The 288,358-nt window shown below is 42.0% G+C and overlaps 4 protein-coding genes and 1 long non-coding RNA gene across 11 annotated transcripts; 1 reads left to right on the top strand and 4 right to left on the bottom strand.

Annotated features, from left to right (window-relative positions):
* Window positions 1-14,047: 14,047 nt before the first annotated feature.
* LOC114547811 (uncharacterized) lies at window positions 14,048-49,384 on the bottom strand. Of its 2 annotated transcripts, none has more exons than XR_003691275.1 (3): window positions 49,223-49,384; window positions 41,080-41,190; window positions 14,048-14,579 (listed from the first exon to the last, which is right to left on the bottom strand). It is a non-coding gene; the product is annotated as an uncharacterized LOC114547811 (long non-coding RNA). The 2 variants fall into 2 exon arrangements; XR_003691274.1 differs by lacking the exon at window positions 14,048-14,579 and adding an exon at window positions 15,023-15,308.
* Window positions 49,385-61,051: 11,667 nt separating this feature from the next.
* On the bottom strand, window positions 61,052-212,297 carry sh3pxd2aa (SH3 and PX domains 2Aa). Of its 3 annotated transcripts, XM_028592484.1 has the most exons (15): window positions 211,736-212,297; window positions 191,992-192,072; window positions 171,585-171,660; window positions 168,551-168,627; window positions 164,708-164,799; window positions 138,302-138,327; window positions 118,758-118,802; window positions 114,935-115,063; window positions 86,698-86,811; window positions 81,235-81,318; window positions 72,601-72,718; window positions 69,236-69,639; window positions 68,625-68,674; window positions 68,027-68,146; window positions 61,052-67,068 (listed from the first exon to the last, which is right to left on the bottom strand). In XM_028592484.1, the coding sequence occupies exons 1-15, from the start codon at window positions 211,916-211,918 to the stop codon at window positions 64,924-64,926; spliced, it is 3,744 nt and encodes a 1,247-aa protein (XP_028448285.1). In that variant the 5' UTR covers window positions 211,919-212,297; the 3' UTR covers window positions 61,052-64,923. The 3 variants fall into 3 exon arrangements, with proteins under 3 accessions (XP_028448285.1, XP_028448295.1, XP_028448306.1); XM_028592494.1 differs by lacking the exon at window positions 118,758-118,802; XM_028592505.1 differs by lacking the exons at window positions 114,935-115,063; window positions 118,758-118,802; window positions 138,302-138,327; ... (3 more) ...; window positions 191,992-192,072; window positions 211,736-212,297 and adding an exon at window positions 113,357-113,612.
* Window positions 212,298-214,538: 2,241 nt separating this feature from the next.
* Window positions 214,539-226,864, bottom strand: stn1 (STN1 subunit of CST complex). 4 transcript variants are annotated; one of them, XM_028595538.1, is made up of 10 exons: window positions 226,773-226,864; window positions 226,095-226,221; window positions 224,757-224,852; window positions 224,338-224,415; window positions 222,955-223,128; window positions 219,899-220,010; window positions 217,846-217,996; window positions 216,385-216,507; window positions 216,204-216,276; window positions 214,539-214,811 (listed from the first exon to the last, which is right to left on the bottom strand). In XM_028595538.1, the coding sequence occupies exons 2-10, from the start codon at window positions 226,210-226,212 to the stop codon at window positions 214,654-214,656; spliced, it is 1,083 nt and encodes a 360-aa protein (XP_028451339.1). In that variant the 5' UTR covers window positions 226,213-226,221; window positions 226,773-226,864; the 3' UTR covers window positions 214,539-214,653. The 4 variants fall into 4 exon arrangements, with proteins under 4 accessions (XP_028451339.1, XP_028451320.1, XP_028451330.1 ...); XM_028595519.1 differs by lacking the exon at window positions 226,773-226,864 and adding an exon at window positions 226,416-226,576; XM_028595529.1 differs by lacking the exon at window positions 226,773-226,864 and adding an exon at window positions 226,322-226,345.
* slkb (STE20-like kinase b) lies at window positions 226,553-261,315 on the top strand. The gene is made up of 18 exons (XM_028595497.1): window positions 226,553-227,669; window positions 230,102-230,266; window positions 234,758-234,806; window positions 235,063-235,212; window positions 237,041-237,113; window positions 237,293-237,487; window positions 238,402-238,483; window positions 239,706-239,840; window positions 241,393-242,208; window positions 242,317-242,447; window positions 242,729-242,852; window positions 245,096-245,275; window positions 248,749-248,878; window positions 254,631-254,755; window positions 255,139-255,330; window positions 255,483-255,608; window positions 256,798-256,911; window positions 259,121-261,315. The coding sequence occupies exons 1-18, from the start codon at window positions 227,520-227,522 to the stop codon at window positions 259,265-259,267; spliced, it is 3,084 nt and encodes a 1,027-aa protein (XP_028451298.1). The 5' UTR covers window positions 226,553-227,519; the 3' UTR covers window positions 259,268-261,315.
* Window positions 261,316-262,138: 823 nt separating this feature from the next.
* Window positions 262,139-266,055, bottom strand: LOC114562908 (collagen alpha-1(XVII) chain). The gene is made up of 6 exons (XM_028589596.1): window positions 266,040-266,055; window positions 265,765-265,914; window positions 265,506-265,655; window positions 265,326-265,406; window positions 264,114-264,158; window positions 262,139-262,199 (listed from the first exon to the last, which is right to left on the bottom strand). The coding sequence occupies exons 1-6, from the start codon at window positions 266,053-266,055 to the stop codon at window positions 262,147-262,149; spliced, it is 495 nt and encodes a 164-aa protein (XP_028445397.1). The 3' UTR covers window positions 262,139-262,146.
* Between the last annotated feature and the right edge of the window lie 22,303 nt (window positions 266,056-288,358).

Below are 288,358 nucleotides of genomic sequence, written 5' to 3'. Positions count from 1 at the left end.
GTTACAGCACCTAAAACTACAACTTGTCATTTTTACATTTCGGGATATAATGTGTTTGTGAGCTTTAAAGGTGTAGGTGTATATTTGACATTTGGAGTGAGCCAGGCTAGCTGTTAACCCCCATCTTTTAGTTTTACTAATATAACTGACTCCTGGCTACTAGAGTGCGGATCGGGCCACATTTTTCTGTCCGAGATTGGCCTGCGTCCAACAGAGCAGTAACCGAACCCGACCCGAGCCTGACAGACCTTTAGATATTTATGTCCGAGCCCGACACAGTTAAAAACTTGTCTTTTTCTTCATACTAATGACACATACGTTTGTTTGTGTGGAAAGCCCGCTTTTATTAAGCAACTGTAGGAAGGCATTCGGAAATGTCAACAGATCAGCGCACACGGGGCAACAAGCGCACGCTAACACAGGCGCGCACCTACATAATAAGCTTTTTTAAATAAAAAATGTTCAATGCCTTATCGCGCTGATGTGACCGAGCCCCACCCGAACCCGAACATCATTTCTAAATATCTGTCCAAACCGGCCCGGCCCGTCGGGTCCTGACGGGCTCGGTTCGGGTATCCATCCTCTAATGGCTATAGCTTTATACCTAACATCTTCTCATCCAACTCTCGGTAAGAAAGCATATTTCTCAAAATATCAACCCTTGGCTTTAAAGAGTAAGAACAGTTCCCCCTCTCAGGGCCAAAACCTCAAGCTGCTTTTCTTATAGAAAACCTTACACAAACACAGCCCTACAGACATGTACAGTTAGAAGTGTGCAAGGCTATCAGCATGGGAGATGTGCAACTAAGACAGTTAATTAAAACACCACAGCCACTTCTCTTAATCTATTGTCTGTCTGCCAGGGCCAGATAAAGGGCTCTGTAATGGATTTCACTAAATGTCATGTTTAAATCTTTAAGCAAAGATTTTGTAACTTACACCATGCCATTTGTCATGCTTTCCATCAGTGTTTCTGTCCTGTTACAACACTAGAGACGCAAGTATTTGATTAATACAATAGAAAGTCCAGAAAGGATAATGTTTCAGCGCCGAGAGAAGATTAGTCAAAAGAGAGACGGCAAGCAGTTGCAGGGGAAAAAATCATTCCCTAATCAATCACTGTGTCCTTTTATTTCCTCAGGCTTCTCCATACCTCTTCTCTCTTCCCAGCAAGAATGGAAAAGCAGTGGGCTCCATCTTTCGCACACCATCTGCAATCAGTCTCACACTGCTCACGCCATCTCAACCTCTGTTTTTCACCCTCTTTCTCTCTCTTCTACAGTCAATCAATCTATATCTTCTCCTCAGTCTGACAGCAGCCATCCATTGTGTGAGCCTCTGCTTTGTTTGCATTATTGAGTGGGAGTGGAGTACCCAAACACACAGGCTGGAGTAAATAGCCATCCAGGTCCTAGTTTTAGTACATCGCGACTGCTTTTTATCAGGCTTACCTTCTAATAAAGCCACTCTTAATAACATTTCTTTAGCCAAATCAGTACTCGTTGGTTTAATTAAATGCTTATTAAATGCTAATTAGGCAAAAGAGAAGTCGTCTGTGAATTGCATTTTAACAGTGGAGTTGTCGATGGGTTTTTCCACGGAGGAATAACTCTTTCTACTTTCTAACAGCGCAGCCAGATTGTCACCTCGGATTGATTGTCCCCCTATTGCTTCAGCATTCACAAGCTGCTCCTCACTTACAACCTGCAACCAGCATTAAAGCCAACAAGTTTTATGCACTAACCATAACTAAAGGAAAACTTAAATAGACATTCTGTTTTATTGAATTGACATGTAAAAACTCTCAAGGTGTCTTTTCCATCTTCATGACCAGAAGTGAATGTATTTGGCTAAAACTTTATTTTCTGGACTGAAATGAAGTGCATAGAAAAGGTATGGCAACTCAAACTAACAGGGGTAGATTATAAAAGAGGTGAAAGGCTGATGGATGAAGTGAATAAGAGGCAATCATTTATTTACAGCTCCAAATGCTCCATTCTTGTTTCCCCTTGCATTTTTGTTTCAGTGTCTGAAAAGCTTAAGTCTGCGAGGCTGTACTTTGCTAATTGCTAACGTCAGCACAGAAATGTTCACCATGTTCACCATCTTAGTTACAACATCTGCTAGTAGTTAGTACAATTCATCTGAGGAGAACATGCATGTCTGGACCAAATGTCATGCCAATCCATCTAATCGATGATGAGACATATTCAAAACTACAAATGTGAATCTCATGGTGGTGCTACAGGAGGAGTAACGGGATCACCACAGTCAGTAGGATTCATCAACTGGGAACCACAAATGTCTGCACAAAATTACCATCCATCTCATAATCGTTGAGATATTTAAGTTTGGACCAAAGTGGTGGAATGACCGACTGACCAACAGACCGTCATTGCATCGAAAGAGCCATGCTGCTAACATGGCTAAAGAAATTTGAGATTCCATGTATGGTAGTTCAAATATCTTTCCCAAGGACAAATTTGTCTTTGGACAAAAGCTGTGTATAAAGTATACAGTATTTATCTTTGTCAAAAGCCAGGAGCTTTTTCACGGGATGATCGTGGCTCTATATTTCATCCGAGTATTTCATTTATGAATGTCTTTCTCATGCTCCGATGTCTGGTTAAGCTGCTTCCATCCAGCAGCCGTACACCCTGAGGGTCAGTAGTTCATTCCCTGCTTCTGCTTTCTGGTCTGCTCTATCCATCCATCTCATCCCCTCCGTCACCATTCCTCTCTGTCTGTATAATCAATAAATGATGCAGGAAATGAAAAGTGACTTGGATTTCTTTGAACAAAGCAAACAGGGTGTCTATTGAAGATGATGCAGGTTTGATGGGAGAATCTTCTCTTAACTTTTTTTAAATGCACACTTGATTTTGAGGGAGAAGAGAAGGGAAAAAGAATGTGCTTTTTTTACCATAATCTTTTTCAATTGGCTGTCAGCTCAGCTCTACATGCTGCATTAAACACACACACATAAAGTCAGATTTTACTTGATATTAAATTTTGATTTTTTTTTAAAGAACACGTCATTTGCAAATTAATCGTGACACATTGGTATAATTACCACACGCAAATGAGACTACCCACCCAAATCATTAGCCTCCAAATTATGTGTTCATTAAAATTTCATTTTACCGAAGGGTTTCTGCAAATTAAACCTGATGCTTCCTGTAAATAAGGATACAGTCAGTACACTCTGAGAGCCTCAACTCCATTAGTACTAGATAAACATCAGCCGTCTTTCACTTTTATTATTTTCGAGTTTAAATTCTGTTGGTACACAATGTAATATGCACAGTGAAGGTTCACTGACCCACAACATTGATTGGTCCGCCTCTGGGTTAGGGTTAGGCGTCTCACACGTTTAATGTAGTTTAAATTATGCATTTGAGCAAAATAACTGGGAGATTACTGCTTAACGTAATCAGGACAGTATTCAACTCAAGGGATCCCACACAGGCAAGGGAGGAAAATATGTTGTATTTAATCTACATTTAATCCATAAAATAAACTACAAGGAGTGTTTGACTGGTTAACAAATTTAATACTGATGCCTCCATATGACCTACGAGACCATCAGCGAGAAGACTAGCTATTTCTATATAGTCATTCTTAATGCATTTCCCCAGCTCTGATTCAGACAAAACAATTTACTGCATGCACACAGGAAGAGTCTACGTTTACATTTTCCTAGGCAAAGTTCCGCAATGAGTCGTATACTAGCCAATTAAAAGGAAGCAGGAAGAGATTTTTCTTAAGAGAATTTTATTTTTGAGGTCATATTTTGTAATTATTATTATGATACTGGGGCAGGATCAGCAAAGAGAAAAAGAAAAGAATTGACTGAAGATCAAAATACCAAAAGAGACAGGGATAAAGCACTGGCGAAAACACGAGTCAACCTTGGTTGGCCATTCAACAGATGGAAAGGGTTGCAGGATTCAAAACCAATCCTAAATTGGCCCTCTTCCTCCTAGACAGTTAATACATCCATTTTATTTCTGAAATACATTGCAAGACACCAATGTATGAATTTACATTGTTGGCTAAAACAAAGCTAACTAACTGGCTTATAATGTAACACCTTCTGTTGGCCTTGCTACTGAGCTATAGATTGCTTTTTGCTTATTATTATGAATACAACATTACAAGGGAATGTTGATAACTTTAATAACGTGGCTTGACAGCACAGGCGTCAACACACAGTTATTTGAACCAACATTGTAGCGAATAAATATGAGGCCAAACACAACAATGATCTACTACATAATTAAAGATACATGAAGACCTGACTCACCTTTTAAGTAACAAGATGTAACCCTGTCTTTTAACCTAACTCAACCTTCATAGCTAGCTAGCTGCTAACTTAACTGATAAAACTTGCGTAGTATGCCTGTTTCTTTACAAACTAGGGTCGCAGAAATGCGGTCCTACGACTATGTCGTGTCTGGTTGGTAACCCTAGATTTGCAAAAACTCGCTGAGAATCTTGCAAGACTTGCTGCCCGATGACCTATCCTAACCTCAGCAATTTAAAGCAACACTAGAGAACTTTTCCTGCTTCGGCCCCCCAAGGTTGGAAGCGGAATTGCCCATTACGTTACATTGTCCAGTTCATTTGAACTACAGATCTGCTACCCGATCTGGCAAACAATTAGCACAATTCCGCTTCCAACCTGTAGGGGGACCGAAGCAGGAAAAGTTGTCTAATGTTGCTTTAAGGTCAATGCAGACGCGTAACTATTGGTAAGCAGGGTAAGCGGTGCTTACGGGCCCGGACCAATCAGGGGCCCGCATCACTGGAAGATATTGATTGACAGCCGGAGCCCCCTATAGCATTTCATTTACTCGCGACAATCCCAGAAGTCCCACGTGCAGCCACTGACCAAGCGTGAGTTAGAACGGGTCAAATTAATTTCCTTGTTTCTGTTATGAAGACAAGATGTGTGTGATTCGAACATCTCTAATTTACCAACAAAACGTACAGCGAAAGACCGTGCAAAACATTTCACACCGTCCTGCCAACCTGTAGACATTTTAACATCAATGTACGCTGTAACGATTTTTCACTATAAAGTCACTGAAGCAGCTGCTGTTTCAATACTGTCTGCTCTCTGCAGCTCCATTTCCCGCGCGCACACACACACACACACACACACACACACACACACACACACACACACACACACACACACACACACACACACACACACACACACACACACACACACACACACACACACACACAATGCAGAAACAAAACGCAGATGAGATGACACGATGACCTAAATTGAGGACAGCTACGCTCGTTATTGTAAGTGCAATGATGAGTTAAAGTCCAATAAGTACTTTATCAAGCTGTATGAATGTGTGTGTGTGTGGCCAGGACAGGAAATTAACTAACAATGTAAAGATCAACAAGCCACTGACAGTGACATATATGTTCATATTTGATTCATTCAATAAATTATTTTTTGTCTTAAATCCACCAGCCATTTTCATATTATATCAACATTTGCAGCATCCTGAGCCTTTTTGGTAAGGTTCCTAGGAAATCTCAGCCCAGAGTAATTAATTACTCTGGGCATAATAAAAAAATTGCAACTTTCTTTTCAACATTCACTGTCTTCTGCAACAAACATACAAAAGACATTGCAACTTTTATCGCAATTTTTTACAAAAGCTCCCTTGAAATCAGGCATTTTGGGCCGCAAAAATCTCAAAAAAAGGCTGCGAAATCCTGGAAGGTCTGCCCTTGTGTATTTTTTCATGTGTTTCATGTCTTATTACTGCATGAAAAATGCTGTAATCAGATGAATCATGAATATTATGCAGAGGATAGAATGAATAACAATCGCCTAATTCCAGTTGCCCTTTCCACTTAACTGCTGCAGCATGCAGAGCCAAGTCCACTGAGGGAGCAGGAGTGACAAAGTTAGAGACGGGACAGAGTCATTACAGCCTGAAATGTCACGTTATTTCCCCATGAAGCTTACAGGGGAGAGAAACTGCCATGTGAGCACAATTTTCCGCGTTATGATTTCCCTATTAGCATATCCTAGCCTCGTATGAGCACATCAGGAAAGATAGTCGCATGTATATTCACAAAAACCTCAGCAAGTAAAGGGGCTGGACACAAACACTAAGGCAATGAGGGACATAAAGGTGTCCTCACAGTGGAATTAAAGCTCCCCTGTGAGATCCACATCATTGGTAACTTTACGATGTGATTTGGTGATCATATTTGTGGTTGCTTTTTATTTATACCTCTCATTTCTTTTATATGGTTGAAAAATTGATAGTAAAGCTTATTTCACAGGGGAGCTTTGATTCCACAGCGTAGACAACTTCCATGTTATATTAAAAACATATCTCCAGTTCTAGTTTCTTGTTATCTCAGTGTCAAACATTGTGTTCAATCAGATACAACAACTCGTAAATACCATAACAATCTAATAATTTACGGCTTGTTAGCTCTGTTTACTACAAAATGGTAGAAATTATACATCTAAGGTGTATGATATAGATCTCTCTCTGCTTTGTTTACTCCTTTTGAAGTGCTCAGACAGATAACGGGGTATTTCAGAATAACCCGTTGCTGTCTGTAAATCTTTATAGTGATGTTACGGTGTTCCTTTTTCAGAGATGAACTTGAGTTGACAAAGGCTAAGCTTGATGCATGGGGAGAAAGCTAAATAATCATATAGAGTGCAATTGATACCCACATCCTATCTATCTCTTTTGATTAACAACGCTTTGCAATATAATCCCTCTCTGCGTTATAGGCCTCGGAGTATTTGCAATAAAGCAGTGAGTCATTAAGTGAAGCAATCTGCATTTATTAGCCTGTTAATCTCCCTAATTAATTTGACTCTTGGGCAAACAGCTGTATATAGACAGTCTCTTGAGGAAAAATCTTAGAGTGGCTACACACACTCACACAGGCAGTGCCCACACTTACACTCAATTGGCTGCACATCTGCAAGCGCTCACACTTACTTGCACACAAACACTTGCAGAGACACAAACTCCTCCACATTAATACCATCCATCCATCCATCCATCTTCATCCACTTATCCGGTGTCGGGTCGCGGGGGGAGCAGCTCCAGCAGGGGACCCCAAACTTCCCTTTCCCGAGCAACATTAACCAGCACCAACTGGGGGATCCCGAGGCGTTCCCAGGCCAGGTTGGAGATATAATCCCTCCACCTAGTCCTGGGTCTTCCCCCAGGCCTCCTCCCAGCTGGACGTGCCTGGAACACTTCCCTAGGGAGGCGCCCAGGGGGCATCCTTACCAGATGCCCGAACCACCTCAAGTGGCTCCTTTTGACGCGAAGGAGCAGCGGCTCTACTCCGAGCTCCTCACGGATGACTGAGCTTCTCACCCTCTCTCTAAGGGAGACGCCAGCCACCCTCCTGAGGAAACCCATTTCGGCCGCTTGTACCCTGGATCTCGTTCTTTCGGTCATGACCCATCCTTCATGAGTTTAGATCAGGGAGGCCGTTCCTCCCAATCACGCCTCTCCATGTGTCTCCATCATTGCCCACGTGCGCGTTGAAGTCCCCGAGCAGAACAATGGAGTCCCCCACTGGAGCCCCATGCAGGATTCCAGTCAAGGTCTCCAATAAGGCCGAATACTCCGAACTCTTGTTTGGTGCATATGCACAAACAACAGTCAGAGTTTTCCCCCCCACAACCCGCAGGTGTAGGGAGGCGACCCTCTCGTCCACCGGGGTAAACTCCAACGCAGCGGCGCTCAGCCGGGGGCTTGTGAGTATCCCCACACCCGCCCGGCGCCTCACACCCTGGGCAACTCCGGAGTCCAACCCCTATCCAGGAGTATGGTTCCAGAACCGAGACTGTGCGTAGAGGTAAGCCCCACCAGATCTAACTGGTAGCGCTCCACCTCCCGCACCAGTTCCGGCTCCTTCCCCCACAGAGAGGTGACATTCCACGTCCCCAGAGCCAGCGTCTGCTGCCCGGGTCTGGTCCGTCGAGTCCCCTGACCTTCACTGCCCCCCGTGTAGCAGCGCACCCGACCCCAGCGGTTCCTCCCACAGGTGGTGGGCCCACGGGATGGAGAGGGAGTTGCCACGTTGCTTCTTCGGGCTGTGCCCGACCGGGCTCCGTGGCAAACCCGGCCACCAGGCGCTCGCCGACGAGCTCGCCATCTGGGCCTGGCTCCAGACGGGGGCCCCGGGCTTCCTCCGGGCAGGGTAACTTCACCTCTTCTACGTTGTTTCATAGGGTTTTTTAACCAGTCTTTGTCTGGCCCCTCCCCTGAGACCACTTTGCCTTGGGAGACCCTACCAGGAGCACACAGCTCCAGACAACACAGCCCTCAGGTTCATAGGGAATCTGGCAAAGCTTCAGTGAGCATGTATGCTCGGACTTAAAGTGAAGAGATGCAGATGACTCATGGTGTGTGAAAAAAAAAAATTGATTCTTAGATGCATTCTCTCTCTCTGGAACGATTCAATGCTCGATTTTTTTTTTAAATGAGTTTATTTTTATTTAAAATTTACTGTCTCCAGACAAGTACAAATCAAAAAACAGAGTGACTGAAAGAGGATGTGATAATGGACAACAACTTAGAGTTTAGGCAAGAGTGCAGAAAAAAAAACACACAGAAATGGCCAAAAGGATTTTTTATTTTTATTTTGTATATATACACACATGATCTAATAAGACATACATAAAATAATTAGGCAAAACACATATAGGCTGTTCATCTACTTTATCACATTAAATCTGACCACCTCATGTTTCATGTTCTAAGAAGCCAATTATCCACCTTAAAACATAACTGAGCCTCTGACATGGAAAATTACTGTGAGAGAAGGTGGCTTTCACAAGCATGTTTAAGGCTTAAGCACGGAATGACTACAAAACAAAAACCTCAGTAGACAAAACATTTCATTAAAACTTGTGTGTGACAAATATACTGTATGTCAAAAATCTAAGCTTTGTCTAGCTGCTTTGTCTAGGAAGTGATTAGCAAACTGAGTAGCAAACTCAGATTTATATGTAAAATCACGCATGGAAATGTACATAAAACAATTGTTGCATCGAGATGCATCGATAATCGGTTTAGAATCGAATTGTTGGCCTCTGAATCGGAATCGAATCAAATCATGAGGTGCCAAGAGATTCCCACCCCGCTAGTGATGCCTAGGTTTCTTTTACTATGAATACATCCCACAGATCCTCAACTCAAGTGTGGTTCTCACTCACTAACAACTCAGAGCAACAAGAGCAGAAAGTGGTCTGCCACACATGTTAGCATGCTGATGTTTTTTTATTTTTTAAATAAACATCTGTAACATGCCACAATAATATAACCACAAGCAAAATAGCTGTCACCCTGACGCAGAAGTTTGGCTCAGTGTGGGTTTGTACTGTGTGTGAGCAACTTGTTCGGGCTCAGTGGGTGTCGTGTGCTTTGTGCTAATGGGTTAGCTCGCTGGACAAGAGTCTGCCGCTCAGCAGTGGCTAGTGGGTGTGTGCTCATGACTCGTTCCTCGACTCAAACGTCTGGAGCAGTGGCTCTTATAAGTTAACCTGGCTCTTATGCACAACTGCACATGAAGCAGGATTTTGGATTCACTCCCGCTAGCGAAACAAGTTAACTTGTTCTTCTTTAAGAGTCGCTCAAAATTGTTCGTAATTCTCATAAATCACTAGTCAAGGACAGGCTTTCAGAATATCAAGCACTCAGACTGACAGCATGTACAAACAGTGGATTTGTCAGTATAACAGCAAATTGAGGAGAACAGGTATGCTATCATGGATTAAACTTGGTTGGAAACATGAAATAAAACATGTCAAAATATAAAATCCGACCCGCGGCCCTTTGCTGCAGGTAATTCCCCCTCTCGCTCCCCATTACAGTAATAAAGGCCTAAAATGCCCAAAAATATTGTCAAACTGTAAGGAAGCAGACATTTTTCTTCTTGTGGGATGGTTCTTTTGTTGTTCCTTTTTCAATAATTTGGACTTGCACTGGCAGGTTTTATTGCCACTTTAAGGATTCTCTGCCAATGGAAGAGTCCGACAAAGTTTGTTTTTGATAAGTGGTTGAAATTAATGATAGGTCTCTTTTGAAACTTTAACACAAGGACTAATAATTTCCCAAGGGGAAGTTTTGTGAAGTCTGGGCTTATTTTTTTATGTTTATAAAGAAAAGAACACACCCACTGTCCAGGGCCCCGTTTCAGGAAGGAAGTTTAACAAACTCTGAGTCTAACCCTGATGTCTGAGTTGATTTACCCTGAGATGGGTAAGAAGTTTTTGGTTCCAGAACAGCTGATATGAGTTGGTTCAAGCAACTCAGAGTAGGTTCATGCGCGTGCACCACCACAATAAAAAGGCAGCATGAATGGAGCCATGATACTACGATTCACCATGGTAACAACCACAAACAAACATGTCGGCGGAAATACTCACGCGCACATACAGCAAGTTAAAAAACAGAGCAGCTGCTGCAAAAGAGAGAGAATTTGCGTGGGAGAAAATTGCTGCTAGAGTAAATGCGTATATTCCAATATAGTGTATATCATATTTAATTATAAGTATAGCCTAATATTACTGGTGAAATGGTATTGAACCTATAATCTATTTCATTTAGGTGCAACACTGCGGACAAAAAAGTACTACGCCTACTAATCCCATTCTGAGGCTGTAGCACCATCATTAACAGAATTATAATCCATAATTGTTTATTTCAAAGGGTTGTAGGATTTTATTCGAAGATGTGACCGATGACCAGTCTGGCCCTAAAAAGGCCAGACTTAATCTGACTCCAATTCTATGGTCACTGAATAGTGTTCGTTTACTGGTAGATCAGAGAAATAGACTCAAGATTCAAAATAAGACTCAGATTCGTCCAGTTAAAGTTAATAACAAGCTTTAGTGTATGATATTGCAAAATACAATAAACTTGTGCACAAGGATCAGATTACTTCAAGACAAAATAACCTATCGCTACAACCTAGCAAATAGACAGAGATTCCCCCAGCATCTGATGCCGGCTAACCCAGAACTTTCACTTTTTATTCACTTTCTGCTTCATCCGTGGTGCTGTTATCAGTTGGACATAGTCCAGATCTTCTGGCTCCAGCCGGCTAACGATATGTAACACACTGTATGAAAACATGACCTCAACTTCTCAGCTCAAAAAGACAAGCCACTATTGTTGGATTAGAACACCTGTGTGTTTTTAATCTCCTGCAAATTTAAGGAGTTTTCATGAGAGCCAGGTCATCTTCATACTCTGTGTCACAAACCACACGCTTGCAAAACACTGACCATTGTTCTCTCACCCTGTTCATCTGGGAAAGGAATCCTTTTGGTTCAAGTTATTAATTATCTTTTTCAAGCAACTGCTGTATCTTCATTGTCGTTTGAAGCTGAGCGCTGACTTTCAATCGTTCCTCTTTTGCTCCAAAAACAACCACCTCCGTTTTTTCTTCATTTAATTTAAGAAAGTTCTGGCACATCCAATCATTAATCTGTTCAATGCACATATTTAATTGTTGTATTGGGCTATAGTTCCCTGGCAATAAGGTTATGTAAATTTGTGTGTCATCCGCATAACTATGGTAATTTATTTTGTTGTTTTCCATAATCTGAGAGAGTGGAAGCATGTAGATGTTGAACAGAAGAGGTCAGGTCTTAACTGTTTTAAGACATGGGGCGTTTCCCAAATATGTGTTCTTCTATTGACTTGTGTTATTGTGTCCCTGTGAAACGTCATCTCGTGTTGCCAAAGTACTGTCCCAATACACAAGTTCCCATTTCGCCAAGAACAGTTAAAATTCCCGGATGTATTCTTGACACGCCCATTTACCGAGGATACATCGGTTGGTAACAAGGGGGTAAGCTTCGCTTCAGAACTCGAGCAATCATGGCGCCATTTTGTTGCTAACTGGCCATCACCTCCTGTTAGCATTCCGCTGACCGCCATTTTTTTTTTACGTCACTTGACTGCGAATAACTTTACATCTGAAGCGTTTAAAGACTCTATTTGTCCGTTGTTTAGTTCCAAAGAAACACGACAATGTATAAAAGGCTCCATTACCTTGTACCTCACGTTATGGCTCCGTAGCAGACGTTTTTGTAAAAATAAGCTAACGATTGTGTCATAACCAAGTGACTTACTGTCGCATAGTAGAGGAATTTGTGCAGGAGAAGCTTGCAGGCAGTTTCGACTTACATGAGATGTTTAGGTTTAATTACTAATGTTAACTAGCATGTTAGTGATGAATAATTAGCCCGTGCCCATGTTATCTCCTTACATACACCTACAGTCTCCGTATCTGTAAGATTGGGAATGATTGAGATTTCTCTTGGCACAGCTACCAGAAGACTTACAACTTTCAGACACGTTGCTCACGTCACATTCTCTCAGTTGGAGGCTGCGCAGTAAAGCTGGCCATCACCGGAAAAGTGCTTCTAATAGCCTTCACTGGTCTTCGTCCAGAGCAACGGGGTCTATTGGTCCATTATATACTGTCTATGGTTGGTAACTTGTATGAACTTCGCAGCACCTGTATCCCAACATTCATTTCGGCATTCAATGATGGTTGGATTTCCAGTACATAGACAGCCCAAAAACCATAGACAGTATATAAAAAAAAAACCCGGGACAATTTTAACAATTTCCGCCATCTTATTCATCACTAAATTCACTTCTGAGAACATTTTAGGCGAGAAATGAAAGGTTTAGATTTCAAATATAGGCAGTCTTGTGAAAATCTTTGCCAAATTGACAATTTGCTCCAAAGTTTTCAGAGCTCCATAAATTGACAAGGCCGCCAGCTTGCGCCTGCCGGGGCCGCTAGCTCGGCGCTCGGACAGTCACACTCGGAGACCCCGCTGTAGGACACCGGAGGTCTTTTAGACCGGTTCCGTAAATAAGAGGCTTTTATTTCGCCGTTGACGGATCGTTTGTTTAAATATCACAACACATATCCATCATAAGATTAACGGGAACTTGTGTTAACTTTTTTTTTTTGGAGTTAAACCCAACACACACACACACACACACACACACACACACACACACACACACACACACACACACACACACACACACACACACACACACACACACACACACACACACACACACACACACACACACACACACACACACACACACACACACACACACACACACACAGGCAGAGGAGAGATATACCATAGACTGTTTATTATTAGTCTATGAGATATACTTGTTTCTTTTCGGGAGACTTTTTTAAATTATGTCATAGGTTTTAAGCCTACATTATATTTTATATTTAGTTGATATTTTTGGTGTATTTGTTTTCTGATTTATTAGAAGTTGAGTTTCAGTTTGTATGATAAATGAACAGTTGTACATAAAGTGGTAACATGCTATGACATGTTATGTAGACTAAAGGTGAGACACCAACCTTTATAATTTGAATTTCTAATTTCCATATCCCTGGGCATATAGACTACAGTGCACTACAATAATATAGAAATGATAATTCCACATTACACTAATAGGAAAACAAAGGACACACCAGTGCATATGCCTATTTATTTTTTTAATTGAAACTGACTTAAACTTATACACAAATAATATGGATCGCGTTCCACTCTTTTGAATAAGTCAAGGGTGTTTAAGCTAAACCATAAACAATAAAACTAAAGCTCAATTTGTTTTATTTTTCAATATTATTGCAATAGTTGTAGCATTATGAGGGTTTCTTGTCCAGAGATTGTTTAATTACAAATTGGTTATATTGTTGTGGTTTTTATATCTAGCTGGTATTTTGGAGCCTTGTTGAGCAATAACAGGAAGAATTCATCGTCTCAAACTGTTAACAGCGTTTTCTGTGCTTGTGAACTTGCGAGTTTATTCTTCCAAGAACAACCAGCAAGAACCTTCTCCCCAAGAACACAAGTCCGTACTTTGCATTCTTGGTATTGAGAAACGTCCAAAGATTCACCATCATCATTGAGTTGACAGATTTGAATGCACAGTGTTCGTATATTTTGATCCACAGGTGTTAGTGATGATCCTATCAACAAATAGTTATTGGAAATAGAATGTGATGCAGAGAAAGACAAAGATGAAAAATCTACTCATAAACCCCTGGCTCTTATGGTTTGTGATGACATGAGAAAATGTTTCATTTGTGATTTTCTTTTCACACTGCCAGGGTACAATGCACCTGGAGAAAGGCAGCCAGGAATAAGGCTGAAAACCCGTGAGTGCGATATTAAAATGTGTATGAAATTGTGCCTGTGGAGCTGGTATGCACACATTAGTGAATTAGAGCTGGAGCATACAATGAGTCACAAAGTCTTCCTTACTTTACCCTCTCCCTCGCTTTACTGCTCTCTGAGGATTAGACAAGATAAGCCTGCATATGTACGTGCCTGCGACGGCGATCCTGCCTAGTGCAGCCTTTTGATGGAAACGATAGAAAGATCCTGCGCCTGGTGAGCCACAGGTGGTTCCACATGGGGCTGGATCTGCATGGTTTTCAGTACAACGCGGTGTATAATCCTGCAGTGCGAGATGCCTTCACTGCCCCTGAGGAAAAAGACGAGGGATAATGGAATAGTAATGGAATCTGGCTGTTTGTCTGGGCCTGTTAGTAGTTGATTCATCTCATGTACAGCCCACACTTCGGTGATGAATGCAGAGACAGCTCACACATGGGAGTAAACTTGTGTAAAATTACAGGAGTGATGACTGTATTGGAAGCAGTTTTCTTTGAGACACGCAAAATATAGCATTTCCTCCATGAATTCATGGTGCTTAGTAATAATAATAATAATAATAATAATAATACATTTTATTAGTAGAGCACTTTTCATTGAAAAATTAATCCCAAAGTGCTACTGGATTTTAAGAACAGGGTAAAAAGAGAAGGAAAACCAGAGAAATAAAGATGAACAAATAAAGAAAAAATTAAGGATTTTTGCAAAAGCTTGCTTAAAAAGATTTTAAGTTTTTAAGCCCTTCTTGAATGAGTCAGTGGTTTGTGGAGCCCTCAGGTGGACTGGGAGGGAATTCCACAGGCGAGGAGCAGCTGAGCAGAAAAAACAGTCCGCCATGGTGCGGAGCTTGGTCCTGGGGGGTAGAAGAAGGACTTTGTTCCCAGAGCGGAGGTTACTTGAGGAGGTTTGCCAATTAGAATAGCTTCGGTTTTGGAGTTATTGAGCTGTAGAACGTTTTCCTTCATCCATGCCTTTATCTCCTCAAGGCAGGAGCTCAGTGCTGATAGCAATGACAATGGTGGTGATGACAACAGTGAGGCTGCAGATGAGATGGAGTTGGTTTTTATATATAGCTGAGTGTCATTGGCGTAGCAAATGAAAATATTCCATGCTGGCTGATGATTTAATTTAATCAGGTAAATCGATTGTGACATGTCACATTCACACAGTTACACATTCATACCTGGAAGCTGCCCAGCACAACCACAGTCTGATCTGCTGGCCACTGAGCAGCTCCACTGGAGCAGTTGGGGTTAAGGGCCTTGCTCAAGGTGGCAAGCGCTGCTCTTTCACTTTCCCCACCCAGATTTTATCCTGTCAGTCTGGGGATTGAACAGACGACCTCCCGGTGGTCACAAGCTCGCTTCTTTAACCTTTAGGCCACCACTGCCCTTATGATGCGGCCAAGGGAAAGAGTGTAGCGGGTGGTCAGTTCTTGGCCAGTTGGGCCAAGAACTGACCCTTGAGGGACACCACAGGTGACTGTGTGTCTGAGACCTTGCACCTCCCAAGGAGACATATTCATATTCAACTTAGCTACATTAGATGGAAGTATAAATCTCCAAGGATATAATATATAAACTACGAGCCTAAATATCGAATGAGCGCACATATAAGATATATAAGATAACCAGAGGGAACCTATGATATGTCCATTAGAAGATCTTCGCTGACACAGAGCCAAGGGGAATTATTTCTATCTGGTGTTTCCTCTGTTAAAATAATGTTTTCTCCATCTGCAGCGGTGTGCTCAAAGGTATATAGCCTGCCAAATTTAATAATTAAATTGAAAAGCTTCTGCAGGAAACACAAGGGAGCTGTGACAGTGGAAGTGTTACGGTTGATAGAGAACAGGAAAGGGAAAGGAGTTTGGTAGTGAGAAGGAAAGCCAGATAAAGAGAGGAAAATAGCATGAAAATACTAACAGTGGAAATCTTTATGGTAGATAAAAGTTTTCGATAGATAAAAGACGCAAAATGGGCTTTAAAAGTAAAGAAGGAAAGATAAAGTTCTATCTTACTGTTGCCTCAAGGCTATTTGTTCAAATTGTTTAATCTCTAACCTTGAGTCTTAGAGAGATCCAACTGCTTCAGCTTTTTAACTTCAAAGATGATCAATGACATGTGATGTGACATTGACAGCAATTCAAACTAGAAAACAAAGAGTAAAGTGTGACCCAGATTATTTTTTCACCATAAAGTTAGTGTATATGCCGACTGACAAGCTATGTACATCTTTTCATGTAGTGTATGGTTTGAAATGTTTTTCATCCAGATTCTTCGGCTTACTGGACAAATTCAAGAGGGAGAACAGGAAGGAAAACATTCTTCAAACTTTAAAAAATATATAAAAATAAATTAAAAAAAATAAATGTGACCACAGACCAGCCAGTCGAAAAATTGGTCTCAGTCTGCAAATACTGTGAAATGAATGATTGAGCTGAGACCAAAGTGAACCTTTATGTGTTTGTGTTCTTATTTGTATAAAGGAAGTCTCTCATGCTTTCTGTGTATGTAGAGATAGTCATAAATGACCAGGGCTGCTCTCGTCTCTCAGTTTCTTTTCCCTAAAAGAGACATTTAACGGTCCCTTGGTTTCTTGCTTTTGCTTGTTTTAGTGCTACGGTAAGGGTTGACACACGGAAGGCTTCGACTGCAGGCCCAGAGAGGATCGCTCCTCTATTCACACTTGGGGAATGACAGTTTCCCTGGTAACAGAAAACGAATCAGGCTGAGGCTTGGAAAAAGGAAACAATCTGGCATCCAAATGCAATTAATGGCTCTGACACACCAACCCGACGGCCGACCTTCGGCAGAAAAGGCAGTCGGACTGGCTGCCTCCCCAAGTGCCTTGGAACACACCGAAGCGACGGGAACTTGAGCGTACGTTCTGTGCGTGCGTGAGACGTAATATGTCTCCAGAACAGCAGGCGGCGCTAATCTGTATTGTCCATCCATCCATCTTCGTCCACTTATCCGGCTCCAGCAGGGGACCCCAAACTTCCCTTTCCCGAGCAACATTAACCAGCTCCGACTGGGCGATCCCGAGGCGTTCCCCATTTCGGCCGCTTGTACCCTGGATCTCGTTCTTTTGGTCATGACCCAGCATTCATGACCATAGGTGAGGGTAGGAATGAAAACTGACCGGTAGATCGAGAGCTTTGCCTTCTGGCTCAGCTCTCTTTTCGTCACAACGGTGCGATAAATTGAATGTAATACCGCACCCGCTGCGCCGATTCTCCGACCAATCTCCCGCTCCATTGTCCCCTCACTCGCGAACAAAACCCCAAGGTATTTGAACTCCTTCACTTGGGGTAAGGACTCATTCCCTACCTGGAGTAGGCCCTCCATCGGTTTCCTGCTGAGAACCATGGCCTCAGATTTAGAGGTGCTGATCCTCATCCCAACCGCTTCACACTCTGGTGCGAACTGATCCAGTGAGTGCTGAAGGTCGCAGGCCAATGATGCCATCAGGACCACATCATCTGCAGAGAGCAGCGATGAGATCCCGAGCCCACCGAACCGCAACCCCTCCCCAACCCGACTACGCCTCGATATCCTGTCCATAAATGCTACAAACAGGATTGGTGACAAAGCGCAGCCCTGGCGGAGGCCAACCCTCACCCGAAACGAGTCCGACTTACTGCCGAGAACCCGGACACAGCTCTCACTTTGGTCGTACAGAGATTGGATGGCCCTGAGTAGAGACCCCCTCACCCCATACTCCCGCAGCACCTCCCACAGTATCTCCCGGGGAACCCGGTCATACGCCTTTTCCAGATCCACAAAACACATGTAGACCGGTTGGGCATACTCCCAGGCTCCCTCCAGGATCCTTGCGAGAGTGAAGAGCTGGTCCGTTGTTCCACGACCAGGACGGAATCCGCATTGTTCCTCTTCAATCGGAGGTTCGACTATCGGCCGAACCCTCCTTTCCAGCACCTTGGAGTAGACTTTACCAGGGAGGCTGAGAAGTGTGATACCCCTGTAATTGGCACACACCCTCTGGTAACATAGAGGGTGTATTAGTTGGATTCAGGAGTTCCTCAAAGTGCTCCTTCCACCGCCCTATTACCTCCTCAGTTGAGGTCAACAGTGTCCCATCCTTACTGTACACAGCTTGGATGGTTCCCCGCTTCCCCCTCCTGAGGTGGCAAACAGTTTTCCAGAAGCACCTTGGTGCCGACCGAAAGTCCTTCTCCATGTCTTCTCCAAACTTCTCCCACACCCGCTGCTTTGCCTCTTTCACGGCAGAGGCTGCAGCCCTTCGGTACCCTGCAACAGCCTCCGGAGTCCTCTGGGATAACATATGGGACTAAGACTCCTTCTTCAGTCGGACGGCTTCCCTGACCACCGGTGTCCACCACGGTGTTCGTGGGTTACCGCCCCTTGAGGCACCTAAGACCTTAAGACCACAGCTCCTCGCTGCAGCTTCAGCAATGGAAACTTTGAACATTGTCCACTCGGGTTCAATGCCCCCAGCCTCCACAGGGATGCACGAAAAGCTCCGCCGGAGGTGTGAGTTGAAAGTCTGTCGGACAGGGGCCTCCTCCAGACGTTCCCAATTTACCCGCACTACCCGTTTGGGCTTACCAGGTCTGTCCAGAGTCTTCCCCCACCCCCTGACCCAACTCACCACCAGATGGTGATCAGTTGACAGCTCCGCCCCTATCTTCACCCGAGTGTCCAAAACATACGGCCTCAGATCAGATGAAACGATTATAAAATCGATCATTGACCTTTGGCCTAGGGTGCTCTGGTACCAAGTACACTTATGAGCATCCCTATGTTCGAACATGGTGTTTGTTATAGACAATCCATGACTAGCACAGAAGTCCAACAACAAACAACCACTCTGGTTTAGATCAGGGAGGCTGTTCCTCCCAATCACGCCTCTCCATGTGTCTCCATCATTGCCCACGTCCCCCAGCAGAACAATGGAGTCCCCCACTGGAGCCCCATGCAGGATTCCAGTCAAGGTCTCCAATAAGGCCGAATACTCCGAACTCTTGTTTGGTGCATATGCACAAACAACAGTCCGAGTTTTCCCCCCCACAACCCGCAGGCGTAGGGAGGCGACCCTCTCGTCCACCGGGGAAAACTCCAACGCAGCGGCGCTCAGCCCGGGGCTTGTGAGTATCCCCACACCCGCCCAGCGCCTCACACCCTGGGCAACTCCGGAGAAGAAAAAGAGTCCAACCCCTATCCAGGAGTATGGTTCCAGAACCGAGACTGTGCGTAGAGGTAAGCCCCACCAGATCTAACCGGTAGCGCTCCACCTCCAGCACCAGTTCCGGCTCCTTCCCCCACAGAGAGGTGACATTCCACGTCCCCAGAGCCAGCGTCTGCTGTCCAGGTCTGGTCCGTCGAGGCCCCTGACCTTCACTGCCACCAGTGTAGCAGCGCACCCGACCCCAATGGTTCCTCCCACAGGTGGTGGGCCCACAATCTGTATTGTCACTTAAAAAATTAAAACCGGCAGCTGATTGGACGAACGCGCCACGTAGGTCTGGCTTCTCCGGAATTTCAAAGCCAGACCATCATGGCGGCTCGTTCGGAATACGATCTCATATTTTATGAAAATAGTTCACCGAAACGTGTTTCTGAAAACATTTAAGCGAGAAATAAGCCATGCAGTTGCTGAATCTGTTGTCATTTCAGATCGAAAACTTCAGTTTAAAAGATTTTCGTCAGATTATGAGAGACTCTAGTCACACTCGTCCCGCTCGTCATTTCTGGGTTAGCACTCCACCAATCAGATGGGTCATCGAGTACGACTGCATGCCTTCCAATTCAACAAGATAAATCGGCCCAAATGAAGGCCGACGGCTCCTCTGACTGACGACGGCACGGAATACACCAAACAGAATCGAGTCACTGACCTCGTCAGACTGTCCGACGGCCGATAATCGGGTTGGTGTGTCAGGGCCTTAAGAAAACACATATCCAAGTTGAAAATGTATTGAAACAGTCAAACACAATACATCATAACCATATACTGTACCTGTACCATTGCCTATTTTAACAATATAAGTGCATAATTTCTGTTCTTTAAAAAATGATTCAATATTTTTGTAAAATTAAAAGATTTTAATAAAATGTCAGTTTTCCAAACTTGACTTGACTATTATTTGTATTCACAATTATGTCATTGGTCTGTTAATATGTATTATATGTATATAAAAAAACTAATCAAAAGTTGAAAAATGTACTTTACTAGATTGAATGACTGGCCTGAATGCTCATCTGAACACGCGTTGAGATTTTCATGAGCAATATTTCACTAGAGATAAATAGAGGAGATGTGACGTTACCTGCCATGTATGGAGCCCATTAGGCTTAAGGTGAGTTATAGAATACAGTATTATAGTAATTTGTGCATCAAGCATTCTCTTTCTGTTCTGTTCAGTAGGTCTTTGACTCTCTCACCGCTCTGTCTCAGTGACTCTGGCTGGCTACCCTTTCTCTCCTGCATCTCTGCAAGGTCAGTTCAGCCAATTACTTTCCTTGTTCAGGAGAAGTAGAGTGTCCTTCTCCCCTCTTCAGCTGTACAAGTGATGAGATCAATAGCACTCCTGGTCCATAGTTAGAATGTCTCTTTTATTAGCTCTGAGCCATTCTCCTGACAACAACCACACTCTTTCAACTTAGGTTTCACTGTCACACCGGGGAGCAAAGTGAAGTGCTTTGTCCTAAAAGGAGATATCCTCCAGATAAAAAGAGAAATTACACCCATGGCTGGAATTGACTCCTGAAATCAAAGTGAAGCAAGCACCTAGTGTTACAATCCTGGTGAATTGCAGGTAACACAATTATATCAAAGTTGATATATAGTATTTTGGAATGAAACCCACACCATACTTTTATCTGAATATCGTTGTGCTCCATTAAACAATATCCGCCAGTACAGTAGAAGCAAAAAGATGCAGAATTTAATAAGTTTGTTCACTGAGGTGCTTTTAAGGTAAGGTTAAGGTACTTTATTGTCACATACACATACATGTAGCGAAATTCATTCTCCGCATATAACCCATCCCTCAAGGGAGCGGTGGGCAGCCATTTACAGCACCCAGGGAAAATAATGCTTTGTATTATGTTTTATAGAATTGTATGAGAGACTACAGCAGAGAATATTACTAATTTAGGGTTAGAGTAAATAAATATTTTTGTAAAATATGAAATCCACATCAACCTAACTAGTGTACTTCCTTTTTTAATTAATACCATAAATGTATTTTGCGGTTACCATAACAAATCAATAATAATAATAATAATAATAATAATAATAATAATAATAATAATAATAATATATACTTATAGATCAGCTTGAGAGACTGGATAAATTGCATTCAGCACTAGCACTGCCAGGCATTTTAGGTGTAACCGCCTAGTCCGACGCCAGCATCTGTATCCTTCTGTTATCGCTGACCTATAGCGCTGCGTTAATCTCTATAGCAACAAGGACACACGCAGCCCCCACACACTATTCACAACCAGATAGCTTATCTAACAGCTTGATCCCACACAAAACTGGTGTACTCTTAGTAGTGTACAGTAAAATGTGCTATTTAAAAAAATATATTTTCACGCTGCCACCCAATTCGCTAATAGTCCAGCCATTTGCGCTGTACGTCGTTCCAAGACAACAAAAAATCTCAGAGCAACGCCTGCAAGTAAATAGTTTTTAACCAAAAAACACATTTTTATTTTGATACTATCTGATGCTGTTTTGAGATATTGTGTTACCTGCAGCCTGAAAGCTAAAAGACATGAAACAAATGCTAAAACATCTATCTATAAATTGCAGGAACGTCTGTCTGTCTGTCTGTCAAGCGCATATCTCTTGAACCGTTAGTCCGATGGATTTCAAACTTGACAGGTGTCTTGCTACGGGCACGAGTAAGTGTAGTGCCAAGGTTGACGTTGTTTGGATATAAAATGCAAAAGATATAAAAAGATATCGTCGGTAAAAGAAGCACACATTGGGTTTTGCTGCTCTAGCCGCTGGTCCCTCCCCCTCTCACACTGAGTGAGCAGGACCAGAGACCGATAAAGAGCAGCAGAGCTTTGGCAGCTAAAATGTGACATACACCTCAGACCCACAAACATGTGCAAAGTCGCACTACGTTAAAGTGATGGTTCGGGGTAATTTCACCCTAGGCAAGGCAAGGCCAGGCAAGATCAATACAGCATAGTATCGCAATATTTTCTGTGACAATACTGTATTGATTCACAGACGCCAAGTATGGATCTTTTATTATATATGTGTTGGTCAGTTTGTCTGCTTGACTATCTGATTTTTGCAGCAGTACAATTGAAGTGAGATGAACAAACAGAGAAATGTATCTTTAGATAAAGCAGATGTTGACAAAGTTTCTTTTTGGGGACATAATTTGAAATTGGGTAAAAGTTAATGAATTGCAATATATCGCAGAATATTGCAATATGTTTAAAATCGCAATATTATCGTATTGTGATGATATCGTATCGTAAGGCCTCTGGTGATTCCCACCCCTAATAGTTATACAACATACTACATTACAAAGCAATTACATAACACAATGTAATACTTAACAGTTTTGTACAATATAATGACTGTACAATCCTAAACCAATGTGTAATGTTGGGATCTTATAGTAGTGAGTCCCTCAGGTTGTGTAACCTGAGAGACTCACTCACTGTACATTTTCAACGGGCACCACACTAGTTGTAATCAATTCCAGCAGCGGAGCAGAGTATACGTTAATCTGCGCCGCTCCCGGCCAATAAAGAGGGGTGTTTTGTGAATACAAAAAACCTTTATTTGATTTTCTGAACTTTATTCTATCATTATGACGAGTAATTTCCATTTTTGAATCTCAACGTTCGATGGCAGTTCTAGTGTAAGAAAAAAAGAAAAAAAAACCCTGTGTTTCTAAAAACATTTTAAGCGAGAAATAGGCCATGCAGTTGCTGAATCGGTCTTCATTTCAGATCGAAAAAGGTCAGTTTAAAAGATTTGTCAGATTTTGAGAGATTCTACTCACGCTCATTCTGCTCCCCGTTTCCGGGTTAGCACTCTACCAATCAGATGGGTCATTTCAGTACGACTGCCGGCAGTGCCCGATTATACATGTCAAATCGGCCAAATTGATCCCTCGGATGGACGACTGCACGGAACACAGCGAACAGACTTGAGTCACTGATCTCGCCAGACTGTCCAACGGCTGATTATCAGCTTGGTGTGTCTCTGGCTTTACTACACCATAGTGTGCATTGCTTTAAATCCTGTTGAGAAACTTCTACCCTGTTTTGACCATATTTCGGTTGTTCATGCTTCCCCTTAAAAAAAAGTGGCCATTTAATTAACAGGAACAGTTCACAAAAACAAAGCCATTAGTTCCATTAGGTCTGTATCACTCTGCTTCACTGCAGGCTGGTTTGGCTTACACCAAGCCCAATTAAACTACAGGCCTGTCATTCAGTTCCGTCTGTCCGTTTTATATGGTTTATATCTCCAATTCATGAATTTGTTGTCATAAAATACTTATGAATTAACATCAATAAATGCATGCAAAGACTAAGACACGTGCCTGGAAGCTCCCATGCAAACACACACAAACAACGGGCCTATTTTTATGAATAGATATGACGAATCTTCATTCAAATACCAAACCTGTGTAGAGCATATCTGAGCATGTTTTAGTGGGTGTGTGCATGTTTTTGGCAAAGTGGAGTATGTGTGTGTTCATGTACAGGAAATTAAAAACCTTTGATTAAAAAGCTCTGAAGCACATCCTTGTAATCTTGACTAATAACAAAACAATTAACCTGCTTTGCATTGAAAGCTCCAAGTGTTCCTGACACGTGCGCACGTGCGCACACACACACACACACACACACACACACACACACACACACACACACACACAATAGTCCTTATAAAACAACCGGAGTGTAAAATTCCAACACAAAGAAAGCAGAATTTCTGGTGGCACTGGAGCTATCCTGAAAGTGGAACATCGTGGATATAGACTACATTGTTTCATACATACGAATGCCTAAAACTGGGTGCCGGATGAATGAACAAAGAGAGAGTTTTTCCACGGAAAACTGCCGTCTTCCGCAGCTGGAAATGAAGGTAATTAGAGCTGTGAGACTGACCCAAAGCAGTAAAGTTGTGAGCCATAAAATCAAAACAAATGAGCTGAAAGATGCTTAAACGCTATGTAGAGCTGAGGGGAACTGCAGAGTTGGGTGGTAATTCTCTATGGCTTCCTCATTATGGGCAACCCATTGACCTATTGATATAGAAATATTGCTTAATGTAGATTTAAGGAGTAGAAAGTCCAAACATGTGTTTGGATTTATTACTTGGTATTGGTGTACGCTGTCGCTGTTCATAAGTGATCCTGGAATTGTCTCCAATTTTGTCTCCAAAGTTAAAGAGGAAGGGACGACTGAGGAGCAGATGCTCTCAATGACTGAATTCCCACCACTGGCATACAAACATATTATAAATCACTTTGGATCTTCCTTCCCCAGTCTCTTCATGACATGACCACAGATATTACTATAGAAATGTACATCACTGAATTAGGGATGAAACGGTTATCAGTTTAATGATAAACCATGGTTAAATTCCTGACGATTAGTATTACCGTTTAAAATTATAACTAACAAATAAAACTATGTTGATTACCGCGCTTTAAAAAACTAACGTTAAATACTGTCCACCATCAACCACATTTAGCAAGTCTTCCAAACACAGGCGCAGCACGCAATGTGGGTTTGGCAGAAGGGAGTGACAAGGCTCCAAAGATTTTTCAGCCTTCTAGAGGAAATCTGAAAACATAGTGCATGTGTTGAAAATATTATATTCATACATTTCACTTCAAAACTTGGTGAAATGATTAAAGTGTGTGTGTCAGTACTTTTTGAACATTTTAGACCGTGATAAACCCTGATATCTTGCCAGTAGCCTCAGTGAAACAGAATCCTTCGGTTACCTACATACTATTTGTATCTGCATAGGTTTACTGTTGGTCCCAATAAAACTAAATGTAAGGAATCTTTAATTGCCAGTTATCCATAGAAATGGCTCATTCTGAAGGATCTTATTTCCACAAAGGATAATGACCATGATGCATAATGTATAGTGTAATTAAGAAAAGCCAAGGGAGCTGAAGAAAACACACCAGCATTAAAATTCACGGCAGACACGAGTGTATAAGGAAAATAAAGTGAACCCGGGGCGATACACTGCGCTGCACAGCAGGCCGCTGACCTTCAAAACAACACAACCGTCACCACCTTGTCAACACAGTAGTGTGAACGTATACTACTTTGTGTTGTGTTTTGTTGTGTCGGTGTGTGCAATGTCACCCTTTAACTTAGTCATTGAGCTGTCAAGCATTGTCTTTGGTGCTGCAGGGAGGCTAAAACACCATGCAATATCCAGACCTTTTAAGAGCATCAGATGTGATCAGTCTACATGCAAAGAGTCTTAGAGGACCCATCTACAGTAAGAACATACAGGACAATGCATGCTGATTAAATAATATTCAATGGTACACTCATTAAGGTGATAAGGTGGAAGTGTTGCTTTCGTCAATGAAAATTATGACTAAATATCGTCAACGAACTTTTATCACGTGTCGAACACGAGACGAGACGCAACGTAAATGCTGGTCATGTGACAATGACTAATTAAATGTATAATGCAATATTGTTGATGAATAAAAACAAGACTAAACGTGGTTTACAAAATAAAAACTATGCTAAAATGTCTTCATTTTCGTTGACCAAAACAAAACGAAATGTTATAACGTTATTTTGTCTCGTTTAGTTGCGTTATTATTATTATTTTGCAGTATTTCTGTTCCCTGTGTCTCACTTCAGGGGCTGCATTAGGTCGCACTCTGGTCACACTGCACAGACGCAGGCGACGTTGCTTCCTCAAGCCCTGTCGCGCCATTTTTTTTATTTAGAAGATGCAGCGGTGAGTTAAAGAGTGAGACGAGCGTAAACGACAACAAACAAAGTTAAGTCTGACACAGAGAAAGGGACCAATGGCCAACCAGCCAGAGCCAGAGTCTTTGGGAGAAAAAGAATAAACAACATTTGGAAAATTTTCATTACATAGAAGTGGAAAAGAAAACGGAATGTGTTGTGGAAAAAGATGGGTAGAAATGCAGCCACAAAATCACAGGAAAAAACTCCACGAACCTTAAGAGACATCTCAAGGCATTCCATAATGAAATTGAGGTAAGTCAAGAAATTAACGCAACGTTACTTTCTATTTTAGAAAGCTCATGCCTACTGGCTGTAGTTAATGTGTCTCATTTTAACATTAGCTTTAGATGTTAGCTTTAGACATCAGCCACTGGAGCTGAAAACGACTGAGACAAATGCGTGTGACTAGTGCGTGCGTGCGTGAGAGAGAGAGAGTGTGTGGGTTCTTAGTTCCTACCTGACTGACATTAGTGTGTACTAAGCATCCCTTGTTGGCCAACATTTTGGTTTTGTCTATACTACTAGGTACTGGATTAAATAGAATTGCATTACTAAAAAAAAAAAAAAAAAAAAAAAAAAAAAAAAACAAAAAATACAATTTGCATTCACTAAAACTAGGACTGAAATAGTCATGGATAATTTTGACTAAAATAATATTAAAATGCAGACTTTCAGTCGACTGAAAAGAGACTAAAAAGAGTATGAACGGGACTAAAACTAATAAAAACTAAAATGACAGCTTGACACAAAGACTAGACTAAAACTAAAATTGAAACAGGGTGCCAAAAACAACACTAGCTGAAGGTTAAGTCTATAGCACCCTTATCAGATACAGCTGACATCCTGTGGATGTGGCTGACATCCTGGAAAGCTCACAGCAGGACAGAAAGTCACCAACAACCTGAAAAACATTACATTCACCAACCATCATTCACCGGGCCATCTTTTCAAATTAAAGGTCCACCAAGAAACAACACACAGGTCAGTACGTGATTTAGACATCGAAGCAATCCACAGCACTCACAAGCTGTCAGTGAGGGACACTATCATATGAGCCAGCATTGGTGGAGACACAGATATCTAAAGAAACCCCTCACAGTACTTTAGCGGATTATCATGCAAATGTACATTATTATGCAAATGTGCAACAATAGGTCTAGAAGATCAAAAATAATGAAAACACAAAAAGGCTTTTCCTATATGCATGTTCTAATGTACAAGTACACAGGGAATGACAAATGATATGCATGGAGATCCCTAAAGAACAATGTTCTGCTTGGAGTAATGCTTCCTATGAGATTCCCTGCTTCTGCTGTTAGGAAACAAAACATAAGATGATACCAACAAGACATCAGAACTAAACAAAGACAATTTGGTTGTTTGTCAGTGCCTTCCAAGGGAGTATTTTTTGTTATCCGACACCCCTATTGGCTTGACCACATCATTTATTATCGTCTTCCATAACCTTTACTTATGACTGTGACAAAAAAAAAACAATTCATGTGTCTGTTTTCTGATTTCCCACTACTGTGGCTAAGGTTTGGTTTGATTTAGTTTACTTGATAAGGGTTAGGGAAAGATAATTGTTGCAATTCACCCTAACTATACCTAAACCGTAATTTCTTTGCCATAACCACACAATCTTTATCTAACCTTAATACAATAGTTCCCATACAAAGATATGTTAGAAAGCATTTGTAAAAACATTGGCATTGAACGTAATAGGGGTTTTGCAGAATCTGAGGTCCTTGTCTGGCAACAGGGTTTAATTTCCATGCGTGGAAATGTACCTGACAACCGCATCCAGAGCAAACACACAGGACGATGATGCTGATACAGTTGCAGCTGCAACTGTTGCCAGAAGGGTAGTCTATATCCAGACGGATGTCCATTACCTTCCGCTTTCTTTGTGTTGGCATTCTAACCTCCGGTGGATTTCTGAGGACTATGGTTAACTGCTCCTCAGATCTCTGCAGGGTAAATCCAGACAGCTAGCTAGACTATCTGTCCAATCTGAGTTTTCTGTTGCACGACTAAAACAACCTTTGAACGTACACATGTTCCACCAAAACAAGTTCCTTCCCGAGGCTATTTTGCAGCTGCACTGGGGCTCCGTCTGGCGCTTAGCACCGTCAAGATGATTGTGAGTGGTTTAAAGAAATGCCAATAAACCAGAGCACGTTTTTCTCCCATCCCGGAATGCTGTGTGTTCTCTTAATACATCCATGGTGTGGACTAGCCAGACCCTCCTCCGCAGCGCTGTGGAGGAACATCTGGCAATGCAAAATTGTGACTGTAGTCTGTGAGTAGGCTCACACACATTCTTGAAATTAAACCTTGTGTGTGCATGGAGTGCTTTAACACACTCTGAGTGTCACATACTCCCTGAGGTGAGATAAGGAAAAGGAGGGTTGACGGAGCTCTGCCAACCCACATTGCCCTCTTCACTTCACTCCCTCCCACCCTCTCTCTCTCTCTCTGTCTACCTCTGCTTGGCATCACTTCCTTGCTCTCTCTGCCTCTTTAATCTAATCATTCACCAGTGAACTCAGGAAACCTGCACGCTTATTGGGTTGCAAGGACAAAGGACGTGCATTTGCCCACTCACACTTACACATAGGCGAGCAGGGCAAGCAAGAGGACATGCAATCTCTGTGTGGCCGACACCTGTTGCTGGTGCTGGATAGGAGAATGATCAAATTTCCCCTTGATTTACTTTCAGCCAACGTACTTAACCCCTCCGCTATAAACAAAATGAGGGAAACACTGAGTGACGCAGGTTATGCAGTTTCCCTTCACTCCTCTTCATCTTATCTCAATTGGCTCTGTGTTCCCTGCTGGGTTATTAGAGACTATAACATTATAGCTGATTCACTGTTTGTTTGCCCCCCCCCCTTCTTCACTTCAAGGAGGCATTAACAGTGATCAAGGTGTCCACGCTTAGCCTCAGATATTCATTTGGCAGGCCTCAGCAGGCACTTTGCAAAATTAGCTTCTCGTCTATCTGGAATATTCTGAACTTTAAGCTATGATAAAAAATTGGTCTCATGACTCTCAACCTTTTGTCTATAACAGAGAAAAGACATGACAAAACACAGCACAAGTCTAAAGGATAAGACTGGTGATATTACATTTTTTTTTCATTGTCTTACAGTCTGATTCTCTGTACTTTGACTTGGCAGCCTGTGTTACTCAGTTCATTACTTCTATGTAAATATTTAAAAAATTCTTTGAAATGTCGCAAAAAAAAGAAATGTAAATTAGGCGTGTTTCCATCAACTTTTTTGGAGCAAATAAACTATGCTACAGTGTAGTGTCATCAGAAGTTGGTGCTATTGGCTACGCATGGCTATGATCCGCCAGTAAACAGAGTAGAAGAAGTAAAGGTTGTTAACCAGACACAAAACAAAATTGCCTTAGCCATACGGAGACTTGTTGGAGATACTTTTAACCTTGGATTTGGTGGTTTAGTGAGTATCATGGCATGGAGAACAGGCTTGTGCAAAATTCTGAATTTCAGAATTGGCCTCCATTCAATTCATGAATTGGAATTTGAATTGAATTGACTCCACCCCACAGGAAGTTGAATTTGAACTGGAATGACAGGAAGTGGAATTAAATGAATTGCAATTTAATTCAAAATTCCACAAAGTCACACATCAGAAAGAATGTGTTGAATCTCACATGCATTCAGTGCTAGGAAGGTTACTTTAGAAATTGCTTACCTTTATAAGTTACCCATTATTATTATTTGGATACTTTATCAATGCAAAGCAAATTACTTTTAATTTGATAAGTAACTAATTGAATTACACATTTTACCTCAGTAATACAACTAAATACAATTACATTAATTTTGTAATTTAATAACAATTTAATTACACGTAACTAGTCACTCCTCAACCCTGCATACATTTTGTATATTAAATATTTCTATTAATTCCATAATTGAAAAGAATTGTTTTCTTGATTTACAATAAGTAATAAGTAAAGGGTGCTTGCATGCTTTTAAAACACATATCCAGTGTTGGGAGTTACCCCTTTACGAAGTAATGCCATAATATAATCACATTTGGCTGTAACTGAGTAATGTAACACATTAATGTTACAGTTACTGTTGTGTTGTGAGTTGAAGGTGTGTTTAAGCCCTTTATGAGCTATATGCCAGGCTCTTGCTGTGTTGCACTACAGTAATGTAATTAGTAGAGTAATGAGTTACTATCCATAGAGAATAACAAGTAAAGTAATGCCTTATGGGGTTAGGGTAAAAATGAATAATGTGTATTACACATTCTTGAGTAGTGACCCCAACACTGATGATATCAAATATCAGTAGCATAATACCATCAAGAGATGGTTTTCAAAATAAAAGACCATCTGTCTGTTAACTTCCTTGTAGATGCCTTTTGAAATTTAAAGTAGCCTTGATGGAGCCACAGACTGGAGCACGGCAGTGCTTGCATATGGCTCTGTGGTTTCCAGGTGTTCTTGTTGGAATTGGTTCTTCAAAATGAACTAGTACAGATGACCTTTTAAGCCTTCCATTATTTTTCCGTTATTACAGGTGTCAAATCTATAAATATTTATAATCTGAAGTTGTAAGGGACTTCTGAAACTCAAAACGTCCAGTGTTGACCGTCAAAATGTGTAGAAAAAAAGCTTTCAAACAAATGTCCACCTCAAATTGTTTGGCAACCATTTTAAATACTTGGTTAAATTAAATCATTCTGCGAAATGGAGTTGTGTACCATCATATTCCACAAAATTACAATAATTAAAACTGAATTATTTGTTCTGTGACTAGAGCTTTTAACATTCACTGCTGGGGGAAAACATTTGAATTGAATTGAAAAGAATTGGAATTGGAATTTAGGATTCATTCTCAATTCCATTCTGAATTGTGCACAAGCCTGATGGAGAATGGCAGCAGGGATCGTTTTTACATAAGGCCACGTTATTTCTCCTAGATGCACCCTGAGTTACTGAGCCAATAGACCTCAAGTCACTATTTATGGCAAGAATTAATTTTAGCAAATTGAACAGAGTAGTCCAAATTAACATTTCTAGTGGCACTGTGGGGATGGAAGCTACATTTCAAATCCGTCAAAACAGCCAAGAGATAATTACTATCTAAAAACATCCCTGCAAACTCGGGCATGAATACTGCATTTACACACTTGTTTGTTACAGACTACACTGCAGTAGAAGTGCTGTGCTGTTTTAAACACCAGTTAGTTACACATTGTGGAGCAGGTCACACCTGTCTCTTTATATAAAAAGTAACTCTCTAGCAGAGAACATGAGCTGAATCTATATGTGTGTGCTTATATGGAGGTTTCCATTTGGCCACAGGAAAAAAGGAGCACGATGAATACTGACCTCTCCATGCTTGGAATCACATTCATATTTGTAACCCTGCCATCATCAGTCTATAGGTTCATCCCCCAAGATGACAGGAAAAGTCTGAACTGTACAAGGAAGTGCACTCATGCATTCCTAGTAGAGACTTCAACATAAATGTGAGTTAAAAAAAAAAAAAACGAGAGAAATGCGCTATTCTATTCACTGGTTGTAAAATAGTCCACAGTAAGCCTAACCTCTATCTTCACACTCCTAAAAAACAGATCTTAACTAAAAGAAGCAGCTTCTTCTAGGTCTGAACCATTGGGAATAGAAGTTCTACACTCTGCCAATACATCAGTCTGCATGTTGGACCAAAACAGAGAATTATGAGCTTAACAAGACATACTTGCCTCACAGCAGATTCCCTTAAAATGTGCACATTGATTTGTTTTGTCAGAACTATTTGCAATTCAAATCAAGACTTAATCACATTTTAGGATGAATGCAAACACCCTGTAGCCTTACAAAACAAAACAAACCGAGTCAGCTGGACTAAAGAAAACACAAAAAAACTCTCAAATACATCGCGTCCTGTCGCTGCAACACAAACATGAAGACCCTGGCTTCAAAGGAACCTTTTCCTGTAAATACACACCAGAATCAATTGTAATCAGTTTCAAATGTCAAGGCTGATTGAGCTCAAAATGGAAAATATAAAGGATCCCTCAATTTTGTCAGCATGTTCTGACAAGGTTCCTTCATTGTCATCAAAACAAAGAGTAGATGTCAGTGTAAAGAAAAGAAAAAAAACAAGAGTATAATAATAATAATAATAATAATAATAATAATAATAATAATAATAATAATAATAATAATAGCAAAAGTATAACTAAAAATAAAATAAAAACTTAGAACAAAATGATTTGGAGAGGTTAAGACGTTTAGTGAATATTGCCCACCGTCAATGAAATACTAAGCTATAAAGTTTTCCACTGATCTGGCATGTGGGCATAACACAGCATTTGGAGGGTGAAAAAAATGGCAGGGAGTTTGTGCAACCTGAGATTTATTGTGCCATGACAAGGTCAGAGTGACGAGCTGGTACCTAACAGACTTGCTGTACTCTGTAGCACTCCGTAACATTGCACTATGAATGTGAAGCAGCAACATGAAAATAAAACCAGTTGTGCCCATACGTTACAGCAGCAAAGGCATCCAGTAAGAGGCTAACTGCAATTTAACAGTGCTGGAGCGAGGGAGTAAAATGTGATGCTGCAGTGAGTATGTGGTATTCTGACATCCATGCACATATGTAAGCAAGCAATAATGTCAGAATGAGTGTTCAAGCTCGAGGGAGAAATATTAAAATCGCCAAACTGTAACATTTAATGCTCTTATTGATCCATGGAACCACAGCGTTATCAGTTTGTGTTTGCATGGTTGGAGTCTAGCTTGTTTGCCAGCCTTGTTACCTATTTGAACGGGAAGTATCACAATCTTATGCTCAGGATGTAACTGTGTAGCTTTTCACCCTTTTTTGATTTAAAAAAGTGTTAGATTTGATTGAGTACCTTTTTACGCCTGTAAAAGCTTATAATTCAATAAAACATGAGAAAAGTTGTCATCTAAAGGAGGACAACATTTTTGTTCTGGGTTCGTCCCTATTACTCCTGATCGTAAAATCATCTCAAAGTGGTCCCAAAGTTAAAGATAAATTTAACTTGTGCCAGCGCACAAAATTGATTTATTATTACCCCCTATGTTAGAAATGTGTGCATATATTTCAATTTTGGAATGCAGTGGTCTGTAGTATTATTCGTGAATTTTTCAGGCTGATGTTTTCATGAATATTCAGGACTGGAGAGCTGAAGTAAGGTTGCTGCTGTTAAGAGCTTCTGGTCATGAAGTCATAAGTCAAAGCAAAACAACTTTTGCCTATTTTTAAGCACATAGGGACCATTAGTAATGTGCATTGTTTGTTTAATTAAATATGGACATTTTTATTAGCTTGACATCACCGGCCCAAATCGCAAATGCAAGTTAGTGTGAAAGCTCTCAGTTTATTTTTTATATCCAAAGGGCGTCATCAACAGCCGCTGACCAAAATGACCTTTGGACGCAATAGGATAGACCAACAACCAATCGGAACAACGAAACATGTGATGCAACGCTGTGGAACAGACAAATGTAAATAGACTGCAGTGTGCAGAGATGAGCTGGGATGGAATAGCATCACTGTCTGAACGAGTCCTGCCGTTTTTGCAATCAGAATTTGAAAAAAGTACTTCAACAGAAAGTTAAACATCAGCTGCAGCAAACTTGGTTGTTTGAAAATGCAAAAAAAACACTCCTCTTTACTTAGCTAGGTGCGCAAGCCAAAAATGACATCATTGCATAATTTGCTTAAAGCGCGAAGGCTCCGCAAGTTGTCAGTCATCGTCTGAAACCTGCCCCACATGAGATAAACGGATGTGATTGGCCTTGCCAGGGCCTGGCTGTCTGGACGGAGGGTGGCCAGACGTATCTGCCAGAGCATATAAAACATGAGCTCGCAGATTTGTCTGCATTCCAGGCTACATTTTTATGCCATAAAATAGGAACAAAAACATTCATTTCATCTTTTTCAGAGTTTTGAAAAAACTGTGCTGTGACAGGCCACATGTGAATGTAGACCACATTGTTGCATATGGTTAAATTAGGCCTTTGACATTTAAACTGCAGTGTTGTTGCAGTGCAACATGTGAATAATTGAGTGCATTTTTTAAAAAGGCACAATCTGTGCCCTGTACTGTATACTGCATGGGCTTTAACTGGACTAAACTCCAGCCTGATGTGCTCCGACTTCCTCCAGTCCATTGCTCCATACTTTTGTTCCCAGTGAACACAGCAGCGTACCTGATGTTAGGTGCCACCAAGGCCATTATCATTACTACATGGACAATTTTCTATAATCAGACAGAAAATGATAAGTAATACTTTGGAGCACAAAAATTGTACCCTGAGGCTCAACATTGGGCAAAATAATACAAATATGTGAAATGTGATGCTTCTGGAGAACAACTATCTCTACAGACTTGCAATTAATTTACATCTGGATAACCACATTCCTCCGAGTCTTTCACAGGTCCAACCATGCAGCAAAAAAGAAATACAAGGACATCACTCAAGCTGGTTCCCACTAATGAAAGGTTCCTCTTGTTAGGAGGAAGAATGGCACCAACCTACTAGGCAGCTGAGAAAAGGCTGAGCAGTGACAGCTTAGACTATACTTAAATGCCCAACACACACACACAGACTTTGTTATGGCCCATTACCCGGCCTTCGGTACTGTGAGGGGAGGAGACTGGCAGGTACTGATCCCTAACAGCAAGTCCAGGCAGATATACACAGAGAGAGCATACACCTCATTGTGTCACTTTCTCATCTTATCGCAGGCAGGCAGGCAGGCAGGCACACACACACACACACACACACACACACACACACACACACACACACACACACACACACACACACACACACACACACACACACACACACACACACACACACACACACACACACACTTCATTAAAAGCATCATTACACTACTTCTTAAAATACGTATTCCCCAATTAGCTCTACTGTTTTCAAAAGTCAATTTGACATTTGTGCGTGTCTATAGAAGCCCATTAACTTGTACTCTATACAGATGGGAAAGTTAATCATCTGCATTTGACTCATTTAAGTAGCAGTGGGCAGCGACAAGGCAGCAGTAAGTGGGAACGATCTCCACTTCTGAAGCCAGAGCCTTGGTCAGTGATACTGCGTCCTAAAATGTCTTAAATGGAGTGTGACAAACATCCATTATCTGTAGTTGCTGTAATTATGTAAAAACGCCCACCAATCACAAAATAAATTTAAAAAATAAATTACTCAAAGCGCTTATGTATGGATTAAACAAACGTGATATAACATCTTGTTTCCTGAGCATTAGGCAGATTTTCATTATAATATTTGGACAGTCAGGATTGCGGGTTTCCCCTGTGCCCATTCTAAGCTAAGCTACATAGTACAAAACAAATATGAGAGTTGTACTGATCTATCCAACTCTTTGCAAGAAAGCAAACGAGGGTATTTTTGAAAAAGATGAATACAATGTTAACCTATTCCTTTAAGGCACAGTCACATTGACCTTGTGTCTATTCTATGTCAAGTCTTTTTATTTATTATATACATGCTACCCCCATGCATAAATATATTGCTACGTGAATGGTATTGATTGCATGTCCACATGAAGCCTAATAACCAATGTATCCCTTATGTCCTGCCTCACTGAAATTATACATTGTCCAAAAACGTCCTGCAGTTAAATGACCACAATTTAAACAATTATAATATATTATTAATAATTATAAGTGCACTCAGTAGAAATCTATCACAAATCTATCACGAGTGTCTCCCTTTCCTCTTCCAAGAAAGGTTGAATCTAACTCAATTGTCCCTCTCGGCTCGCCCCAATTTGGCCTGCATTAGACGAGGTAAGGCTTTTTTTTTATTTTTTAGCCTAACCGATTAATGGAAATGCCTTTGGCTACTGAAGCAGTTGATTACTTGCGGCCTTGAACCGCTCAGTTAAGAGGAGTCAGCAGTCAACGACGGTATAAAACTGAGCAGTCAATAAAATAGGTTTATTAACAATTGTGACTCACTGCAAGCTTTTACCTTGACTACTGCAACGCACTTTACTCTGGTATCAGCTGGCTAAACAGCCACAGCTGCTGATACTACGCTGCTGCTTTTAACGTGTACGAAGAGAAACAAATCCTTGCTACCCTTAACTGGTTATCTGCGAGTCTTTCTAAAGCCTTGAAGGTCAGGCGCCTGCCTATGTGTGCGATCTGCTAACTCCCTATAAGCCTAATCGCTGCTACAGATCCTCTGTCAGGGCCCAAAAGGTAACCCGAGGCCTGTACTACAAATCAAGAGTTGGCTTTAACGAGGTAACTTCAGGTTCAACCCAGGGTTTTCTGTATCACAAAGGTGGATCAGTTGTTACCGGGTTAAATCGCCGTGGTAACTCATGCTGAACGCCTAACCTGGTCGGGAGCAGGTTAAGTTGGAGATCCGAGATCAACCGGTGTAAAAGCACCGCCTAATGACCAATCAATACTCGATTGATAACGGCATCACTGTTCTTATAAGACCAGGCAGAGCTCGGTGCAGAGAGATAGAGAGAGAGAGAGAGAGGGGGAGAGAGAGAGGTGCGCTCATAAAAGTTAAAGCATTTAGAGACCAAGAACCCCGTTAACATTCCCTGATGAGTATTTTTATGAAATACAGTATATATAGTTTAATGGGAGGAAATATAGGCTGTGTTGCCAATGCGCACATCAGTTTGAATTATGTTTTTATATCTTTTATTTGCTCTCACGATCGCTTCAACTGCCAGGGTTGCAACTGAAATAATAGGCTAAAGCAACAGCAGTTTATGAAAAGCACAAGTGTAATTATGGTCAGATCTTGTGCCTGACTAATGGGGAAATGATATTGATAAGCGTTGTGATTTACGCATCTACACGTCAGCTATTTTTCTTCCTTCCTGTTTTAGGAAGGAGCGACTGTATTGCGTTTTGCCTGAAAAACCGTGTCTATTCTTCATATTTATGTAGAATTATAATTTGCTCTTCTTATTTAAAATATGCGGCTCTGGTAGATGTTTGTGATTGGTCATGCTGTGCAAACACCCCCTCTTTTATGTGAATGCGTGCGCCGCTGGATTGGGAAGCCCTGGGGTGATTGAACTAGTTAACCACCGTCGTGACACAGCTTATGCGGGACAGCGGTTGTTAGGGTTAGTGAAGCCGGGTAACTGAAAGAAATCCAGGCCATGTTGATCTGGATTCGTAGTACAGGCCTCAGGCCTTTGATGTTGAACTGTGTGACTTAATGCATAGTGTATGCGAGCTTCCATGGCTTCAATAACAGGAGTGTATGTGTTAATGATAATCATACTGATGGTGGCCAGAATGAGATGAAAAGTCCTTCATCCACTCAAAAAGCACTGGAACTTGAACAGTAATGCATCATCTCCTCCCTAGGGTTTTTAAACCAGCTTTTTTGGTGCTTTGATCTTGGACGGATAAAAGAGGTCTGGGTCAGACAGTCGCACTGCAGCTAAGTAAGCACTGTACTTTTTCCTCTAACACAGCTCCTGCTAGTTTTGCCATTTTATCCTCATCTACAATTTTGTCAATGCTCTCCACCTTACACCCTTTCCCATCATGTCCTGTGCCTTTACTTCTTCCTTTCCCTCTCCTCTGTTTGCATCATCTACTTCTTCTACAATCCCCTTATCCATTTGTAGCTCTTTTCTTGCCCGTTTCAAGTGATTTTTATACTCGCAAGATCGATGGAATGGCACATCAGAGGGTGATCACCAACTGACTTTCCTTTGAGTATTTTTCCTTTTAAAAAAAGACTTCTCAAACTCTCAAACAAGCAACCTGAGCTGTTAATATGTCATGGTTCACTTAATTTAGATCCCAGTAAAAAGCGCTTGGTTTCATAAGCTTCTGTCAGCTGCTTTCTGCTAGAAAAGTTCATTATTTCCCCATCTGGTGCTTTAAATGTTTCACAGAGGGAAGCACAGGCAGAGAATCAGCCATTGGAACTCATAAATTACACTAAATCATGAGTCAAAGCTTGTAATTGAGTTTCAGAAAGTGACAGTCACGCAATCTGCCAAGCCCTGGAAAGCATAATCATAAAGATTTTTACAGGAATACACTAATCACCCATGTACCGTGCTAAGGGAAGACGTAAAGTGGGACTAGATGAAGACGCCTGGATGAGCACAAGTATCAATCTCTCAGCCACTCTCTAACTCTCAATCAAAAGGGGCGTTTCTCATAAATCAAGCACACTGCCCACACATCCAAGTCTGAAAGTCCCTTCAACTCATCACAACAGGGAGAATGCATTATAAAGAGCTGTGGGGCTCTGTCATAAAAGATCCAAAGATAATAATATAATATATGCTTTTAAGATGAATATTTACACAAACTTATCTGCCGGCTTAGATGAGTTTGTTCAGCGATTGCTCTATTAACACTCCTATTGCATTTTTTCAATCACCATCTCACACTCTCTCTTGCCGCTTGTTCAACCACAACACATCATGCAGCAAATGACTAAAGCAAGGCCAAAATACCAAGGTTATGGCTATGTCCATGTGTGATGAAACCACGGCAACAGGCACATGTCAATACACTGTCTAGCAAACACTGAGTAGGATTTGATTCTTCCAGCAAAAGAAAAAATTACAATGTTGTCGTTTGTAATGCAAGTATAAGCTCTCTCCTTTTTATTTCACTGTGACTCTTCCACACATACCTTGTACTGGTTTGTCCCATTGGGCAGCAGGATAGAATACATGAATCATTCAACACTAGTGGTCTTGCTACAGGAGTCTGCATGCGTGTGTGTGTGTGCGTGCGTGCGTGTGTGTGTGTGTGTGTGTGTGTGTCACAGAGAGAGAGAAATCACATGCAGGAGAGAAGTGCACCTGTATGAATCAAAGATCAAAACTCGAGGTTGTTGGAATTTGAAGGTTAGTAGTAGGCAGAGAGCAGCTTGTTGACAAGGACAGAGTTCTACTTATTGACCTGTGTCAGCTCCAGTCATTACTACCTGCTAATATACACACTGGACAACTACTGCTTCAGCACTGGGGGTGAAACTGTGAACTCATCAGTTTATTATACCATGATTAGGCTGTACAGCAAATATTGGAGGGTAAATAGGTTGTAGGGTTTTCTTCACACCTGTAATTATTTTTATTTTAGATTAACTGCTACTATGACTCATGCCCAGATTATCCATAAGGGCACTTGGGCCAGTGCCCAGGGGCACCAACCATTCACAACCAGTGGGGGGCACCACATGACACAAGCATTAACAATATTTTCCGTAAATTGTTATATTATTCACTTGAAATTGTTGAAAGACCACACATTACTCATTTACGAACACTAATTTCACAATAAAAATAATAAATTATAAATAAATATTACATGACTACTATCACTCCCTTCAATCTGTCAGAGTTGAGTTGGTCCAAAAGTACACCCAAATGTATCAATAATGTTAACAATAATCAAAAGTGGCCAGTTTAACCCCCCAAAAAATGTCATAATGATGAATGTAAAATATTAGCTGTTACAAAAAAAATGATAAGTGGTTGGCTTTCTTGATTCAATGAAATTGGCAAAGCAAAGAAAAACATTTCTTTCTCCTTTAAGGTATAGTGCCTAGAAGCACCACATTGTCTTAATACGGGCCTGTTATGACCCCTCACAGACACACAAACTACAAAAACTTTTTTACCACCGAAGGCCTTGGGGTCTGTGTTTCCAAACAAACAAAAACTAATTTTAAAAAAAAAGCATCTTGGTTCGGCGGTGAACAACAAAATGCCTTTAGTGAGCTGTCATGTCGGATGACAGCCAGTCTAGACATGATTTGACGGTTTGAGTGTGTTTGTTTGAGAAGAAGTTAACAAAAGAAGAAAAAGAGTTTGTGTGCAATGCAGGATACAACAATGCAGGATACAGCTGCTACAATACATAATGTACAATATGTTGGGGACATGCAGTCTATGTTAATTTATTAAAAATGTACACCAATCTTTAAGAAAATTAAGAAATGTATAGTTGGGGGGAATATCAAGATGTGAATCTTGCAGAGGAACGATAACTTGATGGATATCGCTAAATTCTGACCAAATAAAGATGATTTCCTGACATGCATGTCTGTGTGCTCGTTTCATGTCTCTTTTAGTCTATCGTCCTGTGTGGTGTATTGAAATGAGAATGTCAGTGATAATCCCCTTCAGAGCCATGCTGGAGGGACAGCAGCATCCTTGCTGACTTCATTTATCAGCCTAGCCCCGGTGACAGTAAAGCCCTAGCAACCTAATTAACCGCGATAGCTGTCGGTTGTTTAATCTCCACGGCCTCGCAAAACAAGCCTTGTGTTCCAACAGAGACCTACAGGAAGTCAAGGGAAAGTGCCGACACACAACGGGGAAAACTCGGCGCGACAAAGACACAGCCAGCCTGCTGCTCCTCTGTGGAAACTGTGTGTCGTGCTCATCTTTGAGGATAATACATTTTATTCAGAAGCGCCTTTCAAAACACCCAAGGTCACCTTGCATTAGATAAAAAAACATAATAAAACAGCAAGACAGGCAATGACAAAGACAAGAAACGACATAACATGAGGAAAATGTGACACTAGTTAAAAAAAGGAAAGGGAATCAATGCATTTCATGAATAAAAGATACAAGGTTGTTACCCACCCTGTAATTCGTTAGTGTGCGTGTTGTTTGAGTTTTGTCTTTGGATGCATTTGGAAGCATTTGTATTTTTCCGACTTCCCACAGACCAAACCGTAAGACTCGGACAACCGAGTAAATAAATTTAAAGGACTCACCTCATCGCCACGACTTCGCACCAGGTGGCAGCATGCAGCTTACAGGGTGAACTCCAGTGTCAAGACTGCTAGCAATTAAGAAGTGTTGCTGTGGCCCAGTTTCTCCCTTACCTAAAACAGACAGAAAAAAGTAAGTGTTAAATTACTATTTTACTCTCTATTTCTCTACTTCTGTTAAATGGTAAAGTATTTTTTTTAAACTATTATGGCATGTTCTAGGGCGCTCAGTCTGTTGTGTGTTTTGCCGCTTGCCATTTTCCTTAAAAAAGGTATATTATGTTTGGTCTATGTATAGACTAAAACAAAAGTAATCCCTCTCAATCATCACTTATGACTCACTAGAAGTGTGTGGTGGTGTGAATGAGAGACGTTTATGGGCGTCAGCACAGAGCATTTGGGCCCCACGTGGGTGTGTAACCCTGTTGAGGGTAGATGCGGTGAGTAGCCTTGCGCAGGTATTAACACTCAGGGTGAGGCAAAGGTGATGTTACAAAATTATGGGTTTTATTATCAATGACCCAATTCAGGCCCATTAGCAAAAATGACAATAGAAAAGTAAGTTAAGTAGACCTTAAATCAGGTTTAACGTGGCAATCATCCAGCAGACTTACGTCCTACTACCTTCACGTATACTCCAGCTCTGTTCCCCTGTAGTGTTGACGAACTGACCAAAGAGTCGGTTAATTAACCCGACTCGTGTCGCTGAGCCGGGAGAATAGAGTGCCATACGTCAATGAACCGACTCACTCCTGTTTTCTTCTTTTACTTCATTCGTGCCGTTGTCATATATATATATATATATATATATATATATATATATATATATATATATTAGCTGGTATCCTTCTGCTACTGTGTGTGTTGTAATCTAGCTCATTAGCGCCTCCACTGGACTGGAGTGGTGGTGCTAGAATCAATCAGGAAATGAGCTACTAATGCCTAGACCCGAACGAGACCGAATGTAACCGTGCAACCGGCCGGCCGCTCGAGTCTAATGTAATCAAGCGGTGTCTTGGTTCTCGGCAAGTTTGAGTTATTAACCGAGCCTTGTTTCTGGTGCATCTTAGAGGATTGTGTTCACGGCAATTCACACATTATCGATGGGGAAGTACAGTACATCACATACAAATACACAAATGTTATTTTGGTAGTTATGTTAAGTTAAATGTTAGAGAAGTGAATGTTGCTACGTGGTAGCTAGGCTAGGCTGTCACAAGGAGACCGCGCACCAGGCTACTGAACGAGACCGTAAGGACCGTAACCGAGGGTAGGCTACTGCACGAGTCTATATTCAAACGGGTGTCTAGGTTCTCGGCAAGTTTGACTTATCAACCGATAGCAGAAGCCTTTATTTCTCGTGCATCTTAGATGATTGTGTACATACAAATTAATAGATTACATTATAGATGGATATCACATACAAATGCACGTCATGTTATCTTAGTAGTTATGTTAAGTTAAATGTTTGTTACGTGATAGGTAGGCTGTCACCAGGAGACTGTGCACCAGACTACTGAACAAGACCGTAACCGTGCCTAATGCATGAGTCATGTAATCAAAACGGGTGTCTAGGTTCTCGGCAAGTTTGAGTTATCAACCGATAGCAGAAGCCTTTATGTCTCGTGCATTTTATAATTGTGTTCATGGAAATTCATATGCTATACTACCAAGGGGAAAGTATTAGGCCTATATCACATACAAATACATGTAATGTTATCTTGATAGATATGTAAAGTTAAACGCGATCACCCCCCCCCGCCGCCGCTGCCGCCGAGGGCACGCGAACCGGTGACCGAATCTATTAACTCGGTAGGCCAACCAACAACCGTCCGGTTGAACCGACTCTCATAAAAGAGTCGGTTGTCCCATCACTATTCCCCTAAGCAAACACATGGCCACCCTATATAGCCTGACGCCAACCCCTCAAATTGGAACATACCAACATGTAAAACTCAGGGGTGGCTCAGGTGAGTAGTCCGTAATGGCTTTATACAGCAAACTAAATATACAACAATCTAAATAGATACAACATATAATTTATAGAATTGGTATTACCATTAACCACAGCCACAAGGTATCTTGTTGGCTGTAAAATATAATACACCACAAGTCATGTTTGTGACAATCTATAACTTTTAAACAATAAACAATGATAGAGGCATTTAGCTAGGCGTATCAAATAGTAAATCACCGCAGCAATAGATGTTAAAAATTTGTGCACAAAACTACGGGATTAATATCGGGAATTCGATAAATGACAGACAATATAAAACCAGTATAAATAACCGGACATATAGACAGTCAAACAAACATGTACAAGCAACATTCTTCACTCAGTCTTTGAGATTAAAACAGGTAGCGCATCGCTACCGTGACGGCAGCTATGCGCCCCGTCACAAACCCCCCAGCGAGCAGGGTGTGCAGCCGTTCTCATTCCCAACGGCCGCTCTGCCCCAGCATCTCATACTGACACACAACTTTACCTTACACACAATCATAAACAATCATAACTGCATTGAACCATTCAGAAAATAGTGTTTTATTCAGATCTCTCTCTCTGTTATATCAGTTATAATAACATTGTACTCCCAAAACTGTAATTGCTAAGATCTGAGGCAATATTGCTAAAAATATTATGATCAGTGCGACAATCGCACAGGTTTTAAACAAGTTTAGCCAAGTTACTAATGTATTTGGAGGTAAAAATGAATGATTGTCCAGTGATCATAACCATGGCCAGTACAGTAGGTTAAAGTGCATACTACAATACATATTGGCTCCATCTCTGCACATATTGCACAATGAGATTGATATCCATATTCTCATCTCATGTTGAACTATTCCTTTAAGTTTCATGTTCAACTACCAGTCACACAGGAACCAGCTTTCACCAACTTAAAAACTTTGGCAAAGCTCACTGGAGTGGAAGCCTATATTATCAGCCCTTTGTTAAACAGGAGATGCTTCACAGTGACAGAATGTAGGAGGCTCTCCCACAGTACTGACTAAATCACTCTAGACGGTCTAAATGAAAGTCACTGTGAACACAGTTGGAATGAGTAACACTGTGATAAAGATTTTAAAGGCCAGTAGAAGCTGGCAGAGTGCCGGGTGGAGAGGAAATCTCTGGTGATCAAGCAACACACCCTGAGGATATCAAGTCTGCTAGTTCAAGACAGGAGAAGCTGGTGGTGTAATAAAACATAAAGGACTACAAAGTGCCTTTGTGAATGTGCAATGCATGCACAACTTCAAAGAAAGAGATGTGCTCATTTAACAAGATACCTGTAACGTTATTTAATATGTGGGGGAAAACCACAAAGGAAAACATACTGTAATACAACCTCTATAAGCTTCTGTTTCGAAACAAAAAAAATGAAGCAGTGAATTGAACACGCCATAATGAGTTGTGTGAATGCAACATTTTAATTCAATGTCCCAGACTTCACTGAACGGTAAATTCAATACTTTTTCAGACATGTTCTCATTTCTTTGATGTCTATGGTCTAAGTGTTATCTCATTCTGAGTGAACTAAACTGCACTCTTTCTGAGTAGTTTATCAAAAAAAGCTTGTGGTCCAAAAGAGGGAGCAATACCCCAATAAGCTCAGCTCGTTCCGTTATTAATGCTTGCTAAGTGGTGGATAAAAACGGGAACCACAACTTGGACCAATCTGGCGATTTAGGGGATACCTGTTGTTTGGTGTAATCCCAGTATGTCAGTGCAGTTAATTCGTCCAAAAGAAAAGACAAGGCAGGTTGACAAGAAAATCTCCTGAGCATCTAAGAAGTTCACAAATCTCACCGTTTATCCAGGTCTGGGATGCAGTATCTAAGTACAACAGGTAAGCAGATTAGCTAAGACTTCCTTTCTCCTGAGTCCTCTAGCTCCTCCTGTAGGAAGACATTCCCAGCCTCGATGGGATAGGCTATCCCCTCTGGGTATGCCCTGAGTTCTCCTCCCATCTGGTGGGTACAGACAAACCTCAAAAAGGGAAGCGTCCAGAAAGCATCCTTCTCAGATGCTCAAACCACCTCAATTAGCTCATCTCAATACAAAGGAGCAGCGGTTCAACTCCAATGTCCCTCTGAAGGTCGGAGCTCTTGTGGGAATTGTTGGGTCTTTGTAAATTATAGAGTGTGCTCTAGACCTACTCTATCTTTAAAGTGTCCTGAGATAACTTCTGATATGATTTGACTCTATAAATACAATTTAATTGAATTCAGCTCCTCTTCCTAGCCCTTACAGTGAGCTCAGCCACGCTTTGAAGGAAATTCATTCTAACCAATTATGAGGTCATAAGGAGCAAGGTTACCTCCCCTTTCTCTGCTTTGCCCGCCCAGAGAATTTGGCCCACCCATGAGAGAGAGAGAGACATCATGGCTTTCAAACTAGCAAAGTGGCAGCTGGTCAAGGCCACACCCCCACCCTCCACCTTGCCCCCCCCTCAATAGCTACAGACACAGAAATGGCACATACTAAGGAAAGCTCATTGTGGGACTGGCTCTAGTGGCTGTAATTCTGCACAAAGGCTGAATTTCAGGAAAGAGACTTCAATAGGGCCTTCGCCGCTGTCGGCACTCGGGCCCTAATTACATTTTAACACTTCACACAAAAGCATTCAAATTAAATCTTTTCCTTTCATCAAACCCTTCTCTATGGATAACAAAACTCATCTAGACACACACCAACACTGCACATCTCCTTCTCTCTTTATATGTACAGTATCAAACATCACCATACACCAGAGGACAGAAGTCTTCTAATAAGCATTGTAACTGTAATAAAACAAAATCCCAACTGTAAATTAATCTCTTAAGCGTCTGAGGGAAGTCATAAAATATCAATTACAAAGTTGTTTGGTATCTGAGTCTGTAAATTGAATATTGACTCAAAACTCACTGTTCATCTGCACACCGCTATCTCTCAGCTACACACTCCAAAAAATCCAGACTGTGGATATCAGCTTGTCCATTAATTTAAGTGTGACCACCCTTATTAACTTTGTAGTTAAACTTCTAAGTCCAGCAGGGAGACTTTGAGAAATAGCCTGTCTGCTGACTCAGTCTGGGGCAGTCAGTCTAATGCTGTACCATTTGACATTTGGCCCGTTTCTAAGTCATGGTAAAATGACTGAAATATCCCAGCCTTTTATCAATCGCAGCCCTGAGGGAAAGGAAATGTTGGTAAGAAATGTTGAGAAATGACATTTCCTTCTGTCTGCAACTGTTGCAAAAAGACATAGGCACACACTAGGGCTGCCAGATGTTTGTAAGAATTGCAATCACAATTCTCAGGGAAAGCGTAACCAAAACTAATTATTGCTATCCGCACTATTGCATTTTTGTAAAAGTGCATTTCAAAGAAACAAAGCAAGCATATGGACTTATATTAAACAACATTAATTAAAATACCAACACGGTCAACATACCTCCACATACAAAAATTACAATAACAAATTGCAATATCCCATCCATCCATCCATCCTAGAAGTTGTCTCCCACAACGGCTTCAGTTTGTACAAACTGCAGTAGAGTTGAGACGATGGTTTGTTTTGTGCTAAAAAGTAAGTCGGATAACACTTGCTATCATGTTAGGACAGTTTTAATTAATTTGCATCAGGATGAAATATCAAAAAGGATCTTGCAACAGGCAATTGACACCAAACGTAAGGGAGCTGTACATATGCATTCATGTTACAACTTTTGCTAATAAAATTATTCAATGAATGGTTCATTCACTACACAATAAGCAATCAGTTTTTACATTAAGAACAACACACACAGACATACATGCGTTGCTATTACCGTCAGCATACCCAGCCGGAATGATATGTTCGCTAATATGTTAGTGATGGTCGGTTAGTGGCTAGTCTACATTATATCCATGACGTTCCACTTCCGGGATTGCTCCGGCATTGCCGTTAAGTCCGCCGGATGTCACTCTTTTCACCCGGATGTCCCTTACCTTCTATGAACTATGGTTAACTGCTCCTAACTCTGCAGGGTAAATCTAGACAGCTAGTTAGACTATCTGTCCAATCTGAGTTTTCTGTTGCAGGACTAAAACAACTTTTGAACGTACACATGTTCCACCAAAAGAAGTTCCCTCCCGAAGCTAATTTGCAGCGGCACTGTGGCTCCGTCCAGCGTTTAGCACTGCCTAAGACGATTGTGATTGGTTTAAAGAAATGGCAATAAACCAGAGCACGTTTTTCTCACATTCCTGGAATTCTGTGTGGACTAGCCAGAGACCTTCCTCCGCAGCGCTGCGGAGGAAGGTCTGGAAAAGTGTTACTAGTTAGTGGCTAATTTGAGTGTTTCCGAAGTGGTTGGTTCGGGAAGAGTCGGTCAGACCAGAAGTGCATTTGTGAGTGCCGCAGCAAGGGAAAATTATTAGCACTCATTCTTAAAATGAAGCAAATATGGCAGAATCGTTGTGCTTCAGAAATGAGATTGCATACATGCCTGAATCGAGGTTGCATTCTTATCACAATAAATTGTGCAGCCCTAGTACACACTAACATACACAAGTGTTCTCTCAGTGCTCCTCACAAAAACGCACACATACACACATCTGTGAAGTGGTACATTGTGATCGTTATTGCCTTGCCTCACCAAGACAGATTGGACGTTATTGAGGATGCAGTATGAGGACACTGCATACAAAACATTATTCACACTTGTGAGGACAGAATTGTGTATTACATGTTCCATTAATAATGTAAGACATTGTTCTTAGAGGAAAGGATTGCTGGTGTTGAAGAGAAGAGAATAGGGCTGGGAAAAAAGGGTTCAGTATGCTTTAAATGAACTAGTTTAGAAAAAATGTGGTCTGAACAAAAAGGGTTTGTTCGGTTCCAAATGACAATGTTCTGTCTGAGGAACTATGGTATTATGAAATGGTTGTCCGGTCAGGATTACTGATACCTTAAAGGTCATGTTATGCTCGAACACAATAAGCCCGTACAACATGTTGTCTGGCCAGCTCTAAAATAAAAAAAAGATTTATTAGTCGTTTCAAATGGCCAATCTGGAAGGCAGAATGAAAAGCCAGCCATTAACGACAGGGGAAGGTGTAATATTGTTTAAATACGGCGATAACTGGAAGGCGGTGCACTCTGTGTGCAAATCGTTGTGTTAAGAGTGAAAAAAAAGGGCCAAGAGAGGCTCCCTTCTCACATCCTTACTGCTGACCAATCACGGTGTGGGGTGTGCGTGCATGTTGGATCACTGGTTTTGGAGAATTACATTAATGGTGGAATACGGACCCCCTAACCTGATGTTAGAAAGGTCGGGGGGTGACGAAGCATACTGGGAGTTTCACCAAGAACCCAATCTGCAGCAAGGCAGGTGGTTAGAGGCTATGTGTGTGTTCTGGTTTCACTCGATGAGAGGAAAAAAAAGAAAGGAGAAGAAGAAACAGGAAAATACATTTACAAATCAGAAATGTAGACAGCAAAACACTGACCTTGGATCTGAGTAAAATAACACTATTAGAGCTCTGCTCAGTGTAGGGCCATTATCAATCAATAAACCAAAAATAGATCACACTATTCTTTTTTGGTTTGGTATACGCAGCTATAAATGCCAGTCTAAATAATCTCCCTTTTGTTCTTGTCCTTGAAAGCTGAAAATCAGTTCCTGTGCTGCTGGATTGCTGTTTATATTCACAACAGTAAAAAGACATCTGCATGCCAGCCCACTGTGCGTCCAGGACACCTTGGGGACTTAAGTGCCTTGCTTAAGAGCACCAAACAAGTTTACTAAAACAGGTCATTTCTCTCAGGTCAGGCGAGGACGCTCAACTTGTCGATTGGTGGAACTGGCCACTTCCCTAGTAGGTGGTGTATACCTATGGTGGAATGCACCTGATTTGGAATGCTCCCCGTTTCAAACAGAAAACAAAATGGTGACCTGCTCGTAAACTTTCTGTTAATTCCATCTAAACAATCCACCAAAATCTATTTCTGAAAACATTTTAGGCAAGACATTGGCATGCCACTACTGACTCTTAGTTCAACAGTCATGTCCAAGTTTCCTGAGATAGCCACTCATTTGCATGAAGTTGAGGTCTAGTCAACTTTATGCAAATACAGACTAAAGAAAGTGCTGTAACCTTCCTCCAAACTTGCAAACTTACTGCGCGACCTCTTCTCTTCTCGAGACGCCCTCCGTCGATGGCTCTGGCGGAAATGCCCCGTTACAGATGGCCAAATTGGTCCAATGACTCAGACCAGTGACATTTTGGCCAACAATGACAGCTTGAATCAGGGCTTGACTGTGGCTCACTGTCTGCACACCTGTTCCCAATCACCTCATCAGCCCCAGCTGCTCCTCACTGGCTCATTAGTCTTTCTGTATATAGTCAGCACTGTCCTGTTGCTACAGGTCAGAGTCTATGAATTGAATATGGCTGTGACACATGCCTTTGGTGTGGGAGATCTGGGTTTAATTCCCACCAATGTGTCCCTGAGCAAGACACTTAATCCATAGTTGCTCCAGAGGTGTGTGGCCTCTGATGTGTATATATAGCAATTGTAAGTCGCTTTGGATAAAAGCGCCAGCTAAATGACATATAATGGAAGCTTTCTAGCTGTTCTTGTTTGCCTCGCCTTTTTGTGTGTGTCTGCAGAAGCTGATTGTCCAATTCTTTGTTCAAATTCTTGTTATATGTGTCACATTTCAGTTGTCAGTAAGCAGAAAGGTGTCTATCTTTAGCCTGCGCCGTTCGCCTGCCATCCCACGGTTGAAAAGTACCCATTAGATGGCTAGGATGAAATTCAGCTGTACTGTGGAACTGGGAACCACCGACTTAAATCACATAACTAATTACGAGGCTAATGGGCTTTGTGCCATTTGTAGTGGAATCCTTTTAACCTCACACATCATTCATGAAGTGGAGAAGCTGAACAAGAGATTGGGCATAATGAAAAAGGAGTAAGACAAATGACTATGACTCTGTGTCACAGACAACCACACAGGTGACAAAATATGTGTGATATCAGAGTCTCAACCAAATAAATGTCAGTCAAATCCAGCAACTTACATTTCTAGAACTAGCATGTTTCATACTAAATCTGATACAACAACTGAATTCAGTGCTCCATTACACCACTGCTCAATTAAAGAGATCGGTGCTCGAGCCATTAGCCTTCCCAAACATCTAGCAAGGTAGGGGGAAGGACTGTGGAGAGTAAAAACTTTCAGGAGCAGGAAAGCATACATGTTGCCAGGACAACCACTGAAAAGAATTGAGGTGGGTTATGTGACTATATATATACTATATTATATGACTGTGATAATGTGACTCTAGTGCCATCTTGTGGTTGGAATTCACATTAAACATATAGCTGCTGATAAAACTGAAATGTACTTTTTTTAAATAAGAATCGCAACAAACCAGAATAACACATTCATTAGTGCAATCATCAACCAGCACAGAAAGCAGATCGGGGCACAGAAGTTTAGTAACTTTAAAGGGGTATATGTTTGGACACATGATCACACCAGAAGAGGTAACTGTGTAGCACAGCATAGGTCCACTGAATATGGCCACTCCGCTTTCTCCATTAGAGCTATACAAACTTTTAGAACAGCACCATCCCACTATCACTATCAGACAATGCTCTACTTTCTCTAGTGTTTAATCACAACTGAAATCCTGGCTGAAACATTAACCATCGCGTGGCCATTAACCAATCATGTTTTGTGTGATGTAACGTTTTAAATGGAAAGTAATTTGGTGCCACTTGCCATGTTTGTTTTGTGTGTGTTTACTTCCTGTTTGATTTTGGTTTCAGGTCACTTGTCTTCCTGTCTTTGTCTGCCTTCCCACCTGTGTGATTACACGCCCCCCCCCCACCTTCCATAATGTGTGCCACCTGTGTCATTGTCTCCACCCACCTCAGTGTATATACACTCACCTAAAGGATTATTAGGAACACCCTACTAATATAGTGTTTGACCCCCTTTTACCTTCAGAACTGCCTTCATTCTTCGTGGCATTGATTCAACAAGGTGCTAGAAGCATTCTTTAGAAATGTTGGCCCATATTGATAGGATAGCATCTTGCAGTTGATGGACATTTGTGGGATGCACATCCAGGCCACGAAGCTCCCGTTCCACCACATCCCAAAGAGGTTCTATTGGGGTGAGATCTGGTGACTGTGGGGGCCATTTTAGGACAGTGAACTCATTGTCATGTTCAAGAAACCAATTTGAAATGATCCGAGCTTTGTGACATGGTGCATTATCCTGCTGGAAGTCATCAGAGGATGGGTACATGATGGTCATAAAGGGATGGACATGGTCAGAAACAATGCTCAGGTAGGCTGTGGCATTTAAACAATGCCCAATTGGTACTAAGGGGCCTAAAATGTGCCAAGAAAACATCCATCACACCATTACAACACCACCACCACCAGCCTGCCCAGAGGTAACAAGGCATAACAGATCCATGTTCTCATTCTGTTTACGCCAAATTCTGACTTTACCATCTGAATGTCTCAACAGAAATCGAGACTCCTCAGACCAGGCAACATTTTTTCTTCAACTGTCTGATTTTGGTGAGCTTGTGCACATTGTAGCCTCATTTTCCTATTTTTAGTGGAGAATAGTGGTACCTGGTGGGGTCTTCTGCTGGTGTAGCCCATCCACCTCAAGGTTGTTTGTGTTGTGGCTTCACAAATGCTTTGCTGCATACCTCGGTTGTAACAAGTGGTTATTTGAGTCAAAAGTTGATCTATCAGCTGGAATCAGTCGGGCCATTCTCCTCTGACCTCTAGCATCAACAAGGCATTTTTGCCCCCCAGCATACTGGATGTTTTTCCTTTTTCAGACCATTCTTTGTAAACCCTAGAAATGGTTGGGTGTGAAAATCCCAGTAACTGAGCAGATTGTGAAATACTCAAACCAGTCCGTATGGCACCAACAACCATGCCACGCTCAAAGTTGCTTAGATCACCTTTCTTTCCCATTCTGATGTTCAATTTGGAATTCACGAGATTTTGCAATGCATTTAGACCCCTAAATGCATTGAAGCAGCTGCCATGTGATTGGTTGATTAGATAATTGCATTAACGAGAAATCTTACAGGTGTTCCTAATAATCCTTTAGTACCATCGCCTGCATTGTACCTTTGTACAATAAACTCCATTACCTGTTACATCTGCCTTGAGTCTTTACAGTCATCTATACCAGAAACTCTAATAAATATGTTTCTATGTCAGAATCATGTGTATTGAGCTCCAAGGGTCAGAATAAGGTGATCCCTGTACTCACTAATTCATTGACAGCATATTAAAGGGCCCAAACATGCCCCAGTCCCTGCAAACTATGAGTATGGAGACAGATCTTCTCATATGTGTGTGTAGGTTGGTCAGGAGGTCAGAAGGACTCCACACACACACACAACACACACACACACTCAGAAAGTGTAGCGGAAGAAGAGCGGGGCTTTGAGGAATGTTGCGTGACAAGACCGAAGAAAACAGAGTGCAGCCTGGTGACTTACTAACACTAACACACACACGTTGGAGAATCATGTGCACTGAGCACCAAACTGCTGTTTGTGACGTTAAAACCATTGTTCCATCACTGACACAGCCTTACCATCACTTCTTACCAGAAGCTCTTATAAAGATGCTACTATGTCAGAATCATGTGTTTTGGGCTTCAAACTGCTTTTTGTGGTGTGAAAACCATATTTCCATCACTAATACAGCCTTGCCATGATTTCTTACCAGAAGCTTTAAAGGTCCCATATGGTGACACTTAAACTTATATTTGTACCGTTTATATGTGTCTATTAAACATTAATTTAATAGTGTTACCCCAAAAAAAGAGTTGGGTTGATTTTCCCAAACTTTTCTGAGAGCCCTTTTTCTCCCCTCTCACGCACGCTTGGATTCCCTGCTGGATGGAATGTTCAGCCTACAACTAAAGAGCAGAACGCTCTGATTGGCTAAGCACAGATAAACATAGAACGCTCTGATTGGCTAAGCACAGATAAACATAGAATGGAATCAGAATCCTACTATGAACATGGATCTGCAAGACATTACCAGTTAGAGCCTGAATACTCAAGTTCAGAGGATTCAGGCGAAGAGGACCAATTCATTTCTTTTAGAAGAGGTCAGCAGGACGTTTTAGAGTGGTAAGTTGATTGTGTTTTTATTTTAGTATGTAAGGCTTTAGACAAAGTCAGCTAACGTTAGACAAGTGTGTCTTGAGTGATGTGGCTATTCGGGGCTAAGGCTAACGTTATATGGTGGCTGTGTATTTTGGCCTCTTTTGGGTTTTAAACCTTTGAAAGTCACAGAAACCACTTAGAGTGAATGATGTGTTTTCATGTTATTATCATACTGTCGCTGTTACCTGACACACGCCCACCTACTCTTATCCCCGGCTCTCTGTGCACCGCCGGCAGCGGTGTCAGCAGCATGAAGGTCCCCTGGGACCGCCGGTAAACTATATAGTATGACCTTATTTGTAGTTTCATAAAATGTACCAGAATTTACGAATATGAAAGAAATTACTACAGATATTAATGTTCTTACCTCGGTCTTCGCAATGTTGTTCATATGTAATGTTCAAACATAATGTTCATATACATTCTCCAGTCAGTACTAAATATTTGAAAACACCCAGATCAAGTATTAAAGTGATTTTTTGTTTAAAAATGCATTCAAATTGTTTTCATTGAATTAAACCAATTGACATACTTTTCCTGTTTCATGCTTCAGTTGATGTTTAATGTTACTACAGGTGCACATGTGGACATTGTGAGTGGATGCTGCCCGAGGTTGAATTCCTGTTTTACAACACCAAGACGTGTGAGGGCCACAGCAGAGAAGCAATTGGCAACAGAAGCATATAAATGTTCAATTCAATTTTATTTAAAGAGACCCAACAATTACCCCAAGTTGCGGAATTTATTTATCCCACACATAATTTGTTGGCCTACCTTGATGACACAAAATGGTCATTATGCTATATGATTACAAAACTTTGATGTACTGAGAGAGTTTGATAACATTCAGATGTTGCTGTTTCAGATTCCTAATATGGGACATTAAACACAACTATAATCAGTTGACTTGTGGCACAGGTTGAAATAGACTGTTTTGCTGAGGTAGGCCTACACATTCTTCGTAAGAGATGGCCCACAATAACAATGATAAATGATCACGTTTGCGCATGACTGACGTGTTTCATTTTTACCCCCATAATTGAATAAAGTGTTAAGTGGGGTCATGCCTGTTTGTTGTGTCAGTTAGGTTTCGGTATGTGAGGCAAAGATGAACCTACTTTACTGTTTGGAGGCTTGCATTTGCCCATGTTAAATTGTGATATAACCAGTTAACATGGGTGTATATTTCTCTCCTATGTTAACCTGTGTTAATTTAGACTAAAAGTCCAATATATAGATAGAAATCACAGCATCATTTCAGTGGTGTGTATAGATGATGTAGAAGTCAGTTGGTCAATTTCTTTGTCCATGACATCGAAGGTTCGAATCCCGGCTAGATCTCTAGTGTGTGTTTTTTTTCCTTTTATTTTTTTTTCGTTCATACAGTATGTGTCATATTTGTGTGGATAATGCTTAAATGGACATTTATTACACATCAACTGGTGATGTTTTCAGTGATATCCATTATTTGGTCTCACTTGCAAACACTTTGTGAAAATGTGAACCTCTGGCACTCGAGGGGCGGAGGCAGAGCAGAACGCAGGGCAGGGCCTTGTTGAATATTCACTGATTTCATGCAAATATCACCAGTTAACAGGATCACCAGCTAAACTGGCACACCGGCACGGTGCCGGAATACTTTAAGCCCTGCCCATGACATGCTGCTTTTTGGATGCTTTTATATAGGCCTTGTGGTCCCTACTGTATCTGAAGTCTCTTTCCCAAAATTCAGCCTTGGTGCAGAATTACAGCCACTAGAGCCAGTCCCACAATGAGTTTTCCTTAGGTGGTTTATGCCTTGATGTCGGAGGTCCAGGGTTTCGACTCTGACCTATGATGATTTCCTGCATGTCTTCCCCCTCTCTCTCCCTTTTCTCACCTGTCCTGTCCATTAAAGGCGGAAAAGCCCAAAAAAAATATATATCTTAAAAAAAAAAAGACAAAAAAAAATATTTCCATTTTTAACACAGCCTTGCCATGATTTCTTACCAGAAGCTTTAAAGAAGATCTTTCTATGTCAGAATCATGTGCACTGAGCTCCAAAGAGCTCCTTGTGATGTGTTAACTCTGTTCCTATCAGTAAAATAGCTTTACAGTCATTTAAACTCTAATAAATATGTTTCTATGTCAGAATCATGTGTATTGAGCTCCAAACTTGTGGCTCAAAAACAGACTTGTGGCACTAAAACAGCTTTGCCGTAATTGCTTACCAGAAGCTCTTTTGAAATTATTTTATCAGGATCATGTGACTTGAGCTTCAAACGGCCTCCTGTGGCGTGAAAACCTTGTTTAACTGACTAAAACAGATTTGCAGTCATTGCTTACCAGAAACTCTAATGAAGATGTGCTAGGTGTCAGAATCATGTGCATTGATGTCCTAACTGCTTTTTGTGGCGTTAACAGCATTGTTCCATCCATAGATATAGAACAATGGTTCCATCACTGTCGCAGCCTTATCATCATTTCTTACCAGAAGCTTTAATGAAGATGTTTCTATGTCAGAATCATGTGCACGGAGCTCCTTGTGGTATGTAAACCTTGTTCCCATCATCCCCTCCTGGGGGAATTACTGGAATTGTTGGGTCTTTGTAAATTATAGTGTGGTCTAGACCTACTCTATCTGTAAACTGTCTTGAGATAACTCTTGTTATGATTTGATACTATACGTGAATTGAGCTCCAAACTTCTTTTTCAGTCAGGAACACTCTGGTCACAGATTTAACCATGTATTGCAACAAACGGAAATACAGTTATACTTGGCGATGAAGGCCCTGTTCTGATGATGCTCCCTGGATCAGCCAAGCAGCATGCTAAGATGACACAGGGAGCACGTTGCTCTGTACACAAGAGTAGACCCAATCCAAGATATCCAAACAATTTCAGACATATTTATGATGACATCCAAAACCGGGAAGGTGGAGGCTGTGGTGGTGGAGGCAAGCTTTGCCAGCAGCAGCAGCAGCGGTGTGAGGCAGCATTGGAGTAGCAGGAAGCAGAGAGGAATAGGGAGACATTTAAATGGACCGCCTGATGGCTGTGACCGGCTGAAATGATAATTCAATTAGTGGGCCTTTGACTTCCGTGTCCTGCATGAACAAACCAATACTTAATTTATAAGTAGGGTAGCTCATTATAACAGGTAGGAAATATCTATCAGAATGGACTACTTCATCTATAAATGTGGTCCATTCTGATAGATATTTCCTACCTGACAAAATGAGCTACCCTACTTTTCTTTTAATTATTTTTGGGGCTTTTCCAGCTTTAATTGAGGGGAGAAGACATGCAGGAAATTGTCACAGGTCGGACTCAAACCCTGGACCTCTGCGTCGAGACATAAGCTTCGAAGTATATGCACACCTGCTGTGAGCTACCCTACTTTTAACTACGCATATGGATGGAGTAGGGCATTCTGATAGATATTTCCCACCTGATAGAATGAGCTACTCTACTTTTAACCACATTTATAGAGGAAGTAGTCCATTCTGATAGATATGTCCCACCTGATAGAATGAGCTACACTATTTTTAACTACATTTATACATATACATACAGGAGAGCAAAACATTCTTGTCTCTCCTCTTTAGTGGAAAACTGGGGCTCTGAGAGCTCGTTCGTCTTCATTCATCGCTATCAACCTGGTCACACTTTTCCCTCATTGCTCATCCCTCGCTATATACATATAACCAGCTGCATTGTTCTGCTCCTCCACATCTAAACTCACATAATCTGGCTGGCACAATAAGGCAAATAAATATAAATGTCTCAATCTGTTATATTACTGTCACATACTATCTAGCTATGTCTCGAGCAGGAAGGGGGTTTGCTGCTCTTTGTGTGCAGTAGCATGTGTGGCTGGGAGTGAGAGACAAATGAAAATGAAGCCAGTCTAAAACAACAAAGATAATACATTTAATATTGTTTCTCTTTTGGGCAATGCGAGATACAATGTAAACATGTACAAGATACAAAAAAAAAGGAACAAGACTTGTCAAAATGAAACGATAGATAAGAAAATGCCCCGTTTTCAAAAGGAATGCGCAGAATGTCTCCAATCAGAAAGGAATTTGGACAGTACTTTTACTGTATTGTGTCCTATAGTCCTATTATACACAATAGAATGATGGTGTAAGGAGATTAGCGTGTGGCCCTGTCACCATATGTGATTTGGTGGGCGGATGACTCCTCATTGGAGGATTCTTTGACATTTACAGCGGCATAAAGCCTCCTTAGTCTCCTCATGGCATATCTTTTGAAAACAAGAAGCCTGCAAAAGTCAAACACCATTTGCATAACGCATAACATAAGAGAAAATAAAAAAAGAATAGCACCTCCTTTGGTCCAACTCGAGGCCTGTAGCTGTTGTCGTGTTTGTTCGTGTGGTTGACGTGCTGGTAACGGTTTGTTATTGTCAGAATTTACAGATCGAGAACTTACGGCATTGGGCTTCCAAGTCTTTTGTTTTTGGCACAGGTTCCACCTTCTCATAAATCTACGTCGGCTGTAACTCAACATCAATCACTTTTTGACAGCTCGCCTCCTACGCAAAAAAAGTATGGCTAAGCGCCCCGCCGCAGAATGCAGGCAGCCGCCGTGCTCTTGATTAGGACGCTGTTGGCGCTGCAGGATCGTCCAACTGGCAAAGGTTAATTAAGACACACGGTCGTGCTGATTACAAACAGGGACTCGAACAGAGACAAAGAAAAGTGCCACAAAGACACAGCTGGGCCCCTCGTTCCTCGACACAGTTTTTTTTTTTTTTTTTTTTTTTGCAGCTGGGAGACGGCTCCCGCTGACGCCCGCTGGCGATTCAAACGACTGCGATCGTGCGAGGAAGTTTTCAGGATGACATGAACAAAAAGCATTCCCCGCTTCGCAGGCTCGGGATTGTTCTAGCCCAAGCTCTGCGGCTTCGCTTGTTCTTTTTCCTTTCTTCTCTCACACCATTAAAAAAAAACCCTACAAAATCAACTCCCAAAATACCTCAAACCTGCTCACGCACACTTACTCCAACTTTCTTATCAAACCTACCCTTCCTTCTACCAAACAACCGCCTTCATAAACTCAGAAATCACCCCATTCCAGAGCTAGGTGCTGTTGACTTTTGAAGCCATTTATTTATTTGTTTTATTCGTTCCATTATGAATTAATGCTTTATTCATTAGATGGGAACAAACGCTTCGAATCCTGTCACTTTTTTTTTTCAACCAAAAAGACACAGGGAATCCACTATTCTTTTTGTGTTATTCCAAAAAAAACCTTTTCAGCACCGAGCCTGACTGACACTGACAGTAAAAGAAGCTACAATCAGAAGTAAGGAATCCGTTTTGTTTATTTTTTAAAGTTATTCTTTGGACGGAGACTGAGAGTAGCTCCTGGAGTGTGAACTGGATCATCATTTGTCTCCCACTGACTTGCAGTTTCTTGCAAAGCAGTTTCGAAAAAAAAAAAAAAAAACATGAAATCCTGCAATTAAAACATAGTTTGGAGCAATGAGAGCACAGCTCGGGTTCGGCAGTGGACAGCTCATTAGGTGTGGGGGGATTTGTTGAAAGTGGAGTCGGATAAAACGGGCTCCCTGTTGGAAGGAATTATTTTTAGAGTAGAAACCGTTCCCGCTAGTCTTTCATCTCGCTCCTACCAAAGCTCTCGCTCCTCTCACCCTGTCTCCTAGAATCCACTATCTGATCCATCTTGTGTCTCCTCTGCATCCTGCCCTCACCAATCCTCATCCTTGACCTCCGAATCCTCCTTCCCCTGAGTGCACCTGCAAACAATCCATCTCATCATGCAAAAATATGTGCACAACACACATGTGCACAACACACACACACACACACACACACATCCAAACCTTTCTGGATATCTCAATCATTTCACCGGGAATAAACTGCTCAGCTGTGTCGAGGAAGGAGAGCTGGAAACGTGGTGAGAGAAAAAAAGAAAGAAAGAGAAGTGGGAAGCAGAAAGGAAGTGTAGCCACAAGGACTAGCCTACGCTATGGCGGCAGCTAGTGTTTGGGATTACAGAGTTTAAGGTGCTTCACGCCTGAGAGGTGCCTTTCGGCGCTGTCTCGGCCGGCTGACCTGTGGGAATATGTGGAGAAACCCATATGTCTCCTCTGGCGTGAAGGACTCCTCATCGCTGAGTGTGTGTTGGCATGTGCACACAAGAGGAATGCAAAAAAACAAATCCCAAATCCATTTCCATTCTGGCATTTTTAATGTGCTGTTTTAGTGCTCTTGATGAAATAGGCTGAACTGCTATGATTGAAAAAGAAGCCTGTCATTTAAAGGAACAGTTAAGACATGTTTGGGAAGTACATGTATTCACTTTCTTGCAGAGTTTGATGAGAAGATTGATGCCACTCTCGTGTCTTTACACTAAATACAAAGCTAAAGCCAGGAGATAGTTAGCAACAAAGCTCAGCAAAAAGACTGGAAACAGGTCAGTGGCTTCCTAGCATCTTCTTTGTCAGACAAGTGTAAAACTACAACGTTGTCACTTTAACAAGTGTTAAGTAGTAAGTACTGCACTTTTTCTAACCTAAAATAAGCCAACTGTCTCATGTCTTTTGCTTCTTATTTAAAGATTCCCTACAGACATCGTTTAAGACAAAAATACTCTGCTTTGAATTATAATGTGTCTGATATGGTTTTTTTTCCAACAAAACTGTTAAATGACCTTGTTCAAAATCCTTACAATTATATCTTTTTTCTGCCTTATTAAAATTCCAGAATCTATGCATATGCAAATATTTCCTCACATCAACGGTTTAACTGCTGAGCTGTCTCCTACTTCACTGGATTCTCATTCAATTCTCAGTGCAGTTCACTGAAGGCTTCAAGTTACCACTTCCCTTATCTGATAGCTCCTCGGTCATCGGCTGAACCGGAAGTTGTTCTGGCCCTCCATCGTAAATGGCCGTCTGAAAGCTCTTATTCCTGCCTCGAGGATCAAGGAGCTAGGATGGAGGATGGATCTCCGAGGAGCTATGAGCGAGGGTACACGAGAGCAGCCTACCCAGAAGCCGTGCAGCTGAAAGCCGTTGCTAACTCCGCCCACACAGCTGACGAATTCACGTGACGCGTCAGAGGAAAGGACGTCTCACCCCACTAAAAACAGATTTCTTCGTTTCCTCTCTCCTCCCATTCCTTGTGTCTCTCCCAGGAGGCGCCGAGGATGCAGTTTAAGGAAAGTTAGAAGGACCCATAGACTGTAAAATAATGTACAAAGCTTCCGGGCCTATAAAATGAAATACCAATGGTTAAGTGCCTTAAACCTGCATTCTAGCTAATTTCCAGCAAGGAGCAACTCCACTGGCTCCAAAAAGAAGACTGTTTCAATAGAAATCTGTGAGAAAAGGACCTTCTTCCTCCTTGATTTATTACCTCAGTAAACAACCAGTTCCGCACGCTCTCTCCAAAAAAAAAACTTCACCTATTGGTTTCAAAAAACCAAGATCGAAATCGCCAAACTCGAGGCTTCAAAACGGCAGTCCACAAACCAATGCGTGATGTCAGGGCTGCTACATCCACTAGCTTTACAGCTTATGGCCGCACAATGGACCACAATTGGCTTCCACTTGTGATGTCACAGAATCATGCTGGTATGTTTTGAGTGGAGGGTGACTTTAACGACATGAGCGTGGCAGGAATCTTCTCATCGAACTCTCGGCAAGAAGACAAATCAGGGTATTGTAACCACTAAGGTGGAGCCCAACAAAAGGATTTATGGACATAACCCCCTCAGCTATAGAGGGAACTCTATGTATTAGCCTGTACACTCAGGAAGTCTTTAGCACAATGACATATTCACCTGTAGCACATGGATAAGGCCTGCCTGGGGTTAAGCAAAGAAAAAAAAAAAAAAAAAAAAAAAAAAAAAAGTTCTTCTATTTTTGGCGCCGCCGACGGTTCCAAATGTCACCTTTTGCCGCGGTGATTTGTGAGGAGAAGTCTGACTTGGTTTGACAATGGAGGGGGTAAATATCAATAGAGGCCTCGGCGTAGGTGCAGAGAGGACACATTCCAGAAAAACAAAACAGAATAAGAGGATAACAACAACAACAACAACAACAACACAGAAACAAGAAACTATCAAAATTCCATTCAGGCACAAACGTGACAGCTCAGAGCAGGGCCACTGAGGCCCCTGATGACGGGCCCATGACTCTCCATCTGTGAAGACCCCAGACAGATGGCTGTAATGTCAGTACAGAATGGGCCAGTGGGTTTCTGCCATGCCGTTCACAGATCCCTGTCCACAGCAGGAGGAGCAGAGATTCTCATGCTCGTTGGTATAAAAGTCCATCACGTCAGGAGATAATGAGATGTCACATACGACTGCTTTGGTCCAGTGAGTTCTCCAATGCTTTTATTAGAGCATTTCACATCTGCTCTTTAAGATCGACTTAAAATGATACACTTGAAAGGATGGCAAAAAAGCTCATGACTGGCAGTTTGACTGGGAATATCTACTCCCAACAGATGTAGTGGCATGGTTCACGGTTTTTTTTCCTAGACCTGTGATATTTTTCCTCTCGTTGAAGCCTGACGTTTTCTTATCTATTGCACATTTCCTCGCGGGTACATTTCAGAATTTGACAAAAAGAGGAAATAAGAAAAAGAAAGAAGGTAAAAGCATGAATAAAGATAGATGCTACACAGCTAAAAGTATGCTTGATACAGAACGATTCCCTTGCTATTTCAGCCAAGTAAATTCAGCCCAAATCAAAACAAGCAATATGCAATTATAATATGTGCTGGAGCGAAATGTACAAAGTGATTAAACACATTTACATAATGCCTTCGTCTCGATGGGAAGGGGCCTTGTTGCCGGACAGCAAGTATCAAAATCGTATTATTTGTAGGTACTTATATGGTTAGCTTTTTAATTTTCATATACCATAATGAATGGAAATTCCTCACATATTTAACTAAATTATGAAATTTTAGATTTTTTTTTTGTTGACTGCTGGGTGAGCATTTGTGAGTGAAGTCCAATTTGTGTGACAAGGATAATCTGTACAATGCCTTACATTAATATTTTGAGTGGGGGAATAAGGTGATTGTCAAACCGTAATAAGAAATACAACTATTTATAATAAATACACATAAAATCAGGCATTATGTAACGCACAATAAAGATGAAGGAAGTGCCCATGATTTGCTAAAGTTGCAGCACACAGCATAGAGGGGGAAAAAGGAAACTTTTAAATTTTTCAAAAAAATAAATTATGGTCCAATACAAGACATGTGCTACAAAAAGATTTTAGCTGCACTGAGCTTTCAAAGAAAAAAAAGAAAAATGCTGTACAGTTTTTTTAGTGAGAGTCACTGACCAGCAGTGCATTTCTTATTGCACTGAGGTAGGATGGCTGGTAAGCCTTGTGGATGGGATAAAAATCATGTTGCAGTACCTTTGACCTCCCACAAGAGTTCTCTATTTCTCCAATTCTAGTCCAACTTTGGCATGGCCACTGTTATATAGAGAACTCATTACAGAGTTCCACCTCTCATTTGAGGTGAGGGGGGGGAGAAAAAAAAGAGCAAAATTAAATAATTACCAAAACGTATTCAATAAATAATATGCTGAGTATTTACTGCATCTTTACATTAATGCACCGTAAAAAAACAAGTTTAAAGGGCACTAATTCACAAAACAGAACCACTTCGTTCCTCGTTATTGCCGCTGTGTGATCACAGAGTAACAAATTGACAAACAAAAAACAAATATGGTTTTCGCTAAAATAGATAACTGCGATCTAGCAGGTACTGTACTTTGTTTAATACTGTGATACTGTCCAGCAGAAACATAATAAAGACTTAGTGTTCAGCCTCATATAGAGAGCTCACACCGCTCATTAGAAAATGTATTTCAGCAGTCTTGAACATCAGCCATTTGAATTTTGAAAGTTGGATTTTAGCTCAGAAATTCTCATATTTTATTCCTGCATTTGGGGAGAATTATTCCTGACTTGGTATTTTTAAGTGATTGGTAGGTCTTATTTTCATGATCTTATAATATATTATATAAAACTGTAATTTGGAAGATGTGAAAAAAATCTCTAAACTTTGAAACAAATTGATACACAACGTCTTCTATTTAATGTCAAAACCCATACTGCACCGCAATATCTTAGGGCTTACTTACTTGTTTGTTTCTAGTTTCATAGATTTATATTTTGAGAAAATGTGTGCTTCCAGGTACAGTTTTTTTTCTCGTTTTAGGCATTTTGTTGAATAAACTGTATTACTTGTACCATAAATAAATAGTAAAATCACAAAAAATAGCCAATGAAATGACATTTCTCTTTGGTTTGATCACATTTTGGGATAAATGCTATGCAAATATGTCCCTGGGATTCAATTATTTCACCGCATTTCCAGTACGTATTCAATACATCTCCACAACAGCGGCAATATTATATGTATACAAAACAAAATATATACAAATCAAATATTCCTGGAACTACTCACTACAGTAAACCTAAACCTTTGTAAACTAATTGTCTTCCTATTTTGAGGTTGTTAACTACCAAGATATGAGGTGGTTTTGTTACAAGTTACAAGTTGTTCCTTTGATTTTCTAGAAAACTAAAACATGTAACTGTTATTTTCAAGTTTCACAGGTTTTCTTTTATAACATTTGATATCCCAGATAGTTACATCTGGGATTAAAAGCATGAATATTAACATATTGTTCTGGGGCTTGATGATCTATGACAAAACTAAGCCAATTTATGAAACCTGAGCACCCGAATCCTGTATATTTTACCAGTGTCAGCTGGTACATGACATGAGGCAGGAGTTTTAACTTTTCCAATTCGAGGCTGTCGGTGGATAAACAGATGTCACAAGAAAGCAGAAATAATTCTCTAAGGAAGACTTGCACCAAGACAAGGCATTATAACATGAACAATGAAAAAACAAAACAAAAACGAGATTAAAAAGTTGTTTTAGTTTGCGGCTTGAAATAAATCAATTCTCTGGTGACTGAGTCACTTAAATCTCTGTCCAATCGCGTTGGACCAATTAAAGAACTCTAGATCGAAACTTTGCACTTTGTTTGCACTCTATAGTGGAGCTCTTAACTGGGTATGGAATTACTCTTGGTGGTGTTCATAGGCCTATGGCACTCTTAAAAGATTTGGTTGAGTTCATGTTTTGCCATCCACCATTTAGGACCTTCATTCAGGTGATCAAATACAAAAGGCACTTATCGACCATCGGACTCAGCGAAGGGCAGGAATAAGCATAACCATTACCCTGCTCAACGTCTGTATTACATGACGCAAACCTCTTTAAGAGGTTATCACTCCCATTCATACCATGTTATCTCAAAGACAATGTCCGCTTTAAATGTCCTCCACCCAAGAATGACCAATCCCACATTTCGGTCTCTCAAATATTTAAAATCTTTACACTCCTCTTTGTATACATTTTAGTAAACCAGCACTAAAAGTGTCCTTCCTCATCAGATTAAACATCTTTCTTTTAACACGCAGTCATAAATGTAAATTTTTTAAGGACATATTGCTTACGGGAGATTGCAGGTAACATTCTTAAAGAGTGATGCCACCGACGTCCTTGGAGACATCAAAACGGGGAGGTGTGGGGGAAGGGTAGGGGAAGAATGTGGGGTTGGTTTTATTTTTTCCGCTCTAGGTAGTTGGAGGGGACCCAGCCCTTGCGGGGAAGCAGGCTGTCCTGCACCTGGCAGTACCACCAACCATTGGGGTTTCTTTCCAACACTTCCAGACAGGTGCCCTCAGTAAAACCCATTGTTTCCTCATCACCACGATAGTCAGCGATGGACACGTACACATCCCTGCCAAGGTTATTGTGGATCAGTTGGCTCTTCTCTATGGGCTTGGGTCGAACTGTGGACACAGGGATGCCGTTGCGTTGGTTAACTCTGCTAAGGGCGTCCTGGCTTGTGCTGAATGCGCTCCCTGAGGACCCCAGGCCGGAGCGCTCGGCAGGCCTCGTCTGACTTTCAACAACCACATGTGGCCGCACGGTGCTGAAGGAGGCATTTCGGCGGACGCCAAGGGTGGCAGAACCAGAGCCATAGTGATCACTTCTGCCGAGAGAGTCGTTTCGTCTCAGAGACCCCGTCATGTAGTGGGAATCCTTGGCTGGCTGTGTTGTGGTCACAAACACAGACTGAGGTCTCACTGCCACCTGGCGAACCCCGTTCCTCATCCGAACACCTCCATTAACCATCCCTGACGGCTTCGAGAAGCCACCCGGAGGCTTGGAAGGAATTGGCGGAGTGTTCCTTCTCAAGCCTTGATGCTGTTGGCTCAGACCTTGGATGTTGATGTTATTGAGGGCCAAAACGTGCTGCTCGTTTTTCTCCAGGCTGTTGGACTTACTCCCCCCACTCCCGTGTCCACTCCCGTGTCCACTCCCGTGTCCATCTAGGTCCAACCCACCTGCATCGCCAACTTGTCTGACAGGTTCCAGGTAGTACGAGGGAGCCCAGCCCTCCTCGGATCCCCATCGGATGTACCACCAACCGCTCTCCAGCTTCTCCAGAACCTCAACCTCCACCCTGGCTGGAAAGCTGATCTCAGAGTCCTGGACCTTCTTGTAGGCATCCAGGGAGCGGTAGAGATTGGGGCCTTCCACATCTGAGTCACCACGGCTCCCTTTGGAGTAAACCGAAGAGAGATCTGAGGTACTGCGCGAACACATCGAGTCCTCTGATGAGATGACGGAGGCTGTTTCAGAGTCGTCCCCACGAGTAGGTTTGAGGCCATGAGGCCGGAACTGACTTGTAGGCCTCAGCTGCCGTCTCAAAGAGCTGATGTCCATCCTCTCAGGACTCTGGGGTTCTGATTTGGTCAGGAGTGGTTTAGGTCTGACAGAAGGCTTGGGCCTGGTCGAGGGGCTCTGACCTATTCTCTGCTCCACATCCCGGCTTAAGACGGGGCCTTTCTTGGGGCCTCTGCTCAATTCATCTGACGAAGAGTGGGGGCTGTTGTCCTGCGACCTGAGGCTGATATCTATGTGTCTGCCCAGGGTCTGGCTTCTCCGGTTCATCTCTGGCGTCATGGTCTTCATGGGTCTACCAGCTACAGGTGAAGATCCTGAGGGCTTGCGTGGGACTGTGGAGGAACGGTAGCTCCTTGGGGAATTTGGCTCACTGGAACCTTTGACTGAAGTTCGTTCAACACCACTGCTTGGCCTGAAGCCGTCATTCTCATAAATACACTCCTCTTTTGCAACCTCCTCTACAGACCTGAAGGAAGTTCTTCGATGAGTGAACACAGGGGACGCCTTGCAGACAGGAGGAGAGGCCTTGCAGACAGGAGGAGAGGCCTTGCAGACAGGAGGAGAGGCCTTGCAGACAGGAGGAGAGGCCTTGCAGACAGGAGGAGAGGCCTTGCAGACAGGAGGAGAGGCCTTGCAGGAAGGAGGGGAGCGGTGGTACTTGTCGCTGACCACGTTGCTGATCTTCACATCCAGGGCACGCTCATCCTTTAGGGAATCTGTGTCTGATTCACCTTCACATCCGATTGCAGGAACATCATATTCAGGTTCCTCGTACACAGGCCTGCTCGCTGGCTCTGAAACTGTAGAGGCACAGTTAGCAGGAGGGGGAGCCTCCTCAGACTCTTGTTTTTTGACAGGCGGAGCTGGTGGTGGGACTTTGGGCCGGGTCAGGGTGCTGGTCCGACGGCTGAGGTTGGGCTTCTTACGCTTGTCGATGTAGGAGCAGGGGGCCCAGCCCTCCATCTCTCCAATCTGCACATACCACCAGCCTCCAGGGTTCTTCTCTATCACCTACACAACAAGACATGGAAGATAAAAGCTAAATAAAGATTTTGTAAATTTGTCTAAATATGTGAAACTTGCTAAAAAATGGAATAGGGTAAGGGTTTAGAGTTAGAGGATCAGGTGATCCAAGACTGCTGTAATTACATCTGATATTGCAGTCTTCTTGCAAAGATACAGTGGTGGGAGAAGTATTCTGATCCTTTACTTAAGTAAAACTACTAATAACACACTTTAAAAATACTCTGTTAAAGGTAAAAGTCCTGCATTGAAAATGTTACTTATGTAAAAGTATGTAAGTATCATAAGGAAAATGTACTTAAAGTATTAAAAGTATTAAAAGTACTGAATGCAGAAATATCATTACATTTTAGAAACTGCAAAACAATCAAAACAACTCTGTCAATCAACTATGTGTTTTATCAGCTAATCAATTCAGCTTTATTTGTAGGCCTATATAAATTATATTGTTGGGTAGTTTTATTTATAATAAAAGATTGTTTTTTATAAACTACATGTGTTTTGTCTGCAAAAAATTTAATTTGTGACATAATAAGTCACTTAAGATGTCAGTTGAACGTAGTGGAGTAACAATTATAATATTTAGAACGTGGCATGAAAAGAAAAGACTCAAGTAAACTAAAAGTACCTCAAATATATACTTAAGTACCGTACTTGAATGTACCTAGTTACATTCCACCACTGCAAAGATATTAATGACAAAAGTTAATTTCGCTAGCTCTACATAACAGGAAAAAAAAACCTTGAAGAATTCTGTTATCTTCATCTCTCTACCTGAGTCGCTGCAGAGCGAATTCTCTCTACATCATCTCGTTCAAACACAAATCTCAACGCCGCATCTCTATTGCTGTAGCTTTCCTGTCTGAGGAGCTCACCGTTGACATACATATTCAATGAGCCCTGACTGTCTGATCTCAGCGACAACAATGCAGATCTGGCCTCTTACATCAGCTTTTTGTCCTCCACGGAAACTGATGCCATCCGAGATTGAGGACTGGAAATCTGCTATAGTGTAATACTCTGCTTCCACAGCAGGGGGCTCTGGTGGCTTGGGTAACTGGAATCCCTGTGCAGCAAAGGGGAGAGATGTAAGCAGCTGACATCATATCTAACCAGCATTATATTATGTCTGACTATGTCTTAAGAACGAGTATGACGAAAGGCATAATATGGAAGCTGCATATGATGATAATATAAACATATAACAGTATGTAAAGTATTTAAGTGTGGGCAGTGGTAGATTCCGATAATCAAAGACATGCTGAAATTATGTGTTGTTACTGTGCTTTAACGGTTGCTATGCCAACTCTCGCAGCAACCTGGGAGCTAATTAATAATCTTTATTATCTTTAAAGTTTATATTCCTATTTACTGTATTTATACTGCTTTCTTAAAACCTGTGTTTGTAAACATGCTACAACATTCTTTACTCTGATCAAAGGTAGTTCAGTGATGCCTAATGTACATGTTTCTGTTGAAAAATCATATTAAAGAAAGCCCTCTTGGGTATTGTTAGGAAGCAGTAGCTTGTGAAGTTGTCTTACCAAGTTGGGTTCTCTTCGTGGGGGAGGTTTTTGTCTCAGATTTGGAGACCCTGACAAACAAAGAAACATCCCATTAAAACGTATCTGTAACACACCTAACCTACATCAAACAACTACGGAGTCATATTTGTGCCTCATTCCTGCATGTGCAAAGAAAGAAATACTTATACCATTGTACCAGCCCTAAGTGCTGGCAGTCTCATATTAAAATGTACTTTGAGTGATAATTTCTCTATAAAATATAATTTATGTACTTGAAGAACACATGCTCAGGAATAAGGCACAAATATAATGCCATAAGGAACATGAAATAGTAAACAAAAATTGGACATACATTCTTAGTATGTGAGTAAAATGGAAATCCACACACCAAGCCCACAATCCCATGTTAAATAGCCTCACAGATTAGTGTGACCAAGTATATGCAATTAGATTACACCACCATCACCATTAGATACACAGTCAGCCATGTAGCTTACCTATAGCATCAAAGCCTACACAAAAGGAAAATAACATGTCTTAATGTCTGATACAAACACTACAAATCCTCTTCTTCTTTGCTGCAATGCATTTCCTGCTTGATTATCTCCTAATACACCATAAATGCTTACCAATTTCCACTCTATGAGGTGCCACTCTGGCAACAGCTGGGGACCCTGGCTCGCCCCTCCCTTTATTTTCATTTAGGGCAGCACTCGCTGCTATTCCCAGACATGGGCTGTTGGTGTCACGGCCGGCACTCAGCCTCCTGCCCGTCTCAGCGTTGATTTCAGAGTTATACGGCATGGGCAGGCTGATCTCGCTCTTGGAGATGTGGCGCTCGGGTGTGGTGCTACCCTCTCCGTCTGTCTGGATGTCCTTCTCACTGACCGATTTCTTTTGTAACAGGTTGCTGATCTCCATGATGTTGCCGATGATCTCCACGGGGCCTGTCAGGGTCTTCTTGCGGGGGGAGAAGTCCTCTTTCACCTTTTTCAAGTAGGAGGCAGGGGCCCATCCCTCTTTCCCTAAGTATCTGTGGGTAGAATGTATAAAGACAGAATATCTTTATGGTGTATATTCTTGAATTTTCCCCTGTTTTCTATCATTTAAGGAGGCACTGCACCAATTTAACGCATAAATGTCACTTTATGGGGGCATGGAGTTTGAAAGATGTGGACATTTACCAGGCATTATGGGAAATGTAGGATCCAGAGTTTTTGGATCTTGACCCATACAAGCGACAAACATATCTGGATATTTTAGCCTCAGTTGCGTGATTTTGCTCTTTTATTAATCTGCCTTTTGTGAGCCCCCCAGTTGAAGTGCAATACTAAATCACCAGAGTACCCATTTAAGATAGGGCACAAAGTATTTATTAGTTGGACCATAAATCATACCTAGAATGAATAAACAACTAAATTTCTACATTTTCTGGCATTTCAGTAATCAATAAAATACACCAAATAAGATACTGTGTTGAAAAACAGACACTATTTTAATTCTAGTGACATGGAGGTAGCTGAAGGCAAGTAAACAGACTCAATGTGCAAAGAGACACTACTTCCCCACATTTCAACATTAATTGTTAAGCTATATGAGTCATTTTAGAGTGCTTTGTGAAACAATAAATAATGTTTCCATTAGTCATTTGCCTGAAGGTGAGCCATTTTCTGCTCAGAAGAGATGTGATCCTTTCTGCTTCCCTGTTGCATGACTCCAAATGCACGACCACTAGGAGTCCCCATAACCTGATAATATGCACCTTTTTTCTTCTATTTTTGTCTAAATAGAAACAGAATTCAAATGGAAACAGAAAGACTGCAAGGCCAAAATGCATATATGAGGCTGCATTTGAAAGCTAAATTATTCTAGTGACCGAAAATGGGCTTGTTTAGCATGTGATTAAAACACCATCCACTACATCAGTTCAAACATGGTTGAAAACAGTTATTTGTCCCTAGTCTATAATAAGTCATATTTTAACCACAATAACTTAGACATAATAATAAGACATGCTTAATGCCACACTATGTAAAAACCACACATACTTTCTACATCTTGTTAACAACACCTGTATAAAGTTTAAGACCTCTAGGCCTAACCTTATGGGAGCTAGGTAGTTTTCAGTATGTGGTCCCCTGAACCTCTCCAAGTAAACAAATTGTGCTAAATGCTTTTATACTGAACTTAGCAGACAGTTAGCAATGGACTCCACACAACGACATTCACAACGTGGATTAACATGAAAAAAAACATTTTGATTCTTTGATTCTTTTGATCGGTGAACATTTACGGACCAGAGAAATATAAATAGGCCATTAATGGATCCATTTAACATTTAGGACCAGCTCACAGGTAGGGAATCATCATGATTTATCATCTCTTTTGATTATTAGCATTAGGATTATGAATCATGCTTTAGTGCTTCTGATCTCTGTAAACGAGGCTGTGCAGACCCCACAAGGATACTGTAGTCCCCAGTTTTTGGACCCCACAAATATAGTAAAACAGGACACACACACACACACACACACACACACACACACACACACACACACACACACACACACACACACACACACACACACACACACATTCAAAAAGAAATCCCATGCAGCACACCCAGTTGACCTGTGGAGAGCGCTATATGGAAATCTCAATATCATTATGCAAATAATCAACATTTATTTATATACTTTAAAGCAACCAATAAGAACTGCAGTAAAGCACTGCCTTGATCACAGCACTGACGACCAACGATGTTCTCTGAGGACTGAAATTGGATTCACAAAAAAAGAAGCTTTGGACTGATTCCATTTCTTTCATTTAATGTAACTGTGTCCATGTCTCGGACACAGTTCGCAGCTGTTGGCCATATCCAGACACATCTGGTCCAGCACTGTTTCCTGTCTATTCGCAGTGCTTTTTATAGGAGATCACCCCCAAAGTGCAAATAGAATTAATTTACACACATCTAAGAATCTATCTGTGAATTGTCGGTAACACTTTATAATAACCATCATTAATAGATGGTAAATTGATAGTTAATTCATCTTTAGTTAATTGTCATTAACTGATAGCAAACAGTCATTTTACTGTTAACAAACAATGAAATTATAATCAATAATGCTTACTAATTATTAGTAGTGCTGTAAATTAACAGTTTGTTAATTTATTAACAGTTAAATTTAACTAACCGTTGTTAGACACATTATATCCCTCATATGCTATTTTAGGTATCGGGTAATGATTAAAAAATGTTTGTAACCCTTTAAGAAACCATTTTTAAAACATCTATAAACATTACATGGATAATAGGGGAGTGCAAAAAAATCAATTCATATTTGAATCGTGATTCAAGCTCTACAGATTCAAAATTGATTAATAGAATTCCAAAAATTTATTCATATTTAAAAAAATAAAATAAAAAATGGGAAAAGTAACTGCATTTACATACTGTGAATCATTTTTTTTTTAAATTGAGAATTGTTTTTGAAACAAAAATCAATTTTGAATCGAATCTTGAGCCTAAAAGTCGATATCAAATCGTGACATTTTCTGAATCGTGCAACCCTGATAAGATAGATGACCAGATATTCCCAACACTTTGTTAAGGGTTACTAGTTGGTTTGTAAGCCGTCTATAAACAGTGTCTGGATGGTTATTATAAAGTTGCAACATATGACTATAATACCTTGTTGAATAGTTAATAAATACTTTGTAAACCATCTAAAAACATTATCTGGATGGCTATTGTAAAGTTGAGACTGATGTTTTTCATAGTTATTGGTTAGTTAGTGCTTGGTAAAGCAATGATACATTTTTTGCCCTTCATTAAATTCTATAAAAAAAATGATCTAGATACATACATAAAATATATATATATATATATATATATATATATATATATATATATATATATATGTGTGTGAATATACTGTATATGCTTTGTTTTTATGAGTTGAGCTCCTTTTACTCCTCAGCATTTACTCACCTGATGTACCACCAGCCCTCCAAGTTCTTCTGGATCACCTCCACGGTGACGCCTTTCTCAAAGCTGACTTCATCCTTCCCCTGACTGGTGTGCGGCTGTATGGTCATGTATTTCTCCTCTGGAGGTCAGGAGGGGTAAAGCAAAGAGAAAGAGTAGTAGAGTGAGTCAACTGTTATCATCAAACAGGCTCGGATCGAAGGGGTTTGACCACTGTATCGTTGACATCCTTCCAGAGGTCCTCATGAGGGGAAGAGAAAGCAGAGTGTGACCTACTTAAAATGCGCCGACTGTTTCCATAGCAACACATACACAACCCTCTCCCCCTTGTCCTACACCAGAGATCTTCAACAGTCCTTAGAGTTACTGCAGGGGGGCCACCAAATTATTATATATATTGTAAATTTTTAGAATTTTTTTTGGGAAAGAATCAAACATATTATTAGCAAATATAAATCAGCGGGAAAAAAATCGGTGAAAAAAAAAACATTGATGATATCCTAGCTGGCCTAAAGGTAGTCCCAAAGGTAGCCATCCACAGTTACAGTTAATCCTAAAGATTCACTGTGCCACATTCATGTTTAACATTAAAACATGATTCATAAAATCATGCCAACAGTTATTTTCAATACCTTAATATTTTATGCACTAAAATGAATAATAATAAAGGCTTTAGGCCGCCCACACATTATTGTAGGCCCCGTTTAATATGCAACTTAATGTTATACTATATATGTAGTAGGGGGTCCCTGATCCATCTCTCTCAGTTAAAGGCCTTTTTATGCTTCTGCGTAGAATCGACGGCGTACCCTCGCAGACCCCTCTGCGTCTATGCCGTAGCCTGACGGGCACCTCTTGAAAAATGTAACTACAGGTCGCAGCGACGCACGTTTCCTGGTTCTCCTTCTCCATAAACAACATGAAATCAAGGAGAGGGATAACTTTTCCTGCTACAGATTCCCCCCGGTGGTCAGAAAGAACAGGGGAGACACTTTGTTTCTCTCACTATGACCTAGAGTCGGTACTCACTCCGAAGCTAATCGCCGTCACTCTCTCACTTCTCCCTTGCTCTAACACCCACACACACACACACACACACACACACACACACACACACACACACACACACACACACACACACACACACACACGCCCGCTCGACGCACACAACAGCGCACAAGTATTTATCAGGCCACTTACGTAGGCTACGGCAAAAGCTCTGCGTGGAGCCTAAGCAGAACCATAAAACAGCCTTAAGGCTTATAAAACGCTGGAGACCCCTGTCCTACACAATAATGACAACCGGCTCCCTCTACTGGCGGAACCGCTCCCCCTTGCTGCTTGTTTTCCTCTCCACACCAGGCCTTATTCAAGCTATCTGGACCCTGATCCAATGTTCTGTCTCCAGAGGGAGATTCCTCTTGTAGCAGGAGCCTCCCTTGAGAAGATATTTGGACCAAGATCTCTCTTCTCAGATCTATATCTGACCGCCACTCCTCTCTCACGCTCTGCAAGTTCTTCCAAGACCCTGTGGGGAAGGAAATTCTACAATTGGCTTAGCGGGGAGCAGTAGAAGGTTAGGGGATTCATAGACACCGAGGCAAAAGATGGGAGCAGAGGAGGAGACAAAAGATTGGCTTCCCAGCAGAGAAAGGAACTATTAGTGGACAGCACATTGGCTGATGAACTGGTATGGTATGGAGAGGAATAAAAATCATCTGTGTATGCAATCTGATGACTTAAGTGGCAGAAAATATGGAGGAGGAAGAAATGGCTGTAGGGTGGGATCTAAACATGTTTAGAATAAATGAGTTAGACAGGAGAGAATATGACCTTAGTTGGCTGGAGATACACTAATACAATTGGTCAAGGAAATGTGAGGGGCAGGGATGATATCCCAGAGGTACAGTATGTGTGCTTATTCATCTGAATGCATGCTTCCAATAGGTGGGGTAGGCCCAGACGGCGGGGATTCAAGTTCCTGTCCTGCCTGCCATTACAGAGCAGCTGAGGTCAATAATGTGGAAGAGTGGAATGTCTGGCCCTGAACCTCAACTTGCAAAGCATGATGTGTAAAGGTGTGGGGGTGTGTGTGTGTGTGTGTGTGTGTGTGTGTGTGTGTGTGTGTGTGTGTGTGTGTGTGTGTGTGTGTGTGTGTGTGTGTGTGTGTGCGTGCGTGTGTGTGTAGGGGTTGGGCCGAGTGCTTGCGAGACAGAGAATAACAAATGGGTTGGCTTACAAAGAAATCTGGAATGTCTACCTAAGTGTGTGTGTTTGTTACGTGTTTATATTGATGTACCACTAGTCTGGATCAACGGAAGTACATTTCCAGGATAAAGCTTGACATCCGATGTCAGGCTTTGTCCCTCTCCTTCCGCTCTCTGCGTGTTGTTCTCAAAATCGCTTCGCTACGGAAAACAACACACTTTGAGCTAGCAGGCTACATGTTGAAAATGGCAAAATTTGGATCGTGCAACAAGGCAGGCCTGCTTGGTTCTTTTGGGGAATGGTTGTAAAGTTTTACAAAGAATATGTTTACACCATTTACTCTCTAACTGGGACGTTTGGGACAGATTAGCGGGAAATGCTGTGGACAAAGTACACACGGCGATACATTGGTAAGAACAATATGACATTTAACCATGTATCCAGCTAATTTAAATTGCTTATTTTACTGTATTGTGTGAACAGTTAACTTCATTTAATATTGTATGTGGTGTTTTGTTTTGTGCGGTGCAAATGTTCCACCGAAACAAGTTCCTTCTGACAAACTCTTTGGCACAGTGGGCTAGATTTATCAAGCCGTTTGCGCCTGTTTCCAGGCGCTAATTGGTCGCAAAGACGGACGTAACCGATGTGGGCTATTTACAGACAGGGCGCACTTGGGTAAAATCGCAGATTGTCTGCCACATGAGCGAGAAGAGACAAGTTGCGCTTTCAATATGCGTTCGTGGGAGGGTCGTGGGGAAAGTGGGAGTTCCACCCAAAAAGGTGCGCGTCTCTATTCTGCGGGGGAAATTCTCCGCCTCTTAAAAGCAGGTCTAAACCAGCCGCAATCGAGTTTCCTCGTAGACCTTTATGCCGCTGGTGAAATGGCAACAGTAATTTGAGCAAGACGAAGACATAGGCGAGGCTGAAAATATTTTTAACACAAGAATCACACTTTGTCAGTGACCACAACATCATTCAGTGTTACAGATCAAGCTGCCATGCAATATTAGAGTTACTGGAAGAAATCAAAGATGACATTGAATCACCCACTCAGCGTTCACATCCCATTCCAGCAGTTGTTAAACTCCTCGCTACATTACAAATATTGGCAGCAGGATCATTTCAAACAGTCATCAGCATCAGCAGTGGGAATATCGCAGTCTGCACTCAGCCATATCATAGCACAAGTACCGCTTCGCTACAGCGCAATTTACGGTATAGTGGGCGGAGAAAGACGCTGATTGCCTGATGGGTGTCAGGGTTGATAAATACTACGCAAAATGTGGAAGCATAGCGTGCGCTATTACCGAACTCGCATAAAAAGACACAGCGCAAACTGCGCTAGTGTTAGTAAATTAGGCCCTGTGTGTGTTGTGTAGTTTATCATGTAGTTGCTTTTAATTCCCTGAAGACAGGAATAAAAGACGAACGATTCTATAAATCACATCTGTGTATGTCTTCACGAGCTGTAGACGTGCCTCAGTGTCCATCTTTGTGTGTGTGTGTGGGTGTGTGTGTGTGTGTGTGTTGGCGCCGGCGTCACACTGCAGGGACAGAACAGTGAGTTGAGAGCGGTCAGTGGGATTCTATAAATCAGATTAGGGACCTCCTGTAAATGATAGCACTCAGGGCAGGGCGGAGGACGCAGGCTTGTGTTAAACTTTGGAGTGCGAGACGCCACCACTCCCGAGTGCACAGTGAGGTCACTTGGCTGTCAGTAGCCAATCCCCAGAGAGGTCAAGACACCCTGACCTGGCTTTGTGTCTGAGCAAGGGGGAGTCAAAAAGAGATGTGCTGTAATTTAATTTTGGTCCCGAGCGTGCACTTGTTTTATTGTCAAGATCTCCGGTTCACACCCCCCTCTTCTTTATGGAGTGTAACGTAAAAGGCAAAGAAGTCTGTGTCAGCAAACAGGCTGCAGAGTATACTGCTGTCCTCTTCCATTAGCAAATTACACCCTGCGAGAAAATAAATCCTACGTGATCGCTCTTTGTTTTCGTCGTTTGCCAGTGCTCCTAAATCAAACTGTATCTCAAGTGTCTGTGCAGAGCTGTAAAACCTCACTCACACGTTTCTTATCGCTAGCTCAGCAATGCATTATCAGGCAGGGACAGTAGTGTCTCCATTCACATAGCAAAAAGGGGGGGAACAGGGACGAGAAGGGAGTGGGGAGGATAAGAATGAGATAAACGTGCAAAGGCTGAAATATGGCATGGGTCAAACATCAGCTTCTCGAACTTTCATAGTGAAATGCATGGAATCTTGCCTTTGGTTGTCTTAACTTTCTGGCACTTACATTATCCCCAATAGCAAACCCAAGCCATTGGGTGTGCCAAGCAATTAAACACAAACACAAACCACTACTGTACCTGCACGCAGTTGTATTTGATTCAGGGCTAACTGGAGCACTGTTGACAGTGAGACAGCGTACAGTAATAGGACAGCATGTCAGCAGACAGTAACACAGTCAGAAAGTGAAGTGTGGTGGTGAACAAAAAAGTTGGAAATGACATGACTCCAGTCAGCAGCAGCTGCAGTTTTCACGGTGAGACTATTTTGTGATGGTGGAAAAAGAGCTACTGGCCCAGAAGCCGTTAGCGCCCGTGCTGCCCGTGCTTCCGGATGCGCTGCAGTCAATGCTTGCTAATCCAGCAGCCGCGCCACAGCACGTCCCAAAGCGTACGTGAAGCGGCTCTCCGCTGCGCTAAAGATAGGCACGCAGCAGGTCTATTTTCACGCGAGCCACGGGCCGTTCGGACAGCCAGGTAGAAAGTGAAACAGCGAGACTATCCGGTCAATAAATCAAAAGACACCCCCCAATATCGTACATGTCTCCTTTACAACACCACGGACAATGAGATATTCATCCTTGGAGGTTGAAAAACATAATAGACATCCCAGATGTTAAATTACAGGAGTGCTTGGAGTGGAAGGTAGATACTAGCTAATAAACATGTGATTGTTCTGTAAAGTAGAGATAATAACACCTGCGAGTTGGGCATCAAGCCTCTACGCATCTGAGACGTTCCTGGTGCGGTATGGGGTGTGGCTAAGGACAGAACAAAACCGGAACGCCCAGTGGAGAATTGGAGTTACTGAATATGTAGCAGCAATACCCTCCAGTACTTCGACAATCCAACCAATTGTCGTATTTTTGGCCGTTTGAGGGCCAAAAGTCAATGGTAAAATGTATTTTATATTCAGATCACGTACCTTTCAGCTAAACACATTTGCTGAAACTGGTAACTGCATCAAACCTTGGCCAAAAGGTTTCCGGATTTGGCCACCATGACAATAATTAGCATTTCTGGTGGCCTGTAATAACGTTAGCAATGCTAAGTCATGCTAAAGGGCATAGCGATCAACTGTAAACATTGCAAGTTAGCTGTGCCCTGCGAATGCCTAAGTAGTCTGCATGTTTCCAATGATATTCAACAGAAGTATGTAACTTTGGTATGCAAGACATGATGACAGAAAAGACATCTCTCCATGGCAGTATGAACACATTCACCTGCTATGGAGCCCCAGGGCCAAGATCAGCTGCTTGCCCCCTATTTAGCCACCATTAATGGGGGCTCAGAAACATATTAATATACAATATAGTCATGCATGTCTCGAAACTAGATTTAGGCACAGGGATCTTCAAGACTACTTTGCTGTTTTTGGTTGCAGTGTCTGTTAAGCCTGGAGCCTTCAGGACCCCTATAAATCTGGGGTCAGTTTCCTGATTTGCTCAGTGGGAAATCCAGCCTTGCATGGCAGTGACTTTAAACATTTGTATTTTGAAGAAAGTAATACGTATGTTCAAGTCTATACAAATATTGCTTAAACAATCAAAGAGCCATTGCACTGTACAAAACAAATAGATATATAGGCATAAGATATATTTAATATGTGACCTGAAAAAGTACCTCTAACCTACAAAAGTAAAAAGTTAAAATAAGTGGTGGAGTTCAAGAACATGAACCAAAAGAGTTGAACGTGTTTCATTCTCTGGTGGCGACAAATAGCCGGGTGACTCATCCACTCTCTACAGAAGTTGAGGTCTGTGTGATTAAAACCAGTCGGCAGATTGGGCTGCTGTCCCACTTTCACACTTTCCACCGGCTTATTGGAGCCAAGCCTCACTGTTCTGGGAGACATATCTAGTTAGGTAACATTCCTGCAGACCTGGGTAACACTGTTCCCCTAACCTGCCATAGCTTCATATGCTTTGATTCCATTCCATTAATGACGATATACTGTGAACAGTGACCCTTTATTATTTCTATTCAGACTTGTGACAAGAAGGTTGCCAGTTTGAATTCCTAAAATAAGCTTTTTCGGGGGGAATTAATGAGTAATGTCCCCCTGTCTACCGCTATTCTTCCCCACAAAACCAAACAGGATTAACGCCATGGGTATGTGGCCGTGTGTGTAACTTACCCTGCATCAACTGCCTGAGGCTGCTGACTATAGAAGAATATATCCTGTATGTCAGTGTGTGTATTTTTAGAAGGAGCGCACATACATTCGGCGAGAGTTTGCCCTGTATTCAATCTCCTCTGATTAATCACTAATGCCCCATTGCCCGCTGGTCTGGAGGAAGGTGGTAACACAAGCCAGTCCAGCCATGCTATGCTATACTATATATATATACGATACAGCATAAAAAATCTGCTTAGAAACAGAAGAAATATTGGATAGGATAGAACACCATAATGTGATTCTGCTAAGTAAAACACATAAGATTCATTATTAGTTTCACTTGTTTTTATTTTAAACAAATTGTATATCCGAATACAATGCGCATTTTGTGCGCATGTGCTCAGTCTGCCACTTTTTAAGAAAACAATTCCAGTTCTAGTTCCATGGTATCAGAATTCATGTCATCATGGAAACATTAATTGGTCTTGTGACAAGGGCTGGGAAAGTTGGCAGAACAGGCAGCCAATGTGCTCTGACCCAATGGAAATGAAATTGTCAGATTGACAGCACTGTAGCCCAATGGATTGGGAGGGGGTGCCACCTTGTGCAACCCTGATGATGACAAACAAAGAGTGTTTTACGGAGGTTGCACAGGTCCAGGAACAGCTTCCATAAACAAATTATAACTACAGAGAGTATGTTTGAAGCCCTGACTAAGCCTGGAACCAGACAAGCGCCTAATTGACATTCTGAGAAAAGTTTGCATTAGAAAGCGAGCGCCACTCGCCCCCCCCGGGAGAAGTGACTGCGTGTTTTTTCAGACATAGACTCATGTCTCTCTTTCAGCACTGAAGCAAAAATGACTCGAAAAAAAACACAGATGACTTGCCAAATGCTACAATGAAAAGCATGCAAGAACCTCTTCATGTTTATCTTTTTTAAAGATTTACAAGGGAAATGCAAAACCCCTAACAACATTTTAAACCTAAGGGAGTTTGCTTTAATTAAGCAGCAACACTGTTATACAATCATTTATGTTCACATGGCTCAGTGGCCGTCAAGGTTGATGAGTTTGTATTGTGAGAGCCGAATAGCCTTAATTATCCAAATCTGTTTAAGGCAGTCCAATTATTTTGCTGCTCTGTGTGAGCTTAAGAGCGTTCCAAGTTTGATGGAGTGAGATATGAGATTTCACTGTCAGAGCCGACTCATGGCCACCCAATGTGCTGCTCCCGGTAGATACTCAAGGCCAGTTGTTGTTGGCCGCAAACTATGTGAGAGTGCAGGGGAGTGGGGCCATTTGTGGGGAAGGTGTGTACTAATATGTGTGATTAAGTTTCAGACACTTGTTATCGTGTCTTGTTTTAACTTTATTAGTTCTGATATTACAATTATCTATGTTGTATCTTGCACTTTTATGATAAAAACTTAACTAACTAACTTAAAAACTGAGCTTACAAAGTAGCTGAAGTCATGTAATTTTTTATCTGAACCTGTTCGATCGATTCACAATTTAAAGTTTGCCATCCCTTTAACAGAATAAGATGACTAAACAATTACTTTAATCAAAAACTAGCTATCAAAAGTAACTGGACCTTTAAGTTTTATAATTAGATTTTTAAAACATATCCCAAATAAATAACTTTCTTCAAATAAATAAACTAGGACACAAAAATTACGCCCTGGGCCATTTAAAAATTGCATCGTGATTAATTTTTTATCTGAACCTGTTCGCATCGTTCCATCCCTAGTAAGATGTAAACTCAGAAATAGCTAGTAAGTGGACCTTTGAGTTGATATCGCATACATGCTAATAATTATGCACTATATGTGTATGTGTCCATATGCATGAGCTGCTTTGCGCTATGTGGAGAGAGACAATGACTCAGCGTCTGATTCCTTGTGGGTTTGTGGATTTGTATTGTATGCATGTGCAGGCCCATCGGTGTGGGATATGTATACATTTACTGTAACTGTGTAATGTGTGTGTGTGTGTGTGCCCACTGTCTTTATGTTCACCTCGGCTCTGCTGGCGGTTGACTATACCCCCGAGGGTCCAGCGGCGGTCCAGCCTCTTCAGATGTGCCTTGCGTCTCTTAGTAACTGATGATGATGAGGAGCAACCAAAAAGAAAACAAACAAATAGATGTGGAGTTAGTGTAAGAAGCATAGATTAGCAACTTGAACAAAGGCAAAAAAAAAAGAAGAAACTGTTGTTAGCGGCACCACAATAGTTTCCAAGGGACAATGGCAAATAAACAACAGCTTGTATGTCAAGTCTGAAGCCAGTAGACCATCTCTTGCAACGATTAGCTGGCTTTAGTATTTTAGCTAAGGATATGGTAAATGCAAAGTTAAGAGCAGTTCGATGAAAACCAGCAAACAGTTTTGGAGTTTTTTTTTTTTTATTATACACATATACAGTATGTGCGTAAATCACACCTTTTACTTCCTAAAGTATGGAGTGTATGGATTCAAAATCAATAAGCCACAAAGCAGGATTAATTTGAGGGTCCAATCGTCCTTATTCATTTAGGATGGATATCTAACCACCACGTGTTATACTGCACCGTTATTTATACAGTAGGTGGATGTGTAATAATACTCAGTGCATATTTATGATGTTGTGTATATTAATTTAATAAGATATGATGTTTTATTCTATTTTTAGGGATCTTTGTTGAACATCTGACTGGCACAACAGACACCATGAACCTTGAGCTACTAGTTATTCAGCAAAATGTTTACAACTTATGTTTCGTTTTTGTCAGAGAGCTCTTAATTCAAACAACCTTTCGCCTCTCTTTACATACTCCGCCCCACCTCGCCATGAGACAGGCACGAACGTCAAACAACAACAAAAATCACTAGGCCTTCTGGCTGACACTGGTAGTCAGCACACATATCATCAAAGTCAGCTACTGTAGCGGGCCTCCTGGCCCAGTTTTAGGTTTCCCTCCGACAGGAAGGTTAGCTACAGTAGCACAATCATTCACATACAGCTTGCTCCTTACAAGCCAGACAAAGTGGCAATAAAATGATTATTTGTTCAGACTATGAAATGTTTAAAAAGGGGTATAGAAAAGGGGTTGATGCATAGACTGTATGAGTGAAGCCAAAACATCTGGATCGCCCCCTGGTGGCTGGCTACAGTATAGGTCATTAAACCCAGATCCCTCCATGTAAGCGGACGGGACATGGGCCAAACAAAAAAACATCCAAGTACATGTCAAATACATTTTTCCCAAATATGGTTTCTGTCATTCTAGGTAGTTGTGATCACGCTGATGTTTGATTAAGCGTTCATTTTTCTGATAAGTTTTGTTTTTATTCATTTTTTTTATGTCATAAAAACATATTCAACTGTCATGATTGACCGCTGTGATTGACTGGCGATTTGTCGGGCGGGTGTATGGGCGGGACTTTGATAACACCGCCTGATCACTACTGAGCAGACTCTGGTTCCAAAATTACAAGATGGCAGCGCCTGTATCTGGGATATTTTGGCTTCACTTTTGTACAGTGGGAGGAAGTGGAGACTTCTATCTTTTATTTTATTATTATTTTATTTTTTACAGTCTATTGGGTAAAATGCTGGTGCTAGGCATCTTTAAAGACTTGTTTTGTCCAAACAACGTTGCAAACTACAAAGGTTTTACTTTATTTTATTTACAATAATATATAGCAGAAGAATGCAGCAGACATTACTACATTTGTTGTGGTTATTTGAGATGACAATGGTTGACACAAATCTATAAATGAGGAATTCCCTTTGGAGCACCTGATTAGGCGCAATGTTGTGTGAGGCTCCATGTCTGTGTACAGTATGTATGTATTTACACTGTCGACCTTCATCTTATCAAGTCATTTCTGTCTATAATTAAGTCCAAAAAACCTTATGTCCTTAAAATAATCAATAAGAAAGGAACTCAAACCACAGATTGTATTGCTCTTTACAGTTTCTAGCTGTAGTGTGCTGAACTCTTGACCTCTGTCAATCGTTATTAGTTCAAAGTCTGTATAAAATAAAGCCTCAGTCAAAATACAATGAGTCATTTTCCCATTTTAGCAGATTGTCTGAGCAAACACGTTAATGAGGGGAAGGATAGATGGAAACATCACTTATCTTCTATCTATCTTTCTTTCTACTGTGTTAATCTAATTCCTTCTCCATCGTCTGTCCTCTCTTCACCCTCTTGTCTCTCCATCTTTCCTTCTGCCCTCTCTCCCTTTGTGTGCCTCTGCTACTTGTCATTTCCTCTCCCTTTTGACTCGTCTGCCTTCCATCCATCCCACTGAGCATCACCCGACTCCTGTTGACCTCCTAATTGAAATATCAGCTAAGGGAAGGCACAAAGGGAAATGTTATTTCGAGGTAATTTCAGCGGGGGCCTGGGCTGCGGCTGTCGGTTCCTCTCCAGTGAGCTGAGCTGTGAGTGGAATTAGGTTACAGACCACGCAGAGATAATGAGATGTAAGGGACGACAGGAAGCGGGAAAGGGGGAGATCAGAAATAAGAAGTGACGATGTGTGCAAACACAAAGACACCAGGCCTAATGGGAAAATGGGGATCGGGGATGGGGGGGAGGGGTACTTGGGTGTAGTTTTGAGCTCAGGCAATTCCTGCATAAATTCACTTGAGTGCATTGGTTAGCAGAGAGAAGATGGTCGAAAAACCAAATGCAACGAGAGTGTGTAACATAACGCTTACATCCATCCCACAGGCTTAAAGGTGCTCTAAGTGATGTTGGGTGACGTTACTTCTTGTTGACGTTCGAAGTATTGCCAAACAAAACGAGGCTAGCTCGCCCCTCCCTCCTCCTCATCCCATCCCCTCCCCCTCCCTTCCGTGCTTCCGCACACTAACCCCCCCCAACCCCCACCCCAAAATCCTTCTTATCGGTTATTGGCTGGAACGCTGGAACTCTGTTATGTTTGGTGGTGCAGGTTGGCGCAGTTTGTTTTTGTTGCCGTTTGTGGAGCCTGGACTGTCTACAGAGACCGCGTTTTTTTACAGTGTGTTCAGGGGACAGGCAGCTAGCAGATAGTGAGGAGATGTTTGCTGTATGTGACAAAAAATGTTGTAGCCTAAAAAACGGGTGACATCGCTTAGAGCACTTTTAAAGGATACATTCTGGTTCATTACAGCTTGGGTCTTGGGTCACTAATAAACTGAATGTACTCACAGAGTACATTGATGTGATGTGGGACAACTTACTGTAGATGTGCACACACAGTTTTCCTGTGCATCGAAGGGATTATTATTAAAATTTGGGGTGCACTTTCTTTCCACCTCTAAATAAAGTGGTTTAGATAATCTACCTTAACACTGACTGCTCGACTCGTTTTGTCCTGTTGGACAGTAATGTTGTGGTGTTCCCAGATCTCAGCAAAAAAAAAGGGTACTCCACCAATTTAGCAAGTGGACAGTTAAAAAAGAAATCTAAAATCGATGCAGCAGAACCATCCACTAGGTACCTTTAATGCATTACCCAGAATGCAACTCGACCCCTGACAGTTTGGCCGGAGATTCGGGTGCGTCAGTAGCAGCTAATGTAGTATCTAGCCTCAATCAGAGATTAGCAGTGGCTACAGGGGTCTGGGAGGATCATACTCCACACCCCAGATTTTTTTTTATTTTCAAACTTTGTAGTCTTCAGACCCAACCGACGCTGACTCAAGTGACATCACTTGAGGACATGTATCAGATTTCACGCAACTCCCTCTGGAGACACAAAAGGCTTTATCCAACTTTTTTTCACATACGCAGTACTCCCCAACACCTGTAATCAGACTTTGATGTGTGCAATTGGCACTTTTACACAGATCATGCCCTGAATAAACAGCTTGAAATTTACATGTAACATGATGCAAATGTAAAGTTTTGCACAACAGAACAAGGCAAGACATTTTGAATATGTCTTGGAGACACCCATACCCATTATGGCGGGTGGAAATAACTTGTGTCAGTAAGGGAGAAAAATCTTGTCTACTGTCGTAAATCCCCAGAGATTGCAGCTGTCATAAACAAATAGCCCTTTAACCATGTAAATAGTTCAAATACACAGGCTATAGGCTACATACACTCTGGAGCCAGTACAGTATGCACATGTGGACTTCGTCTATAAGAAGATATGCTCTCATGTGACTGCCAACTGGGTCCTAAGTGCCAACATCGTTCAGGTTTGTAGGGCCTTCATCAAGGAGCGCCTGCTGCTTCGAGATGTAAACAATTAGGCGATCTGCCATTGTTGTTACTGTATGTTGTCATGTGACTGCTTACATCAACATCACTTGTTGTGATTGGCTTACAGTATTTTTATAAAAAAAATGACCTGGGAGCAAATTTGCATTGCATGTGTTGTTTTATTCAGTGTGTATGTTTCGCCCTTTATCAAAAAGGACCTTTACTTGAAATAGTGTTATCATAACTGACGAAATGAAATGCAGTTGTTTAATCCCAATTTAATATTAGATAGCACACCAAATTAAATCGAAGTACATTTGGGGAAAAAAGAAAAAAATGAAAAACCCATTGAAACACAAAAAAAGTCCTCAGGCATATCCCTGAAGCTGTTATTTTACCTCCAGGATACAGAATTGGAAGAGATTCCACTGGTACAGGCACTGACAACATATATTGAGTGTGTGTGTATGTGAGTGTGTGCGAGTGGGGAAAGAATCCAAGAAATGAATAAGAACAGCAAATAACAGTGACTGTGGCAGCTGTGCAGGAGCTGTCATCATTCTAGCAGAGTGTGTGTTTTTTTATTTTAATGTGTCTTGCAGAATGTGGACAGTGAAGCATGGAGGCTGGCATGTTTTAATGAGAGACAGAAAACGCCTGTTAGTGGCACTCCAGTGGCACTATACAACATAATAACCTATCCCACCATTCCTATTTCATTACCACACACTGCTGCAGATAAACAACGTAATGTATGTGTGTGTTGCATGTATTTCTAAGCATGCCTGTGAGCATACCTGTGTGTTTGCACTTTATTTATCTCTATTGGATTCCCTTGGTCTAAAAGCAGAAATGGGCTTATGATGACACTTATGATGAAATGCTCCATCCCAGCAGTCAGACTAAACATTGGGGAGGAAAGGGTCACAACAAAACGAGGCTACTGCAAGAGTTGCAGCCTCCCGGGGGAGTTGAAAGGAATTTTCTGTGGTGCCAAAATATTGCAAACCCTTTCGCCGCGGTCTGGTACCATTTCACCATTGAGCTGCAACTGTGGTCTTCAAGGTTCCTAATGTGTGACTGGAAGTGTGTTTGTAAGTGTGTTGAGCTCGGACTTTCTTAGATTGAGATGTGAGTACAGAAAAAAAAAACGCCCACTATAAACAATTATTGAGAAATCATGTCCTTTTCTACAAAGACGATTCTCAAAGAACAAGTCGGCCAAAATGACGTTTAGGTCTTTCTGTGTTTTATGAATGTAATAATCTTGTGTTTTTGCATGTGTCTGTGCTAACCTTCTCCAGTCCTGGAAGTGCCCAGATCCAAATCGTCTCTGGTTACATTCTGGGAGTCCAGGTATGTGGCGGGCACCCAGCCCTGCTCCTCTGCTGTGCTGACGAACCACCAACCTAGAGAAGAGAGGGAGAGAGATAGAGAAGGGAAAGAGGGATGGAAAGAGAGAGAGATATGAACATATTAGTGTTGCTACCAATAATCAAGGCCTGAAGGATGACAGCGAGCATCATTCCAACGTTGTGATTTACACCAAACAATGGATAGCTTCATCTCTACAATGTAGCCAAATGTACTGTGACTGTGGATGAGCCAGCATTTGCACTCCAGCAAATTTAGCCTGTGTATGGTTAGTAAAACAAAGGGCTTCTGGGACTCCAGCCCCAAATTTTTTCGTAAAAGCCCTGGATCTTTTCAGCAGAGAAGCTAAAACATAAACTGGTATCAGGAATCTATGTGCTAGCTTGTTGGGAAGATGGCTAAATAACGCTCCAAACATAGGTGCTCCAATTTGGAGAGGGGAAAAAGCATGGGCATTTTAAAAGGTGTCCTTTGACCTCTGACCTCCAAAAATATAAAAGAAAATGGGTTCTATAGGTACACGCAAGTCTCATCTTTACAGACACGCCCACTTTTATGCTAATGCCATGCAATTGTAATGTGGTATTTCTGCCAATTCTATAATGGTGTACTTGAATATTTCTACATACTGGGGTTCATAAACAGTCTGGAAATTGCATACATTGGTTCTGAGAGGAGAGCTGAGACTCAATGAGCCTAAATAGGAGAAAAATATTTCCCCAGGGAAGCATGCCCCCTGAACCCAACTAGGTTTGGACCGAGCCCCCGAATGTTTACAACATCTGGCTCCAAGACCTGGTAAAACTGTACATCTAATATGTTGGTCTTGTCTGTATCAGCGAGCAGAGAGATCTGAGGCGGACACACAATGGCTGCAAGTTTCACCTACTTGGAAAGCTCTCATCATTACTAAAGCAGACACTGAGAGACAAAACAGATACTGGAGAGAGGAAAGTGTTGGAGCTTGAAGTGAATTATAGATCAACAACACAAGTTTAAAAAGCACTTGATGCATGAAGAATTTGCTTTTCACCATTACTCATTAGGAAATGTGTTAGACTGCTGTGTTTTGGTTAATGTGAACAAATCAAGGTTATGCAATGTTAAACACCTACTAGAATAAAAGTCTACAGCCATGCTAAGAGTACTGTGAGGGTGTACTGAGTCACAACGGTGTATTTTTTTCATGAAAAAGCATGGCGACAGGCTCACAATAGTAATGTTAAGATAATAATGTTAAGATGCTAATGTTTGGCAGGCAGGTTTAATATGTTCACATATTAGACATTTAGGCTCACCGAAGTTTTTATAATTTACCCTGAGGAGAACATGAATATCTGGACCAAATCCCATGCTGGTTAATCCAATTTTGGAGACATTTAACTCATAACCAAAAGTGCCAACCTCGTGGTAGGGCTTGAAGAAATACCAAGGGTCATTAGGATAAATGAGATCCATCTGGGAACCATGAATGTCTATACCAAATGTTGTAATAATCAGGCAGAAGTGGACATGCTTCAATTGATGTGCAGCTGGTGCTAGATGAAAAGTCAAAGGATCACCAAAAATCATAAGGATTCATCCTCTGGGGATCATGAATGTGTCTCAGACATTACAGTCTGGACCAAAGTGGTGGATCAACCAACAGGCCAACAGACTGACAAATTGGAATTCAGAACTCTTGCTGGACTGGCTACATTTCCCACACTAGCCTTCATATCTTTCCGACACTGACTGACTAATCCTGTGTCTTAAAGGAACACGCCGACTTATTGGGAATTTAGCTTATTCACCGTAACCCCCAGAGTAAGACAAGTCGATACATACCCTTCTCATCTCCGTGCGTGCTGTAACGCTGTCTGACGGCTCCAGCATTAGCTTAGCCTAGCACAGATCCTGCAGGTAACTGGTTCCAACTAGTCTACTGCTCCGAAATGTGACAAAAGTGACAAAATAACGCCAACATGTTCCTATTTACATGTTGTGATTTGTAGACTCACAGCGTGTATAAAAAACAACGTAACATGAGACACAGCCGTCTTCTAACAGTAAACAAACCGGGAACTATATTCTCAGACAGGCTTGCTGCGTGCATATCACTCCGCCCAAGTACTATATTCTTCCGCCTGAGAATATAGTTCCCGGTTTGTTTACAGTTAGAAGGTGGCTGTGTCTCATGTTACGTTGTTTTTTGTACACGCTGTGATTCTATAAATCACAACATGTAAATAAGAACATGTTGGCGTTATTTTGTCACTTATTCGGAGCAGTAGGATTACTGGAACCATTCACCTGCATGTTCTGTGCTGGCCTGCTGACGCTGGAGCCGTCAGACAGCGTTACAGCACGCACGGAGATGAGAAGGGTATGTATTGACTTGTCTAACTCTGGGGGTTATGGAGAATAAGCTAAATTCCCAATAAGTCGGCGTGTTCCTTTAAGGGAGTCTCATGAAGCTGAAGGGTTTCCACTCTCGAATGGATTAAATACCATTGTATCACATCACACTGTTGCATTTAATTTGAATTAAACTCACTTCATCCATACCCTTTTATTATAGTTGCTCCAGCTTCTGGCTAGAACCAATAAGGCTTCTGGCTAGAACCCATTGGATGACATATTCTTCCAGTACAGTACAGTGCAAGCTGGCATGACAGCTCACTCCGCCTTTATCACAGCATTTTACTTTTTACCATGGAAAGTTGATGAAAGACATATTTCTATTTTCAACAGTGTGAATTAATATCTTTAGGAGGGAACTGCAGCTCCACCAAAATAAGTAGTTCAATGCCTTGCTTGTGGGCACTTCTAATAGTAGCTGGTGTGTACTATATGTTTGCTACACCTTAACTAAATTTCACCACTATCCCGGGGATCTAAATGGGCAACACTCTGGTCTAAAGTGCTCAAACTGGTCTTAAGTATGGTTTTGAATGTATGTGTGGTTGTGCGTGTAAGTACAGTAGAAGTGACAGAATTAGAGAGATGGGTGGAGATAGAAAGAAAAGTATTAATGAAAATACAAACTATTTTCTTTTTCATATAAATGAATACTCATAACTACTGTACAATGATTATAATTTAAACTATTGCTAAGTCCATTGTGAAATAATTTGTATTCATAAATAATATCGTAACAATATTTTGATTGCTGTTAAAGAAGCCATAGTATGGGCACCTGTTTAGCTCACCTGGTGGAGCGGGGGCCCATATATAGAGGTTTAATAGAGGTTTACTCCTCGATGCAGCGGCCGCAGGTTCAACTCCGACCTGCGGGCCCTTTGCTGCAGGTCATTCCCCTTCTCTCTCCCCTTTCAAGTCTAAGCTGTCCATCCAAACAAAGGCCTAAAAATGCCCAAAAAATAATCCTAAAATAAGAAAAGAAAAAAAGATTGCTGATAAATTTTGTGTATCCACTTACTACCTTTTTTCCTGAGCTCTTTTTTTTTTGACAGATAATCTACAGTTATGCTGCGTTCCAGGCAACCCGTAACTCGTGTTTTCACAACCTTCTACCTGTGAAAGTGCCCTGGAACGGCAGTCAAACCCGTAACTTACTACCCGTGAACTCGTACCAGATCGTTGTACTCCCAGTTACAGTTTTTGACGTCACACACACATAAACAACAATATCGACCCCCGTTGATGCTGTACAGATGCTGTTTATTAACAGTGATAAGTAGAAATAAATAGACATAAATAGGCAACCTAGATAGCTAACGTCAATGTTAGGTAGCCGCTAGCTAACGCTGGCTAGAAGGGTTTGTGGTGACTTTACCTGGAACGCTACCAAGCCGTGAGTCGTGACTTGAAGTCGTAACTTACGGGCTAAAAACTGTGTCTAGTTTACAGTTAGGATTGGGCATCGAGAACCGGTTCCAACTTGGAATCGTTTAAAAAATAATGATTCCAATGGAATGTTTTTTATTTATTTATTGGAATCATTTGGAAAATTTGGTTTTGAATCCGATCATCGGTTCCAAATGTAACACGCACAACTTTTGGTTTCCGTAGTGGCCAATGTACTTCCAGGTGCTAGTTGTGTTGCAGGAGCACAGTAAAGCGGCATTTTTTTACGTTGAAAAAGCCCGGTAAAACTGTAAATCCCCATTGCATCAAAATAAAATGTTCCTCTTATCTGTGAAATAAGCACGTGAACCGTTTGTACTCCAAACTTCAAAGAATCGGAAACGAGAATGGATAAGAACCGGAATCGAAAGGATGAATCGGAATTGGAATCAGAATTGTTTAAATCAATATGATTCCCAACTCTACAGGTAATGTCAATGTATTTAGGAGCGCAGCTAAAACAGTAGCACTACAGAAAGCTGAAGTAGTGCTGAGCATGGTTTATGCCAGACTATAACAACAACAACAACTTCACTAACATGCATCAAAATATTAGTGGGTTGACATTTAACAGACCACAGTAGAGGAGCCTGCCGTGCCCAGCCCCTGCATGTGGCTTCATCTCTCCGTATACTCGTATAAACACTGAGGCCTGAGACACCGGGACTTTGACAGCTTATGTGCAGCATAAAATCACCTTCTTCCAACACACATACACACAAAAACCATGCTGAAATACTGTCTCCCCTGGATTTCCCCACAGCGGGTCATGTCTCGCAGTCAACACAGGAGTTAATTCAACTTGAGCGCATACAGAATCACAGGGGGGTTCTGCACAGTAGGAGCAGTGTAGCTCCTCCAGTTTGAGCTTCCTCACAGTCACACTAGCTTTCTGTGGACGCTCTGTACCCGCCTGTCGACTGCTGCAGAGACGTTACAGTGCACTTTGGCTTCAGGAGAGGTCCGCGGCATTCATTTTTGGAGCCGTCTGAATCAATTTAGGACCCTGCTTGGCCTTGATTGGTGGAGGTAGTGGCTTTATATGAAATTGTATTTGACATCACGACAGTTATACTATGCTAATTAAATCTTACACCGTAGCTCCTGGTTTAAGAAGGCCAGTGTTATAATGAGTAGCGTTTGCCACAGTGTTAGGACTTGTAAACTCAGGAGGGGCTGTCAGGACTTTCCTATTGGGGGGGGGGGGCGGGGTCCTCTGCTGGGTAAGTGTTAGAGAAGTGGGTTGTGAGCACACAAATTGTAATTATTTTGAATTCAACTATGATCTTATTTTGTATGTTCATATGTGAACTGTTAATACAGCCGAGGGTGCTTCAGTGAAGAGTAGGCCCGCAACAATTATTACATAATTGTTTAATTGTCAATTATTTTACATAGGCATGGTTTCTTTGTTAATTAGCTAAGGTCTTAAGAGGTATGACTGTTAATGGTAGTTGTTGATTTTGTTTAGATAGGCCAAATTGTAATTATATAAGTGATTATTGTTTGGACTATTTATTTTCCCATTGATATTTCATGTGTGAGTTGTTGGCACTTGACCCTATACACGTTCATAGCAACAAAAATGACCAGGGGGTATGCACTTAGAAAAAATGTTTTATGATAATAAAGAGGCTTGGTTTACTTTAGAGGATGTGTACATGGTTACTATATTATCCAAAGATGTATCCTGGAATTCATTCAAAACTTTCAAAAGTTTGAAAAATTAATAAAATTAATATGTTTAAATTTGACTGAAAGACACAATTATATATTGCTGATCGCAATTATTTCTGAGACAATTAATTGAACAGTAACTTCCAGAGTTGTTACAGCTCTAGTAGAGGGTTTGTCTTTTGATTCCTGAAGGTTCTCATTTATTTTCTGTTCTGCTGCAGTGTGAAAGGTCCGCCCAGCAGTAAGAATAGCTTGCTCCATGTGAAACACATTAGGGCTTTCATAGGCTGACTTATTGCAACTACTTAAAAAGCTAAAGAAGAATTGGAGCCACCTGTACGGAGGAGAGCAGTCGTTCTGCACTGAGACACATGCAGGAGTTCTTCCTCTCTTTAGTCCACCTGACACACGGTGGAAAAACATAATAAATCTCCTGCGCTGATAAGAGGATTCAGGTAACTGCCATCAACAGTGGTGAATCTCTATCTATATCTATACGCTGATAGGAGCATTAGTTTTTTAGAAGGATCCTTAAGCGGTGGAAGGTAAAAGTTCTGATAATTTGGAGGTGGCATTATCATACTCAAAAATCCAAAATCAGGCATGATGTGATTTCATCCATTCATGCTTGATAAAATCACAGTAGTTGTTTAAACTCATGAATGGCTTTGTTCCAGACCATTAAATAATAAAACTTGATTCAGTTGTTTTAAATTGTACTTAATTGAAGAAAAACAGACAGCAAAAGTCTCATTAGCTGTACTGCTTGAATCAAAGATTGTTCCCAAATTGTACTTTCTGTTAGAACTAGGGCTGCAACAACAAATCTATAAAATCGATAAAATTCGATTACTAAAACAGTTGGCAAAGAATTTAATTATCAATTCGTTGTGTCGCGCAATTATTACGCCACTCAATCGCGGAGATAAAAGAAAAATTGAGTTGAGCGCAGAGCGGAGTAGCGCGGAGCGGAGGAAAAGATAAAAGAGCAGAGTGGGGGTAGAGGAAATACGGAGAGAGACCGGAGAGACCCGTAACGTTGTTCTGAAACACACGGCGGAGGCAGAGAAATCAGTACGACCTAAGTCATCCAAGTGTGGGAGCATTTCACACTAGATAAATCAAAAACGTGTTAATTGCAAGATAAGCAAAAGCGACACGGCATGGCACGGGCGCACCACGGTGATGAGTCAGCACCTAAAACGTAAACATGTTGGAGTCCTTGATGAGGAGGAAGGGAGTTCAACAGCAGGGTAAAGTCACTACACTATCCTCCTTCTGTTCCGTTCTGAAGTGAGGAACGTACCGTCCCTCCAGTAGCTCTTCTGGTGCTGCTGTTTACTCGTTATCCAGCAGACTAGCATGACAAGCTAGCTTTAGCTCGTTAATAACAGTAATAAAGCAGGGGTGGTATAGTTTGCAAGACTAAAGACAAGGTTTTATTCACTCACCTTTTGTGGCCCATTCATTTTTCAATCTGTTGTCATGTATATATTATGTGCTTTGTCCCATATCAGTTATTGTTGACAAATATATTAGTGTGTGGTGTATAAATGAACTTAACTTGCACTTACTACAATGATGGTAATAATTTAATGAATAAGTGTGTGTGTGTCTGTGTGTGTGTGTGTGTCTGTGTGTGTGTGTTTGTGTGCGTCTGTCTGTCTGTATCTGCTATTTGGGTTACTTACCTTTACACAACTATTAACTAAAACAACAAGTATGTATGTATTGAGTTGATGTAAATCAAGGCTTTTTTTTCATCCGATTCATCGATTAATCGAAAAAATAATTGACAGATTAATCGATTATTAAAATAATCGTTAGTTGCAGCCCTAGTTAGAACCTAGCTACAATGGACAGCAGGATTCTAGGTTTATTATGAAACTCTACATTAAAGTGTTTTGGGCGGAAACTTCAGATTTGTTATTTCACTTTTAAGAATTTGGTGACATGCAGCACTAATTTAATGAGCACGCTTATTAGCTGAAGAGTTAGATGAGAAAATTGATACCACTCTCATGTCTGTACACTTAATATGCAGCTGGACCCAGCAGCCGGTTAGCTTAGCTTAGCTTAGAAACAAGCTGTAAACAGCTAGCCTGGCTCTGTCCACATATAATGAAATCCATCCCAGCACCCCTAAAGCTCCCCAATTTTTAGGTTATATCACGTTATATTATTTTTCGATTAAACAACGAGATATTAGGTGTTAATTATTCTCGCATTGCCAGACCTTCCTTCACAGTGCTAGCGAGTCCACACAGAATTCCGGGATGGGAGAAAAACGTGCTCTGGTTTATTGGCATTTCTTTAAACCAATCACAATCGTCTTGGGCGGCACCAAAGGAAGCCCAAGGCAACGGATATCCGGACTAAATGAGTGAAATCCGGCGGAATTTCCGTCCGGCAACGGAACAATCCTGGAAGTGGAATGTTGTGGCTATAGACTAGGTGTTAATTAATGATAACGTGTAATTATCATTCTTGTCCTCTACCTTTTATAAAAAAGTAAATCTCCCAAAATGTCGAACTATTCCATTAAGTCACGCTCTGCTATACAATAATAGGTTTTCAGGGGAAAAATATGTTTTGGGCATTTTTTGGCTGTCTGTCTTCTTCACATTTGCACACCAAAGCTAAACACCCCAAAGGCCAGAAACAGTCAAGCAGTCTCTATCTTACTCACACACGCCAAGCTTCAGACTCCATCGTGTGCACACATGGTAGTGCAAGGGATGATTTTGACAGGGCCCAGTCCCCCTATAAATCCAGCTCTGGAGAAAGTGGGCACAGTAAAAGCAGATAAATGAGGAGCAGAAACAGTGCTGGACCCCCTCGGATATACACATACACTCTTCTCTCACAGAGGGTAGAACAGATTGGAGACAAAGGGTAAGAAAAACAAAATGGAGAAGCAGATGTGGATATAAAAGACAGAAAAGCTCCCTCACTGTAAAAGCCAGTTGGCAGCATGGCAAACCTGAGAGAAGCGGGCTGACCCTCATGTGTGGGAAGTCTGTAGTCAGATTACAGTTTTCACAGAAAATCTGTCCCGTAGGAGGAGATCTGGGCCAAAGATTGGCAGCCAGATGGAGAAAAATTACTCCGAGTCAATTAAAGCAAAGCACAACTTGGCTCAGCATATCCATGGAATAATGCATAAACTGACCGGTGAAGTTCAGTGAGGGCGTAGCGGGTGAAATAAGGGTGTACAGTATATGCTCACTTGCAAAAAGAGTGACTATGGACAGTAACTGTTTGTTCATTTTTGTCCCGTAAATGGCAATGCCTAATGGCTAGTGTACGCTTCATGATCCAGTGAGTAAGATCTTGAGACCGATGCAGAGCTCAACAGTTTTTGAACGGCTCTAGCTCCGGAAGTGATTTTCCTCATTCAATATCTCCATTTATGTTTCATTAAATGCTTATATGAATAGTTTCAAGCTGGAAACCAAGCTAACCAGCTTTGAGTAACGACAGTTCGGTGGGTAAAATAGGCATACATAGAACCTAAAAGTCCCATTCGCCTCTTTCCTATGCAAATCTCACAATTTGAAACTGCCACTGAAAGCGGGCGAATCCCAATGAAGCTAATAGTTGATGTCAACTCGGTGGCTGTACCTTATTTGGCTCTGGTCTGCCCCAAAATTTACATACAGACCAGCGTAGATCTCAGACACTAGTTTAGCTGCGCGCTGCTCTGTGTACTTCCACCGGAATTACAAAGAAGAACGTTTGGAAGTTCTTTTTCTAACTTCGTTCGGTGTTTCACTATGGGAATCGCCTCGGCGTGACCAACTAAGGAAGCTCCAATGACACCACGTCTGTCCATGACAGACAGGTCGAACTGTGCTAGGGCCACGCCCCCTCATATAATCACAGTAGACCGGCTCCTTGCAAATCATTCTCACTTTCTTCCCGTGAAGAAAACTATAAGCTCCCTCAGCGCTTCTGGGCTAGCTTGGTTGGTTATCTGCTAACAGTTCACAGACGGACCGTTAAGGACTACGTTGCCGAACGCACTTCCCGACCCAGTCTGGATTCGCTGAGTAAGTACTTCGCAAGTACTTCGCAAGAAGTTTTACTTTGTGGTTACACACTGCTTCTTCTTTGGCTAGTCGGTATTTGTTTATCGCTAGCTAGCTGTGTAACTCATTTACCCTCTGGCTAACGCGTTACGGCGAGCCTCCCTGGGTTCTTTTGTTAGCATTTGTTTGTTAGCCAAACCTGGTACCTGGAGTGAGCTAACGTGTTACGACGAGCTAACTCTTACGGTACACTGATAACGTTAGCTCGGGCTAAAACCCTTGTGCTAATCTTGTCGACAGGCTAACGTGTTACGACGTGCCTGCTAAGGTTGTATATTTACGCCGATCTTCTTCCTTTCCAGTACCATGTCTTCAGCAGCTGCCCCCGCCAAGGGGCCGGAGCCGAAGGCTAGTGAGGCTGTATCCCGCCTGTGCCCCGCATCATGCGGGGCATCCATCTCGGGCAGGGACCCTCACCCGATGTGCATAGTCTGCATGAGCATTAAACACGCTCAGGCAGCGCTGGCTGACCCCCAGTCGTGCGCCCACTGCGCGTCAATGACGGAGAAGATACTGGAAAGGCGGCTGAGAGTGGCCGTGGCCAACAGTCAAGACCCATGTCTGTTGGGAACCTCCCCAAAAGCCACAAGCAGTACCCATCAGCCGCGAGCTACACCTAGCTGGGCGGACATGATGGACGAGGAGTCCTCTGCCATGCCTCCACTTTTCGAGGACCTCCTCGAAGTGGAACCGGGCGGCGAGGAGGACTCCACGTTCCCCATTCCACAGTCAAGGCCTCCTAGTGCAACCGACACGGCTCCCCCAGTGGACAGCAGCTTGTATGAGGTCGGTAAGCGGGCCGCGGCCAAATTGGGAATACAATGGCCGGCAGCCCAGGACCCCGAGGGGGCGGAGAGAGACCTATACGACGGCAAGAGGCTCCCACCTGCCCATCCGCCTGCGAAACAGCTTCTGCCGGCGGTGCCTGCCTGCATGAAGGAAATGAGCCGGTACTGGTCCAGCCCATTTAAGAGTAGGCTCCCGACTAAGGGCTGCTCTAAGCTGGAGATCCACGGGATGGAGGCACTGGGGCTGACCGAACCCCCAGTGGTGGAGCCTTCAGTGGCTCATCACCTCCACCCAAACCGCCGCTCTCTCTCAGCTTCCCACAGCATTCCTCTGCCTAACAAAATGGAGCGCCTCACCGCCTCCATGAGGAGGATGTACAGGTATGCAGCGCAGTCTGTGTGCTCTCTAAATGCAATGACTCTGCTGGCTGCGTACCAGGCTGAAATCCTTGAGGAGATGGGCCGTCAGCTGGACTCAAGGGCTCCTAACCCGGTCCTCTGGGACAAAATCTGTGTGGTCAACGACCTGGTGCTGCGCTTCTCACGGGGTGCGGTGCAAGGCTGCGGCCGTGTAATGGGGCTCGCAGTTGCAGGTGAGAGGGCCTTGTGGCTGAACCTGTCGGGCCTGAGTGACACACAGAAAGCTGAGGTTATGGACGCAACATACGACCCCACCAAAGGTCTGTTTGGCCCAGCTTTGGAGAAGATGAGAGAGGCCAGCACCCTCAGGAAACAGGAGGGAGAAGCCTTTGACCTCTGCCTACCCCGAAAACACACACTCCAGCCCCAGCAGGGTCAGAGGGGTGGCTTTGCCGCAGCGGCAGCGAAGGCAAAGCAAGGGGCTGCAAAGCCACATAGACAAGCCGCTGGTCAACAGACTAGCCAGCAGTCTCAGTCAGAAAATCCCAAGCCGTGGGGGAAACACTCCTTCGCGGCTGTGACGGGGTTACAGGCTACAGTTTGCTATGAAACCACCCAGATTCAACGGTGTGTTAGTTTCAGTGACGAAAGGGGATGCAGCACAAGTCCTAGAGGACGAAATAACATCCCTATTGAACAAACGAGCCATCAAGGCTGTGCCGAGTGAGGAATCGCATCAGGGGTTTTACTCCCGCTATTTCCTCATTCCAAAAAAAGGGGGCGCATCACTTCGCAGAGCCTACGAATACCAAGCCATCCCATTCGGGTTGTCGTTAGCACCAAGGGTGTTCACCAGGTGTGTGGAGGCAGCGCTGTCACCGTTAAGGAACAGCGGTATCAGAATATTTTCGTACATAGACGACTATCTGATCTGCTCCCACTCCCGGGAGCAGGCAGTCAGAGATTCCACTACAGTGATAACTCATCTCACGGATTTGGGGTTCAACATAAACTGGGCCAAGAGCCGAGTAGAACCTAGGCAATGTACGGAGTATTTGGGTCTAAAAATAAACTCCCTCTCCTACCGCGTCACGCTATCGGAGGGGAGATTAGCGTCTCTGGGGCAGTGTCTCTCTCTTTTCCGGCTGAGCAAAGGCGTGCTGTTCAGACTGTGCCTACGCCTGCTCGGCCTGATGGCGTCAGTAGTGTCTGTGGTACATTTAGGGCTGTTAATGATGAGGGATTTTCAGCGTTGGGTTGCAGCTTTACATCTGTGCCCACGGCGTCATCTCAACCGGAGGGTGAAAATAACTCCGGCGTGCGTAGCAGCCCTCCGCTCATGGAGAGACACCGCGGCGCTCGCATCGGGCGTCCCGCTAGGGGCGGTGTCATCCAGAGTAACCACGACAACGGACGCTTCCCTGTCAGGATGGGGAGCGACACTGTTGGGGAGAACAGTGAATGGCACATGGAGCCGGAGATTGGCCCAGGCTCACATAAATGTCTTGGAGCTTATGGCGGTGTTTCTGGCTCTGGAACATTTTCTGCACTTTCTCCAAGGTCGTCATGTGTTAGTGAAAACAGACAACTCCACAGTGGTTGCGTACATCAACCGCCAGGGGGCACTCGCTCTCTGCAGCTGCACAAGTTGTCCCGCACAGTGCTTTTGTGGAGCAGCGGGAGACTGCTGTCTCTTCAACAATAACACATGCCAGGCGTTCTAAACAGGGGTACAGATCTCCTGTCACGGGGAAACCCTCTGTACGGGGAGTGGACTCTCCACGCACAGGTGGTGGGACAGATCTGGCAGAGATACGGTCAGGCAGCTGTAGATCTCTTCGCCTCGCAGGAAAACACGCAGTGTCCAATGTTCTTTTCTCTGGCAGACAAAAATGCACTGCTGGGTGCGGATGCTCTAGCCCACCCGTGGCCAAAAGTGCTGCTCTATGCATTTCCCCCCCTCAGTCTGATCTCCCCCACCCTGGCGAGGATGAGAGTTCAGGGCCTGTCGCTAATACTGATAGCGCTGCGGTGGTCATCCAAGCATTGGGTGGCAGAGATAATGCAGCTCCTGGCGGGAGAACCATGGCCTCTCCCCATTCGCAGAGACCTTCTCTCCCAAGCGGGCGGGGAGATCTAACACCTTCACCCAGACCGCGTGGCGCTCTGGGCTTGGCCCGTGAGAGGTGGAACCTGAATGCATCAGGCCTGCCAGAACGGGTCATTGATACCATTCAAAGCGCAAGAGCCGCGTCCACCCGCTCTCTTTACAGCGGAAAGTGGCGGGTTTTTGAGGAGTGGTGCGAACATAGGGGTGCCATCAATTACCAGTGTTCTGTGGTAGCCCTGCTATGTTTCCTGCAGTACCTGATGGATAAAGGGAAAGCTTTCTCCACAATTAAGGTGTACTTGGCTGCTGTTTCAGCTTGCCACGTAGGTTTTGGGGATAAGCCGGCAGGGCAACATCCCTTGGTTTGTCGCTTCATGAAAGGGGCACGCCGCAAGCTCCCACTTTCCAGGCCCCTGGTTCCTCTGTGGGATTTGTCGGTCGTGTTGGACGCCCTTTCTCATCACCCGTTCGAGCCTATGGAGGCAGTGGGGATGAAGTTTGTGTCTCTTAAAACAGTTTTGCTCTTGGCTTTAACCACTGCAAAGCGAGTAAGTGACTTGCAGGCTTGGTCGGTTCAGCCTACCTGTCTACAATTTGCCCCAGGGCTCTCCAAAGTCTGTTTGCGGCCCAACCCAGCATTTGTGCCTAAGGTGGTGGAGTCAGCCTACAGGTGTCCCTCAGTGGAGCTCTTGGACTTCGACCCGCCTCCTTTCTCCTCAGGAGAGGAGCAAAGACTTCACATGCTATGCCCTTTCCGGGCTCTGCACATGTATGTGAGTCGGACAGCTGGGTTCAGAAAGGCGGATCAGCTGTTCGTGTCCTGGGCTACTCCCCACAAGGGTAAGCCATTGTCCCGCCAGAGGCTGTCCCACTGGATTGTGGAGGCCAAATCGTTGGCCTATGAGTGTTAAGGCTTACAGGCCCCACAAGGTCTGAGAGCTCATTCCACAAGGGGCATGGACACTTCATGGGCCCTTTTTAGGGGTGTGTCAGTGAAGGAAATTTGTGCAGCAGTGAGCTGGGCTACACCTCACACTTTTGTGAGCTTTTACAGGCTCGATGTTTCCGGACCGTCCTTGGCACAGGCTGTGCTGGAGGTTACGGCGCCGGGGTTAGTGTGACTCTCGGTTCAATATTATTTGGCTTCGGGAGATCTCAGGCAATCCGGGAGTGGTCTATATCTCCCATAGTGAAACACTGAACGAAGTTAGAAAAAGAACTTTAGGTTACTTTTTTGGGGTCGATTTCATACGTACTTGTGGCTTCTACAAGAGCATAAACCTTTGTTTTACAATCTCGTAGCTCGTGGTAAGTCTACCTTGGATGGTGTAGACATTATGGCTAATAAATAAAATCCTTATGGATTTTTACTTCTTGAACCACACTGTTGCACTCTATTACCCCTATTTTCCACCGGGTGTGTTGTGCGCTGCTTTCAGAAAGGTTGAACAGCCGGGCAGGAAGTGAAACAGCGAAAGCATCCGGTCAATTTACTAAAAGACAACCCCCAATATCGTATACTGTATGTCTCCTTTACAACACAGTGGATGGCCAGAGATTCATCTTGAAGGCCATCCATCATTCAACGCCAGAAAAGAGAGGGCATGGAGTTCACTTGCAGGAGTGCTTGGAGTGGATGGTAGACACTAGCTTAATAAACACATTATTATTCTTTCAAGTACTTGTAAGGATAATAACATCTGCGAGTTGGGCAGCAAGAGGCTCCACTTCTGACACACTCCTGGTGTGGTATGGCGCGTGGCCGAGGACGCAACAAAACCAGAACGCAGCACAGAACGCGCCCAGTGGGAAATCTGGATTAGAGGAGTTAGTGAATAAGACCACTGCATTGAATTGGGGTGGGCAACACAGAAGACTCTGGCAAAACAAACAGGACTGGTCGACTAAATGTTGACCCTGGCTCAACTTTTGCTGCAACGCAATGCAACATCATCCGGCAACCCACTGAGCTAGCCAGTCAAGTACATGCAATTGCACATTGTTAGTGGATTAGTTTGTAACGTGAAAGGGATAAATCTACTGTTTACCCTGTCAAGTTATTCCTCATTTCATTTTAACTGCTGTGCAGTGTTTCATCATCTTACTGTTAGATAAAGCAACACACCCAAACCAACGCAACCCTTTGTGGGTTTTTAACGGAATGCTGTTTTCCGCCTGAATCCATCCACCCAGAGAATGAATCCTGATGTTTTTGGTGACATTGGGACTTTTCATGTGACACCAAGATAGGACCAAAAAGTTTTAGCTTGTGCACATCTATGCTTCCCAGACAATCCAACCTTTCCATTTTGGACTTTGTACACAGTTTATCTCTTGATCTGACAGTCACATTGCCCTGAACTTTGCTGAGTGCAATATTAATATCCTTAAATACTGCCTTTCAGCCTGAGGACAACATTTACATGGTTGATTTCAGTCCTTGCTTGAAGAAAAACAAAAATCGCTCGTATGTCGTCCATTAGGGGTGGTAATCTCTTGGCACCTCACGATTCGATTCCGATTCAGATGCCAACGATTCTATTCTAAACCGATTATCGATGCAACAATTTTTTATGTACATTTCCATGCGTGATTAAAAAAATATACATATACATCTGAGTTTGCTACTCAGAGTTAGCTAATCACTTCCTAGACAAAGCTTAGATTTTGAAATATATTTGTCACACAAGTTTTAATGAAATGTTCTGTCTACTGAGGTTTTTTTGTTTTGTAGTCATTCCGTGCTTAAGCCTTAAACATGCTTGTGAAAGCCACCTTCTCTCACAGTAATCTTCCATGTCAGAGGCTCAGTCATGTTTGAAGGTGGATAATTGGCTTCTTAGAACATGAAACATGAGGTGGTCAGATGTAATGTGATAAAGTAGATGAACAGCCTATATGTGTTTTGCCTGATTATTTTATGTATGTCTTATTAGATAATTTTTTTTCTGCACTCTTGCCTAAACTCTAAGTTGTTGTCCATTATCCCATCCTCTTTCAGTCACTCTGTTTTCTGATTTGTACTTGTCTGGAGACAGTAACTTTTAAATAATTATTTTTTTGATTATTAACTTATCAGAATCGAGCATTTGATCGTTCTAGATCTACCTCTGTTGTCCATTCTGCACATGGTGAAACTAACAGTTTGTCCTGTTAAAAGGTCTGGGAGATTAAGACTTCAGATGTTAACTTCCAACAAATGGATGAAAAAGAAATGTGTTATGATATCCTTGCCTAATATGGAGTTCAGTGTGGCTTCAAATAAAGCCAAAGTGCACCCCAGAAGGGGTTGAATGGGTTAAATGAGAAAAAACATATCAGCTTTCCTCTGAGACATGATAAATAAGTGCATGTACACGGCCTGTGTGGAAAAACACAAATCACACTGGCTGAAGCCATTTGGTGGGGTGGGTGGGTTCGGCACAGTGGCAGCTGTGAAAATGAAGAGCAGGACGAATAAAAAAGGTGTTCAGGTAATGAAGTGCATACTGTAGAGCCATCTGTACAGCAGAACGCAGGGGTGGACTGTGGTTTTAACAGGTTGAAATCACAGTGTGTGTGTGTGTGTGTGTGTGTGTGTGTGTGTGTGTGTGTGTGTGTGTGTGTGTGCGTGCGTGTGTTTGAGTGAGTCACACCGATGAGCAAAGCAATCCAAGAGTCCTATGGACTTGAACCTGAGCTATAAAGCGTGCTATTGGCTGGTTTGATGAGAACATGAGTTCTTATTTCCTGTTAGGTGTCAGGTCTTTCTTTTTTATTATTATTGTCAAGGTGCTTGGTGAAGTGAAACGCCGGCCTACTTCTTTACCTAAAGCACACACTAAAATAGAACAGATCCAACAACCGTGTTGTTGTTTTTTTTTCTAAATTGATTTACATTCTCTAGCTAGTTTGTCTGACATAACAGACCCAACTGTTCTGGAGGATTTATGAGGCATTCAACAACTAATGACTAATATTCAGAAAGGTTATGCGGCAACACCTGCTGTCTCCCACATGCACGCACACACACACACACACACACACACACACACACACACACACACTAACAATATGAATATGAATATATATGAATACAGTAGAGGGGCTGTAATTGGCATTTCTTACAGCTCTAATTGGAGGTTCTAGCTACACCATGTCTTGCCAGGCTATAATTGGCTGCTTTCTCCTGCGGAGGCAAAGTGGAGGTCAGGGTGAATACAGCGGTAACAACAACTCAGCAGAGCAAGATTATCATTGGCCGTCACAGGCCTGGTCACCGTGGGAGAGGTTCGGAGCAATGGGAGATCCATTAGGTGACGCAGGATCCGAAAAGTAAGGTCGAAAGAAAGGAAAGCAGTCAGGAAGAGAGCAACATAGTGAGGGGGAGGGGGAGATTAAAATAGTGGTATGGGGAAAGTTAGAAAGGAAGAAGACAAAAGAGGGAGATCCAGCAGATGTTTGGCTGGGGCATCAAAGCTGTAGTATTCCGCACTAATTCCCCGTCCAAAAACAACACTGCACACTTTCCTTTTGGTTTCTCGTTTAAGGAGCATCAAGAGTGTCATCAGATAGCCTTGACTGTCTGTTAGAAATGAGACATTCAGGGGGAACCCACAAGTCATTCTTGTGTCCTCCTCTCGGCTTCTAATTAGGAACAGATCCCCTGAAGAGCAGCGAGCACTGGGAAGCAGAGCTGCTTTTCGTGGGGGAACGTTTTGAATTGCTGTCTTATCTTTCTGCAGAGTAAGCAGAATGGGAGATTCAAAGAATATGGCTAAAATAGCAGCACAACAATGTTGCTGTCTAAAAGCAGCTGTGAAATCAGCCATAGTATTATCTTTAAAATGGACTACACCAGCTACATTCATGGGCTTAAACGGCAACAAATGCTTTTCTGACTTAGATAAAATTGTTGCAAAGTGACTGAATCCTTAAATAAGTAACTGCGATTACAACAGTTTTTTGTTTTTTTTTTGCCCATTGGCTTTGCTTCCCTTTACATATCCCATAACTCATCAGTGAGGTACTTCCAAGCAAATGGGTGAGTCAGAAGAAATCCCTTACATTGATAGTCCACACAAAGTCTATAAGTAACAGGAATGTTGGAAGTAATTCCGAAAGTCAAATATAAATAAATAAATAAATAAATAAATAAACGCAGGGGTGGACTGTTGTTTTAACAGGTTGAAATCACTGTGTGTGTGTGTGTGTAAATAAAATAAATCAGCACTATTCGAATGCTGGAATTGCTATTCAAATGTAAAAAAAATAATAATAAATATGTTGGCTAATCTCCCACTTCTCAACGCCTTCCCGATGTGAAAACAAAATGCTTTTGTCTTGTCACGTCTGATGAACAATGAGTTAGGCCGGCCGCACAGTGGCGGCTGCGTGGCGTTTTCTATGTTGTTGCAAACCAGAAACATGTCTGACGCGGCGCTGCTGCTGCTAGCCTTGTCTGGACACATGTATGTTTCCATTGATAAACATTAATATATACTGATTTGATTACAGCAAAGACAACGTCGACAGTGTCGACGGCAAAATAGGCTACAGAATATCTCGTTCTGTATTGACAGGTGCAATATTTGAAAATCGATAATTATTTATTATTATTTTTTTAAGTTACATTTATATCTGCATTTATGTCAAAACCTTGGGACTTTCAAACATCAAAATGTCATTTATTAAATGTATTAGTCTCAAAATGACATGTTTATATGTCATTTTGACACTAATACATTTTCGTATTCTATTTTTCCTGGAAATGCTTGAACGCATGAAAAATAGGCATCGGTCCTATTTCTCAAGCTCGAGCGACGTTTGAAACGTGCGTGTCAGCAGGCAGTGTGCAAGCTCTAACCTGTTAACATGGGAGCCGAAATAAAAACGGACACGCCACGCAGCTGACATGCTCACGCGACGCAGCCAGTGTGCAGCCGGTCTTAGTGGGAGTGAGAAAGACAAGGCATTGTGAGGTCTTAAGATCACAAGGCTAATGTTACGTACCGAGTAACGTTATTACAGGAGGGAGTGGCAGAACGACCACATGCCATTAGTGGCATTGACAATGCATAAGCCTGAGTAGTGTAGTAAATAATAAGGCTGCATTTGAGCAATAAATATTTGAATATTATTTGAATATTTAAAAAATGAAAAATTAAACTTGAATAGTATTATAGAGTAAGACTGACAGCTCTAATAAGTAGGGGTGAGAAGAAGGATTAGGTATCTCAGGGAAATGTACATGCCTTGCACTTTTTTTGTTGAGTTGATTGATGGAACAACAAAATTAGTAAATGGTAAATGTCAGAAATATTTAAAAATGAGAACCCTCAAAGGGTAACTACCATTTTTTTTAAACTTAGACAAAAATCTTTGACATTGGTCCAGTATTAAGCGAGATCGCTGCAGTCGGGCAACGGCGAAACAAGCTACAATGTAAGTTAATAGGGCAATTAATTTTATAGCATGTATTTACTTTGACAAAAGTGCTCATTTTGACACTGACAGGCTCAGATTACTATTCTAAGTGTCTGATAACATTATGGAAAGGATTTCTAATGAGGTCGACCTTTCTGTTAAAGAGTAAGATCCTTTTTTTTTAAAACATCCGCAAAATTGTGTTTGCTAAACATTCCATGTAAATAAACAGTAATTTTAGCATCGTAAAATACACTTTATTTCCAGTAAAGTCGACCGAAACTAAATAAAACTATGAAAAGCCGTCATGGGTCAACTTTTCCAGCCATCACAACTCTAGTTTTGGTTGAAATAAACACATAGTTTACCAATTTACATGTGAAAACATGTTTGCTCTATACACGCTAAAAGTATTGCTTTTTTAAATGGAGTCTAGTGGGTTTAGCGCTAGCCCTCAGAACTGTTTCTGGTTAACCAGAAAGGTCTCAAAGAGGTTTTAAAGGTCTATCTCGGAAGGGATCCTTTACATAATGTTGTCATTGTCTGACAAAATTATGTAAAATAATAATCTGAGCGATTTAGTTGCAAGAAAAAGGCTCTTTTAGTGGACCAAACTGACGCTGAACATTTGCCCCATATAGGGTTATATTGCAGCCCGGCCTGTGGCTACCGTTTACAGCGTTCATGCTTAATACTGGACCAATTTCAAAAATTGTTGTTCCTATCAGTTACAAAAACATAAGAGATAGGGCCCAGATTGGGAAAAAAAAAAAAGTAGTTACCCTTTAACTATAGTATGGCCAAGTTATCTAGGAGGCTCCCATGTTTCCTCCTGTGATGAAAAAACCTTAAGGTTATCAACATAACCTTTAAATGTCAATTAACAACGGGAGGATATGCTTCCAGAAATTGAGCACCACACACATTTTCCTACCGTATGAGAAGTTTGAATAGAATAAAACACGGTTCTGCTATGAATAAGTGTCACTATTGGAATCCACTTTAAATGCCCTTCACCATGAAGAAAAAAAAAAAAGTTTTTTACACACAACCTCTCAAGCATAGAGGGTGAGTGTTTTACATCCAGAAGATTGGATTTTTTGGTGGAATACCATTTAATGACACTTCAAAGCTTGTCTTAAGTTAAAAATAGGATATATGAGGGGGAACCCAACCCCTTCTATGCCGTTTCTTCCTAAAAGGTCAGTGCTGGTTTCAAGGTTCTGGTCTTTATTGACACTGTAAGATGGAAGCATTACATCCCAGTTTGAAGCTCATGTTACCTGGTTGAAGTTTTTTAATAAAACACGGGGGTCTTGTTACTGAGCCAGACTTGTTACAAGTGAAAGGGGATAGCCGGTGGTGGGGCTTTCAATAACCAGCGTTGACTACACATCACGTTCAGTGGGGTCAAGCTAAACCTCTGCATTCATCCTCCATATGGTGTGTGTGTGTGTGTGTGTGTGTGTGTGTGTGTGTGTGTGTGTGTGTGTGTGTGTGTGTGTGTGCTAGCATGTGCTACCACCATCTAGCTAAAACCTCCCGTGACACATACAAGCACAAACCCCTCTGTGCTAACACTAGCATCATGCTTATTAAAGGTCCCATTACATGGTGCTCTTTGAATGATTTTATATAGACCTTAGTGGTCCCCTAATACTGTATCTGAAGTCTCTTTTATATAGACCTTAGTGGTCCCCTAATACTGTATCTGAAGTCTCTTTTATATAGACCTTAGTGGTCCCCTAATACTGTATCTGAAGTCTCTTTCCCAAAATTCAGCCTTGGTGCAGAATTACAGCCACTAGAGTCAGTCCCACAATGAGCTTTCCTTAGTATGTGCCATTTCTGTGTCTGTAGCTATTGAGGAGGAGAGAGGGGGGGCCAAGGTGGAGGGTGGGGGTGTGGCCTTGACCAACTGCCACTTTGCTCGTTTGAAAGCCATGATGTCTCTCTCTCATCGGTGGGCCAATTTCTCTGGGCGGGCAAAGCAGAGAAAGGGGAGGTAACCTTGCTCCTTATGACCTCATAAGGAGCAGATTCCAGATTGGCCCATCTGAGCTTTCATTTTCTCAAAGGCAGAGCAGGATACCCAGGGCTACACCTATCGCCATTTCTAGCCACTGGGGGACCATAGGCAGGCTGGGGGAACGCATATTAATGTTAAAAAAAACTCATAGTGAAGTGAAGTGAAATTTTCATGCCATGGGACCTTTAAAGAAGAAATGCAGAGCATTCAGCAGCCAGTATCTGTACACATCTCTGTGATCATTGAAACATGCTTTTTTTTAACATGTTTTTAAACCTGAGCCCTGAAGGTGGCTCCCTGGTCAGCTTAAAGTAGACTCCTCTGAGCCTTTGCTATCCCCAGATTGTCTGAGCTCAACTCTAAGAATGAAGTGACTGAAGCAGTTTAAAACTGTTTCACTGTCTAAGGATGAAGCTAGCTAACATGGTTAAGATAGAAAAGTGTGAGAATGAAACTAGGCCTCTCATCTCTGCGCTCAGGACGTACCACCCTGATCGATGCTGGCTGTCTGTTTTAAAGCCTGGGGGCAATGCTAATGCTCGCCTCCAGCCTCCCATTTGAATTCTGTCCAAAACAGCCTTCTCTGATCCAGAACATCCTTTAAGCTAGCCCTCAGTACACCTTGATTAAATACATAGGCTACATTTGACAGCCTAAGGCAAAGGATATGCCAAGCTAGCTTCTATGCAAAACATTTTAAAGCTCCCTCCAGAGAAGGCTGTCAAATGGAAATAATGCATCCCTTCACATTTTGACACTGTTGTTTTATGGTTTTTGACAGTCCACTTATATATTTTAATAAAATGAATTCTGCAGCTAAGAGTTTTTGAGCTTGATTACTTCTGCCAAGGAGGTAATGTTAACGGTTCAGTTTGTTTGTTGGTTTGTTTTTTTGTCTGTCTGTCAGCAGGATTACGTAAAAACTACTGGGCTGATTTTAATGAAACCTGGTGGAAGGGTGTAGCATTGGCCAAGAAGGAACCCATTATATTTTGCAGCGGATCCGAATCACAGGCATATACACAAATTATTTTTCACTTTTGTTGGGATTGCGAGATAGGGCATGACTTTGGCAGAGGTCTAAGCTCTGAGTGCCCTTTTAGTTTTACAATGGTTCCATAAACCAAAGATATGTCATTCATATCTTTAGGCAATATTATCAGATGCATTTATTGTAACTTTGTCGTAGTCTCAATTGGGCTATTGGTGTGGTTCTGAAACAATTAGTTGATTAATGGATTAGTGTTGGCTGTTTTCTATTTCATATCATAGTAAATTGAATATATTAACTTACGATGGGCATTGTTAGTGAATGATCATAATAACGAGCTTTGCCTCAAACTTTAAAACCAAGTTTCTATGTAAGCTTCAGACTACATTTTCTTAACACATGGGGTAGAGCCTTTAGGGGTAGGTAGTCTAATATATTGGTAATTAAAGAAAAAACTAAACTCATCAATTGAGAGGGATTTCTTGACATTTTCCAGCCACTACAAACGCTGTAATTATTTCATAGCCTTAAGGTAAGGCTTACTCTAAGCCAAATGGAGCTTGTAGTGCAAATGACCTAATGCAATGTGAGGTTCTGATACTACATTTTAGCTCAAGGCTTTCTCCTTATGAAACTAATCTGCACAGGGAACAGTCTCAAGCTAGAACAAGCAAAGCACAGGGCAAACCTTTGGAAATGTGTTATGGGTTGGACCGAGTGCTGCCTGCCTCACCAGATCTCCTGGGCACTGGGAAAGGTGTGGTGGTAAAATGTTGCCAAAACCCCTGGCATTGGTCTCCCTCAGACTACTGACACGCAACACCACCACATAACTGAGAGATGTCTGTTATGTTTACATGTAGGCCATAGCAATTTCTCACTGAAGTCCACAAAAACATAACAGTTTTTTGCATTCCGAAATAAAGGATGAGTACTATCTGGTAACACAACAGAAGGTCGTACTCTATGTGAGGTGTAGAGGGGTAAACCAATCTGTTTAATCTATTTAAATCAACTGTGACAAAATGCCCCTGAAACTTGGCAGCAAGGAGGGCCAAGACATTTGGGCAAATGGCTTCTCCGGCTGGTGTTGTGGCTTGAGCGGTACACTAACTCAAAGGATCCTGTTTGCAGTTCAGTGTCTAGGTCCTCCTGGCAGATCCATTAGTCTTGGCTGATGAAACAAGGAAAAAAAAAATCCCCCGTCACTGTGGAGTGAAAGGCTAGTTGCTTAAATTTACAATTCATTCTCTGAGAGGATATCAGAAAGTGAGGGAGAAAACGTGTATGATTAACATCAAGTATTTGTTTGGGCGCTGTGCCTTCATTAAATAGTAGACAATAGAGAGCTAAAAGAAAATGCATGGAGAAAGGAAGAGATAACATGCAACAAAGGCAGTGTCACGGTCTTAGACCCAAAGGCTATCACAACAAAGCCTGGTCCTACCAGACTCTGGTACATTTCATTTGTACAGAGAGTCTGGCCACTCTCCATTGACAAGTGTTAACTTCCTTGAAGGCGGGTACTCAATAATAACCAATCGCTAACGTTTGGTTGTGACGTTTGATGTGCAACAAGAGGGGAGACCGACAACTATTGGCTTATATTTAGCATTAGCATCGCTAGCGTTAGCCTTAGCCAACTCCTTCACCACTAACAAAGCGAGCTGGAAAATCTAACTTTTCCCGAACCCCGTGGGGAGGAGGGCCACAACATCATGGCCACCAACAAAACTCAGCAAATATTGTTCTTGATCGGGCTTTAACTTCTGGATATTTGGCAGCGTTGCCACAATGGACCAAATATCTTCGCTCGCATCTTTCTAGCACACGTCCTCAATGTCATCGTTCTCGGCCACTCCCTCTGTTCGCTGACTGGACCGCTAAATATTTGGCCGGAGAAAAACCAAGAATATACCGCAAACCCAGACGTAGTACTGAAGGGAAATGAAAATTGAGCAGCAGTACGTAGGAGGGCGGAGCCAGGCTACACCCACTAGTGTCCATTAGAGCTGGGCAATATATCGATATTATATCAATATTGTGATATGAGACTAGATATCGTCTTATATTTTGGATATCGTAGTATTGTAATATGGCATAAGTGTTGTCTTTTCCTGGTTTTACAGGCTGCATTAAAGTAAAGTGATGTCATTTTATGAACTTACCAGACTGTTGTAACTGTTCTATTATTTGCCTTTACCCACTTAGTCATTATATCCACAAATTACTGATGTTTATTTCTCAAAAATCTCATTGTGTAAATATTTTGTGAAATCACCAATACTCAACACTACAATATTGTTGAGGTATCGATATCGAGTTATTTGGTCAAAAATATTGTGATATTTGATTTTCTCCATATCGCCCAGCCCTAGTGTCCATGCTTACTTTCCTTGTAAGATAAGTCAAGCCTGACAGTAAAGGTCTTAATCCAGAACAAACTTGTGATTGAACAAACAGACCTAATCCAAAAGGGATATGAGGCCCTGTCAAACAATCACCTGCACTTCATTATGCAGATAGAGTGAATTTGATTGTGGTTGGATAAGAAGTATAAACATATACCATTCCGACACCCTATTGGTTTGTACGCGTTCACATCGCACCTGCACCTGCTAATACGGCACCGGTGCCTTAACGACCGTTATCTCCCGGACCGAATAGCAATGCGGATTTCGGTGCCTTATTAGGTGCCACTTAAATGCCTGCACTTCTCTCTGATGCTCCGAAAACGGACGTTAGAGGGAACTGAAACATCACCGCAGAGGACGCTAGTCAACACTAGACTCGACAGCAGGTAACGTTAGCCTACCGTTAGCTAGCAGCTGGAGTAAACACGGTAAAATGCTGACATCTAAACGGTGTAAAAGTGTGTCTGTATTTCACTGTAGAGGATTGTAACACCAGACTGTAGCTGCTGTAGCTACAGACTCAGAGATGTATCACCTTTTTCAGCCCTTCTGAGTTTGCAGGTATGATTTTAATATAACATTATAGTCATTATGGCCTTTAGAAAAATGTTTTTTTTGTGGAGGTGGGGTAGTGCACTATAGGCCCCTGTGGGGTGGGCTAAGCTTTTGTTCTTAATGGCATTTTTCACCCCTTACATTACTTTTACTTTTATACATTAAGTAGTTTAGAAACCAGTACTTTTACACTTTTACTTAAGTAGAAAGCTTGAGTTGATACTTCAACTTCTACAGAAGTCTTTTCAAACCCTAGTATCTGTACTTCTACTTGAGTAATGAATGTGAATACTTTTGACACCTCTGTATCTGACACAGGTGTGTGGATTTTTGCCTTTCCTCAGTCCTTGGCCTTTTTGGGTTAAATTGGACCCCTTTGGATCAGGTCAGGTTTCAAATATTATTTTATGCATGTAGGGTCTGCTTACAAGTTGATTCAATCACAATTTTGTTCTGAATCAAGACATTTTTGCCTTTCCTTAGTCCTACACATATATCATTTAACTGGTCACATATGCGGAATTATTTTTTTCCAGCTGGGACATTCCTCTCTCCAGACACTCCATGGTTCCCATGTCCGAGGAGGAACCAGAAGTGAGAAAACTAGGACAGTGGCCTCTACTCCTCTCTCAGGGACAATTCCGTCCAACCCCCACCCTGGAGCTACATAAATCTCCCTCTACTAGATAGCAGTTCCTAAAGATACTTCTGCAAGGATACTTAGACACAGAACACACACACACACACACACACACACACACACACACACACATAACCACCCACGCAAACTCATCCACTTACACCTCCATCCCCGCCTCGTACACAGCTCATAATTTAACCAGTTTTCGCTGACAATGGGTCTTCTTGACACTGTACAGTGAAACAGCTGGGTCTCAACATCCAGGGTCAATAGCTTCTCACAGAGGCAAAACAACAACATCCGACTCTGAAGTTGAACTCATAATTATATCGGGTCAAGCCTGTAGACACTTAAAAACTGGTTGAAATATTCGACGTTGGAACAAGGAACAGCAGATTAATGTGTGATACCATCTGTGCTCTGCAAATCTGCATTTGAAAAAAAAAGCAGGTAAAATATGGATTTCAGTCTTGCTTGGAGAGGATTAAAAGACTTCATATACTGACTAGGATGTTTAAAGAAAAAAAAGGAAAGAAAGCTGTAATTAACAGCCAAACTGTCAGTGTCTCTATATTGAAAACGTCAAAGTAAATCAGCACGAGCAGAACAGGAGGCTGCAGTAAAGCCTTGAAAGCGGGAAAGGGTTTGTGGGATATTATACGAGCTCTCACATGTGTTTGCCTTGGCATGGCCTCCGAGTGATGTCATCATCATCATCATCATCATCATCATCATGGCTGTTGCTCCACTTTTTTTGGCCCAGCAAATGACGACAGCACACATATGAACCCCTCGTGGCAAAAGTTCCTCAGAGTTCAGAAGTTGCTCATATTGCTGTAAGTGCTTTGATTAATGTTAAATGTTCACATTCAAAATGGAGCTTTCAGATGAGTCTGGTGAGCAGATGCTGTCAGGCCAGATATTGAGAAATGGAATCAAAGAAGAAAATGACTAAGGCACAATTATGAATATTCATTAAACAAAACCTTCAATGATGCATGTACCTCACTCCAAAGAGTTTCTGGTAATCAAAGTTGCATAAGAAAAATGAATTTCCCCTCAAGTCAAGGGCTAACAGGAACCCTTGACATTTCAAAACCTCACAAACAAATCTGAAAAGAGAGCCGGAAATTAAGACATACATGTCCTTGAAGTCAGTCTTGAGAAGGCTTTCTCGCGTACAATTTCACCAAAAGCCACATGACAAAAGAAATCATTTCCCATGCAATTTTTTTACTCTGTCAAAACTTAATTGAACAATTATCTCACTTGTGCTGACAGGGGGCAAAAAGGAAATGCTATGTGAATCATACAGAGACACGGCAAAATTACAAGCTGTTTCAAAACTGTCTCACTAAGGCACACATAATCACTCAAAGATGTGCAAGCCAAGATAGCTTAGTGAAAATGAATACACACGTGATAAGTGTATAGATAAGAGCGGAGAGAACGATGGGGACGCGGTTTATTTGTGCCAAGCTTTCTGCTGAGTTCTCTTGAGTTGTGCAAGCTGCTGGCTGTCAGTGGCTGCGTGCGTGGAAAATCAAATCCAGCTCTGCGATTGCTAAACAGATTTTTTTCAGCGGGAAGGCAAGGTTAACAAGTGAAGTGCTGCTCTACTGGTGATGCAAATACTATCGGTGTTCAGTTGATTGGCATTGTTTGGATTGGATGTTGCGTTATCAAACAACTCAACTCTCATTTTTAGAAAATTGAAAAATGTCTTCTTAATTTACTCGAGACTTGTAACATTGCAGAAATGCAAACCATAACACTGCCTTTCCTCCACACGCTGACTTCTGCCAGACAAACAGCACCTCCAGGTGGTGCCAAGCCCCAGCTGATGATCAAGAGATTGGGAGAAGAGGGGAGAGACCGAGGGAGAGACTGAGGGAGACCAGAGGAGTTGGGAGGGAGGCAGGAGTGGGGGGAGGGGGGAGAGTCTTGCAGACAAAGGGGTAAGAGAAGGAGGGAGTCAAATCAAGAGAAGGGAGACAGAGAGGTGCTGAGTAAGCATGCCTCTCTGTGTATGTGAAGAATATGTTTACGCTACTAATGTGTACTCAGAGAGGGGGCGATACAAACAGGATGAAACAAACCAAATGTCAGGCAGTTCTAACATCAGTTTTCACTTTTCACTCAACATACGTTAATAATACTGTTCTGTTATGGACCTAAGTGTGTGGATGGCTGTCAGAGTTCAGTAAAGACATGCTTGGGACAAAAAAGCAAAACAAGAATCCACTCACCACTTTCACTCTTCTCAATCACGTCCACCGTCTCGCCGGCCTTGAGGCTGATCTCCGAGTTCTCCTGCCTCTCGTAGTTGGCCACAGCCACGTACTGCTCCAGCACCATGGGCTCCGAGCTGTCAATCCCTGAGGGGAAGAAACAGGCTGTCAGCCACCTGCCCGCCGTGGCACCCCGCAATCTCCCCCTGCAACCAACTACACTGCTGCCGCTGTGCACCCGGTACGCCGCCATCGGCCAACCCCCGCTCCCTGCCGCTGTTTCTCCCTGACCAATCAGAACGCAAGCTCACGACTTGGCTGCATAGTCCCAAACGTCTGGCCATATAGCTGAGTCGACCCCCGGCCCACAGCAACGGACAGAGGAGCATCGGAAGGGAATCAAAACAAAAGGAGGGAACGGGATGAAGAGGTTTGCAGGGGCTGCATCTCGCACCTAAAGTGGCTCCATGGCCTGAACTTAAAACTTTTAAGATTCCAAAAAAGGAAGAAGACAGAGAAGTAAGAAGAAAAGGGAGACGTAGAAGAGCGGGCTAACGGTTGGAGGGGAAGACTGGGGAGCGAATGAGTGGAAGAATGGTGAAGTTTCCCTGTGGAAAATCATCAGTGCGGTTGAGAGGAAAGGCCTCCCCTCCACTGCCTTTGGGAGCCAGCCGTTGGACGGCGGGTCGGGAGGGGGGGGAGGGGGGCACACCAATCATGGTAGTCGGCACTGCTGGCCTTAAATAGAAACATATGAGTGGACCAGAGAGAGAGAGGGAAACAGGGAAGGAGGCTGGGTACGTGTTTATGTGAAACAAAAGAAGAAAGCATTTCAGTTGGGGTTAGGCCACTCTGTTTTCTTTCTCTATCTGATGTTTAACCTCTTCAACGCCAGCAGTGATTTCATTTACTGAGTTGACGTGGTGAATATCTGATCGGAACCTGAGTTGTAGGCCTCATTGGCATGTTTGGCCACAGAGCGATCATCAAACGAATTCCTCCTACTCCCTTAACAGAAAATTGATATTGGGAAAATCAAAATGCTGTTATGAGCTTTAAATGCCATTTTCTTATTTGAAATAAAAAATTCTTATAACAGTGTGCGGCGGCTGCAGCATGATTAAGGTAGGTTAAGGTGAGGGATAATATTGTCAACAAGTAACTTCACTCCCCCTTTTCAGGAGTTTGAATGCCTAGATATAATATTTGACGATCACCTAGAACTCATAGTACCACAGTGATATTTGTAACTCGTCTGTAACATAGATAACATCTCATGTTTCACTCGCACGGCCCGAAGCGTATGACTTGCTGGACAGAACTGTAAGCAGTGACAGGGACTTCAACGCGAATGTAATTTTGCCCGTAGTTCGGAGGCAAAGTGTCCCACTACGTACAATCTAAGAAATAAATCTGTAAAATAACAGAAAAGGTACTGGCAACTGATTTCGCCATTTTATGACATTTTAACTAATCGATTAATTGACAATGAAAATAATCGTTAGTTGCAGTCCTACACGTTATGTTATAAAAATGAAGTATACATCATACATGAAGGGAAAAGGCATGTCAGCACCAGCAATGACACAATAAAGAAATCAGGTGGAGCAAAAGCACGAGCGCTGGCTAATTACTGCTGCTGAGCAGAAAGGTAAGTAGCATACTTTGTCAGCAAGTCTCTATCTTCCCACTTAGGACTGCATCCGAGACGGGGAGCTCTCTGCTGTCAGGCTCTTTGTCATTTTGTAAATGGGATTGGACCTTGAACATGAATTGTATTGAACGAGTTAAGCTGTGCATGCTACACAACACTGTCCTTTGAGATTGAAGAAAAGATCTCGCTTGCTATGACCTAAGATGAGGTCTAGTGTTCACAAGATGAGTAAATTGTAAATACTTTCTTCTCAGTGGCCTTGCAATGTGTTTATGAGATCAAAACAGGTTGCAGTGCACTCATGTATTTAAGCCTGAAAGAATCAAAAGTAAGCTTAAAACACAATTAAGCATCTCTACATGTTGTTAGTCAAATAAACAGTGTGCAAACACCAGGGAATGCTCATAACCTTAGTTCCCCACCGGGCGAGGCTGGGCCTTGATCTCAGTCCTTCTCGTGCATTCTCCCAGAAGTCAAAATAAAGAAAAGGAACATATTGCGGAGAATGTAAGCAGCCTATGTGGAGGGAGCAATCAAAGTCAGCCTGAGGTAATAAAGCAGCACAGATCCAGCTATTTAAATGCTTTATACTGTTGTAATGGCAACCACTCCTTGTTGAGAAATCCTGAAGACCTGTTACATTCTGCCTTCAATATTCCCATAACCTTCATTGCACAAGATGAGCGAGTAGATTTCTCCGAGTACCTTAGACCCAATCACAATGTGTGTGTACAATAACGTCCGGGTAGAAAAACAAAAAGACAATTTAACAGCGCTGAGCAAACCGGAACCAAGAACAACTGGGGCACGTTCAGCCCCGACAAAATGGATCAAAACGTATATTTAAACTGAAACGGTGGTGCGTTGAACACCCTGCTGTGTACGCGAGCGTGCTGCCTTTTTATTACCATGAGTTTACATACACGTTGCTGGTGATTGGGTGACATCTCTGACACAGCCCCCAAACGAGAGAAAACATACCTTTAAAGCTTGTTGCGCGCACGTTCCAAGAAAACATGTCGTTCAACGCGGAAACCGTAGCTAAACGGTGCACACCGTTTTGGGATTGAACGTTCCCCCAGGATAAACTCTAATCTCATTTATCTAAAATGCACAACAATTTGACTAACATTAGGTTGGAGAGCTAATTTACCTGTTGGGCCACAGACTAAAGAAAATAATACCACCCAAACTAGCAGTCAGTCCGACCGGCGGGGAGATGTCGCTGTTCCTAACGTTAGATTTGTTTTATCAGAGATGCTAGCAAAGCAACACAGGACAGAAAATAAGCACAGCAGAAACGTCAGATAGGTCGGACCTCCGTGTTTAACTAAATATCTTCAAACGTTACAGTTACGGCTGAAAATGGAATCAAACAAGTTTTGCCGATTTCACATATCTCCACAGTTCAAATCAACTGATATTTGTCTACCTGGAAGTGATTTTTGTGGTAGCGCGACGTCACGGTGATTTGTTCTATACACTTTACACATTTTTTGATTGACTTAGTCGTCTAAAAGGGGATTTGTCTCTGTTGTTCCTAACTCGTACTGACACACTGATCGCCTCCAATGGAAGGAATCAACATATCGGTGTCTTTCAGCAATGCATCAATTACAGTTGAAAGTCTCACAGAACACGGTAAATGTTCACCAGATGGGCAAATCTGTAAATACATTTGTGTCAAAATACGTGTTTATATGTGCAGGGGGGTAAAAAGGTTATTTCGTGGGATGTTTATTTGCAATAGCGACAATTACGATTCCACGTCTTCCCTCTTGACTCATCACTCCTATACACCCAAAGTTGAATGAGGTCACAGGCAGTGATCTTCAGCCATATTGCAGACAAATGTAAAGAACCAGACTTGACACCTCATTTCAGTCTAGGGCGCTTTGCCACATGCAAACCTAAGAACTATGTTCTGGCCCTCTGGCACTGTGCCCAGCTGCTGTTGGCCAACCAGGCCTGCAGAGATGGATGGATAGACTGCAGAGAAAGAGAGGCTGAATCTGAGCAGACGGGTGGAAGGAGAGGCTGATGACAGCGCATGCAAAGCAGATGTCGGGAGAAAGCTGAAGTGTGAACAGAAACAAACTGAAAAGCCCAAAAAGAGATGCAGCTGGCATGTCGCTCTCACAGTAGTGCATGCATATTCAACATGTTGACATAGACACACAAGGCTACCTGAGGCCTCTTTCCTCGGGCTGTCTGTAAAGCCGTACATCCATACTGCAGACGAAAGAGAAGGAAGGAGAGAAGCAGAGAGAGATTATTCAGTTGGACAGCATGCAGAAGCAACAGTATGGTAAAGCACACCTTTATCACATCTACTGAACACAAAAGATGAAGAGGCAGAGATCAATTGGATCCAAAGTCTGGGCAGTGTTTTCCCTATGTTGACTGCTTTAGCCTGGCGGATCAATTTAACACAAGGGTGTCAAACTCAATTTCTCTAAAGGGCCAGACTGGGAAAAGTGACAAAAACATCGGTAAAAGCACCAAAATGTCAGAAAAGAACCGAAAGCGTCGGAAAGAACTGGCAAAAACATTGAAATAAGCGCAAAAAAAAAATCACCTTAAGCGTCGGAAAACGCGCCAATAACGTCGGAAAAAGTGACATAAACTAGGTGGGCCAAAATGTATTGTGAACCTAAATTGATATGCGGGCCGGATCAAAGTCTGCGAGGGGCCGGATTTGGCCAGCGGGCTTTGAGTTTGACACATGTGATTGAACACTTTCAAGGTTTCAATCCACATGAACCTCTTTACATTGGCAAGAACTGGATCCACCGCACAGCACTTAGTTACAAAGAAACTATGTCACTTTTAAAGCTGGTTTGCCTGTTACTCCCGTTATTTCCTTACAAGCAATATAGGGCTGCACGATATGAGGAAAATGGATCCGTACCAAACAAAGATTTTTTTCCTTTAGTCTGTAGGATAGGATTTGTAGGCTGGGACGTCTCTGCTGCACCACAATACTTAATTCAGAATGGTTGGACACATATTTAGCCTTTAACAAATATTCTTCACCCCCTGTGATTTGGATATTGCACTAGTCCATATTGAGATTTCGATAAAATTGCGATTAATTGTTCAGCCCTAAAGCAATATAGCATTTAAAAGGCTATTTTTGTAAACAGAGTCCCGTGCAGTGAGCACTCCACATAAAACGCTACATTACATCACTTCCAGCAAACATCACGGAGAACAATGGGGGGCAAAACAGCATCGCAGATCTGTTTCAACCTAATATTCTCTGGTCCAGCTCAGCTAAAAACACCAAATCCGTCAGCACGTTAGCGGGTCGCTCATAACCGAGCCTTTTTGTAACTGTTAGGCTACCAACAATGTCATTTTCACTTCATCGTTTTAACTGACTTCAGCATTTTAGATAAACCACTCGACCGTCCCGCTGTTACAGACGCGTTTCCTTGTTCATGGACTCACGGCAGCACCACACTGCAGAATGAATCTAGGGGAAACTAAATGTATATTTGCCGTAGTTTCTGTGTCCCCCCATGAGGAATTCTAAGTAATGACAACAACACTGTTGTTGCATTCACATGATACAAGCCTTCCGTAAGCACTAGGTGCTAGTAGCCAAGGAGGACACGGAGGATTAAAAAACATGACGGATTCATCAGAAGAGGTCATTATCTTCACTCGAGTTTCTGGGCGGGAAAGTTGCCGGACGACAACAATCTCCTGAACATAGTCATACTGAGTGTTTTGTGGAGCTGATAGCCTTAATTAGCTTTGTAGCAACTCATTTGGCAACGGCTGGAATGTAACAGACGTTCCTTAATATAAAAAGGTTATGCACTAAAGCTTTTTATTATAAATTATTTTCCTGTCCTACCGGGGGGCCCCTGTTGCGGGCCGCCAGGCCTGTACAATTATAGGGGAAACACTGCTGGGCCAGGCCTCATCTGGGGATGATCCACATGATACACAAGTGGTGGCCTGTGTTTTTAAGCTCAGCGTTTTCTTATGCTGAAGAGAATAAAGTGAATCTGAGGCCAAGTAACTGGCCAATGTTTTGGTACTTTATTACACACACCCTCAATTTAAACCCATCCCTCACTCCACCCCATGCTCCACTTTCCTCCATCTCTTCATATCTTTCTCCATTTCTTCCATCCCTCTATCTGGACCTCCTGGAAAGTCTGTGATGGGCGTCAGCCACTTGTAAAGTAACTCCAGACTACTCAACCCCCCTTCTTAAAAACAACATCTTAGCCCCCAACCAGGAAATTAAACGCCATGACTCAGAGGAGACAGGGGCCGAGGAAGTGGTGACCAAGGCTTGGGGTGCAGCTACTTTGGTGTATGTCAAGGAAGCCATGATTTGAAGCTTTATTTGGGACCAAAATAATAATAAAAAATGCAGTGTCTGGCTGTCATCTTGTCCTGGAAATGAGCCAGCATTAGGGCTGCAGACAGCGAGAAACAGGCCATAACAATCAAAAGGAACTGGAACAGGGCGAGGCTACTGATAACAACAAGAATGGTCGTTTACACCAAGAAATGTCCATCATCATGTACTGTATGCGTGTATTTGGTCTTAAAATTATCCTTTGCTTAACTTTTGCATAAATAATGAAGAACCTCACTTGTTTGAAGGCAGCCAATCTTGTTTCAAGAGTTTGTTATAAGAAAATATTTGCATCAACTTTGTTTTATGTATGTAAATCAGTAATGATCTTCACCCTGCACGCATTTTAACAAAAGAGAAATCAGAACATGAGCTTAAATATCTGCAGCTGTATATGGGCTTTTGCTGTATAAACAAGCAAAACGGGAGGTTCTCTTTCAACCAAACTTCAAACTGGATGCTCCAGGGCAATGCATTAGGGGTAGGCAGGCTAAACACACCATAACTAAATCAGCTCACAATGCTTATTTGTGAAATACTGCAGATTGTGGACACCTATTGAAGCTGCACTGAATAGCATTAAAACTCGACGATTTGGGTTTACACTGCTTTTCTATTCTATGTTGTGCTATATCACTCACTCCCACCCCTCTTCCCCCCCAATACAACCCTTCATCTCACCATCAACCCCAGATATACAGTACAGTATGCACAGTCACACCTACTCCTACCCATCTGTTTTTTTAATATGTCAGCAAGCAATGCATCATCAAGGCTGTGTTGTAGATGTTGATGAAAGCCTTTTACCCTTGCACAGTTAACCAGATGCACATTGCACACATAATTTGGGTGATATGAATGTAAGATGATTGCAGAAGTGACACTGATCTGTGTTTTTGTTTATTATTTTTAAAGAAATGGCATAGCTGATTCCAAAAACAAATCCAGTGTGGCAGGGTTTACATTTTTATAATGTAAATTGAGGGAGCAAAAGCAGTATTGGCTCCAAATATCGGCTCAATAAAATTGGCAGCCCGTATCGGTCATCGGCTAAGGCTGATGAAAAAAAATCGGTATCGGCACAAAAAAAATCCATATGGGTCGATCCCTAAACAATAGTATTGAAAATATTGGAAGTTGGCATCGAATGCTTGGTCAAATTATTATCTGCTTGTGTATGTATTCTTTAATTAGAAATGCAGCCGTCAACGGGTACAGCAGCTGAGCTATTTGAACTGCTGAAATAATGTGAGACGTGGGCAGTGATTCCGAGGTCTGAACACTTAGCCCACCTCAAAACACGCAAATAGATGATGTTTCTGAAAAAGACCTTCCAAGTGTTGTTTTCACTCAAATTGAAGGTTTATGGCCTTTAACAAGTGCATCTCGTTTTATCACTCCAGAGTCCATGAAACCATTCAAAACCCATGGAACATGTTCAGAGTTTAACAATCAGAAAACAGGGTGGTTCCCTAAATAATCAACTCCTCTTTTGAAGGGACCAAGTTTGTATACTTCATGATCCTGGCGGGCGCTGCCCCTGTTGTGAAGCCGACAGCTCCTCTTCGTTGACTCACGTGAGACAATAAAAGCCAAATCCCCTCTCGCTATCCACCAGAGCCTCAGGAGCTTTGCTGGATTGATGTTGGCCCCACAGGGAGGGATAGAGGCTGGTCCCAGGTCAGCCTGGGTCAAACCCCGCTCACTAACGCCCTACCGTGATTATTACCCACCAGGCTGCTCTCAGTGTAGCGCTCAACATCTGATTGATATTAACTCCACTCCCCCTCCACACACACACACACACACACACACACACACACACACACACACACACACACACACACACACACACACACACACACACACACACACACACACACACACACACACACACACACACACACACACACACACGCTTAATTCCTTTCAGGTTTTGGTGATGACGCCACAAACCAGCAGAACCAGCAGTGTTTTCTCTGTCCTTTTGCTGCTGTGGGTAATTTTCTAAGAATTCTGACCCCAAACGTCTCCATTACTCTGCAATTGAGGGCCGGTGAAAAATGACCTAGCTGAAGACTTTCTTTCTAGGTTTGGACTGGAGGGGCTTATTAGCCATCTATCTTGTTTTTCTGTCGACTTTGTAGATTGTGTTTTGAAAGAAAAGTTCCTGTTGATGACACATAACCCCAAAACCCAACCCTAGCTAGCAAATCCAGTGTTTCCTCTATGTTGATTGGCAAGTGGCGGCCCGCCACGGTTAGATTTCTCCAGCCATGGTATCAGAAATGTACAAAAAGCCGTCTATCAGCAGTGATAGTGATAGAGCACGTCTGAAAATAGCGTGGACACGCGCTTCACAACGCGAGTGGGCACGCGTGCCACTCGGACAAAAGGGAGAAAGAAAAAAGAGACAGGAGGACCCGGTTGAGATGGCATGTGTGCATCCTTGAGAACTGTAAGTCCTAGAACTTAAACTGTCAGTTCATTTAAGCCTGTATTAGTCTATAGTTCTTGTACAGTTTTAGTTTCACCTTCACTTGATAGCTTAATTGACCGTGGCTGTTGATTCAATACAACGCCCTTGCTCACGTTTGTATTTTAGGTGCATTATTTACATGCTGAAGTAGTTATACTGCGTTAAGATACTGGAAGTGCCGGAATTCCATAACTAGCCTACTAGAACTGCCATGAGCGGTCATTTTCACTGCCAGATTCCAAACTCTATAATCTCTCATGATAAATACCCAATTGCGATATTAATGCATGTATTGTCTTAGGATATCTTTAGAACAACGTAATAACACCGACATTTTACATTTTAACAATTTTAATTATACTTTTAAGTAGTTGCCTAATACGTGTTTCAGTAATTCATATCATGGCATAGTAGGCTAAACCGTGATTATTTCATACATTCCCGTCAGTCCCGAAACATATTGGGGGAAATTCATTCAACATAATTCACAGCCAAATAACAATTAAAAGTATGTTAATTGAACATTTATAACCTAACCTAACTTGGCACTGCCTCCGATTTGGTGTCTGCTGCGGTGCGCAGCGCTGCTCGGACCGTGCGCCGCTTCCCTTTTTTCCCTCCATAAACTCCGCTCTCAGCTACTTTGCCAGTTGCTGCATGAACTTCCTCTGGGACATTTTACAGCTGGTGCACTCCTTGGAGAGGATATGTGCAATGATTCCAGCCAGTTGTAGCATGTATAAAGTTATATGAACACGTAGACAGCTACCGTCTACGTGTACCGCGCCTTTCACAGAGCGATCGCCCGGTGCTTTTCTTCTGATTCAGAACCGAGTCCATCCACGGCGTAGCCTACGTTACCAACTCTGGCTTTGCCTTCGGCCCATCGGTGATGCATTGCCCACACTTGTTAATCGAGACGGTTAGTTACGTTTCTCTGACAGAGACTATGATTATTACTAAGCAACAAAGATTCATCTTCAACCACGCAAAAGATTGCGAAAACCGCGAAAATCCGAGCGGTCAATGGCCAAAATAGATAAAAGTGATTGTATTTTCTTTGCCTATAAAAACAATTTTAAATGAAAATACAGTCAGGTACCAGCAGGATTGTATTGTTTAATTTAGCAAAGTTATTACACATATACATTTTAAAACGGTCAAAATGACCGAGCTGGCTAGTGTTAAGGAACAGGCCACAGGGGGACCATCTAGCAGCATGTATGCTACTCAGCATTAATGGGCCACCTCTTTCTGAATTCCCCTATAACCGAGCCTTGGAGTTATTTTTCCAAAAGCCAGGAAAAATCAAATACACACAGCAAGGCTGCCAACTTTGCCACTGAGGCAAATATGCAGTTAGTTTCATTATCCATGGTTTCATACTATAGGCTACTTTGGGTTTTGGTTTCCCTATGAAGAATTTCTTGTAAAATTCATTTTGTAGACCTACAGTTCCTCAAAAATACAGTTCAATCAAAACAAAATGAAAATATGCTAAAAAAAAAATCCTAAAGGAAACACTGGATTAAATCACTCCGCCCAAGTAGCAGTGCTTCGCCTTTCTGAGAATATAGTTCCCAGTTTGTATACGGTTAGAAGATGGCTGTGTCTCATGTGAACTTGTTATTTGTACTCGCTGTGACTATACTAATCACAAGATGTAAACAGGAACATGTTGGCGTTATTTTGTCACTTATTGGGAGAAGTAGGCTAGTTGGAGCTGGTTACCTCCAGGATCTGTGCTAAGCTAGGCTTCCGGTGGGTGCGTCAGACAGAGTTACGACACGCATGGAGATAAGAAGGGTACGTATGGACTTATCTAACTCTGGGGGATACGGTGAATAAGCTAAAGTCCCAATAAGTCGGCGTGTTCCTTTAATGCATTTGTGTCTGAACTGCAACTCACCGAACCAATCGGCGTTTTTGAAAGCGGCTGCCCTTTTCTAAACAGTTTCCAATGACGGCTTCTCAGATGGTTCTGTGTAACAAACCATCTGGCACGTCAACTTACATAAACCAAAGTATTGGACTGGATTTGATTGCCATCCATATAATAGCATATTAGATTGTGTGTACTGTACCCCTGAGTCTTCTCTACAAAACCAAAAAAAAAGTAAAGTAAAATTTGAATCTTATAAATAGGTAAAAAAAAAAAAAAAAAAAAAGAAATTATCATATAATAGCCAGATTGCACCCCCAACCTCATAATGTCACTTTCTGCATATCCTCACAACTAGCTGTAGCTGCTGCCACCACACAGTCCAGAGCTTAAAAGATAAAGCCCTTGTCACCTGACACCAAGACAAAGGCGACCAATAACACATTACAGCTAACCAGTATTGATTCAACACTTAAAAAAATAAATAAAAAAAAGCCCAGAGTGACACTAACGCTAACAATGTCAAACCACAGGCTGAAGCTAACTAGTATTGATACAGTGTTTAGCAAGAAGAGGAGAGAACAACTAGACGAGACAGTTCATCCCTCACTGTGACACAAACGTTTGCGGTGACAAATTACATTTGTGTGCAAACAGAGTAGTGGGGGGGGAGCAACAGTTGACGGGCTATCTGCTTTAGCACTGACACAACAAAAATGCAGCCGTTAGCAATGGCCAACAGTTCCCAAACCAGGCTGGGAGAGTGACATTAGGGCTGGGCGATATATCGATATTATATCGATATCGTGATATGAGACTAGATATCGTCTTAGATTTTGGATATCGTAATATCGTGATATGACATAAGTGTCTTTTCCTGGTTTTAAAGGCTGCATTACAGTGAAGTGATGTGCTTTTCTGAACTTACTGTACCAGACTGTTCTAGCTGTTCTATTATTAATGATTATTTATCTGAAATCTAAGTGTGAAGATATTTTGCGAGAGCACCAACTGTCAGCTCTAGAATATATTGCCGCAATATCGATATCGAGGTATTTGGTCAAGAATATCATGATATCTGATTTTCTCTATATCGCCCAGCCCTACATCAGAAAATAGGGGACGTAGAAATAAGCGCTGAAAATGTGTAGAAGAAAAATTTAACAATTTAAAACGTTGGAAAAAACTAAAACAAACCTTATGGAGCTTTGATTTAAAAAAAAGTACTCCTGTTGTTATACAGTATTTATGTTTACATTTTATTGTTACTTGAACAGCTGAGCATTGAACCAGGTGAAGAAACCTGTTTATTATTTATTCATTTGATTTTGCAACTGTTCACTGAAATAGCCGGTTTCAATGAAACTACTTGTAACATGTCATATTTGGCTTTGACTTTGACTGAACAGTTGCTCTCACTTTGCGGAAAAAATATCGGGATATATATTGTATATCGATATTCAGCCAAAATATATCGGGATATGACTTTTGGTCCATATCGCCCAGCCCTAAGTGACATGCAGCGTTTGACCCAGGTTTGTGGAAGACTTGGGTGCACGTATTTGGCAGGAGGTCCTCCCTCAAGAAAATTTTTACGTTTTTCAATTAAACAATATGCAATTTCACATCATTTTGGACCATTATTACGACATGCGTGTCTAAAATGTTGGAAAAGCTATATCAGATAACATAAAATAACACTCAAAAAGCTTACGTTCTGAAGACAAAAGACGCACCGGCAAGTCGAGTCCAAGCAATGTTTGACAACTACGACTCCTACTCAAAAAGCGATATTACAAAATTTCATTTTAGACATTTATTTTATTCATATATTACGCTACTTTTGTGAACCCAAGACTTTTGCAAACTCATTTCAAGCACCAAAACATACGAGTGTAGGTTTGTTTTCACAAGAGATTTGAGAAATATTTCCGCTTTAGGGCCAAATTATCTCTTTATACGTTACTCTGGAACAATTGTGGGCGTCACTACACAGAAATCTGAGTTTGTTCTGAACATTTTGATATGTAACACATGGGGATCAGGTTATATGCAAATACCCTTAAAAAGGAAAATTCAAGAAGAAATGTAAAAATGCCCCTTAGACCTCAGAGGGTTAAAGACAAAACTTGCTAAAGGAGTCCACTGGGGACCAATAACAACCATTAGATCTGAGAGACGTCATTTAGTTAGTTACTTATTTTACTTTTATTTGAGTTAGGTGGTGCCCAAAACAGTTTGGGTGCTGTGCCTAAGCCTTATAACGGCAGGGAAAAGGCTGACATGGTGTGGGGGCTCGCTTCAGGGTCAGGTCGAGTCACATCACAGGCGACATCTGTTCCACATCGAGCACTGTCACATCTGGCCTTTCCAAACTCTCTCTTCTTCCTGTTCTCTCGCATGTGCTTCACTCGCTAATTTTAGTTTTAAACATCACCTCCTTCAGATTTAATGGAGAGCAGCCACAGAGATACAACACTGTCCCTCCCCAGGGAATAACTGTAACTCTCATATTGAGATTACTATGCCTCATGGCTATGAGGCTGGGAAAGAAGGATTATCTTTTTTTTTTTTTTGCCTAAATCAATACGCACTTTACTGTATCTTCAACATTGATGTATGTTTTAAGATTGTGCTGACATTATTGTTGCTGCAAGTACGTGGGATGTCAAATGTGTAAAAGTCAACATAGAAAAGGGTTTTATTCGTATGGAGGCAGGCAACGAAGGGTGTGTCAAATAAATTTGTCTATTGACAGAGGAGTTCCTGGTGGTACAAACAAGATCTTAATTAGCACAGACAGTTTAACAGATACGTGCAAACGCAAACTGCCCCTGTCCACTAAACCTACACTTGTAAAAACAGACACACACACACACACGCATAGACACAGCCCTCCTCCATGTAAATACGAGTGGCCATTCCGATGTCACACTGAAATCTAATCCATTGTGCCACGTAAACAAACCAGTGCCTGTCTGACAGACTCAACCCCCGTGGCCTCTGCAGCCCAAACAGCACCCTCCTCCGTTCACTCACAATGTGGCCCTCACACGGAGGAGTACGAGCTCCATCTGTACTCTGCAGAGCAAAGGGGGAGTACAGAGCGGTGACCCCCCCAAAACTCCCCAGATCTGACCCTAGGTTTAAAAAAAACAAAAACATGTCTGACATCTAGGCTATGTCCCTGGCTAAATTGACGTGAGATGAATCAGTGTTCGGTTCCAGTTGGCAGGCACCAAAAACAAACTTACATCTTTTAAAGCTCAATTTATTTTTAATTTTTAGATATGAATGATTTAATTTGTTTTAAGTGCACTTTCAAAACTCCCATCGTCACATTGTCTTAAAATGATGGGACCAACAACAACCATTAGATCTGAGAGATGTAATTTAGTTAGTTACTTATTTTACTTGTATTTGAGTTAGGTGGTGCCCAAAAACAGTTTGGGTGCTGTGAAGCCTTATAACGGCAGGGAAAAGGCTGACATGGTGTGGGGGCTCGCTTCAGGGTCAGGTCGAGTCACATCACAGGCGACATCTGTTCCACATCGAGCACTGTCACATCTGGCCTGTCCAAACTCTCTCTTCTTCCTGTTCTCTCGCATGTGCTTCACTCGCTAATTTTAGTTTTAAACATCACCTCCTTCAGATTTAATGGAGAGCAGCCACAGAGATACAACACTGTCCCTTGCCTTTATTAGAAGGGGTTGACATGCAATAAAGATCCCTAAATGGATTTAAGTGGAAAATTGCAGTTGCTTAGTGTGAATCAGACAGCTTTACCGGGACATCCCAACTGTTTCTTTTCCACTTTGCTACTCTCTTGGAGACTTGATATTACACAATATTTAGTCAGCAAAAACCCAGTTTACATGTGCTGTCCCAAACACCCTCTGTTTCTTCAGAAAAGTGCTCTTGTCTGATGCAGTGGAAGGGATGCATTTATTTTTCCAGCAGTAACAACTGTTTGGAATTAGCAGAAGAACGGAAGTGGAGATGATGAAAGCTGCAAAAATCATCATTGTCAAACACCACTCAAAGAAACCTAAAGATACAGTTCAACATGTTGGCACTTTGGGAAGTATATTCACTTTCTTTCTGACAGTTAGATGAGAATATCCTTATCAACGTCATGTGTGTCCATTGAGCAAGAAGCTGGAGCCAGGAGGTGATTAGCGTAGCTTAGCATAAAGACTGAAAGCACGGGGAAACCGCTAGCCTGGCTCTGTGTACAGTTTATAACTATGCCTACAAGCTCACTAGTTAACTGCAGTGTTGTAGTCAAGACCACCTTAGCCAAGACCAATTCATCACCAAGACCTGAGTTTATTGAGACAGAGACAAGACCAAGACTTTGAGGGGTTGAGACCGAGTAAAGACCAAGACCAGACCAGTGCCAGACAGCCAGAGCTTCTCCTGTCTCCCACATTCACTCTCTCAGGAGTGCGTGTTAAGGGGGGCGGGGAGAGGGGTTTAACAGTAACAAATTTCCAATTAGAAATGAGTCAAGTTATTGGTTGCATTTCAAGCAGAAAGTTTTACATCCTATCACAGTAATGATGTTAACACATAAATCACATGATGATGATACACAGGCAATTTAGTGCTATATCTGCAGTTGTGGTCTTGACTGGTCTTGAAATAAAATCTGATTTCGAGACAGAGACCTGTGGTCTTTAAAGTGCTCTTAAGACCAAGACCGATCTTGAGTACTACAACACTGGTTGCTCAATCCGTAAACAAACTGACATATTACTAGGGCTGCTCCCTCTTAGTCGATTAGTCGACTAATCGGTTGTTTTGGTCTTAGACACCTTAGATTACTTTAGTCGATTAGTCATGTTTTATGCTTTTTTCATGCTGAATGACTTATTTCCAAGAAACGTACGAGCACATCTCTGGTAAACACAAGAATTAAAGTGGTGCTTTTGCATGACTCTTTGCGGAGAAACTCAGATTTACAGATCTGTCATCAACTAATCGATTAGTCGATACAATTGAATGAGTGTTAGTCAACTAAGAATTTCTTCAGTCGAGCACAGCCCTACATATTACTAATCCACAGCTTGTGGTGTTAGGGGAAGTTAAATATTTTGTGACAAGTCTTCCAAACCATACAACGATATTGGTCGTCTATTCCTACCTTCTAATAGTTAAAGCTTTAGTGTGCGTAACTTTTTGATATTAATGCACGTCCGTTACATTCCAGCCATTGCCAAATGAGTTGCTACAAAGCTAATTAAGACTATCAGCTCCACACAACTCTCTCTGGATTTCTCAGTGTGGCTATGTTCAGAAGATTGTGGCGTCCGGTGACTTTCCCGCGCAGAAAATCGAGTGAAGATAATGACCTCTCCTGAAGAGTCCATCGTGTTTTTTTAATCCTCCGTGTCCTTCTTGGGTACAAGCACCTGTGCGAAGGGGTGTGGGGTAGAGGTGTGAATCTTCACTGATCTCCCGATTCAATTACGATTATCAGGTCAGCGATTCAATTCCTCGATGCATCACGAAAACATTTTTCTATTAAAGCCATACAGGATATTTGACTTGACAAACTTGCATTGTCAAGTGCAATGCCCAAGCTGCAATACATAACTTTAGACTGGAATAATGAGAGGTTTCGGTTCATTTCTTCACGAAGGTTTACCTATTTTGGATTAGTCATACACCACCCTACTTTTAGCCAGCAAATCTATTGTGCTGTATTGGAATAACTGACCCCAGACAACTTTTTAACAAAAAAGGTATTGTTTACTGAACAATAACTTAAATGTATAAATAACATTTAGCCGTTAGATTGAATAACAAAAAAAACATAACACAAATCACACCTTTCAAATATGCTAACTGCAATATTTCTTCAAATGATATTACACACAACTACCCCTTTACCAGTTTCTCTATCAGTTTCCACTTAAAACACTCCAGCTACACAAAATGATTCCTCCTTACAGCAGTTTCAATGTAAAACCTACTCAAAACCTATTAAACCACTGTGTTAACACACACCTACCCACCCACACACGCCGAGAGGAAAAAAAAAAGGTTGTGGGCCGGATGGTAGCTCATGTGGACGTGCAGCAGGACGTTATCTTCAGTGAAGCAAACACACAGAAATCCAACTTATAGTTAGCTGTTAGTCCAAGAAACACAGCTCAAACACGAAAACCAAAACCAGTATACCAGCTACGGCAAAGTCCTCTTCAGCAGGGAAACACGCTGTCGTCCTCTCCGGTCCAAAATCAGCATCCTCCGAACCAGCAACTCTCCGCCGTTAGCTCCAACTTTAGCTAGTCCGTTAGCTCCAACTTCAGCTAAGTCCGTTAACTCCAACTTTAGCTAGTCCGTTAGCTCCAACTTTAGCTAAGTCCGTTAGCTCCAACTTTAGCCAGTCACACTAGCACAACGTTTGTTCTAAACCACTGCTGTTAGACAGGAAAAGTGCCGTAGGGTAGCTACACCTCTTCAGCTTCGTTATACATGGGTTTCTCGGCAACGTCATCACTGCTTGCGCATGCAACCGGGGGGCAGAAAGAAGACGTGTTTTGTGTAGCTAGCTAGCTAGCTAGTAGAGGCATAGCGTAAGTCAAAATGCCAAGGAGTTGTTGCGTAGTTAATTGTACAAACAGAGCCAGTGATGGGTGCATGATGTTTAACATACCTAGGGGGAAGCATGCTTTTGCCAAAAACCGGCGGAGGTTATGGCTTCAAGCCATAAGAGGGGCAGATTGGGGTCATGTGCAAGCAGTCAGGCTCCCATTGTATCAATCAGAAAAGTTGCAGCTTGTGGTTGTTCAGCTAAGTGATATCTACCTGTCAGGGCTGTGGTACTCGAGTCCGGACCATAGACAATTAAAGGTCCGGACTCGAGACAAGTTTAGACAGCTAGCTAAAGCTACGCCGATGTTTTGCTAACGTTAGCGCAACAGTGTTAGCCTAGCCTACTAGGTAAATATTACGACTGCCTTCGGAGTTTACTATATCGATATAGTAAACTCCAAAGGCAGTTGTCTGCGTCCACGTTGCCAACATAAGACCTGTGGCGTTAGTGCTCATTTTGTACATAACTTTATTGAATGAAATATTAAGCTTCGCTCCTCTGAGATGGTTGGGTTTTTGTTACGTTACATACAAAGCTAACTGGCTATAGTTAGCCTACATTAGCTAACGTTGCCGAGACAGTAGCAGTAGAGCTTCGGCGAGCTAACCAAGACAGTGTTATGGCCCTCTCGCCCACAATCAACCTCTGCTGCAAAAAACAATGAACCTGCAGTGATGTTTTGAAACTAACATATCGTACCTTTTCCCAGAAATCCTGGCCATTATTTTAAGGCATAAACCAACCATAAGGGTACACTCAGGAGTAACCCTGCTACTAACACGGGCTATTACATTAGCCTAAAATGATAATTATAGCCATATATATATATATATATATATAGTAACACTGCAAAATTAAAGACCGACAAACAGATCCAACTAAAATCATGTTTTATTGAGTCAGCAGTTATATACAAACAATAAGGAAAGCTTAAAGGAATACGCCACCGGAATGCATGTCGAAATTCTAACAGCGATGTTTCCCCATTGGAATGAATGGCAAACAGAGCTATAGCTAGCTTCTCATAACGAGAGCTCTCCAGCTCACAACAAATGATTAAATTGTAATCGGTCAAAAACGTTAGCTTTGTAAGACCATATAGTATGTGTTATATAAATACCATGACGAAATTCAAAGTGTAAATATATGCAATGTATGTCGAAAGTCTAGCCGCGAGGTTTCCCCATTGGAATGAATGGCAAACAGAGCTATAGCTAACTTCTCATAACGAGAGCTCTCCAGCTCACAACAAATGATTAAATTGTAATCGGTCAAAAACGTTAGCTTTGTAAGAGCATAGAGTATGTGTTATATAAATGCCATGACGAAATGAAGGGACTAAGACAATGTGCACTGAGACAAAAATGCGTTTGCATTATCGGACCAGCTCACCAATCTTAGGGATGGCTGACGCGAAACTGATGTTCCGAAGCTTTGTCGAGATCCCGAAGCGCAGAGTTTTGAAACACTGATCCAAAGCGTGATTCAAAACACCCATGTCATGTGTCTACGGCTAAATGAAGCTTCGGAGTGTTTCACAAGTGTTTCGACAGGTGGCATAGTCCGCCGAATCAGCGTTTGATTGACAGGGTCTGGAACAGACCACACAATCGCACATCTGTATAAAGTGAAGTCAATACATCTTGACCTCTTGGGTTTTTGTGACAGGAGTTTGATTTTGAGATAGCGTATTTTTGGTGAAATAGTGACATTTATAGTGCGATTTGTTTAGTTATATTTAGGCTTACATTTAAATGTACACATTGACTGATAGGCTAGAGACAGTATACATACAGTGACACATTAATAGATAGATAGATAGATAGATAGATAGATAGATACAAATGGAAGCTCCGTTTTCATTTTCATTCAGAGCCACAAATGTCAACATCAGGCCCATCATAATCAACATCAACACCAGTAGAAACACAGGACAGTTTATGGGAAAGTTTTGATGATAGTATCCGTGAAACCAAGATGATACACAATGCTACAGCTAATGCCACAGTGGAAGTGAAAAAATACCTCCACTCTGCGTTTTTGCCCAGAACTCATGATCCCCTAACTTACTTGAGAGAGCAGTAATCTTTCATCATTTGTATGTCCTTGCTAAAAAATATCTTTGCATGCCAGCAACATGTGAGAGGATTTTTTCAAAGGCTGGAGAAATTATGGGTAAAAAAAGAAGTCCTTCCACAGCAGAGAAATTCATATTTTGGAATAACAATCTATAAAAAAAGTGAGACATTGTGGCTTGATTTTTTATTAATATTTATTTTCATGACCAAAATAACAAGCCTTACAAGCTTCACATATTACAAAAATACAATCATAATTTTTTTTTTTAATGGCTCGTTGTCAAGGTTGTTTCAGATCAACACCTGCAAGTGACCACTAGGTGTCATCATTGAGACGGGTGTCGGATTGTTTCGAAGCCTTGACACAATATGGCACTTTTGCTTCAACTGTTTCATTGTTTCACGAAGCCTTGATCTGCCCACCACTAACCAATCTGTCTTTCTGCCCCTGGTATGCGCATGCACCCTGTAATGTTTGTAAACAGGAAACCCGTCTATTCCACTTAGATCTTCTCCAAGCTAACTATTCTAGGGTCTCTCGGTGTTTTCTTTCCTCTTCTCGATTTGTGATTCTCTCCACTCTCCCGTGTCTCCGCTCAGCCGTTTTGCGTGTGTCTGTGTTTGTTTGTGTGTCTGTCTGTGTGCATGTCTGCCTGTGTCTGTGTGTTTGTGTGTGTGTGTGTGTGTGTGAGAAACGGGTTAGGCTACTGACAATGTTATTTTTCGAATCGGGTTATGTTACCTTGCGTAAGCATGGACGCCTGGCCAATAGTAGTGATTGAAGGGCGGGTCTTGGCGTGGCCATAGTAGGATTCGTAAATTTGCGATGGGGAAAGAGTTGTAATATGGCGTTTTTCCATTACATGGTACCTGCTCGACTCGACGCACTGTGCGTCCCTTTTCCATTGTAGATTTTAGTACCGCCTCAGCGTGGCTGGTTGTCATAGCGACTGCCGTGGGCGTGGCTTGGTAGCGTTGCATTTCCCCCGACTCATTTCCTGGTTCTCCTTCTCCGTAAACAACATGAAATCAATGAGATAGTTAACTTTTCCTGCTCCAGATTTCCCACGGTGGTCAGAAAGAACAGGGGGGACACTTGGTTTCTCTCACTATATGACTCTAGAGTCACCACTCGCTGCGGAGCTAATCGCCGTCACTCTCTCACTGATCCCTCGCTCACCAGCTCCCCACACACACACGGCGACTCGACACACACACCAGCGCAACAGTATAAACATCAGGCCACTTGTATGCTAAGGAGAAAGCTCTGCGTGGAGCCTCCGGCAGCAAAAAAAACACCGCTGGCTAAACTATTTAAAAATGCCGTCTGTCGCTAGCAATGCAGTGATCAGTGACGATTCTTTCCGACCAATCTGTAGCCTGCAGGGTTTCATGTCACCTTTTCATCTCGCCTCAGCTCGCTTGGAACCTCGACTGAGGTGGTACTAAAAAAAGTACCTGTTAGCAGGTACCAGGTACTTTTTTTTCGTAATGGAAAACCAAAAAAGGCGAGAAGAGTCGAGGCGAGTCAAGCAGGTACCATGTAATGGAAAGGCGCCATTACTTACTAAACCCTCAACAGGAAGCATCGCAGGCATTTACACTGAGAGCAGCAGCACAAAGAAAACACCATAAATACAGCGATGCAACGCTATAATCTTTCCTTTAGGATAGCTATTGGGTCTACTTTATCAAACATAATATAAATAAGATATTAACATAACATTTGTTTTATGGAAATTTCGATTTGTTCCATAATGTTGATAACAATTCAATTTTATTCATAGTATCAAGAGTTATATCAAGACACTTTACAGATAGAGTAGGTCTAGACCACACTCTATAATTTACAAAGACCCAACAATTCCAATATCCCCCCAAGAACAAGCACGACAACTAGAGATGCACCGATAGACCGGCCGGTGACCGGAATTGGCCGGTTTTCACCTGCTTGGCCATGACCGGCGACCGGCAGGTCAGTCTGACATATTTCATGCCGGTCAATGATACAATTAACTGACAACATAAATTATACGAGTTACAGTCCTCAAGGACGCACGCACACACTGACGTGACAGCACAGTCTATTTTTCCTTTCTCTCAACTTTTCCGCTGTGTGTCGCGCGTACCCGCTTGCGGTGTGAAGCGTGTGTCCGCGCTATTCTCGCACATGTAGGGACCCTTGTGAATTAACCTGCAACATGTCAGCTGTTTGGAAATTCTTCAGCGTGTGCGCAGAAGATAACAAGTTTGCAATATGCAAAACCTGCAAAGAAAAAGTAGGACGTGGAGGGACGACTCCAAAAACCAAATTTTTTTTTGGGATATTGGATGTGAAAAGAAGGAAATGGTTCTAACATTGCACTTTAGATGTGTCTGAATTTCCCACACCAGGAGTAATTTATATAGTTCTATTTTATAGTGATCCATTATCTGTTCAAAAAATGTTCTATGTTCTGTGCAAAATGTTCTATTAAAGAAAAGATAGAAAATAAATATTTGTGTGTGCTGTAAAGTGGTTGGAAAAAATGAAATCCAAATCGGCTAAAATAGGTATAAGCTGGCCTAACTCAATGAAAATCAGAATCAGCCTGGAAAGTTGTAATCGGTGCATCTCTAATGATGACACCATTTTAAGCTCATTGCAAGAATAAACCATAGGCGAAACGGGGTGCAGAGGGCACCTCATTGAGAGAATGTGACACCCTCCCTTTATTAATGGATGGTGTTCCTTCAGTTTGCACTCATAGAAATATTGCAGATGTTATGTAACTGTCCAAAGGTTTAAAAATAGAAAACCCTTTTGTCACACTGACTGGCTAAGTGTTACTTCAGGTCGTAGCAGAGATCACTAGGTCAGTGGAGTGGCATCCAACTGGGCAACCTTCTATAAATTTAGGTTGGCCGGGTATGAAAACTAGCTGTTTCAAAGCATAATGTGCTACATGAAGGGGGCTTATCTGCAGAAGCAATCAGCTTCCAAGAAATCAAATCACTTTGAGGAATGTGGATGTAATTGAATTGGTAGTGAGCTCCCTCTAGGGCTATGCCAAACCCATTGCTTGATTGAGGGTCACACAGTTCCTCACAATCAATTTCAAGAGTTGTTTACTTGAAGAAAGTCGCATCACTCAAAACGTCTTATTCAATGAGGTAAAAAAAAAAACACACAAAATATGAACTACTTTTTAGAATGCTAGCCCTACTCAATACCAAATGCTATCTCACGATATTTGTATTCCTAAGAACAGCCTTTAAACTTCTTAAATATCAAGACATGTAGCAAGAGAATCATATCAACCACAAGCTATTTCCTGCATTTTCTCTTCAATAATTCATAAGAGGTATGACTGATTTCCTCAGTCTCCCTAGCCACAGGGTTCCATAATGCATATATTAGTGACTCACATGTACCAATACTTTTGTTAAGCAGCTATACTGTAGCTAATACCCTCTAAGAGCCATACATTTGCTAAAATGGCTAATGAATGGATGAATAGTCTTATAGTTTAGTTATATATATATATATATATATATATATATATATATATATATATATATATATATATATATATATATATAGATAGTTCAAGCTTGTTGGCCTGTGCCACTGAATTCATATTTTGGATACAGTGGAACAAGAATAGGAATATGTTCATAGTTGGATGTCTTTATAGTCTACTGAACTGCATGTGTGGCATCCAATGGAAGTATTAGCGCTTTTGTTTACCTCGTTAGTCCCAGGAGATTAGACCACACAGATCAGGGTAAAACCAAAGCCCCTTACACATAAGCACATACCTTCAAAGTTAAAATCATTCTCTCTCACTGAATTATTAGGAATACTCAACATTTGTCATACAAACAGCTTCACCAAGAACTTAAGCTAAAGACTCAGAGGCAAACAATCTTTTAAACTGCCAAATGAGAGAATAATGTTTTCTCTTAGTAACAAAAACACATGTTGATGACTCTATTTGGACATCCCAAAGATCTAACAGGCAATCCTGAAACCCCACCCTGGACTGCGAGGCAATTCTACAACCAGAAGGAGAGGGCTTGACAGCTTTTTGAACCCACCCCAAAACACAGTCAACAGCAAGTCAGCGTCCTGCAGCGGGACAAGTAAACAAACCACACACTGACATCACATGGATAACAGACAAGTCGCAGAGAGAGTTTAAGAGTCATCCGCCATGCAGCACAACAACCCCCTCTGGATCTGAAGGAGCGGCTCTATTAAGAGCAACAAGTTGAAAGAGAAATAAGCTTTTGGGAAGGATAGCGAAGGAAAACAGGTGACTTACCCGACTTGCGCTTGGAGCCATAGTCCCTGAGGGAGAAACAACACAAGAGGGACATAGTTAGTGACAGTAGACGTCCGCTCGGTCAACAAAAAAAGCATGCGGTCAGCGCATATGGATTGTGACACTCCTAAACGGCAAGAACTGGCAAAAACACATGCATGCAATCGGCTTTAGCACACTAACAAATGCATGTGCTTGAGGGAGAGAGAGGTGGAGAGTGAAGGATGGAGAGAGAGAGAGGGAGGAATGACTTTGGCCAGCTGCCCGTACTCCCCGCAACAGACACAAATTAGTCATGTGACTCCAAAGCAGCACCACCATCCTCTTCCTTTACTCCTTCAATTCCTCCCTCCCTCCCCTCCTCGCCCTGTCAGAGAGGAAGACGACGACCTCTCCCCGCATTTTGGAAGGAGGATCAGTTTAAGATGCCTTGCTTAATGGATTCTTATGGGATTATGCCGCAAGGCTAAGCTATAGGTGGGTGGGAGGGGGTGGGTGACACAGAGCTGTGTGGGAGGTTTGCTGTGCTGAGCCTGTCTGCATTTGTCAATAGTGACTTTCGGACTCTGGCAGCGTGGCAATTAAGTTAAAAAAGATAGTGAAGGAGAGGTCAGGTGAAGACAGACCGTGCTTTTTATAGCAACGCAGACCTGATATCGTCACTCTCCATTCTCCCTCTCTCCTCTTTCTCTCGCGCTGCTCAAAAGCAATGTCCCAAGACCAAATCACAACCATAATCTAACCTCAAAATGTAGCCACGTCATCTTGCTGCAGTACAGTTGGAAATCAGACACAGGCAGAACAATAAAACATGAGCACGGTGTTAAAGTGAAGAGCTAAATCCCACTAGAACATCCTCTCCCATACCATTTGTCATTTAAAAATAACCACCATATAGGCAGTAATATCAGCCCCCAGACAGCAACTGAGGCTATGTAGACCAGAAGGTGAAGTGGTTTGTGGATTACTAATAGCAACATGACTCTCATTTCAAGAGGAGTACCAGATTGCTGCTGTTGGCTGTCGGTAAATCTCAGGATAACAGAGGGATGTGTGTGTGAGGTAAGTAGGTGTATAGGATAGGGCAGTGGTTCTCTAAGTGGGGTCTGGGGACCCCGTGGGGTCCTTAAAGGGGTTCCAGGGGGTCCCCAACAAAAAAGGGGAATGATTTATTTTCACTATAATTTCATCCATAAGTAACACAATGACTATTTTGCTCATGGGTTTCATTCACTTTCTGTAATAAAAAATCTAAACGCAAAACTTCTATCAGGTAGGGGACCCTGGGACGAAGTCTTACCAGATGGGGGTCCGTGGTCTAATTTGTGTCAGTTTAGGGATCCTTGATGTGAAAAAGTTTGAGAACCACTGGGATATGTGGATAGAATGTAAAAATAATGGACGGAGCTTTGGGGCCAATGCGGAAGTGCCTTAAATCTGCATTCTATCTCATTTCCACGCCACTGGTTGCTAAAAGAAGTTTGTTTCTATAGAAGTCTATTGAGAAAATGACCCTACTTCCTCCTTGATTTATTACCTCAGTGAACATTTTCATAATGAGTTTATGGCCTCAATTGGTACTTTTAAGGCTTCTTCAATACAGCAAAATGTTCGTTTTGTAAATTATTGTCCCATTTATTTAAAATTGACAATAAACCAGGGGATGCTTTAGGGGTGTGGCTTTACACACAAACCTGTCAATCAGGACAAAGGCTTTGCAATGCTAACCATGGCACTGTGGATATTAAAATAGACGTGAACTTGTTTTTGGGGGTTGTCAGGGTTTTCGTCTTAAACTTTTTCACTTCAGTTAAATGGGACATTTTGGTTGCCTAAACATGGTCTTGTTCAGCGTTCTGCCAACCAAGCTAGCTAGCTAGCTACCTACCGCTAGCTGGTTACTTAAGGGAAGGTTTGCCCATTTTGTGTACTGCCGTCATGCAGATGAATGGCAGGAGTACCCTGAGGTCTGTGTATACCTGCCAGTAAATCTCCACCGGATGCTTCAGAAGGGTTGAAAATCGTCAACTTTCTCTCTTTAGCGTTTAGGTCAGCGCAACAGAAACAACACGGGCAGGGCGCGTCACCCTCCCCAGCTCCACCACCCGTTTAAAAATCGGAAGGCGTGCGGTTAAAAAAAAAAAAATGGTGACGACCATATTGTCAAACTCAAAGCTTCAAAAAAGGCATTCCACAAACCAATGGGTGACATCACTGATGATACGTCCACAATGTTCCCAGTCTATGGTGTGGATGCAAAGTCAGTGAACGTGTGCCCACCACCAGGCGGTGTGTGTAATCGATCATGGATGTTCCCCTAAGATTCAGGATCAACTACCCAGCTGCAAGAGCAACGCTGACTGGGGCAGTTGACCTCTCTGGCCCTTGTGAAACAGCCCATTTCATTAATGAGGGAGCTCTCAGCTCTTGTCAGGTATGATGCAGAGCAAATAGCCCGGAAGATTATACTGCAGTGCCAGGAGAGCAGACACTGCTAGCCTGAAGTCAAGGTAATGCCCTCTCACTGCATGATGTTAATAAAAACCTCCTCTTGGCTCTCGCTGCGACCGCATTCGAGCTAATAGAGACACAGGCAAGTACTCTATCTGTGCACATGAGTACACAAGTGCTCTACAAGAAGACAGCGTAAGGCCAGACAGACAAGACCGCACACATGCATGAGCAAAAGCCATGTGCCATTTCAGATACAGCTCGGGATTCTTGAGTGTCACTATATGCTGGTCCTAGCTCGCTTTTTCCTTCTTTTTTTTTTAAATCACTACATCCATTCCACTGTGGTTTGATGTATCTGTCTCTTTGTGATTGGCCACAGCAGATGAATAAAGCCTTTATACCGACATCTCCACTGATCACTGTGTGCTAGCAACCAGAATACGCTTCATTGTCACCAAAGTGGGACAGAGAGAGAGCGGGACTTAACCCTTCGCCTCATCCCATCCATCTCAAGCCATGTTAGAAACACGCCCTCTAATACATGGGGAATGGATAATGTTCAAGTCAATGGCCAATGACTTTCAATGAGTGTTACTGCGGAGTGTCTGGATGTGTCTCAGTGGAAAGTATGCTGTGGACAGACTAAGCCTCAGAGTTGGCAAGATATTTGCCGGGATCTTTGGCCTTTTAGCTCGAGACTTGCCGCAGTGGCATTAAAGATGTTGTCTGTTCGTGCCCAGGGGAATGTTTTACATTTCCAATGAATGTTATCTGTTGTTTTCACATTTCCATTTCCCCAGTGCTCTTACCCACTCTCAATATTTTTCTGGCTCAATCAAACGCATTGTCAAGAAATTGGTAAGATGAGGTCTAAAATTAGCTACTACTTTCAATTTCATTCCAAAGTAAGTCTTACTTTCACGTCACAAAACAAATACTTATTTTAGAAACTGGAGGTCTAATTTTGGAACATTCCTCAGCCATAGAAACTTGCCTTAACAGGAAAACTTCTATTTATGTCCTCTATTCCTGGTCATTCATTTCCCTTTCCAACATAAAATACTAATGGACACATGTTCTGGTCCACCCTTTTAGGACTCAAGCAGGGATTCAGGTCAATGGCAACAGGCTTTACAGCAACTAGCACACTTAGCAGCTAGATGTCAGGCTTTACCAAGGGGGTAAGCCTCTCTCCACAACGCGTAGCTCCTATGGCGCCATTTTGATGCTAACAAGCACTCACCCGCCGTTAGCATTCCATTGACTGCCATTCATTTTGACGTCACTTTGACAGCAAATAACTTTACATCTGAAGCGTTTAAAGACTTTTGTCCACTGTTTATTTCTAAAGAAACACGACAATGTATAAAAGGTTCCATTACCTTGTACCTCACTTTATGGCTCCGTAGCAGACGTTTTTGAAAAAAATAGGCTAACAATTGTGTCATAACCACGTGACTTACTGTCGCATAGTAGAGGAATTACCGTGTAGTACAGGAGAAGCTCGCAGGCAGTTTCGACTTACATTAGTTGTTTAAGTTTAATGACTAATGTTAACTAGCATTTTAGTTAGCAATAATTAAACTGTGCCAATGTTATCTCCTTACATATACTACACTCTCCGTCTCTGTAAGATTGGGAATGATTGAGATTTCTCTTGGCACAGCTACCAGAAGACTTACAACTTTCAGACAGGTTGCTCACGTCACATCTACGTCTTCAAGCTCAGTTGGAGGCTGCACAGTAACGCTCAGCCATCACCGGAAAAGTGCTTCTAATAGACTTCACTGGTCTCCTTCCAGAGCAACGGGATCTATTGGTCCATTTATGTTACTGTCTATTGGCTTTACCTTTCTCCTCTCGCTCTCTGTGTGTTGCAATTCTCAAAATCCCTTCGCTATGGGAAACAACCTTCACGCCAAAAACTTTGAAGTTTGGATCGTGCAACAAGGCAGGCCTGCTTGGTTCTTTCGGGGAATGGTTGTAAAGAATATGTTTACACTATTTACTCTCTAACTGGAACGTTTTGGGACCGATTGGTGGGATTGCTGTAAACGAAGTACACACGGCGCTACACTGGTAAGAGCAAATGAGGTTTAAACATGTATCCAGCTAATTTAAATAGCTCACGTTACTGTATTGTGTCAACAGTTAACTTGCAAACTGTGTTGCAAATGTTCCACCAAGACAAGAGACTATTTTGCAAAATCATCATCTCTGCCGCCCAAGATGATTTTGATTGGTTTAAAGAAATGCAAACGACCCAGAGCGTTTTTTCCTCCTATCCTAGAATGTATCTGCGGTGTAGCCAGATCTTACTCCACAGCGCTGTGGAGACAGGCCTGACAATGCAACCCTTATATGGACGGACAAACAGTGATGAAATAATTTGACATTTTATTAATTTGTCACTCTATTTACTTTTTATTTTTCAGCAGTACAGAAATGGCACACATCTGGTATGACTAAAGAAAAAAGCCGTACAAGTGACCCACTGTGTGAAAGAATTTGCCCCTCCATCAGCCAACTTGCAAAGGTAGTTTTTTTATATGCATGCTGGATGCCTGCTGGGTTAATTGAACAAGGTAACGGTAAATTATCTTTGCAGAGTGACAATACAATAGGTGTAAGTGTGGGACCTGGAAATGGCTGGTTGTAACTTATCAAGGAGCATAAAATGTACTTTGCTATAGCAAACTCTCAGGGAGCCTGTTAAGCTACTCGTGCTCTGCATGGTTTGAAAGGCAAATACAACCTCAAGCTTTATAAAAAAATCCCAATCAAGAGAAAGGCAGGGGCGTGAGCAGTCTCTGGCCTAGCTATAGATGTCTCCACAAGTCACTCAGCCTTCCGAGTGGACGCCTAAACTGAAGCTGCGCTGTATTTGAATATCTGGGATTAATTGTTCTTGATGAATGATCAGATGCAGTCACAGAAGACACAGCTGTTGAAGCCCCTTTGCTAATCCTGACACAAAGTGGCTGCTGATTGGATCAATAGCATGTGCTTCAACTGTTGTCATGGAAAGCAGGTCAAAGTAAAGGGTTCGCTTGTGTCACGTGTGGGTGGTTGTTAGCATTAAGCGTTCACGAAGGGCTTTAGAACAACATGCCTGCATGGCATCCGAGCATTAGCCCGGTAAAACAGCTCGGGAGGCAAACACTAGTCAACACACAGCCACATGAGCAATGCTAGCAACTAGCAGAGAATTGCAGTATCGGCTAATGAGCGACAACATTAGGCTAGTTTTGAGCAAGAAGAGACAAAAAAAAAACAAAGATTGTTAGCTAAGCAACAAACATTTAACACTACATCAGGACATGCCAGTGGGAGTGCAGCTCGCTATTTTTGGCTTTATTTTTAGAGGTATGGTTTTTGCAGGCATCTGCAAAGCATTAGGGCACAAAGGAGGGGCAGGGGAGGGCAAAACGTAGAGAGAGAGGGTGGGGGCGGATGAGGAGGGAGAGCAGAAACACAGGGTCCAGACTCTATCCAGTGACCCGAGTCGCTGAGGCTGAAATCAAACTCTTCCCTCGAGGGCTGAGCAACCAGCTCCGGCTGCCAGCTCTTTTCCTACGTCTCCTCAAGGTATCGAGAGGAGGAAGCGAGGGGTGAAAGGCGTTGTGAAGAATACATACTGCAGTGGTGGAGAAAAGGGATGTTTTATGTGGTTAGGTGGAATCTCAAGGCCGTTTTTTTTTCTGCAGCCAGTAGAGAAGTAGAAAAGGTGTTACCTAGAGTTTTACTGTTTTTACCTAGAGTTTTACTGTTTTTAAGTATGAAGAACTGTTTTTAAGTATGAACTGTTTTTAAGTGTGAAGAACCGACCCCTGCAGCTCATTCAGAACGCAGCAGCTCGACTTGTTTTCAACCTCCCAAAGTTCTCTCACACTACACCGCTCCTCCGCTCTCTTCACTGGTTACCAGTGGCTGCCCGCATCCGCTTCAAGACACTAGTACTTACATACAGGGCCACGAACGGATCAGCCCCAGCTTACATCCAGGACATGGTCCAACCATATACCCCAACCCACTCCCTTCGCTCTGCATCAGCCAAACTGCTTGCTGCCCCCTCACAGCGAGGGAGAACTAATCACTCAACCAGATCCAGACTGTTCACTGTCCTGGCTCCTAAATGGTGGAACGAGCTCCCCATTGACATCAGAATGGCTGAAAGCCTACCCATCTTCTGCCGAAGGCTAAAAACACATCTCTTCCGACTACACCTTGGATAAAATATATAAAAAAAAGAAAAGAAAAAAAAAAAACTCTTGAACCTGCACTTTTATACGTTTCTTTGTAGCTTTGCTTTTCTAAAGCTAATGTACTTGCACTTATTACTTGTTGTCTAGAGTTTGGACCTTCTCAGTTGAATGCACTTAATTGTAAGTCGCTTTGGATAAAAGCATCAGCTAAATGACATGTAATGTAATGTACATGCAGAGTTTCACTATGGCTACACAATATGAGAAAAATATGCAATAGGCACTAAGATTGTTAAATATCGCGATAGGGATATTACTTAGGATCAATAAACGGATATTAAAGTGTACTCGGTTCTGCCTTTCTGATGCTTTCAGTATTCTGCTAAAATACAACAAATTGCTTGTTGAATTAAATAAAAATTAGGAAAAAAATAATTTCCAACATTATTTAATTAAAAGGAGAATTCCGGCCAAGTTTTACGTTAATCTTGATAGCTATAAACACTGTCATTAGAAGAAAATAAATGACTTGAATTGGTGTGGTCAACACGGAGTAGCTGCAGCTACGTCTACGAGCTTCCACTTAACCTGCCGGTCGGGCCTGCTAGCCCGGCTAAGGGAACTAACACACAGATCGACACTGCCAAGGCTTCTATTCACAACACCAGATCGATCGCACACAAAATGGATGAGCTACAAAAACAAACGGAACTGCTGCGTGATGATTATCACAGAAGCCTGACTGAACACACGGCAGCTAGCAGCTATCAGCTAGCAGGGCGAGCTAGCTACCGGCAGGATCAAGACAGGGTAGGTAAATTTAAACAATGTCTGAGTTGAAAACGCAAGGGCCCTGTTCATGTTGCACAGACATCTTAATTGTACTTTGTGTCTGTTTAGAGGCACAAAGGCGCTCTAAAACTTGCCCTGACAACTGCTGTTTTAGCTGAGTGGAAGCTGGCAGACGTAGCAGCAGCTACTCCGTGTTGACCGCACCAATTCGGGTCATTTTTTATTTATTTTTTTAATATTATTTTTTGGGGCTTTTCCCTTTATTACAGTGACAGTGGATAGGCATGAAAGGGGGGATGACACGCAGCAAAGGGCCGCAGGTCGGATTTGAACCCGTGCCGCTGCAGGACTCAGCCAACATGGGGCAAACGCTCTTACTGGGTGAGCTAGATGCCGCCCCTGTACTTGCATATTTATAGCGATCAAGAGTAACGTAAAAATTGGCCGGAATTCTCCTTTAAACATTGAATGGAGCATTAAAGGCCCCAATGAAAAAGAATGACAGCTACATTTCAAAGTGCAGTTTTCTACTGGTATTTTCTTTCGCGATGTGTTGCGGCCTTTTGCGGTGTGTTTATTGTGCAAGTTGATATTGCGATGACGATAAAAAAACGATATACAATACAGGCCAAATGTTTAGACACACCTTCTCATTTAATGCGTTTTCTTTATTTTCATGACTATTTACATTGTAGATTCTCACTGATGGCATCAAAACTATGAATGAACATGTGGAATTACGTACTTAACAAAAAAGTGTGAAATAACTGAAAACATGTCTTATATTTTAGATTCCTCAAAGTAGCCACCCTTTGCTTTTTTTGATAACTCTGCAAACCCTTGGTGTTCTCTCAATGAGCTTCATGAGGTAGTCACCTGAAATGGTTTTCACTTCACAGGTGTGCTTTGTCAGGATTATTAAGTTGATTTTTTCCCTTATTAATAAAAAAGCAAAGGGTGGCTACTTTGAAGAATCTAAAATATAACACATGTTTTCAGTTATTTCACACTTTTTTGTTAAGTACATAATTCCATATGTGTTCATTCATAGTTTTGATGCCTTCAGTGAGAATCTACAATGTAAATAGTCATGAAAATAAAAAAAAACGCATTGAATGAGAAGGCGTGTCCAAACGTTTGGCCTGTACTGTATATTGTGCAGCTAAACTTCACAGTCTTGCTGCTAAGAAATGCTCACATCAATCCAATCCAAATCAATCATCAGTTTAACTACTATGTCTCCCCAGAGTCCGCAGTGATGGGACAAACATTCACACACCTGTTTTCCTGTGTATTTGTTGTGACAGATTATAACATGCACAGATGTTGATGTTGACTATATGCACAAACATCTGCAATTAAAATGGCATCCACAGTATGTTAGTGTGTGTGTGTATAAATCTTCAGTAAACGAAGGTATGTATATTGTGAACAAAAACTGCAAACATTCAGACACACACATAAGTCACACTTTTCATCACATACTGACATTTGGTCACAGTGTATACACTGGCTACGGCTCCATGAAGCAGGAGCTACCCGTGCATGTCTTATCAGTTCCAGAGCTCGGAGCTCTCGACATTGATAGTCAAGCCAAAACAGATGTGAGGCAGGACATGTGGTGGACGGGTCAGGCAGGACTACAGACGTGTTAGTCACGGTATTTTCAACTGTTTGCTCTGTTAGCTCAAACTTAGGAATCTGTGTTTTTCACTTTGTTCTTAATGCTTGAAAAGTGCTATATAAATAAAATTATTATAAATTGGGGCTGTCAGCATTAACACGTTAATCGCGATGTATTACAGTAAAGTGATGTCATTTTCTGAACTTACCAGACTGTTGTAACTGTTCTATTATTTGCCTTTACCTACTTAGTCATTATATCCACATGACTGATGATTATTTATAATATATATATATAAACTCTCATTGTGTAAATATTTTGTGAAAGCACCAATAGTCAACGCTACAATATTGTTGCGGTATCAATATATCGAGGTATTTGGTCAAAAATATCGTGATATTTGATTTTCTCCATATCGCCCAGCGCTAGTAGAAGGATTGGGCATCGAGAACTGGTTCCAACTTTGAACGGTTTCAAAAATTATCATTCCAATGAAATCGTCTTTATTGGAATCGCTCTGAAAATTTGGTTTCGAATCCGATCATCAGTTCCAAATGTTAACGCGCAAGTTTTGGTTTCCATAGTGGCCAACGTACTTCCACGTGCTTGTTGTGTTGCAGCCATGAAGCGGCTGTCTAAAGTGTGGCTTTCTTTAGCATTGAAAAAGCCCGGTAAAACCGTAAATGACTATTGAATCAAATAAAAAATGTTCCTATTATCTGTAAAATAAGCAAGTGACCCATTTCAACTCCACCCCTGCAAGAATCAGAATTGGAATTGTTAAAATCAAAACAATGCCCAACTCTACTTTTATATTCCATCTATGTCCTGATAACTGTTTAGAAAACTTCTATAGTTAATAGTTTTATATTATAGGGAGCTCACAAACAACAACAATCAGTCTCTTGTTAATTGATTTGCAGACAATTCAACTCTTGCAGCGGGCAGGCACGAATGCGACAGTTTCACGTGATTGTGCCCGCTTGCTTCAATTTACTTAAAAAGTCAATTTTGCATAGAATTGTGTTGCGAAAAGAAACCATCTTGAAAAAAAGAATCCTGAATATTTAACAGCACAACTTGGGTCTTGTGTTGCACTTCTTTGCAAGTCTAAAAGGTTTTATTGTGATTATATTTGTTTGTGGACAATTATAAACTCCAACTACTATCTTATATAAACTTTTAGTAGCTTAAAAAGAAAAATGATTGTAAAACTGGTCCGTGAAGGCAATGGAGTTACTCATTAAGCATATGAGTGGGTTGGCAGATAAAGGGCTAATCAATGTGTTTACAAGTATTAGCATAATGGCTGCAAGTTAATGACTCTCAATGGCTCCCTGCTAAGCTAGCCTGCAAAACCAGTAAATAAACACTTCCCGAGATTATCGTCTTGGCCTCTCTCTCTCTCTCTCTCTCTCTCTCTCTCTCTCTCTCTCTCTCTCTCTCTCTGTCTCTCTCCCCCCTTGAACTCCAGCACCCCAGTTCATCCCTCAGCATTGCCAAATCCGGACCTCAGGCCCAACCCTCCCACCTCCTCTAAGCCCCTCAAGAGCCCCAAATTACCCTCAGACGTCCCCTGTATTTTAGCCCTCATGGCCATGACAAGGCTAAAGCTTACTGCAGGCATTAGCACTCCAGATGGGGTTAAAGGAATCAATTGACCTCAACGCTCTCCTGTACACTGTATGTTGTAGGCAAATAAGTACACGTAAGTTTCCTTCCTATGTGAGGAGCGCCAAGGCCCTGATATACTCGGCAGCAAAGTGCACAGTTTAATTACTACACTGGGTGTCTTCATAGGCAGACCTGTTCACACATGTGCAGTGGCTGTGTACTATCCATGCCTACAGTCGGACATGTGCGGTCATACATATTGGTCCGTGTTGGACCAGTCGTGAGCTTAGAATTATAAGGTTCTATCTCCACTTTTGGCCGAAATTGAGTTTTTGACATAATCTGATCCATTAGGTGTTTATTAATGCCTGTGTGGTGTTATTCTTGTAAAAAAATATTTTCTTAGTTATTAATAAAATAAAAAGGTTCCATCTCACCAAATAGCTGGGATGTAAAAACTTTAATGCTCAATATCTCAGAACTACCCTAAACGGAGATAGAACCTTATAATTCTAAGCTCACGCGAGTGGTGGAAGAAGTATTCAGATCCTTTACGGGCGCCTGGGTAGCTCACCAGGGAGAGCAGGCGCCCTTATATGGAGGTGTACTCCTTGACGCAGCAGCCCCGGGTTCGACTCTGACCTTCGGCCCTTTGCTGCATGTCATTCCCCCCTCTCTCTCCTCCTTCACGTATCCAGCTGTCCTATACAAATAAAAGGCCTAAAATGCCAAAAAATGAAATCTTAAAAAAAAAATAAGTAGTGGTAGTAGCTTACTTAAGTAAAAGTACTAATACCCAAGTGTAAAAATACTTTGTTAGAGGAAAAAGTCCTGCATTGAAAATGTTACTTAAGTAAAAGTATGTAAGCATCATCAGGAAAATGTACTTAAAGTATTAAAGGTAAAAGGATCACATTTTAGAAACTGGAAACAAAATGGTTTGAATGTAACGGACATTCAATAATATCAAAAAGTTACGCACTAAAGCTGTAATTTGTAAAGTAACAGCTGTCAGATGAATGTAGTGGAGTAAAAAGTAGAATATTTATCTCTGAAATGTAGCAGAGTAGAAGTAGAAAGTGGCATGAAAAGAAAAGACTCAAGTAAAGTACCTCAAATGTGTACCTAAGTACTAGGGGTGGGAATCACCAGTGGCCTCACGATATGATGTCATCACAATACTTACGTCACAATACAATATTATTGCGATTTTAAATATATTGCAATATTCTGCGATATACTGCAATTCATAAAATTGTTTCCAACTTTCAAATTATGTCCCCAAAAGGAAACTTTGTCAACATCTGTTTTATCTAAAAAGATACATTTCTCTGTTTGTTCATCTCACTTTAATTGTATTGTTGCAAAATGGAATTATCAGGCAGACAAACCAACACATATATAATAAAAGATCGATACTTCGTCTGTGTATCAATACAGTATTGCCACGGAAAATATTGCGATACTATGCTGTATCGATTTCTCCCCCCCCCCCACGCTCTACTAAGTACAGTACTTGTGTAAATGTACTTAGTTACATTCCACCACTGGTGTGGTCAATCTGCACAGACCCTCGCACACATGGGGAGGTGACGAACCATACGTCTCATGGACCCTATGGGCTAAGTGGATGCTTTAGTATAATTTGAGCTTCACTTACTACATTCACTTCCATTTATCCTACCTCTCTCCACTACATATCCTGACCTTATCCTAACCAAATGATTTTGTTTATTGTATTTCTATTCTTATCTAGGGTAAATAAAGACCAAATTAGCATGGTGTGCAGTAAAAACAACATGTACAATGTAATGCAACAGTGCCATACAGCAACAATGAAATGTAACCTTTGAACAAACGTAAAATATTCTTCAAGAAGACACCTGGTTTACATTGTACTTTTACATTACAATATTAATCTAAACAAAGATGGACGCTTTAAAAGGTCCCATGGCATGAACATTTCACTTTATGAGGTTTTTTAACAATATGAGTTCCCCCAGCCTGCTTATGGTCCCCCAGTGGCTGGAAATGGTGATAGGTGTAAACCAATCCCTGGGTATCCTGCTCTGCCTTTGAGAAAATGAAAGCTCAGATGGGCCGATCTGGAATCTGCTCCTTATGAGGTCATAAGGAGCAAGGTTACCTCCCCTTTCTCTGCTTTGCTCGCCCAGAGAATTTGGCCCACCAATGAGAGAGAGACATCATGGCTTTCAAACGAGCAAAGTGGCAGTTGGTCAAGGCCACACCCCCACCTTCCACCTTGCCCCCCCCCAAGCACCAAGGCTGAATTTCGGGAAAGAGACTTCAGATACAGTATTAGGGCACCACTAAGGTCTATATAAAAGAGACTTCAGATACAGTATTAGGGGACCACTAAGGTCTATATAAAAGAGACTTCAGATACAGTATTAGGGCACCACTAAGGTCTATATAAAAGAGATACAGTATTAGGGGACCACTAAGGTCTATATAAAAGAGACTTCAGATACAGTATTAGGGGACCACTAAGGTCTATATAAAAGAGACTTCAGATACAGTATTAGGGGACCACTAAGGTCTATATAAAAGAGACTCCAGATACAGTATTAGGGGACCACTAAGGTCTATATAAAAGAGACTTCAGATACAGTATTAGGGGACCACTAAGGTCTATATAAAAGAGACTTCAGATACAGTATTATGGGACCACTAAGGTCTATATAAAAGAGACTAACGATAACGCAGAGGAACGTCTGCACCAATCGCGGACTGCAGTGCTTCTAGCACCACCCTTAAAGGAACACGCCAACTTATTGGGAATTTAGCTTATTCACCGTAACTCCCAGAGTTAGATAAGTCGATACATACCCTTCTCATCTCCATGCGTGCTGTAATGCTGTCTGACGGCTCCAGCGGCATCAGGCCAGCACAGAACATGCAGGTGAATGGTTCCAGCAATCCTACTGCTCCGAATAAGTGACAAAATAACGCCAACATGTTCCTATTTACATGTTGTGATTTATAGAGTCACAGCGTGTACAAAAAACAACGTAACATGAGACACGTGTTGGTGTTATTTTGTCACTTTTGTCACAATTCGGAGCAGTAGGCTAGTTGGGACCAGTTACCTGCAGGATCTGTGCTAGGCTAAGCTAATGCTGGAAGCGTCAGGCAGCGTTACAGCACGCACGGAGATGAGAAGGGTATGTATCGACTTGTCTTACTCTGGGGGTTATGGTGAATAAGCTAAATTCCCAATAAGTCGGCGTGTTCCTTTAAGTATCGTATCAGGGTGCTAGGTACCTCAACAGAGGGGTAATGGAAAAACAGGATGGAATGGAGCAGTTCTATTGGTACCATCTACAACTTTTGTCAATGGAAACGCAAAAATAACCGTTCTAATGTGTAACGAACTGAACTGAACTAGACTGCTTGGTGGAAACGAGGCTAAGGTGATAGCTGTAAAGCTACACATAGGGTGTATGTCATTTCTCTTTTCATTGAATGGTTAAAGGTTAAAGTGGGATTATGTAACCTTTGCTGAACAGTGGCTGAAAGTGAGAATTACTGTATAGCAAATTGGACTCAATAATAAGTTTGCTAACAATAGCTAACATAAGCTTCTAGTCATACCAGACCAAGTAAGGCTGTAGCAGCCTAACCCCTGGGTGTAGCTAACACACTGCACCCAAATTATATATATATATATTATAAATTCAACTTTAAATTTGTAAGAGGAAGAAATATATTTCTTCTTTCAAAACAAGTTACATAGTCACCTTTTAAATAAAATGTTCCTGTCAATATCAGTGACAGAGCTAGACACACTTGTGCCCCAATACTCCTCCCCTCACTCAGGAACACAAACACATTATCACCAAATTATTCCGAATTAGACCCAAAAAACACCAAATCTGTCTTCATCCTGTCACCAGGGACAACCCTGCTACTTAGGCAATCCCTTGTCAAGAGCCCAAAACCTGACCAATCACATGAGTTCATGACTTATCCCAGTAATAATCTGATAATCTTGCAGCATCTCTCTCGCCAAGGTCGTTCCCTATTGTTATTCATGGGGAGGGCTGTGAGGAGGCATGATGAATGATGATAACACCAGCCGTGTCTCACACTACGGTAGCCTATGGGGGCAGTGGCCGAGATTTTCATCATGGCTGAAATGCGGTATGCGCATATTAATTGAGGAATTTGTCACCGTTATGGTCTGCAGAGGACAGAAAATGCCATTTAGGCTGATAGTTATATGATTGCTACACCACGGCCCAGACAGATTAAACAAATCACAGCCCACGTCCCATACAAATGGACTCGATAAAAATGCAAGATGCTGGGGAACAAAACTAAGTAAGAGAAGAAAAAAATCATGTCTCACAAAAAAAAAAAAAAAAAAGGGTTACAAAGGGGGAGTCTAGCTTTGGAGAGAAATTCCATCCAGTGGAAATAGATCTCACACAGGAAGAGAGTGGAGGGGTAAAATGAACACAAATACAGAAAGAATGACAAGAGAAATTCTTGAGAAGCTGGTCAGACAGTGGATACATTTATAGAGGAAGGGAAGGGAAGCACTGGGGAGGTTTGTGAGTGGACATTGGATTAGACCAGTGGCTGAACTGGACCCAGCAGCTGAAGGCGCAGATAAACTCCACTTGCAGCTGTTTGCATTGTGAAGCACGCCACCATGTGGAGAGTTACCCAAGAGTGGAAGAAGAGATGCTGGAGCTTGATCGAAGGCTGTGTTCCTTACTTTATTGTCCGTAGCTTGATGCAAATGCATTGCATTGACCTGTTAACTGTAATTGTCCTATTTTTTTTGGGAAAAAAAATAGGACAATTACTGTTTTATATAGCAAATGTTACTACTGTATATCTTTTGTCCTTTTTATTGTAATTTCTACCTGCCTAATGGACTACAGATGGAAATTAGCCCTTGGGCTACAATCTGGCACTTTTACTTGTACTGCTGTACATGGTCATCAAATGTGCATTGTCCTGAAATAATAAATACAAAAAAATAAATAAATAAAAAACAATTATTACATAATTGTCTTATTGCAATTTTTTTTTTTACCCAATCGGCAATTCTTTGTTTAATTAATAACATTAGCTAAGGTCCTAAAGGGAATGACTGTTGATGGTAATTGTCAGTTTTATGACCATTTCAGAAAAAAACACAAAGTTTTATAATAAGAGGCATGGTTTACTTCATCGGCTGTGTACCTGTGTTACTACATTATCTGGGTCACATGACAGTAATATCACCAAAAGATGTATCCTGGGATTCACTTTAAACTTTAATTTGTTTGCAAAGTAATACATCAATAAATATTTTAAAATTTGACTGAAAGAGGCAATTATATTGTGATTCGCAATTATTTGAAACAATTAATTGTACGGTACAATTTGGAATTGTTACAGCTCTAGCATTGCAATACATAGAGCAGTTCTTCCCAACATGTTATGCTTGTGATCCTTTAAAGGATAAATTCACATTGTATGTACAGAAAAGTACTTGGCACATCTACAGCGTGAGACAGGTGCGTCAGAAGGGGGACAAGCAGGTCAAAAGTTGCGAAGAAAACTCCTGCACACTGTCTAACTTGCAAAAAAAATTTAAAAAAGTATAATAGTAGGCAATGTTTTGGTAATAGACCATCTTCAGTCTTCTGTCTTTAAACAACACATCTAAAAAGGCCCAATTTGGCCTCAGACCACACGATTCATGACCAAACAAAACGAAATCGGAATAGTGACGTATAGCAGAGAATTGCACACTCAGTGCGGTTTGTGAGATGTGATGGGTGCGAGACAGGTTGTGTCAGGACAGACAGGTGTGCAGGACGAATCAGGCTAGCAGTGAACCAGGACAAAAACAGTGAATGTTCGGTGGCCAGAAATAAATGCCACAGCTCCTCGCGAGCCAAGCTAAGTTTCTGAGTTGTGTTCATGTGTTCGCCACCGGCTGAATACAGGGACGTGGAGCCCTGTATAGTGGCAGTTAATGGTGATTTAGGTGATATTGCCCAGCCGTAGACCGTTTTCTGAGCTGCAGTGGAAGGACAGAAATACAACAGAGTGATTTCCCCTTGATTATTATTGGAATAATTTCAAGACATGAAGAGATGAAACCACTCAGTATTTCCAAAGAAAGACGCTAATATTTCTCTGTACTCTACCCTGGTAGTTATCTTTTGACCCCATATGGCGTTTTTCCATTACATGGTACCTGCTGGACTCGCCTCAACTCTACTCGCCTTTTTTGGTTTTCCATTATGAAAAAAAGTCCCTGGTACCTGCTAACAGGTACTTTATTTAGTATCACCTCCGCCAAGGTTCCAAGCGAGCTGAGGCGATACCAAAAGGTGACGTGAAAAACCTGCAGACCACTGACTGGTCAGAGAGAATCGTCACTAATCACTGCGTCATCATTTCTAGCGACAGACAGGGTTGTCCTGAACAAACCCGCCATTTTTAAATAGTTTAGCCAGCGGTGTTTTTTTTTTTTTGCTGCCTCCAGTTTCTTTTGAAACTAAATTTGTCTTCTGGCTGTGGCAACAACAACACGCCTTCGACATTCTGTGTGTGTGTCGGGTCAGGTCACGGCAGTTTCCTGCGGCGTTGCTATGGCGGCGTTGCTATGGCGGCATTGCTATGGCGGCGTTGCTATGGCGGCGTTGCTATGGCGGCGTTGCTATGGCGGCGTTGCTATGGCGACAAGCCGCGATCTTCTCACGCATGAGGCGGTACTAAAACTGCAATGGAAAAAGGAGGATGGGGCAACGCGGACGAGTCGAGCCGATCCGAGCCGAGCCGATCCGAGCCGAGCCGATCCGATCCGATCCGAGCCCAGCTGGTACTAGCAGTGGGTAAGCGCCATTAGATTCATCTCACGCCTACTTGTGGGGGCCTACAGGTTGGGAACCACTGACCTAGAGGGCATGGCACCAAAAAGAACCTGCTCTGTAGAGGAGTTACACTGGGAAATTCCTATGATTATGGAAGCACCTGAAATGTCTACAACCGTGCAAATGTGTGCACACAATTAGGGCTGCCACCTCTTAGTCGATTAGTCGACTAATCGGTCGTTTTGGTCTTAGTCGACTAAGATTTCTTTAGTCGATTAGTCATTTTTTATGCTTATTCATGCTTAATTATTTATTTCCAAGAAACTTATGAGCACATTTATGGTAAACACGAGATCTGAAGTGGTGCTTTTGCAGGATTAATTTTGGAAAAACTCAGTTTTACAGATGGTTAATTAACTACATTTATATTGTGCTTTTCTAGTCTTAACCACCTCTCAAAGCGCACAGCTCTGTGAATTAAATCAACTAATTGATTAGTCGACAAAATCGTATAAGTGTTATTTGACTAAGTATTTCTTTAGTCGAGGACAGCCCTACACACAATGTACGTGCTTTGACACAAAAAAATGTCATGAAGCTGTTAGGATAACGTCTGTCCTCTGTAGTTTTTCTTCTGCAGGACATTTTTAAAAGCAGAAAAAAAGATCAGAGATCCAGCTGAAGGTCCATTCAAAGTGCATTAAACATCAAGGGTGCACGGTTTCAACAGAAGCAACTGATTGCACGGGAGTGACATCAGATTGGAGTCTGGCTTCCCACTGAGCTGCAGTAATTTGCTCCGCAGACAGGAGTCGGTATCCCTCAAACGCAGGCAGAGGGGGAGAGGAAACAGTGGCTGATGGTGGGATGTGCTCTGGGTCTGTGTGCTTTCGGAGTTTTGATTTATGGGATTGATTCCTGTGCTACACTGCGGGGCACGTGGCTCCTTTTTTTTTTTTTTTCCTAATCAGATCATTGTCAGAAAATTCAATCTTACAGGGGAGGAGGAGAGGTGCTGGCTATTGTCGAGCATGACTCATTTGATGAGATTTTATGGAGACAGTATAAGAAATAGGATGTCACATTTTGATCCTGTCAACAAAAAAAAAAAAAAAAAAAAAAAAAAAAAAAAAGGCAAGGCATAAAAACAGCCTTGCACTCCGCTGTTTCCGACCTCCTCATCTCCGTAGGGATCCCCAATCCGCTTCATCTCCTTTCTCCTTTTCCAGGAAGTGATGAAGTGGACACATTTCATCACCCTGGTAGCTACAGCGGTCCTGGCCCCGCTCTATTCATCACACTCATGTACAGTCCGGCCCTCCCAAAGCTATTACTGTAGCGAGCCAAACCCCACCTTGACAACACCCTGTGAGTAAGTGCGCGAGATAGAGAGCACAAGTGAGTCAGACCCCGCGTCGGGTGGGAGGGTGAATGAGTGCATCCACGTAAGATGATGGCGAGAGACAAAATAGAGCAGCAGAGACAACAAAGCGGCTGCACACAACAAGCAAGAGCAAAATTTTGTCCTGGAATAAAACGCTATTCTCCCGCCGCTGTATCTCTTTGGGTATGGACACAAACATTTTGAACTATAATTGCGTGAAGTGTACACTACAACCGCTCCATTTCAGACGGATCGATAAATGCTCACACATGAGAGCGCATACATGTACACAAAAGCCACAGGCCACACGCTCGGCTGACCACTCCTCAACACTCGGACACACTTTAAAGGGTTTAACCCCATCTACGGCGGTGCTGCTGTGCACTGCTCCTGCTGTGCTGTGCGGCCTCAAATGAGTGCTATTGATCCTAATAGTGAGGGGAATGGAGCAGCTTATCCATTAAGGCTGAGTGAGTCTGTCTCCTGGATCCTGCTCGCTCCAGACGGAGTGGAAAGGACAAATGACTGGGAGGAGAAAGACACAGGTGGGAGACTGGGGAGGGGAGGAGGAGAGAGGGAAAGGATGCTGTATGACTTCTGGACAGTGGCGAGGAGAGGATGAGTACTAGTTAGGAAGAGAAGGGAAATAACTGAGGAAAGAGGAAGAAGTTTAAAGGGTGATTATAGGTGTCTACAGTGTCCATAGATCTTAGGTAGAGGTAGACCAATTAATCGGTTTTGCCGATTAATCGGCACCGATAGTTGATTTGTGGAACTATCGTTATCGGCAAAAATCCATACCGATAGTTTTTCCTGGTTGCGTCCGTTGCTGGAGCAGCTGAGAAGTGCGCGCTGTTATTCATTACACAGTACGCGAGAGCTGAGAAGGGTCTGCTGGCCTCTAGAGGGTCTTTCTAGCCTTTACAGGTGATTTTCTATCCATCCAGGAATTTGTGCCTTTTTTCGGGGTTGTTAAGCATTACATCCAAACTGTTACATCCAAGATTTATCTACTTGATGTCCATAATTCATCACGTTTTCGGTCATTTCTGCCGTTAACTCCGTGCTACCCATAGACAGTAGGTCCTACCAACAAGGGAATCTCCCATGATGCCTTTGTTTATGTTTTCAACCAATGGGAAGGCAGGTCCGTCACACATTACGCCTTATATGGGCATCCAAGCGAGAACAACGAGTATATAGTGGGAAAGATAGATCCCTCCAGGTCAGAGATTGTCTGTTACCGTTCTAAACCAACAGTTTTAACTGTTTTTATTTGTTATTTATTACTTTTTGTTTCAGTTTGAATGAATGTCTTTTATTGACTTCAATATTTATATTTATTTCATTTAGCATGTTTTTGTTTTTATAATAAAGTTCAGCACTGTTTTACTTGGAGTGTCACGTTTGTTTTTATCCGGTATCAATTCTAAATACTATCGGTCGATTAATCGGTCTCACGGCCCAACCTAGCTATCGGTATCGGTAAAATCCACTATCGGTCAACCTCTAATCTTAGGTACAAAAGGGAGAAAGTTCTAAAGTTTAGGATCCACAACTTCAAAAGCAGGGTTGTGCAATTAATTAATTAAAATTTTAATCTTGATTATGATTTGGGCTCCTAAGGATTTGGGCTGCCAACGATCACAAAAACAATGCAATCGAGAAAAAAAAAATTATTTTGCACTCTACGTTTTGCAAGTAAACTCTTATTTTGAAGGGGTGTGCATAAGACTGACCTGACACCGTCCTTCTTATGACATGACACCTGTCATGAACAAGAAGGAGTCACTTTGAGTTTTCATGACTGTTGTCATTAAGTGTCATTCGGTAAATTATGACACTTTTAATGCAAAGTTAGCATTGTCCGAGATGTCTTTGTCATGACAACTTGACATGAACGAAGACAACAATCTCTGTGTTATGACAACTTGACATTAAGCAAGACAGTAAAACCTGTCGATGTCTTTGTAGTGATAGCTCAACATTAACCTAGACAACATTATATGTCATGACAGGCCAAACTATCAAACTTTAATTTAATAAATGATTTTTTACATTGGCAATCATGACAGCATTATAACTGTGTCATAAATATTTTTCCTTGACCTCAAATAAAGTGCAACAATTTCAACCTGTCATGAAGTTTGATTTTATCATCAAATGCTTATATGACGGTGTCATGAATAATATCCATAACCTCAAGTAACGTGGAACCATTTGGACTTGTCATTAAGATTAGTTATAAGACCAGTTTGACGACAGTGAATGCAGTACTGAGGTGATTTAATGAATTTTGAACGGATAACGTTAGCTTTAGGCTAACTTTTCTTGTTGCTAAAACTAGGTTACGGCAGCTTACTAAAGTAAACGCTAGCTGTAGTTAGCTGCCGTTAGCTAGTGAATTCAGTTAGCTGTTTAATTAGTTGACTCAGCCCAGAGCTGCTAAGAGCCAAACCCGGAAAGAAAACCCTCTCGGTAGTGTATTCTTAGTCGTAAAACTCAAATCGCGCACTTCTGTACTTACACTTGCTAGTTTGAGTACATAGTGCGTTCACAACATGACAGGTTGTATTGTCTCGTTTAATGTCAAGTTGTCATAACACAGAGATTGTCGTCTTCGTTAATGTCAAGTTGTCATTACAAAGACTTCTCGGACAATGCTAACTTAGCATTAAAAGTGTCATAATTTACCGAATGACACTTAATGATAATGTCATGAACACTCAAAATGACTCCATCATGTTCATGACAGGTGTCATGTCATAATAAGGACGGTGTCAGGTCAATTTTATGCACACCCCTTCAATTAAAGTGAATGAAAAATTTAAACAGGAAAAGTATTAAGGGATATTTCGCTGTTTAAGGTTTTTTCACACAGATTGTTTTAGGGCTGGGCGATATGGAGAAAATCAAATATCACAATATTTTTGACCAAATACCTCGATATCGATACCGCAACGATATTGTATAAAATATTTACACAATGAGATTTTTGATAAATAATCATCAGTAATGTGGATATATAACGACTAAGTGGGTAAAGGCAAATAATAGAACAGTTACAACAGTCTGGTAAGTTCAGAAAATGACAACTTTACTGTATATAATATATGACGATATTACGATATCCAAAATCTAAGACGATATCTAGTCTCATATCACGATATCGATATAATAACGATATTTTGCGCAGCTCTAGATTGTTTGGATATAATAGATGAGCTGACAGGACACTCAAACACACACAAACCATGATGGATTAATAGTTTTCTTCTGCATCCTTCTCATGGTTTAAAAGCACTTTTCTTTCTCCACAGCACTTAGGACACACATGTGTACTTGCACACAGACATTAATAAACCACACACTACTAACACACACTCCAATCACTGCTTTAAATCAATGGCCAATCTCACTCAACACACTCCCCTATGATTCATTTTCATTTAGCAGATGTGTTATGGATAGGGAATGGAAGGAACCCATCAAAGTTTGCCCCGGGACAAGTCAAGTCCCCTGGATCATGACGTCTTACTAACCATTAACTGAGTCTTTCTCTTTTTTTATTTAAACAGAGAGCGGGAAGTTCACCCCACTGAGTATTTTCTTATTTCAGTAAGACAGAGTGAAGGCCTGCAGGGATACAGATATGCCAGAAGAGGTTCTGGCTCCATTTGATCCAAAGCTGACTGGAGTACAGCACTTCCTCAGTCTGAGGTTACCAGCAGCGAGTGAGAAACTCCCTTCAGAGAAGTAGGTATGTAGGAGGTACCCACCCACTGCGTAAGTCTGTGATTTAGGATACTGTGGTCTACCGTGTCAAAAGCTGCACTGAGATCCAATAGTACTACACCACAGTATTCTCCCGCATCACCATACATCATGATATAATTTAAGACTCTAAGAAGAGTTGTTTTTGTTGAGTGCAAGTGATGGAACTGGAGCTGGTTAATGTGGCTCGGGAAAGGGAAGTTTGGGGTCCCCTGCTGGAGCTGCTCCCCCCGCGACCCGAAGCAACCACTTTTTCTAGTGGTTTTCATATTCCGTTACTTCGTTACAAATAAAAAATACAATCAAGTCACTCAAAAGTCCATTCATTTCTCATGGAGTTTAATAATCAGAAAAAGTACAGAGTCAACAAGAAAAGAATACTTAACCACCACAGCTGGACCTGTTACACTTTTATGCAGTTTTCTAAAGCTTTCAGGAACTGTGGTTTAAAGTGGATGAGAGTTTGATGTCATTCAACTGCTTCCTAATAAGCACTTGCTAGCAAATTATGCCGACTCATCAAAACTATGCCCCATTACGCAGGGTTCGAGGTAAAGCATGCACAGAGATAAATACATACTTTAAGTGTTCAGAATATTCAGAGATTATTAGCACCTTCTGGCAGCGTGGCATATATTTAAAAAGTAAACAAGCAGCTAGAATGTCTGCAGTGTGGAAAGGACAGCAGAGCATTAACCTTTTATAATCTCTGAAATGTGTCTAGAGGTCATGGTAACAGCTGTTTTTCATACGAGTAATATGGTAAGGCATTTTAAAGCTCTTTCTAAGCAAATACATATAGTATACATCATACCCCTGTTCAGCTTCAGTGTGTGATTGTCTATTTTTTGGAACATCCTGTCCCGATTGTTTTTTTTTAACCGACGATATCAGTTGTCAAGTCCTCAAACTATGCGTTGACCAAATAGTGCCAGTGTTCACAATAATATTCAACCTGTCCACTATCATTCCTGTGCCCAAGAAAACAGGACCAGCCTGGCTGAATGACTGCAGCCCAGTGGCACTCACCTCTGTGTGTGCGTTGAACAACTCAAGGATTACATCTGCTCTTCACTACCCAGCAGAGTGGACTCATTACCGTTTGCTTAGTGTCCCAACCAGTCAACGGAAGACCTCATAAAACACATTCTCCACACCACCCTTTCTCACGTGGATAACGTGAGATTGCTCTTCATTGACCACAGTCCAGCGTTTAACACATAATTCCCTGCAGGCTCGTCACAAAGCTCAAAGACCTGGGATTCAACCACTAGCGGCGCCAGGATTTTGATTGTAGGTGGGCCTTCAAAAAACTGGATGGGCGAGAGGACTTGATTGAGTTTCCTCCTCCTGCTCCTCGGAGCGTTTCTTGCTGAATTTAAATGAAAACAAGCTGCTTTGCGTTTCATATTAGCTAATAGCTACAGTCTGTGTCTGTCTCATTGAGCTTGCTTGAAAAGCTTGCGCGCGAACGTCATGGGGAAGAAGCCGCTGATTGGCTGAGAAGCTTTCACTCAAAGCTTTCCTCGGCCTGCTTATTGGATGCACTGCTAGAATGAAAATTACTCACTACTCACTATAGGCCTGGGTCAAAATGGGCGGGCCCGGACCTAAAATGGGTGGGCCCAGGCCCACCCGGGCCCAATGGTAGCGCCGCGGGTGGATTCAACACCTCACAATCAAACACATTTACTACATCACTGGAATTGTGTTATCTATAATTGAATGTGACAAATAAAATTGATTGACATCCTATTTAGGCACAGCTTAATTGGTCGATGGTCTTTGGTCAATCTTAGTTGTCTAATGTTGCTGTGAAGCGTGCAATGTGCTGATTTCCAGAGCTGTTAATACTTTGCATTCAACGTAACATGACCCAACTTTGCAGCAGTATTTCAAATTGCAAGTATCTGATAGTGCTCCTCTGACCTGTGGAGTTCCTCAAGGGTCAATCCTTGGACCTCTCTTTTCCCTCTCTACATACTTTCTTTAGGGCACAATATTATTTTTCAGTCGTCATTTTGTCATTTAGGTTGCGTCTCTTATCATAATCATGGCCCCTGTAGGCCGTGTGGTGAACTTCTTTGATGGAATACTTAAATTCCCTTACTCCATAGTGAACTTCTATGATATGTAACTCGTTTAATTCCAGTGGATGACAATTAAATATCTTTGTGTCCCAGATGGGGGCCAACAGATTATGTGTGATATGTGCACACATATATCTACAACTCCTGACACAAGATTAATGTCTTTTTTTATGTACAGTACCAAAACACACTGGTACATAGAGGACAAAGAAATAGAGTGGGAGAAAGAGGAAAGAGAATGATGTTCATGGAGAGAAAGAAAAAAAAGGATAGGAATAGACGAAGGACACAAGTCAGTGAGGAAATGAAAGCTGTTGATCAAAGAATGTTTGCGTCGGCGTTTGTAACCTTGAGCTGTCGCGTCAATTAAAATGAAAAAATTTATGAGGCCAGGTTAGATAGAAAGAATTAGAGTAGGGAGGACCAGAGGAAGAGATACAGTACCCTATTACGCTGTGCTGAAAAACATTGTCAGGCAGAGGTCACTACACAATGCAAGTTTGGCTTCTTTCCTCTCATCTAAGAGAGAAAGATGAGGACAAAACTCTAAACTACACATTGACAGCAGATGAAGATAGGAGGAAATACTGAGAAAAGTAATTAAAATCCAAAAAAAGACATAGCCTGGGTCTAACAAGAGTACTAGCCGCGCCTCGGGTGCAACTGTCTCGGTGCATACGCAGGAACACATTACAAATCAATAGTGCGATACTGGCATTTGAGGTTTGGAGAGGAGAGTGTGTTCTCTAATTAAAAACTACCCAAAGGGGCTATCTCCTGCTATGAAACAAGTCATTCTCCTCCTCCCACTCTCACATCCATCAAATCCTCTCTCTCCGTATCCCTCACACCCCTTCTGCATGGCCCTGAATGAGGTTTTAACGAACTCGGAGAGAAAGAGCTGATTTGGGAATAGACTAGAAAATGGGAACAGACAGAGAGGTAATGAGCTTAGCCACTGTACAATCATGCTGTATTTTTGGGGCAATGTGTGAAACAATAACATGCACAAGCTGCTGAAACTTATAACATAACGCAGGTGTTTAAATATATGTGCTAGGTGTATTCACATCTGAGCTTTAGGGAGCAACATTATCAATCAACAAAGTGACTGCTTCATCGTCAACATCATGTTTACATATTGTGCCTGTAATTAGTGTGAGCAAGTTTACGTACTGTGTGCATGCATGTGCATCTGTGTGTGCATTCATGTGTGTGTGTGTGTGTGTGTGTGTGTGTGTGTGTGTGTGTGTGTGTGTGTGTGTGTGTAAAGACTAATCCAGGTTATAGCTAAAGTAAACAAGTAAACTGTGGTGGCTTCTCACTTGTAAACCTGTGCAATTACGCTTTAATTGATGGAAAGAACTTAAATTAGTAGCTGATTTTGTACAGTGTTTGCTAATAAATGTGTCCAGGAGATCTTGTACAACCTGGTACATGCTGAATCAAAATGTCATTGAAACTATGATTATAATTTGGCTTGGTGGCGCCCAAATTGCCAAACTAAAAGTTTGAAAACAGCAGTCCACAAACCAATGGGTTGCTACGGCCATTTTTCAGTCTATGATACATACAGTATGCGTTTGGCATTTCTTTGTGTATGCAAAGTACAGTATGTGACACTCACTCCACTGGGGGGTTGGCGTCCTCGGCTTTTGTCTCAAAGAAGCGCAGCACTTCCTCACTCTGAGAGATCTGAGGGGGGAGTCGCACCAGCGCCTAAAGAGAAAGACAGAGAGAGAATGTGGGGATAAAGAGACGGCAGCCTACAGTTAACTGATTAGTCCAGTTCTTCATTTTCAAGTATCTAAAAGCTGTGCTTATCAATGCTTTTGATATTAACAAGAACTCCAATGCTGTGTGTATGTTGTAACCATCAGAGTTCTCACTCAACTCTGCAGTTCCCCTTTAACTTTACTGAGCCTTTTAGAACTAACTGATTGAACGTGTTTTCTGGAAAGCATTTCTAAACAGCCTCATTTCTAGATGCAGCAGACAGCCGTTTTCAGAGAGAAAGTTCAAATAAACTCACTGTATTCTACCAGCCCGGCAACAAACAGACTAAGGCTACATCCACACTACTATATTTTCATTTAAAAACAAATATGTTTTGCTACGTTTGTGCCTCAAGTCCACACTACTCCGGCGTTTCCGAGCCCCTAATACGGAGACATTTGGAAACACTGCGGCTAGGCCTGCACGATAAATCGTCATAAGATCGCGATCTCAATTCACCCCTGTTCATGATTACATTTTTAAATGACTTTGATTTTATTTTTTTTCAAAATAATATATTGAAAGCATTTGACATTGAGTTCAGATAGAGCCTGTATCAGGGCCATATTTAGCTGAATGTGTTTTATGTCACTATTTTTGGTAGCCTACTGTACCTAAATGGCCAGTGTGTACTTTAATTTCTTTATTCATTGAAGCCTCTATGTTTACAGGCTTGTGGTGATGCACAATGTGCTATAGGTGCCCAAAACAATATCAATGTTTGGAGCTGCCAATTTCTTTTGTTTTGTCATCGTTCAAGTGTGTCAAGTGTCAATAAACATAAAAAAAAATTGTGGCAGAGAATTGTGACATCAATTTTAAGCTAAAAAATTGCGATTCATATTTCTTCCTGAATCGTGCAGGCCTAATGCTGCGTTCCAGGCAACACGTAACCCGTGTTTTCACAACCTTCTACCCGTGAAAGCGCCCTGGAACGGCAGTCAAACCCGTAACTTACTACTCGTGAACTCGTACCAGATCGTTGTACTCCCAGTTACAGTTTTTGGCGTCTCACACACACATAAACAACAATGGTGACCCCCGTAGATGCTGTACAGACGCCGTTTATTAACAGTGATAAGTAGAAATAAATAGACATAAATAGGCAACGTAAAGTAACCTAGATAGCTAACGTCAACTAGCTAACGTCAACATTAGGTAGCCGCTAGCTAACGCTAGCTAGAAGGGTTTGTGGTGACTTTGCCTGGAATGCTACCAAGTCGTGAGTCGTGACTTGAAGTCGTAACTTACGGGCTAAAAACTGTGTATGGAACGCAGCATAACTGCGGCCCCCGTTTTGGTTTGAAAACTCCAGGGTTGCTTTGCACGTCTTATCGTTAGATAGGCTTACATACCTTTCAGTAACAGTTTCACCTCGTCGTTGCTCCAAGCTAATAAATCCCTGTCCCTTTTTTCCACCACTGTTATTCTTTTTCCAAAGTATTGTTTATACATCCATGATTTTCAACCACAAAATAACGTGAAACAATCTGCTTCCCGTTTACACCTGCACGCACATGCCCAGTGTATGCGAATGGTCATGTCATATGCATTAGCAGACAGGTTAATATGGATGGAGATTAGTTCTGCTACGGAGCTAAAATGCTTGTGTGGACAGAGATCGTTTTTGTTTCAAAACGCCATTTAAAAATGAAAAACTGCTGGAGTCCAAAACAGAGCTATGAGGAGAGTAAATATCAGATTTACATTAATCAGGTAGCCAGAAAAATGACTCCAAATGAATGGTACTATTGCTCTGTGTCTGCTGAATAGCCAAGCACAACAACTGTATAAGGTGTTAATATGTCAATGATGATTTTAGGGTTGCAACTAAATTATTTTCACCGTCGATTAATCTGTCGTCGATTAATCTGTCGTCGATTAATCTGTCGTCGATTAATCTGTCAATTATTTTCTTGATTAATGGATTAGTTAATATGTATAAGGTTTATTAAATGTCAGAAAATGGTAAAAAAAAAAGAAAGAAATGTGGATCTGTGTTTCACTCAAATATATTCAGTTTACTGTCACAGAGGAGTGAAGAAACTAGAGAAATATTCTCATTTACAGTAAGAAGGTAGAATCAGGGAATTTTTACTTTTTTTCATAACAAATGACTCAAACCGATCAATCAATAATGATAATCAATTATCAAAATAGTTGGCGATTCATTTAATAGTTGACAACTAATCAGTTAATCAATTAATCTTTGCAGTTCTGGATGTGTTTACAGCTTGCTCCACTGCCCCCAAGAGGCCAAGCTGTAAACTCTTCCAGAACTGCAACTAATGCAGCTTTAAAGATCTTTCATTAATTTAAATGAATGGGTTTTCTGGGAGAATTGTATAACAATCCATGTATGATACACCTCAATATAATTAAGGAGAATCATACAGACTTTGGGCTTTTTTGTAAAATAATTGTGTCTCGGTGCGCAGGAGTAATTGTTTACACGTCCCTCAAAAGGCAAATAACCATCTTTCCTCCGCTGTATTGTTCATTGACAAAGCCACACTGCAGTCAAAAAGAGGATCATATGTCTGAATAACCATCTATATTTAATGATCTGGCCAACTTCAACCAAAGGAATAGCTCATGTACATTACCGGGGTGCCGGACCGTGAATATAGGCGACGACATATGTACAGCGTAGGCTTTTGATTTAAATGGGCACAGGCTAACTTCATATTTCATTCATCGGATCCTATATTATTGAAAGAGCCCACAGCTGGCTGGACTCAGCATCCTGCAATCTCCAGAGAGCAGATCCTTTGAGAACACTGAGTAATTACTCTTCCTCGGTGTTGTTTGCCCCATAAACAGGATGCAGGAAGTAAACAGTGCGGCACACTTCAGTACTGGGCGAAGAAACAGGCCCGGTTGTAGCAACTGTAAACATTAGAGCGCTTCAGGTTATTTGGGTAATGAGGAAGCCTTTGGCTGTGCTGAGCTAAAGATCAGGTTCATTTCAGATGTGTGTACATTGTTTTTGGTTTGTAAACTTCTTTTGGTCTCAATTACTGAGCTGATATCTGGCTAACCTTTCCTAATGCAGGCCAACGATACTGCTCCCTAATTGTGTGTGTAGGGACAAACACAAGAGCTCATATTTGATTTTATGTGCGCTCTTCCTACTGCTAGTGTGGCTTTGTGCCAAGGGGAAGGAAGGAAGTGGGGAGGGCATGACGGAGGAAAGGATCTGAATCCGGCATAAATTCAAAAAAACTAATAAGAGAGGGAACAGGATGTGATAAGGCGAAGCTCCCTTGAACAAGAGAATGATGCTTTCAAGGTTCCTTTTTTCCTTTGGGAAGGCATCTTTATTTGGACGGGAACTTCCTTTACTTAGTGTATCAGGGGATATGGTCGTTAGTGAGTGTGACTTTGAAATAATGGGAAGAGCTCAAAGTTTGTCTGTAACATTTCCCCATCAAGCCAAGTCCTTCATAGCATCAGAAAACGGTGTCAAAGCACATTACGGACTCTTCAGACTTCTCAGAATAGCTGAGATGCCCAGCTCTTCACTGCGAGGAAACTTTTCCCTGTCCACAATTGTGTCCAAGTCCCACGTGCCATATTTAAAAGTATGTGAAAGGACGGTATGGGCCGTGACCTTTGACCCCTCACAGGCTGGGGGACATTCCCCGCAGTCAGATGGGGACTGACGGATGTTTACAGTAAAAGGCCTCTTTACCCTGCAGTAGTCGTCGATGAAACGCAGCCGCTTCATGGCCACGTCTCGCACATGACTCCTCCGGAACAGGATTTTGCCTGGAGGGGAGGAAAAGGAGAAAGGAAAAACATGAAAATGTGGGAGGAGGTGAAGTCGAACACAGGAAAAGTGTGATGATAAAATACAGCTGTAAGGTAGGGCTGCATGACATAGGGCTGGGCGATGTGGACAAAATCAAATATCACAATATTTTTGACCAAATACCTCGATATCGACACCGCAACGATATTGTAGTGTTGACTATTGGTGCTTTCACAAAATATTCACACAATGACATTTTAGATAAATAACCATCAGTAATGTGGATAGAATGACTAAGTGGGTAAAGGCAAATAATGGTAAATTCAGAAAACGACATCACTTTACTGTAATGCAGCCTTTAAAACCAGTAAAAGACAACACTTATGTCATATTACGATATTACGATATCCAAAATGTAAGACGATATCTAGTCTCATATCACGATATTGATATAATATCGATATATTGCCCAGCTCTAGCACGACATGAGGAAAATATGTGATTAACATTGACAGAGGCACCACTAAAAAGGGACAACAGTTTTTGTTTACATTTTAAAGTGCAGTTTTCTGCAGATATTTTCTTTCTACCAACACAAGTGAAGAGAGTCTTCCCCGATGTGTGGCAGCCTTTTGCGATGTGTTTATTGCGCCGGTTGATATTGCGAAAAAAAAAAAAAACAATACATATTGTGCAGCCCTACTGTAAGGGGATTTAGCAGTGCTGACTCTTCATGTAATACCCTAGCCGAGCAGTAGATGTCAGTAATATGTGGAGGTGATCCCTCATGGCCAAAGCAATCTCAGTCCCACACTCAAGGACCCAGCTGTCCCCCTATGGATTCCATGACCTCTGCCTGTGACATGGCTTTCAAAATAACAAATAGGATTTATACGCACATGGGTCACGCATTTCAGGCCCTCCTTCCATCCCACTCAGGGGGAACATTAAAGTGTAACCAACCAACGAGCCTAACCCCCTACAATCAAAATGTATGCACTGCATCCGGTTTCACAAGTGTAACATGATGATGAGAGTGTTTCTTGCATGATCAGCTCATTTGGGTGTTCTATTTAAGGAGCTGTACTTGTGCAATATGATAAATATTAGTTTTTAAATTACCATCGGGGCTTTCTGAAAAGTACTACCGGCCTTAAATGACCCACTGAAACCTGATCATTCCAAGCAAATGTGCTATCAGTGCATTAGAATTGTCCGTCCTCATGTTGTCACTGCTTGCCTTTAAGTGAGGACAGAATGAAGGTGAGGACAGGGAGAATATTACTGAGGATGATCAGTGGTGGAAAGTAACTAGGTATAATCACTCAAGTAATGTACTTAAGTACAGTTTTGAGGTACGTGTACTTTACTTAAGTATTTCCATTTTCTGCAATTTTATCTAACTGCGTGTCAATCACTGCTCATGCATACAAATTAATTCTCCCTTTTGGGGGGAGGGGCTTAAGAGACCATTTTGGGCTTTAGAGGAAATCTGAGTACTTCTTCCACCACTGATGGTGATTGAGGGCAGTTTATTGAATTCTACATTGTGCTACAGCTAGTGTAGAGGAGTTTCCAAAGTGTAACAAAGCAGGTCTGCTTGGTTCTTTTGGGAAATGGCTGTAAAGATTTACAAAGATTATGTTTAAGGCATTTCCTCTCTAACTGGGACGTTTTAGGACCGATTGGCGGGATTGATGTAAACGAAGTACACACGGAGATACACTGGTAAGAGCAATATGACATTTAACCGTGTATCCAGCTAATTTAAATTTAATATTGTACGTGGCGTTTTTCTTTTGCGGGGTGCAAATGTTCCACCAAATCAAGTTCCTTCCCCGAGACTATTTTGCAGAGCTGCGTCCAGAACTTAGCGCCGCCAAGGACGATTGTGATTGGTTTAAAGAAATGCAAACAACCCAGAGCGTTTTTTTTCCCTCCTATCCAGGAATGTATCTGTGGAGGTGCCAGACCTTGCTCTACAGCGCTGTGGATATTGGTCTGGCAATGCAAGACTAGTGAGTGTGTGTCAGAGAGAGAGAGAGAGAGAGAGAGAGAGAGAGAGAGAGAGAGAGAGAGAGAGAGAGAGAGAGAGAGAGAGAGAGAGAGAGACTCAGAAGAGGAGGAGGGCTTGAGGGGAGATGGAGAGCATTTACAGTAGATGTGTTGGCCACAGGGCTTAAACACAGCTCAGTGGTAGAGCGGTTGCCTGCCAATCGGATGGTTGGTGGTTCGATCCTTGGCCCTGCAGTCCCATGTCGAAGTGTCCTTGGGCAAGACACTGAACGCAGAGTTGCCCCCGATGCTGTGTATGGAGTGTAAATGTGTGTGACTGATTATCTGATGAGCAGGTGACACCTTGTGTATGAATTTGTGTGAATGGGGAATGGTTCCTATACAATGTTAAAGTGCTTTGAGTAGTCGTTGAGCTATATAAGAACAGTCCATTTATTCCCAAATTAGACAGAAGTCTGCATGTCGCACTCGCACACAAGACATTGGTATGATTAGCAGAATCACTGTCAGCCCTTCTGCCCCAGACACTGAACTGCCACAAACACCGTCATCGATCACCGCCACACTGTAGGTCGCCATGTGCCTGAATGTCAGCCGATGGCTTACAGCAGGAGAGACACACATGTGGCATGACTCAAATCAATACTAGGATATATACACACACACACACAGGATATTTAATCAATTTACCAAACCTCGGTTAGAAACACACAAAATTCAAATTGTTCCAAAAATGTCCTAAAAACTAAACAAAAAACGGACATACCAACATGCAAACACAGCTACGATTTGAAAGGGAGTGCCTTGTCAGCAGAAACACTGTAACATACAGTACACACACAAGCAGCACAGGCAGGCATCAGTAACCAGCTCATATTGATGCCTCCGCGAGTGCCAGCCATACATTATTAATATGGGAGCCTGTTCAGATAACTGGAGCTCTGGAGCAGGCTATTACCTGGGAGAAATGGGATGATCCTCTTCTTTGGGTCTTTCTGCCCTCCCTCAATTGGGAACTTGTCAAGTATCTGCATCTAGGGAAACAAGAGGAGAGACAACTATTTTATTCATATGGCATCAACATGTATCATATTATAGTTGTATATATCATATATGTGCTTTCTTTCCGAAAGGGAGATAATAAGATCAATATCAAGCTCATGTCTAATGAGCTGGAGCCAGGTGAGAATTAGCATAGCATAACCACAGCTAGCCTAGCCTCTTTTCAAAGTTCAAGAATATTCCTTGCAGCACTTAATACACATATTTTTTTTATATTGTTTGTTTAAACCAAACACAAAGGGAAATGTAAAAAGACAATAAGTGGTTTAACAAGGAGTTATATTGGTCGAAAGCAGCAACTTCCCTGGGTTTTGTCATTACAGCCTGTCAACTAGCAGAGACGCTACTGGTCAAAAAATAATTCCAGCATGTAACCCGTGAACCCACGGGAATTTTTACTGTTTGTGTACGGCCCGGTTAAACAAACAAGGTACAATTCATTAATAAGTGTGCTTTAGAGGTGCTGACAAACCCAGGCTAGTTTTTGTCCCTGTACCCAGTTTCAATGCTATGTTAAGCTAATTGTCTCTGAGCTCATGCTTAACACACAGACATAAGAGTTGCACCAATCTTCTCATCTAATTCTTGGCAAAAAAAAAGTATTACTTTTCAAAGTAACTATTCATTTAACAAACTCATTTTCTATCTCTACATTTATGTAGTCATTGCGCTTTACCAATCATACGGTCTACGGTTTGGAGGTATGTTCTGACAACAGTTCAACAGCTAGCTTATCTATCTTATCCCTTAATCTTAGTTTAACAGTGGCTAGCTAGCCAGCTAAAAAGACACAACATGTAAATAAAGAGGCAGGGGATAGCCGCTTCCCATCACCGGTTGAATGCGTTAGCGCCAAGCTAACATGTCCTACTGATACCAAGCCTCCTATTCAAACAAATCTACCCCCCTAACATGTTTAAGTAACAGAATACCCCTGAGATTAGTAACTAATCACTAAATTCCAAATTATAATCACTTTGTACAGGTTTTATACAGAACCAGGCTAGCTATTTCCCCTGTTAGTAATCTTTGTGCTAAAGCTAGCTAGCACACCAGATTCCTACTTAATGGCACATACATGAAAGTTTTATTTTACTCTCAGAAAGAAAACATGCTTAGTATTCCTTTAATTTGATGTTTAGCTTATGTCAGGTGTTTTTTATACGGCAAGAAAGACATGTGGACATTCTTTACCCTTTTTTTTGTTTTTTACACTAGTAAACATCAAGTAACATAATTTTGGGGGTGGCACCCTTCATATGCACTTAATCCCCACATGAGCATATCACACATCTTCTAAAGATTAAAGCCTGCCAATGCATCTTTGGTTCGAAAGGACGCAGAGCAGCTGTGGCCCAGTGAGATGTGGGGCTCACAGGAGTCAAACAAGCTCTGATTTATTCCTAACGCACAGCGACACGAACATGGTGGGAGGAGAAGTGCTGACACCGGAGCTGGGGGTGCAGGGCAGGCAGAAAGAAAGAGAGTGAGGGAGGATGGAGAGAAAGTAGAGAGCAGAGAGAAGGTAGAGATAAAGCAGGGAAAGAGAATAGGGGGGCAGAGAGAGAGAGTAAGAGAGATGCAGCGGAGGTCAGGGGGGTGTAGATGAGTGTGTAAGCCCTATTGTGTTTACCCAGTGTCACCCTTCAAATAAATCATTCAAGAGAAAGATTAGAAGGAAAGTAAAAGCAAAGCAGAGGAGAGATGCAGAGGGCTAGCGGACGTACTGTACAGCAATGCAGCAATCGGTTTCCTACAGTAATGCGTAGGGGGGGTGGAAGAAGAGAAGAGTAGAGAAGAGAAAGATTGTATCTGTATCTGATGGTGGAGGGCTGTAAACGACCCTGGGGAACTAAGGGAGCAAACAGCTTGGTGGGGCTTCACGATATCTAGTATTGAGATCTACACACACACACACACACACACACACACACACACACACACACACACACACACACACACACACACACACACACACACACACACACACACACACACACACACACACACACACACACACAGTCAAATAATCCCCAATGCCCCCTTCTGACACATCCGTCCCTAGATCCAGTTCGTCCTGGCCATCTGTCAAACTGAATGCACCTCTCTATTGAACTCCTGTCTTCCTTTTTAACCGGTTCCACTTGGGTGGAGAGTCAGAGGACACCAGGAGAGAGAGTCGATGCCACACAGGTTACTATCCAGATTCATGGTCTGTCTCCCAGTCCGCCACCCCCCCGCCCTGCACCTCTAAGGCTTGACATGTAAGCTCCCGACTTTGTTTTTTATCAGCAATCTTTTTCCCAGAGTTAACATGTTTAGCGAGTTAGCATATCCACCCCCCCACCCTCACCCCTCCTCTCGTCCTCATTCTTAGACTACTAGTCCAGTCGAACTGACCCACTTGGATCAATGTCAACTCATTATTTGAAACGGTCTCCGGTTGGTTGAAGCGCGCCCTAAAATGCATGCTTTCCTGGCGCTGCCGACAAATTCCTGGCAAGGGTAAGCGTGCTCCCATCCCGCCAGGAATGGTGGGATCACAGAGAGACAAAATGGTGAGAACAGGCGGGACTCAGGTTGCAGAGCCTGTGTCAAGACCGCTCTTTTACATAGTCAAGAAACGCTCAGCACTTGTGTCTTGCTTTCCCAACTTGTAATATGATAAACACACAATCATTACATCATTAGTCCAGGTGGTAAAATTCCATTCCCATGTCGTCAACAGAGAAATAAATAAATAAAAAGAAATAAAATATATTTTTTATTTATTTTTTTCAAACACTCTCCAAACCATTGCTCTACTTCCCAGACTTCACTTCACTGTCTCCTTGGTAACCAGCATAGAGAGAGTGTGAAGAAGAGTTGTGAAGGGACGTGATTGGATGATGCTGCACAGCTCTGGACCACTGGTGTTAATGTTGGGAGTCAGGTAAAAAAAAATAAAAATAAGAAGACAATAGGTTCTTTTATCTCTTGTCAGAGTGAGTACAGATGACTATGATGTAATGTTTACTATATCATCCAATTCATACTTAAGCTTTCCTGCAAAGCTCTTACACATTACACCTTCAGGGAGATCAGGATTTTGTTGTTGGTCTTTGCTTTTTACACTTAATTCAAGTTGATTCAAATGGATGGACTACATTGCTCTGAATAACAGCATTAGCCTAAAACATTGAAAAGGAAATGCAATACTGCAAGGGATCAAATCATAGTTCATAGTTCATTCTTTTTGGATGCATAACTGATACCAATCAGATCTCAGATCAGATAGTATTTGGATGTTAAGTATTCATTAATCTGGTCCCACTCAATTGTTTGGGCTCTCTCTTTTAAATTTTGGACCAAATCCAAAAGGGGCCTGAGGACTGGGTGATGTAGTGAGGCCTCTAAGATCTGTTTAGGTATTGATCATATTGAAATTGAGAAATAGCTTGCTTAGTCCAACCAACAGTCCAAAATCCAAGCTGTTGAATTAACATTGATGTAGTCTCGCATTACCAGACCTTCCTCCACAACGCTGCGGAGGAGGGTCTGGCTAGTCCACACAGCATTCCAAGATGGGAGAAAAATGAGCTCTGGTTTATTGGCATTTCTTTAAACCAATCACAAGCGCCGGACGGAGCCACGGTGCCTCTGCAAAATAGCCTCGGGGAAGGACCTTGTTTTGGTGGAACGTGTGTACGTTCAAAAGTTGTTTTAGTCGTGCAACAGAAAACTCAGATAGGACAGATAGTCTAGCTAGCTGTCTGGATTTACCCTGCATAGATCTGAGGAGCAGTTAACCATAGTCCTCAGAAATCCACCGGAGGTTAGAATGCCAACGCAAAGGAAGAGGAAGGTGACGGACATCCGGCGGAATTTCCGGCGGCACCTGAACAATCCCGGAAATTAAACGTCGGAGACGTATAGACTAACATTGATATAAGCCTCAAAAGCTGGTATCAAAGAATGTTAAACGCTGCTGCATTACAATTGACTTAAAACAAAGAACTGATTAACTGCCAAACCTTTCAGCACTCATTTTGGGTCAATTTAAACTATTTCCTGACAGACTAAGTCACCAAAATACTTTGAAAATTCTAAATTGTGTATGATAGCTTCTCAACTAACTAAGCAACAACTTCCTACTTCAAGAACAATACTCCTTCAAAGTGCAATATACAGTATAATCCATAGAGACTTTTTTTCTTAGTTCCAGTTCCAGAACCTTGAAACATGTACAGACAGAGGAACAACTGACAACAGGGCCAGGGTTGGACCAACAGCAGCTCCTTCTTTATATCAGGCACATGTGCTAAGAATAGAGCCTCCATATAAGGAACTGCAAGAGGCATTTGGAATAAACTTGTGGGGTTGCCATACTGTTATTGTGCAGTGGATTGATGCCTCACTTCCTGTTGGTAGTCATAGGACTGTGAGGGTATACCCTGGGCTTTTGCAGTAGTGGAACCGAATGGAATGGAAATAAACACACACACACATTCAACTAGGGATAGCCCGATTAAGGCCACACACCCCCCCCCCCCTCCACCTCTCCCCCCTCTGAAATGGCACAGACTAAAGAAAGCTCACTGTGGGACTGGCTGTAATTCTGCACCAAGGCTGAATTTCGGGAAACAAATTTAGGGGACCACTAAGGTCTATATAAAAGCATCCAAAGACTGGAGATGGAAACTAGCATTAGCTTACTCTGGTTCAAAAACATCTTTTGTAAGATTAATGTATTTTGTACATTGTCCCTGACAAATAAACTAATTAAATAAATAAATCTTTGCAGTTCTAGAAGCAAGCATACAGTTAATGGTAAAGCCAACACATAGCCAGTCTCCAGGATGTAAACATGTATCTGAAGTTTTGTACCCTTGCCAAATCTGAATGTTGTTTCCACTCACTTTCCTCTGTCTTTTAATCCCTCTCCCCCCTTGTCTCTCTGATCCCTATTTCATCTTGATGAACACAAGCTCAGGAAGGAAAATCTAGCATAAATCTTCGACACGTGAGAAATATATCTATAGACCAACTTTACTTTCTTTATCTTTCTTAGTACAGTTAAAATCCTAAAGACAGCAGGGTAGAAACTAGCATTGAATCAAGTCTCAGCATGCATTAGCGCCCGGCAGTATTCAGTTTCAGGGAGACAGATGTCTCAGATGGGCTCAAGGGGGGGGGGAGAAGGCGTTCCTTTCCAGCCACAATCACTCACAGTTGTGCCTCTAAATATAAACTGGCACCCTGGCACCAGATCTGGACAAATCACTGTCCGTGGTTGGCACATTATATTTGGATGAAACATGATATCCTGCATGCTTCCATGCAGTGAATGCATGTGTGGGAGTAGCGTGGGGGCTGGATTTGTCTAAAAATTTGAGCTCTGTTCCAACACTGTGGGGTGTTATGCCCCATGTGGCAACTCAGGCTGCGTTTAGTTTCAATAAGACAACAGGTGCAGGGATGTGGTAACTTCTGTCCGTCCACAGTCGCTTATTTGTCACTCCCCAATCTCAGGCAACAGAGCCTGCTGTGGCCCCTGGAACAAGGGCTTTGACAGAGAAACACCCTTGATGGAAAGGGATCCCTTTTTCTCCTGGGGCTGAACCGGAATCCCAGTTTATCTTAAAACATGGTGCCATCTAGGGATGTCACGAGAACCAGTACTTCGGTACCAAGTCATTACCAAAATTATCGGGGGATGCAATCCTTCTGGACCTGACAGGGGCACTACATACTCCTAGCATTATAAATGTTCAAGTCTGCCGTTAAATGCTGAAGAAGAAGAAAAATTCAAAATTCCCCAAAGCTCAAAGGAAGGAATTTATGTCTTTTAATTGCTGTTTTTTTTCAAAGAGTCCAAAAGCCAATGATATTTAATTTGCAATGAAATGAATCAGAGAAGAGCAAGAAATTCCCCCACTTAAAAAAGTAGAAACCAGATTTATGTCTTAATTGCTTGTTTTGTCGATTAGTCCAAAAGTCAACTATATTCAATTTGCAATAAAATGAATCAGAGAAGTGCAACAAATTCCCACATTTAAAGAAAGTAGAAACCAGGAAATACTTGACATTTTTGCTTGATAAATGCACAATAATAAATCCGATTGTCAAAATCGTGGGCACTTTATTTTTCCGTTGACAGACTAATTGACTGAATCCTTTCCAAACTTTTTGTAATCACCTTTTTAATTATACTTTCAATTTTAGGTTTCAGGAATTGAAAAAAAAAAAATAGCAGTGTGAGTTGCTGATGAATGATTTAAAAACGGCATAATTTAATTTCATCCAAGCGCTTACACTGAAACAAATGAAAGACCCGTGAGCCAGTTTGTGATTGTGTCAATTGTGTTACCCCTGTGTCAGAGCTAAACTTCGCCTGCTGGAGGAGAACCTTGGCAGGAAAATGCAGAGTTTTCAAACCACTGGAATAATCCATACGCCTCTCTCCATCTCCCAGTGGAGTTCAGCAGAGGTGGTGTGGAAGTAGATGCTCTACTCACACTCACACACACACACAGTCATTAAAAATGCATTAATCTAAGAAATAAAACAGCATAAACTGTGAGGAAACCTTGGAAGACAGAATAGGTTCAGTGGGCAAACAAGGGGAGAAGAGAATGAAAAACGAGCCTCACGCGCTGTAATTTACAGGCATTTAGGCCACAGATGACTTTATTTATATATCATTACATATTTAGCTCATAATAAATTGCAGATTTCAAGGGATAAGAAACAAGAACACAGCCAACCACGATTCAATTTAAACAAAGAAGAACCAATCATTTCACCCTATGAGCTGTGCCCTTTATTAGTGGCCAGTTTTTAACCGCCCTTCATATTTAAGCTATGGCTAAATGTTCCAGTGGCATTTTCAGGCCATTTGCAATACCTCAGCTGATTGGCTGAGTTCTGCCCGAGCAACCGAACAACAGCTTCACTTTCCAGAGCAGCCGCAACCTCAATCTGAGGAAAAGGAACAGTGTTGGCTTACACACACACGCTGCTTCATTTGTAAGTAGGCCAGCCAACTTACAGTTCACTATACAGGCAGAGAGGAAGGGCTCTCACCTGTGCCAGGGTTCAGTGCTAACAGAGTAGCGTATAAGACCTAATTTAGCCATGCTGGCGACTCAAGAGTTTCCATGCTGACAGCCAGGACAAACCTTGGGCAGAGTGGCCAAACCTCAGTCTCTCCCAGAAGGGGTGAATCGGATGGCAGTGCCCTCCCTGTATGTGTGTGTGTGTGTGTGTGTGTGTGTGTGTGTGTGTGTGTGTGTGTGTGTGTGTGTTTGTGAGAGAAAATAGGTGCTTAATGCACTCCACAGACCACACTTATAAGGGCGTGGAAGGAAAAAAGAGAAGTGAGGTTTGGAATATAACCACGAGTGGGCTGAGGGAAGTAAGGAAAGCATGTAAGAGAAAGACGAAACACTGGAAACTAATTTGGAGGAAAAATGTGATTTAAACGTAGCTGTTTTCCTTTTCATTTCATTATGTTATGCATGTTACTCAATGATAAGGAGACCAGGTCAAGGTTAAAAGAGAGCTTTATTGATTAAAAAAAAAACACTGCAGTTTGCTTCCACTGACTGTTGTGAGCTTGGTTTTGTAGTTTGGGAACATCTTTCCTCTAAACTGGTTCATTTTGAGCAACACTGTCCTGCTAAAACATTCATTTTGGATGCATAATTTTTTTTTTGCATTTCAGCTCTTTGTCATATTTTGTAGTGATAATTTGGGTGGATGTTATTGTTGGTTGGTTTACAGTCGTACATTTATGGCGTTTCTTTATATGGACAAAACTAATTGCACAGGGATCACCCCATTTATGTATGGAGCCAAAAATGACCCGGATGATCTGCGCTGCTTCGGCATTGTGCGGTCCATAGAGCAGGCACACTAGAGACCTCCGCCGGCCAAGCTGGCTAATTCCGGTTTAGCGCTACGCTAACTTGAATGGGGATTAAATAATTTAAGCGTGCAGCTCTTCTAGACTTTCTGAATGATATCGGGCCGAATGAATCAAATTCTGATAGTGAAACGAGTCATTTCGCGGGATTAAAATGTATCCACTGATTTACAGACATTTCCTTCGCCATGCAAGTCTATGGGGAAAAGACCATTTGGCGACTATGTTCAATTTGCTTCCAAGCCTGGCGCACTTCCTAGGGGCCTAGGTCACTCTGTAGAGGCTAATTTTCAAATTGTAAATGGTACAGTGGTGTGTTGAAAGGATTTCATTACTATAATACTATAGTATATAAAGCAATCCGACTGAGATGGAGAGGTCAGAGGGGGGATATTGGATCACCATTGGATCATCATGTAATAGAAAGAGTAGGCCTAATGCATCACACGTACACCCATTCACCCACACACACACATTTGCACAGACTAACATGAAAAATGCATGCATGCAAAACAGCCTAACATATAATGCACTTGACCCCAGGAACGTGCAGGTTGTGGCTGATAAGCCAGGGAAAACTTGCTCAGAAGAGACCAGAGGAGGGTGGGAGACAGGGAAAGGTCTCTGAGGAGAACCAGAGCCAGACGGAGGGAGAGGAGAGAGATATGTGAGCAGTGGGGGAGAGAGATACGGTGAGAAATTGTAGGAATAAGATATGGATGGCATATGGGGAAGATGTGACAAGTCGGGTGTGTGAAGGCAGGCAAAGACAAAGAGGGAAAAGACTGATGGGGACAGCAGAACCGAAGATAGACACCTGGGTTTCACTTTGAATTCTAGTGGGAACTCTCACCGCTTATCTCAGCGTGCCTTTATCTCGGTTTCGTCTCTCTTTTTCAACCGGGTGGCATTGAAAGCCTGTGTCCTGCATGTCCTGTCCTGCCTGCTGTTTACCCAATCACTGTTCATTAACCTGCACACAGAGGGGCGAGGCGGGGCATTGGCTGGACTGGGGCTGGCCATCGCCACCAATACTATAGATAAGAGGAGGCTTATGGTCTATGGATTTTGCACTATCAGCAATAAACCTGAAGGGAAGTTTGTTTTTGCATGTTTGGAATGCTAGATGGGCAGGGTTTCAGGGTTCAAGAGAACACACATTGGTTAATGAACATAGGGAAGTATGCTTGATTCACTTTCAGATAAATGGGTTTCGTCTGGTATTGCCTTTTGGACTTTTATTAAGTGGCAACCACCACATTGAGGCTATCAAGTAGTCAGAAAAAATAGCCCTTCATATAAATCATTTATAGACAATTTGTTTATTTCCATTGAAGAAACATTTTTTTTAGCTTTCCAAAAAGAAAATTTTGAAGAATGTATTTTGTGATGTATCATCGTTCAACTTATTTTAATGCATTATTTTTGTTAGCAGGAGTTCAAGACAATCGCATATAAAATTGTTACGGCGTATGCTTTCTGGAGGACTCCACTATGTTATCACATATACATAAAATGATTATTTGGTTTACAGTTTGTCTATTTTGTTATTATTTTATTGTATTGTCTTGAATACTGGTTATTATTGGTTAATAATGGTTATTGTTGCATCTTGTCTTCATTTTTGTCTAAGTAAGTTCACCTAAGCTGACAACCGAGGCCTACTGCATGTATGGTGATGACGATTGGGGGTTCAGGATGGGAGGTGATGTGTTCATGTAGTAAACTGAATGCTTTGTATTTTGTTTAAAGCAATAAAATAAAATGTTAATCACAAAAAAAATGGTCCCTATTTGTAGCACATTAACCAAGACAACAATCTCTGTGGTATGACAACTTGACATTAAGCAAGGCAATGTAACCTGTCAATGTCTTTGTTATGACAACTTGAAATTAACCTAGACAACATAACCAGTCATAAATATAAAAAACTAAACCTAACCAATCCAACCAGCAAAGGCAACAAGCACTGGCTGTTCAGAGGCTAGAGAGGGACTTGTTGCGACGTGGATATTGATTAACGTTTACAGTAGCCAATAGCGATAAATGTGCGTTACGTTCATCCATCATGCTAGCGGTTTACAATACATCCCGACTCTGCCGGGACCGGAAGCTCCCAGTGAGTCGCCGGACCAGGACCAATGACAGTCTCAGAGACTGACAAGGAGGCTAGTTTTACAACAGAGAATACACTACCAAGATGGTTTTCTTTCCAGGTTTGGACAGCTATACGAATGAACTAGCTAACGGCAGCTAACTACAGTTAGCAGCATTCAGCAAGTATTTTAGCAAAAAAGAACCTAAAGCTAACAGTATAGGTCCAAAACTGGGTAAATCACACCGGTACTATATTCACTGTTGTCAAACTGGTCTTATAACTTTTATTACATCTCAATGAACAGCCCAAATGGTTCCACTTTACTTGTGGTCAAGGGAATTATTCTTGAGACCGTTAGAAAATTAAATTAAATTTAATAATTAAACTTTATAACATCTTTATGACTTCTATGACATCGTAATGAACAGTACAGATTGTTTCACTATACTTGAGGTCAAGGAAAAATATTCATAACACAATTATAATGGTCTCATGACAGCCAATGTAATAATCAACCACTTAAGAAGGTTTAACGTAGACATGAAGCTAAATATTTTCTTAAGGTTTGATAATTATGCTTGCTATGACATATTTATAACAGGTTATGTGGTCTAGGTTAATGTGAAGTCGTCATAAAAAAGAAATTGACAGCTTATATTGTCTTGCTTAATGTCAAGTTGTCATAACAGAGAGATTGTTGACTTCGTTAATTTCAAGTTGTTGTAACCCAAACATCTCGAACACTGCTAACTTTGAATTAAAAGTGTCATAATTTACCAAATGACACTTCATGAAGACTCAAAGGCTCCTTATGTTCGATTATGACGGTGTCATGTCAGTCTTATGCACGTGTTACCCGTGTTATTATTGATCCAGCAAGCAAGCAAGCAGGAATTGATGTCGTCTACATGTGTCAATATGACATTTTTCACTAATTCTACCATATAAGAGAGGAAAAATATCAGAAGTACATATAACGGTCCTCCTTTATCCTTGGCTTGTTCCTACACATCTGAGGATAACTCATAACTGTGTGAATTTACTTTATACAGTTTAATATTATTTTTTTATCACACATCCCTGATAACATATGTCCTTCAGCCATTCAACAGTGCAAGCTGCTCTGCGTTTATTACGCAGATGTCCACAAAACCCAAACCCTGTCCTCTTTGAACAAGATGCATAGTAGGAGTAAAGAATAACAACTGATGTCTGATTTATCAAGTGGTAGACAAAGGCAGGTGGAGGCTTAGCTAGAAATGGAATGAAAGAGAAAAAAAACCTTGAGCAGTCTTTCTGTCCAAGGCTCAGTGTGAGCTGCCAAAGATCTAGGAGCACTAAGGCTCTAAAGTTTTCATCGTCTCTCCTCCCCATCCTGTTCAATCGGAGAAGACCTTGAGCTGAACAGAAACATGAGGGCTGGCCAGCCGAGCAGAGAGAAAAGAGGGAAAGAAAACAAGACAGAGACCGATAGAGCAACAGCGGAAGTCTGTCAGCTGCCACATACATCTCCAGATAACAGGCAGCAGTGTAAACAGCGGAAGCAAACAGGGAATAAACGTATACTTCATCTGTTCAATATACCGTATGTAATCAAATATGGTAATCACCGCCAGCAGAAATCACAAGACGAGGAGTCAGATGTAAGAGAAGGGACTTAGGGCTGAGCGATATGGAGAAAATCAAATATCACGATATTCTTGGCCAAATACCTCAGTGTCGATATTGCAGTGATGACAATTGATGCTTTTTAACAAAATGTTATTTCCACACTGAGATTTTTGCTAAATAATCATCCGAAATGTCGCTTAAGTGACTAAGTGGGTAAGGGCAAATAATAGAACAGCTAGAACAGTCTGGCAAGTTCAGAAAACGACATCACTTTACTGTAATGCAGCCTTTAAAACCAGGGAAAGACAACACTCACGGTATCCAACATATAAGACGATAGCTATTCTCATATCACAATATCAATATAATATCGATATATATTGCCCAGCCCTACATACACTCTACAGCAGGGGTCTACAATGGGGGTTTTTTAAGCCAAGGACACGGAGCAGGGACCCCCTACTACATATATTGTTTAAAATCAAGTTGCATATTAAAGTGGGCCTGCAATAACATGTGGGCAGCCTAAAGGCTATATACAAACCTTTTTACAGCATAGAATACTAAGCTATTAATATAATAATTGTTGGCATGATTTTATAAATCTTTTTTTTTTTATGTAAAAAATCCTTAGGATTAACTGTAGCTGTGGATCTCAGTGACTACCTTACTTATGGGCCAGTAAGCCTATCATCATTGGGGTTTATCCACAAATTGTGAAGCTGATTTGTATTTGCTTATAATATTCCAAATAATATGTTGGATTCATATTAAGATATTTCAATTCCCCCCTGTTGCAGATCTCTGCTCTACAGTAAAAAAAAAAAAAAAAAAAACACATAGAAAATAGAGAATAACTTACAGACACTTCTTCATGAACTCCCGGCACTTCTTCCTCTGCCTTCATGCTCCTACATGCAGAGGCTGCCAGCCACTGAGAGGGCCTCTACACTTTAACACAAAGAACCTAGAGAGGAACACTTCCCCTCACACTCCATATAAATATATGGGATCAATGTAGCAAAGGCCTGAGCTTCTAACTTAAGAGTGATCACTGTGTCGATCTCCTACAGCTCACTGTTGACTTTTTATTTTGCAGCTCTAAGTCTGCTTCTTTACTCAGTGTTAAATCAGTCTGCACAGGAGGCTTCTAGTATGAGGTTTGCTGTGTGACAATATAACAGACACATCTGTATTTCATCATGTCAATGTCCAATCAACATCTTCTTCAGGTGATTCAAATGTGCCTGACGTAGGGTTTTGTTGCCAGAAGATGTGAGCTGGCAATAGTCTGAGTATTTGCCTTTTCTTGGTGCAATGCAGCATTGTTGACTGCATTTTATAAAAAAAAAATGTTGAATCACAACCTAAAATGGGGGGGCGGCTTTAATAGAAAGGGGGAGGGGGGGGGACTGAGAAGTTGTCGATGTTTACATCTTTTGGCTAAGTCCTGGATCTTCACAATCCTACCTACAGCACCTTTAATATAAACATATTGATTGGTGCTTCAGGTATCTCTTAAGGAAGTTCCACAGCCAGCCTAAGTATCTCTAATAACTTGTTGGAATTAAAAAAATGTGTGCAAAGCCCTAGCACTGCACATTTTTGAATGTTTTTGCTATTTAGTCATGAACTGCCTCACATAACATAGCACATGCATCTCATGATTGTCTTTTTTATGCACATCCATCTCTACACAGCCTGCTGAATGAAGTATATGCTCTCTAGGTGCTTTCTAGTTGATTATGTTTATCATGGCAACCACTTTGATTTTACAAGCCCTTTTTATCTTGCTCTCAGATATACTAGCCTGCAGCATAATGTATTCTGGTTTTCAAAACTGTTATAATTAGAATGAATCAGTAGAATGTTTTTTAGATCTTCCGATGGAAGTTTTTATCAAACTATATACAGTGAGGAAAATAAGTATTTGAACACCCTGCTATTTTGCAAGTTCTCCCACTTAGAAATCATGGAGGGGTCTGAAATTGTCATTGTAGGTGCATGTCCACTTTGAGAGACATAATCTAAATAAAAAAAAATCCAGAAATCACAATGTATGATTTTTTAACTATTTATTTGTATGATACAGCTGCAAATAAGTATTTGAACACCTGAGAAAATCAATGTTAATATTTGGTACAGTAGCCTTTGTTTGCAAGTACAGATGTCAAACGTTTCCTGTAGTTTTTCACCAGGTTTGCACACACTGGAGGAGGGATTTTGGCCCACTCCTCCACACAGATCTTCTCTAGATCAGTCAGGTTTCTGGGCTGTCGCTGAGAAACACGGAGTTTGAGCTCCCTCCAAAGATTCTCTATTGGGTTTAGGTCTGGAGACTGGCTAGGCAACGCCAGAACCTTGATATGCTTCTTACAGAGCCACTCCTTGGTTATCCTGGCTGTGTGCTTCGGGTCATTGTCATGTTGGAAGACCCAGCCTTGACCCATCTTCAATGCTCTAATTGAGGGAAGGAGGTTGTTCCCCAAAATATCCCAATACATGGCCCCGGTCATCCTCTCCTTAATACAGTGCAGTCGCCCTGTCCCATGTGCAGAGAAACACCCCCAAAGCATGATGCTACCACCCCCATGCTTCACAGTAGGGATGGTGTTCTTGGGATGGTACTCATCATTCTTCTTCCTCCAAACACGGTTAGTGGAATTATGACCAAAAAGTTCTATTTTGGTCTCATCTGACCACATGACTTTCTCCCATGACTCCTCTGGATCATCCAAATGGTCATTGGCAAACTTAAGACGGGCCTTAACATGTGCTGGTTTAAGCAGGGGAACCATCCGTGCCATGCATGATTTCAAACTAGGACGTCTTAGTGTATTACCAACAGTAACCTTGGAAACGGTGGTCCCAGCTCTTTTCAGGTCACTGACCAGCTCCTCCCGTGTAGTTCTGGGCTGATTTCTCACCTTTCTTAGGATCATTGAGACCCCACGAGGTGAGATCTTGCATGGAGCCCCAGTCCGAGGGAGATTGACAGTCATGTTTAGCTTCTTCCATTTTCTAATGATTGCTCCAACAGTGGACCTTTTTTCACCAAGCTGCTTGGCAATTTCCCCGTAGCCCTTTCCAGCCTTGTGGAGGTGTACAATTTTGTCTCTAGTGTCTTTGGACAGCTCTTTGGTCTTGGCCAGGTTATTAGTTGGATTCTTACTGATTGTATGGGGTGTACAGGTGTCTTTATGCAGCTAACGACCTCAAACAGGTGCATCTAATTTAGGATAATAAATGGAGTGGAGGTGAACATTTTAAAGGCAGACTAACAGGTCTTTGAGGGTCAGAATTCTAGCTGATAGACAGGTGTTCAAATACTTATTTGCAGCTGTATCATACAAATAAATAGTTAAAAAAATCATATATTGTGATTTCTGGTTTTTGTTTTTTAGATTATGTCTCTCACAGTGGACATGCACCTACGATGAAAATTTCAGACCCCTCCATGATTTCCAAGTGGGAGAACTTACAAAATAGCAGGGTGTTCAAATACTTATTTTCCTCACTGTATCTCCCTTTTCTGGTGCCTATACTGTCTTACATTAAACCTTGAGTTTCCACCGTCAACTCTCCATTCTTCTCTATCCTACAGTATGTCGCTAATTGCCTGAATGATACCCAGTCACCTCACAGTCACACTACTAAGTTTTCTGAGACGTGGAAACGTCACACAGAACGGCTGAACGGTGCTCATTCATCCTAAATTTAGCCCACTCTCCTGATCCCTTTGCCACGGCTGTGGGAAACATGGTATGCGTTCCCCTCTCTGCTCTCAATCCAGCGAGGACCTGGCCTGGGCTGTCCTGTCAAGTGCCCGATTGTAACTCACAAGAACAGCTGTTGTGTTCGCCGTGTAGGTGCCCTTCCTCTGCCTCTCGGAAGAGGCTAAAAAGTAGGTTTCCCCACTCTTCTCTCTTTCTCTCGTAGACCTACCCATAAATAAAATAAAACAGTCCTTTATCCTCGAACCTGAAACAATGGGTTCACTCATTCGGCTGAGTTACAGTTATGTCCACAGAACACCACAAGGACGAGGAGACTGAGCTAGTGGCCTGGCTATTCAGCCATTTATCCTAGAGAATGGCATACCGATAATGCCTTGTGGTCTCGACATATGTTTCCATCAAACGACCCACTTAGAGGTTAGAGATTCCCAATTCAGTGACCTTCCTTTAAAAGAGCTTTGACCACAGCTACTGTATAATTTCCTGAGCTGAATATGCGATGCTGTGTGCCGAAAGCCTGCTGCTAGCATCCGTAAAGCTACATCCAAAAGGACTGAACATCAAACTTGAGACTGACTGTCTGAGTGAACCAGACTAATATTGTCTGTTAGGTTCTTTAAAGGTACATTAAACTCTGAAAAAGGGATTTCGGAGAGATGTAACATAAAAAAAATTCAGTTGCTGTGGGTTGGCTCGTACGCGGGCAGACTTGGAAAAAGAAAAGAGAGGGTTTGTGTGTGTGTTTGTGCGCGCTTGCGGACTGAATACAAACCAAAAGCTCGTAAAAAGCTTGAGTCAGAGCGTGTCCTTCTTTCAGATGGTGAGCCATGCCGCAGACTTATATATATGGGCCCAAGGACACCCAGGGCACATCACCCACTCCTCCGAGGTTCCTGAAACTTGCTTATGAAGGCTCCTTTGTAATAAGTGACCCTAAAGAAACCCACAATATCACAATATCTTTCATTTCTTCAATCTGCATCATCAGTGTCGTCAGCATTTAACAGCCTAAATCTTAGTCATCAGGGCCACTGGTGTTGCTGTCATTCTCTTTACCGTCATCACTTTCATATCTTAAATCACTGTCGTCCTCCTCTACCTCATTATCACCTCCATAAATATCTCATTACTCCCTTCTGCCCCCGGCCCTCGGGCTGACCTGTTCCTCTCCCTGTCCCAGTTTCCTCCCTTCTTCTGACGACGAGTAACTTGGGCGGCCTACTTCTGACGGAAGGACACAGTGTTTGACTCACTCGTCAGGTCTGGCTGAGACATAAGCACATCAGTGGAAGAGCCAGTTACATACTGACGAGGAAGATGAGCTGTTCTGTAGTCAGTGGTGGAAGAAGTATTCAGATCCTTTGCTTAAGTGTAAGTACTAATACCACACTGTAAACATACTCTGTTCTTCCATCTTCCACCTTTATTCATACAGGGAAAGATCAGACTGAGACAAAGGTCTCTTTCACAGCTGAGCCCTGTATACAGCATTATTTAAAAAAAAATAAATAACAATTACATTTAACAACAATTGGGTCATTAAGCATGGCTTTAAATTGCCAAGTGGGAACCAAGACATCTGGCTTCAGTTCCTTTTGAAACTCATTCCAAGTAAAGGTAGTCAGGAAGTTTATGCATTAGAGCCTTATAGACAAACATCAACCAATGCCTGGTCCTCCTAGAGACCAACGAGTCCCAGCCCACTAGTGTACAGAACACAATGGTGTGTGCGAAAATTGGCACCAGTAATGAAACGCAATGCTGCATGATAGACTGCATCTACAGTTTTTTTAACAAGTTACAAGTGAAAAGTCCCGCATTGAAAATGTTACTTAAGTAAAAGTATATAAGTATCATCAGGAAAATGAACTTAAAGTATTAAAAGTAAAAGTACTACTCAATGCAGAAAAACCCTCAGTTCTGTCAGTCAGCTCAGTGTTTAATCGTCTAATCGTGTCAGCTGGACTTGAAGGCCGTTATATTGTTGGGTAGTTTCATTTATAATAAAACATCGTATTTTATAAACTTCTTGTGTTTTGTATGCGCAAATCATAATTTGTAAAATAACTAGTAACTAAAGCTGTCAGATTAATGTAAAAAGTACAATATTTCTCTCTGAAATGTAGCGGAGTAGAAGTAGAAAGTGGCATGAAAAGAAAAGACTCAAGTACAGTACAAGTTCCTCAAATTTTTACTTAAGTACAGTATTTAAGTAAATGTACTGTCCAGAAATAGACAGGGAGAAGGGGGCAGGAAATATGTAAAGGTGCGGAGATGGATAATAGTGAATGCATGCAGTGTTCTGCAGAGTATTTAGCTGGCATATATGTGTTGATGTGGCAGGTATGCGTGTGTTCAAGCATCCATCTGTCTTGACTTGCTTTTGTCTTCCTTGTTCCCTGACTCATTGAGGCACGTTGATTGTTCGATTGACAAAAGGGCCAGTAATGAAAACAAAAAATCAAAGCTCTGTTCCAGCCGTGCAGCTTTAGCGCCTCAAACCACAGTCAAATAAAGAATTAATGGAAAGACAATGGCAGAGGATGGCAGAGAGAGAGAGAGAGAGAGAGAGAGAGAGAGAGAGAGAGAGAGAGAGAGAGAGAGAGGCACTACCTTTCTCCCCAAAGAAGTGGACAATGTGAGATCCAACCCACTCTTAACAGAACATAAGTACACAGACAAAATGGCTCCCCACAGGGCCATTCTGGCTACATCTTGCATTAATATATTCATTCTATTAGCCGTAAATTACTTCTTTTTCACAGAGGGCCACTAAATAGCATTAATATGGCTCCAATTATTTTTTTACCTTAACACTTTCTCTACTTTGCTGGCTTTACACTGGCAGGGGCACTTTGGAACCTGACTGGATCCATTAAAATTCATCCTTTTACACAAGCGTACATGCAAAGCCTTTTAAAGGGTGATACAGACAGAGACACATAGAATGGTTCAATGCTGAATGGTCAGGGCTACATCCTGTACTTCACATGACTTTTCACGTGTGTGTCTAAACAGCGTTAATTGTCCATGCATTCTACGTAGAACATAAAGACTTGGTTTCAGGGACAAAACCTAAACAAAGTCAGTCAAAGAAACATCTGTGGCCCCTCTCATTCTTTGACGCCAGCCCAGAACCAGGGCCAGCGTGTTTCCAGGAAGGCAGCCTGTTCGGAATATTACTAGGAAACGGTCTTGAAATCCCCAGCGATCTTTGCCAAAGCTTCGGTTAAAGCGCTCGCCAACAGTTTCACAGTGGCCATCCGTGTTTCTCTCCTCTAAGGTTAGCGGGGGCTGCTGGGAGCAGCAGGGTCTCTGCACCGTATAAATGTTTGGACAGGAGAGGCTCCAGGTTGCTCGGGAAAACAATGGGACCAAACAGGACCATCAAAGGCATCTAGCGAGTTCAAAGGCTGGCAGAGAGAACTTTACTTTAGGCCCATACCGGCACAGACAGAGGATTACTCAGAATTAGAAAGCTGGTCCGTCACTATTGCCAGTGGTAGTTTTATTTGAGCATCACAGTGCAAATGGAAGCATCGAGGAACCAGGCAATGTAAGACGTGAGCAGTGAGAAATTGCGGTGTGCTTTAAAAAGGGGCATCTGGTAAATCCCACAAACATGTAGATTTTCACACACTCGGCCATGTGAGAGACGCTTTCTTTGACAAGTCAACGAAGCGCCGACCAAGTTGGGTGATCTTTGCCCCGCGCCATCTGGCGAAGCTAACAAAATCAATCTTGCCGCTGCTGACTGGGAGTGATTTTGTGCCAAGCCATCCATGAACCATTAAGGTTCATTAGTTTCCTCTCAGGAAAAATGTGAGGGGCTGAATATCAGGAGGAAGACACACGTCCACTCCGCTCAGCCTATGTCTTTCCACAACCGAGGAACATTCAGGCATACTTTGCTTGCTTTTCCGTGTTTATTATTCTACCTCTATCTCTTATTCCACATTGGGACTAATCAGTTGCAAGGTGGGGGTGGGGGGGGGGTGGGAGGTCTATTTTCCACCTCATACTGCCCCACTGGTTATCAATGGGACCTTTCAGAAAGGACCTTTCCTCCACTGATTGAAACATCATTTCCTGCTGGACGAGCACACTGGGGCCATTGAGATGTGCCCCCTGTAACTCTCTCGCTATGGCCTTTTCATATTTACTAGTGACCCCAAGACCTCTGGTCCAACATACATATGGTATCAGCTTGTAGTGGGCCGAGTTTGCAAGGGGCATAAATGCACCCAAACATTCTCTCAGTATGGAGCAGTCAATCTAAGAGATACAAGGCAGGGTTTTCACTGCAACTCCTGCTCCGTTCCAAAATAAATAAGAGTCCCCGAAGAAGGCGTCTGAGCCAAGTCAAGGAAACAGAAAAAGACCTCCTCCGTAATAAGACTATATTTAAAGAACCCACCAATCAGAGCAGCCTGCACAAGATAATCTAACGGCGACCCACTAAAACGCACGGCACATTAAATTGACTTCCATGTGGATTTCTTGCTTGTACTATAAAAAAAAAGGCCTGTCAGCTCCCTGACGTTTTGAGGGTAAGGCAGAGATTAGATGAGAGAGAGGAGGAAGAGCGGCGAAAGAAGGAGGGGTGGAGATATACAGAGAGCAGCGAGAGAGAGAGAGAGAGAGAGAGAGATGTGGTTCATTGCTGCATCTCTATGAAGCTAAGGGATACAACCCATGTCTCCCCGGCTCCCCGACCAATTACTAACACACACATTGATTCATTGAGGCGACGAGGTGTGGAGAACACGGGCATAGACACGGCGGCAGCGAGCAGTCGCGGGGCTTACACATTAATCTAAGCCAAACAATGCTGCAAGTTCACAGGGTTTGACATGTTGAAAATACATCAGCGTCAACGGAATTAGGGATCGCTCTATAAACACATCCCGCACGTAGCATGCAGGAGAGTACATGAGGGATAGAAGATTACCTGTAGGTCAAAGAATTTGCTGTATCTCCTGTAGATGATGTGGGAGGTGTTGTCAGAGTAGGTGACATTGATGAGATATACCTGCCAAGAGAAGAAAAGGTAAAAGAAAGTTAGAACTTGGGCCTCAAGCTATTATTTTCATTTTTTAACTGTCTTGTTTTGTCCAGCCTACAGTGCAAAATCCTGACGATATTCAACTAAAATGATATAAAGCGACCAATCCTGGCATTTGAGAGCTGCAACTAGGGAATGTTTGTCACTGTTGCTTGATGAAGATGAGATGAGATTAATCGGTTATTCGATTAGTTGTCAACTATTAAATTAATTGCCAACTATTTTGATGATCGAACTGTTTGAGTCATTTAATGGAGAAAAAAAAGTAAGTAAAGTTATTTGATTCCAGCTTCCTAAATGTGAATATTTCTCTAGTTTCTTCTCTCCTCTGTGACAGTTAACTGAATATCTTTGAGTTGTGGAGAAAACAAGACACATGAGGATGTCATCTTGAGCTTTGGGAAACACTGATCCACATCTTTTACCATTTTATAGACCAAACAACTAATCGATTAATTGTGAAAATAATCGACAGATTAATCGACAATGAAAATAATTGTAAAATGCAGCACTAGATTAACAGATGACATTGGCAATCATTTTCAATTGACTATTCATTTACTCAATCTTTTCAGCGCTCATTGAAACAATATGCCAATGAATTGATTGTAAATGGCATACACATGTGCTTGTAGCACCAACAAACTCACACAGACCAAGACCAATTCCCCCAACATGAACGTTCAACAACACACACTCATAAATCTGTCAGCCGGATAGATGGTGGTGACATCATCCCTCCTTTGTCAGCACACTGACCTGTTGGCCTTTACCCTTGGCTGCAGCAATCCCGCAGCCCTAAGAGGCCTGATAAGATTGAGACGGAGTCCATTTATCCGTCAAGAGGAGGTAAGTGATGCCGCTATCATTTCTAATCTAATGAAACATGGATAACCAAGGTAACACATCCAGAGGCCAGGAATTTCTCATCAGTGACGTTAAGAGAAGGTGGGATCTTTCATCTGCTGATATACCGTTCAGAAAAGGGCTCTGGATGTCAAAGTACTCAAGTGGATAAGTTGATACATTATTACACTATTACATTAGGCTTTTGAAGGGGAAATCACACTCAGTTAACCGTTTATTGGGTACACCTTCAGAATCTAATCTAAAACTTATATTGTTCTAATACAATGTCCACCTCATGGTTGTAAATGGAGGTGGACATAATATTAGAAAATCTTCTCAAAGTAATCATCGAGAACAACATCACTCAAACTACATCAAGTCCTTGACGTCAAAATAGGTCCATTGCCATTGCCTTTCAAAACAACACGTGTTTTTCTCCTCCGTGGCTATCGGCAAGATGACATTGTTTGTCAGTGCCTTCAAAAATGAGATATGATGCATGACTACAAGAGGTTGCTTCGTAAAACTCAAATATTCAAGCATTCACAAAATAACGTATTTATTTTGTGAATGCGTGGTTTGGGCGTATGTGACGGCCGCAACCGTTCATTCAAAATAAAAATAGTATCTTTCCTTTTCCCAAACAGTTTCCAACGACGGCTTGTCAGATGGTTCTGTGTAACAAACCATCTGGCGCGTCAGGTTAGTCCCCTCTTTCGCCATTAATAAATCATGACTTTTATTTAGAATACAGTGGGAAAGCCATAAATACTGACATATATTTGCCTTTTTTACATTGTCGTTTGCCAGATCACAACAGACTATAACAGCCAAAAAACATTCATGGCGTTTCCGTATATTTGGTACCTACTGAGCACTTCAAAGCTGTACACCTCTGGCATGTACTCAATGTACAGCTAAAACAGCCATTATGAAGTGATTTGCTATAAAACAAGATGTTGTCACCCAGCCAAGGAATGCCAGCTAAGTGGCCCAGACACAGCGCAAATAGAAATCCACTTAGCATCAAGCCGCTGTGAACACAGAAACGATTGACTTTGCCTCTTGTGTAGCATTCAGATTAAATAAAGGCAATGGGTTTCCCTGGTGAGGCTTTTTCTGCTCCTTATTCCAGCAGGCTCCATCTTTCTGACTGATCTTACACTGTCACTCCAACCCTGTGTACCTGCCAAAAAACCTCCAGAGCAGAGCAGAGATGCATGAGGTTGAAGCTGCAGCTTGAAACAAAAGAGGTTCCCCAACAAAGCCGAGGTTTAAAAGGCCTTGTTGCTGCTGGAAGGGGCTCAGCTGCTGCTGGCAAGGAGCCACCCCAGTATGTTAACTCCCATGCAAACAGAGCTACTGGCATCCAGAAGCTGTGACTGTCACACTACACTGACAAACTTGTTCTTAGCACGGTAGGGGGCCTCCACAGTGATTAGCTTTGGCATTTATGGCTATGAAAATGTGCTCCCGGGGTACTGCCGAGTTACAAAAATCACAAAAGTCAAAAACGGGTTTACTGTCTGCCACAGTCAGCAATGTTTTTTTTTTTAAGTGTCTTTGTGACTTTTGTAGTATAACACAGACTTGTGATTACAGCAAAGAGCTCTTTGAAGTGCTCACTTACAAAGCATCTCTTAAAGACATGAGAGGACATTTCACAAAACTGAAAAGGCACACGTGGAAAAAGTGATTTCACTGGCGGCTGAGGTCTCACTCACGTCACGTGGGGCTTCATCCTCTGTAAAGGCCACACTTGAATTCACTGGCACAAGTACCCAAAATACCTTTATGCTGTTGGGGCATACTAGTCAACACTGATAGGGACTTATCTAAATGACTCAGAGAGATATGCCTCAGAGGGAATGGAGGGGGCTGCCCCAGCACTTGTCAGAGCTGGCTTGTGTGTGGTAGAAATGTTTATTCGTACACTGAGTGTGTACTATAGGGCTACTTATACCACGTTTGTGAGGCAGACACCAAAATGTATATTTGAGAGCTTAAGAAATTCCATATATTGGTTAATATTCCATTTTCATCCACAGTAGGTAGTGGTGTGGCTCTATGGATGGCAATGTTGATCAGTCAGTCATGACATTTTGAACACACATTCATGGTCACCAGAGAATAAATCCTAAATACTTTGGTTATCCCCTTTTCCTGACGTGCCATCATGAGTTTGACATCTGTGTTTTTTTTGTTGAGTGTCTTACCAACTATTGGATAAATTGCCATGAAATTTGGTACCGATATGCATGTGCCCAGAGTATGAATCCAAATGACTTTGGTGATCCCCTGAGTTATTATCTAGCACCTTAAGGTGGTCAAAGTTATTACTTATTCAGCGAAATATCTCGACATGTACAGGATGGATTGGCAAAACATCTTGAATAGAACTTGATGGTTCCAAGAAGATACTGTATATCCTAACCTAGGATTGATCCAAGACTTTTTCTCTTGTGCCAACATGTTGTTCTGAGTGAAATGTCTGGAAAACTACTGGATGGATTACAATAAAATTAAGACAGGCATTCATGTCCCCCTCAGGATGAATTGTAATAACTTTGGTGATCCGTTAACTACTGTAGGTGTGAAAAAAACATTTTAGTTAACTGAAATAAATAAAAAAGACTAGACTTCTGAAAAAAAAGAACTGACTGGGATGTCTACATGACTGTGAGTCATTGTTGTGTTCCTTTTGTAATACCTATTCTGAACTTCTTAAAGCCTCCCACACAGGGGATTTCAGTTATTCTGGCTGATTAGACTCTGCTCAGGTTGAAGGCGGGTGGGAGCTTTGATGGGAACTTATTAGGTCACAAATTCTTTCTACCAATAAGAATGATACAGCTGTCATTTGTCCCGCCCTAACAGGTGCAACAGCACTAACAGGGGACTCAGGAAGATGTCAATCAAATCAGTCTAACCACACCCACACAGTCCTGGGAAGAGGTCTACTCAGCCACATTAACTGAAAATGTGTGGATATTCAGGGCTTGGCTCTGACATATAAAACTAATACTAAAACTGATAAAAAAAATGAAACTAAACTAAACCTCTTAAAAGAATAAACTGAATGAGCAAACCCACTCTGGATTCTATCTGGAAATAAACTGAATTAAAAAGAAAAATTAACAACAAAATAAAAACTAATGAAAAATGCAAAACTATAATAACTCTGGTTCGAATATGTCTTTGGCATTTCTGCAATTTCTTGTCACTTACTGGTTAACAGACGCCCATACAGAAACATCTGTGAAATCCGCTATATATATAGGCCTGGTCAGGCTCTAGTGTAAATCCACATTAGTCACAGATCTATGTGGAACCTGCTCCAGTTCTACTCTGCGGCAGTGATTGTGTGCTATACAAACTCCTCCCATCATGCCTCTGGGCAATTCTTTTCAACTCCGAGGCAAATCCATGCTGAGCTGAGGTATACGCCTGGAAGATGTGGACTCAGTGAAAAGATCCAAACCCCAGAAGCAGATGGGTATGTGATGGCAACCGCAGTAGAAAACAAAACCAACAACCATCCATGGTCTGCCCATGCTTAAAATATCAAGCTTAAACCTAATGCCCCCCCAGTCCCCAAAATAGACTCCATTCACTCCCAGTAAATTAGAACAGTCTGGGCTGCTGCCTCTCACAATAAAAGAAACATCTAGCAGCAACAAATTTTAATTTACCCGTAATGAAATCTGGCTATTTTGTTTTGCATATAACCTGGTAGCTGCTTTGTGTTCACCTTTTCATGAGGAATGGGACACAGTGATGCAACAACTAAAATAAGCCAACATGCTGACTCAGAGCTCAAGTACATTCAGTCGTGACTGCTAAGTACAGCCAAAATTCTTCAAATCAAGTATTTGGTGAACACTTTCCCCCAATTTAGCATTTATTAGCACTACATGAACATTTAAGAACTGTTTTATAACACACTATAATTTAGTTGTACACAGATGTAAGTATTTATTAATTAATAACACTATTTGTCAAAAATTATAACTTCTCCCATGTAGATGCATTTTACAGTGTATTACAATTGTGTTTCACTTGCCTGGGAGCCAGATGGATCTGCAAGCTCATGTTTCATTTGATCATGGCAGATACGTCTGGCCCCCCTCCTGTTCAGACAGTTTTCCAGCCGACATGGCCCTGGGCGGACCAATCACTTCGTTTTAGGGATGCACATATTGCTAATTTCTCAGCCGATACCGATGTGTAGAATTTTCATTTGGCCAATACCGATGCCCATGTTTGTTGTTGTTTTTTTGTGCCAGGTAAACAAATAAATCTCATTTTAGAAAAATATTGAACCATCTTCATGGCACTGAGTGTGAATGAGCAGAAAGCAGCACAGCCACACCGGTGACTTCAGGAAAGCAGGAAGAGTTTCTGTTGATTCTCTGTCATCTCCGACTCCGGCAGTGACCATGACGTCTGTAATAGTCAAGCTGAAGGCTACCGGTAAGCTAACTTTACTCTGTGTCTTTAGCTGCATGCTACCAGCCCGTAAGCTACGCTGTCTGCGAGGATTTCACCTTCTCGAATGCTGTGGTTAACATGGGCTGAGTCGCACATTGTCGGTCTGTGCTCTCTTGGCCTCCAGGGCATCCCTCTGTTTTTTATTAGCTTTTAGGCAATCGTACACAAATGTCACAGGAACATTCTTTTTTTAAGCTGGGTAGGCTACTGCTGTATGAGTCAGACCACTTAACACAACAGCGCAAAATAGATAAACATCAGCTACTGCCATCAGTGCATGTCACCTTATTTGCTGATGGGCCGACGACAGTAAATAAGAGCGGAAATCGGCCGATTCCGATGTCCAGCCAATGCATAATATGGGGCGGGTTTAAGATGATGACTGACAGAGAAGTGTCACCATCCTGTTGGTCCGTCCAGCGCAGCGCACCATGCTCATGAAACTCAAACTGTAAATTGAGAAATTTTGTGTCCAAGCCGCCATTTTGTTCCTTCTTAATAACGGACCAAGCACCGCCACAACTTGCACGTGTCGCCAGAAATGGTTTAGAAGCTAGATGCCACAGCTCAGACTAATTTCCTGCATCTGTGTCACGTGGGTTTTGCCACTATCACGCCACTGAAGGGGACTAGTGGCAGGTCCTGAGTGTATTGATGCCAACGAGAGAAGTAAACGTGAACACAGATTATGACCGATTCTCTCGTCCCATAGTCACCAAAGTAAATACTGGACCCATTTTCCACAAGCCACATATCTCCATAACATTCTGACACTAAAATTTAATTTTTCAGACGAACAAATCAGGAAAAAACAAACTTAGGGACTGCTAAAGTTCGCAAACGCCCTAACAAAACCAATTTTCGTAATGCTAAATATGGCTTTTAGCTGTGTATCTTATGTTAGCAAAAGAAAATAATGCGCTATCTTCAGTTACGTTGAATCTTTAGTGTTGCTCACCGCAACATAACATCTTTCATTGCTTTGATTTGTTGTATGGCTATCCAATTGAGTCCAGAGGCTTTTTGGTCTACACCCCTCGGAAATCGAAAATGAACTGAGCGGTTCTGTCTGGCGATGCCAGGCTAGTGTTTCACTATGTTGTCATTCCTTATCTATTGAAACACTAGCATCCACTTATGGCTGCCCACATGAGGAGTTATTGCTGTTAAACAATACATTAATAAACAATTATAGCTGCAGGGTTACACAATACCAAGAAAACCAATGACTCACTCAGTCTGTAAAATTGTATAATTTTATAAGATAAGATGAAATGGAAGATAAGCCATTTTCACAGCAGCCACAGAGACAAATTCATATTTGCAAGCATGAAAACAATATTAAGAGGTCTTCAATATATCTTCCATGTTCTTGAGGGGATATAAGAACCACAGAAATCAAGATAGAAAAGCCCAGCATTATCTTGTGATTGCTGCAAGACATTCTTGCACAGCAGGCATGTCTGGACCAATAAGGCATTGCTGCAATTCCAACATGAAGGTGGAAATTTGGGCAAGAAGGCAACATAAGGACAAGCTCATTGGGAGAAGCATGATCCTCATGATCTCTTGATTTCTAACACTCAGCTGTTATTAACCACACCTCCATTTAGAAACAGGAAGGTTCTTGAAACTAAAATGGGTATCGAGGGATTAGGAAACAATGAGACTGAAACATAACTCATTGTAGATGACTGTAAAGGGCCTAACATGAGTAAGTTGGACCAGATGTACTACTGTTTTAGAAGGAACTCCTATCATTCAAGAGACATTGAATAATTCAGTGAAAAAACAAGTCTTTTCTTGATTACAGATTAGTCGAGTTTTTCTTCCCGATTCCACAGCAGTCACGTGTCAATACTCCATTTCTGAAATGTCATTTTCATTTCAAAAGGGTCTAAAAATTGATTCATAAACAGGAAAAACACAAAGGAGGGAAAAACTTAACAACTCAAAGATAGCTTAAGGGGCTTGAATGTCCCAGATAGCAAGAAAAGATCTGTTATTCCCACAGAGGAAGCGGGACTTGAAAACAAAAGTGTTATTCACGCTCAGAAGCAAAGAGAGAAACATGAATCCTAACGACAGAACAAATTGGACTTCTGATTATTTCATCATGTTCTCCTGAAATGGCTTTGAATATTAATGTTGAGTTTACAGATTACTTTTTTTTCCCCCTTCTGACTGAAGACAACATTGTCTAGTAACATGACCATTAACATAATCCAGTGACCATAAGAGATAGTGTAGATAGTATATGAATAGAGAAAATAACTTACAGTTTCGGAGGACAGCCAGGACCCAGTCTCACAGTTTTCAAGTGAAGAAGGCAAAAGAGCCGAGTGCTTGGTGGGGCAGAGAATGTGGGCCTAACCACTAAATGCAGCGAACCCCGCCTAAACTACTATATTTAAAGTGAACTGTAAAACAGACACACATCATACTTTCAGACCATGAAAGTGCAAATGTTCTGCCTACAATAAGTCAGGTTGGAAAAATTCTCTTTGCAAGGGAGTGAAGTCTTTCCACATGGAACCACAACCTAAATATACTCACTTGTCTAATACAGTCAGTTCATTATTTCAGTTGAGCTAGAGAGGTTACCAAATGACAATAAAGCCTGACAAATTCTTTTAAGCCGTTTCTCAGCAAAGCCAACCAAAATGTCACAAGAGAAATAAACTGTAGGACAATTCCATTCATAGTCTTTGGCAGGGGGTCTTTGGAAACTCCCCCTATAGACAGGGTTTTTGTATCTGCTGCCAAAACAGTGCCCTTTATTAACCACACACCAGGCCCACGCCACGGCTTTCCTTTACTGTGGTCACTTCCACTTTGTAATGGACTATATCCAAATCGCAGGCGGGGCACAATATTTGTTAAAGGCTAAATATGTGTCAAACCATTCTGAATGAGGTATTGTGGTGCTGCAGAGATGTCCCGGCCTACAAATCCTATCCTACAGTTTAAAGAAAAAATCTTTGTTTGGTACAGATCCTCGCAAAAACCGCACTATAATCATTTTAATTGTTTTAAATATTTTACAATGAAAATGATCAGGACACAAAAATGACCATTCCCTCCAATATCGTGAATCATATCGCATTCTCAATATCAGTCAAAATAATCGCAATTAGATATTTTTCTCATATCGTGCAGCCCTATTTTGTATCAGATCCCAATAAAGTCAAAAGACACACAAGGTTATGTGCTCATGTAAACAAAGGTTATAATTACAAACACTGCTTCAAATGTATGCCTTCATAGGATGAATCCAGTCGGGCTAAAAGCACTTCAATAGCAACATGAGACAACTAGCAGACCTCCAAAGAGGCCCGAGCTGTGCCCACTTACACTTTCCATAATAACCCGTTTCACTCACAGGTAAACTGCATCAGCAGAGCAACTGTGGTAACAAGTTGAAACTGAGTAAAAGGGATAATACAGGCCTATAGCATAGTATAGTATACATCAGGTGTTTAAGTTGATACTTGAACACAAAGCCTGATTTACAAAACTGGTGCGTGAATTTTGAAAGACATAGGCATTTACCAGGCAGGAGTCAGATGTCCTATTGAGTTGAATTATGGGAATTGTAGGATCTGGTGATTTTAGAGTTTGGCCTATAGACGGGTTTCCTGTTTACAAACATTACAGGGTGCGTGCGCATACCGGGGGCAGAAAGCCAGATTGGTGAGCTGGTCCGATAATGCAAACGCATTTTTGTCTCAGTGCACATTGTCTTAATCACTTCATTTCGACATGGCATTTATATAACACATACTCTATGCTCTTACAAAGCTAACCTTTTTGACCGATTAAAAATTTAATCAATGTTTGTGAGCTGGAGAGCTCTCTTATGAGAAGGTAACTATAGCTCTGTTTGCCATTCATTCCAATGGGGAAACATCGTGGCTAGACTTTCGACATACTTTGCATATATTTACACTTTGAATTTTGTCATGGCATTTATAGAACACATACTCTGGTCTTACAAAGCTAACGTTTTTGACCGATTACAATTTAATCAATTTTTGTGAGCTGAAGAGGTCTCGTTACGAGGAAGCTAGCTATAGCTCTGTTTTCCATTCATCCAATGGGGAAACATCGCTGCTAGAATGTCGACATGCATTCCAGTGGCGTATTCTTTTTGTTTGTATATAACTGCTGACTCAAATAAAACATGATTTTAGTAGCATCTGTTTGTCGGTCTTTAATTTTGCAGTGTTACTGTGATATATATGTATGGCTATAATTATCATTTTAGGCTAATGTAATAGCCCGTGTTAGCAGCAGGGTTACTCATGAGTGTACCCTTATGGTTGGTTTATGCCTTTAAATAATGGCCAGGATTTCTGGGAAAAGGTACGATATGTTTTTTTCAAAACATCACTGCAGTTTGATTGTTTTAGCAGCAGAGGTTGATTGTGGGCGAGAGGGCGAAAACACTGTCTTGGTTAGCTCGCCGAAGCTCTACTGACACTGTCTCGGCAACGTTAGCTAATGTCCGCTAGCTAATGTAGGCTAACTATAGCCAGTTAGCTGTATGTAACGTAACAAAAACCCACCCATCTCAGAGGAGCGAAGCTTAATATTTCATTCAATAAAGTTATGTACAAAAGGAGCACTAACGCCACAGGTCTTATGTTGGCAACGTGGACGCAGATATAGTAAACTCCGAAGGTAGTCGTAATATGTACCTATCGCTAGTTAGTAATATGTACGTTAGCAAAACATCGGCGTAGCTTTAGCTAGCTAGCTGTCTAAACTTGTCTTGAGTCCGGATCTTTAACGGTCTATGGTCCGGACTCGAGTACCACAGCCCTGACAGGTAGCTAGATATCACTGAGCTGAACAACAACAAGCTGCAACTTTTCTGATTAATACAATGGGAGCCCGACTCTTGCACATGACCCCAATCGGCCCCTCTTATGGCTTGAAGCCATAACCTCCTAACCTGACTCCGCCAGATGGATTGCTTCGCATTTGCTCGGCATGGAAAACTGGAGCTCGCGAGATCAGGACGGTCTCACGAGGATAATAACCTCCGCCGGTTTTTGGCAAAAGCATGCTTCCCCTAGGTGTATTAAACATCAGGCACCCATCACTGGCTCTGTTTGTACAATTAACTACGCAACAAATCCTTGGCATTTTGACTTACGCTATGCCGCTACTACTACCTAGCTACACAAAAGCACAAAACACGTCTTCTTCCTGCCCCCCGGTTGCGTGTGCAAGCAGTGATGACGTTGCCGAGAAACCCATGTATTTACTGGGGAGTAAAAGTCTCAATATCTCGCCTTCCGTTGCAGTAACTTTAACCTTTTTTTTTTTTTTTTTTTAATATGTCTCTAGTGAGCCAGTCAGCTACATTTTTAATATAAAGTGCCATTTTAAAATATTCTTGTTTATCAGTGTGCCATATCCGCATTAAGCCTGCCATAATCTGTGTTATTTTTTCCTTTGCGCCGCATTCTGTGAAGAGGCAACGAGTACTAGCCAATCAGAGGCAGAGTGGGGTGGGTCTTCGTGGAATGTACATGGGGAAAAAGCAAGGGGGTAATCTTCGCTTCAGAACTCGAGCCATCATGGCGCCATTTTGTTGCTAACTGGCCATCACCTCCTGTTAGCATTCCGCTGACCGCCATTTTTTTTTTACGTCACTTGACTGCGAATAACTTTACATCTGAAGCGTTTAAAGACTCTATTTGTCCGTTGTTTAGTTCCAAAGAAACACAACAATGTATAAAAGGCTCCATTACCTTGTACCTCACGTTATGGCTCCGTAGCAGACGTTTTTGTAAAAATAGGCTAACGATTGTGTCATAACCAAGTGACTTACTGTCGCATAGTAGAGGAATTACCGTATAGTACAGGAGAAGCTCGCAGGCAGTTTCGACTTACATGAGATGTTTAGGTTTAATTACTAATGTTAACTAGCATAGTGATCAATAATTAGCCTGTGCCCATGTTATCTCCTTACATACACCTACAGTCTCCGTATCTGTAAGATTGGGAATGATGGAGATTTCTCTTGGCACAGCTACCAGAAGACTTACAACTTTCAGACACGTTGCTCACGTCACATTCTCTCAGTTGGAGGCTGCGCAGTAAAGCTGGCCATCACCGGAAAAGTGCTTCTAATAGCCTTCACTGGTCTTCGTCCAGAGCAACGGGGTCTATTGGTCCATTATATACTGTCTATGGGAAAAAGTCAATCAAACTACTGTAGTAGTTTGATTGACTTTTAATAGCAGGCTGTGCTTCTGCCAATGGCTGTGAAAGAGGTCCTTTGGCATGTGGATTGGAACCTTTCCAAAACACTCTTATTGCTAGTGTGCCATTGGTTGAGCTATCCGCATGCCAATGGTAGTCCGCATGCCTAATGTTGATGACCCCTGTGTTAGAGCATTACTAAATCACTGGAGTACCCCTTTAAATTAAAGTATTTTTGTAAAAATGTTACTATGATTGTACTCTCACTATAATTTGTGGTGGATATATTTTTAACTGGATGAAATATTTCTAATAAATCATCCCTGAGTGCTTTTGGTCGAGACAGAATATATTGTCATGCTAATCAGGCCAGTCTGATTCTATTAACTTTTTAGCCAATTTCCCTGACTATCTGCAGAATCTTGTAAAGAGAGAGCTGCGAGCAAGACAACTCCATCTTTTTTTCGTCTTCTCATTTCCCTCTTCTTCCTCCTCTCTGTCTCTCAGTCTCACAAAAACAAACATCGGACCACACATAAATGCCATCTTGGGAAAACAGTCACGACAAGTTGAACGACGAACGCCGTGCATATATTTTCATAAACCGATATAATTCATGCATTTCCATGTAATTACATTTCACAAACGTAATTCCTATCAACCCATTGGGAAACCACGGACCATGGAAGAAGTGACAGTTCAGCTCGTGTTCGTCGTTTGACCGGTCGTGACTTCTCAATGCTTCGGTTTACATGTAGGGACCCTCATTATGCTACCGTGGAAGTGTGGTGCCATTTTGAGCCTTGTTAGTGCTACAGAAATAGCGATTTCTTTTTACTTTAGCCGTGCCCCGACAACTAGCGTTATAACTAATTAGCGGTTTGCTAAACCTGGTCACATTTGATTAGCATGAAAACATATCCCAGAGAACGGTCGATTCGGTACACATGTGTTATTAACCCCTAGGTTCACTTTGCGCCAAATTTGTCTTTTAACCCTTGTGTTGTCCTCCCGGGTCAAAATTAAACACACACACTTTTTGACACTTTTTCTGATATCCCTTTCCTCAACACTTTTGATGCATTTTTTTTAAAAATGTTTATGCTTTTGTTACCCAACCACCAAACACCACTAACACCAAGTTATTACCACAAGGTTTACACTTATTTTTGGAATTCATGGACAATAATCCTCATTTGTAGGAAACGATACCTCATTTTTTAGTTAAAAAAAAGGGTATGTAGGAACGTATGTTGATGGGTAATCAGAGAGACTTCAGAGTCAAAGTTAAGTCAGAATACAGTTTTTTTTTAAAATGTAAATGCTAAAACTTGAATAAAACATCCAAAATTCAATAATAGTAGTGATCATGAATTGTGTGAAGAGCATTGTATGGAATCCATCTAATTCTTGGGTAAAATTTCTGATTTCAAATTTTGAAAACGGGTTAAATTGGACCCGAGGACAACATGAGGGTTAAGCCGAAGACATCTTTTAGTTACTTTTTTTACTTTTATTTTATTTTTTGAAACAAAAAAAAGCTGTGTGCAGCTCTTTTATCCGATCAAATTCAAGCATCGGATTGGGACTCGGTATCGGCAGACATTCAATATTTTAAAAAATCCTATCGGGATCCGGGGCCCAAAAAAGATGATCGGGACATACCTAACGTAATGTGCGAAAATAATCCTTTTTCTCGATTACTCCGTTTTTGTGATCGTTAGGAGCCAAAATCAAAATCACGATTAAAAAAAAAAAAAAAAAAAAAAAAACTGGATTAACTGCTCCGACCTACTCCCCACACATCAGCCTCTCGGTTCGGGGAGCGAGCATCTGAAAACAGAGACCCTTTTCACCGAGATATCACTCCGTGTTTGATAGGCCAATAAATATTTGAGTGGGGAACAGCTCTCTGAAGACATGTTTTATGGTGCCAAATAACAACACCGTCTCCCAGTCTGGGCCTTTGGAGTCTCGAGAAAATGAAATGTTATGGGACTGGGACTTGTAGCAGAAACAGAAGCTTTAGGTAAACATGGCAGTGCCCAACCTCGCTCTCTCTTTTATCACCTCCTCCTGCAAACACAGAACACACAAACCCGGAGGAGAATGGGTTTGTGTGCGATTCGTGTTCGCGACTCAGCGGTCCAGCTTTCCCTACAGTCCGACGAGCACTTCCCTTTTGACAAAGCCCCCCGAGTCTCATTCCCCCTCCTCTCACAAGATAAGCATTTCCAGCTGGTTTCACAAACATTACAAATGAGATCTAAAGGGGGCCACAGATTGTGTCTTTCTCTCCCTCCCTCTTTCCTTTTTTTATTTTTCTCCCGCTCACAGTGACTAGCCTTGTCTCCTGAGACAGGGTAGCTAGGGAAACTAGGCCAAAGACTGGACCGCTGAGAATTTAGTGAGCCCAAAACACATACTGTAACAGGCCAGCTCTGAGAAGCTTCTTTAACTGTGCTTATAGTAGCCTTGATACACTCAACAAGCCTACACATACAGTTTGACTGATTTTGGGAAGCTCATGTTACACTACTAAACTCCTCTGCAGGAGCAATAGCTGCGCATTAAGAGTCCAAGTTGCATTAAGAACATATTGCTGTATATATCATCAACAGCCATTAGTACCATTACACAGCAATGAATTCACTGTCTCTAAGCACTAGAGAATTCTGCCTGCGAGTGGATTTTGTCACATTAGCCTGCCAAGCACAACTGTTTATTTTCAACGTGTGTGTTTTTCAGGAATAGTTAAGACATCTTGCCGAGAGTGAGATGAGAAGATTGATACCATTCTTAACATGGGAGTTATCCATCTTTTCATCTCACTCTCCACACACACACACACACACACACACACACACACACACACACACACACACACACACACACACACACACACACACACACACACACACACACACACACACACACACACACACACACACACACACACACACACACCTGTATCTAACCTGATCAAAGACATATCATTAAACAGTAATTTTATCATTTTAAAACACACTTCATTTAAAAAAAAAAAAAAATGTTCTTGGTTCGTCTTTCCACTGTTCCAACAATCACCACTCTGGTTTAGTTGAAATAAACCCTTAATTCACCCATTTATATGTGAAAATATGCTGGCATTGTACGCCAAAAGCATTGTTTTTTTTGAATGGAGGCTAGTGGGTTTGGCGATGGCCATTTCGGAGCCGTTTCTGGTTAGGCTACAAGGATCTTACTCTTGAACAAAAAGGTCTATCACAGTAGGAATCCTTTCCATAATGTTGTCAGACACTTAGAATGACAACCTGAGTCTGTCAGAGGCAAAAACGAGCACTTTTAGTGGAGGGAAACTGCGATGCGCATCTGCCCTACAGGATTCCATTGCAGCTCGGTTCGTGGATGCCGGATGGAGCGTTCTTGCTCAATAATGGACCAATTTCAAAGACTGTTGTTTACATTAGTCACATCACCAAACCAATGCATGGGGAAATAGGGTTAACAAAATATCAAACTGACCCTTTTAAAAAAAGGTCAGATGGTGGTGTTATTATTTATTAATGCTGATTCCTGTTAGCCTAGAAATCTAGACTCCCCCTAGTGGCAGCAAATTTATTTGGCAGCCAGGGGGGGTCTAGGCACTCTCCGTTGACTTTCAAGCTGCAAAAACCAAATTTTGGTCCGGCCAATCACATTGTGTATAGAGTCGGTGGGCGGGGCTTATGGCTGCTGCTGCTGGGAACAGCGGACTTCTGGAAGACTTGGAGTTAAGCTTTTCTTTGATAAAAGAACAAAGAACGGCACAGAAATCATTCTTAAAAAAGGAAGATGTGTTCGGAGTTTTGCCGACAGGATACGGCAAAAGTTTAATCTATCAACTAGCTCCGCTACCTTCTTCGTTGCTCTGCCTGGTTTGAAGCACTATCCTATTACGTGCAGAGGGAATTTGAAAGACAACCGTTTATCCCGCCCCTCAGATCGAGCTCCGTCAATGGTGAGTTCCCAGACCCTACATCTGGATGTGGGTCTGGCTTGTCAGGCTAGCTTCCTGTGATTGTCTCATGGTAATGTATATATGTAATGTGTTCCCTCTTATAATAAAAAAAAAAAAAAGATCTTGATCAAGAGATTTTCCTTAATTAATAAATCTTAACTAACCACTTCTGAAAGAAAAGCACACACCTAAACAGTGCAGCGCCACAGCCAATCAGGGGCTCTTATACCAAACTACATGCTGAGTCCGTTTTCATTTGAAAACACAGATTTGTTTGGGAATATGCAACACCAAAGCACAATATGAGCTGCACGTTTTTTGCATCCTTACCTCATCTCGAAGCCATGTTGACATCTAGTTTTTAAGACCATTATTATTTCACTTGATATCGTTCTTACATGGGGCCTAAATAAGTTTGTGTTTAAACAAATAAACACAAACTAATTGGCACACAGCAAACCTGGGGGCAGGTAGTACTCCAGTAGGGGAGTACTAGCGGTTTTCAAGAGCTCCAGGCAAACTATAATTAAGCTGCCATGTGGAGTCTGCTGCGTACCGTGCAATGTACTTGATGGGTACTTAAAGGCGACAGAGTACATGCAACATACCCAGAGAATAGAAGGAAGGGGGGGTTAGGGTTGTCAATCGGGGCTCACAGCTCATTTTTTCCCCGGGGCTTTGTACAGTGATGCTTCAACAGTGTCAGAGTTTAGGTATTAGTTTCACTGGGGCCACTCCATGTTAAAAATATATTACGTATGCACTCACAGTCCAGTACAGTGTTTAGGGGGGGTATCAGGGTTGTGCAATTAATCCAATTTTGATTGTGCTTTCGACTCCTAACGATAACAAAAACAATGTAATCGAGACAAAACAATTGTTTTGCATGTAAACTTAAATTTTGTCTTGTCTTCTGAACTTTCGCCCCTCCCAGAGGCTAAACTCACTCAGCCAATAGTCAGAGAGGTCCTGTTTGTTTGTGGTTAGGGCCGCACAATATGTCGTTTTTTTTATTTAATTTTTTTATCGTCATCGCGCTATCAACTTGTGCAACGAACACATCGCAATCCAGACCCAAATCCGAAAGATTAAGGGTCTGGCATTGAGTAATGGAAATGGCCCAACTCGAGGGGCGTCACCAAGCATGCATTTGAAAATCTCACTGCACACAATTGGATAACACTACGACCAATCACAATAATACACAGTGTGACGTATCCAGAGCCCCATACGCTTAGCTACCAGAGGAGCTAACTGGTAGATTAAACTGTCGTCATCTGTTTAGCTCGCCTCTGGCCCGCCTATATCAGATACACCGATGTGATTGATGCAGCTAGGCTACAAGGGCATAGTTAATGAGCAACATTACTCAATGCCGGAGTGACTCGCTGAGCAAATTCAAATTGTGCTCTCGCTAGAACTCTGGATTTCCGGTGTCTGCACCAAAACTCTGTTTAAACACCTGAAGCATTTAAGCACGAAGTCACGTATGACCAACTAACTTTAATAAAGACAAAAACGGAAAGGGAAGACAACCTCGACAACAAATTGTGTTAAATAATACTTGTGTTTTTCATATTGACCAAAATAACTGTGATTATGATTTTCTTCCATAATCGAGCAGCCCTAGGTGCTATTATATACTAAGTTCACAACTGCTCTAATCAAATCTAATACAAATTCATATCATATTTCCGTGTGTTGTAAAGCGGGTGCAGTATGTCTGATAAGAGAGCACATATGGCGAGATCCCTGTGAATTCCTCCTTTGAAAAGGAGAATAAGTGTGATAATTGTGTCCACATATTGTTAGGCCCAAGGGTCTGCAGGTCTGTAATTGCATATGAGCTAGTCATTTATTAGGACTTGTTTGTGAGCTCAAAATAGGATCTGAACTGAGGTTATGCAGTGCAGAGCCCCAACACAGACTCTCACTTATAACAAGTGTGGTATTGATGAAGAAGGCCACAGGAGGGAAGGATCGGGAAGGTAATAATAATCACGAAGCCTGTTGTGAGGTTCGTTTGGTCGGAAATCCGGAGAATAAAGTGACCGACATTCTTAAAAAGAAAGCTTGATGGCACAAGCCTAAAATAAAAAAAAGCTACATTTGAAAGGTTATCAGATTGAGTTGGACCCCTGTCAAAGCTCCAGAACAGATGCTAAATGGACAACGCGGTGAGATGATTTTTCCAACTGCTGTTTCGATCTCAATTTCGAAGCAACCACTGACAAGGAGCCCCTCAACAGCAAAAAAATAGAAAATAGAAAATTGGAAATCTACAATTCCATGCAAACTGGGAAAACTGTGATATGATCCAAAAGCTCCAGAAAATAAACTAAATGGACATTGTGTTAAGATTATTTTGTCAACTTGTAACCAGATAATTACATGTTTGTTTGTTTTTTATTTCAAAATCATTTCATCCATCCATCCATCCATACATTTCAGCACTTATGGAAACAATATAGCCTACCTCTTTGAAAACTGTCCATTTCAGACATTTTTTGTAGCTTGGACAGGCAGTGTTTAACACCACTGTTCAACTGAGAAAGCGTGACAAAATTATCAGAGAAGACGATAAAATAAATCTGGATTACTGGTTGTTATTTGAGTCTGTGAGGACATACTGTAATTGTAATTATTAATAAATGAAATGTTCTCCTATAAAGAAACACTGTGAGGCTGAAACTTAGTGTCAAATCTGTCTGTGGAAGTTGTGCTTTCATCTTACAACTCAATAAAACATACAGGTTAGTTTGCATTGCATGGATTTAATCATTTGGTGTGAATGATGAAATTTCTTCAAGTTTTTGACGGCTTTTAGTCTCGCATTGCCAGACCTGGCTAGTCCACACAGCATTCCGGGATGGGAGAAAAACCTGCTCTGGTTTATTTGCATTTCTTTAAAACCAATTGCAATGGTCTTTGGCAGCGCTAAGCTCCACACGGGGCACCTCTGCAAAATGTCCTCAGGTAGGAACTTGTTTTGGTGGAACGGGTGTACGTTCAAAGGTTGTTTTAGTCGTGCAACAGAAAACTGGACTGGAAAAAAAGATTGGACAGATAGTCTAGCTAGCTGTCTGGATTTACCCTGCAGAGATCTGAGGAGCAGTTAACCATAGTCCTCAGAAATCGGACATCAGCGAAAAAACATACATCCTGGCGGCACCGGAGCAATCCCGGAAGTGGAACGTCGTGGATATAGATTAATGATGGCCTAACCCTTTACACAATTGCATGTAAACTAGCCACATAACCTACTGTACGCTATATGCACCAAGGGGTTGACTTCCAACACTGATTTGTCTGATCAACCAATAGTTTAGTCAGAAAGTCATGATAATTAGGTCTGCAACTAATGATTATCTTCAATGTCAATGAATCTGTTGATTATTTTCTCAATAAATTAATTAGTGGTTTGGTCTATAAAATGTCAGAAAATGGCAAAAAAAAAATCTGGATCAATGTTTCCAAAGCCCAAGACGACGTCCTCAAATGTCTTGTCCACAACTCAAAGATATTCAGTTTACTGTCACAGAGGAGAGAAGAAACTAGAGAAATATTCACATTTAAGATTTTTGCTTCTTTTTTTCTTCATAAAAGACTCAAACCGATGAATCGATTATCAAAATAGTTGGCGATTAATTTAATAGTTGACAACTAGTCGATTAATCTTAGCAGCTCTGGTGACATTCTTGGCATGTTGAAGATAATGACCTGCATTACCTGCATGGGTTACACTGCTGATAGTGCCCAGGCTTGCTTGACAGTACACAGTTGTGACAGCTCACTGTCAGTTTAAACACTGTTGGGGGTTAGCAAGTAATGGCTTGCTTCATTATTTATAACCAAGTGAACAAGAGTCTACCACAGAGCTTAGCTGTGGTCTTCACATGGCAGCTAGGCTACACTTTAGTGGACTAAATGCAGCGTTCACGCTGTGACTGGGAACAGGCCACAGGGAGACACACCGCTGACATCTGAATGGGACAAGGTGGGGATATTGATAGGTGACATGGATGCAGACGAGGCAGACAGACAGACAGGCAGGCAGGCAGGCAGGTAACTCACGTAGTGTTTAGATGGATTGCGCCTCTTCTCCACGTCCACGACTTTTACGTCCAGCACAGTCCGAAACTGCATCTTGACCCTGCAAAGGCTATGCATAAAAGCGACGGACAGGCAGGCAGCTGCGGCTCCAGATAAGCTATAGTAGGCTATATATCTTCTACTACGGGAGAGAGATAACAACATTCATCGCTGTGTCATTTAACGTTAACCAATTCAGCGGTCCATTAGGAGAACAGGCAGCTCAGACTCCCCTCCGTTGACACAACGACCATTTCAATCTGGTTAGAAACTTATCTATAGTACATTTAAGCCCGTTCCGGTCGCTCTCGGTGAAATACACACGGCCGAATATCCAAGCAGAGAGCGATGCATTGCCTTCAGTGGCCAGTGTCGGACGGCGTGCTGAATGATGAAGGCGGTCACATAAAAAATAAATAAAAAAAAAAGAGGAGGAGAAAAAAGTGAAGCGAGTTCCTTTGTGTCTGCCGCGATGCCTAGAAAAGGGGCATCTGTATACCTGGAGGTTACAGGGGGCTGGTGGAAGGTAAGGGGAGCCGGCAAATCCATGCAGCGCCAAACGCCTCCTGCGTTTCAGCACGCGCAGTGAATTTAGGGAACGGAGTGGGATGGGCTTCGTGCACGTACTCAGGGCTACTTGGAATAAAGCACTCGAGAAAAAAAAACCTTTGTCTCCTTAGATAAGAAACGTGCTGTTGTGTGACATAATTATGAAGCTGCTTTTGTAGCAGCCGAGGCACGGTGTAGCCTAGGCTAGAGTCTTATGCACTCTGTTTATCATTTCACTCATTTATAGTCGTCTTCCCCATAACTTTTCCTCCCCGCTTAAGAGAATATGAAATCATGTTGGCTATCTGACACAATATATAGGCCTGAATTCAACGGAAAGTCTATGTTATTTAATTTAAATGTCCATTATTTCGATCTGCACAACAGAGGGCAGCGTGGTTATGGATCTATATGCTCAGTTTGTCCACGCGCTCCCGGCTCTGAGTCACGAGCAGAGCTTTCTGGCCGGAGACACGACGAGCAACTGGAGATATGGATACAGATGTTTCACAGGCGACCAATCAGCAGCAGCCTGCTGCACACGAAAGAGCCAATTAACGACCAAACACTGCCCCCCTGTGTGTGCACACAATAAGCATGAGGATTAAAAAAAAAAATCCCATTGAGAGATTGAAGTTATTTCTTCTTATTTATTTCAGAAAATTAAACAGCTAAGATGCATTAAGACCTTTAACAGGTTTTCAGAGCTTTACTAAGACCAGACCAGTATCAGCTTTGAGTCCAAGGCTGCAATTCCAGCTGGGCAACAGCCCCAGGGCATAGGGACTCCAGGGGCCCTGAAAGCTACAGTCTCAGTGAGTGTCAGCTGCTTTATTGTATTGTAATTAAATATGCAAGGATGGATTACCAACTAGGCAAAGTTTGCAATTGCCCCAGGGCGGCGTATCCTCAGGGGGACCCCAGAGTTCATTGTGAAGCAATTCATTTGTGGCTATTTATTTAATTGGCTTTCAGGCAAATCCTACATTTGTAATTAAAGGGGAACTCCACCGCGTTTAACACAGCTTATTTCAGTCATCATGGTGAGTGAGTGCTACTCAGCATGTAAAAACAGCTGTGTAGTATGTTTTTGTTCGCTCTGCGGGGAGCTTTCCAATGCCTGAGAAAATGCTGTTTTCTTGGTTGTTTTCTCGCCGTGGGTTTAGAGACTGCACATTTTAAACTGCAAGCCTGCGTTACAAAGCCGAGCATGGAGTTTGACGGACATTTATAAGTCAGGGGAAGTCAACTGAGACATTTTTGGGAAATGTAGGATCCAACTTTTTGAAGCATGATCTATAGTTTGAATTAAAACTCTTAAGATCTATACATCATTTGGCATACTTGGCATGAGTGACGCATCATATTTGAGGACATGACATATTGGTGCATGTTGCATATTGGCATTATGATTTGCTTGTTACTGCTTATTTATTTATAGTGTCAGAGATGGTAACAATAGCATTTACCAGTAGTGTTATGTAACACTATTTTTCTTACGTTTATCTTATGTAGTTTTTCTATGTCTAGCCAGCCAGGTGGGTGGGTGCATCAGTTTGATAAGGATTAAATGGGCATGATTTAGGGGTGGATAAGTGGACGAGGGGGGATGCTGCTTCTTGAAATATTTTCTGTTAAATATGTTGCTGTTCTGTCTTGAGAAAAACATATCATCACGTTTGTTTTTTATTAAAGAAAAGATACAAATTGGATATAAGGTAAGAATGAATGGGGACCCAGGAGCTCATTTTTGCCCCAGGGCTCCCTAGAAAGTTAATCCAGTCATGCATGAGCCTTGTCTTTGTTGCCTGGTATGTTATTTATTTCCTATTCATTTTAACATTTCTACTATCATAAATATTTACAACAGTGCACAGTGACCTTGAAAACTTCCCTGATGTCCATTTTCTTAATTATATAAGGCACACATTTATCTTTAACTTAATGTTTAACCTTAGAACACTCACTTAAAATAAAACAACAAATATGTGGCCGGTGAGCTCTGTTGGTAGAGCAGGCACACACATATTGAGGTTAAGTCCTTGACGCAGAAGGTCCAGGGTTCGAGTCCGACCTGTGACGGTGTCCTGCATGTCTTCCCCCTCTCTCTCCCCTTTCATGTCTGAGCTTGTCTTTCCCATAAAAAATTATCTTAAAAAACCAACAAATATGCAGTTCAACTGATATTGGCAAATGCCACACTTATGGCAGTATTAGTCATGATGAACGAAGGAAATCAAATGGCATGATTTTACTTAAACATATGGGACGCTCACATTTAGGAGCAATAAGCCATACTACACAGAGTATATGCACAGTAATACTGGGTTCCCGACTCCACTGGGCTCAAGTTAAAACACAGTGTAATGGCTGTCGCTGGTGCTGACGATGTCACTGTTGCACTCCAGTGATTTGAGGATGAGCTCCAGTGCCGCTTTGTTCACGTTGAGGCTGTAGCGCTGCCTCACTGCAGACAGGATGTGCAGGATGTGGCAACCCTTCTCTGCATCTAGAGGCACAGGAGGAAGCAACTGTCAACACACAGGTATACGCAATGTTGCCAGGAGAACCGAGGTTATATGGAGACTGTAGAGCAACACTACAAAACAGGGATTTATGGAGTTATGTTTAACAGTTATTAAGCATTTTTATTGGATTTCAGTCCCTCCAGAAAAACGCGATTATGCGATCGCATAATTTAATGCATAATCAGCCAAAGTCTGCATATTTATGCAAGGGCCGCATTTTTTCAAATACGCCGCACTTTCGCCGCATAAATTGCCGATTTCCGCGCAAATTATGCGGGGCTTGCATGATTTCATAATCCTCGCATTTTTGTTGCAAAAAAAGTTTACTTCACACAAGAGCAGCCATTTTAAGTAACTGACGTAATCCCACGATGTGAACATCATCAAAAAGCAGGGTGTTGGGGGAAATCACTTTTTTTTCTCTTTTTCATCGAACTGCAATTTTTGCAAGTTCCCGCAATTTCATTGCATAAAATCACTTTTTACAAGCAGTATCACAAAAAGGCATCTAAATGAAGCCCCTATTTAAAGAGATTAGCAAGTGACATAAAGTACTAATTTGATATTTGACAAGCAGATTTAAAAAAAAAAAAAAACGTTTAATTCTTGATTTCTTTAACTGAATGATAATTACTGCTTAGTCTTGATCAACGGAAGTACATTCTGACAAGGATGTCGGCTCTCTGCGTGTTGTCGTTCTCAAACTCCCTTCACTTCGGGAAACAACAACAAACTTCGAGCTAGCAAGCTAAACGCTGAAAATGTCAAGTTTTGATGAACATCTGGATCGTGCAACAAGGCAGGCCTGCTTGGTTCTTTGGAGGAATGATTGTAAAGATTTAAAAAGAATATGTTTGCGGCATCTACTCTCTAAACTGGGACGTTTTGACCACCGATTGGTGGGATTGCTGCGGACGAAGTACACACAGTGATACACTGGTAAGACGTTGACGTTTAGCCATGTATCCAGCTAATTTATGAAGCTAATGTTGCTGTATTATGTGAACAGTTAACTTCATTTATTTTTTATGTGGCGTTTTCTTTTGCTGCGTCCAAAACAAGTTCCTTCCCGAGAGTACTTTGCGGAGCCACTGTTGCTACATCCGGAGCTTAGCGCCTGCCTAAGACGATTGTGATTGGTTTTAAGAAATGCAAACAACCCAGAGCGTTATTTTCTCCTATCCAGGAATGTATCTGTGGTGTAGCCAGACCTTACTCAGCGCTGTGGAGATAAGGCTGGCAATGCGGGAGTAATGACTGCTATACCCAACATATTGCCACAAAGTAGATTGTCCTTGAGTCAAACTAAAACTACAGTAGGTCAACATTAATCCAAAGGGTGTTTCATTAATTAATAATTAAGAGTTACCTACACTTCTCTCTCTTTGAGTCCTCCCTGATAATGTCTTTGACAGCTATGCGTAGATCTGTGTCATGTGCAGTCACCTGGTGAGGGACATAAGCATCAAACAGACTTGTGCATAATGAATCCTCACAATAATAAAACTACTGAAGTGGGAAGAATTTCTTTAGGATATCTCTGCTGTTTCTTACGTGATAGACTTCGTCCTGGGATTTGACTTTGCGGTACACAATACCCTCGTCCTGTAAAATTTGCAGCGCCTCCTTCAGGAGCTGGCGGAGCTGCTGGCACGCAGATGGACCCGCCACAGGCTCCTTCACAGCAACAGAGAAGCATGAGAACACAACAGAGCTGAAATAAAGGTATATTTGATATGGCACAAGCTTTAACAATGTTTGTCTTTTTTACAGTCAATATATGGATATTAGCATGTGGAGATGGGATAACGCATTAAACAGAAGCAGAGAAGGACACAAGTGTGGCATCTATTACAGTTTTAGTTGCCTTCTGTTTCAGTTTTAGATAATTTTCTTTTATCAAATTAGGGTTGGAAATCTTTTTTCTGATACCGGTGCTAAACGATACTTATAAAACGGTGCTGGTGCCTAAACGGTGCCTGAACCGATACATTTAAAATGTAATACCAATAACTTACTTCCCCAGCCAATTGCTGTTAAACAACGAGATGACAGAAGGGTACTTTAAAATTACGTTGGATGCACCATTAAAGGACAATTCCGGCGCAAAATGAACCTAGGGATTAATAACATATGTGTACCGAGTCGAAAGTTCAGTGGGACATGTTTTCATGCTAATCAAATGCGTCTCTAGCTTTAAACAAGCTACCGTGGAAGTGTGGTGCTATTTTGAGTCTTGTTATTGGTATAAAATAGCGATTCACCATCTGCCCCGATAGCTAGCGTTAGCAGCTAACCACCGGTTTGCGGTAGCTTGTTTAAAGCTAGAGACGCATTCGATTAGCATGAAGACATTTTCCAGAGAACGTTTGACTCGGTATACATGTTATTAACCCCTAGGTTCATTTTGCGGCGGAATTGTCCTTTAAGTCCCGTCTGTATTGTTTCTGTGATATCTCAGATTCCGGCAACGGCCATGGTGCAGCTATTCTCCTCTGTGTCTTTAGCTGCGGACTGTTGGAAGTCCCGGTGTTGGAATCCTTTCCAGTAAAATACTGCCACACATTTTAACCGTATTTAAGCCAACTACTAGCTAACGGTAGGCTAACGCTACCTGCTGCTAAGTGTATTGTTAACTAGCGTCACGTGTCGCAATGCTTCTGTTGCCTGTATTGTCCATTTCGGAGCCTCAGAGGGCAGAGCAAGCATTTAAGTGGAAGCGAAAGAATGTCACCAAAATCATTTGGTCAGGTAGATACCGGTCGTTTAGGAACCGGGGCCATTGTTACAACATGTAAAGGTACCCAAACCTAATTGCACTGCTACGCGGAAACATCTCAGTGTGATGAAATCTTGTCAATTTTTGAGGTAATAAGGAAAACCAAAGTGTAGAAATTCTTCATTCTCATCTGAGAAGGACATTTCAAGTACAGTCTTGGTGTTTTACTTTTCATTTCATCCCACCACCACACACATCTTCAAAAAGAAATGGTTGGTATCATTATTGGGGCATACCTGGTTTGCTGATGCGGTTTGAGGCTGGCTAGAGATGAGAGGCTGCAGGAGGTCCTGGACATCATAGGGTCTGAACCTGCTCACCGACTGCTGCTTAAAGAAATCCTTGATGGTATTCGTCGCCTTGCTGAGGGAACTGATGCCTGAGTCACTGAACAACAGACAAACAATATGATCTTAATATAATTTACACTAATTCTTAAATATACTGTATGTTTAGAGATAAATAGACAATCATTGAGTCAGGTTCCACTGTGACAGCTTGTTACTATTACTTTCTAATTTCATAAATAACTTAGGATGCATTCGATTGTTTAGTTGTGGTTTTCTTCCTGTCTATGTATGTGAAAATTAAAGCCTGCTTTCATTTTAGTTCCATGTAAAGATGTGTACTTTACTGCAATGTATCTTGTGATATTTAATACTTTTTAATTGCTACTACCTGCTATGTTTCACTACATCTTGCAGTGCAAACAAACGGGGCAACACTTGATGTAAGCCCACAAAAAGTCTCTGCTTCTTGATGCGTCATTGCTAGCCTGATAATCAGACTGTATGAATTGCCATTTCTTCCCCCTTCATTCATTCATTCAACCTGACAGTGTTTGTTAGTTGGGTTTCTTGTTGGGAAAGGCAAGTATTTTTGTTTTGCCCGAAACAGTAGCAAGTGACGCATCTGTTCTGAAATGTTGATTCGAGAGTTGTTATTTCTGTAAATTGTCTTACAACTAACTGCACCGCTGCATCGATCTCATCTCATCTGTGTGCTGCCATTTTTCTCTTGCTGTTTTTCATGGATGTAGCTAGGAAGCTATAAAGGTATGTACATCTGGTGTGCACAACATCTGTATACATACTGTACATGATCAGCCAGCCAGTGTGTGCTGCAAGTTTCCAATATGTCACTTCAAACTGTTTATTATGTGTATATTATAGCATTTGGATTGATGCTTTTTTCGGTAAGCTGTGTTGAGACTTCTGTGACTATGTATTTTAAATCAAATTTACTTGTACCATTTATTGTACTTGGCGTTTTTTGTTATGATGAATGTCTGGTCCTAACTTATCATTTGTCCTTCTTTGTCACTCTGCCTGAGTAGTAGAGCTGTTGCGCTGTTGTTGTATTTGGTTGTCATGACTTTGCGAGTGATTGATGTCCTGTCCTGTCCAAGTGGAGAGATAGCGGACAACGTTCGTTTGAGTTCAGCGGAGCAGACGACAGAGTCGTGCAATTGTGACTTCGTGACATTCTGAATCAACAGCGGAAATAATTTGGCAGCGGCGGGCCAAAGACATCACATCTGTGTGGAGCCAGGAGGAGACTGTAACTTTCCTCCAATGAATACATGAAACAAACAGAAATGCCATTTTTCCATCATGTTTTCTACATAGTTTTCCACCGTCCAGCTTTTATGATTCTCATTTAATTATGTTATGTCATAGTTAAGATCGGGCATCGAGAACCAATTCCAACTTCAGGGTTTCTGCAGGTTTCACCAAGTCAAATTTAAGACTTTTTAAGACCTTTTTAAGACCATTATAAATTAATTTCAAGACCTATATCAAGACATCAAAAACCATGTCAAATGTCAGAGTCCAAAAACATCACTAAACTTGCACTTCCCCATAACTGAAAAATAAAATCCGTTGCAAAAGAGACTTGCACTCAGCTGCAATATACGTTGCATCTGGTCTCATTTGTAGTCATAATGCAGCAAATTATATTTGGAGTAGAGAAAGAAAGAACTACAACACCACGGAATAAAAAAATACATTGTAAAACGCTGCGGGAGCATTTGAATGAGATAATTTAGACTGGTTTAAACAGATTTAAGACCTGGAACACAATTCTTCAGCCAATTTAAGACTTTTTAAGGCTTCAAATTTTGATTTTGAAATTATAGACTTTTTAAAGACCCCACCAACTGCTAATATTCAGTGGACAGAAATGCATTATAAAGCATTTTCTTTTTCCAATTTTCTGGGAATTTGTTTAAAATGTACAATTGTTGTAATCTACTGCAATGGTACGATAAGCGATGGATGTTTTTACCCCGTTGCAGTAGGCTGCAGCTGGGGGGGTTTGTCATAGCACTGTCTGTAGAGCTGAGGAACCTCCATCATCCACGCTATCTGGACCGCCATCACTGGGTCGTTCACTTTATCTGGGAACACACACGGACACAGATACACACATGATGAACGGGCAGGGCGTATGGATGGCGTGTACTCTCAAATAAAAAAGAATGAGCTGTGTGTGGTGGTGTTATGTGTGTGTGTGTGTGAGAAAGACAGACACATGTAGGGCCATCATAAAATGAGACTGCAGTGCCAGGATGAAGAATGTTGGTATTATTGGACATTGGTTGTCTTATTCTAATCTACAAGTGGGGGAAATAAGTATTTGACCCCTTGCTGATTTTGCAGGTTTGCCCACTTACAAAGAATGCAAAAATCTACAATTTTAATCATATGTACATTCTAACAGTGAAAGACAGAATCCCAAAGAAAATTCCAGAAAATCACATCATATGAATTTATTAAAATTGATAACCATCTGATGAGGAAAAACAAGTATTTGACCCCCTGGACAAACAGCATGTTAATATTTTGTAGAAAAGCCATTATTGGCCAGCACAGATGTCAAACGGTTTTTATAGTTGGTGACAAGGTTTGTGCACATTTCGGCAGGGATGTTGGCCCACTCCTCCCTGCAGACAGCCTCCAAATCATTCAGGTTCCGAGGTTGTCGCCTGGCAACTCAATTTTAAGCTCCCTCCAAAGATCTTCAATCGGTTCAGGTCTGGAGACTGGCTAGGCCACTCCAGAACCTTGATGTGCTTCTTCTTCTGCCACTCTTTTGTTGCTTTGGCGGTGTGCTTAGGGTCGTTGTCGTGCTGAAACACCCATCCTCGACCCATCTTCAGCTCTCTCACTGAGGGAAGGAGATGTCGGTCCAGAATTCCACAATACACGGCCCCGTCCATCCTCCCCTCAATACGATGGAGTTGTCCCGTCCCCTTGGCTGAAAAGCACCCCAAAGCATGATGTTGCCACCACCATGCTTGACGGTGGGGATGGTGTTCTTTGGGTTGTACTCGGTGTTCTTTGCCCTCCAAACACGACGAGTTGAGTTGAGGCCAAAAAGTTCTATTTTGGTCTCATCTGACCACATCACCTTCTTCCAGGCCTCTTCTGAGTCGTCCAGGTGGTGAATGGCGAACTTCATGCGGGTCTGTACATGTTTCTTCTTGAGCAGGGGGACCTTGCGTGCGCTGCAGGATTTCAATCCATGACGGGCGTAGTGTGTTACCAACCGTTTCTTTTGTAACTGTGGTCCCAGCTGCCTTCAGTTGATTCATCAGTTCCCCCCCTTGTGGTTTTGGGATGATTCCTCACCGTTCGCATGATCAGGGACACCCCACGAGGCAAGATCTTGTGTGGATGCCCAGACCGAGGGAGGTTGGCGGTGGTGTGGTGCTTCTTCCATTTCCTGATAACTGCACCGACAGTTGATCTTTTCTCTCCAAGTTGCTTTCCGATTCTCTTGTAGCCCATCCCAGCCTTGTGCAGATCAACAATCTTGTCCCTGATGTCCGTAGAAAGCTCTTTGGTCTTGCCCATGGTGGAGATGTTGGATGCTGGTTGTTTGGGTGTTGACAGGTGTCTTTTATACAGGTAACGAGGTGAGGCAGGTGTATTTGATGTAGATAATTGGTTCGGATTGGGGCTGTGTCTTAAAGAAAGACTAACTGGCTTGTAGGAGCCAGAATACTTGCTGTTCGTCCAGGGGGTCAAATACTTGTTTTTCCTCATCAGATGGTTATCAATTTTAATAAATTCATATGATGTGATTTTCTGTAATTTTCTTTGGGATTCTGTCTTTCACTGTTAGAATGTACATATGATTAAAATTGTAGATTTTTGCATTCTTTGTAAGTGGGCAAACCTGCAAAATCAGCAAGGGGTCAAATACTTATTTCCCCCACTGTAGCTGGTAGCTAAATTAGTAGACTTGCACTGCCAGACCTATCTCCACAGCGCTGGGGAGCAAGGTCTGGCTCGACACACATACAGTACATTCTGGGACAGGAGAAAAAAAAAACACTCTGAGTTGTTTGCATTTCTTTAAACCAATCACCATCGTCTGGACGGCGCTAAGCTCCGGATGCAGCGACGGTGGCTCTGCAAAATAGTCTCAGGAAGGAACTTGTTTTGGTGGAACATTTGCACCCCGCAAAAGAAAAAACGCCACATAGAATATTAAATGAAGCTGACACAATACAGTAACGTGAGCTATTTAAATTAGCTGGATACATGATGGTTAAACGTCATTTGCTCTTACCAGTGTATCTCCATGTATACTTCGTCTACAGCAATCCCACCAATCGCTCCCAAAACGTCCCAGTTAGAGAGGAAATGCCGTAAACATATTGTTTGTAAATCTTTACAATCATTCCCTGAAAGAACCAAGCAGGCCTGCCTTGTTGCAACATCCCAATTTTTCTTTAAAACTTGCCATTTTCAGCGTGTAGACTGCTAGCTCAAAGTTTGTTGTCGTTTCCTGAAGGGAACGGATTTTGAGAATGGCAACTCACAGACAGCATAAGGAGAGGGACAGACAGCAGAAGGAGAGGGACAGACAGCAGAAGGAGAGGGACATCCAGCGTGATGTCAGGCAATTATCCTGGAAATTAATTTTCATTTATCTAGACTAGTAAATGAGTAAAAGTGGACGGTGAATTTCAATATCAAACTGCCACTGTGGCCTGCAGAGGACAGCGCTCTGCACTCACTAGGGCTGCCACCTCTTAGTCGATTAGTCATTTTTTATGCTTATTCATGCTTAATTACTTATTTCCAAGAAACTTCTGAGCACATTTATGGTAAACACAAGATTTAAAGTGGTGCTTTTGCAGGATTAATTATGGAGAAACTCAGTTTTACAGATGGTTAATTAACTACATTTATATTGTGCTTTTCTAGTCTTAACCACCTCTCAAAGCGCACAGCTCTGTCAATTAAATCAACTAATCGATTAGTCGACAAAATTGTATAAGTGTTAGTCGACTAAGAATTTCTTTAGTCGAGGACAGCCCTAGCACTCACAGTAAGTGGAGGCCATGATTTCTCTCTGCTGCCTCGACGTCTTCACCGGCCCTCTGACTCGGAGCAGCTCTCCGATGTCCAGATGGCAGCGGCTCTGCTGGGCCTGTCTCAGCTTCTCCAGTTCAGTGGCTGGGTTGAAGCCTCCCTTAGCCCCGTCGCTGTGTTTTCCCCCTGCTGGAGATGATAAAATAATATAGGATATTACACAATGCAGGGTTTTCCCTGCAAGTATAAGGTTTAAGTGAAGCACCCGAGCCGTTTTGGATACCACCTACTGTAAGCTTTCAATGTAGCTGAAAGACTTTTGTCAGATCTAATGATTGTAGTCTTATTTTTTTTGTTATCTGCTCTAGCATTTCCAATGTGTTAGGAACAGATATTTTTCAAACTATATCCCCTCTTTGTGTATAGGGTCAAGTGCTATAGTCCGACCACTAATCACTTATTATTACAATTTGGCGCATCTAAAAAGAATTACCAGTCATACGCCTTATAGTCTCGCTTTGCCAGACCCTCCTCCAAAGCCCTCTGAAGGAGAGTCCAGCTACTCCACATAGCATTCGGTGATGGGAGGAAAACGTGCTCTGGTTTAATGGCATTGATTTAAACCAATCAGAATCGTCATGGGCGGTGCTAAACTCCGCACAGAGCCGCTGCAAAATAGTCGTGCGAGAGAAAACTCAGATTGGACAGATAGTCTAGCTAGCTGTTTCAATTTACCCTGCAGAGATCTGAGGAGCAGTTAACCATAGTCCTCATAAAGCCACCGAATTTAAAATTTCAACATGAAGAAAGCGGAAGGAAACGGAAAATACATGCAACCGGCGGAATTTCCTGCAGCACCGGAGCAATCCCGGAAGTGGAACGCGAAGGATATAGACTATACGCCTTAAGACCTTAGCTAATGTTAGCAAGAATTGGGGTTAAACTAAGAAACCGCAATTATGTAAAAAAGAAATTGACGATGAAACAATTACTGGCCTGACGTCAAGTTTGGGTTACATAAAGATATGACTAGTGCTATAACACGACTTTCTTTCACCTAAATCTTGTTGTTTTGCAAGTTCATTCTATCCCTCTCTGGGTGCTGTGTGTGGAGTCCCCTAGCCAGTTTCCCTCAACATTCAAAGGAGACGGCCCCAGATCACAACATTCCCTTATCATGCAGCTGGCTAGCCTCCCTTAATCTTTAGAGACATGCATAAATTTATACTTGAACACAGGACAGGTTTAGTGATGGAGTATGGCCAAATACATCTTCTCGGCCCCTGACCTGTGACCTGATGTTACCCAAATTTCCCCCTTGTCTCATTTTACCAATGACATGGTGTTCCTGAAAATTCCACCACACTAAAACTGAGATTCACACAAATGCAAACTCACATTTAGTAGGATTGGCCTCCTCTTTCAACAGGTCATTTTTCCAGCATAGGCAGTTTATTACGCCAGTACCGTCGTCCACTGTGAACAGAACCAAAGATACTCAAAATCTGTTTTTGCTTGAGAGGAGTGTGTGTCGGTTTGTGAAATGTATAAACATAAACCAAGGCATTGTCAAAGATGGAGACTTTCTCAATGTTCTATCCATAACATGCAAGAATATCACTCTTCTGTATGGGTCCCAAAATGACTCCCAGCATTCACAAGACCATTGCTAATAGTATTTTATGTATTATTGATATCAATACATAACTGATACATAAGGTACCTACACACATACTGTATTTGCTAGTGTAGTGAATGTACTGAAATATCAGCAAACAAAATATGTTTTGTTACACACAGGGCCACAGCAAGACTACCTCCATAACAGAAGAAGTCGTCTCTTTCTCTCTTGTATACTACTGTCCCAAGTACATCAACTTTATAGATCGGATGGGAGTTGTAGAAGTAAATACCTGTGAGACATGGGTGGATAAAAATAATAAAGCATCAACTATGGCTGGACGATATGGAGAAAATCAAATATAGCAGTATTTTGGAGCAAATACCTCGATATGGATATTGCGACGATATTGTAGGGTTGACAACTGTTGCTTTCACAAAATATGTACACAATGAGATTTGTGATAAATAATCATCAGTAATATGGATACAATGACTAAGTGGGTAAAGGCAAATAATAACTGCGAGAAGGGTCTGGAAAGTTCAGAAAATGACATCACTTTACTGTAATGCAGCCTGTAAAAGCGGGAACAGACAACCCTTACGACTGGGGCTGCACAATTAATCGCAATTTTATCAAAATTGCAATATGGACTAGTGTAATATCCAAATCGCAGGGGGGCGCAATATTTGTTTAAGGCAAAATATGTGTCAAACCATTCTGAATGAAATATTGTAGTGCTGTAGAGACGTCCCGGCCTACAAATCCTATCCTAGAGACTAAGAAAAAAATCTGTTTGGCACAGATCCTGGCAAAAAATAAATCACACTTCAATTATTTTTTATATATATATATTTCAATGAAAATGAGAATAATGATACATTAATGATCATTCCCTCCAATATCATGAATCATATCGCAATCGCAATATCAGTCAAAATAATCGCAATTACATATTTTCCTAATATCGTGCAGCCCTACTTATGACATATATTACAATATTCAAAATCTAAGACGATATCTAGTCTCATATCATGATATCGATTTATATTGATATATTGCCCAGCCCTGGCATCAACTATTATATTATTGTCAACATTAGGCATCAATCACTGTATAAAAAAACGGGTAATTATTACCGATCTTCAAGGGCCAAGGTAAACCTCTATTCAGTCAATGAGTTAAACCTAATAACAAGTGACACGTGATAAGTCCCACTGTGAGGATACTGATGTAAAATGGTAAAGAAACTCAAACAAAAATAGTAAACATATAAGGTATCGACATGCCGGATGTAACACCTAAAACATGATGATACACTTGGCTATGAACATACAAAGTAATTAGCTAAACTGGCTGACATGCATTCATTTATAAGTTGCTAGGTTATAGATTAGGGATATTATTCTTTACGTTCAGTTAGTTGTTGGGCACAAACATTCAGACCTGTAATGTTGTTTGTGAAGGTTCAAATGTAAAGACCAAGAACACAGTCAGTAAATGAAACAACTTGTGTTTCTATGGGTGTTATTACCTGGCACCTGTGTGGACTCTGTCATCTGCAGGATGTCTCGGACATACAGCCTGGCGAAGGCAGAAAAGATCGGGTCCAGCCCCCACAACATCGATGGGGTCTCTTCCGCTGGATCCATCGTAGCTGCCTGCATTTCATCATGAAAGCAAAAGCAGATTATTAACCTATTTCCCCCCGAAACGGTCTAGAGAGTAAATGTATGTGTTGAGCTAGCTAACGTTAGCTACCGTGGAGTAGCTACTTGAGAAGAACCCAAGTATTGGTCACGTGACGCTTTATTAACGCATGTTAAAAACGTAACTTTATTTATTATTTACTTACGGTGGCACATTATATGTACGTGTCAGAAAGGTCACAGTTGCAGTATAACATGAAAAAATGTCTATGTTTAAAAGCGTTGTATTATTTTACTGTCCTTAACTTCTGTCAGAGACTATTTAAAAGGACTTTGCTTCTGTACAGCGCGTTCGTGTTTCGCAATGGTGTATGGGACATGTAGTTTCAGGGGGGGCACAAAGAAACTTGACTGTAGTGTTTGTTCGTGTATATATCTATGGTGTTTGTTGAGGTGACGGTAGCAGATTGACGCAGGAACATTGGCTAGATAGAACCAATACGTTGCACACAGCAGAGTGGTTGATACAGTATCATGGTAAATGGTTTAAACATCCCTCGCACCGTCCATTTGTGTTTGGTCTCCCACACAGACGAGGGCAGCAGAAGACTGAAATTACCCCGCCAACAGTTACTGTCAAACACGAGGAGCACGAAGAGAAAGAACCGCAGCTGCGCGCACTCGGGAACGCGCATAGACACTAAATCCGCTAGATTACTAAACCCGTTTCACACCAAGGGAAAGATTACTGTCTTCTTGTACCGTTTAAGATAATGTTAATGTGCGGACCAACTATACCCGTTTAGCCTCGAGGAAACTAATGAATTATTCTGTGGAATACAACTATTTGGGAGGACGCCTTATCTTCATTTGTTTTCTTTTGGTTGAGAAAGAACCGCACAGGGTTGTCGGGCCAGTGGGTCGTCAGGAGTTGGAACAACGACGAGCTTCACTTACTATTTTGCATTAAAATAAAGTATTGTTTAGGCGGATATTCAATGCTAGGACAAGTCTACGTCAACCGTTAGCTATTTATTTCGGGGTTTACAATGACCCAAAGAGAAAGAGCTATTCTCTGGACTGGCCAAAGCAGTGTCAAAGGCTAGGCTAGGTTTTGATACTAACTATTATGAAAGCTACGTTACACTATTACACTCTGTGCTGACCGAGCGGTTATTAATAACTAATGAGACACATATTATTTCAAAGACTTATGCTGAAGTGAACTGTTCAAGGAAACCAACACTACTTTGGCGTTTTCAAGTTGAATTCCTTTGTCAACTCGCGAATTGAATGACTAGGGTTTCAGCATGTCCTTTTTTAATTTCCGTAAAATATTTAAACTGGGATCTGAGAAGAAGAAGAAACAGTATGAACACGTGCGCAGAGATGAAAATCCAGAGGAAGTATGGGACATAATCGGTGAATTGGGAGATGGAGCCTTTGGCAAAGTGTTCAAGGTAGGAAATGCCTCCTTCAGAAATGCTCTTTGTAGACAGTGGCCTTTTCCCTTTTTGCTATATTGTGGCAGACTTGTGTTTTCATAAAATGGACCAAAACTTCAGAAAGTCCAGTAAACATCTCCGTACCCAGCAGTCCTCTTTGCTTGACACAAAGGTATCAGGCACCAGCAGTGTCCCCTCAGTCTTGTATTGCTTTGACCCACCCACCATCTTCCAACTAATACACCAGCACTGTGGCAGAGATGCCAAATAGGACTGCTGAGGTCCCTCTTCACACTCCTATCCCTCTACCTATGAAGTTTGCTTACATATGTCATCATATCCATTCATTGCTGGAAACTGACTTGATGGCACCAAAGTCAACATCATCTTTGTCGTATAACATAATACAGGTATAAATAATGGCTAGAGCAGTCAGAAATGTGACATTTTCCAAACAGGAGCACTTTTATGATGCTGGTGAATAATGTTTATAATCCTATCTGTTCTTTAGCTTGATCTTTAGAAGCTCCAACAAGCCAGCCAAATAATTCCCCCACCCCTCACCCCCCTTTACTTTTTCGGAAAGCTGACCCAATGTCACCATTTTAATAGTACCATTGTTTGGGTTGACCCTAATGCATAACTGGAGCCAAAATCTTAATTTACATGAGTGACAGTAAATGTTATCACACAGGAGGGCTCTACCAGGAAGTCTGTGGCTAATGAATTCAGCTTACATGTTCTGTTTTGCTCTTTGTTGCCAAATGCTATTTTTGGACACTTTGAAATAGTTGGACTTGGTGTTACTTCGTATCATACTTATATTAAGCCTAATCTTCTTGCACAATGATTTAGTCACAGGTTGCCAATTTCCCAGCATTCCAACAGCAAGGCTCAATTGACTGGACCTACTGTTCAAGAAAGGACAAAAGGACCAAAACAGATCATTTTATCATTGGAATTCCATGGAAGCAGTTTATGTTGGTCCTACTGGCAGTGACATGCCAGAGTCACGCTGAAGGAGATTTAGTCTACAAATACTAAATTGCAGTCTTATGTATGTCTGGGCTTTGGGCCATACTAGTTGTAATGCCCCACTGCACTGATGCATCACTGGGATAGTCCACACACTATTGATTCATAGTGAAATACAAGCTGTCTGCTTTAGTACAGAGGAGTAGATTACGGGGGTGGTTACGTTTTTTTTTTAAATGGCGTATATGGCTGACCGCGGAATACTGGCAGGTCATCAGGAAGTGTCTGCATCCCATATCGCTGGGGCGACTTCATTGAGCACATCCTGCCTGCAGAGAAGCCAAAACAAACAGGAGAAATTTCCACTTTAACAAGACATGTTTCACGTTCTGCTGACTTTACTCAGGCCTACAGCAAAGCAGACAGGTTTTATTTGTTGTTTTTAGATCCTCTTAATGGTTGTGAAGTGTTTGTTGCAGGTCTGAGGTCAAGACAACCTAAAGTCCAACATAAACCAAGTTTGGCCTTCTGTGAGTCTTTAAAGGTCCAATGTTTAGGAATTTCTAGTTGCTTGGTTATGACACAATCGTTAGCTTATTTTTACAAAAACGTCTGCTACGGAGCCATAACGTGAGGTACAAGGTAATGGAGCCTTTTATACATTGTCATGTTTCTTTAGAAATAAACAATGGACAAATAGAGTTTTTAAACACTTCAGATGTAAAGTTATTTGCTGTCAAAATGAATGGCAGTCAATGGGATGCTAACGGGAGGTGATTGTTTTGTAGCATCAAAATGGCGCCATAGGAGGTTCGTGTTCTGAAGCGAAGCTTACCCCCTTGAGCCCTACGCACCACGCAGTTCAAAGTACTTATTACAGCTACGGTAGCCTTCACGCTTCAAAAAGCCGGTCTCTTGCTCTTTTCAAAATCCTTTTTTCTTTATCTGGGCGAAGAAGAAGACTCCTGTTCCTGATATTTGGATTTTGAATACGTGTGGTCCTCCATGTTGCCTGGAAGCTATGATACCCATTAGCAGCATTAGCAGCACCCTGTGAGTTTATCATGTCACAGCGAAAAAGCGAAAGGCGGAGCTGTATGTCCTGTATGTCCCTTACTGTATTTCAAGATGGCACATGAATATGGAGCGTCTACCCCAGTTCATGCGAAAGCAAATGTAAAATTTCCGGCCAATAGGAATACTTGGAATTGATGATGGTGGTAAATATTCATGAAAAAGGACAAGTTTGTGAATGGGCAACACAGATTTTGATATTGAACAACTAAACACGTAACACACTGGACCTTTTTAAGATGACGTGTTCATCCTGAGCAGCAACATGAGAACAAAAACACATTCTCTAAACTAGATCACCAGAGTACAAGAAAAGCAAGACTTAAGACTGTGACTCCAATAACTGCATGCTACTTTTGGCCATACAACAACAGTCTAATAACATTCTCATCTTACAGGCTCAAAACAAACAGACGGGAATTCTAGCTGCAGCCAAAGTTATTGACACGAAGACCGAGGAGGAGTTGGAGGATTACATGGTGGAGATTGACATCCTGGCCTCCTGCGACCACCAAAACATTGTCAAACTGCTCGACGCTTTCTATTATGAGAGCAAACTCTGGGTGAGTAGAGGGAAGAGCTCTCTGGAGAGACAATGCCATCAGTGTTTCCTCTGTATTACCACCCAAACCGGGAAACATATGGACCTAGGACAGCACTTTGATTGAGCAATGCAATTTTTTCTGAAACACAAATTAGACCAGTCTTGATATTATGATGGGAGTATACAATAAATGTTTTGAGCAGTGCAGCTTGTGCAGTCTAAAACTTGGACAAAACAAAGAGCGAATGTTGTATTAAAAGTAAATCCGCTCTAGAAAATCACAGAAGAAATACTATTGCATTGAGTCTTTTTGTAAGCTCTGTATTCCAGTTGTTGTAATTGGCAAATTGAAAAATGGGCTGAGTGGGCCCGCACAATTGTACTTATGCCTTTTTGACCTGCACTGCTGTACTATTATTGCATGGCTTTTGCAGTATACGGTATGTAAGTTCCTTTTTTATCCCTGTATTATTATCAGAATTTGGGTCAAAGGTTCAAATGAGCAGCAGAAACAATCAGCTTTTAGAGCTGTTAATCATCATACCAGTTTATAATCTATCTATTATTGATTTCTACATTTTTTAGTTTCTAAATGCCTTTGTTCTTCACCGTAGCCCAGTTTTCCAAACAAAAACGTGTCCTATATAATCATATATATATATATCTATATATATATATATATATCTATATATATCATCGTTGAAGTTTTTCTATTCCTTGCAACACAAAGTCCGAATTTAAGGTGTCACACCATTGGAGCATCAGGGCGCGTTCAGACCAAAGACAGCGATCTGGCGATTTTCCACAGGGTTGTGTCACTTAAATGGCTAATTTGTGTGACGTCATGTTGTGTTCTTTACCCCCCCCCCCCAACGTAGCACAAGTACCCAACGTAGCACAAGTAGACTTAATATTTCACAATTATCATCTTCCTCTTTCTTTGTGTTGTAATTCTAAACTCCAGTGGATGTATGAGGACTATGGTTAACTGCTCCTCAGATCTCTGCAGGGTAAATCCACACAGCTAGCTAGACTATCTGTCCAATCTGAGTTTTCTGTTGCATGACAAAAACAACTTTTGAACGTACACATTAGTGCTGGGTATCGTTCAGAATCTTTCGATCCGGTGCCAATTTCAATACCTCAGTTTCGATACAGATTCCTAACGATACATTTTTCAATATTTTCGGTAGATGTTTTAAAATCCATTTCAACATCAACAAAAATACATTAAACACAAAGGTTTTATTTTCCACCTTAATTTTGAATCAAAACAGTTATCAAAATTAAAAAATTCTGGTAAAACTGCTCACTCAGAGTAACATTAATAAAAGTGCCTTGCCTTGCAACCTTAGCCTGTCAGTCAGTCATCAGGGCAGAGAAACCACCGTTGTGGCTGCTTGTAAGAGGAAGTGTAACGGCAACAGCACCGCAACCGCTTTCGGCTCGCCATTAATATCACATCGCAGCAAACGCTGTCTGCGTGAAGTTTTAAAAAACTGTAACCACACTTGAAACCAACCGTGACTCTCTGTGACTTCAACAAAACTACAGACAGTTTACTCGGTCCGCACTTCTCCGTGTGTGCGTGTGTCGGTCGGAGCTCCGCTCTGTGTCAATATGCAGAGAAGACAGATAAGCTTGCGCTTATTTTTTTCAATACCATTAAAGTATCGACATTCGGTACCCAGCCCTAGTACACATGTTCCACCAAAACAAGTTTCTTCCCGAGGCTATTTTGCAGAGGCACCGTTGTTCCGTCCAGCGCTTAGCACCGCCCAAGATGACTGTGATTGGTTTAAAGAAATGCCAATAATGCCAGAGCACGTTTTTCTCCCATCACGGAATGCTGTGTGGACTTGCCAGACCCTCCTCCACAGCGCTGTGGAGGAAGTTCTCGCAATGCGAGACTAGGCTCCAGTGAATATTGACTAGTTGTGTAGATATAGTGCCTTAGTGCATTTTACATTTGCCCTGCAGCGAGCCTGTGTCAGTAATAGATAAGAATTATACCAAAGGTCTGAACGTGAGGGAAGTGTGCTTGAATAGATAAACTGTGCATGTGAGGAACTCTGTGACAGAGTTAGATTACAGGTTGGTCCAACCCAGTAATCAGGGGTTTTCATTTTCTATCACATACACTTTCTGCCACATACACATGGCAAAGACTTGTGTGAGTCGATACACAAGCGTCTTAAAATAAAGCCAGGTCATTATAAACGTTAATGATTACCTGCGTATTTAATTTCATTGCATTTCATTGCGCGCTTGGCCCTTTTCCTCCCCATTGTCCTCTGAAAAATGGCCACAGCCTGATAGAGGTTGTCTCTTGATTTTTATCTTGGCCTGTGTGTTACCTGTTTGTGCAAAGAGGAGAGAGTGTCCAGGATGTTTCCGCCTGGAGATGAAAGGCTTTATTCAACATAATCCCAAGAGGGCTGGGAGGTGACCTACTCTATTACTGCATACCAAACTGTGTCACTCATCGACGTTTGTTTCCCCTTTTGCTGTTGCGCTACAATTTCAACAGTGCTCTAGGCTAATGTTTTCATCCCTTGAGGCCTTAAAAATTGTAGGTGAGATTATTTACAGTCTCACATCCTCCTCCTTTGTGCCACATGAATGGATTAGAAAATATGCGGGCACACACACACACACTTCTCCATGTATTTGTGTGTATGTCAAATAAACAAGTGGGAGAGGAAGCCACAGCCCTGGCCCATGGTTCCTCTCTGCTCGCTGCCACTCTGTGGGGGCCATTGTACAACAGCAGAGCCATTAAAACAACAGCACGCCTACAGAGAAACACCAGAGCTGTGTGCACGCTGAAGAGCCAAGACTGTTCTGAGACTCCAGGCATTGTACGTCTTGTAAGGGCTTTGTTGTTGAAAGTAGAACAGTCTTGAAAAACTCAACTGAATAATGGAATGCCATTGAACCATGGTAAAAAAAAAAAAAAAAGTTAAAGTTAGTCTTTTTTTAGTAAATAGGCTCTTAAAAGATTTTGTCACTTGTCATTTTAAATGCAGGCTGACCCTAAAACATAAACTAGGGCCTTAACCAACGAATCAACCACAATTAGTTACTCAATGGTGACAAAATTGCAGAATTAGGGCTTCACTTCCTCTTCCTTAATGTGTGACATTAGTGATTTGGACTGATTCAGCATCGCGCTATACGGTTCTCCTTATGTCTAAGTGTAATAAAGATGCTCCAGATGCTTTACTTCACCTACTGCCTTAAACTGCCTAAAACTTTAATCCTTTTTAGAATATGGCCTGGCACTATAGCTAGCTAGCTAGCTACCTAGCAGCTGTGTGAAGCCTTTTCCTCAATGTGGGGCCAATCCTCTTACCTTAACAGCCATACTGAAAGCTCCTAAATGCCTTTAAGGGCTCAGAGGGTTTTGTTCTAACAGGGTGGGTGCAGGTTAATTCTCAAATTGCCTTGGTCAAATAGTTAGTACTTAGGGTACATGATGATGTCCTTTTTGAGTTTTGTTTGTATATGCAATGCATGTTCCAGCAGATTAAATACATGGAGGCAAGCATTTCTCTCTGAATTTGAGAACTTTCCAGACCCTCACTATAGATTTGAAAGGTCACTGGGTTCAAACAGAGCATTACAGCCTCCTGAATGGCCTGCACTCACCTCTTTTTGAAATATTTGTTGCATAGGTCATTGCTAATCTCTAATTAATGAACACTCCAAGATGGACTCTATTGCCCCATGTTTTTGTGTCTAAGTGACTGATGGGAACAACAATCTTTGAAATTGCTCCAGTCCAGCAAGGCGAAACAAGCTGCAATGTAACGTTAATGGGCAATTGTGCACCTTCAATTTGCGTCTACCAAAAGTGCTCGTCTTGCCACTGGCAGTAGGCGGAGTCCTTTGCAGAGGCCTGGTTTTGAATCTGACCTGCAGCCCTTTGCTGTGTGTCATCCCCCCTCTCTCTCGCTCTCTCTCTCTCTCCCTCTCTCTCTCTCTCCCCTTTCCAGTGACAAAGGGTAGAAAAAGTCCGGGGCACTGACCATTAGGCAAGCAATAATTTATTTAGAAAAATACAACATGTTGTTTAGACCTTCATCAGGTAAAACTTTTTCTAAGCTTCTGATCTGCTTCTTTTGATCATATCCTACGCACCCGCCCGACAAAAGAGGTGTGCAAAAAAGCTTTCCTACGTTGCATATTTAATAAAGGGAAAAGACCCAAAAATAATCTTGTTGTGTTGTAGTTCATTCTTTTGCTAGTCCAAATTATAATTTGCTGTATATGTACAGATTATTATTACTCTCTCGCTTTTATTCAATTTTAATACATTTATTTACTAGGCAAGTACTTTTGTGACTTTGCATTTTGTTGTACTTTTAAAAAGGTCTTAAAAAGTCTTCAATTTGACTTGGTGAAACCCTGAAAAAGGACAGTTTGATGCACACTATTTTACATAAACAAATGTTGAACGTGTTAAAAAACACATTGACTCTGTGCTCCTTTTTCCCCTTGTTGGCAGATCCTCATCGAGTTCTGTGGAGGAGGGGCTGTGGATGCAGTCATGCTCGGTGAGTCAGCATTTCTACTTTGCATACAGGTTGTAACGTCGAAAAAGGAAACTGTTCACAAAGCAGCGCTAAACAGCAAAGTGAAGAAGGACAATTTAAGACATCAAAAGACCTCTGTAGACCACCTACACATTACATTCTTTATTTGTTCAATACAATAAATGTGGCTTAGCCCATATTATCATCCATGATTAGGTCGCATTTGTGTACTCCACGGTCAGGAATTCAGAGCATGTGTTTGTGTGATACCCTGTAGAACTGGAGAGGCCCCTGACAGAGCCTCAGATCCGGGTGGTGTGTAAGCAGACTCTGCAGGCCCTTGTCTACCTCCACGACAATAAAATCATCCACAGAGACCTGAAGGCTGGCAACATCCTTCTCACACTGGACGGTGACGTCAAGCTGGGTAAGGGCAAAGTTAAATCCAGCTGTTAACACCAGAAAGTACACCATTTTTCCAGGCAGGGTAGCTACAGGCCCTGTCTCAAACTGCCTCCTATAATACCCAGAACTGATATAAATGTGACCCTAAATCCACACATGGTTAATTAGTATTGTTGTGGGATGAGTAGAGAAAAATGTAGTACATACAAGGTATAAAGAAAGTAAAGAACTAGGGGGAATTGTCTTGCTTTCCATGTACATTTTGCATTTTTTTTCTTTTAACTGCTCTATGGGACAAACCATAAATGAGTTCACAGTCTAGCAATGTAGGCTCTGTGCCTTTGGCCGTAGTCTCTGTGTGTTTATCTCGTGTTTTCTCATAGTTTAACTGTTAAAAATGGCACAAGAATTTACAGTGATACCATCCATTTAAAGCCGCTTTCACACATGCAGGCCTAACACATTGTTGGGTTCATTTTTTGTAGTTCTGGCCATTATTCCTATCAGTAATAATTACGATAGAATATTAAATAGGACATGAAATGGGTCCAGGGTACAAGCGGCCGAAATGGGTTTCCTCAGGAGGGTGGCTGGCGTCTCCCTTAGAGATAGGGTGAGAAGCTCAGTCATCCGTGAGGAGCTCGGAGTAGAGCCGCTGCTCCTTTGCGTCGAAAGGAGCCAGTTGAGGTGGTTCGGGCATCTGGTAAGGATGCCCCCTGGGCGCCTCCCTAGGGAGGTGTTCCAGGCACGTCCAGCTGGGAGGAGGCCTCGGGGAAGACCCAGGACTAGGTGGAGGGATTATATCTCCAACCTGGCCTGAGAACGCCTCGGGATCCCCCAGTCGGAGCTGGTTAATGTTGCTCGGGAAAGGGAAGTTTGGGGTCCCCTGCTGGAACTGCTCCCCCTGCGACCCGACACCGGATAAGCGGACGAAGATGGATGGATGGATGAAATGGGTCATCAAAAACTCCCTTTTTTTCAGTGCGTGTGCACATATATCTGAATTGTGAAATAAGACAACTCAGTCAGTTTTTTGCAGGCTGCCTGGATCAGAAATTATTTACTGTGGTGTTTTGTCAGTATTAAGACTCTAGTTGCTGGCTAATTTATGCAGCGCTATGTTGTCCATCTCAGCCAGGAACGGAGAAAACTTGAGTAACAAGCGAGCAGTCTTAATGTTTGTAGATGTAATGTTACGTCTGTATGGTTATGCTGCAGCAGCCTTGAATATATTCGCTGTTGATAGGTACCGAAGCTTCGGAGCTTAAAAAATGGTATGCGGTACAGCCCTAATATCTGTATGTGAATGGATAGAGGAAAGTGTCAGCGTGTCTGGAATTTAAGAACCACATAGCTAAGACATTCTGCGCCTTTGTACTGTCAAAAAACACAAGATAAATAAGACATTATACAACTGTTTTTACAGGCTAAATAGATTTCTTTTGTGGCCAGTAAAAAAATAAACTGTAAAACAAGCATGTATCCACAGCAGATGCAGTAATGTGGCTTACTCACAGGGGTGTGAGTCACTGCTGGTGGATGGAACAAGCTCTGTGAAATCACACACAACAAGCATTTTGTCCAGAGACATAACACACACACAGAGGTGCCTGTGCATCTGCCTGCCGGGACACTGCTGAGTGACTGTGACTCACACATGATGCAGACAAGGCATGATGTCATCATGCAAATTTAAGAAGAATGTGCATTTCATGTACTGATGACAGTTGTGTGAGCAGTTGTGTGATTCAAGGGGACTGTTATTTTTTACTTGTTCGCTACATTTGGAAAATAAATAATGACAGTTCCTTCTGGCAAATTTCTGGTTTGCCTTGTCACATGTCTTCCAGCGGACTTTGGTGTGTCTGCCAAAAACACCAAAACCCTGCAGAGGAGAGACTCTTTCATTGGAACGCCTTACTGGTGAGTGGAATATAAAACAAGTCCATAAAAACCCTTGTTGTTCATTCTTTTGATGAAAGAAATTCAAGAAAAGTACAGTATTACCCACTGTTAGTTTTTGCCTTTTCTTGCACAACGTAGAATAAACATTCATGAACTCAATATCTCCTTTCTAATGAAGTCCCTTCCTTCCTTTCCAGGATGGCTCCAGAGGTGGTGATGTGCGAGACGTCCAAGGACCGTCCATACGACTACAAGGCTGATATCTGGTCCCTCGGGGTCACTTTGATTGAGCTGGCACAGATCGAGCCTCCCAATCACGAGATGAACCCCATGAGAGTCCTGCTGAAAATAGCCAAGGCGGATCCTCCGACCCTGATGCAACCATCACGCTGGTGAGTCAGACACGAGGGAGAAACTGGTCACTGGTTTGAATGGCCATGTGTTAGTTTTGGATAACTCTGCTGAGTGTCTTAAATGTTTGCCTTTATGTCACTCAGGTTTTTTTTTAACGACACTAGCCATTGCAGAGATCCTCGACGTAGAAAAGCAATAGTTTTTTGTTTTTTTATACTTTATTTTTCGAAAGAAACAAAAATACAACAAAATCGAACACACAGTTGGTCACCTATGCAGTCATTCAAACATTATACTGATGGATATACATGCCAGTGCATACAGTATAGGATCATTAATTATCTCATGAGTTCACAAATACAATCCGTTTTCTCCAGTATTGCCAGTAATTATTGGCCCGTAGATTTAGCGGAAAAGTCATACTCTCCAAACATTTGTCCCAATATCCATCCAGTCAGTCTTTGTTGGAGATTCGGTCTCGAACCATTTCCGTGTTATCAATCAGCAATATCTTTTAATAGATAATTGTCTTGTCCCAATACATTAGCTGCAACATTGCCCAATAGACCGTAACCGTTAATTCCATCACCACAAATGTTCTGTATTACCAAACCGCTGGGCAGTTCCAAAATATATGGAAATGTTCTGCCAGCTGTTCTGTACATTTCCTCCAACATAGGCCCCTTCTCATCTGTCTGAACACATTTAACTTAGGGGTTACAAAGTATCTAATCAAATTCTCTCCAAAGACCCCAAACTGGTGGAGGTAGAGACTGTACATGTTCACATGCACACATTCTTTCTCAGAGATGACAATTTCATTCTCTTTCTCCCATTTTAATATAACCTTATGCAATGCTTTTTTATATTGTATAAGACCATATTCAAGTACTTTTTTTTATATTGTACAAGACCATATTCAAGTTTATTTTTTACCACTTCCACCCTTAAGGTCCCCAGAATTCAGTGATTTCTTAAGGCGGTGTCTGGACAAGCATGTGGACAACAGATGGACTCCGACTCAACTTCTACAGGTACCTTACTCTTGAACATTTACTTTTCTTCACTCAAGTTCGGAACCCCCCTATTTTACTATCCATCAGTCACCCCAGCCTTGTACCTGGCCACTTAAATCGATTGATAATCCTCATTCCCCATCCCATACCCATGTACCAGCTGCCATTCAAGAGCGTAAGCAGCCTTAGAAGACATCTGTTTACCTGATTGGTGTCACGTTTGTGTCAGGTACTGAACTGTGTCTCCTGGCAAGACTGACGCTCATCCCATTGTGCCTAGGCTGACGTCAGCAGGGCAGGCTTTTCTTTTTCCATAGGCTTTAAGGTGCTCACCAAGTCAGAGCCACTTATTTACACACACACAGAATATAGTGTACAACGCTGCAGGCAAAGGATTGTTCTGCGATTGTTCTTCAGAGGAAGACTCAATGAGCTTGAAAATAGAAAATAGCGGTCTGCCACGATGAAGGTTTTGATATCGAAAAAGCTGCATATTCTCCGGCCAGCGATAGAATATGTGCAGCAGATTTCTAAGCCGAAGAAGGTGAGGCCGTCAAGAATTCTAGATGCAGTGCATGTAGTCTTATCTTTGTTTGCAGTAAAGACGTTGATTTATTTCTTGGTTTATTGTGAGGTGAAATCTCCAGAGGGAGAGTAACACAAGGATGGAGGAAAGAAAGTTAGAAATATTTTTCACCGTTTTTGTTTAGTGTGTGATTTCTTTTTTTTGGAAGTGCTTTGATGTGTTTTTATATAGTCAAAATAGAGCTGCCTGTTATACTGTGAGCAATTTATATCTTAAAATCTATGGGATTAGTTGTCTGCAGGCTGTCCAGTCTTTGCTGCCAACTATGTTGAAGTGCTTTTATTGCAGCAGGTAAGACGTTGAGTTTACCGTAACATATATGCTGTGCACAGAGCTGGGCGATATAAAGAAAATCAAATATCGCAATATTTTTGACCAAAAACTTTGATATTGTAGTGTTGAGTTCAAAATAACATCAGTTGACTGTAATGTAGCCTTTAAAACCAGGAAAAGACAACATTTGTGTCATATCAATATATTACGATATCCAATAATATATAATACAATATCCAATGTAAGGCGATATCTAGTTTCATACTGTATATCGATGTCGATATAATATTGATATATATTGCCCCGCCCTAGCTGTGCACTGGGTGTTAACATGTAAATGAAACATGTTTATTTTTTTTCTTTTCTTTGTCTTTTGCACAGCATCCCTTTGTGTCCAGTGTGACAGACAGCAGACCTCTGAGGGAGCTCATAGCTGAGGCCAAGGCCGAGGTCACGGAGGAGATTGAAGAAGACCACAAAGAGGAAGAAGAAGAGGAAGAGACAGAAGCACACCCGGTGTGTACATATTTCCAAAAGTCTTTTTGCAAAAGGAATGTACACTGTTCAGCGAAGAATGCTAGAAGTTGGGTATTTTTTCTAATAGTTTTCATTGTGCAGATGCACAGTACACCTGTTTTGCTAACTGCCACAAATTGGTTTGTGCTTCACATTTATGACTTTATAGTAGAGCTAAAATAAGTAAATGAATCAGTAGACTGAAACAATTAATCAGCAGTTATTATGATAGTTGATTCAGAATTTTAAACTGGATATATTTTGGTTTTTGGACTGCTGGTTGGATAAAACAAACCGTTTGAACACAGTATTTCAATTTAGGGTCTGGGTCATTGTCACCATTTTCCGCCATATGATAATGATCAATCAGTTTAGAAAACAATTGTCAGATTATTCGATCACTCTAAGACTGTTTTAACATTTTATATACAGTGATTGGAGCTTCAACTAACAATTTTTTTCATTATTGATTAACCTGCCGATTCATTTTCTTAATTAATCCCAATAATCTGAAGATATTCATTATACCACCTAGGAAGCAAAGGAAAGCAATATGGCATTTTTGCTTGAAAAATTACTTAAGATTATTCACGTATTATCAGAGTTATTTACTGAATCTTTTTTTTTTTTGCCGATCAAGTAATGGATTAATCGACTAATCGTTTCAGCTCTGAAAGTGATTGGTCATTACATAGAGCTCAACAGTGTGGTTGTTTTCTCCAGAAGGATTGTGATTATTAGACATAATGTCTAAACCATCCGAGGTAGACTGACCACGAGCGACGAGGTTGTGAAATGAAGGTGTATGCCCCTGTAGAAGCCACAAGTCAGTAGGAAATCAACCTTGTTTTAAGTTAAACATGTTTTGTCCATGATGCCATGGAGAAATACTACACTACCCCCAATCCTAAGCGTAACAGCGACGACTCTGATGATTGGAGCTCACTGTTACCATGGAAAGGTTTACCGCACCTCCGAACTGCTAGTGAGCTGCAAATGTATTTTTTTTTTTCACGGAATCAAATGTTTTATGGTCACGATTAGGGCCGCACAATTAGTCGCAATTGTATCGAAATCCCAATATGGACGAGTGCAATATCCAAATCGCAAGGGGGGCGCAACATTTGTTAAAGGCAAAATATGTGTCAAATAATTCTGGATGAAGACTAAAGAAAAAATCTTTGTTTGGCACAGATCCTCGCCAAAATCACACTCTAATCATTTACATTTTTTTTATTTAAAATGTTTTCAATAAAAATGAGAATAATGATACAAAATGATCCTTTCCTCCAATACTGGGAATCATATCGCAGTCACTATAGGTTCAAAATAATTGCAATTAGATAATTTACTCATATCGTGCAGCCCCAGTCACACATTTGTAGCCGGTTGGTCGTTAAAACTCTTTATATAAGCATTTAATAAAACGTCCGTAGAGCAATTGAATTAGGGAAAAACACACAAAACCAGAGCCGTTCACAAAGTGGGCGGTCACTCTTGGGCTCTATTGTGTTCCAGCTTTCTCTAACTGTCACTTCCACCCGTTCTACAGGGACACAAACGCGCCCCCTCCGACGTCAGTGTCGCCAGCTCAGAGGATGAGAAGATCCCCCTCTCTCCCTCCAGCTTGGAATCCGTCCCTGAGAAGATTGAGCCGATTGTGCCCGTGCCCACACCCACTGAGCTCCCCGTGGCCAACCACGTGGTGGACACCGGCTTCGTGGAGGAGGAGGAGGAGGAGGCGGCGGCGGCTGCCCGTGAACCTGAGGAGCACACGGAGGAGACTCCAAACACTCCAGCTGAGGATGCCGACGGAGAGGTAGAACAGAAACCAGTGGAGGAAAAGCCTCCAGAAGCAGGGGAAGATGTCGCCTCCCCACAACCAGAAACAGAGGCTGAACCAGAGGCACCTGCGAAGGAAATGCAGCAGCTGGAGATCGCAGTGGAGGATGAAAAGGAAGTGGACACAGCCGAGGTTCCAGCCAATCCACAGGCCACCACAGAGAGTCCAGAGGTCACAGAGGTTCCTCCGGAGGAAAAGATGGCTGTTGTGGAGGAATCAAACGCACCAGCAGAAGAAGAAGAAGAGGAGGATGAGGAGGACCGGTACAAAAATCTCAAGGTGACGTTGACACTACCAGAGCTAGATAAAGGTGTCCCAAAAGAGGAGAATGGAGAGAAGCCCACAGAAAAGGAGAGCATAAATGCAGAGGATGAGAAGACAGTTCCAGACAAAGCTAAGGATGACAAAGAGAGAGATTCCGACTCGGGGAGGGGCTCAGCCGCAGACACCAGCAGTGTAGACCTGAATCTGTCTATCTCAAGCTTTCTGTCCAAAACAAAAGAGCCTGGATCTGTTTCCATACAGGTAACTCACACCATCCACATATTCAAATATCAGAAACTGTCTCACAGACTTGCATAGCTATAGATACATCTATAAACTCTTCGCTCTCTTTTTTTCTTCTTCTCCCAGGACAACAAGCGTCAGAAAAAGACGTTGAAGAAGACTCGCAAATTCATTGTGGATGGAGTGGAAGTTAGCGTGACTACATCGAAGATCATCACTGACAATGATACCAAGAACGAGGAGATGCGATTCCTGAGGTATTCACCTCCCTTCATTTGCATACACACTGCACTGGGCTTGAATTTTATGCAAATATCATGTAAATACATTGCCCAGGAACCTTAGTGTAAAACCTGTGGAGTTCACCTCTCTCTAAATGCTGAAACGTTTTTACTAATCGAACTTCTTTCTTCTCTACTTCTTCTGTGACCTGCTTTATGCTATATCAACAAACAAAAAAAGACACAAAATTAACATAATTTTTCTGTTTCCTCTGCCCCCACCTTCCGGTCTGTCCTCTCTTCCTCCACCTCTCCAGACGCCAGGAGCTGAGGGAGCTGCGTCTCCTGCAGAAGGAGGAGCAGAGGGCCCAGCAGCAGCTCAGCAACAAGCTGCAGCAGCAAAAAGAACAGCTGTACCGCCGCTTTGAACAGGAGACCACAGTGAGTCACACAACTCCGAAACGGCAACGCTGAGACCTTAATTTGTTGCTGAGCTCGACAAATAGTTGGTTATTAAAAGAGAGCCGGTGTTAGTATGTATGCAGCGGTGCAAGGAATCCCAGACAATCGAACAATGGACTTTATTATTAAAGTCAAGTTGAGGAACAGTTGATCAGGTATTTTATTTGAAAACACTTTGGATTTGGTCATACAGAATTTCGTTTTTCAATGAGGTCAGATTATTTGTATTGTAAATGAAAAGGAAGCGTCAGGAAAAAGTGGGAGCAACAACACTGAACTGAAACACCTACTTAATTGTTGTCAATTTAAAGGCAGCGGTCTGGGGCTACATGTGAACTGTACATCAGTGTTTTTTGTTTTCACAATGATTCATTGTAAGATATTGATAGGCAGAGTTACTTCAAGAGCCAGCTGTTGGCTGATGGCTGTTGAAGTGTAAACAAATGAATATTTCTAGTTAAAACAGTCATTCCCAAACTTAATTTAAACTGTTGCACCCCTGCTTAAATGTTATTAGGAACCTCATTAGCATGATGCATTCCCTAGACCCTAACCATAACCATTACAACCACAAATTTAACCCCTACCCTTATCTTATACAGTATTTGCCAAAACCTAATTCTTTTCAGGCCTGAGCAGTGACCTCTTACAGTCTAGTAAGTACAAGTACTTTCTGGTAATGTCTGAAGTTCTACCATGGACACTGTATAAAAAAAAATTGTGGAAAAAATGCCTTGGTTACCTCGTTTCAAACCATTCTAGCATGGTATAGAAAGCCTGCAGGAAGACTCAGCTCGATATGTGCCAGTTCTCATTAATTTTCAACGAGCTAAGCTGCTTGACTCTGATTGGCTAAGAGCTAGCTAATGAGAGCCGGGCTATCAGCATCCTTTACCCAGCGCAAGTGGGCGAGTTCATGAATAGTGATGAGCTCAGGCAACACCACGTCAGACTGACCGGCTTTTGTAATTGGCCTGATTTCTCTGCTTATTTCTTTTCAGTGGCTAGAGCTGACAGAGGCGGTAGCAGTTCATTTTCACATTCACCACATAACACAAACACATATGGACCTAACATATTTAAAAAAAATATACAAGTAAAAACGGTTTTGTGTGGCAGGGCACCTTTTTAAGGACCAGGCAAATTAGGCATTTTGAACAAAAATAGTGCAAAGGATGCAGAACTTGTAAATATCTGTAATATAAGTTTTAAAAAAAGGAAATAAATCTGTCACTGCATTTCAAAAACCTCCTATGAACATTCAGCCGCGTAATTGTTTTGGGAGGTGGTTCAGCGCGTTTCACCTCATGCTGACGTCAACAAAACTGCTGTTTTCTTCATTATTGTGCAACAGAACATTTGTCATCCTAATACTTGGGAACACTAAAAGAAGAAGAAGAAACAGGGAGGTGTATAAAAGAAAAACTCACTCTGTGCTTGTTAAATGAAGGTTTGCTTTGACCCTCTACAAACCCATCCAGATGTAGGAAAAAGTGTGAAAGAAGATGACTCATCCGAGTGTGTTACTTTCTTCCACAGATCCAGATTTTGTGGTTTGTACACATGTAGTGTTTGAGTTAGCCTCGGACGCAGGCGGTTTGAATGGCAAACTGCTCCTGTTAGTGAAAAGGATGACTTGATTCCCTTCAGTTGCCGTTACTGTGGCTGTCACTAGAAACTGTGCCGTTCATTTTCTGTATATCCCTGTTAGTGAACATGCTCATCTTTACTGATGCAGTTTTTAAACCATTGCATTTCATAAAATAATTGGTGTGTTTGGAGCTTGTGTTCATCAGAAATTCATGCAGTTCCTCATTACAATGTTTGCTGCCTCATATTCCCTTTTGAAAACATGCATAACAAAGGTTATTGCCAGATCTCTTTTAAGAGTGACACATACTACTAAGCTAATGGCCCTACATTGACCCCCCCCTTCCCCTATGTAGCTGCTGCTTGATATTAATTTTCGTATTTCAAAATTTGGTATTTTGTCTGGCCTCTGGAAAAGTTGTGCATATTTTCTCCTTCACTTAAGAATTTTCCAATATATCGGAAAGTAATTCATCCATGACTTTTTTTATTTGGCATCTACCAAACGTCTTTCACGTACTGTAGCTACAGCTCATTCACTACAGCTCTTTCAAAGTGTCTCTAGGATATTACACACTTCTTTTACAACCGTTCGTCTGACTGATGTGATGTGGCCGTTCTGTGTCCTGCAGAGTAAGAAGCGTCAATACGACCAGGAGGTGGAGAACCTGGAGCGGCAGCAGAAGCAGACCATCGAGAGGCTGGAGCAGGAGCACACCAACCGGCTCAGGGAAGAGGCCAAACGCATCAAAGCCGAGCAGGAAAAGGAACTCTCCAAGTACCAAAACATGCTGAAGAACCGCAAGAAAGAGGTTAGCATGTGTACTAGGGCTGCACAATTTTATCAAAATCACAACATGGACTAGTGCATTATTAGTCTTGCTTGCCAGACCTTCCTCCACAGCGCTGCGAAGGAGGGTCTGGCTAGTCCACACAGCATTCCGAGAGAGGGAGAAAAACGTGCTCTGGTTTATTGGCATTTCTTTAAACCAATCACAATCGTCTTGGGCGGTGCTAAGCGCCGGGCAAAGCCACATGCAGCTGCAAAATAGCCTCGGGAAGGAACTTGTTTTGGTGGAACATGTGTACGTTCAAAAGTTGTTTTAGTCGTGCAACAGAAAACTGGACTGGAAAAAAGATTGGACAGATAGTCTAGCTAGCTGTCTGGATTTACCCTGCAGAGATCTGAGGAGCAGTTAACCATAGTCCTCAGAAATCCACCGGAGTTTAGAATAACAACACAAAGGAAGCAGAAGGTAATGGGCATCTGACCGAAAAGAGGGGCATCCGGTGGAATTTCCGGTGGCAACGGGCTATCCCGGAAGGGGAACGTCGTGAATATATACCAGCGCAGCATCCAAATCGCGAGGGGGGATGAAGTATTGTGGTGCTGCAGATGCGTCCCGGCCTACAAATCGTATCCTACAGACTAAAGAAAAATTATTTGTTTGGATCCTCGCAAAAATCACACTATTCACTATATCATTTCAATTTTAATATTTTTCACTGAAATGGATAATAATGATACAAAAATGATCATTCCCTCCAATATCGAGAACCATATCAGTCAAAATAATCACAATTAGATATTTTTCTCATATCGTGCAGCCCTAATGTGGACCACATTACATTTCATTTCCTTTCACTTCCCTTTGTCCACATGTAGTCCCTTACGAGCATGGGATAGCTTGTACAGTTCCTATTCATAGTAAGTTGTTTTAATATTTTGACACAAACACATGCTGCTCTGATCTGTCTTATAAGTGTTCATATAAATGACGTTTAGCTGCACAGGGGCTAAATTAGCCTGCCCTGCCACTTCTCATTTATTTTTGTCACGTAGTGCTAATCTATCCACAGCTTTTGTCTCATTTTTATTTTCATCTATTGCTCGTGGCTGCCCGGAAAAAAGGGGAAACATGAAGTGGAATTATCTCCAAAGCATGTGACACGCTATCATGAAACATATTAAATAGGATATTGTCCCAGCCCCGCCAGGAGATAGTGAGGGCACGGTTTGCTGTGACTTTTCGAACTTTGACACTCACGCTTCCTGTTCCTCTAAACTCTCTCTTTCTGCCTTTTGTCGGAACAGATTTAGAACTGTGTGAGGGTAGCGTGCTCAAAGTTATCCAGCAGACATTTATTGTGCTGTGTGATGCAGTTTTCATGACTTTTCTTATCTTTTCCAAACCTTCCACCTGAGTTTGCAGTGTCTGCCACAGGTTCAGAGTGTGTGTGCGTGTGCATTGTTTAGCGCATTGTCTAGAAGAGTAATGGACGTGGTCCACAAGGAGTGTCCCATGGTATGATTCTGTCCTTTCAGTTGTCCTCATGCACCTTGTGCAACGCTCCCATACAGGACGTAAGTGGAATCCCTGTGTGTGTTTTGATGCATTTCTGAGATTTGGAATCTGGACTTTTTCTTGTCTCTCTTAAAGCATGACTCATTACTCTTGAGACTACACACACTGACTTTGCTATACATCAGTACACACCGACACCAAGCCTTAAGTTGTGCTATGCTATCAACAAATCTTTAATTTGGTCTAGAGCTGCACGGCAAGAGGAAAATATGCGGTACGCGATAATGATATTAATTGTAGGGCTAGGTACCAAATTGAAAACTTTTTAGGCACCGACCAAATTGCCTCCTTAATATCAAGGTATTGAAAAATGCCTCGTCATTTAATACCTTGTCTCACTTTGCCAGACCCTCCTCCAAAGCGCGCTGAAAGAGGGTCTGGCTAGTCCATATAGCATTCAGGGATGGGATGAAAACGTGCTCTGGTTTGATGGCATTTATTTAAACCAATCAGAATTGTCATGGGCGGTGCTAAACTGGTGCAACAGAAAACTCAGATTGGACAGATAGTCTAGCTAGCTGTCTGGATTTACCCTGCTGAGATCTGAGGAGCAGTTAACCATTAGTCCTCAGAAATCCACCGAATTTAAAATTCCAACACAAAGGAAGCGGAATGTAACGGAAAAGACATGCATCCGATGGAATTTCCTGCAGCACCGGAGCAACCCCGGAAGTGGAACGCGAAGGATATAGACTACTTAATACCCAATTTCAATACCTAAGTAGTAAATCTCATCAGCATCAGTGAGCCAATAAGCACGCAGCATGCTTCTACCAAGATTACACGTTACATGTTGTAGAGACATGCAGAAAAAAAACTTTACTAGGGAAGTGTTCTCTATTGGTTCAGAACGGTACTAGAACTAATGCTTAAAGTTAATAGGTTTCCTTATGATCTACCTTTTCAATGAGAACATGCCAAGGTTAGAATCTGTAGGGGAAATTGTTGACATTTAGAGACATGAGTTAATAGAAACCTTGAAAGTGCTTACTGTGTATCACGGCGCACTAAATAAGCATGTCAAATGTCAGGTCGCTCTGTGTCGGGGCCCAAGTAGGTCGTATTAATGTGACAAGCAAGCAAAACAGTATTTGTTGCACGTTGTAACTGTCTGGTTCATCGGCTCAAGCAGTGCTTAGCCTGAAGTGAACTTGGCCGAGAGCCTGTAGGACAGCAGACCCACTCAAACACTCATACACACTCAGCGGGCCTCATAAAGCCTATCCCTCCTTATGTATTGTATGTATTTCCTTCCAGGAAACGATGCTTTCTGTCTGTCAGCAGTTTGTTGGATTTTTGTGGATGAAGGTTCGGGGATTCTCTGATTGTGTCGTTTGCAGATCAGGAGATTCAAGGCTCTTATATACTAGACGCATCCAAGGTGGCGCGTGACATCAAAATGACGTAATATCCTGCTGGCGCGCACGACTTATAGCGCGCAAGAAGAGGTCGCGCACGGCTCTTTTTTTTTTTTTTTTTTTTTTCAGCGACAAAGCGGAAACAGGAGGCCTGAATGAGTTTGCCAACAACCGGATGCCAGGACTCTGAGTGACTGCAAGTCTCTCTTGTAAACTTGGATTAAGATGAGTTCTTTTATGGTGAATGAAAGGCTTGATCCGACCACGTAGGTCATCAAATAAAATCAAGGCATTGACGTCAATGCCTTTTTCTTCTTCTTCTAGTCCGTAGAAAGAGCAACGTCAGTAGCCTTTGCTCATTATCGCCACCGCTGTTCAGGAGAAGACTGCAACTAGTGTCGCGACCACCAGCGCGGATATAAATAGTCACGGCAATCCCACGACGTCACATTTGCACACGCCAGCTGGGCTGCGTCTAGTATATATATATATATAACACACACACACACCTGGACCTGATTTTCCTCATGTCATGTGTAATCTCTGTCATCCCTCATCCAGGAACAGGAGTTCCTTCAGAAGCAGCAGCAGGATCTGGACAGTGATCTGAAAAAGATTATCCAGCAGCACAAACACGAGCTCGCCACTATCGAGAGGGACTGCCTGAACCACAAGCAGCAGCTGCTCCGAGGTAGGAATAAGAACTAGATGTCCAGTGACATTACATAAACACTGACCGAGGTACACCGAGACATTCAATACATATAAACAGACCTAGGAAAAGGTTTACAATCATCATATAGCATGATGTGTGCATTAAATCAGAGGAAACATGAAAAAGCTAAGTAAGGGTTAGTCTCGCATTGCCAGACCGTCCTCCACAGCACTGCAGAGGAGTATTCCGGGATGGGAGAAAAACATGCTCTGGTTTATTGGCATTTCTTTAAACCAATCACAATCGTCATTGGCGGCGCTAAGCGGCGGATGGAGCCACCGTGCCTCTGCAAAATAGCCTCGGGAAGGACCTTGTTTTGGTGGATCATGTGTACGTTCAAAGGTTGTTTTAGTCGTGCAACAGAAACCTCAGATTGGACAGATAGTCTAGCTAGCTGTCTGGATTTCCCCTGCAGAGATCTGAGGAGCAGTTAACCATGGTCCTCAGAAATCCACCGGAGTTTAGAATGCCAACACAAAGAAAGAGGAATGTAATGGACATCTGGCCAAAAATGAGGGACATCTGGCGGACTTTCCAGCGGCACCTGAACAATCCCCAAACATCAATGTTGTTGATATAGACTAAGTAAGGGTTGATGCCCAACGACTGGAGGTATCCATTATCGGGAATTACCTGATAATGGACACCTCAAAGGGCATTAACCCACCTATACCTTGGTCACTTGCCAAATATTTTTTTTTAAGACCATTTATTCATATTTCATACATCCAGATCTAAAGTTTTTCCAAACAATAACTCTGTTTCCCTGCTAACACCTGAGGGTTTGCCTTATAAGTAGTGGACGGACCTGTAAATAGGACGGACCTTACGGACCACGCTTGACAACGGGAGATATTTCTACAGTAGTCCGCTCAGCTCAGAGAACCCTTCAGCTCAGACACCTACGATCCAGAACGTTAACGTTATACTAGCAAGATTCTAAGTCAATATCATTGTGTACCGTTGACAATCAGTAAATACAATTCGACTGTAACGTAATGTTCAACAACAAGACAAGCTAGCTATCAGCCATGTCATTGTGCCCAAAATCAAAATCAAGACTTTCACAAACAAATGGTAAGTGTACTGTCGGCCGTAGCCTGAAGTAGCGATCAGGGAACGGGATGAGAGATGATCGCTGTGAAACAAAGTAGGGCTGCACGATATGAGAAAAATATGCGATAACGTTGTTGAAGATAATGTAACGATATTACTTGCGATAAATAAACCGATATTAAAGTATACTCAGTTCTGCATTTCTGCTGCTTTCAGCGTTCTGCTAAAATACACCAAACTACTTGTTTAGCATTAGGAAATCATTACAAAAAAAGTGACAGTTACATTTTAAAGTGCAGTTTTCTGCTGATATTTTCTTTCAACCAACACAAAAAATCTCTGAGTGTCTTTCGCGATATGTTTATTGTGCCAATTGATATAAAATGATGACATAAAAAAAACGATATATTGTGCAGCCCTAAAACAAAGTCTAGTTCAGACTTCAGAGAGGCTGTGTAGCTTCTTGCAGCTTCTGTGAGAGAGCACGAGGCACTAAAGGGGTGTGGGTGTATTTGTAAGTGAAAGACCGAAGAGAGAATGAGCTATAAACCCCTCTCCAGGCAGGTTAACACAACCATTATTTTCAAATCCTTTTTGAGGGGTAGCAGAAGGTCTAATTTTGTAGCGTTGAACATAACAATCTCATTTATAATGGGTGGCATTAGCAGAAAACAGCCTGAAATACTCTCAGCACCACCAATAGTGACCCTGCGGCCCCTTCTGACTGGACTGCAGAGCAGCAGCCTGTTAGCAGTTAGCGCTGCCTGGGATTTAATCCCATGCTTAACGTGCCAGGAGCTGCACAAACAACACTCGCTGTTCGCTCACTGAACCAAGTCATGGGAGGGTGTTACTGTGTTTTAGGAGCTCGGAAAGGGCTTTCACTGGGGACAGAAGTTGTGAGATAGTTCATAAGCTTATAAGCTGAAACCTCATTAGTAAAGTTGATGTTGGTTGACTCAAGCAGTCAGCCGTTAGCTGTCTAACCGGCAATTTCCACTGGATGCGGAACGTCTCCGGAGTCATTAGGTTTCCATTAAAGTCAATCTGTGTCTCAACTTTTGTGTATTTCCACTGACTGCGGAACGTCTGCGGAACGTCTGCGGAACGTCTGCGTCCCTACTCCGTCCCAGTTCCGTCAGTCCGCAGCCCTCCGCAGAGCTTCTATTTTTGACGGACAACGGAGAGCTCCGCAGCAATTCAGCACTGTCAGTACCCGATCCAACTGCACAATCCGTTCTGCGCATGCGCAAGATGTTCGCGCATGCGCTGTGGTACAATGATTTACGACACTACCCAATCTGTTCCCACACTAGCCTCCACCGGGCTGTTAATTCGGGCGGACCGCTAGGTGATTATAGCGGTCTGCCGTTAGCCTCCACCGGGAAGCTAACGTTACTTTAGCTAACAGTTCATTTGGCTAACCGCTAGCTGATTGTAGCGGTCTGCCATCCGTCACCCTCCACAGTTAAGCTAACGTTAGTTTAGCTAACAGCTAATTCGGCTAACCGCTAGCTGAGACAGCATGCAAACTTTTAAAACACCCTCAAAATAAAACTTCAAAACAAACGTTAACATATATAACAGCTGTTACGTCAGTTCTGCTTTACTTGGGCTCATTTAAAATACAATCACTCAATACTTGTCTTTATTGTTACTGTAAAGTCTTAATTTTGCTGTAGCCTGCTTTTCCCATTATGTTTGACTTAACGTTATTTTAGACTGAATCTAGCTGTCCGTTCTGCCTGCACGATCCGTTCTGCGCATGCGTTATTTCTCGGCTAGCAGTTAGCCGAATTAGCTGTTAGCTAAACTGACGTTAGCTTGGGTGGAGGCTAGCGTGGAACAGACAAAGGGGTAAGCTTCGCTTCAGAACTCGAGCCATCATGGCGCCATTTTGTTGCTAACTGGCCATCACCTCCTGTTAGCATTCCGCTGACCGCCATTTTTTTTTTTACGTCACTTGACTGCGAATAACTTTACATCTGAAGCGTTTAAAGACTCTATTTGTCCGTTGTTTAGTTCCAAAGAAACACGACAATGTATAAAAGGCATCATTACCTTGTACCTCACGTTATGGCTCCGTAGCAGACGTTTTTGTAAAAATAAGCTAACGATTGTGTCATAACCAAGTGACTTACTGTCGCATAGTTGAGGAATTACCGTATAGTACAGGAGAAGCTCGCAGGCAGTTTCGACTTACATGAGATGTTTAGGTTTAATTACTAATGTTAACTAGCATGTTAGTGATCAATAATTAGCCTGTGTCTATGTTATCTCCTTACATACACCTACAGTCTCCGTATCTGTAAGATTGGGAATGATTGAGATTTCTCTTGGCACAGCTACCAGAAGACTTACAACTTTCAGACACGTTGCTCACGTCACATTCTCTCAGTTGGAGGCTGCGCAGTAAAGCTGGCCATCACCGGAAAAGTGCTTCTAATAGCCTTCACTGGTCTCCGTCCAGAGCAACGGGGTCTATTGGTCCATTATATACTGTCTATGGGAACAGATCGGGCAGGTCGTAAAACGGTATTATCATCTGCGCATGCGTGAACATCTTGCGCATGCGCAGAACGGATTGTGCAGGTGGAACCATAGACCGTATGGGTGGAACGGATCGGGTACTGACAAGTACACGGCAGATAATGCGGGACAGGAAGTGGAGCACATAAACAAAATAAATATCGGGTTAATTTTCAAAATAAAATACACCGTGCTCACGACGGATCATATTTCCCTGCACTACACCTTGAAAACATAGCACAGAGTTGTTTCCCCTCTACTCCTCTGGATGGAAACAAACTGTTGTTGGTTTTGTGGTTCTATTCTACCTGAATTCGCGTGACTACAGCTGTCGGTCACGGCCGCAGCCGTTCCGCAACAAATCCGGACCCGGGTATTGACGGACGGCGGAGCACGGAGCAGACACGCAGTGGAGCCGGTCCGCAGCTGTTACGCATCCAGTGGAAATCCCCGGTAAAAAAAGGCCGCGTTCAAGACCGCATGCGTCATCCGGCCGACGGTCCAAGAAATACGCAGGTCTTTCCATTCATTTTGAAAGTAGTGGTGGGCAGATCGAGGCTTCGTGAAACAATGAAACCGTTGAAGCAAATGTGCCATATTGTGTCGAGGCTTCGAAACAATCCGACACCCGTCTCAACGATGACACCTAGTGGTCACTTGCAGGTGTTGATCTAAAACAACCTTGACAATGAGCCATTTTTTATTATTGTATTTTTCTAATATGTGAAGCTTGTAACCTGTAGGCTCCTCACTGTGCATAATGTTATTTTGGTCATGACAAAAGAATATTAATAAAAGAAATCAAGCCACAATGTCTCAATTCTTTATAGATTTTTATTCAAAAATATGAATGTCCAAACAGTTTATTATATTTCAATCCTAATTATCTATCTATATCTATATATCTATATCTATATATCTATTTATCTGTGTATCTATATATGTATCTACCTATCAATATGTTAATGTGTCACTATGTATACTCTGTCTGTCTCTAGCCTATCAGTCAATGTGTAAATTTAAATGTAAGCCTAAATATAACTAAACAACTCGCACTATGAATGTCACTATATCACCAAAAATCCGCTATCTCAAAATCAAACTCCTCTCACAAAAACCCACGAGGTCAAGATGCGTTGACTTCACTTTTATACTGATGTGCGATTGTGTGTTCCCGACCCTGTCAATCAAACGCTGATTCATGCCACCTGTTGAAACACTTGTGAAACACTCCGATGTTTCATTTAGCCGTAGTCACGTGACATGGGTGTTTTGAATCAGTGTTTCGAAACATCTGCGCTTCGGGATCTCGACAAAGCTTCGGAACGTCAGTTTCACTTCAGCCATCCCTATTTGAAAGGGGGTAGTGCGTTTGGGCTGTGGCGGGGGTTTCCGCAGGGGGAACACTAAAAAAAAAATGCACCGGGTCTGGGGTGAAAAGTTGAGACCGACTCAACTTTTGGGGAAACGCCACGCTTCGGTGGCCAATCATGTAACCAGAGATCAGACTTGTCGGGTTTTTTTAATGCTGTGGTTTGAGGCGGTGCGAGAGTCTCGTAAAGTAAACAGGAAACATTGCTGCCACGAGAGTTTTAAAACACTAGGAGGGTAAAGAAACGTAACACAAGCTCTCAACTGCCGGGAGTTTGTGTAATAGCTGAATGTTTCCCGCAACAACAAAGCACTCGCTATGTCTCGCTCGTCTCTTTTCTTTCTCTCTCTCCTGTGAAATAAAGCTGCCTTCAAGTGCATTCGGAAACTTGAAGCGATCTGACGGAAAACAGTAATTGTGAAACATAAAGTCTACTTGTGCTTTGCTGGGGGGCGGGTTAAGAACACAACAGGACATCCAACAAATGGGCCCTTTCATTGACACCACCCTACTCCCCCCTCCCCCTCGCCGAACCACCGTGCAGAAAGTCGCTGGATCACTTCTTTGGAGCGAATTCCCCGTAATGAGGTGACTTCAGCACACAGCTGCTGCTGTTGCGTGCCTTCTGCTCCGTGCTGTGTTTCTCCACTGCAGACCATTGAATAATACAGAATGGCCTTAAATGGAGGCAAAATTTCCTTGCGATAAGCTTGTGAGCTCTGTGTCATCATTTAGCTTTGTCTTTTGTGCACTTGTTTTGTCTGCAAACAGCGAGGGAGGCTGCCATGTGGGAGCTGGAAGAGCGCCATCTGCAGGAGAAACACCAGCTGTTCAAACAGCAGCTCAAGGACCAGTACTTCATGCAGAGACATCAGCTGCTCAAGAGACACGAGAAGGTACGGGCTGGATTGAGGGACTCGGCCTTGTTGTAGCTCTTTTACATGCTTAAATCTTCTTTGAATCTGCGACCGCACCAATCCGTCCACGTTCAAATCGCATGTCAGAGTTCCCCTTTTTAAAGCTGCTTTTAATGTTTGATTAATGTGTGGATTTCAGCGTGCGGATTTTACTCGTATGTGTATTTCCTTTTTAAGAGCTCTGTAAAGTGTTGCAAAAAGCGCTATACAAATAAACTGCATTATTAGTATTTCTCCGACCTCAGAATTACCCTCAGCAGTTTTGATTTTATCAACGTTTCAGCATTAGAAAGTACAGTTTGAAACCGTTGCTGTGGAAGCGCCCTCCATGTTCTCTGTGTGCTGCTGTGTGCCCTGTGCAGGAGATGGAGCAGATGCAGCGCTACAACCAGCGTCTGATCGAGGAGATGAAGAACAAGCAGACCCAGGAGAGAACCAGACTGCCCAAGATCCAGCGCAGCGAGGCCAAGACCCGCATGGCCATGTTCAAGAAGAGCCTTCGCATCACCGCCGCTGTCATCACCCCCGAGCAGGAGAGGGAGAAAGTCAAGCAGGTGACCAGCAAGATGGAATGAAATTTCCGTTTTTTGTTTTTATATTCAGTGGAAAGCCAAACCAAACACGGTGACAAAACACAAGTTCCTTACAATAATAATAAGCCTATATATACCTTAATAATGAAGCCTAATCACGTCTCTCTTTCCAGTTTGCAGCCCAGGAAGAGAAGAGGCAAAAGAACGAGAGGCTCCATCAGCATCAGAAACATGAAAACCAGATGAGAGACTTGCAGCTGCAGTGTGACGCCAACATCCGAGAGCTGCAGCAGATGCAGGTAGAGATATAAGAAAGCACGGCACTTCATAAAATCAAATTCATAATTTAAATGCGTTTCATGAACAAGTATTATCCTCTGTTTACATGCAGTCTTGTTTAACTCCCACTTCACCATCCCAGCCAAAAAGACACAGTTGTGTGGCCAGGTTAGCTCAGTTGGTAGAGCAGGCGCACATATATAGAGGTTTATTCCTCGACGCAGAAGGTCCAGGGTTCAAGTCCGACCTGTGACGATTTCCTGCATGTCTTCCCCCTCTCTCCCCCCTTTCATATCTAGCTGTCCCATCCATTAAAGGCGGAAATGCCTAAAAAATTCATCTAAAAAGATACAGTTGCATGTAAAAACCAGAGACTGTATAAAAAAAAGAAATGCATAAATAAAAAAAGATGGACGACGCTTCTCCATTTTCTCCCGCTGTACAAAAGTGAAGCCAAAATATTCCATATACGGGCGCTGCCATTGTAATATTGGAGTCATAAAATAAGCAGCATGATCAGGCAGTGGAGCGCGGTATCAAAGTCCCGCCCATACCACCTGCCCAAACCAATCGCGAGTCAAATCCCAGCTGTCAATCATAACATGAACACTCTCCCTGTGGCTTGTGCAGCAGAGCTATGCAGGATATAACCAAGGCACTTAATCATTCTGCTGGCTCCATGCAGAGATGGACCAGGCTCTGTGTTTTACAATAATGCTTTTGTCTTAAATTAGATTCCATTGATCCTGTTTTTCTCTAATTGCACAAACAAAATGGATGCTGGTTGTATTGGGGGTCAGAAATATTTTAGCTTTAAGTACAGGTAAATTAAATCAGACTAAACGCAGGTTGACCTGATTAAAGGTGATTGGACTCTTGAGGTATTGTCAGACTATGTTTATCTAAGGAGAGCTAAGATGTTTCACCCGTTTTTATAGTATTAAATTACAAAAATTACAAAAAAAATGAACACTTGAACAACCATCAGTGTGATAAGAGCTACATAAAATGTATTTGACATGTATGTTTTCGTTTGACCCATGTCCTATCTGCTAAACAGTGAGGTGTGGGATTTATGACCTATACTGCAGCCAGCCACCAGGTGGCCATCAAGAAGCTTTGGCTTCACTCAGTTGCCAGTCTCTGCATCAACACGTGGTAAAACTCCTCATCCGTTTTCATCCCATACTTTCCTGTGCGCGTTTTCAGAACGAGAAGTGCCACCTGCTCATCGAACACGAGACCCAGAAGCTGAAGGAGTTGGACGACGAGCACAGCCAGGAGCTGAAGGAGTGGAGGGAGAAACTACGGCCCAGGAAGAAGGTAGAGGAACTCAAACACCTGATTGCTGTTCACCCTGCAGTGTACTGGTAGTGTAGGTGGAGGAGTAATGTACAAAAACATCACTCCTCCACCTGTCAGGTGTCCCTTTATATGTTGTAAAGACACTTTCACAGTCATGTGAATAACGACGGACACATTTTAGCTGTTCTTATTATTCTATGTTCTGATACAAACTGAATACGTTGCCATGTTGATAATGAAATAAGGCATGAAGCTCGTATAACATTTTGTAGTTGGATTTCACACCAGCCCCCAAACCAACCACACTATCCGACCAAACACTCGGGGGTTTGTTAAAAACGGACCAAACCGCTCAGGTGTGAAAGCACCCTCAGTCTTGTTTACTCTGGTTTCTGCCTTTTTGACTTCACACGGTGTGGTACTATGACTGCGAAACGTTAAAAGCCAACTTTCTTTTTTTTCCCCCGCCTTCTATCACTGTGATCGCTATTTTTGTATGTCAGTGCAGCAGGCGTCTACATCCAGGTGCTGTCATTGGTCTGCTCGGCAGACACATTTGCAAGACACCTACTTTGTTTGGTCCGGACTTTTGGACTTTTCAGTTTGATCCGAATGAAAATTATAGGTGTGTGAAACCTCCCCCCGTACCACGTCCAGACCCAACCGCCAAAATGTGGTCCAACCAAAAATGGAAGTCTCTGTCCAGATCAAGCTGAACCATGATCCGGTTGATTTCTAGTGTGAAAGCTTTTTTTCACACTACAGGAAGCTCTGGCAGGCTATCTTTGTGTAAGAAGACCGGGACTTGTTAATTGGTTGTAAATGTACAGTGTAGGTTTTCAGTTTGTCTCTGAGTAAATGCTGCAGCTCAACCCCCAGGATCCTTCACAAGCTACAGCTCTGGTCGAAGCTAAAAGCTCCAAACCTATTCCGACAGAAAAGGCTGAGAGTAAACATGAGGCAGTTCACGAGGACTCAGCCCCTTCACTAAAGCCGCTTTCCAACCAAGTAGTTACAGGAACGTAGTTATAGGAAAAGTCCACTTCTAAGCAGATCTACTAGCTACTCTCCCCAAAAAGAAAGCAAAAAGACAGTTAATCTTATGACGGACATATGTTGTGATATTTAAACAAACAATCCGTCAACGGCGAAATAAAAGCCTCTTATTTACGAGAGCGGTCTGAGAGACCTCCAGCGTACAGCAGGGTCTCCGAGCGTTACTGACCGAGCGACGAGCCAGCGGCCGGAGCAGGCGCCTGCTGGCTGTCGCCTCACTTCACGGAGCTTTTCAAATTGTCAATTTGGCATCGGTTTGCGCAAGACTGCCTATATTCGAAATCTAAACAGTTCATTTCTCACCTAAAACGTTGTCAGAAGTGAATTTAGTGATGAATAAGATGCCGAAAACTGTTAAAATTGTCCCGTTGTTGGTCTGTCTGTACCGGAAACCCGACCCTCATTGATCTAGGTCCCTATGCTGAAAAGGGAACAGCGAAAAGACCCTGCCCTGAAGCAGGAGCTGAAAGAGTTACAGGACCTGCAGCCAGAGGAACTTAAAAATCCCCAAAAAAAGGGTTCTAGGAATGCAAAAATCCCTGCGGTCGAAAAGTGGCTTAAGCCTCGCCTTTGGTCAGAATGAGACCCCTGTGGCTGAGGACAATTTGCAGATCATGGGAATATTGGCAACTGTTTTTTGTTTTGTTGCATTATTGAGAAGAAAGACATGGGAACTTTACTTGAGCAGGGATTTATTTAGCTCTGTATTTACTTTTACATTCATTTGTTCGGTTGCACTTAACTTGAAGGTATCTGCATAAGAGTGACAGGACACTGTCATGAACACATGAACCCTAACTCTAACCCTAACCCTAACTTGTCATGACAAAAACTGAATGACACTTACTGAAAGAAGCGTTATGTCATAAACATTTATGACTTGTTTATAATGTTTATGACACGTTCATGACAGTGTCCTGTCACTCTTATGTAGATACCTTCAAGTAAAGTGTAACGGAACAAATGAATGTAAAAGTAATTCAGAGCTAAATAAATGTAATCCCTGCTCAAGTAAAGTTCCCATGTCTTTCTTCTCAATAACGCAACAAAACCAAAAACAGAGGACCCAGGTTAAAAACACTGCTGTCTAAATTCCATTTTTTATTTATTTTTTAAAAGAAGCTTTTGCTAAATGATCTTATCCTCCAACATGTGTTTGTGTGCCCCGCAGGCCCTGGAGGAGGAGTTTGCCAGGAAGCTGCAGGAACAGGAAGTGTTCTTCAAGATGAGCGGAGAGTCTGAGTGCCTCAACCCCTCCAGCCAGAGCCGCATCTCCAAGTTCTACCCGATCCCCAGCGTCCACTCCACTGGTTTCTAGTTGAAACCTACGTACACACGCACAGACATTACACACACTCAACATATACACAGTGCACACGGGACATTAGCACACACACGCACCGACAGTGACGACCGAGCCTGTGCTGCCTTGCTCTCATCCTCTGAGAACTGTTGGAGGGTGTACCAAGCATTTCCGTTTCTGGACCATGTTCCTCAGTCTGCAGCTCTGCTCTGCAGACGCCCTCATTTTTTGCTCATTTTATCATATTTCCACACCGTTGCAGTTGTTTCGAAGGAGATTTTTAGATTCAGTGTTTCGGCCCTCACCGCAAAACCATTAAAGTGAAGTATCTCTCTCTGCCCAACCTTCTTTTTGTGATTTGAATTGTTTTGTTTTTTATAAAGAATCCAGTGCCTGTAGAATTTGAGTTTGGCTTTTAAATCCAAGCAATTTTTGTGAAGTATTTGCTGCTCAGTTTTTCTCTCATTTAGACATTTGCACTAAAGGAGGAAATAGCATCGTTACACCACTTAAACATGCCGTTGATGGTTTCATTTGGTTAGATATGAAATAGCAGCCTTATTGTTTATAGTTGATCGTACAGTAGAATGTATTTCTGATGAAGGAGACGGAGCACACTTCTAATATCACTCGTGTTGAAGGAATGGTGATACAGTATAGTTTGTATTAAATTGCATATCTCTGTGTTAGAATTGTAGCGTGTGATGGATAAGAGGTTAAATAATGCATGATTTCAGGAACTCGGCAGAAATGATTCCTTCTTTCAGGGTTTTTTTCTTCAGAATGCCTTCCTTGCGTTGCATACAATAGAGATGGTGTTTCCATACAGAGACAAAGGGTCACCATTGATTGGACACTAAGGAAATCACTGCGGTGGCAGAAACAAAAGACTGTCCAACTAGCATTGGTGTAGCCGTTTGTTGGACCGGGGTTTCATTTTTTTTTTTAGGAAACAACACTTTATTATTGTCGAGCAAGAAATGATCTATAGGAGAGGTATTCAGGGATGAATAAAGAATGCAATTTTTCAGTGATGATGATTCTGGAAATGATATAACCTTTTTGTAAGAGTTTCCAGAGTGTCAGGGGAAACTGAAGAAGCAAATTCAACCTACCAACGGCTTCCAGTCCATTCAAACAAACAATAACGGAATCTGCAGTGACACCTGATGATGCATCCTTTGTATTTGCTTTGGGTTTTCTTCACATGCCTCCTCGTTTGCTACCAGGTGTATCGTGGATAGGCCTGCGTGGCGTTTCTTCTTTTAAATGAAATACTGATTTGTTGTCGTGCTAGCTAATAGCCTTAATACTTGAGAACAGCTGTATCTATATACTGTCTACCCGATATCTTTAAATATTTTGGTCAGACTCTAGGTGTTGTGCCAGTTTACCAACTTAAATGTTTTGATGACTGTGTGAAGCAAATGAACTATTTCCCAATGATTGCATCTGTATTCAAAGAAAGAAACGGAACATGAGCTCTTAGCATTTAGTTTTATGTGGGCTGATGTATTGTCAGTGATGTCAAAGCAATCTGGTATTTGATGCAGTTGTAAAAAAACAAAAAAAAAAAACAAGATGGATCTGACTGGTTTAGGCCATCTTGACTCGTGATTGGTTCATTTTATCATCTCATTTTCTTTGATTGGCTATTGAGAGTTACGGTTAGTCAAAGGTATTTAATAACTGAACTTTTATGTACAAAAATTGCAGTGGAGTGCTGTGCACATTTTACAAAACTTTCTCAGCTAGCTATTTATATATATAAAAAAAAAAAAAAAAAAAAAACACTGCAGCGCCCGTACTAGAGCTCATTTACTCAGTGGAGGTTTGCAGCGTACAGAAATAGAATTCCAAAGTCCAATCTGTTAGTTCTTGTTCTGTTGGTCAGTTTGATTCTACAAAAATAAAAAAGGAAATTGATTCAATTCTGAATGTTGACTGATAACAATTATATCCATATCAAAATCATTATGCATTTTTCAAAATAAATGTATAGTTGTTAGAATACCTGTGTAATGTAGATTTTCATTTTGCTGTAAATAAACTTCTGTCCTACAGTTGTTTTAGTCTTTGTACCAAGTAATACACTTGTAATTATGTGACAGTGATGAACAGGTTAAAGTTTCCATAAACAATTGTATAATAAAAAAAACATCTTAGTTATAAAAGTTATAAAACATGCTCTAATTTGAAAATTCCCACAAGAATAAAAAAGATAAGAAAGAGGTTACCCCTCCCCCCCAGTGTAATGCAAGGCTGGTAGCCCACTGGGCCTAAACCAATGGGAAGTATTTTTTTATGAATTTTTAAGAAATTTTGTAAAACTAGTTACAGTGGGGCGCATCGGATGAAAACTTAGACGTAGGCCTATTTTCAAATCTCCAGTTCGTTTTCAGCACTGACTTAATGTAGGGCCCTATGGAATCTGGCTTATAGCTTATTTAAATTCTCAATTTTGCGATTCCATCCTGGATTCTGTTATCACAGAAACTATGTGGCTCTACATTAATGCTGCCATCAATCTATGACTGGCCCCGGCTGGGCCCTCTTCGTAAAAAGAATCTTGCCACCAGGGTAAACAACTTTTACTGGGGGAAACCCTGTAAGAGAACTCTTCATTCAGTCCCACAAAGTAAAAGATATCACCCCTCTGAATGCCACCCCCAAATACAGTATAACAAACAAGCTCATTGAAAGCTATATATAATCCCTGATTTCACAAAGACAATTTAGCACAGTAGGTATTCAGAAATATAAAAATACAATCATAAATCATTCCTAAAAACAGATACAGATATCTTTTTAGTACATTCACTACAGTTATACAAACCAAACTCCGCCTAAAACGGGATTTCACTTAAAGTTCCAAATATTCAGTTACTTGACTCTTATACACCAACGCCCCTCCTCCTCCTCCGTTTAGTCAGCAGAGAGAATTCTCCTGAAAAACAACACACAGTTTGATTAAAGTGTTGCTTAATGCGACCTGCTTTGATCATTGGGTTCTACGGAAGCTGATTAGGGCCACATGCAGGGTCCAAAATTAGCACCTTCTACCAGCCAAATGTTGGTAAAATATGCAAGTGGCTGGTGGATTAGCTTCACTCACCAAGAAAACAATGGCAATCTATTGAGTGGCTGATAAAATGTGAACATTCACGCCAATTTGGCTCGTGGACAAAAAGTAAATTTTGGACCCTGGCCACGTGAAAAATATTTTTCAGTTCTGACTTGAAACAAGATTAAAGTGAGAATTCTGAGTTTAATGTCAGAATTCTCAATTAAATATCGCAATTCTGTCTTCAAACTCAGGGCACTTTCACGCCTGTAGTTCAGTGGACTTGGTGAGATTCAAGGGTGAAGTATCAACATTGTTGCATTTTTCATTTAGTTTGGTTTGCGTTCACACTGCAAAAAACAAACACTGTAAACGCACGTCACGCAATCGAGACGATCGCTTGTTTTTTGGACAGAATATCCGAAACTCTGCGACACTTCTGCTCTCAGAAATAATGGAGCAACACCAAATTTATAACGTTTCGGATTTTCTGGTTCTGCTTTAATGTTTCCAATATTTTGGAAGGCGGCGAACAATGAGCGGAAGGAGAGAGATGATGATGTCACACAGACGACCAGCGATGTGTGCTCAGAACAGCTTATGGATCTGAAAGTTATCATCCCTTAAAGGAACACGCCGACTTATTGGGACTTTAGGTTACCTCCAGGATCTGTGCTAGGCTACGCTAGAGGTGGGTGTGTCAGACAGAGTTACGACACGCACGGAGATAAGAAGGGTATGTATGGACTCGTCTAACTGGGGGATACGGTGAATAAGTTAAAGTCCTGATTAGTTGCCGTGTGCAAAGTTGAAATTGAAATGCAGGCTAGTAAATGCTCTGTTTTTGGTTCACTTCCTGTATTTGGGTCTAATCGGTTCTCACTTAAATTGAACCAAACTCTAGTTCACTTGGAAGCGAAACCGAGAACCCCGTTTCAAGTGGACCAGAGTTTGTTTGTTTGGTCCGCGCTAGAGTTTAAATGAGCTTTCACACCAGCCCAAACCAACCAGACTTTGTGACCTAACGCTCCAGGGTTCCTTTTAAAACGGTCCCAACGAGTTAGGTGGGAAAGCAACCTCAGAACTCAAATACATTTTTTTCACGTGGCCTTAATCCTCTTCCGTAGATTCCTGCTTGTTCTGCCACATTAAATCAAACATTCAAAAACCATTATTAGCAAATATCTGCAGCAGGGCCCCTTTTATTTACATTTTTATTTATGTCTGTAAATATTTAACATTTTTCTTTATGTCTTATTGTAGATATGTTACTTAGTTACTGTATACACTTATTGACTCTTTTCTTACTCTTATTTTACCTTGAATGTGACTGTGAACAACTGCAACTAAATCATTTCTCTAAGGGATTACTAAAGTATTCTGATTCTAATCCTGATTCTGATTCTTCAAATAGACTAATCCAGGCTGGATTAAAGTGTTCCAGTTGTATTTGTAAAACAGGGTCAACGGCAGAATTTATCTCCATTGCTCATATCATCTCAAACTACATCTGAATTGATCTATTATCACTGTACACATTTATTTTATTGTTTAACCTAGTTATGTATTTCAAAATTGAATTGTGATAATTACGCCAAAAGATCTCGATGATATCGCCAAAACCTTATATTCTGATCTAAAACCACAATCACTAAACACTTTTCTATTAGTGGTCCAGCTGTGATGAATGTACCTACACTTTTTAAATTTAAATGTTACATTTGGAGCCAGATTAAAACAATTGCCTGTGTCAAATCATTAACCATGAAACCAAGCTGACAACATGACCTCAATCACCTTTGTGTCCTTGGGGTCCTTCTAGTCCAGGAAGCCCTTGTTCACCTGGGTCACACAGACAGAGTAGATTACTTTCACATCTGGGCTGCTCATTAATAACCTATAGCTAAAGTCATTTAGTAATATACATAAACTTTCACTATACACTGATATGGGAGTAAAAGCCATGAAAGGATTCTTTATATAAACCTCCTTTTTTTCAGCAGTTTCAAACTCTGATATAACAGAAAAAAGCAAATAGCACACTCAAATAATCCATCAATCCGAAGCATTGCAACTACAATGAAAACGGTTATTAACGGTGCAATCTGTCACGTCCCGCGGCAGCCATTATTTTTCCTTTTCTAGTCACTTCCTACTTTATTTTTAAACTCAAACTTTTGAAACTTGTTTCAGGTTGCTTCACTTCCGGTCTTTGTTTGCCTCTCCCACCCGTGTGATCACCTGCCCCGCCCTAATGTGTTCTACCTGTGTCTGATTGTCTTCCTCCCTCTCACTAGCCTCCCCAAAAATAGTGATCCAGCGATTTTCCGCAGGCTGGTGCGGCGGGGGGAGTGTCAATATATCGGCCTGTTGTGTTCAGAAACACATTTCGGTGAGCTATTTTCATAAAATAAGAGATCGTATTCCAAAGGAGCCGCCATTACGGTCTGTTTTGAAATCTGGGAGCAGACAGCCAAACGTGAAGCGTTCGTCCAATCAGGTGCAGCCATCGCGGTTGTAGGAGGGTGTAGCCAGTTTTCTTTGCTTGACAGTGGTCAATGAAGAGAAATGAATAACTGCTAGTGGCGAGCCCACCAAGCGTCCAATGCTGGTTATCGGGGAGGTCCCTGCCGTGAAAACAACGCCAATGTGGACACGTACCATAGGTGGTGAAGCCTACACAGTATGCTCGTGTGCTGACGTCAACACGTGTATTGAGTGTGATCTATGATCTACCGCGCAGATGCGGAAGACTAGGAAACACGGACCAATCAGAGCAGACTGTGCTTAAAGCAGGGGGGCTTAAAGAGACAGGTGCTGAAATGGAGGGTTTCAGACAGAGGTTGAATACAGGTATATTCAGACAGACAGTATGAGAAAAAGAATGTGTTATTTAACATAAAAGCATGTAAACATGTTTTAGTAGAAACCCAGAATACAAATATGAACTTGATGACAATGTATGAAAATAAGAATAATATTGGACCTTTAAGGATTGTTTAGACCTACCTCTCTCTCCTTTTGGCCCCGGGAATCCCATTTCCCCTTTCTGTCCTGGTCTCCCAGGCAGTCCTACAATGGCTCCATGTGCTGTGGAGGACACATTCAGTTCATATCATAAAATCCAAATTCTCACATTCTTTATACTTCTTTTTAAAAGTAACATTTTGTAGGTAAATGCTTCTTTACTTTTGATGTATTCCACTAAATCAGTGACATTTGCATGGGAACCAAACAATCTGCTGTATCCGGGGGGACCTGGAGGGCCAGGTGGTCCCGGTGGTCCTTGGATGGAGCGTTCATTGTGGTTCCGTTCAAAGTCACGTAGCAGACCATGAGCTGGGAAATAAGAGGCAAGGTAAGGAATAATCTCAACCAGAACCTCTACCACTTGGGTTTTATTGTAGATTTTGAGTTGAGACTGTAACATCACAGTACAATTGCTCACATTTGATGTATTCCAACAGATCTGTGGCATTTTCACGGGAACCAAACCACCGGCTGTATCCAGGGGGACCTGCGGGGCCGGGTGGTCCCGGAGGTCCTTGAAAGACACGACTGTTGTATTCCCCCACAATGTCATGCAGCACACCGCGAGCTGCAGATGACAGAAAACTCAGTGATGCAAGTGAAAGCTTTCTGTGCCATTCAGTCATTCAACCCCAAGAAAATAATTCAAATTTTCAGACTGGAAGAAAGTTATTCTGTATTATGGACAAAGACCTTTGGTGTTAGCCATAAGAGTATGTATTTAATTCAAAAGGGAAAGAAGTAAAGGCTATTAAGACAACCAGCCGAGGACAACATGATGACTTTGCCTTTCTTTATGCTTGCACAGTTTTTGGTAATGTCCTGGGATGTGTGGCTGGGAATGGCATGTTTACGACTCTTCAACTTAATGACAACCCTTCAATTATAAAAGTGTAGGGAAAGTGACATATTCACCTTATTTGTTAAGTGTGGTTCTACACACTGTTGATTATTAACGCAGCACCTTGTTCTTAATATGGTTCTACATGCAGTGATAAACGTAATACATATACATGTAATTTACTGTCCTTAGTCACTTCATGTAATTATGACTGTTCAGGGACTGCGGCCCCTTTAAATGTTCTGAATGCGTGATGACGTTAGATGCTACGGGGTTTTGTTGCTGGTCAGCGCCTTTTTCCTTGTAGAGTTGTTGTCTTGCTAAAAAATAAACGACACACGCACTCGTGTGCTCAACGTGAGAAATTGTCTCTTGTAAATATACTTCAATTTCCACACTGGTGACCCCGACATTAGTCTGCTGGACGGATCCAGAGACACGAAACGATCATGACCACTAACGCTGTTACCCTGAAACTCCCCGAATTCTGGGAATCGTCGGCATCGGCATGGTTCGCCCAGACTGAAGCGCAGTTTGCTCTGCGTGAGATCACCGCGGACTCAACAAAGTACTACTACGTTGTGTCGGCTCTCGGAAATTCAACGGCGTCTAGAGTGGTGAGCCTTCTAAAAACTCCTCCGGCAACTGAGAAGTATACGACGCTCAAAGCCCACCTGTTGAAAACGTTTGAACTGTCAGACGCTGAGAGAGCCAGCAGGCTTTTCTCCCTTCAAGGACTGGGTGACAGCAAACCGTCTGAGCTCATGGACCGTATGCTGGATCTCTTGGGTGAGCACAGACCAGATTTTCTGTTCATCCAGCTTTTCCTGCGTCAGCTGCCTTCCCAAGTGAGAGCTGCACTAGCCAACACCACAATCACTGACTGTTTTCTGTGTGACATGGGAGCACAGAGGAGCGTCCTACCTGCTTCCCGTTTGGACATGTTGACCGGCAGCCACGGCCCCCCTATGGAAGCTGCTAATGGTAGCCTCATCCGCACATACGGGACGAGGTACCTTAAATTGTGTTTCGAAGGACAGCGGTTTGGCTGGGACTTTGTTACAGCAAAAATTGCCATTCCCCTCCTCGGCTCTGATTTTTTGTGTGCACATGGGCTGTTAGTGGATGTAAAGAACCGCCGTTTGATCAACGCCGTCACGTTCTGTTCTTATACGTGCACGCTCAGCGGGGCTGACTCCATAAGACTGTCTAGCATGCTCTCAGCCTCAGATGTCTTCCACCGTCTGCTTGCCGGTTTCCCAGCCCTCACTCGGCCCACTTTCTCTGCATCTGCTGTGAAGCATGGTGTGGAGCACCATCTCACCACTACTGGTCCGCCTGTCTACGCCCATGCTCGGCGCCTTGACCCGACCAAGCTTGCCGTGGCAAAGGCTGAGTTCGCGAATATGGAACGACTGGGCATAATCCGCCGATTCAACAGCCCGTGGGCGTCGCCCCTCCACCTCGTCCCCAAACCTGGTGGCGGCTGGCGCCCCTTTGGGGACTACCGGCGGCTTAATGAGGCAATGACACCTGACCGCTACCCAGTCCCGAACATACAGGATTTTTCAGCGCATCTGGCTGGTAAGGTGATTTTTTCCAAAGTGGACCTCGTCCGGGGATATCATCAGGTGCCTGTACACCCACTGGATGTTCCCAAAACGGCAGTGATCACGCCGTTTGGTCTTTTTGAGTTCCTGCGCATGCCGTTCGGCCGTAAAAACACAGCTCAATCTTTTCAACGCCTCATGGACTCTGTTTTGCGGGACCTGCCTTTTCTTTTTGTGTACTTGGATGACATCCTGGTAGCGAGCACGTCCACATCTCAGCACCTGGCACACCTCTGCACACTGTTTGAGCGGCTTAGCCAACATGGGCTGATTGTCAACCCTGCCAAGTGCCAGTTTGGTCTCTCCACCATTGACTTCCTGGGACACAGAGTCACTAAGGATGGTGCAGTTCCTCTCCCATCAAAGGTGGAGGCGGTGACACATTTCCCACGCCCGCTCACTGTCAAATCCCTGCAAGAGTTCCTCGGCATGGTGAATTTTTACCACCGCTTCATCCCTCGAGCCGCTCAGCTCATGCAGCCCTTGCACGAGGCCTTGAAAGGTAAACCCAAACACGCTGTGGACTGGACTGAGAGCAGGGACGAGGCTTTTGCTGCCACTAAGGCAGCCCTGGTGAATGCCACCATGCTGGCGCATCCTTCTCCTACGGCCTTCATCGCCATCACCTCAGACGCCTCAGACTACGCTGTTGGTGCTGTCTACGAGCAGTGGGTGTACGGGGCCTGGCAGCCACTGGCTTTCTTCAGCCGTCAGTTGCACCCCAGTGAGCAGAAGTACAGCACTTTCGACCGGGAGCTGCTGGGTCTCTACCTCGCCATCAGACACTTTCGTTCCCTGCTGGAAGGTCGACACTGAGCCATGGTCCGCCCGCCAGCAACGTCATCTGTCCTATATTTCAGAGTTCACTACGGACTTGCAGCACGTTGCTGGTAAGGACAACCACGTGGCGGACTGCCTGTCGCAGGCTGGGGCAGGAGCAGTCCATCTTGGTTTGGATTACACCCGCATAGCAACGGATCAAACTACGGACCCGGACGTGCAACGCCTGAGGACCTTGACTACGGGGCTGCAGGTAGAGGACGTGGTTTTTGGCGATGCCGGCGCCACACTCTTGTGTGACGTCTCCACAGGCAGTCCTCGGCCACTCGTTCCCACGGGATGGAGACGACAAGTTTTTGATGCCGTCCATGGTCTCTCCCATCCGGGTTCGAAAGCCTCACAGAGACTGGTTGCAGCAAAGTTTGTTTGGCACGGCCTCAAGAAGGATGTTAGGGACTGGGCTAACACCTGTGTTGAGTGCCAACGGGCCAAAGTACACCGCCACACTAAAGCCCCGTTGGAGTTTTTCCCAGTTCCGGAGAGACGCTTTGACCATGTCAATGTGGATCTGGTTGGTCCCCTACCCTCCTCCCATGGGTTCACATACCTGTTAACCATGGTTGACAGGACCACCCGCTGGCCTGAGGCTGTGCCACTGACATCAGTGGCGTCTGTCGACATGACACGGGCATTTATCAGCACCTGGGTTGCCCGTTTCGGCACTCCTTCGGACATATCCTCTGACCGTGGCGCGCAGTTCACGTCTGAGCTGTGGAATGCTGTTGCACAGAGCCTCGGAGTGAACCTCCACCGCACGACCGCATATCACCCGCAGGCTAATGGACTCTGTGAACGTTTTCACAGGTCGATGAAGGCTGCCCTGCGGGCCAGCCTTAAAGACAGCAACTGGGTCGACAAGCTCCCATGGGTGATGCTGGGCATCAGGACTGCGTCGAAGGAGGACCTTCAATCCTCTTCCGTGGAGCTTGTTTATGGACAGCCGCTGCGGGTTCCAGGGGATTTTGTCCCTAGCACCACGGTTCCTTGGTCTGCTACACTCCAGCGGACTATTCTACTGGACAATGCAAGGCTTTTCGCACCTGTCCCCACTTCCCGTCACGACCACCCTCAGTCATACGTCCCCGCTGGGTTTCAGACGGCCGACTATGTTTTCATTCGCCAAGATGCCCACAGGGGACCGCTACGCCCGCCCTACGAGGGCCCATTCCGCGTTCTGGAGTCAGGGGACAAACATTTTGTGGTGGACAGGGGCGGTAAACCGGAGCGCCTCTCCATTGACCGCCTCAAACCAGCTCACTTGGACGTGGCCAGGCCAATTGACCTGGCTCGGCCCCCACGACGCAGACGGCCTCCGGCCCTGTCCCCACCTCCTGTTTCCCCCTCTCCCGGGCCTCTCACACTACATGCCCTGCACCCGTGTCAGGACGGGAAGCCGGCCTCAGTGGGGCTTCCCCGACCTCCGGTGCAGCGCACCCGTTGTGGTCGGTTAATACGGCCACCTCCCCGTTGACTGTCTGGTTATCTTCTGATATGGTGAATTCTGGGGGGACGTGTGTAGGGAATGTGACATACATAATTCACCTTATTTGTTAAGTGTGGTTCTACACACTGTTGATTATTAACGCAACACCTTGTTCTTAATATGGTTCTACATGCAGTGATAAACGTAATACATATACATGTAATTTACTGTCATTACTTCACATAAACTTTACAGTACAGTCCTCAAAAAGTCGCACCATTCTTTGTGGCTTGTTGCGTTTTACACAACATTTCCATGGATCATGGATGTGTTGATGACATAAATGAGAAAATATTAGAGGAATTAAGGAGACGTGATGTTGAACTATGGTGGGATTGGACACTCCGGCGGATTCTGGTCCGGGTGTGGCAATGCGCAATGCGCTCCTGGTGGAGCAAGTGGACAGAGATGGAGTGGGGGGAGGAGGAAGGGGCACAACAGGTGCAGGTGGTGCGTTTGGAGGCCCACGCTCCATGGCTGCAGCAATCTTCTCCATAGGCTACTGTGGAGATGCGCCCGAGAGGCCGCAGCAACATCGCCACCCGGTCAAGATGGGTATTTATTACTTTGCCGCATCCCGGACAGCTCCTGCTGGCGTGCGCCAGGCAAATCCGCCCTTATAATAGCAATCCGCCATGGAACAAATGTGCCTGATCTTAAAGGGAATGTGAGATGATGCTCTGATTGGTTTATTGCACTTAACGCCCAAACCACACCTAGCTACTTTAGACCAACCCATTTTAGATTTGCGTCGGGCCGGGCGCAAGACTCATTTATCCCGCCGTTATAATAGCAACAGCGCCCGAGATCCGAACACAAAGCTACTTGCGTTTCACGTTTGATACACATACATTTGATGATCACTATAGGAGAAGCTGGCCAAGCCTATTCTTATTGCCAGATTTAGGCTAAATTTACACTGCTACATGTTAGTTTTAAAACTAATATATTTTGCTTTGTTTACACCTGTCATTCCCCCTGCTCTGGCGTATCAGAGCCCCCAAACCGGACACATTTGAAGACTCTTCTGACCCCGTTTAGGTTTGGAATCTGCAGGGTTGTGTTGCATTTTCAACGGCCGCAAACGGAGACCTTTGGCAACGCCGACACTGACGCTTCGGCGTTGAACGTTTTACCGCCTGATTGGGTCATGACGTTTCGTTCTCTACTAACGTTACCATGGCAACTACTAGCAACAGGCGGCGTATACATGCTGCTTCCTGTTTATGCCCAGTATACGAGAATGCTGATGAGATATGCGGTTTGGGCGTGTTAGTTTAAATAGAGATTAGTTCTTCTACTGGAACTTGCAAGGTGCACATGCACAGAGATACATTTTGGCTCAAAACTCTTAACTGCTTAAAAACCAAAACGTAGCAATGTAAATATCCTCAAGTTCTCAGACCATGCCACAGTACAAAAGGACAGAGCAGACTCTATGGAACTTCTAAATAACATCTTAAAAAGACCTTTTTAGAAATTGCATTAATTAAAGATGAATTGATTGAATGAATTAATCAATAGTAATAATCCTTAATTGCAGCTCTAGTTGGAATATGTGACAGTTTTGGGTTTGGGGCTGACTTCCTAAAGCCAATGATCATGTCCTTGGTTTAAGACACGTTCATCTCAAGAACAGACTCCTCCTTAGTATAACGGAATCATCGGCAAACTATATAATGTGTCTGTTCTGGTGTTTACTTTGACAGCTATGATATATACTTACATTTGATGTATTCCACCACATCCACGACATTTTCAGGGGAACTAACCCATTGGCTGTGTCCAGGCATTCCTGGAAGTCCAGGAGGTCCTGGAGGTCCTTGAACGAGACGTTCAGAGTCTCTCACAACATCACGGAGCAAGCCATGGGCTGCATGTGGAGGACAGTACAGTTCAGTTGAGTGCAGGCAGGTAAGTAGTAATATAATACAGACCCAGGAATAACTGGAAATACACTCATCTCATTTATCTAAAATGCCTGTTTGATGTCAACACTTTCACTAACATTAGGTTGAAGTCCTTATTTATCTGTTGGGCCACAGACTAAAGAAAATGACACAACCCAAATTAGCAGTAAGTCCAACCGGCGGTGAGATGTCGCTGTTCCTAAAGTTAGATTTGGTTTATCAACGATGCAAAGCAACACAGGACAGAAAATAAGCACAGAAGAGACATCAGATAGGTTGGACCTCCGTGTTTAGCTAAATCTCTTTAAATGTTACAGTTACGGCTGAAAATGACAACAGAAGTAGACAAGTTTGTCTACCTGGAAGGGATTTTTGTGTTAGCGTGACATCACAGTGATTCAGTCTATGTTAATTACAGCAAGGTTTAGGCAGAGGTTTATAACAAATGTCATCTAGATCACCTACATTTGATGTAATCAGTTACTTTTACAGCCATACTGGAGAATTCTCCGGTATCCAGATTGCAGTGTCCGGCACAGGGTACACCTGGCTCTCCCTTGTGTCCTGGGGGTCCAGGAGGGCCTGGCGTACCAGGAAGTCCGAACACAGCTCCTCTTACACTGTCACCTGGAGACAATACAGCATAATATGACTTCAGAAGAAACAATGGCTTAGTTAAGGTTGGGTCATATAGAGTCTGGATCAACGGAAGTACATTTCCAGGATAAAGCCTGACAGCTTGTGCATGTCCTCACCTTCAGCTTTCTGTGTTGCCGTTTTCAAAATCTAGCAAGCTATACACTGAAAATGGCAAGTTCTGAAGAATATTTGGATCGTGCAACAAGACAGGCCTGCTGGGTTCTTTCAGGGAATGATTGTAAAGATGTATAAAGAATATGTTTGCGGCATTTGCTCTCTAACTGGGATGTTTTGGGACCGATTGGTAGGATTGCTGTGGATAAAGTACACATTAGCCTCTTTCCGACCAAGTAGTTACAGGAACGTAGTTTATAGGAACTTCTAAACAGTTCCACTAACCACTCTCCATCAAAACCGGTTTTGCCGTTTGCATTCACACTGGCCAAGTGGCCATAGGAACTGACCTTTTGTTATTATAATCACAGCCATCTAACCACCACTATGCGAAAAGGGAAAAGACCCTGCCCTGAAGTAGGAGCTGAAAGAGTTACAGGAACTGCGGCCAGAGGAACTTAATAATTGGTCCAGTCGGAACAGGAGAAAAAAAAGGGTTCTAGGAACGTTATGTTCTAGGAACTGCAAAAATCCCTCCGGTCGGAAAGCGACTATGGTCGTACACTGGTACGAGCAAATGACCTTTAACCATGTATCCAGCTAATTAAAATAGCCCATGGTACTTTATTGTGTGAACAGTTAACTTAATTAAATGTTGTATGTGGCAGGGTGCAAATTTTCCACTTAAACAAGTTCCTTCCTGAGACTATTTTGCAGAGCCACCGTCTTTGCGACCTTGAGCTTAGCGCCGCCCAAGACGATTGTGATTGGTTTAAAGAAATGCAAACAACCCAGAGCGTTTTTTTCTCCTATCCCAGAATGTATCTGTGGTGTAGCCAGACCAATGCTAAACTAGGTCATATAAGACTATAATGCAGACAGATTTTTCGATAGGTTAACTGACTTGTTTTGTTTGAAGTCTACGTTAAGATTGTGCCCTAATAAAACCCTCAACGTAATATTTGTGTAAGGTTAACGGAAAGCCTTGCGCATGTCAATGCCTTTTGTCGACAACACAAGTCCAGCTTGAATGCAGTAAAAAAAACAAAACATGGAATTGCAAGAAAAAGTCATTCCTTGAAGACATGAAAGGGAAGAGAGAGGGAGAATCACATGCAGCAAAGGGCCGCAGGTCAGAGTCCAACCCGGGCCCGCTGCGTCGAGGAGTTAAACCTCTATATATGGGTGCCTGCTCTACCAACTGAGCTATCTGGGCGCCCATTCCTTATGTTTTTGTCTAAGGCTACACTGCTTTTGAGCAATATGCTGAGCCAAGATGGGGACTCAAGTTTGAGACTCAGACTCGAGTCGCACTTAAGTCGCACACACAGTGACTTCAGACTTGACTTGAGAGTCGTTCTGAAAGGACTTCTGACTCAACTCGGACATGAGATGTGGGACTCGTGAACAATCTTTATTTTTAGGAAACGTCTGATGAGCTGAACGTTACTCATCTCCCTGCATAACTTATAACCCACCTACGTAACATATAATACGTAACGTATATCTGCTGTGCGGCCACACGTCAGAGAGGACAACAAACCTGTCGACCACACAGGCAGCTGCTGTGCCATTCATCAGAAGCTTTGGCTTTAAAAAACATCTGACAGCAAGGCCCAAACAAAAGAAGAGCTAAATGCAAAATATCAAAAATATGGACTCTAACCCAGAGACTTGTGAGCATCTCTGATGCTAAGTGTACCTGAAAACCCTACCATGTGTTTTAAATACTTGGAAATGTATCATGTAGTCATTGTTAAACCTTACTCAGGCCTTTAACAAGTCTAGGTCTTGGAATTAGCTCAAACTCAGTCAAGTCATACATTCCTTTAAACTCACTCTTGAAGTATTGTGGTTCTGCTTTGAGCGTCTCTCTGTTGGTGTGCTCCGCAAAGGAAACCAGTTGGTTGATTTGATCAGGGGGGGCCCCGTAAAAGTTCACAAATCCTGGTGGGCCAGGTGGACCCACAGGTCCAGGTGTACCTTGTGGACCAGGGATACCTGGGGAACCAGGAGGCCCCTGAGGACCCAAAAGTGCTTGGTACCCAGCTAGTTGGACAATGAAAATGAACATCTGTTAGTTTAATAAATGCTACTAGATCTAAAGACTAGAATAGAAACTCTACATGAACACAAACACGATGAGCTGTAAAACCTGATTTTGCTGTGTGGCTAAATGTCTGCATTGTGTTCCTTACTTGCTAACAGGTTTCCAGGAGGCCCAGGGGGCCCAGGGGGTCCAGGGACACCTACCGCCCCCCTCTCTGGGGACAGAAAGGACCCACAGTCAATCACAGTCACGTTCTCTCAACAGAACGCCTTTTTAATTGTCAACCAGTAGGTTCATCTTACCATTTATGAGGGTGAGGACATGTTCAGCCACCTCCTGGGTGTTTAATATGTAGTTGCTGAGGCCTGGAGCTCCAGGAGGTCCCGGTGGACCGGGAGAACCGGCAATGTATCTCCTCACATCCTCCTCTGGACACAAATAATTGACACAATTTGGCAAATAGTCTCAGATGCTATGCTCTAAACTTTACAGGGTACCACTTTACAATTGGGCTACCTTATAAAAGGCTTTAAGAATGTTTTGTAATTAGTTTATTAATTAGTTTGTGAACCCTTTAGAAATCATTAATAAGGTGTTATAAGGCATTAGATTAAAAAGGGCAACAGTCTCCTTGTACCAAATGAGTCATATAATCTAATCATTTATTATTGAGTCACTAACACTTAACAATAAGGCTACCTTTTGGCAGTTGTTGATGTTAGTAAATCATTAATAAATGGTGATGTGTTTCACGCTTAAAAATAAGGTTCCCCTATGCCAGTTTAAAATGTTAGTGACTCATTAGTAAATGGTGATGTTTTACACTTGAGCTTTTTGCAGTTATACATGTTTGTAACTCAAAAATAAATGGTCATAAAAAATGAGATCCCAAGAAACATTAAGATGATTCATCTCAGTGAACCGTAACCAAGGATGCTGGCTTATGGAGCTTAAAGCAACACCAAAGATTCTTTGGTACCTTCAAATAATGTTTCGAAAAATCGTTTCAGTGGTTCATCAACTAGTAAAAGGGTGAACAGCACTTTTGCATTTGCTTTGCGGCCCTCTATCTGCTAAAACTGCACTATGCAAGTTCGGGGAGCGGATCTGTAGTTTGAATGAGAACGGTAATGGACAATTCCGCTTCCAACCTGTAGGGGGACCGAAGAGGAAAAGTGCTTTGGTGTTGCTTTAATAGTACTGATACATGTGGGCTCACTATTTGGAAAGCAACAGGTGACCGTTGCTCTTTTTAATCGAGTTATAACATTTTATTAATGATTAATAAAGGGTTCACAACCTAATTAATAAACTAATTGCAAACCATTCTTAAACCCTTTATAAGGTACCCTATAAAGGGTTTAAGAATGGTTTGCAATTAGTTTATTAATTAGGTTGTGAACCTCCAAGTTGTGTCTTTACTGCGTAAGGGCCATTCCCTTCACTATTCAAAACCTTCCATGGTTCCAAAGCTTTAGGGCAATTCAGTCCAATGAGTAGTCCTATATCCTTTTCAACAGTAGTAAGCTGAACTTCACTGAGATATGGCCATTCCATGTGTAGGGATGTTTTCCTTTGTAACAGGAATCTCTGAGTGAGTGTATACCTCTGGCAGCGTCAGGAAAAGTGGAACCCTTTAGGGTCTAAAGAGCTGGGTATCAAAGCAACAAACTTCATTTGTGCCACTGAACTATGGAGTTTCTGCCATCTAAAAGAAATTTGGGGATTTTAACTGTCCTAAATTTGGGGATTTTAACTGTCCTCATATTTACGTTGTAATATGTTGATAAGGTCGTTGACAGAGATGGAGCCAGGTGGACCTGGAGGGCCAGGGGGGCCAGAAGTCCCGTCATATCCTCTCCCTGGACCTGAAACGGTAAAGGTTGTAATAGGTTTCCCATTACTGTTGGAAAAACTGTAGATTTTCACATGCAGACATCTTGTGTATTAAGTAATTGGTCATACTCTGGATGTAGGCGATCACTCGGTTGGCCACATCATCCACCAGCCCATCCCCTGCGGGCCCTGGGGCACCTGGAGGCCCAGGAGGTCCAGCCAGGTACTGTCTGATGCCGTCACCTGTGTGTCAAGACAAATTTAGGCTTGCATTGACAGGCCTTCCTCCATAGCACTGGCTAGTCCACACAGCATTCCGGGATGGGAGAAAAACGTGCTCTGGTTTATTGGCATTTCTTTAAACCAATCACTAACGTCTTGGAGCAACAGTGCCGCTGCAAAATAGCCTTGGGAAGGAACTTTTTTCTGTTTTCAAAGGTTGTTTTAGTTGTGCAACAGAAAACTCAGATTGGACAGATAGTCTAACTAGCTGTCTGGATTTACCCTGCAGAGATCTGAGAGTTGAGATTTGGGGTTAGAGTTTAGAATGCCAACACAAAGAAAGTGGAAGGTGACGGACTTCCGGCCGAAATTACTGAGGGACATCTGGAGGAATTTCCGGCTGCACTGGAACAATTCCGGAAATGAAACGTCGTTGATATAGACTAAGTCAAACTTGACCTTCACTCGATCGTAATGTTTAACCAAAGTAAATTAATACATAGCTTACTCCGAAGGTACTCTGCCATGTACTGGCCCACATCGGTGGATCCAGACCCACTTCCATCTCTTCCAGGTGGTCCAGGTGGTCCAGGTGGGCCTGGGGCACCAGGACTGTATGAGCCACCTGATGCGACAACACACATTTTCAAATAAAATGACATGTAGAAAAAAGACTGAAATAGCAATTTAAAACACTATTTTTAAAGTTGAAATTATGAGCATTAGCTAAATTATTAGCATCACCATTTAACTAAGCAGCAACAAACTTGGCTGAGTGGTGAAGCCACTGCAGAAGTAATAAAAGCTGCAGTTCCTCTGATGCTAACTCCAAGAAAATGCGGTAGGAAAAACATCCCTTTTTAAATGCAAAGTGAATTCAGGTCTTCCAAAAGAAGTTAGAATCTTTATAGGTGATTGTAATTTAGACAATTTTTAATAAGCATTTTCCACCATTTTATCATTCACTTCTATTTGTCACAGTTATGTGTATTTTCTCTTTGGGTGTTTCTCCCCTCCTTCTTTTTTGTTGTTGTTTCTCTCCTGGCAGGACTGGTGCAGTTGAGGGCCAATATACTAGACCTAACAGTATTTGTAAAATCAAAGCAGAAGAATTTGAGATATCATCATCTTTTATTTTCCTTGTATTCCTCTCTCTTGTCAAAACCTGGCACCTATAGGTTTTGCCAACAGTTCAGACAGAGATTTATGTGTTACACAGTTTCCCTTTAAGACTAAATCTCCATAAGAGAGAAACAAAATTATATTAATCCTAGGTCACATGACTTCCTGGAATCTCAAAGCGTACAAGGTGTACTAATATTTCCAGTGAGAATTAACGTTTTTGCTGCATCATTTTGTATTGATCAATATTGTTGAGTCCCTCCAGCTCTCACTGAGTGGTCAATTTTTCTAAATAAATTAATAAAAAACATATATCTTTTTTTCATGATTTTGGCGTAGTTGTCAACCATAGTTGCTACTGGTTGTTCGCAACCCCATAGACCCTCTGAAAACACAGCATGGGTGACAACTATCATTAAGATACTGTCTCAATACATGATTTGATTTGATATGATATTAAGTATGGTCTTACCAGTGGAGACCCCAGGGATTCCTGGGGCCCCTGGGACTCCTGTATCGCCTGCAAGGAACACGTAAACAGAATCAGAATCAGAAATATATTCATTGCCAGGTAAGTAGCACTAACTAGGAATTTGCTTTGGTTGATGGTGCATAAATAAAAACAATATTAGATAAACAAAAAATAAATAAAGAAACAAAAATAACACATGTATAACTATTTAAGATTAAGAAGGAAAAAAGAGGCGCTATGGTTAGTGCAGGATGTACAAAATTGTAGAGGGATGTGCAAAAAGTTCAAAAAGGAAAAAGGATATATAGAATGTGCAGAGGACAGGATGTAGGATTAAGGTTCAATGCCGTTGGGGGTCCAGGGCCTTGTTGGTGAGGCTTACTGCTGAGGAGAAGAACTGTTTTTGTGGCATGAGGTTTTTTGTCCGGGGCGAGAGGGACACAGTATGAAAGACAAACCAGTGACTTCTTGATAAAAGAAAAGACGAGGAAAGACAGACGGAATAGACAGAAAGTTTTTAACAAAAAAGAAAAACATTTGGCTGAGTTTACCTTTAGGTCCTTGTGGCCCCTCTGGCCCCTCTGGGCCTGGAGGACCCTGAGGCCCCCTAGGTCCAGGCTGACCTGGGAAACCTGACATGAAAAACCAAAACACTGATTTAACAAAAGCGTGTAGGTTCATTGTTGACTCTTGAAATACCTTTACAACAACTGAACAAACTCCACCTGCTGATGAATTCCACAAGATGTGGCTGAAAGGTCTGGAAAATAATCCAGTAAGTGGACATTGTGCTACAAATTTTCAACTACTTAACAAACTGTTACTTTGGTCTATTTTCTTTTCAACAAGCCTATGATAGAGTACTTTCTATTTTAAAGCGTAGAAAAGATAGATGCTTGGTACAATGTCCCCAAAGGTTTTAGAAAACACCTGCTGTGTATTGCGCATAAACAGTGATTCTTTTTTTCTTTTTGGGGCTTATTACCATTAATAATAGAGCCACTGGAGAATGACAGCAAAGGGGGAAAGAGAAAGAGAAGGGGGGGATGATATGCCAAAGGGCCACGGGTCAAATTTGAACCCCATGAAGAAAGACCCTCCATAGAAAAATAAAAAAATCCATCTTGTCTATAAATTGTCCACATACCAAGACCCTCTTCCCCTGGACTCCCTGGAAGACCTGGTTGACCTGGTTGACCTGAAACAATCATCGGTTAGATATGTTTGTTTTAAAAGTCTGTAGTTTCTTAACACTATGATGTATACAACAGTTTGCAGTTTTCTCACCTTGGTATCCTTGTGTTCCTTGTTCACCTAAGGATAATGAACAATAAGATAAAACAACATTTCTGGGATTTTAAAGTAGATTATAAAGCAGTATCTTAATTTGTATCTTGACCTGAGAACTGCTGCCATATTCACTGATAAGTTCATTTTATTATGCATAAATCCATTATACATACAGTCCTATGATCTATTTTGTTGGAGACAAAATTCGTCAAACTACCTGCTGAACCCTTTGGGCCTGGGGGTCCTGGGGGTCCTGGTGGTCCAGCAAAAAAGGTTTCTAAGACAAACCAGGGAGGAACACGATAAATATGCCGAGTGAAGACAGTAGAAGCTGAACATGACACATGTCCAGTTGTCTTTAGTCCTACAGTATATCTGAAATTAGATTTTGTTTCCACCAACCTGAGGTAGGCACAAAGCTGCCAGGCTCTCCTTTCTTTCCTGGAGGTCCAGGTACACCAATTCCTGTGAGGACAGCATAGAAAAAATATAAATTTTTTATGCTGACACTGCTTAAATCATCCTGTATGCTGATGACCTAGGTATCTATTTGTTTGTCGATGGCTCTCCTGCAGGACCTTTGCATCCTGGAGGACCCTGTTTAGTCTCATTTGAACAAGAGTGACAGCAGCATTTGGACAATCATTCACTTGATCCAAGCATATATTCCACTTGTTCAGAAAAATGCCATTAATATCTTACAAATAGCTTTTGTACATACCAGGAGAACCTTGAGGACCAGGTGCTCCAGGAGTTCCTGGTGGGCCAGGCGGTCCAGCCACTGAGGAAAGTCATGTCAGGAATGTAAACATAAAAGCGCTAGGTGTGTGTTTTACTGTCTACCCCGCTGTTATTGTTGATACTGGCACCAAATGGTGCCAAAGTAAAGAATCAAAAAAATAGAGGGGAACACTCTACCGGTTTGGGTGGCACTGACAGTATCTGAACTACCAGGCTTGCCAGGTTTTCCTTGCTCTCCCTTTTCTCCTTTTTCTCCTTGGTCTCCCTTAGGTCCTAAATGATCAAATCAATGTGCCATCACAGGGATAAAAAGTAATAATCCTCACATCAATCTTCCAGTTTTTACCCATCCTAGATGCTTATAATGGGTGAAGAGTTTGGATTTACCAGGTTGTCCTGGGACACCTGAGGGGCCAACGGGACCAGACAGACCATGGGTTCCAGCAGGACCTGGAGGCCCAGCAGGCCCTGGTGGTCCGGGGATGGCCACAGTATTGGAGCCAACTAGAAACAAATGTGAGAGACACAAATACCAATTTCATTCAATAAGACTTTGTGTTTTCTTCAGGTTTAAATCTAAAGTCTAATTAGTACAAGTATTTGTTGCTGTTCTTACCTGGAGTGACAAATTTACCAGCCGATCCTGGTTCACCTGAAAGACACCGTTATGTTTGATTACATGATGAGACCTTTCATTATAGACATACAGAATGTCAGTAATTCGAGGAAATCTTTATTTTTGGCAAGAAAGGTTTACTCCCATTTCCACAACTAGAATTAACGCCAATTTTTCAAATATAGTTCTCACATGTAGAAGTAAAGTGTGTATGCAAGCTTTTTATTTGGCATGCTAGTGTTGAATCTAATTATGCCAGTGTCAGTCGGTCAATCCGTTTCTCCACCACTTTGGTCGAGACTGAAATATCTCCAAATAATGTATTTTAATGACATTTTGTTAAGGAATTCATGGTCCAAAGAGGATGAATTGTAATAACTTTAGAGATTCCCGGACTTGTCTTCTAGTGCCTTCATCAGGTCAAAATGTTAATCCGTCCAAAACTGATGACTTTCCCATCAACATTATTTGTGTGTTTGTGTTTAGTGCCAATTAGCAAATGTTAGCATGTTTACGTGCTAAACTTGTCCGCATTTTTATAGTGAGTTTGTTAGCAAGCTGGTGTTAGCAATGCTGTGCCTAGGCAGCCTCACAGCATTGCAAGCATGGCTGCAGATTATCTTTTTACTGTGTGTGTTTAAAATTAAAATGTTATCCTACACAGCCCCTCCTATAAATACAGTACATGACAACCGCAAGAAACTATACCTGGGGGACCAACATCTCCAGGAAGTCCAGGTGGTCCTCTCACACCAGGAAGTCCCATCGAACCTGTGTCACCTGCATAGTGAATTACTGGATTACAGCGCAATCTTTAACTCAACAACAACCCTAAATTATCTGGGCATTTTCTCTCGCAGCCATGACATCTTTCAACATGGATGGCACCTACAGGATAAACTCTTAACGCCTACAGAATAAACTCTTAACACCTACAGAATAAACTCTTAACACCTACAGAATAAACTCTTAAACAAGCTGATGAGGTTTGATGCAGGTCTCATGCTATCACGCTCTAATCTTATTAATGTATTTTACTACTGTTTATGAAGCTCTCCCCTCACCTGCAGCTCCTTTAGAACCCTTTGGTCCAGCAGGGCCCTGTGGTCCAGGTTGTCCTGGTTCACCTTTAACCATGAAAACAAGAACCATAAAACTCAAAAATAAAAAGTTTTTCAAGGGTTTGCAACTTACATTTGTCAGACTGTTTAAACAAAAAGTGGCAGAATTATTTCTAACTATATATTTTTAATAGAGTAAATTGCACAATTACAGAATGGTAGGTTATAACTAACAACTTTTTGAGGACTTAATTACATTTTAATACCTAAGGTACCAGACATTAGCCTGATTTTCAAAAGGAACAGGGCAAGACAAGGACTCGTCATTGAACATCCTCCTCCAAAGATATTTTGATGTCAGCACACTTAAAGCGAGACTATATAACCTTTACTGAACAGCAGCTACTGACATGTGGCAGTTACAGGATAATGGTGAAAGCTAAATTATATTGTCTCAAGTAGAAAAGAGTGACAGTGAATAGTAATCAGTTACACAGCAATGTCTATCTAAAGTTTGCTAAAATTAGCCGCATAAGCCAAAAGCCTTTGGTCATAGAAGACCAAATAAGACTGTAACAGCAGAACCGAATTAACCAAGAGTGTATTTTACTACTTATGAATTTAACTCTTAATTTTTTTAGAGAATAAATAAGCTATTTACCAATCTTTTTTATACCACTGAACATCTAACCAGGTTACATGTTCTCTTCACACTAGCGGCATTATGTTAACGTTAACATGGCTAACATACTTAAAGGCCTAACAAAATTTCAATGTGTGCAATAAAGTTAAATAGTGCCTTTGAACCAACTGAGTTTAGGTTCTGTGTCATTTAACTTTGGAAAAGAAGTTTTATAGCATCTTTAGTAATTTCAAATTGAATAGCTGCTGTAATGGAAACTTATTTATTCATGTTGTTTTTGATATGTAAAGCTATTGTGAAACACACCTGCTGGTCCACGTGGTCCCCTCTCTCCCTGATCCCCCTTGGTTCCTGCCAGCCCTGGTGTTCCTCGATCGCCTGCAATAAAAACAATAACATGTGTCAATGGTGCTTTTAGAAAGGTGGTCTGAACTGATACTGAGATACCTTTACCTATATAATTGATTAATTGAGCTCCTCCACATCTATCTTTCCATCCGTGTGCATTCATGTCCCAGTAATGCGTGTTAATAACTTATTCCCCGGAGTCCTTATGATTTCTCGCCTCGCACTTTTCCTTGGATTAGGCTGCCACCTAAATCATGGTTGGAGCTGCCGCTGTGGTCAGGGTTAGGGTTAGGGGTTAAAGACTTAACATTTCTCTATATTTGGACTTTTCTTACACATCATCATTCTTTTTAACCGCATTGATAGTTTTTTTTTTTTTTTTTTTTTACAATTTAAGAAATTACAAATTAAGGTACCTTTTGGGTGCCTGGGTAGCTCACCTAGTAGAGCGTGCGCCCATATACAGAGGCTCAGTCCTCAACGCAGTGGCCGCAGGTTCGATTCTGACCTATGGCCCTTTGCTGCATGTTATTCCCCCTCTCTCACCCCTTTAATATCTAAGCTGTCATGTCACAAATAAAGGCCTAAAATGCCCACAAAAAAAAATGAAGGTACCTTTTCCTCCGGGTGCTCCTGCTTCACCCTGGAAACCCTTTGGACCTGGAGCACCTGCACACAAATGATTACAGATTTACCACATGCCTGCCAATCAAAAGGAAATAACAGACAAAATCTGAAATTCATGTGGAACTGAGTCTTTACCAGGGCTTCCTGAGGCACCTTGCTCTCCCATGGCACCTAAATCACATAGGGGTCATTGATTTTGGCATGTGTTAACATATTGCAGCGAGTTTACCATCATCATCATAACTTGTCCCCACTTTGGGAACCACTGGCCTAAAATATGCACAAACACTGGTATGGTCCTTTAAATTTGATCCGATCTGGCCTATAACTCCACCATGACTTTACCTTTCGGCCCCATCAGTCCAGTAGCACCAGCAGGACCGGGACGTCCTGCCTCGCCTTGATTTCCTGTCAAAACCAGGTTTCATGGTCAAACGCTAAACACATGAGCAAAGAACTTTCCATAATTTAACATAAAACAAAACCTGTTCTACCTTTGTCTCCTTTCTCTGCCAAACCTGGCGGTCCAGCCTCTCCGCGGGGGCCTATCGGTCCGTCCCGGCCCCTCTGGCCTGGGGGTCCCTCAGAACCTGGCTCACCTGTCCCAAAGGACAAGATAATGAATGTAGAATGAGAATGAAGACAGTTATTCCAGACATAATGACAAAAAAACACTAAAACATGTATAAATTAGTTCACAAATAAGCAAAATAAAAATAAATAAAAAAACAGCCTAGACATGCCTGAAAAGGACCTGGTCCTGACCCTTTGTACTGTTGTATGCTCCCATCTAACTACATAGAATTTGCTATATTATGTGTACAATCCATATACATATACATACATACAACGATTGCATATGAGACACAGCCTGTGTTTTCATTTCCTAGTGTGTCCTCAAAGAACAAAGATAATGATCTAAAGTGAACACTACCTGCACTTCCCTTGGGTCCCCTTGGTCCATCCAATCCTGGATGACCCATAGGGCCTAAAGAAAAAAGATATATGAGTGGAGAATGAACCGGCAGTGAGTTAGTCACCTCTGTGGGAAGGAAAAAACAGCAACACATTTTCTCTGAGTCTCACCTGGTAGGCCAGGAAAGCCGCCGTCACCTGCAAAAGATTAATTTATAGCCGTTACACAGCTTACTGTATATCGCACACTGCTTAGGTTTCATATTCAAAACCTTTGGAATACATATGCAGGACGATTCCTCACCTTTTTGTCCTAGCTGCCCTGGATCCCCTGTAAAGAAACAGTCAGCCTAATGATGGATATCAACAAAAAAATCAATTTCCAAATGAATTTATGATTCGTGCAAACATGCCTTTAGGTCCTGGATCTCCTCTCTCCCCTTTTAGTGAGTATGCAAGTGTATCTAAAAGTTGGAAAAAAAAAGTTAGGATCAATTAAAATTCTAATGTCCAAGAGGTTGTTTAATAGGGGTGGAAATCACATGTGTTATCACAAATACAATATTATGTGTTCATATTATGATATTATGATACAATATTAACTGATATCACAAAGTCTACCACGATACAATTTCAATTCGATTGAATTCAATTCAGGGGGCCTGCGATCAATACGAGATGATACATAAGCCACATAAGCAATTTGGAATTGTGGAAGCTATTCCAGACATTTAAATTAAAACCAAACTACTCTTTTTAACAAAATGAATAAATATAAAAGTGGGACTTTCAAAATAAAAGCACACCTAAAAATGAAGATATGTATCAATATTTGCACTTTGTATCGATAATATAGGTCCTTTTCACAGCAGCCATTTTTAGATGTCATTGCAGGTGTATTTAATAACATTAATTATGGCCCTGTTCCATTTAGGTGGGCTAAGGCCCTGGTATAAGCTAGCATGCAGGCGCTAGCTCACTGGAATGTCTGTGACACACTAAATAGAACGGGACGATAATTAATTTGATCAATTTCACCAGGGTTGGCCCTGCATTGACATGTCAAAATGGTTGCTGTGAAAAGGGCCTATTGGATCAATGAGGATTGAATCGATATATTGATCCACATCGATGTATCGTTACACCGCTATTGTTTAATTTACAGTATTGCATATGTACATATTTTCGAGCTTATGTGAAGATAACCGATGAGTGTGTTGTATTTTTGTACCTCTAACAGCATCCGAGCGGAGTTCAGCCCTGACCAGCTGCTGAACGGCTCTCTGCAGGGCGGCGCTGTCCTGTTCCGGCCCAGCAGCCCCCAGGTTGATGCCGTTATCAGAGCGGGTCAGGGTCGACCCAGAGGCACTCCTGTCGATGTATGACGAGTCCAGCGGGTCGATGAGGTTGATGCCAGAGGAGGCCGACAGGCGGCTGGACCTGGCTGACGCTGCGCCAGTGATGCCTTCCAGAGCATCAACACGGCTCTTGAGGTGTTTCACTTCTTCACCTGTGAGGCCAAAGGGGAAGATGATGGACATTCAGTGACCCTTAAGTGTGATTTATGGTTCTGCGTGGGCTCCATGCAGAGCTTTCGCCGTAGCCTACGTAAGTGGCCTGAAGTTTATACCTGTGCGTTAGTGTGTGCCTCGATCTCTTTAAGAGAATAGCAGGGACACTATGTGTGTGTGCGTGGGGAGTGTGTGGTAGAGCGAGTGAGAGAGTGACGCCGATTAGCTTGATTACCGACTATAGAGACATAGTGGGAGAAACAAAGTCTCTCCCATGTGCTTTCTGACCACGGTTGGAAATCTGTAGCAGGAAAAGCTAACCCTCTCCTCGATTTCATGTTGTTTATGGAGAAGGAGAACCAGGAAATGTGTCAGGGGGGAAATGCAACGCTACCAAGCTACAGCCGAGTGACGTGCGTTGCCGCGACGTGTAGTTGCATTTTTCGAGAGGTACACGGGTGCACGGGTGCAGGGTCTGTATCTCCACGTACCTACGTACGTAGCCACGGCATAGATTTAACACAGAAGCATAAATCACGCTTAAGAAGGTAAATAACATGCTGCTAGAGAATGCATGTCTCACCCAAAGCGATGAGTCCAAAGAGGAGGCCGAGGAGGAGGAGCAGACTGAGCAGGAGGCCCAGCAGCCACTTCCACCAGCTGCAGCAGGAGCAGAAGCTAAAGCCCAAGTCATCTTTACCGATCGCTGAGAAAACCACAAATTATTGTTTTTACATTTAGGGTTTTTGTACACATTAAACAAGATACAACATGGGTGTGTGGCAGGATTTGACTGTAAACCCGGGTATACAACAGGTGTAAGCATGTATAGTATGGAGAAAAGTAAAAATGGGACTATAAACAGTACCTGCGTAGGTGGCTTTGTCTTTTTTGGCAACCTCTAGGCTTGCAGCTTTAAAAAAAAAAAAAACCAAAAAAAAGAAACAGCAAATTATTACTTGCTGAACAAGAAATATGTATGTGGTTAATTTAAAAGCCAATAAGATTTGTTGTATTTCAGTCTACATTTAGCATCTGTTCCCTTGTCCACTGTGCTGGATGAGAGCTTCTGTTTCTCTCTCGTTAATGAGTCCCCAGAGTAGGAAACTGCAAGAACAGAACAGGTACAACAGTACGTTATCAACACACCCAAACGGAATCTGCAGATTTTAATTTGTTTTTTACAGTAAGGGGTCCCTACTCGAGCTATGGGGTCCCTGGCCTAAAAAAACGTTGAAGACCCCTGGCATAGGCAGTAGTAGTATATAGTATTACCCGAAACAGGTGCAGCAGACATGAACTGCTTCCCTGTGTCTTTGGTCATGACCAGCCGCTCTGTCTCCTTCTTGACAGGAGCATTCTCCTTCTCTATCAGCACAAACTTAAAGTCTTTGCCAGGCGTCTCGTCATAAATGGGGCTGCTGGGTCTCACTGTGAGAAACAAACGACAAGACATTACAAAGCCAAATATAATGAAGACCTACAGAGTAGTACTGTAAAAGAACTATGTCTCTATAATGAAGATATTTTGAACAACATGTGCAAAGAAACTTCAAAAACAATGGTCTGGAGTGCTCTGAAAAACATTCTCAAACTGGACAAACTAATTTAAAAATAATTTCACTGACATATGCAGTTGCTTTTCCTCATCATCATTTTCCAACTGAATATTTGCACGGTTTTATTCTCTTTTACTCACCCATGTACCTGTGTGTTCCTCTCGGTATACGCGTTTACCGCTGTCTGTGTTGTATTTCAAATTGTATTTGATGTCATTTCAACTGTATGTATTTCTAGTGTTTATTTTTTATTGTCTAGCCCTCCTTCCCTTTCCCTAAGTGGCTTTGCCACTTGTCAGGCCGCCATTGTGAATAAGAACCTGTTCTTAATGACTTGTCTGGAAACATAGGTGAAATAAATGAAAGACATTTACAGTCATGTGACACCAAATACTTTTATTTACTGTACTATATTATAACGTATGATGAATGTATATTGTAAGGGCAATGATTTGTCCAACAAAAGTAGGAAAACTGACAAAGCTATTTCTAAACACAATATCATTTTAATATACAGTAGTATTTAACAGCTCACCTGTGGGTGTGCTGAGTCCAGGCCCAG

Source organism: Perca flavescens, chromosome 2 (assembly GCF_004354835.1).
Source record: "Perca flavescens isolate YP-PL-M2 chromosome 2, PFLA_1.0, whole genome shotgun sequence".
NCBI classification, from domain to species: Eukaryota; Metazoa; Chordata; class Actinopteri; order Perciformes; family Percidae; genus Perca; species Perca flavescens.
This window is presented reverse-complemented; position numbering and strand designations above follow the sequence as displayed.

Coding starts and splice junctions, on each gene's coding strand:
- sh3pxd2aa (XM_028592484.1), bottom strand. CDS start 211,918: ATGTTGTTATCTCTCTCCCGTAGTAGAAGATATATAGCCTACTATAGC. Junction 171,661..191,991: donor GCAAATTCTTTGACCTACAG/GTAATCTTCTAT, acceptor TTGTTTCCCTAG/ATGCAGATACTTGACAAGTT. Junction 118,803..138,301: donor TGGCTCCAAGCGCAAGTCGG/GTAAGTCACCTG, acceptor TTTCGTCTGCAG/TATGGATGTACGGCTTTACA.
- stn1 (XM_028595510.1), bottom strand. CDS start 226,227: ATGCAGGCAGCTACGATGGATCCAGCGGAAGAGACCCCATCGATGTTG. Junction 224,853..226,094: donor AGAGTCCACACAGGTGCCAG/GTAATAACACCC, acceptor CATGTCTCACAG/GTATTTACTTCTACAACTCC. Junction 220,011..222,954: donor AATCATGGCCTCCACTTACT/GTGAGTGCTAGG, acceptor GTGTGTTCCCAG/ATAAAGTGAACGACCCAGTG.
- slkb (XM_028595497.1), top strand. CDS start 227,520: ATGTCCTTTTTTAATTTCCGTAAAATATTTAAACTGGGATCTGAGAAG. Junction 230,267..234,757: donor ATTATGAGAGCAAACTCTGG/GTGAGTAGAGGG, acceptor CCTTGTTGGCAG/ATCCTCATCGAGTTCTGTGG. Junction 254,756..255,138: donor TGCTCAAGAGACACGAGAAG/GTACGGGCTGGA, acceptor TGCCCTGTGCAG/GAGATGGAGCAGATGCAGCG.
- LOC114562908 (XM_028589596.1), bottom strand. Junction 265,656..265,764: donor TCTGTTGGAATACATCAAAT/GTGAGCAATTGT, acceptor CTTATTTCCCAG/CTCATGGTCTGCTACGTGAC. Junction 265,407..265,505: donor TTTAGTGGAATACATCAAAA/GTAAAGAAGCAT, acceptor TGTCCTCCACAG/CACATGGAGCCATTGTAGGA.